This window comes from Camelus bactrianus, chromosome 1 (assembly GCF_048773025.1).
Source record: "Camelus bactrianus isolate YW-2024 breed Bactrian camel chromosome 1, ASM4877302v1, whole genome shotgun sequence".
Taxonomy (NCBI): domain Eukaryota; kingdom Metazoa; phylum Chordata; class Mammalia; order Artiodactyla; family Camelidae; genus Camelus; species Camelus bactrianus.
Genome location: NC_133539.1, coordinates 63,499,695 through 63,788,052, shown reverse-complemented (window position 1 = coordinate 63,788,052; position 288,358 = coordinate 63,499,695). Strand labels below are relative to the sequence as shown.

General features: G+C 47.8%; 3 protein-coding genes, 2 long non-coding RNA genes and 1 pseudogene across 10 annotated transcripts in view; 2 read left to right on the top strand and 4 right to left on the bottom strand.

The window, feature by feature from the left end:
- The window catches only part of LOC123618114 (uncharacterized), a 95,426-nt gene extending 15,916 nt beyond the window's left edge, over nt 1–79,510 (bottom strand). Inside the window, exons 1-9 of one of the 4 annotated variants that reach the window (XR_012507574.1) lie at nt 78,270–79,510; nt 75,745–77,218; nt 69,709–74,614; nt 27,160–27,225; nt 10,103–10,182; nt 8,860–9,726; nt 3,807–4,081; nt 3,072–3,188; nt 552–639 (exon numbers count right to left, since the gene is read on the bottom strand). This is a non-coding gene — a long non-coding RNA (uncharacterized LOC123618114). The other 3 variants (XR_012507573.1, XR_012507572.1, XR_012507576.1) reach the window with 3 other exon arrangements.
- Nucleotides 79,511–79,517: 7 nt separating this feature from the next.
- On the top strand, nt 79,518–82,009 carry HES1 (hes family bHLH transcription factor 1). Its single transcript, XM_074365715.1, has 4 exons — nt 79,518–79,877; nt 80,014–80,109; nt 80,345–80,432; nt 81,088–82,009. Exons 1-4 carry the CDS (start codon nt 79,770–79,772, stop codon nt 81,636–81,638), a joined length of 843 nt encoding a protein of 280 aa, XP_074221816.1. The 5' UTR covers nt 79,518–79,769; the 3' UTR covers nt 81,639–82,009.
- Nucleotides 82,010–92,032: 10,023 nt separating this feature from the next.
- LOC141577885 (uncharacterized) lies at nt 92,033–238,577 on the bottom strand. 2 transcript variants are annotated; one of them, XR_012507434.1, is made up of 4 exons: nt 238,060–238,577; nt 136,407–136,522; nt 135,002–135,135; nt 92,033–92,599 (listed from the first exon to the last, which is right to left on the bottom strand). It is a non-coding gene; the product is annotated as an uncharacterized LOC141577885 (long non-coding RNA). The 2 variants fall into 2 exon arrangements; XR_012507428.1 differs by lacking the exon at nt 136,407–136,522.
- On the top strand, nt 196,625–197,044 carry LOC123618099 (cytochrome c oxidase subunit 5B, mitochondrial pseudogene; annotated as a pseudogene).
- An 8,752-nt stretch (nt 238,578–247,329) lies between the features above and the next one.
- On the bottom strand, nt 247,330–254,987 carry CPN2 (carboxypeptidase N subunit 2). Of its 2 annotated transcripts, none has more exons than XM_010959270.3 (2): nt 254,841–254,987; nt 247,330–249,265 (listed from the first exon to the last, which is right to left on the bottom strand). In XM_010959270.3, exon 2 carries the CDS (start codon nt 249,260–249,262, stop codon nt 247,619–247,621), a length of 1,644 nt encoding a protein of 547 aa, XP_010957572.2. In that variant the 5' UTR covers nt 249,263–249,265; nt 254,841–254,987; the 3' UTR covers nt 247,330–247,618. The 2 variants fall into 2 exon arrangements, with proteins under 2 accessions (XP_010957572.2, XP_010957574.2); XM_010959272.3 differs by having other exon boundaries at nt 247,330–249,262; nt 254,841–254,967.
- A 1,021-nt stretch (nt 254,988–256,008) lies between these two features.
- LRRC15 (leucine rich repeat containing 15) lies at nt 256,009–269,622 on the bottom strand. The gene is made up of 2 exons (XM_010959274.3): nt 269,467–269,622; nt 256,009–261,649 (listed from the first exon to the last, which is right to left on the bottom strand). Exon 2 carries the CDS (start codon nt 261,642–261,644, stop codon nt 259,890–259,892), a length of 1,755 nt encoding a protein of 584 aa, XP_010957576.2. The 5' UTR covers nt 261,645–261,649; nt 269,467–269,622; the 3' UTR covers nt 256,009–259,889.
- Between the last annotated feature and the right edge of the window lie 18,736 nt (nt 269,623–288,358).

Genomic DNA, 288,358 nt, shown 5'->3' with positions numbered 1-288,358 from the left:
GGCTGGAATGTCCAAAGTCCAAGGAGGCCTGCACTCTAAGAGGCCAGCCCGAATGTGGAGGGGTGGGGTGGAGTTCACAGCCAAGCCCACAGGGAGGTTTTAAGGACCTAAGAAGCCCCGTGGGAGGAGGGAGACGTGGGTGTGGGCAACGGGAGGGGCTCTGCACGGATGCTGGCAACTCCCAGAGCTGCAGTCCAGGTACAGGTGAGTGTGGGAAGCCAGGAGAGGGCAGAGTGTGACAGGGGCCCCGCTCCGGGTCCTCCTCCTTGACTCTGCCCAGAGACAGAAAAGATGGGGAACTCACCAGGGAGGGATGAACTCTAAGACCACTGGGATTTGGGGTCCTGAAGCTAGTACAGTTTAGGGGACTATCTGCAGGAAAAAGAATACAAAGTGCCAAGTATAACATGGAGTCCGGGCCTTGGAAGGAGCCTGGGCGAGGAGGGGCCCTGTTGTGGAGTTTTGTGACCTCTTGGTAAATACACTCTGGTTCACAGGCTAACGTTTTTGTGATAGGACATTCACTGTTTCATTTCCAAAGCGTGTCGTACCTTCCAGGGTGTTACCGGTGTGGTCCTATAGGTACTGTGACCTTCGGGACATCTGTCAGACCAGGGAGGCCAGTCATCCATTCTGTTTCTGGGGAAACAAAGGTGTGGAGAGGTGTCTCTGGTCAGTCACCCAACACGTCAGTGACTGTGTCACCAGCAAGGCCCTCAGTCCCAGTCCCACATGCCGATCATTCCCTCCACAGGCTGGCACGAGGACTTCCTGTGTGTCAGGGCCATGCTGAGCATGTTCAGTTTCACAGTGACTCAGCTGTGGCCCCGGATCTCAAAAACGAGACTTTCCCTCAAGGAGCTGTAACTGTGGTGAGGAAGCCAACTCACGCCAGCAATTACAGTGGGAGGATGAGCACAGTAGAGCAGGTGAGAGGTACTCCTCTCGGGCCGTTAAGGCAGGCTTCCTGGAGGAGGCAACATGGGAAGGAGCCTGAGAGAACTAGCCCAGCGGAGGGAACTCACCAGCCTGGGAAAAGTTTCCTGCACAGTGAACAGCTACAATAGTACCTATTAAGCACCTACTATGCACCACGCCTTGGTCTAATCATTACATATGTATGAAGTCAATGAGTCTCCATGACATCCTCACATGATGGGTACCATTATTATCCTCATCTTATAGATAAGGAAGCTGAGGCATAGTGCCATTGAGGAGACTGTTCTCAAAGTCACAGCTATTTAAATGGTGGGTCTGAGTACTAAACGCAGGAAGTCTGGCTTCCAGAGCCCATGTAGGCACAAAACTAGGAGGGGACTACTTGGAGCATTTGGAGAACTGCACGACATTGAGCATCTCACACACAGGAAGCGTAAAGGAAGCCAGCCAGGAAGGAGTCTGAGGAGGCCCAGAGGGCAGGATGGATCCTGAAGGGCCTAGAAGAATGAGTAACAGAGTGTGGGTTGGTCCTGTAAGGGGCAGGATAATGACTGAAGGTTTTCCAGATCCAGGCTTTAGAAAGGTTGCTCTGCACAGGAGATGTAATTAGAGAAAATGGACTGGAAGCCATCTGATGCGAGCAGGGGGGGCCTCTAAGGATGCTCTTGCAGAGTCCTGGCAAGTGCTGGTGCAGCATCAGCTGAGGCTGAGGGACTAGCTCAAAGTTATTCTGCCTCCAAAGACCAGTTTAACCAGCCTGAGAGAGGTGGGATGGGGGAGCAGGAGGAAGGTAGCAGCTGAATGCCCGAAAAGTGCTCTGGCTTTGGAGTCAAGAAACCTGAGTTCAGTGACCACATTCCCACTGGCCACCTTCGTGGAATAGTCAAATCCCTTCGCCTCTCTGAGTCACAGTTTCCTCATCCAGAAAGTGGGCATCATAATTCTTGCTCTGTCTGACTCACTCAGTTTGGTGAAATTCAAACAACATTATGTTTGTGAAAAATGACCCGTAAGTATCATTGGCAATCCAATGGAAGTTTTGACCCAAAAGTGATCAAGAAATGACCCACCAGTGTTATTGGCAACCCAATGGAAGTTTTAAAATGCCTTCACAATTAACTGACAGCCCTGAGACCAAAGGCTTCATCTTCTCAGGATGAAGTGGTTTCCTCTGCCTTGGGAACAGGTCTCACAGCTCATGCACGCTCCCATCTTTACAGGACTCACCAATCTCCTCCTCCTTTAAAGCCGAGCCCAGATGGAACCCCCTCCATGAAGTCTTTCTTCAGACCTCCACCTGGAAACTGCCTCCTCTTCCGCTGAAGGAGTGCTACTGACCAGCCCTTCCGGAGCCTCGCTTCTTCCTATCTTTGACTTAGCTGCAGCTCGTGATGGCTTCTGTGCACACACACCCCCAGCCTAGTGGCTGCTGCCTTTCTAATTCCTCTTTGAAGCACAAAGGACACACTCCGTGCATTTTTGTTTTGAATGATTAAAATACCGAGTAAGTGAATGGGCTGTGGTTCCAAAGAGAAGTCTAGGAAGACAGCAGCCCTGACCCAGTGGAAAGCGCAGAGGGTTCTCTGTGATGGCCCGAGGGTCAGAGGCTACCAAGGGCCTTTCAAACCCCGCTCTTCTCCAACAGACATGGAAATAACAACAGTGAGAACAACTGTATTCGCTGACAGCTATGAGTACTCATTCTACCACTTGTTAGGTGTTGCACTGAATCGCCTTATATAATCTTCACCACAAACCTATAAGGAGGTGACACTTTCCTCCAACATCGTGCCCAGTGCCTAGGACGGAGACAGTGCTCCGTTAATTTACAAAAAGAAATGCTAGATGAGGAAACCGGGCACCAGGAGATGCAGTAACTTGCCAGCGGAGTTGAGATTCAGCTCTTTACGACTTCATACTGGTTCTCATAAAAGAAAAGATGACAGGTTGTGAGCACCATGAGGCAAAAGCAGGCAAGCTGAAGGAACCAGAGTCTGAAAATCCAGGAGAGGGCCTGGAATCAGTGGTGCATGGCCAGCCCTCCCCCACCTGAAGAGTCAAGTGCAAGTCGCGGGTCCGCCCTCCGAGGAAGGGGGATGGTTTCAGAGTCCAAGGCCAGCAGAGCCCAGCACCTGAGGAGTAATGGAGTTTTATCTGCTTGAGGCTTTTCCAGACATTTCCTTATCAGCATTTCTTCTGGAAGGATCTGGGCAATCAGCTTCATGACAGGACCCAGGCTGAGAGAAACCCTGTTTATTAAAAAGGAGGGAGGAGAAGGGAGGGTATTGCTCAGTGGTAGAGCGCATGCTTAGAATGCACAAGGTCCTGGGTTCAATCCCCTGTACCTCTGTTAAAAATAAATAATACATACATAAATAAACCAAATTACCTCTTCCACCCAAAAAAATAAAATTAAAAAAATTATAATTTTTTAAAGGGTGGAGTGGACTTGGGGTGTCCCAGGATCGGGCCCCCTCTCCCTCAGCTCAGCTGGTAAAGAGAAGCCAGAACAAGAGACAGAGTGTGAATGTTCAGGAGAAAAGCCACAGCCATCACCAGGGAGAGGTGGAGAGAAGCAGATCCTGGCTGACTGATCCCAGACCCCTGAGCTGCCTCCCCTCCATCTGATAAATGCTTCCTGTGAAAATGTTTACCCAGGAGGAAATGGATCAGGCTTCCCCTCCCCACCATGAGGAGGGGAAGAGGGGCTGCACCAGCCCCATAAATCCCAACAGCTGTCCGTGCTCACCACCCTGCCTCCCCGGGTGCCCTGGAGTGGGTGAGACAAAGGTGCCAGACACAGAAAGAGCTGTAGACAGGAGGCAGGGATGCAGCCGGGGGGATCCATGGCCATTTGTCAGTTTTACCTCCTATTTTTATCTCCATTTCTTTTCCATTAAGTTGTCATCTGTCCTTGTTTGATCCTGGAAGTCCGAGACGAGTCACTGGGAACTGGTCCCTTTTCATTTTTCCCTGCTTAGGAAGTGATGTGAGGGAGGATCAAGAAAACTGTCACAGTGGATCTTAAACCTTGGGGGAAGTGTCCACAGGCCTGGAAAAACCATCTGCTTCCCGATATTCGGAGACTCTCGACTCCAGTCTCAGGTGTGCTGCCATCTCCTCTAAAGAGACACCGGACGTGCTGAAAAGAGTATGATGTCAGGAACCAGACCAGAAAGTTCAGTCCTGGCATCCCTACTTATTCACCCTGTGACCTGGGCGCGTCCCGTATCTTCTCGGAGCCTAGATTCCCTCCCCTGCAGAACAGAGACAATGATATTCCCTGCAGAATTTCCTGCGAGGGCCAAACTAGGGAATGTACGTACAAACGCTTAAAAACAGGAAAATAATGCAGTCATGGAGTTTTTTCCTAAGCCAAGGAACTTGGCCGCGCTCTCCATCTATAAAATGGGTACAGTAATCTCTGCACCTCACTTTCCTGAATGTCAGGAGGAGAGGGGAGATAACAATCACAAAGGTGTCCAAGATCTTGGGTCAATTTTCCATTTCACCAATATCCAACAATCAGAGAATGAAAAACATTCCCAAAACTTGTTTCAGTTCTCAACAATGACTATCTCAGTCAGCAACAGCATCCCGAGGCAAAGCGCCAAAGGCTAAATTATTTTTTAAATATCACACCCTCAGTCTGTAAAAGTTTGTAATAACGTATTTCTAGCTTAGCCCGAATATCTCTTTCACTAAAGCACCTCAATTCCCAGCAACAGTTCTATAACGTGTAACTCACAGAACATGTGTGTCAGAAGCAACAAGGACCTACTATATAGCACATATTCAATATTCACAGGGAACTATATTCAATATCTTGTAATAACCTATAATGGAAAAGAATCTGAAAAAGAATATATATATATGTATGTATAACTGAACCACCTTGCTGTACACCTGAAACACAACACTGTAAATCAGCTATACAGCAATAGTAATAATAATACTAATCTCATGTTCTTGTGATGGACTGGATCAGAACTGCTGGGGGATCAGCTGGGAAACGACAGTTTCACATGCACATTAGGTGATTAAACGTCGTGCGTGCAGATGTTTAAGAGCTGCTAATCTGGAGGCCCCACGGTGTGCTGCCCAAGAGTCATTCCAACCTTCTCCAAGTCATTTAGCAGCCAAATCCCTGGACCCCACAAAAGAGGAGACTCAGATACACACAAATCTAGTAAAACCCAAATCATGTGACCCCAACTCCCAAGGCTTCACATCCATAGATGTGATTCTGGAAAAAGCAGATGGGAGAGGCTGGGTCAGGAGCCAAGTCTTAACTTGAGCCGAGACCACAGCAGAGATTAGCCCAAGGAAGGAAGCACAGCCGATGCATGGCACTTAAGTAATAAATAGGGCCACTGTGCCCTGCAAAGAGGGAGGTGGGCTGCAGGTGACAGCAGAGTCTAGGTCACAGGAACAATGTCAGAGGGAGGCAGAGAGGAGAGACAAGCCAATCATTACAGATTCTTGGGACTGAGAGTTCTAATGACTTGCCTATTTCATTTTAATCAATATGTAGTTTCCGGGCATCTTGGATCTTGGAGACCCTGCAAGGGATTGATACATTCTCAGATACCAGGTGAGTGTGATTCATCTACCAGCTGACAGGATCCTATGACTTTCTATGTGAAATTAGAGTTGTGTGTAGAGATGTTAGATTTCCCCACAGGGCTGACCTCCCATTTGCTCATCAAGATGACCTGAACTTACTGTTTTCCATTGTGATTGTTCTCTGTGGCTCAATATGACTATTAAGGAATGTGGCAAGTGTCTGAAAATGAGTAACTTTTCAGCTCCATATGTCATTGCTGATGGCAGCCATAGGCCCAGTGACTAAAACAGGATGAGGCCCTCTTCTCCATTTCTCTGGTGAGCAAGTGGAGGCTCAGAGAGGTTAGAATAATGTCCTATGCCACACAGTATCAAGTTCATAGATAGGACTCTGCGTCTTCTATTTCAAATTTCTTTCCACTACAGCTTTCTCATTAAGCCTCAGAAACTTGATCTTTGAGGTACATCTAGAAAGCTTTCTTCTTAGCACCTTGAAAATCTGTAGAGCTCTTCCTTCTTGTTTTCTGGTTAAAACGAATTCCTCATTTAGTACTTTGGCATGTGAGTCAGGGTGACCAGTCATCTTGACTTCCCCAGGATGGTCCTAGTTTTAGCACTAAAACTCCCATGTCCCATGTAATCCCTCAGTCCTGGACACACCGTGACAGTTGGTCACCTTACCTTGAGCTCAGACCATCTCATCATCCCCTCAGGGAGGCTCCAGCTACATGGGAACCCATGACTCCTGACTCCCCACTGAGGCTCTGACTCCCTTACCTACATCCTCTGCTCCCCAAGAATCAGATCCTTCAGAGCAAATATGATCCTGGGAAATCACTCTCCATCCAGGTAAGCACTTTGGTGAACTTCTGATCACAACGGACATATGAGCAATACAAGAGAAAGTACACAGAAAGCAATATTAGACTTATCAGTACCAGTTGCCAAGTGACCATGGGTAAGAATTTGCTTTATTGAACCTCGGAGCTGGAAGGGAAAAATGATTTAGGACACAAACACAATGTTGGTCCCCAAGTAGTCTAGGACAAAGTGGTACATGTGTTCATTATTACGGCCACTGGAACAGGCAAGCTGGTTAAATCCTGGTTCTGCCACTTAATAGCTGTGTGCCCTTGGGCAGCTTGCCCAGTATCTCTCTGTACCTTAATTTTCTCATCTATAAAATGGAAAGAACAAATTCTCCTCCAGAGAGTTATTATGAAAATTAACATACAAATCATTAGAAAGTGCCTGCAGTAAATGGTTCATTGCTCCCAAAACTGACACACTGCATGGCCAACGCCAATGTCTAAATACAAGTATTGCACAAACCAAGAGGAGGATAACAGGGGATTTGTTTCCCAATAATTGGAGAAAGTAAAGCAGGACTAGAAAACTGTTTTTCCAGAATATATTCTTTCTTCTTTACTTTGAGAGTCATTGTCTCCTCCACATACTATTGCCCCTGAACCTCATGATCGAGGTACCACAAACAAAAGAGGAACAAGCCACTGGATTACGAATTGCCCCTTGTGTTAGTATCACTTTATATATGTCAGGTCACTGTTACAAATCTCACCCCACCAGACCTGTACAAGCCCTTCCCATTATCAGCCAAGGTGGTCTGCCCTGTGATGTGACTAGTATTCACTACTTAGCATCTTAGTATTTCTTACTAAGCTGGGTACTAGGGGAGACGCAACAAAGTGTAAGAAGTGGGCGGAGCTGCCCCTTGATGCACATACTGTTTATCTGAGGGACAAGCTACGGGTGGGTAAGACAGTATGAATGAAGTTCCAAATGACCTGGGCACTCAGTAAGGATAGGAGAAGACAGAAGACACTGTGGGCCAAGGAGATCAGGAAAGGGAAGAAGAGAAACGAGCTGGCGTGTGGGGGGGGCCTGCTGGACTCCAGCCTTTCACACACATCGCGTTCAGTCTTCTCTAACTGATGCTATCATAGCACTGCCTATGGCCTTCTGACTTCATCGCTTCAGTATGCTCCAGAAAACTTCCAGCTTCCAGGATCTGTGTCTCTGGGCCTGAGGGCTTTTTCGAGAACGGAGCAGTCCAGTTGAGCTTGGACACTGGCTCTCTCTGGGAAATTAGCCCCCGTGGGGGACAGCCTTCAGCCAGCAGACTGAGTGGAGTTGGTGTTGAAATACCCCAGCTCCCTCGCCCCCCGGGGAGAATGATTTTCAGGGCATGTGTTTTACACTTTTCCAACACCGTCTCTGTTGGAATGAAGCTGCAGTCACCCGCAGTGGTGACCGGCTTGATAATGAACCCCTGACTGGTTGCCTTCCTTTCCCCATCCTCTGCCCTCGCCTCTGCCTGCGCTCCTCGCCCCTCCCCACCTACCAAATACAGCATTTACACTCACAGCCTCCTCTCACGGTCAAGCTTCTGGCCAAACCCCAAGTAAGACAGCTTCCTATTTCCTGTAAAATTGGTGAAAACTGTATCCTTTTGACTCATGAGAAAACTAAGACTGAAAGAGACTAAGTAGCTTGTCTAAGGTCACATAGCGAGCATCGGCTGGAGCTCAGGTCTGAACCCACATCCTTCCGACTCCAGGTCCATGCCTGTCCTGTGAGCACACTGTGAGAAGGGCACACATAAGCATGTCACTTGACCATGGGAATACAGCCCATCCCTACTGCCACATTCACCCCACTAGGGAAACTGGGAACCTACCCCAAATCAAGGTCTCTGGGATTTAAGGAGAGGAATGCTGGTAACGGGAGAAAAACAGCCATGTGGAAATCCTGCACTACACGTGTGAAGCCAGGTGCAATCCAAGAAATGGGAAGCTACCCTCTCTGTATGTGAAGATGCTGAGAAAATGTGTCAATGTCATTTACTTGGATGCACAGAAAACAGCTTTTGCAGCCACACACTTCCAATTTGTGGCCGTCTCTGCAGATCTTCTGGATTAAGGCAGAGTGTGGGGCTGTGCTGGCATGGGGAGAGTGGACGTTAACTGACAACCAAACCAGAGTCAGGGTACTTGAAAGCTCTGCAGCAGTTCAGGATGCTGTTCGTGAACCCAGGTGAAGTTCTGGCTTAGTTCAGAGGTAACCTCATCCAAGTTTTCAGCAAAATGGAATTATCGTGGTCAGGAACAGGTGGATGGCATAAATCACATGAAATCAGCCTAAATTTATCAAAAGCCATCAGCAAAGTTTCTTCTATTTACACTTAGCATTCTGGTTATCTATTGCTGCGTGTCAAACCATCCCCAAATTTAGTAGATTAAAACCACCACTGTATTCTATCTGACAGTTTTTGTGGTTCAGGAACCTGGGCAGGGCTTGGCTGAGCAATTCTTTTCCACGTGTAACTACAATTACCTGGAGGAATTCGTTTGGCGGATGGGCTGGTCTGATGGGTCTGAGATGGCTTCGCTTACACGTCAGGTTCACGGGTGGGCACGGTCGCAAGGCTGAGTTCAGCAGGGACTGTTGATCAGAAAACAAAAGTCTCCAGGAAACAAGGTGGAAGCTCCCTGGCTTTTTATGACCTAGCTTTGGAGTCACAAAGGGTCACTTCTGCCAGGCCACTTGACAAAGCAGTCACAAGCAAACTCAGATTCAAGGCGAAGGGACTCAGACCCAACCCTTCAGTGGTTGGGAATGGTAAAATACAACATCCAGTTTGGGTCAGAAGCAAAAGAGGGAAGTAAGAGCCTGCAGGCTTTCTCTAAATCCGAGAAGTGTAGCTGGAGCTGCCCTGTTGGGGGATTTGTGACCTAGGGCAGAGACGGAACTGGGAAAGGAGGGATCTGGCACCGCTGAAGTCCCTGCTCTCCCGACAGCGCTCCCCGCCCCGCTTCCGCTCTGCTGCGCTGGCGGACAGCTCCACACGCAGCGCGGCAGTCCTGGTGAAAGCGCTGAGTGAAGGCTTTTGCCTGCTCAGGGCACGGCTCCTTGGAAACCGAGAAAAAGGGAGGACGCCAGTGCGGGAGGGTTTGGCTGATTTGAGCAAGGTGTGACTTGAGCGAGGCTCAGGAGCCCGAGGAAGAGTGCCTGGTGTTGCTCACCTCACAGAAGAGCTGCGGGTGATCTCAGGTGACACGGGGCACTGTGGGCGAAGTCGGCATCCCCCAAGGCAAGGTGACCGCGTGGGCTTCAATCCTGATGTTACTGGCCAGTTATGGAGAAGAGCCCAAGTAACAGTCTCTTACACAGCTACGGGCAGGTGCCTGGCACAGGTGTGTTCTTAGAGGAGGCCAACAAGGAAATACATGAACCAGTTTGATGTTTGTGTTCCTGCTTCCTTTTTTTTTTTTTTTTTTTTTTTTTTGTCAAGTAACTACATTAGAATTAGAGACCTAGAAGTGGACTGCAGTAGGGTGTTGGTAATGAAAGGAAGGGAAAGAAAGGAACCTGTTGTTGCCAAAAAACAACTTCCTGGCCTTGAACTGTGGTCCGTCCTGGTGTCTGGGAGTGGTGGAATGGTCCAACCCCACAAAGACCCCACCTCGGCCATGATCTGTTTACTCAAAATGAGCTTGAAATGTTTGCTCTGGTCCTAATTATTTCCCTCCATATTTGCACAGATGTAACCAATGGATGGATGGATGGATGGACTTACATGTCCTAGGCACTGTCAGACATATGAATCCATCAGTCCTTAGAAAACTCCGAGGAATAGGTGCACTCATCCTTATTTTACTGTGGAAGAAACTCAGAATGAATCAAATGGACACTCAGATTTGTCTATTTCCTAAGCCCCTTTCTACTTTTGCTCAGGCTCTGAGGTGGCTCTCCAGTCACCACCCACTTCTCCCATGGGCTGGAACACTGAAGCAACGTGGGCTCCTCCCTCACCCCCACGTGTGTCAGCAGACGAGTCCCAGACGTCTTCATCCTCAGTGCTCTTCCACCATTTACTCTCCTCATTCTTTCGTCCTTCATCCTTTCATCCTTTGACACCTGGGCTATTGTGTCAGCTTCCAGGCTCGTCCTTCTGTCTCAACCCCCTCCAGTCCATCCTCCTTACCATAACCAGAAAGCTGAAACCCAGATCTAATCATATAAGCCTTTGCCCATGAAATTTCAATCATTCCCCACAACCTACAGAATAAATCACTAACCCTTAAGCCAGTGTTTAAGGCTTTCTGTGATCTCCTCCTGATCAACATTTCCCATCTCATCAACTACTAGCCCACTTTACCATTGTTTTGCAAACCAGAGTCTATAAAACTCTGAGCATTGTTCTGAGAGAAGAGTGGAGTTCTATATAATGTTTTGAAATTTTATAGTATGAGCCAATCGTCTCATACGCTCACGCTGCCCCTTTGGTTTAGAACGCCTTCCCACATCCGCCATGCTCAGCTCCCACCCCTCACCACTCCCCGGCTGTATCGGGCACATCACTAAAGATAGCTCGATGTAGCGCTCCAGATGTAGAGATTCCCGCAGCTGGAATGGACGCTGTAGGTCATCCAGTCTACGGCACTCATTGTATAGTTAGGAAAGTCTAGGCCCAGAGAAGAGAAGTAACAAACTAGGTCTAGAGCCCAGGCCTCCTGATACCTATGTGGGGCTCTTTTCACATTTTGCAAATTACTGATCTCTTTCCTTGAAGTTTTATTATCCATCTTTGCATTAAGTCCCTGGCACAGTGGCATGCAGGGTAAACCCTTAATTTCCCTACAACTGTGGCTGACAGAGCCATCAAACCACAGCAATTCCCTCACATGTCCATATGTCTGAAGCACCATAATGAAAATCCCAAGGAAGCAGGCTGCTGGCAGCATTTCACATTTCTGCAGTGGACAATGGAGGCTGCTTCAGTTGATGCCAGTCAGATCTACCCACTCCTGAGAAGCCTAAAATTACATGCTAACTTATTGACCCTACTATCACGTTCTAAAATCAATTTCAAAATACTTCTGCAAACCAGGACATTATACAGAAGCAATCTAGTAGTTAGTTGAGTGCTCTGAATTTAGTAAATATTCACTAAATGTAGGTTAAATGAATGGACGCCTCATAGACTGGAAGCCAGGACACCTAAGTGCCAGTCTCATTCTTCTGCTCACTAGCCATGAGGTCTTGGGAAAATCACTTCCCCTCTTTAAGCCTCGATCTGTTCATCTGTAAAATGAGGCATTTGGATCAACTCACCATCTCTGAAGTAAATCCCTTGCAGCTCTAAAATGCTACAATTTCATGAAAACACTAAACCCATTTATACTATTGGTATCAAAGGAAAACAAGGATAGAACTAGTGTTTATTAACTGTTCTTACTTTGTTTAATTGCTTATTTTATACATCATTTTATATGCTTTCAGATTGATTATGTATTTTAGGTATTCTAACTAACTTTTGAAGAAAATACTATTATGCTCTGTTTTTGCACTGGGAAAACAAGTTCTTTTTAACTCAAGAAGACATCAATTTATTGTCTTGATAAAATTACAACTGCTTTCAGACACTGGGAAAGAGGCAGTGCAAAACTGTGATCCTCAAGAGAAAGGACCAATGAGGTGAGCCTTAAAATAACCCTGGATTTGTGCTTGGAGGCAATTCCCTTGTGGAAATCACAAGCTCAGCCTGGAAGCTTTGCTAAGCAGAGAAGACAGAGACCAGAGATTAGGGAAACTCAGGTAGATAGCAGTTGCGGATCACAATTCCAGAAAGGAGGGGCGGCACACAGACAAAGAGCACCGTAAGTCTGCTGAGACAGGCTCTTGAGTCTTTCGAGTACTAGTCCATGTATGTATAAAGTGAAACTCCACAAGACCAGGCAAAAGAAATGAGTAGTAAGGGAGTAGTAGGCTGAACAACCCAGGGCTCTCACAAGGTGGGGAAATGGTTGTGCACCAGTCAAAGTGGAGAATCCTTGGTGATCCCCTGGGGCATTCAATGGAGAACCCAGAGGAGTCACATTTGAGTCAATTGGCTGAACCATTCCTGGAGTGAAGGTTACTCTGGACTCTGTTACAGCAAAGCTCAAAGACAGGACTCAAAGGAACCAAACCATTTCATGAGTAAATTAACTGCCAGTCAAAACAAAGTCTACCACTCTTTAAAAGACAGCAAAGTCCAAATACTTAATGATATAGCTTGACAATGTCTACCATCTAATAAAAAATTACTAGACATATAAAGGAGCAGGAACACGGTCACCCAGAACCAAGGGAAAAATCAGTCAGTAAAAACAGACCAATAAATGACAGAGATGATACACATGTATTTAAATAACTCAATTAGACCCAACAAAGAGTCAGTAGAGAGTCCAAATTCAAACCCGTATCTCCTGATACTTTCACATATTGATTGATTACCTATGCTCACCAGTCTCTGCATCTGTGGCAACTGATGCAGTTTTACCACGAAAATCCCAATCAAATTTTCCTATACTTTTGGTCTTCACTTTAGTTAGAACTTCACAGAAGCTTGCAGAGGTAAATGCAGATCTGAAATCAGTGAAGGCCAGTCTCTGATCAGGGACCAGCATAGGCCATCCACATGGACAAAATTTCAACAATACTGCAACAGAACTCCTTGTCTCTCCCCATCCCCTACTAGGGTACCTGCATGGAAATTCCCTATGGCCACTCCTAGTTTATATCCCTGGTCAGAGGAGCTCTGTGCCAGGGGCTGTGGCTTAAGGAAACACAGGAATCAGGGTGTGAACACCAGGAGGCAAGGCTCAGCTTCAGTCCTGAGTTGGCAAAAACTTAAGCAAGAGGTAAAGCGAAACACAGAAAAGTGTCACAGGCTATTGTCACCCTGCAAAAAAGGTATATAGCCCCTCCTCCCAATGCTAGGGGTATAGCCATGTGTGCACTGCCTATAAGTGTTTGTGAGAAAATGGTTTAGGGAGCATAGAGACAGGGTCACCTCCCAGGCTGGGGGTGCAGTTTTCCTCCCTGCAATTTACTACACAAGTTGTTACCAAAGCAAATATCAAAGCCCTGCAATTTGCTAATTACAGGCAGGATCCTGGGCTTGTGGGCCCAATTAACCACTTGTTCCTCATTTTCTGTATGTGACCCGCTGGCTGCACCCACAATTACCCACTGGTCTTTTAACTGCTCTGAGAGCTGGCTGACTCACCTCCAATTCACTCCCATTATCACCTCCAGATGGCCTTCGGTATCTTTTTGCTTTCCAGGTTCCCCCCACTCCCCTATTATCTCTCTCTGCATCACAGGCCAATGTCTTGTCTCCCTGGTTGAGGCTCCTATGAGATTTCCTGGTCTTGTCCCTTGCCTAGACTTGGAGCTTGGAAGGCAGGAAGTGGCTTCTGTTGGTCTGGGCTTCTTGCCTAGCTCCCCCAAGGAAGTTCAGGAGGCTGTGGCCACATTCGACCTCTGCCCCTCTCCCCCCAGACACAGAAGGAGTAAAGAAAATTACAGCTTCTCTGGAATGGGCCCACTGCCAGATATCCTGCCCACACTCTTCACCAATGCCCCACTGGCTCTCTACCTTGGTCAGACCAGGGCTGGATCCAGGGAGACTCACCACCAGCCCTGGGGTTAGAGGTCCCAGTAACTGCTAGCAGTAGCTCTCCAGGGAAATACAAGTTGGAGAAAGAGAAAATCTCTCATGACCCTCTGATTCATTAAGCAGGCTACCTGGCCGGCAAAAAATTTCCAGCAAACTTTTTGATGATTTATCACGTCAATGGTTCCTATTCTATTTTGTGTCATAGACATTTTTTGAAAATCTGATGAAAAGTTCTGGACTTTCCAGCAAGAAATGTTCATATTCAGTTATCTACTTATTTATTTAGTCACTGAACAAATATTCATGGAGCTGGGTACTATTGCAGGGACTAAAGAAACATCAGTGGGCAAAAATAGACAAAAATTCCTACTCTTATGGAGCTTACATTCTAGCCGGAAGAGAAAGGCAATAAATAATGAATGTAAATAAGTAAGTAAATATATAATCTTCTATGGAAAAAGAAAAATTCAAGCAGGGTAAGAGAGTGGTTGGTAGGTATGAGGTTCTATTTTTAAATAGCTTATGCCAGGTTATCCTCATTGAAAAGTGAAATGTTAGCAAAGAACAGAAGAATGTAAGAGGCTTCCCCATGTGGGTATCTGGAGAAAAGAGCGTAGCAGCCAGAGAGCACAGCCTGAGGGCACAGCCACGCTGGTGTGCCTGAGGAAGAGTGAGAAGAGCAGTGTGGCTGGACTGGAGAGAGGGAGAGGCGCAGTCTCAGTGGGAAACAAGGTCGGAGAGGCAGAGAACGAGCTGGGGGGACACACATCACTTAGGGCCTCATGGTCTGTGAGGACTTTGATTTTTATTCTGAGTTAAATCAGGAGCCTTTAGTAGGATTTGAGCAAAGGGGTAACAAGATCTGACTAATACTCAAATGTCAGAAGCTGTCAAAGGGAGTAGATGGTCCAAGTGCAGATAATGCTGCTCTGACCAGTGGTAGCAGTGGAGACCACGAGAAGATGGAGTTGAGAGGATCTCCTAAATAGCTGTGATGTGTGTGAAAAAGATGTGCATACATAATTTCACATACAATTCAGCAGTCTACCAATCTACTAAATCCCATCCATGGATGCAGGTAAAGGGCCCCTGATGGAATGATCAAGAGAAGTGCTGACCCCAAGGAGGGAAGGGAAAGTGAGTCCTCCGTGGAGATGGAGAGCCTTAGCTGTACCTAAAAAGATTTTTTTTTAATTGAAGTATAGCTGATTCACAACGTCATGTTTTAGGTGTACAGCAAAGTGATCTCATTATAAATATATATGTATGTATCTATATTCTTTTAAAAATTCTTTTCCATTATCATTTATTATAAGATATGAATATAGTTCCCTGTAATAGACAGTAAATCCTTGTTGTTTATCTATTTTATATATGGTAGTATGCATCTATTAATCCCATACTCCCAATTTATCCCTCCTGGCCCTCTTTCCCCTTTGGTAACCGTAAGTTTGTTTTCTATGTCTGTGAGTCTGTTTCTGTTCTGCAAATAAGTTCATTTGTACTATTTTTTAGATTCCACATATAAGTGATATCATATGGTATTTTACTTTCTCTGTCTGACTTCCTTCATTTAGTATGATAATCTCCAGGTCCATCCACGTTGCTGCAAATGGCATTATCTCATTCTTTTTCATGGCTGAGTAGTATTCCACTGTCTATATATACCACATCTTCTTTATCCATTCATCTGTCGCTGGACACTTAGGTTGCTTCCATGTCTAAAAGTTTCATTTAAAAAAATAGTAAATAAGAAGATATTTAAGGCAAATATGGTAAAATACCACCTGGCAATCTGAGTGGTGGATACATGAGTGCCTATTTTAATATTTTCCATATATTTAAAATAATTCATAATTTGTTAAAAGAACTGCTCATCTCAGGGTTTTGCAGAAAGCCTCCCACTTGCTCTGTCAATGCCACAAGGGGAAATCAGCACAGTCAGTTCCGCTCGTCCTTTGGGCTGTGGCACCTGGCTGGTTATACTTCACCTCTCCAATTTCTGTTCCTTCCCTTCCTGCCAGCAGCTCAGAGTCAAAGGGGAGATAAGTTAAGGACTAACCCCCAAACCACGATCTACCTGACAGAGTCCAGAAGAGGAAGAGGGTAATGGCGACCGGGAAGACTGGGGAAGGCCTCCTGTCAGAGGCAGCCTCTCAGCAGGGTCCAGGAGAACAGGCAGCCCAGGACTTGCAGAGAGGAGGGAGTCTTCCCAGCGGAGGAAGCCTGGGGAACCCAGGCTCGGGGAGGGGACCCACACAGGCCCCCATCACCTACTCTGCTCTGGCCCATTTTAAGGAGAGCAGGCAGATTTCTTCCTCCTGGTACTGAACTAGAGCAGAAAGGCCAGAGGGGAGGAGCATTCTGAGCCCTGCGGTTGCCCCCGTGGGGTCAGGCCAAGAGGCCCAGTGGCGGAAAAGCTTGGATGCAGGACAGCAGCAGCAAGCCGAAACCTGCAGATAAGGGTGACTTCAGGCCCCAGGGATCCGGGCTCCTGAGCTGGGTGGAGTCTCCTTATGGACCTCGGGGGAGACCTCCTCGGGGAACAGGAGACCAGAGAGGCTCCCCTGACCCGCTGTGCGTCAGCCACCCCAGGCCATGGCCCTCCAACTGCAAATTCCTCCCAATCTGCAGACCCAGCACAGAGCCTGGGGGAAGGTCCCCTGCTGCCCACATTCTGCAGAAACTTGCCGTGTCACAAGCCCTGATTAGGTGCCAAGAGAATGATTTCCCAGGCCACGGCTTTAACAAGACCATGCTTCCTAATTACTAGTTTTCTTCTAATTAAATAAAAAGAGGGGGAGAGAAACCAGTGATTACTCCACCTCCTAATACCACCTTCCATTTATGTGCGTCTCTCTTCAGAGGCACTCAAAATGCTTTGTATATTATTGTATATTTTTCCCCTCGTAATGTCCTTGAGATTCCTAGGGGTGGTTATTATCATACCATTTTACAGCTGGGAAAAGGGACGCGGCTGACGTTAAGCAAAGTGTCTGAGTACCCTCACTGGCTATGGTCAGTATTTTGAAGCTCTTACAGGAAACCTGCTCATATATGAAAATAAAGTCATCCCCTGGGAGATAAAGCAGGCACATAAACTGCAAACTTTACAATAGTAATTAACACTATTTAATTCTCACAACAATCCTGTAAAACAGAGAGTATTACCCCCATCTTACATCTGAGGACAATGAGATTCAGGGAGGCAGAGTAAGCTCACTAGAGTTGCCTAATAATAATAGTTGAAATGGTAGTAAAAGCAGAGGCTAATATCTATTAAGCGACTTACCATGTGCCAGGCATTTTACATTTATTAACTCACTTTATTACAACAACCCTCTGAGATGATTAGTATTAGCACCATTTTGCCGACGACAAAACCAAAGCACCGAAAAGTTAAGTGACTTGCCCAAGGTCACACAGCAAGTAAGCGGAAGAGCAGTATAGGAACCCACGAGAGGTATGCATGTTCCACCACACCAGTTTAGATAGTTCCCCATCTAAAGGAATACTGTACCCAGAGTGCTGGCCTGGTAACACCCAGGTATAGTCCCGGTGACCCAGCTACAGCTGCAGGACAGCTCTGGGCCCTAATCACTGTCCTATGAAGGTGGGTGGGGATGTACTTTCTGTACTCCTGCTGTGTTCTCTGTGCACCAGTGGGGGAAAGGCTCGTCCTGCCCGACTGAAGGTATATGTGGCTGTACTTCCGCTGGTATAAAATGGGACTGAGGGGCTGTTACCACAAAGGTGGCAGAATCTGAGAGTAAGAATTAGCCTAGAGAGACATTCGGACCAGTGGGAAGTAAACTTCCTGTAGTGTGTGTATGAGGGAAGTGATGCATCGAGCTCTTCCACACTCCAGAGAAATGAGCCCCCAAATCATCCTAGAACCTTGGCCTTTTCCCTGCCTTCTCCCTGAAAATATCCTCTAATGACTCACTGCACGCCTCATACCTGCATACCAGGAAAGGGGGTGTCCTCAGTGGGGAAACAAATTCTGACTCCTCTACAACTTTGTCCATCAGTAAATTAGACTGGCAGGCCCAGGCTTCAGAGTAGGAGGGCTCTGAGTGCCTGGCAAACTTCCTGGGGCAGGGAGGGTGACACCAGGCCCATCCTGACTCTCAGGTAAGGTCCTGGCTGAGCTGCCAGGTGGCATGTCGCTCTCACTCCTCTCCTTTTTTCAGACAAACATTTCTAGCCAACTGACTCCCATCACTACCTGTTCTACCCCTTTCCTTTAAGTCAGATTGCCAAGAGCCCTTTCTGAGAATGACAGAATAAGCATGAACAAACCACCAACCTGTGCAAAACAGGCAGCACGCACGCAACTCCCCGTGGGTGTCGTAAACACCACCCCTACGGGCCCCAGCTCTTTCTGATGAAATCAGAACGTTTTGAAAAGTCCTGACTTCCAGACTTCCCAGAGTCCGTCTCTCCACCTTGTTGAGATCCAGCGTGCTGGGAAGGAATTCTAGAACACAGCAACTCCCATCTGGTGAGCACACCGGTTACAAGCACAGGCTCTAGAGTAAGACTGCTTAAATTTAAATCCCACCCCTACCACTTCCCAGCTGTGTGAAGTTGAGGAAGCTGCTCAACCTCTCTGTGCCTGTTTTGTTGCCTGTAAAGCAGGGATAATAAGAATTCCTACTTCCTAGGATTCATTGGATCGTTGCAAAGATTAAATGAGTTACTGCATTAAAGTGCTTAGCACAGAGTAAGCGCTCAATACATGTGAACTACTATCATGGGACCTCAAAACTTCTACCCCCGAAAGAACGCATTTTAGGGGGTCAATTCCAACTTCGCTTTCCCGTACTTCAGGCAGGTCGAGGCAGCTCATAAAGCGGCAACCTCAATCAGTTTGGTGGAGGGAAGGCAGATTTCCTCCGATGAGGGTTTAAATCTTCCCTGCCCTTGTTGACCACACAGTATCTGCAGGAAAGAAAAAAACAAAAAACAAAACAAAACTCCAGGCCGGAGACCCACCCCAGGGAGGATGAGGAAACAGGCTCCTTCCAACCTCCTTGAAAATCCCTTGGCCGGGTTCGCCCCAACCCCCCACCTCGCCATCCCCCGCAGGCTCCGCCGCAGATGCTCAGACCCTTCAGAAACGTAACACCCGGGAGGCGAAAGCTTGCAAGTTCCCAGAGCCTCCCAGGCACGCGGCCTCTCTCCCCACCGGCAGCGCCTTAAATACCAGAAGACTTGCCAAAGATGGAACTGTTTTGTTGGGAGCTCGGGTTTCTCCCGCCGCGGGGCTGAGCCGGTGGCGCAGCTGCTCAGAGGTCACGCCCGAGACTCGTCCGCACAAGCCCGGGCGAGGGCTGGGGACGCGGGGGCGCGCAGGCTTCTCCCGGGACCTGCCGGGTGTCTCTTCCCATCTTCATTTCACAGAAACACAACCCGCAGAGGTGGCTTTCCAATGCCAACGAAAATACCCTTTTTTGCAAAACAAAAGGGATGCAAAACAAAACCAAACAAAAAGGCCCTTAAGTGAAAAAGAAATGTTTCTTTTTTTAAAAAAATGCTAATTATGAGTTTTTGTTGTTGTTAATTGTTTCAGAATTCAGTCTGTATGGGATATGGAGTTCTTTTTCTGGAAATGGCTGAAAGAGATAAACCTAAATTTGCCCTAGGAAACCTGAAGCTGGTCAACCTTGAGAAGTTAGTCTTCATTTTCTATTAAAATATTTGCATTTGTATGCTTAGAGCCCTCTGCATATGATAAAAATAGAAGGCACTGAACAGTTAACCACCTGTGTTTTCCTTGGATTGCGTATTTTCCATTGTAAACAAGAAAATACAGATTGGAAATCCATTCATTCCTTCGTAAGAAGTGGTTCAGTTGGGGTTTATTTGTGTTTTTCAGTCAATGGAACCCCAAAACAACCTTTGCAAGATTAAGATATTTCATGCAAAGAAGCTCCAAGACATCTTTTGATCCCTTCTGCAGCTATTTCCAAGATGTTTTAATGCAGTTAATAATCATAATTACTATTTAATTTACTAAGCACATACGAGGGCACGTACTATGTGTTTGACTTGTCTTCTCATTTGTGATATTATTGGGAAGGAGTTATTCTTAATTTCTGTTTTACAGGTGAGGAGACAGCTTCAAAGAAGAGAAGCAGTAGCTAATAAATGAGGTGGCCTTTATGTCCGTGCCACTCAGCTCAGAGAGCTGCAGAGCTGTACTCTTTTCACCACCATAAACCACTTCCAGTGTTTAAGTATTTCTAAGTAAATGGATGGTTAGGAACATAAAGGTGTATCTGAGTTTTTAATTGCCAATATAACTTTCAGGGGCAGAGGCATACAGTGAAAGGCACTGGTTTCTAGAGCTAGTGCTGCCTAGATTATTTTGTCATCCAACCTTAATAAGCCCCCTGCCTCAGTTCCCCCTCTCTAAAATGAGACAGTCTCTCTAAAGTGCTATCAAGCACAGACATCTAAAGATTTATCCGAAATTAAAAGTTCAGACTCTCCAGCCTGTTCTTGGACACGGCATCATGTTAATCACTGCATTCCTGATTCCCGGGTTCCTCTTACCCAACTGTGGTTCTCAATACTGGCTGCACATCAGAATCGTCTGAAGGAGCTTTTCAAAATACAGATGCTCAGGCCACACCCCCAGACTCTGATTTAATTGGTCTGACGTGTGGACCCCTGGGTATATTTCAAAAGCTCCCCAGATGAATGTGCCGCCAGGACTGAATATTGATCTAACCTAGTGAACTACTCCAATTTCACCCACCCCAGTCATGCTTTTATACATGTAGTTGCTGTAACTGGAATTCCTTTTTATAAAACCCAATAATACTAGTGCTACCAGAGTCAATCTCGAAACAGATGTGAGCTTTTTACTTTATTTGTGTAATTTGCTTGAATAAGTTAAGACGTGTCACCAAAGCTTCAAAATGCTGTAAGAGTGTGTGTGTTGTTGAGATAATACATGATTCTTCAAGAGCTGAGGCAGAAGAGCATTACAGTAACTAGAAGGTTCTAGGTCAACCTGATCCAATAATTGATTGGCCAGGTGAAAGAAATAACACAAAATATTTATTTAACCCAAGGGTAATACCCAATTCTTTGGAAGCAACTTATTTTAGACCTGGTCTAAGAGACTGGCCTGAGCTGGAGGGGGCACAAGTATAGAAGTCTGGATAAGAGGTCATCAGCTTGGAGCCATTTTTATGGCTATTTTATGTACTATTAGTCTCTTAATTCGGCATCTGTTAGAGGGAGGCAAACTTTCCAAAGCTCTCCCTCTAAAAGTGATCCAAAGACAAGTACCCAGGGAAAGTCCAAACATTCTGGTAAATCAAAAAAGATTTACTTTCTTTATGGAAAGATTTACTGATTTCTTGATATACAAAAGAAACCTGGAGAGTTTGTTTCATTAAAAAAAAAAAAAAAAGGTCTGTTATAGTTTGACTGTTCATTAAGCTTAAGCTCTTCTCGTTATTTTGCATGAACCTACAAAACCCAGCAGTCCACCACCACATCACACACACACACACACACACACACACACACACACACACACACACACACAAATGGAAACGTAGTCTTTTCATCCAACCTCTGGTGACATTGTTCAAGTGGATGAAATATGAGTAGGTGGTATTAATTGATACTGCGATCAGGACAGTAATTTCTCCAAACATCTTTGGTAGGAGTGACATTTAAACAGGAACTTCAGGTGATTTTGTGGACCTTTGGCCTTTACCTGTTACTTGTAAACAATCTCAACCCTACAAAAAGGACACAGGATTCTACTCAATGTAAAAATGTGTGAAATCGCCTTACATGTTAAACCGCTCTGTTTCCCCTTGGCAAAAGGCAGAGTAACATTTCTGTACAGGGAATGGCTTTGATCTTGCCTTCCAGCGACAGTGTTTACATCCCAGTAATATTCATCTGGATCAATTAATAGTCACATGAATGAATATACAGCCCAAGATCATGTTCTTAAATAAAGTTACCATTCAAAGAATGAATAGGGTGGGGGGCGCAGTGCTTGTGAAGATCTTATCCCAATAATCTGAAGATGAAAATGCTAGAAAGATGCAGAAATGTTCTTAATATGAATTTCTGTGATAAACTCTGGGTTCACAAAAAAAAAATCATTTCAGGACTAAAACAAGGCAGGTACAAACTGATTAAAACTTGCTTAAATGATGAAACTGGGGGAAAATATCTTGTCAACCCAGATACATTGTCCTGCATAGATGAAAGATGGGTCTGGGTTTAAATTTTTCAAAAAAATAAAAATAAAAATCAGCCTAGGTAAGAGAAAGGGACTTTGAAGTAACAAGGAAGTTGTCACTTCTTGTGTGAACTACAGGGATCAGATCAGAAATGCTGACCTTGAGAAAAGAAGCTAATAGTGCAGTTTCCAATGCAGGAAATGATTTTTTAAATCTCTTTCCATGTAATGATACGTAGTCTGAGTTTGGGGACAGAAGTAGCCGAATCAAAATATGTTTCATTTCTGCCTAATCCAATAAATATTTACTGAGCATTTACTATGTAGTAGGCACTGGGCTAAACATAAAGATACCAAGATGAGTAAGAGTCAGTCCCCCTCTTCAAGTCACCCGACCTCAAGAGACACTGCTTATGGTGAAAATGCATGTGAGGTATTAGGATGACCGCAGCTTCAGAGCTGATAACTCTAGTTGCTGGTAACTCGAGGCTTGGGGTTCAAGATTGATTGGGGGTAACTTGGACATCCCACCAGCTTTGATCATTAGGTCAATCCAACAAAAGATCCCTTGGGGCCGACCCTGGGCAAGAACAGGAAGATGCAAAGGAGAGGGTAGAGATGAACGTCTTCCAGAGGTTCCCCAGCCGTTTCCAGATGAGAAGGAAAACTGGATGAGTAAATTCAATGAGAACACATTGCACTGGCAAGTAAACACTGCTGAATAATTGGTTCTCCCCAAGAGGAACTAGATAGACCTTTGAAATGCTTTGCAAAAATGACACTTTAAAACGCACAGCAGGTTAAAACTCCAGAATGACAAAGTAGCTTTACCAAGCACTTAGTCAGTGGCCTTCCTTCAGTGTGTTGGGCTGATTATGCAGAAGCAGATATTAACTGGTGAGCTTCTCTCTTTCTGTCACAGACATTCAACCCTTTGTAGAGAGGTTTTAGGAGCCATCAGTTTATAATTTAATGGGCTTCTAAAGGAAAGCAAAGTACTGATACATTTGAATTCAAAATAGAGATGCCAGTAAAAAGTCTAACCACCTGTAGACAAGAGTTGGAGCCAAAAGTTTATCACTGAAGGAAATGCTACATCATTCCAATGGTTCCACAGCTTTCCCAACCATCCCAGCCTGGATGGCTGTGACTGCACCTAAATTCTCAAAGGCCCCTGGGCTGTATCCCTGTGTCCCACATCGGGCAGCACAGTTTGGAGCTGTTCTCTGGTTGGATCATGGTCTTCCCGATCAATCTGCGAGACCAGGACACTAGAGATCACATCTCCTCTCCCCGCTGCCAGGGCTGCTTGCACAATATGGCCGAACACAGCCTGACAGGGGAAGCCTTATTACACTTGGACCAGGAGACCTGGGCTATGCCCAGTGTGACCACTGACTAGCTGCTGACCTTGGAAAATTAACTTTTTTGTCTGGACGTTCGTATCCTCATGTATAAAGTAAAGAGGATGGGTTATACATTCTTTGAGGCCTGTAAGATTATGCGATTCCTAGGGAATACCAAATATCTCTCTCAGGTTCTCTCTCCACACACACACACAAACACACACGTGGGCGCACACATACCACACCACCTCCCACCTCACTTCTCCTTTCTTAAATGAGTCAAACACACACCATCAAACACACACCTCTCCGGATGAATGCTCTAAGACTGGCATTTGATTCTAACAATATCAACAGGACATTGACCCCAGCTCCCACAGAATACAAAACTGAGTACCACACGTGACCAATTCTTTACCGTTTCCAGGACAGGATCCCACAGAGTTCTATAGTAACCTGTTTTCCCTCTGGGCCCACTTCACAGAAGAGGGTTCGATGCATCACATCACTAGCTAGTAAATCAGCTAGTACGTTGTCTCCCTGCCACAGAAGCCCCTGCCCCGCCCCCCCCCAGGGGCACCAGGTACAGTTGAGCATCCTTCTTCTCCAAGTGGGCGGAGTGACTGAAGTTCAAAAAGAGAGAAGAGCAACAGGAAGAGACGGGGAAAGAGGGAGGGCGAGGAGAAGAGGGTACTACATTGCTGATACTGGACAAAAACCCTCCAGCCTTCATCCGCCCTCAGCTCACAGCATCTCACACCTCCTAGGATGTGGAACCTGTGGGTTACTCTTCTGACCCTCTGCCCCTTCCCTGCCCTTCTCTGCTCCCTCTCCTCCCTAGGCTGCCCAAAAAGAATGTCCACTGCACTCTCTCTCCAGCTGTTTGATCCTTTTAAAAGTCTCTCACTTGTCTGTGGCATATGCTTCAAACGAAAAATAGACCTTGGGCATTCAGGATGGGAAGAGTATTAAATGGCAACAGGCAGCCTCGTGCCCAGGGCGTGGGCAGTCCCTGGATAGCTGTGATGACCAGATGACCTGGATTTGCCCGGATGGTCCTAATTTAAAACATTCTAGCCTCTTGTCCTGATAAGTGCCTTCACACTTGTCAAACCATGTGTCCCTATTTGGGGTTTGGAAAATATAGTTACCACATGGATACCTGATATCCAAGTGTCGAACAGGCCCAGGGTCAGCGTCATGTGGGTGGAAAGAGGACAGACATTGGAGCCAGACAGATCGGGGTCAACCGGCTCTGCCACTTACCGTGTGGCTTGAGGTAGCTTTTATTCTTTCTGAGCCTCAGTTTCTTCATCTAAAGAAGGGTGAGTTTCCCTAGAAGTCAGCCCCATGGATTTTGATTTAGAAAAACCACTGCTCCCAGGCACTTAATATCTCCCAGATGTTTCTGCCTTTCTGTCTGTACTGTCATATTGTTTGGATTTTGGTTAAATCTGGTGTGTTACTATTTAAAGCATTAACCTAAATGCATGGTTCAGAGTGTCATCTTCAACGGCCATGATAACAGCAAGCAAAATATCCCAGCAGATGTAAAACGCCCTTCTTCCTGCCTGCCCACCTAATCCAAATCCTCCCCAGTCCTCAAAAGTCCATTCCAGCCCACTCTCCACTGCCCCCTCACAGGTTCACGGGGGCTGGTCCTGCCCAGCCCGCTCGGGGGGATGGGGGATGGGGGTAGCGGTTCTCATCTAGATCACTGCTGGAGGTTCCAGCTGCCTTTGCCCCTGCGCTCACCCTCCTCTAATCAGTTTGGCACAAGCCCAGCCCACGGACCTTCCTTGAGTCCCTCTCTCCACCTGGTACCCAGGGACCAAGGCGGACAGTGGAAGGTGGGTCTACTGGGGAGCCAGCCAAGTGCCAGCACTGATCATGGCATCCCACTAACCCACTGTTGGTCTTAGTCTCGTCACTTGACCTTTCTTACCCTTGGTGCCCTCATCTGAAAACTAGGATTAGGTTTCCTATAACTGGTGCCTAGAAGAAGCATTTTCAAAGCCTTATTGTTGTCATGTCTTTTAATAAGCGTTTACACCTCCACTCCCAAACCTTCTTCATCTCCTATTTCCAGGATACGTTAAGCACAAACTCAGGCTTAAAAACCCTCCAAATACCCAGCATTCAGAACCTTCCATAATCTGGCCACACCCCAAGTTTCTCAAACTTATTTCCCGCCTGGCACACACTTTTGGTACCAGCCATGCCAGGCTCCTCATGCCTGCTCGCCCCTTCCTCTGCACTTCTGCCCAAGCTGTTCCCTTCACCAGATGTGCCCTCTGCCCACCTAACCAAGGAGGGCTCTCCTTCTGGACTGAGTCACACCCTTTCCCCACTGCTATGACTGGATTGTGCTCCCCGCCTCCAAATTCATATGTTGACACTCTAATTCTCCTAATGTGGACTGTATTTGGAGATAGGGACTTTAAGGAAGTAGTTAAGGTTAAATGAGGTTATAAGTGAAGGGCCCTAATCCAACAGCATAGGTGTCCTTTTAAAAAAAGACACCCAAAAATATTATATGATATCACTTATATCTGGAATCTAAAGAAATGATACAAGGCAGAAAGGGTGTAGTTCAGTGGTAGAGTGCATGCTTAGCATGCACAAGGTCCTGGGTTCAATCCCCAGTACTTCCATTAATAAATAAACCTAATTACCTCCCCCCCAAATTTAAAAAATAATAATAAAAGATATTATTTAAATAAATAAATGATACAAATGAACTTATTTACAAAACAGAAACAGACTTACAGACACAGAAAACAAACTTATGGTTACCAAAGGGGAAGGAGGGGGAGGGATAAATTAGGAGTATGGGATTAACAGATATATATTACTTTATATAAAACAGATAAACAACAAGGCCCTATTGTATAGCACAGGGAGCTATATTCAGTATCTTGTAATAATCTATAATGGAAAAGAATCTGAAGAAGAATCTATATATGTATAACTCAATCACTTTGCTGTACACTAGAAAGTAACACAACATTGTAAATCAACTATACTTCAATTAAAAAAAAAAAAGACAGCTGAGAAAAACCTTATGAGAAAAGACTGCCCCACCCCGGCCCCGCCATGTGAGGACACAGTGAGAAGGTGGCCATCTGCAAGCCAGAAAGAGAGCTCTCAACAAAAAACAGCACCTTGACCTGGGACTTTCAGGCTTTTAAAACTGTGAGAAAATCACTGTTTCTTGTTTAAGCTCCCCCTCCCTCTCACCGGTCTATGGCATTTTGCTATGGCTGCCCTGGTAGACAATACCCCCACCATCACCGCTCTCTCCTTCCTCGGAACCCTGTGTCATTGTCGCCTGCCCTCACATGATAGCACTAAATTTGTGACACTCTCTCTTGCTGAGTCAGTAATTTCCCCCGTGCGTGCCCATTCTGCACCTCCACTGAGGGGAGAAGCTCTTTGCAGGTAGGAACATGCAGGTCTCTATTACCCACAGTCCCAGCATGAAGCATTGCACACAGCAGATGCTTAAGAGATGCCTATCTGGTTAAAAGTCATGCCCTGAGGGAGGAGGAAAAGTGGTCCTGAGAAGACAGGAGTCTGTCCAGTGTGGCAGTGAGACACGTTTAGACACACACACTTACCTACACCGAGACATTTGCTTCTCTATGTCCAGTCTCAACTCTGTCACCGCGGCCCCCGAAAGGACACTGGGAAAGGGGAAATACACAAAAATAAACAACAGATGGCCCACACTGAGATAACAAGGAGTTTCCCCAACCACCAGGCTAGCTAACAAAGAGATAGTTGTACCATATTGAAATAGTCCTTGAAAATACTAGTCATTTAGTATCGGCATATTTTATGTGTATGCTTATAAGAATTCACATACTAAATATTTTAGCAATTTCATATAAATATATATGTATATATGTACTTTAAATTGAGCTCCTGTTGTGTGCCATCCACTACACAAGTCACTTCAGACCCAATACTAATTGAACTTGTCTCCATCTTACAGGTGAGAAATCTGAGGCTTCAAGAGCTGCATTGCATAACTTGCCCAGGTCACACAGCCAATAAGTGAAATTGTGAGCCAGTGATAGATGGCATTGGAAAAGCATTCCTACACTAGATCGTGCAGCCAACAAACAGAAGAGACACCATTAAGCAGAACTTCCAAACTACGGTTTGTGGCTAATATAGAAAGGAGGGCAACATAGTCCCCATCCTTAAGCAATCATAGAAGAAAGGAGAAGACATGTAGATCACAAACTGTAGGTGGCTGTAAATGCCAGAAGAAGGGACAGGAGTCAAGTATTTCAGGAGTTCAGGAGAGGGATTGTTCAGAGAGTTGTCCCCTGACCTTGGGCCCAGACATTGAAGGACAAGCAGGAGCTGGGTACCGACATTGAAAGATGCTGATGTAGCACTGGGATGCAGGGGAGGTTTCACTAACCAGGGCCCAAGGCTTGTAGGCAGTGCACCCCTAGGAAGACATGGTGAGGTGACAGGAGTAGGACCTCTAGCAGCGTAAGGATGACTTTGGGCAAAGCTGCTGGGGTCCCAGCACACACGGTTTACCCCCACCCTCCACATGTGAGTGCTCCACTCCCAACTTCTCTAAGGCAGGGAACTCAATTAGGGCACTTGGCTGCTGAGAAGGGCATGATGCCTAGGAAGGGAGTTTTGGGGGTGTGGCAGAAGGGGCCCCAGTCTTGGATTCTATAAGTAGTTTTGTTGCCACCCAGCAGGGTGAACTTGTCTAAGTTTCCCAGCGTGGCTGGACTTAGACAGCCTTGGCCTGGGGGATTTCTGAGTACCGCGTGGTTCCCATTTACACCAGGCGCTGCGCTGGAGTCGTGGGTGCACGGAGAGAGGAGGCATGATCCCGCAGAGTGGCTCAGAGCCTCTGGCCCTGAAGGAAGCTGTTTCTGATTTGGGGGACCCAGGTACAGCAGGGCCTCCAACTCAGAGTTCGGATCACTGAGCATGACCCCAGGGCGCCTAGTGGGGCACCGAGAAGGTGCTCAATGGACACCCCCAGTGGTGTCTCAAACCACAGCCCTCCTGGCCCTCATTCCCCACGCCCTGCGCTCAGACGACTGCTGGGTCTAACAGGGCCAGCCTAACTAAACCGAGAGAGACTAGATCTTACAGCCAGTATCTGAAAGGCAAGGACAGGGCCCTGCTGGGCTGCCGCTGCGGCTGCAGTGGGTGGGCGGGCGGGCGGAGCGGTGGGTGCGGCGGTCGCGCGGAAGTGCCCCCGGGGCCCTCGCGGCAGGCGGCTCCCGTTTCCCGGCTCGGCTGGCCGGCGGGCGCGGGGCAGCTGCTGGGAGGTGAGCGGAGCAGCGTTTTCCCACAGTCTGGGGCGGTGACACATGGCGCTCACACATTCCACAGCCGGCGGCCCGCGCCAGGCCTGGCCGAGAGTCAAGGCAGCGCCGAAGCCGCTGCCGAGCAGGTTCCGACTTTGGCACCCGCCGCGCGCTCTCCCGCCTCCCACGCCGCCCGCTTAACCCTTGCAGGGCTGGACACCACTGCAGAGGCCTTTGGGGTTGGTTTTGTTTTGTTTTGAATTCCGATGCGTGGCTCACCCGGATGCTGAATAAAAGTGGAATGAATAAATGAATGAGTGAACGAAGGAAGGAAAGAAAGGGACCTCCCCACCCCCTGGCATGCAGGCACCACGTGCCTGTGCAGTTAAGCACAATTTCCAAAGGCCTGACTCCCACTGTCTACATACACTCTTGAAAAGCCCCTGAAGGGTGGGCGGAGGGGGATAAGGTCCCTCTACTACCCTCCCCAGTTTACCATGGGAAAAAAAAACAATTTAGAGAGAAGTGACTTGCTAGGGGTGGGACCACTCTTGCCTCTAGATTCAGGTGGGAACTGCCTGTCTTTGGTGGGGGAGGGGTGGGCAGAGGGCTCTCCATCACATCCATCCTCCACCTTTTAGTCTATAGTGAGGGGGCCAGCCGATCTCTAGCCAAGATCCACTCCCACTAAAAGCAGTGAAACACTTGCCTTAAGTCACATAGCTATAAATGTGCTTAACCCCAGGTTTGTCTAACCACCAGCCCAGTGCTTTGTCAACTTGCTCTCAAAGTTCAGATGCAGGCACCCCCCCCCCCCATCGCGCGCACACACACGCACACAGAGCTGCCCAACCTTGACCTTCTCTGAGCAGAATCACACTGGTTCCTCAATGGATTCTCACCAAGGATTCTCAATAACTCTGACTTTGGTAGAACTGGTAGAATTTTTCAAATGCACTTTTGCTCTGCAAAATAAACTGCTTCATCCTCGGATTCACAAGCAATATGGTCTCAAACCTTACAACATCATCAAAGGACCAAGAGGTCAACTATGGAGATTTATGAGGTCCTGGGTACATTTGAGTTAATTCACTCAATCAGCTAGCATTCACTGTGAGCCTACTATAAGCTAAACACCGGCTTCTGATGGAGATCAGAAAAGAGACTAGGGCGGAAGAGTAGGAGGAGGAGAAGATACAAAGGAGAATACAATCCAGAAGACCCTCAGACTCCAATTGGAGCTCCCAGTCAGGAAGGCTAGAAAGACCCATGAAGAGACAGTTGCATCATAGCATGATCAGAGAGGTACAAACTACTTGGGGGTACAGGGGTGAGGATGCTGCTAGTTGAAGTCCAGAAAGTATTTCCCAAAGAGGTGCCCTTTTTGTTGGGGCTTGAAAAATGAATGGTTCTCCAGACAGAAGCAATGGGGAAGTACACTCCAGGCAGAGGGAGCAAAAGAGAATATCTTAGAGCAGACACAGAAAATACAAACTGTACGTTAAAATTTGATAAATTGTATGTCATCAAAATTTCAAATATCTGCTCACAAAAAAAAAATACCATCAAGAAAATAAACAGGCAAACCATAGACTAGGAGAAAATATGCATAAAACAAATATCTGACAAAGGGCCTATATGTAAAATATAGAAAGAATTCCCACCACTCAATAATAAGAAGACAAATAATCCAGTTTTTTTTAAATGACCAAAGGCTAAACAGACACTTTACAAACGAAGACATACAAATGGCCACAATAAGCACATGGGAAAGCCCTCAACATCATCAGTCACCAGAAAAATGCAAATTCTGACTACAATGAGATACCACTGCACCAAAACGGCTGAAATTAAAAACTGACAGCACCAGATGTTGGACAGGATATGGAGCAATCAGAATTCTCATACATCTCTGGGAAGAATGTTAAATGGTTCAGCCACTTTGAAAAGCTAATTGTTTCTTAAAATGTTAAACACACATCTACCCAGTGGTGTACTGGTAAATGTTTAACAACTGGCTCCCCAGAAGAAAAACAAGCCTGATTTGTAGCATCTGCTAATTTCCCTGGTATAAATTCTCTCACCGTGGCTGATTTCAAGTTGCCAATGACATCACTGGAAGCCAAGCTGGGAGTAGATGAGTATAATTGCCTCTCGGAGCCAGTACCAACCCACCCCAGCCCACCACCGCAACTACCCCCCGACCCAGCAATTCTGCTCATAGGCATTTACCTAAGGGAGATGCAAACATCCGTCTACAGAAAGTCCCATAAGAATGACTGTAGCAGCTTTTCTCATTATAGGCCAAAATTGGAAACTACCCAGATGCCCACCACAAGAAACTAGATAAATAAGCTACACTGTGTTCACATGATGGAATACTACTACTGATAAAAATGAATGATCTACCAGGACATGCCAAAACACAAGTGAATCTCAAAATAATCTATGTGAAAGAAGGCAAACGTGAGCCAAACACCCGGTATCATGGCATTTATAGGAAACCCTAGAAGAGTCAAAACCAACCAAGGGTGATAGAAATCAGACCGCGGTTGCCGAGGTAGACAGGGATTGACCAGGAAGGAAGGACCCCAGGCAGACTTTCTGGGGTGATGGGAATGTTCCAGGCCTTGATGTGCATTCGTCAAAACAGAACACTTCAGATTTGAGCATTTCACTCTTTATAAGAAAAAGATACTGGTAGCTCACAGAGAAAAAAATGTGACAATGAATATATGTATGTTCACGTATAACTGAAAAATTGTGCTCTACACTGGAATTTGACACAACATTGTAAAATGATTATAAATCAATAAAAAACGTAAAAAAAAGAAAAAGAAAAAGAAAAAGATACTGCTGCTAAAAATCCTGGATTTCCCTTCCCTTGAATACTCAAGGTACCGTAAGGGGCAGAGGACCGCAGCCCAGCATGGGGGCTGCAAAACAGCTGGCTCAGCACAGGCGCCTCAGGGAGTAAATGATGTTTCTCTTATTTTCTTTTAGCAAAACTAACAAAGAAGTATTTGCTTTGCTGTGCGCTGTGGTTACTAGGTCCCCCGCCACAGGGCAGCGCGTGGGCTGGACACTGGGGCCGAGGCCGTCTGGTCTAGTCACCCCAACGGCGCGCCCTATCTTTCCCCACTCCTCCCCTGCCCCCATTTTTGAGGAATTCGTTTAAGGAACTTGCGAAGTTACTGTGCCTCTTCATTCTCAGCACTCTCATATTTTCCTCTAGCGTTCCCTCCCTCCCCCAACCTTCCACTCCTCTTCTACTTAAATACAATTACAGAGATGCATACTAATTACGTAATAGCTCAGAGCCCTCAGGAATCCCTGTCTCAAGAGTTCTACAGTAACTGAAGCCCCAACATCGTAAAGTGGTGACTAACTTGTCATCCAGTGTGTTGAGTTTGGAACCTAGTTCTGCCACCACTTAACTAGCTGTGTGATCATGGGAATGTTACTCAGACTCTCTGGTCTCAATTACCCTATTTGCCAAAGAAGGGGAATAATTCCTACCTCAGGAAGCTATCTTAGGGATAAAATGAGATAACTTGTGAAAGAGCCAGCATATTTGAGGGGCTTAATGTATGGAGCTGGTTTCTCTTTCCAGAGGTCACTGTAATTAATCCTTACTATAAACATTTCAATAATACCATTTTAAAGAGTTTGTGCAACTCCGGGTCATGCATGAGGTGCAAAGACAGGATTCCAACCCAGGTCCTCCAGCCTGCAGTCCAGACGGTGCTTCCCAGGCTGAAAAACCATCTGGCTCAGGGCACAGCAGCGGGCTCCACCCACTCAAGCTTCCACGTCAGCAATGCCAGAAAAATAGCATGAGAGGGCCAGGTGCAAGAAGGTGGAAGAGCTCTGGTCTCACACACAAAAACAGTGAAATTCCTTTCACACCCGCCTACCTCCCACTCCTTCATGAGTCTCTTACGAACCCAGTCTCCTTGACTTTTCAAAGTTTTATGAAAAGTTACTCCGAGAACTCTTGGAGACTGAATGTAAGGCACTTGTAAAACTTCATATAATACGCATGCAGGGTTTACTTCTGCTTTTCCATATTTTATTTGCACATCCTTTGCCATAACAAAACGTGCTAGTCCTTGTCTTCTGGCTCCCCACCCCTCCCACCTCCTCCACTTCCTTCTCACGGGCACTCTCTCTACTGTAAAAATGGCCGGTTCCACTGTCCACCGAAACGGCTGGGTACTCTCCTTGATTGCTTTGGTCCCCAAAGTTAATGTTTCTTTAGTCTCCTTTCTTATTTGACCTTCTTTCTTGACTACTCAATGTGCCCCAAACACAGGACTTTCCTATCTCTGTGTCTTCGCTCATTACCATCTTCCCCATACCCCTTCTTCCTCACACACTCCACATCCTTCAAAATTCAGTTCAAATGCCAGCTCTTCCACGAAGCCTTCTCTAAAGTCTCCAGTAGAAAGGATCCTTCCCTTTATCTGAGCCCGCCAGCACTTTTCTAAACCTCTTTGTTATGACACTTACCTGTCTCCCATGTAGAGTGTGAATGAATGAGATGGCCAGACTGGCAGACTGGTAAGCTGACCGGTGGATAGGTGGGTGGATGCCCAGATGGAAGCAAGGGTGGAAGGTCTATGAATTGTTGAGCAGACAGATAACAGGCTGGCAGCATTTCCTAGAGTTACACGACATCCTCATACCTGGGTGTCTGCATTATGTGAATGTGTTTACTTAGTCAACATTTATTCAACAATGTCTATGTCTCATCTATCTATCCACAATCTATGTCTGATCTTGGGGAGAGGCATTGGAAATATTTCATTCAGTCTGGATTTCAAGTCCTCTGCAGTCAATGTTTACAGATGACAAAGGGACAGATAAATTTTAATTTGTCCCTAACCTGAAGCCTGACGAGTTTCTACTAGCATTCAGAAGTAGATGTCAGTGTATTTCTTGTTTCTGTTCTTTGGGTTCCAGCTGAATGGCAGGTCAACCAGGCCAACTGCTTATTTTTCTGAAGAGGAAACCACAGTCTAGAGAGGGAAAGAGAGGCTAAGACTTTGCCTGGACTCCCAACCCTAACTCCTCACTCTGTCCTTTATCCTTTAAAACATTTTTAGGGATGTTTCAAACCTTGCTGAAAAGCAGGAAGGTTTGGGAGGAAAACTAAGACTGCCGTGAAGAGAGGCACGCTTTCTCTTATTATAGATTCTATATTTAACACCAGTAGATTTGGGACCTTAAGTTTCCAAGGTGTCCTTTGTACAGTGAAGAGGAAAATGCTATGCCTCTGACTCCTTCCTGAGAGTTCTAGAAAATTCAGAGTTGTGTTTGCACAGAGAGGTCCTCTTGGACATGAAAAAGGAAAAACTGGAGACCTGCATGCTGTTGGTTCTGACTTTTCTTCTCCGTGGAATTTCTAACATCCACTAGGACTTGGCAGCGTTTTGAAGAACTCCTGGATTATCAGACCAAGAATTTACCATTCCTCTGCTCTGGCGATGTAATCACTTCCCATAAAAGTGAAGAACGAAGTACTTCGAAGTAATTAATGAAGAACGAAATACTCAGGCAAGCCTCTGGGCACTAATTTCTCTGACTTCTCTAGAGAAGGCTCTGGCTACTGTGCCCCAAAATACTACTCAACAACACTTCACAGGAAATTCTACAACTTGGACCTGAAGCTTCCAGCTCCTGCAGTTCTGTTTTTTTATTCTAACTTAATTTCTCAATGAGCATGCTGGTAAACCTTGGCTCCCTCCTTTAAAAATGACCACTATCTGCCTCAAAACTCTGCAGCAAGAACTAAGGACGTAACTTAAGACCATAAATAAAGCCAGTGGCTGTTTATGGACAGTAAAAATCTTCTCTGACATTTTCTCCTGGAAAGTCCAAAAGTAATAGGGAGAGAGTGGGAGAGAGCAGCTGGAGAATGAGGCCTGGGGTGGAGGGGTGACTCCCCCCCCAGCGCCCAGGCAGCAGTCATGACTGGTCAGCCAACCTGAAATGCATCCTGCTTTTATACATTTCCACCAATACTCAAAATGCCAGAAGTTTCTTTTCAAATTAAAAAAAAAAAAAAAAAAAAAAAAAAGAGTGAGGGAGGAAGAAAGAAAATCCAAACAGTGGACAAAGCCCAGGCGCCGTGGCCCCCACTTTAGCTTGTGAAGCGGCGACAATGCTGAGAAATCAATGCCCAGAACCACAAGGCAGCTTGCAGACACCTCTTGACCTTGTCACTTCCTGGGTAATTAAGAGGCACTACAGTTTCGTGTCACTGTCAGGGCCTGAATGTATCTCGATAGATAGATATATATGTTCTTAAAAGATTCTTTTTCTACAGGCTTCATCAGGATCCTGCCAAAGAAAGAGGGGAAAGAAAGGCCTTCTGTCCAGTGTGCAGTGAAAGGCAACATGAAAGGAGAAACCTAAATTTCTCAGCATGGTCTGCTCCCGACGTGGGAAAATGGCGCAGACAAGAAGAGACAGCTTGTTCACTGTGGGTTTTCCCTTCGTTCCCGTGACAGATATCTCTGTGCTGTAGGCAGCAGGGGACCCCCTTGCTCTGTTCTTCTTTAGATACCTTCAGAGGAATAATGCCAACCCCGAGGGCTCCGAGACAGGCCGCACCACCGCTCTGCTTCATGGGTTCCCAATGAGAGCAGGTTCCTTCTTTGGGCCTCAGTTTGTCCAAATGAGGGAAATTGGACTAAAGCCTCTTTGGACCCTTTTCCAGGGCGGACATTCACTGAGGTCATGAATGGTTTCTATCCCCTGATCCTGCCAAGGAAACAGGGAATCTCAGAATACTGGGAGAGCGGGAGAGAGCCATCCTACCTGTGCCTGTCAAACTCCAGCTACCCAGGCTGCTGAAACCCATAGGGAGCCCCAAGTGAGGACACTGGAGAAAGTCGTACCAACCCACCGGAGAGTTACTTTGCCAGATCTGACGGCTCTTCGGTGAGTCTGTGTTCTTGCCCAGTGGCTTGTCTGTGGGGCCCCACTTAGACGGCTGATCACAGTCTGCTTTGTATATTGATGCAAGTGGCATCTCCACCGTGGCCTGTGAGCTCCCGGACCCACGGCCCTCACTGATGATCTCCGCATCCTCCTCAGCTCCAAGCCCAGGGCCCAGCATGCAGGAGGCATTCGGTGGATACTTATTAAGCCAATATCTAAATTTAAAGATACAGCGGGAAGGGGAGAAAGATGCTAGTAGTGCCAGGAGCCTGAGTCAATCACATCCACATAAAATTGGTTTTTATTTCAGCAAGACTCGTCACTTTACTAAATTGGAGGTAACTGGTTTTCCTCTGGAGGACAACAATCTGGTTCTATCATCTCTCTCTGCCCACCGCTAGCCCAGTGACAGGGCGCACAACCAGTTAAGTTCAAGGGAAGGAATGACTATATGATGTCGCCCACTGAGGTCTTCCTCTTTGGTCAGCCAACTCTGTCCCTTGGCATAGGGGCTTGTGCATGTAGTGACTGCCCTGAAAATCCTGTCACTGATACCCCAGAATGAGTGACATTCTTTGCATGCTGTGGCAGGAGTGTTACCTACACATGGGCTCCCAGCAGACGACAGAACACTCAGCAAGTTACATTGGCTGTCACATCAAAGATGCCCCCTTTCGCTCTTGGGATATCAAAAGCATAAACATAACAATAAATGTAAGAGGGAATTCACTTGTCTGGAGGAAAAGTACAATATAAATTACGCATTGCCGTAGCAGTAAGTTTATAACCCAGATGAAGCTTGTCGTGATGTCCCCTCCGTCTGTCAGCTAGGTGCTGTGCTTTAAGGCATTCCAGCTCAACTTAAGAAAAGCTGGCTCCCAGACAAACTGGCTCCCTTTGCAGTGCCCCCTGACCCCCACCGAGGGGGGTCCCAGGTCAGTGTGCTCCATCCTGAGGAAGGGCAGCTTCTCCCCAGGTACAAAAAGATCCTTAGTACTTTGGCCTCTTGGCTACTCCTTCTGGCAGGCTTAAAGCCTTCTGCATTTGTTCTCACAGCTGCTTGAGGGGCAACAGGGACAGTATTAGCAGCCCAGGGAAAACAAGGCACAGAAAAGCAAAGCTATTTGGTCCAGTGGAATGAATACAGTGGAAGTGAGATGTAGACTTACAGGGTATCAATGTCAACAATAACAACTTGAGTCCTCAAAATATTATGGGAAGAGATGGAAGGGAGAGATCACTTAAGAAGAAAGGCAGAAGGAGAAGGCAAAAAGTAGCTAACCCTTTAAAAATAGAACAGTAAAAGCTAGTGGCTGAAAAGCCACTTTCTGTACCAGGGCTATCCATAGAACATTCAGTGATGATAGAACGGCTGTATTCTGTGCGGTCCAATATGGTAGCAACTAGCCACACGTGGCTACCGGGCACTTGAAATGTAGATAACATAACTGAGAAACTGAGTTTTACATTGTATTGCATTTAGTTAACTTAAACAAATTTAAATAGCCGTCTGTGTCTGGTAGCTACCCTGTTGGACAGTGCAGTCTATGCCCATCTCCATCACTCAAAATATTACAAAATGTCAAGTATTTGGGGACTTGTAAAGCCTTAAAAAACCTGAATAAGACAATAAACAAACCAACAGAAAGGAGGAAGAGGCTTCTTAACTCTCACTTGGCATCTACTAGGGACTGTATTTTCAAAATCCACTAAGAGGGAGGGTATAGCTCAGTGGTAGAGTATGTGCCTAGCATGCATGAGGTCCTGGGTTCAACCCCGGTACCTCTATTTAAATAAATAAATAAACCTAGTTACCTCCCCAAACCAAAAAAAAAAAAAATATATCCATTAGGGCTTTAGTGGTCATGGAGCCCACCCAAAGACAGCCCCCAGTAGGATATCCCTTCTCCCTCCCGCGGCCCCTGGCACGCATTGACCTCCATCCCTACCCCCTACCCCCAGCCATCCTAGCATTGACGATGATGCGTGGTTGTCTGAATGTGCATCGGCACCTCCACTGGTCTGTGAGCTTCCAGAGAGCAGCAACTGGGTCTCACCCATCATTAAATTCCTCCCTCCAACTCCCGGCCCAATGCCTATCACAGCAAATACTCAAAAGAGGGTTGTTTTGAACAGAATTCCCAATGTTCAGTTCAGAGGTTGTCTGCAAGCTAGACTGTGGACAAAATGTCTGTGTCCCTCAGAATTCCCTACACTGAAGCTGTCATCTCCAGTTAGGACAGTGCGTGGAAGTGGGGCCTTCGGATCAGTGTCCTATAAGATGGAGAAGCCAAAGCCCTCCTTTCTCCAGCATGTGAGGGCACAGCAAGAAGGCGGCAGCCTGGAAACCAGGAAGAGGGTTCTTGCCAGAGACAAGTCAGCGGGCACTCTAATCTTGAACTTCTCAGTCTCCAGAATTATGAGAAATAAGTGTTTATCGTTTAAGCCACCAGGTCTACGGTATTTTGTTATAGCAGCCAGATCAGACTTAAGACAGGGTCTTTGAGAAAAGCAGCTTTTGACATCAGCTTTTTCACGTGCACTCATTAAAAATAAAAACACAACCAATCAGGGGGAGGGTATAGCTCAGAGGTAGAGTGCGTGCTTAGCATGCAAAAGGTCCTGGGTTCCATCCCCAGTACCGCCACTAAAACATTTAAAAATACATTAAAAAACCTAATAATCCCCCCCCAATACACACAAAAACAACAACAAAAAACACAACCAAACTGAAAATGACATTTTACCAAGCACCTCTCGTGGAGACTATAGAGCCAAAAAAGTGGGAGAAGTGAACTAAACACAGTAGTAATTATGATCGCAGGCATAAAGTGACTGGTGTAATCTGAGTGATGTAGACAGAGTCCCCAGAGACTTCAGAGGAAATAGGGATGGATTACTGTTAAAACTGGGGGCAGGAGGAGACAGAAGGGGGTGGCTTCCTGGGCAAAGTGGCATCTGAGCTAGGCCTAGAGGAATAAAGTGGATGTGCCTGTGCAGAAAGGACATTGGGATGATAATAAAAAGCAGCGGCCACAAGACAGGAAGTGGGGGGAGGGGGCCTTTGGGGGCTAGGGACTAGTCTAGCGGCTTTTATGCAGCCATGCGCTATACTGTGGCTGGAAAGAAACTCTGCTCTGGCTGAAGCAGTGAAGGTTAAGGGGTTCCCTGCCCCCACGGCTCCTTGGAGCTCAGGTTTAAAACTATAAGGAACTAGGGTATTTTGTATTCTGAGCATTGAGGCTCACCTCCACTGAAATAGATCCCCCATTTCAAGCCCCACCCCTTTCACAAGGAGTGAGGGTGGACAGCTGAACAACCAGTGTGGCCTCCCAAGTGGCCGTGGGAAGGGGTGGCTTATCTGCTCCCCCTCACTTTCTTCCGCCCGCTGTGAAATCTGCATCAGCTGGAGATACCCAAGAGATCTGTTTCCATCTGTTCTGGGCATGGCTGGTGGGAAAGCCTCGGGATCAGAGAGGGCAGCTTAGCCTATCGGCCTGACAGGGGCAGCCTGGGGTGGGGGATGGGAGGAAGCCCGCTGCAAAGGCATGCTCAGCCAGCCCTGGGAACAGCTGCCCAGCCATGGGGCCAGGAGGCTCCCAGCTTCCCAGCCGCTCTCAAATCACCCATTTTTGTAGCCCAGTTGCTAATGATGTAATTAAGTTCATCAGAACACCATCTGTTCTGAATGATAGGGACAGGGGTAGGCTCTGAGGGAGGCCCACCAGAGTCAGGGGACTTGGGTAACTAAATGAGCAGGGCCCTTGATGTCCCCAGACTTCATCTGGCTCTAACTAGACCAGGAAGCATCCTCAGCCAAGACCCCAGGACAGGCTCGTCCACAGCTGTGCAGCGCTCTGCAAGTCCAAGGAGTTGCTGCCACTCGCTACTGCTTGCCGACACCAGCTCCCCAAAGCTCTGGGAGACTGGGCAGGGCTACACTCTTGAGCAAATGTGAGAGGAGCACCTGTCTGTTCAGGCATGTTGTCTTAGCAGTTTCCTCCGAAAGCAGGGCTGGAAACAAAGGTTCCCGTACAGGTGTTCATTTGGGTAACGATCCCTCCTGGGGGCAGAAGGGAGGTCCAGGGAAGGGGGGAGAGCCAGTACAAGGATGCATGACTGAGGAAGCTTGTACCTGGGAACTAAATGCTTAATTCCTTGCAAACTCCTAAAGACCTCTGTGAAAAGCATCTCAGAATGGCTCACCTAAGAGTCCAAAGGGAAGCATTTACCTGCAGATTCCTGTGCTTCATTGGAGAAGGGTGGTCCCAGGCTGTTCCAGGATACGCATCGGTTAGTGACAGTACCACACAGTAGAATGTCCCTGGACAGGAAGTGAGAGGTACATGGGATGGCCCAGGATGATTTGCAGCTGGAGCACCTCCATGCAGATGCTCAAAGCCTTTGCACACCTGGTCGCTCTACCATGGCTGCAGTAGGAGGGGCGCAAGGAGGAGTTCTCTGAAGAGCCTTGGAGGACTCTGTCTGCTTCTACCATATCTGTCCCTGGAGTCCAAGGCACAGGTTAAACCACCTGAGGCAGGTTCCTTTCTTTCTCAAAGGAAGAGCTCAAGGCATTTATGAAGTTAATTTGGGAGACTCTCTGCCCGGTCCTTGGAACCAGGAGGGGAGCCTGCCTATCCCTGAAGCTGTCCTTAGGATCTCACATCTTCCTAGCACAGGAGCCTGCTTTGCCAAGGACAGCTGAGCCCAATAAAGTCGGAAGACAGACGGTCCGAGGGTCCCAGGCAGGCCTGGGCTTCAGGGAAAGGACAGAAGAACTGAGCTCCAGTCCCAAATCAGTAATTAGCTAGCAGTGTGACCTCGAGCAGGCAACCCAATCTTTCCAAGGCTCCACATCCTTGTGTGCAGAGCAGGGCCAATATGCTAGGGATTAGAAATTCCTTTTTCAACCTCCAAGAAATATCTGTTGAAGAATTACTATGTGACCACCACTCTTGTAGGCCCTGGGACTACAAGGGAACAAGGCCAAGTCCTCATCCCCATCCAGCTTCCATTCTAGTTGGCTATAACATATATAGACACTGCCTGGAACATAGTAGATGCTCAACAAATTGAAGACATCACTAGGGCTTTCAGGGCTGTAGCTCTCAAGGAAATGATACTACTCTTTAGTTACTTGCTTATTTATGCAATAGAAAATATAATCGTAACCACGACCTAATTTGATTCTCAAAACAATAATCCAGAAAGATAGGTCAGATAGCAGCCAACTCTAGGCATCTTCCCGCAGCCTCAGTGAGACCTGTGCCCAACCCAAGCACCGCCCCCCACCCCCCCACCCCCTGCCATGAAGAGGAGGCCACCTCATGCCCAGTTTCCCTACTTTCATTAGGCAAAGGCTTGGGGCGTGAGAAACCAAAACCTAAAATATTAGAACGGCTCTTCTTTACAGCTACAGATGCAGTAAAATATTTTAAAGCCATTTTCTCACCTGGTATAAATGTTTTAACCGTATTTGTGGGGGGGGGGTGGAGTGAGGTGGGTGCATCTCTCTTTTTGCATTCAGCCAGGGCTGCCCTGCTTTAGCATGCATGTTTTCTTGTCTCTCTCCCCCATGGAGCTGTGAAATCATCATCTAGTGGCAGCAAGTCCTCTAGAGGTTCTTTGCAATGACTTAGAAGCCCAGCAGGAAGCATTTGCTAATCTGTCCCCCTCCCAGCCCAAGGTCTCTCAGTGGAGGAGAATCTAGAAAGATTCCTCACCTGAAGCCTTTGGTGGCTACCCTAGGCATGACAATCTCTCCCTAAGTCTCTACTGTTACACTCAGGTTGGCAGGTGTGAGCTGCAGTCAGCTGGCCGGAGAGCACCGGGGTGACTCGGGCCAGCCTCCCACCCGCAGAGCAATAGTGAACGATTGGTGCGCGTGCGCGAGAGCGAGGCGCATCAGGCTTTTCCCGAATCGGGTCTCCAGTTCCTGGAAGGCGAGCTCAAACCTCACGCAGCCCGAGGGTCTGGGGAGTGTTGGGGCGTGATGCACAGGGCGCTGGGCGCCCTGCTTATCTGGCGCGTGCCTCCGCTGCCCGCCCTTTCCCACACTCTTGCTTTCTGCACCACTAGGGCTCCCTCCTTCACTCAGGTCTCCCAGGCTCAGCAGGCAGTATGCCATAATTCTCAAGAAGAAAGAACACATTTTAGGGTTTGACAAGCCCAACATTTGCATGTCTGTTTTCAGAGAAATACCCATCTGGGGGGATTAAGCCTCCCCTCCCCCCCATCCAACCCAAAGTATGAAAACATTCTTGACATAATTGCCTTAAAAAGGATTTCTAAAGAGAAAAATACCACCCATACCTTGTGATTTCAGTGTCTTGGTGTAAAAAGTACAAGAAAGAAGGGGGTGGGGTGGAGAACAGAAAGGAAAAAAATATATATCTCCTTAGTCAAATGTCTCTTTAATCTTAAAGTAGGCAGTACATAGTCTCTAGTCTCAGGAAATACACGTTGGTGTATATTTCATCCTTAGGCATCATCTCTTCTCCGAGGAGCAGGGGCTGAGCTCCCCTAGGCCTAGGGGACAGGCAGGACCAGCACTAGAGGAAGGGGTGAAACCCAAGGCCCAGACCCAGAGGCACTGGCAGAGCAGGGAGCGACAGGGAGCACTCCCTGGAACATTTTACACTGGGACTTGGGCTATTCAGATATGAAAAGGCTCTGAACTGGAGAGAGAAAAGATAAATCTTACCTCATATTTGGGCCTGGCCTACTGTGAGCATATAAATTGAATTCTTCAGGGGGATTCCTGGAAAAAGGCCGAGTGGGGTGACTCATCCTAAATTTATTAGAGATTTTAGTTGAAGATGATTTCCACAAAGGCCAACTCCTCTCTGCCAGGTTAAGAAGCTGATGAAATTATAAGCAAACAGGCCCTTCTGACATGGTGGGCTTTACTGCCATTGTCCCAAAGAAGGTGAAGTTGTACCCAAGAAAGTGGTTGAGGACTGAGCAGCTGGTCCAGGGAGATGTAACAAAAGTCAATTTTAAAGTTTTGAGGGTAAAGGGAATGTGGCATTGCCCAGGATAAGAACCATCCGCTCAACAATTGAACATCTATGCTGAGCAGGACCCTGAGTTCCATGGTGATTCCTTTCAACTTCAAGAAAGCATGTTGGCCCACAAAGGCCTGGAAAGGCAATACGGAGGGAAGAACGGGAAATTTAGAAAACCCCCATGAGTTGGTTAACTGTGGAAGGGCTGGGAGACAGGACCCAGCACATGATGCTGGAGACAGGTGACCCCCACCTCCCCATACACACACAGGATGCTCAGAGACTTCCTGTGGCCTGAGCCCAGAATGGCACAGGCTGAGGCCCACACCTTGTGTGTCAGTCAGGAGGACAGTTTCAAAATGAAGCCAAAGGGAAGGAGCCAGCAGGAAAGGACCTCTTGTCCAAGGAGTCCAGGAAGGGCTAATGGGGAGAGCTCCACCTGGCCTGGGAGAAGAGGGGGAAGACCTCACAGGACCTGTGCCCTGATGGAAGGAGCCTGCACAGAACTGCTGGGACCGGGACCAGGGGAGGCCAGGAGCAGAGGCCTCACCTGGGCCTTGGGCTGCACTGCGACATCCAGGCATGCCCTCCAGCCACTGCAGAGGGTAATAATCTAATCACTGCTGGAAAGCAGAGGGCTAGGCCAGGACCGGCCTGACAGAAGAAGCTTGAAGGGGGAAAGAGGGTGAAGGGCACGCACTGTGAAGCCAGAGACTTGCTTTAAAGGAGAAATATTTCCTCCAGTCCCCATTAATCCTCAAATCCATAATGAGCTGCCTGAGCTAAGTGAGGTAAGAAAACTCGCCAGGAAAGAAGTCCTCCTTTCTTGGCTCTTGTCCAAAAGTGTGGCCAAAAGAACAATCGCACCCCCTTTACGTCTTCTCCCAGTAACAGATTAATTTCAAAATTCCTTCTGAGGTACACAGTAGGTGTACCATATAAGATGGTGTACTTTGGATGTCACTCCTGAATTTCTGTGTGAACATCCAGATTTCCCTCTGCAGGACCTAAGTGAGGCTGGAGGGGACGTTTGCAGGCGGCTGACAGCGATGATGTCCCAGGCAGACAGGCTCTAGGAGACAGTGGGGACTGATGTCTGGATGGGACATCTGGCCCCAATACTGCCCCCCTGGAAGGACAGCATGGAGACCCTGAGGCATTCAAGCGGAGGGCTGGGGGGGGGTTAAAGCCCACTCAACACCCGGCACCATCTGCACCACCTGCCTCGCTGCCACCCTCGGCCCCGACTCGACCACCCAGTTCTGCTCCGTGCTGAACTGATTAGTCATTCATAACGCTTAAGTCATTAATTCAGGAAGGAAGCCACGCTAGCTGCCTCCTCTTCTGGCCGGGAGTTTGCTGCCGTTGCAAAACAGATGAGTAATCAGACATTCCCGGAACCCTCGTTAAGCCCATTGCCAAGAAAGGTGTCTCGCCGCTCATTTGCTGGTGGAGAAACCACGCTACAGGACCTGAATCACACTGGGTCCCAGGGAGAACAAGGCCACACTTGCCTGAGTTCAATATTGCATCACTGAGATCAGCAACAGGAGAGGCTCACCAGGTCACTCAGCCCCACGGATCCCACCCAAAGCCCCAGACTGGCTGACCCTCTGTGGGGCATTCTGCTACTTCTGGGGTTTGGGGAGACAAACAGGCTGGGAGGGATGCTAGAGCCCACTGTCCCCATTTGATAGATGGTAAAACTGAGGCCCAGGGAGGCAGTGGCACTTGTCCAAAGTTAAATAGCTAATTAACACAGACTTTGGATAGAACTCTCATCTCTCAATTCTCTTGTTCCCACTGAACTCCAAAATTGCTCCAAGATTCACATTAAGGCTTGAATGTTAAGGAAACGCGTGAATGACAAAATAATGGAAGCCACCCAAATATCCATCAGTAGGCAAATAGTTTTAAAAATGAAATGTAGGTTAAATAATGTGAACTGCTAATCAGCCATTTAGAAAGATTGGCATGGCTCCCCATGTTCTGATATGGAGCTATCTCCCTGGTACAGTTTTATAAGCAAGGAAACAAGATATAGAAACAGTCCATGGTATGCTACATTTTGGAAGAGGAGAAACACACACACATGAGTGTGCATATGTGTGGACTATCTCTGAAGGACCCACAAGAAACTGGCAACAGTGGTTGTGCCTGGGAGAGGGCCAGGGAGACAGAGTATCATGAACAAGACAGGAGGGCCTTACTTTTTTTTTTTTTTTTCTCTTACAACTTGGATTGTTTACTGTGGGCCTATGCAACCTACTTAAAAATCTAAAAATCACACCTCACCCTTGGACTTGGAGTCAGGGATCCTGATTAACCATAACACATAGTAGGTTCTCAGGAAATTCAAGCTGAATAAACAATAGACTGATGATTGGAAGATGAGTGAATGAACAGAAATGAGTCTGCTTTTTCCTGAGCTCCAAGATAATAATTAAAAATACACATCACATTTTGGAAAAACACAGGAACATAGATCACAGTACTTAAGAACCAAAAGGAAGAACTAGGATTATGGTGGGCAGCTTCTCAATGGGAGAGTGGTAGGAGTCTGAGAACCTGGGCTCAAGTTCCTTGGTCAACTGAAATCTCAGAAACCTCAGTTTCCTCATCTGCAAAATGGGAATAGTTATATCTCCTTCCTGGAATTTTTGTGTGGCTCAAATGAGATCATGGATGGGAAAGCACTTCATGACTTCTAATGTTTGGAACAGGTTGAAGGACTGTGGTTACCATTGATAATACCAGTTATTTTCAGAGCCTGTGGTCACAAAGGGGCAGCAGCAGGAAGAGAATGGCTTCATTCCTCCATGCCCTGAAACTTTCGTTCCTGGTAAGTTGTCTGGTCACTGGAGAGACCCTAAGAGGAATCACACCTTGAGCTGAATCAGCCACCACCTTGTCATTGACCCACCAGCCTCTCAGTGGGGCATGACTGATGTCCAGGGGACAGCAGAGTCTCAGGAAAGGCCCAGGCACCCTCACAGGGGGCTGCGGGGGACAAATCCAGCTCCTGCTCTGGGGGGTGGGATGAGGGGCCGCCGGCTGAGCCTGTCTGGTGGGCGTGTGGCAAGAACAGTACCTCGAGGAAGGATGGAGACTGCAGAGAAAGCAGAAGGAAAACTCCTCCACAGTTACCCGGAAAAGGTGCTGCAGGAGCTCCTAGGTCATCTCTCCAGCTCCCAGGGAGCTGCCATCCACGTGCTCCGGAGGGAACTCAGGGAAGCCCGGACGCTTGTTCCCACCCTGTGGCTGAGGCAATGGAGGCTCAGAGAGAACGGAACCATTTATGGAGACTTAGAACCAAAGACCCTGCCTGCATGCCAGCTGTATCCATCTGTGTCCACGAAAAACAGCGCCTAGTAAGCATTTAGTCAGTGTTAGTGGACTAAATGGAAGAAAGCCCCACAATTATGCTTGGAAAGGGTGGGACAGTCATCATCTCAGATACAAACATTCGTTGTCTGAGTGGAAGAAGAAAGCTAGGCAGCGCTGTGGGGACACGAGGACTTCGTGAGGAAACACCCTTCCCAGTGGAGGGCCATCCATCTGGTACATTTAGGGACCACTTATTTTGCATACGGGCCGCCTGGGGCCCAGCGTTCTGAGCTGCCCTTCACCCTTGGTCTCTCTCACACCCACTCCTGACCTTCAAGGCATCTCCCAGCTCCATCTCACCCCAGCTGTATCATGGCTGCCATTATTTCCCCTGTTTCCTCCATGGGGCCCGCCCATCTCACATTATTGTGCTTGCTCGTTCATTAATTCATCCAATGTCTACTGAACACTGACATGCCAAACACGCCACTAGTATTATTTCATAGGAATGATCATTGAAAACTGCACAAAATTTGGTATGTCCCTCAGAGAAAGCCATTCCAAAGAGAGAAAAAGCCATTCCAAAAAAAAAAAAGAAATCTTAACATGAAGTCATTTCTAAGCAAACCGGGGCAGCAGTCAAAAGCTTGAGTTCTTATGAATGCGTTATTATGCCTTAATTATATTCCTCTGTCTTAAATTCTCCTTCTGTCACCAGAATGGAATCAAGAAATGGCAACATTTTCCCATCTGATGTTTTTAAACCAGATTACAAAGGCATGGAGTTTTCATTTCACATGCATTCACTTCTGGGTCTTGGGTCTTTTTTTTTCTTTTTCTTTTTCTTTTTCTTTTTTCCTCAAAGCAGATAAATGAGGTTCTAAACTTCAGATAATAAGGCTTAACAGTGAGGTGCTCTTTAAAAAGTGAATCATTTCTCAGTTCTCCTTTGCTAATCGCTCTTGGTAACATTAATTATGAGTTTGTGCAGCGTGCCCCAAGGCGAGCTCTGCTTTCCCAGGACAATTAAAGTTACTTAATTATTAAAAACTGTGTGTGCTGCTGCCCAGAGAGAAAAAGGCAGCCGGGCCCGGCTCCCACAGCCCCCCGCAGGAGTGACCGGACACTCTGTGGGAACCCAGCTCCTCTCCCTCCCCATTGTCACTCTTTCAATATAATCTAGGAAAATCCCCTCCGTGCCTGGCCCGGCCCTCCCACCCTAGCAGGAGTGATTTAGAGGCTGGCTCCTCACCGCCCCGGGGCTGGACTCCAGCTTCCCCAGGCCAGTGGCCTGGGGCTGGGAGGCCCAGCGAGATGATAGGGCCTCCACCTGGGGATTCAGGCCGGAGCAAGGCCCTTCTGACTGAAAGGCTTGGAAAACACTGAGCCCTTGGTTCTGAATGGGTTCCTCCTGAGCCCATTCTCCCTCAGGAGCAGGAGGGGGGCCATGGCCAGGCGGCATCAGCAGCAGACGTTACCAAGAGCAAATGCTCATTTGTAACAGCCTGCTTCCTGATGGTTCCTGGTGGTAGGAGTGAAGAAATTGGAGGTGGTCCTACTCCTGTCATTCCTGCCTCCTGAGTCTTGGCTTCAGAGTCCGAGCATCCTGCCATCTCTAGAGCCTCTGACTCCTGATGCTTTGATGAGTGTAACGCTTACCTAGAAAGGAAACTCAAATTTTCCATTTTACCTCCTATTTTCATTCATTCATTCTGCAAGCACCCAGCCTGTGCCACGCCCCATTCTAGCTCTGGAGACAGAGCAGAGGACGAAGCCTAGAGGGATTCCTGCCCTCCCGGAGGCAACATTCTCAGATTCTTGTCACTGTCTTGCACACAGGAGGAAACCTAGACCCGGAAGGAAGGATGCTGGTCCTAGAGTCTCCCAGGAAGTCGCTGACTCAGGCAGGGACCCAGTCCTCCTGACCCCCAGCCTGGGAGCTTTCAACAGGCTACTCATCTGTTTCTACCTTTACGTTGCCCGCTCCTAATCTATTTAGTTCCTTCCCATCCCCAGCTCTCCCCTGGGCTCCAAGTCTCCAGGGAAATCTAGTCCAGTGAAATACGCTGCCCGTGAATGCGAGCACATACATTTTAAAATTCTAGTAGCCACATTTTAAAAAATATACTTTAAGATGAAATTTAATGGTAGATTTTGTTTACCCCATGTATTCAAAAACGATAATTTTCATTTGAAATCATCTGAAAATAATTCATAAGATCTTCCACATTTTTTAAATTAAATCTTCAAAATCCAGTGAGTATTTGACATTTAGAGCACATCTCAATTTGGATGGCCATGTATCAGGGGCTCAATAGCCACATAGGGCCAGGTTCACTGTCCTGAACAGCACAGGTGTAAGGTCCCTCCCATCTCTATCGCCCCTCATTACTCAGTACAATCCAGGGACAGGAGTGAGCGGTTCATGCATACAGCATGGCAGGGGAAGGCTGGAGCATGGCTCCTTAGATACAGGGTTTAGGGGGGCATCTTCCCCAGGACACTGGTACTGTGGAATACTATGTAGCCAAGAAAAAGCCCAAAGATACTTTTATGGATTCTTATGGAAAGAGCACAAAGATATGTCATTAAGTGAAAAAGGCAAGATACAAACAGTGCATATGGAATTCCACCACTGCATGGGGATACATGTGTTGGTTGGATATGCACAGGCCACCCGTAGAAGGATTCATAAGAACTAAAAACATCAGAAGGGAGAACCGGATGAGTGGAAGACATGGGTGGGGACTTTTGCCTCATGTGTGTTTTCAGTTTGAATTTTGGAATATGTGGATGTGCTACTTACTCAAAACTTAAAATAAAAACTCTTCAATTAATGGGCACACGTGGAGCACATGAGCCTGCCCAGCACAGCTCTTGTCCCCCTACCCCATGTGGTGCATCAGGAGGGGCGAGTACAGGTCTCTGGTGTTACTGCTGCCCCACAATAGGAAGAGGGAGGCTTGGCGAAGGCCCAGTGCAGGAAGGCATGATATCAAGTGATTTTAAAAGGCTCTTTTGTTTCTGGAAAGGCAACAGCTTCCACTCCGCATCCCTGCCCCCTTTCCCAGACCGCTGTCTCTGGGATCCCTTCACCACCTGCTGCAAGAGCATCACTCTTCCCCCGGAAGAGCTCATGGCCTGAGGTGGGAGGGGAGGGCGGCGCTGGCTGGGAAGGGGTGGCATCTTCTCTTCCCAAAGGAATTCACTCCCAGATGTCATTTCCAGAGGCATGATGCCACCCTGCCAGCTGCCCTCTAGATCCTGGCATCTCCAGCCTGCATATGACACAGAGCGATGGAACTAAGAAAAGAGAGCAGGAGCCTGTGAGTGCACATGTGAGTCCATGTGCACAGCTGGAGTCCATGCTCCAGCGTTCATTCACTCATTCATTCATCCTGTCAACAAACATAGCTGGGCATCTCCTCTTTTTCAGTCGCTGTGCTAGACCCTTGGGGTAAAGCAGGAACAAGACCACTGAGACCCTGCCCTCTTGGAGCTTCCAGTCCAGTGGGAGACATAGGTACTAAATTAAAAATAATCCACTCCTATCTATTGTCATATGTGAAAGGAAAATTGCACGAAATCGGGGCACACAAGCTCATCTAGGTGGCTGCGGAAGGTGGGCTCACGAACTGGCATTTACTTGACTCTAAGAAGTTTATAAATAAAGAGATAAGATGTGACCTGTAGGCTTACATGGATAGGGGTCCCACTATTAATCTGCTCTGTGTTCTTAAATAAACCGCATCCTCTTTTCAAAGAAATTTTTATTTGAAAATAAATTAAAAATTTCAAAAAAGTGTAAAAATAAAATCAATACAAGAGCATCTGTATGTTTTTTAGCCAGATGATTCACTCTGGTTACATTTCTCCCCATTTACTTTATCAGTTGTTCTCTCTCTGTGCGTGCACGCGCACGCGCACACACACAAACACACACACACACACACACACACACACAATTTCTTTCTGAACAATTTGAGGGCACCTTCCATACATCATGGCTCTTAACGACTGAATACCTCAGAACCCCATGCCCTTTCTGAGCTCAACCTGCTCAGCTCCAGTGTGGGAAGGGAACTCTGTCCCCTCTCTTCTCCCAGAGCGGTGACAAAGAGCACAATTGAGCCCGCACGAGCATATCTTGGCATGTGGAGCAAAATCACTGTCATCTTTTTGCTAAGCCCTTCTTGGCAATCAGAAATGAAATTCAAAGTGTTTTCCCAGAGACATGCCCAGGGTCTCAGTTCCTCCAAAAGACAGCCTGCTCTTCAGCGGCCTGGGGTGTGGGTTTTTTGGAGGGAGGGTCTTAGGGGGTCAGCTGTGCTGCCCTGGCGAGGGCAGCTCTGGCTGGCCGGCTCTCCACACTGCTCAGGGGAAGCTTCTCAAGGCAACCGTGGCTGACACTGCCGCTGCTCTCCCGCCCCAGGGAAGGGCTCCTTCTTGATGAAATGGAACTGAGCCAGGGCAGAAACCCTCTCCCGGCCGGGCAGCCCTGCATTCAGAAGCACAATAGCGTTGGTCCTCTCAGCGGGTTTGGAGAGCCATTCCCTTAATGAGAACGATAAATTCACAAGAAAAGACTGGTTGCCAAGCACAAACCGGGGAAGTGCTCTCCGGGCCCCGGAGCATGGGACACGCAGAATCCACAGCTGGACAGGGACCAGTCTCAGACCTACTGAGTCAGAACATCTGGGCTCCGAGCCTGGCAAACTATATTTTTAAAAGCTTCCCAGGTGAAGATCAGTCATTTTAGCAACCACTGGCCTAGAGACCCTCTGAGATTCTTCCAAGCCTGAGGTCCTTCGATGGTGGGAAAAGAGACCTAGAGGTAGAAGCTACGCAGACTCAGTGAAGGGGCACCAGGAATGAACTTCCGTCTCTCCAGAGCAGGAATACTCTCAGGGCCTTTGCTGGCAGCTCGTGAGTCTCAGAAGGGAACCCAGCACAGCCAAGCCTCAGTGTGTGTGCAGAGATGTCATCAGCATCTCTCCTCCTTGGTTTCCGCAGACCATCCCTGATGCAGGCAGAGTTCTGTCCTTGAAACAGGCTCTCCCTGAGCAGGGGGTGAGAGGCAGAAGAAACGCACTGAAGCGGTTGAGTTCTGTTCTGGCAGCGATGGGGGCCACTCGCTGGGGCACAGCTGTGGGCAAGGCCAGGTGCAGTGGGCAGCCTCCGGGTGAGCCCGAGGGCCCAGCTGCCCACCGCAGTCAGGGAGCAGTGCCGGGTCTTGACTCATTCAGTGCCTCTCAGCAGCAGGCCCGGGACTTCCCCCTCTGGCCGCCCTGCAGCTTCTCCCCCTGCTCTGGATGGCTGGCTTATTTTCTTTTCCTCCAGTTACCCACACCCCACGATGGGGTCACTCTGCCCCACACTGGAGGCTTCTTCTTGAGTTTCTAGGCAAACACAGGGACCCTGGGGCCCAGCAACTTTATCCCTCCCATCATTAAACACTGGACTCCCAGGAGGCCAAAAATTGTGTCAGAGTTGGCTCCTTCCTCCGCTGCCCCAGCCCTCAGCCCTTCCGGAGGCAGAGAGCAGGCATTAAGGACTCAAGAGGGAGGGATGAAGGGAGGGAGGCAGGGAGGCTGCAGTAAATCTGCAGTGAAATCCAGTTCTTAATTGACGCACTGCATCAGATCTCTCCCCAAGGTCTGTTCCAGGAACGTCCTTCAATCAAACCCAGTTCAGAATGACTTCCCCTCCCACCCCCATCACTCTAGGACTTCTCTTGTGAGGATAGAGTGTGAACTAAGCTAAGAGTGTGAACTAAATGGATTTTATAAAGATTTGCCAGATGTGAGCATAGCACAGAATAAATAATCAATTGAAAGAATGAACATGTCTGAAGGTCCACATCTGGCCTATTCCTTCAGACCTGGAGGCAAAAGACACCTCCTCAGTGAAAGCTTCCTGGATTTCTCCAACCAGAAGTGATCAAGTGATCTCTCCCTCCTCTAAAACCACACAGCATGGGACCCATCCTTCTTTGGCTTACTAGCTGAAGTTTTCTACCCGTTGATACAGGCATTTTGTATACATGGCAGGGTGATAGAAAGAAACCAGCAAAGGCTTTGTAGCCAGAGGGTCCCAAGTTCAAATCCCCCTTCTCCTTCAAACTTGCTGGGCAAATATGGAGGAGGTGCTTAACCCTTTTAATCCTCAATTTCTTCATATGTAAAATCAGAATACTAACTATGTCCAGAGTTGTGGTGAGGGTTAGCAAGGTGGTAGAAAATAACAGCATTTGCAGTATTTCCATATTTCTTCTCTTCAAAGCCCAGAGAAGGATTACACTTCTCTACCCTGTGCTTGAAGTTAGGTGTGGCAGTATGACATCCTCTGGCCAATGGGATATGAGCAGAAGTGGTGCATATCACTTTCAGACAGAATCACTTAGAAGCTGGTGCACAGTTCTCCATGCTCACTTCCCCTGCCGCAGGGAGTTCAAAGGAAATCGTGGCATCAGATGGTGGAGCATCCAGCAGATTGGCAACCATGAGCAGCCCCTTCCCCAGAAAGCTGTATTGGGAATGTAACATCAGTAAGAAATAAACTTGTGTTGCTTCCAATCACTAAGATTTGGGGCTTGTTTGTTACCACAGCATTACCTAATTTATCCTGACTAATACAAGGCATAAGGTATGTAGGACTCAGCACAGCTCTGATACAGAGTAAGTGCTTGATAAAACATGTCATGGTTGAAGAAACACACAGACAAATGTCTGATCAAATGACCAAAGGAATGAACTAGTAACTACTTCCAGACCAATGCTGCTTTCTCTAAGGGAAGTTTGTGACAATTCTTCTAACCTCTTTATGGTGAGTGTAAATGCTTTATGTAGATGCCACTGGTGGCCAGGTTACTGCCAAGGCAAGAGGCAAAAGGCTGCCCTTTATGACATTTTTTCCTGCCTACCTAGGGATGCATTGTCACCCATGCGGTCCCACATGTGTCCTTGGACACTACTCTGCTACCTCTAACTGGGGTGATGGGAGCCAGGGTCCTCAGTTCAGGCATCTTTGCCATGGGAGATCCCATCTGGAGACTCCTAGCAAAGTAACCCTTGAGAATCCCTTGAGCTTCCTCACCACGCACAAGGCACACTCATCTGGGAGAAGAGCCTAAGGACAGGGAGCAGATGGGACCCACAGCTGAGGTTCTCCCCTCCTGGAAATGGAGGGGCCTCTGTAGGGGGCTGGGAAGCACAACCAGGGCCCAGTGGAAGATACACAGACCTCAGTCCAGAAAGGGGCTGAGAACTGGCCTGGCAGCTCCCTGGCAAGTGTATGGGGCTCAGCAAGCTTACCAAGTAATTCCACATCCAGAGACCAACTTGATGATGCTGCCTAGGTGGGAATCATTACTGTCCCCATTTCACAGAAAAGGAAACTAAGGTTCAGAGCAGGGAGATGAATGCTTCAGGACACCGCATAGCATCTACAGGAGGTAGATTCAGTCGTCGACGTGAGGAGCTTGCTCAGGATTTTCCCTCTGCACCTAAGGGGAGCCCTTTTGATTCCTTCATGTTGCTTTAAGAGCATCCTTTTTCCTCCTGTTGATTCCTACTGCTTGAAGAAGCAGGCATATGGCATGTTCACCCCCAAAATCCTGAATGACTGCTCCCCACAGCTATAAACAATGACAGAGAAGGAGTGAGAGAGAGAGAGAGAGAGGAAATGCAACCCCGGAAACCAACACAGCACCGAGGAGAAGAGGAGAGCATTCTCTGAAGAGCCGCACTCCCGGCCCCTCTGCAAAGGGAGGTGTGTGCACCAGAGGCGGCAGCAGTAATACACCGAGTGTCACTTTCCAGCAGACTCAAGGCCATAGCAAGGAACTGGCAAGGATCAAGTCCAAAAGGCAAGACGACTGGAGCTGGGAGAGCAAATGCCAGGTCAGGTGGAGGGAGGGTGGGTGACAAGAATAGGTCCAGGAAACCTGAGGGCACTGGGGCTCCCTCTCCTGCGGTGTTTGTGTGGGTCTGAGGACAGGCGTGGCAGCCACAAGGGCCCTGCAGGGTGGGGCGTTCCTGGCTGCAGTTTCCTTTTCTGGCTGATGAAGGGTTGACACGAGTTCCTTTGCTTGCCCCAGCTCTGACATTGCAATGGTCTTCGTGAATGGAAAGCCTTCTGAGTTTCCATCTCTAGACCACTGGGGGCGGAGCCACATCCAAGTTCCAAGTACACCAGCCAGCACAGCAACTGTCACTGTGCTGTGTCCTTCAGTCCTCACGACCCAGCAAGGAGGGTAGGTCACTTGTGCGGGACCAGTGGGGAAACTGAGGCGTGAAGTGGTGAAGGTCCTTTCCTAAGCACCACAGTTCATCAGTGGAGGACCCCAGATTTGAACCCAGCCCCACCTGGCTGCTCATCTCAGGCTATTTCTGCATTATGCTATGCCCAAGTTTATCAGAAAGATCCACCCTGAACAGCAAACCCCCTGGAGTCGTATTTTTTAACAGCTGGCCATCTCCACCAACAGAGAACTACAAGAGACGAGGGAAAAGGGAAGATTCGATCTATTTCCTTTGCCTAAAGAGAACAAACGCTAATATCAAGGGCACTGGTACAGAAAGCCATTTGCCCCGATGTCCTTGCCAGAGACAGATAACCTTTATTTGCAAGCTGGATTAAATATTAACTTGGGACCCAAGGGCGCTGTCCCACACAAGCAAGACAAAGTCCTCGCCTTTAGCTTCAGAGCTCTGCAGTGGGGCCTGAGCATCCACCAGGCTGCTTTCCTACCACATCAGAGCCCAGCCCAGGGGCCCCACCCCTCCCCATCGCATGGTTGCGTTCAGGGCCGGTCGGTGTGTGTGCACTGAAGGCCTGGACAAGCTGGTGAGAACTCCACCCTCCTGTCAAGCTGAAAGGCTCCTGGCCTACAGGAGAATGCAGACTCCACCCCATGCCTGCTTCTGCACATGCCATCTGGTGTCCCCCACACTCACTCCTGGTCTCACCGGCTATGACCAGGCAGAGCCCAGATACGTGGCCCCCATGCCCTCGGCTGCATCACGTGGGAGCCGCCTCTTCCATGCATATCAGGGTTTCTGCTTGCGGGGCCTCAGTGGTATCTGTACCTTTGTCATCTGCCCACTGGCCAAGGGCCATGTCACCCTGAGCCTGTGTCCTCTGTTGCTGCAGACACAGTGGGGTGGCAGTGGGGGAGCAGGGTAGTGACAGGTGTCAGTGGTGCTGGAGGAAGGCTTTGGCCATTTCCTAAGCACGCTGACATCTCAATTCTGTTACCACAGGTGCCAACTTGACTTTCCAACAGGGTCATAAAAATAAGTGACTAATCTAGAAACCTACTTCCCTTCCTTAACTAAACCCGGCTACTCAGGGTTATGTTAAAATCTTAGGAAGTAGGACCTTGGTGTTGGCAATAAACCTCACTTATTAGAGCAGATGAGGAATGAAAAGAAAAACAAAAACAAAAAAAAAGTGTCTTCCTCTTAGGCTGTTGACAGCGCAGGCAAGACTATAACTCTCAGGCCGGTGGCCACACCTGGAACTGGAAGCTGAAATAAACCAGTCGATGGGCCCCAAAGAAATGAAACAAGCAGCAAGACCCCTCCTGTCCACACTCGCCCATCAAGTCGCGGGGCCATTTGCAAACACCCTACCACTCTGGTCACTTGTTAGACCTGAGGACTAATGGCCACCCCAACCCCGACCCCCTTTCATACCGCAAATCCTCCATCTAGAAGGACCTTCTCTCCCTCCTCCACCTGGCTCACACACCTGGGCGAAGACTCTCCTGATGCCTAGCCCCGAACTTCAATCAGAATTGATTGTTCCCCCTTACCATCCCCTATTTTGAGCATAGCTATTTGACAACACTTACCACATTTTATTGTACTTAGCTCTTTTAAAGAGCAGGCTTTTAGAATACTTCAAATTATTCCTAAGCAGAGAACATATTTTCTAAACCCCCAAATCTTCCTTAAAGCTGCTCAGCAAATGTTTATTGAGTGGATTCGTGAGTGACTGGATAAAATGCCTTTACGATGATACATGACTTCTCTATCTGGTCCTCATATGGGAAGAACAAAGATTATTAGCCCCATTTTACAGATGACAACAAAGTCACAGGCTCACTCCCACTCACTCACTTAACTCATGTTTATTGTGTGCAAGTTTCAGTCTAGAGCAGCGCTTCTCCAACTTTAACGTGCACACGAATTTTCCGGGGCGCTTGGTAAAATGCAAGTTCTGATTCAGCCGGTCTGGGGTGGAGCCTGAGATTCTTCGCTTCTAACGAGCTCCCAGGTGACACCTGTGCTGCTGGTGCAAGGGCCACATTGGAGGGTTACCGACCTAAAAGGGTGGCTGAGAGAGAGAAAATGCCCAAATAGCTTGAGTACATAGCAGGAGGCAGAGTTGTCTTTCAAACTTGAGGAAGGAGAGACAGCATTGTGCCCATTATACGGATACGGAAACCGAGGATCAGAGAGACTAAGTGCCTCCTCCAAGGTCTAATCCAGCCCAGTTCAGTGCTGCCTTGACGGCCGCCCACTGCACTGCGTGCTGGGTAGATTCAGAGACGGAGGCACAATGTCCAAGCTCAGAAAGGTGACGAGGGAGACGCACTTGCACCAGGAGCACAAAGACTGAGAGAAAAGCCAGAGGTCCAGAGGCGGGGGAGCACGTGCTAGGCAGATTTTACCCCCAAAATGTGCCGTGTCTTTGTTTTCCACCCACAGCCCAATTAGACTGCGGATGGGGGTCTTCTTCCATCAACCCAATCCCTTTAAAAGAAAGAAAAAGAAAAAACAGTGGCTTCAGGAGTTCTCTTTTAAGCCCTGAACCTCTTCAGTGGAAAGCGCTGCCCTTCCGACCCGTTGATGTAATTGCCATAATTGAAGATTCCAGGCCCCCATGGGGGTGGACAGGGCCCCATTCAGCCATCGGGTCAGCGAAGTGTAAACCTGCTGAGTCCTTCAGATGCCCCGGCCGCAGCCTCCCCTCCCTGCCCCCAGCCCCGCAGGCCTGCTCCCCGTGACGCCAGGGCAGCCAGGCCCAGGCTGGTCCCTCTCTGGCTCTGGGAATGGTGCCTAATTAAAGGGTCTGTTCTCATCTCCAGGAGGCGACTTAAGGCCTCCTGACAGTAATGAGAGCCACACGTGTGGGGCTGGGGGGTGGGAAGGAAGGCCCCCCTGCTGTCTTAGCACCCTATTAAACAGCAAGTCATACATGTACACACACACGGACGCGCACACATGTCCATGCACACGTTGCAGTTCGGCTATAATCACCCTCAAATCTTCAGAACCACAAGGAGCTGCTCCCATTTTGAAAGAGGAAGGAACCAAAGAGAAGAAACAGCTTGCCTCGGGGCACACAGTGAGTCAGTGGGGCTGGCCTCAGGTGTCCTGTCGCACCTCGCAGCACAGACTTCCCCTAGGAGGGTGGGGCTCCCCACTGCAGCCCCCAGGGAGCTGATGTGGGGTGGGTGGGGGAAGGGAGGAAACCAACTCACCCAGCTGCAGCAGCCAGTCTCAGAGGGCCTGTCGCGGTCCCCACAGAGCAGAAAGGAGCAGTTCCCGGGCCTGGGGCTGCTGTCTGAGACACCCTTTGATCACAGAGCAAAGCCACCCTGAGAGTGTGCCATTCACTGCTGCAGGGGGACCCATACCTGATCCTCACCCTCCTGGCATGAACAGGAGCCAGCCTCGGTCATCTTCTCCTGCATTCTTTGTGCCCCATCTGACCACCTCCCCCTTCTCCTCCCCAACCCCCCCTCGCCTAGCAGCCCGGAGCTGAACCAGCTGCCCTCAGACCCATTCTTTCTGCCTCTCTTGCAGAGGAGCAGCCAGATATTACTAGTTCTTAGTAAATATTCATTAACTACAGTAAAAGTCAAGTCGATGTTTGCTCCAACTCACGGTCACTGTCAGTGCATTGCTCTACCACAACTGCCTACAGAGAGGACACTGGGGTGAGGTGAAGCAGAAAGGCTGAAAATAACATGGCTCATTTATAAAGATGGTGAATGACGGAGCATTTCACTTCTCCCATGGACTGTGATGAATTCCAAGAAGAAGCCAATAAGATCCTGGGTCCTAACAATGTAATCTGGAGACCCAGGTTTCTTCCAGAAGCCCCCTCACTAGCATCTCTACTCCCATGTTCCCTCTTTCCACCTCCCAGTCCTCCATGCACACTAGCTACCTGACTGCTGGATCACACCACTTGTATCATAAGATATTCCTGCTCAAAAGCCTTCAGTGGTTCCCTATTTCCTCTGCATGAAATCTGCACTGTCTGATTCTCGGTCTGGTTCGGCCTCAACACCAGTTTCCCCTTTAATCAAGTTGGTCTCCTCACCCAGCTCAGACAGTGTAGGGCAGGGTATAGAGGTAAAGACAAAATTTGGAGCCAGAAGACCCAGTTATGGGTCCCAGGTCCACCATCTGACCTCTCTGAGCCCAGTTCCCCATGAGTAAAATGGGGATGATGATAAAATCCACATTGTAGAGTTGGCATGAGGGTTAAGTAGGATAATGGATGTTGAAGTCCTTTACAAACTGTAAAGGGCTAAAGGAATGACAATTGTTCATATCTAGTCATGATTAGTCTCACCTCCAGCACTGCCTTTGATCTCAGAACTCTTAGACCTGGTCAAACTCAACTCAAGCCCTGCCACCCATCGAAAAATCATGCTGGTACCTCGAGTTCCCACTGACTCTCACTTTTAAGGCCTCAGCCATAAAATGCCTTGATTTGTTCACTGTGTCTTGCACATGTCAGCCATAGAACTCCAAGCCTACGGGCGTTTACTTACATACAAAACAAAAAGTCTGGCTGCTTACAATTAAAAAATAAATACACTTATAACAGCCAAGCTCAAGATACAAATGGAGGGAAAAATCAGCAACGCCACGAGAGAAGAAAAGGACGATTATGTTAGACACCGAAGTTAAGCTAGCTACCCCAGTTACGTCCCTTGGGCATAATCCTCATGTTCCCTTCTCTTGTCTGCAGAAGAGAGACTTGTACTCATCAGCCCACAAAAGGGGAAGGTTGGAGTGGGACTTTCCCATCTCTGTCCTCCCGGGGAGGAGGAGTAGCTAATGAGTTGGGTGAGGGCAGCATTTACCAGGAGGTCGTCACTGGATCAGGGGCACTGGGGTGCAGTCACTGCCTTGGGCTCCTCGGTCTCATCAGGCTCCTGCTCTCTGTCGCCCTGGGATTGCTGTGATCAGCCACCTGCCCAGGGAATCTGTCCTCACTCTCCGCCCCCCTCCCCCCACCCCACCCAGCAGGATGGGCACCACTCTTCTGCTGTTTCCACTCCACCGGCCTTCTAGAAGTAGGCCATAATCTTTTCCTTGCAGTAGCTTGAATAAGCAGACTCAGCATGTACTTAGCAGAACATGCAGGTCCCAAAGTCAGGCTCAGGGAGGGAGGAGGAAGTCCCACCCCATTCCCTGATACAGAGATTCATAGAGAGCCTGCAGTTTGGGAAGCTTCCTTTGCCGTCAGTGAAGCTGATACTCTGCTGTGCATTCGCCTGGTGGTCCTGGAACCTGTTCTCAATCACCCCGAAAGCAGAGAGGTGGTCTTAGGGCCCTTACTGCCAGCAAACACAAATGTGAACTATGAGCTTCCCAATAGCCTATGTATCATTATTTTATTTAAAAAAAATGGAAATATGACTGAAGGTAAAGAGAGATGTGTCCTGATATAAGGGACACAATGGATGAGTTGTCAAGGGTGGTTTAGCAGAAGATCCCTGCAGGCGGCTTATCACAGAAATCCCGGGGCGACAGAGAGCAGGAGCCTGTTCTGTTTTGTTTTATAATAACACATAATAAAAGTTAAGAGCATGTATTAATTTACAATTCAATGTAAAGGAACCGCACTAATGTATTTCAAATCTATTCATTTGTGTTGACTCGATCAGATGCAAGGACAGGGCTTCATTCATTATCTCAGTTATGTTTTTGGCAAGAGATAAACAGCAGACAATTTAGAATTAAACTTATGAACTCTCATATACTGTGGAAATAAAAATTGATATGACACTTTGGAAAACAATTTGGCGATATGTATTGAGAATCTTGGTAATGTTCCTCTATTTAGCAATTCTACTTCTGGGAATTTGTCTTAAGAAAGTAAATTTTTGAAAGTTAAAAATCATATGCTTAAATCTATTAAGTAAATCATGGTACATTGATAAAAGATTATGCTGGTATTCGAAATGAAATTTATGTTGCTATCATGTTAAATAACAAAAGTAGATTATAAAGTGGTGCATTACAATAGTTATAATCATGTAAAATCATGAAAGAAAAGGAGGAAAAATACCAAGTGATGAGAGCAATTTTCTTTCCCTTTCTGTATTTTTCTGTTTTTGAATGAGCACATACGATAACTGGAAAAAAATTAAGTGAACATTATTGTTGATACACGTAATTAGCTGCCCTCTGATCCTGCTACTTTTTGATACCAGCCTGGCAGACAGCAGAGCTGGCATTCTGTTACAAAAACTAAGAGCTGTGCTTGCTGCCTCACCCGGGTGAGGGGGCATCTCACTTCTACCCAGAAGGAAACTCACTGTTGCTGGTGCGTAGGACCGACCTTTTCCTAAACTCAGGGTTTTGGAGGTGACTGGGCACATTTGGGCATCTCAGTTCAGCTGTGGACTCCCTGAGCAAGAGACAGTCTCTTCTTCTATTTAGTTCCCAGGGCTTGACTGTATCTTGTCACCTGCCGGGGGACCAACAAGTTGTTGGTTTGATTGGTTGATCTAATGATTTGTCTAGCCAGTTCGCTAAGAACATCTTAGGTACTCAGTCCTCCATTACTGAGTGACTGAATGATGAAACAGACATGAGTGAACTTCTTGACTGAGAAGCACTGAAAGAAGAAAAACTCTTATATAAGCTTCTAGGTCCAGCTCAGTGGGCCCCCCTGACCACTCTGCCCTTGCTCCCCCTACCCCACCCCCACGTTCCCCTGTGACCTTGTACAGACCATGACTGTGCCCTTGACTGAGCCAAGATCCCAGCCTTGATGCAATTTGTTTACTTGTCTGACTCCCTCACTCAACTCTGAGCTTCTTGGGTCAAGGTTTTACATTTTGTTCATTTTAAAATTAAATCAGCCTCTGAGGTTATCAGCTCAGAGTCTGGGACATAATTCATCCAACACGACACATCACAGGGGTTCCACAAATACTTGCGAATTCAGTGGACAGGATATCTCAAATACCAATGAGCCCTCCAGCCCGGGGCCAGATGCAATCCCTGAGGGCTCGAAGGAACCACGGAAGAACTGGCAAAACTCTCACCACACTTCACTGCCATCCATCCTCTACCTGTTTCTCTTCTCTCCTACGTCATAAACGCCGTGAGGGCAGGGGCTGCGTCTGCCTCATTCACCCCAAACTCCAGCTCTCACACAGTCAACTCAGTCGATTTCCATTGAAGGAATGAATGGATGGCAAGGGACTCCAGTTTTCAGTTTTTATTTCCTCCAAATGTGATGACTCACTGAGCACAAGGGCAGATCCCATGTAATGCTGTGCAGCCTGCCCCTCGCTGCCCTTTCTCTTGGTTTTTATTAAGAACTAAGGAGAACTGTGGGAGGCTGGAGGGGCTTTCTCTCCTCAGCTGAAGATTACCTGGCAACTTAAGTGAGAACCACAGCAGATCCTCGACCAAAGAAGCCTCAAAATAGAATGTTTATCTTCCCCCAAGCAGGTGCCGAGCAACCGATAACAGAAACAATTCGTCTCAGCGATGTCCTCGGAATTGTACGTACATCTTCCAACTTCCTTATGCAAAAGGTTTCCTTAGAAAAGACGGGGGAAACGGTTTCCAAAGAAAGGAGCTTCTCTAAAGTTTCAAAAAGTAGTTCCACAAATACAACCTAAAAGAAGCCCTCTGGTCACCTTTAGAGCCTAGAGAATATTGTTTTCCACACTCAAGATTTGTGGACCAAAGGGCTCTGCAGCGGTGCTGCGGTGGTACCCATGACGGAGAGACGGTGCCGACAGCATCTTCCCTGCAGGAAAGCCTCGTCAGCCGGGTCAGGTTTGGGGGAGGATGGGAGGCTGATGGTTTGCTCTTCTCCACATCTACTGCTGAGGGAAGCCTTGGGCTGGAAATGCAGGTTGGGAGGTTAACGGTGAACTGTGAATTAAAACACAGTAAGCCACTTATTCCTTCCCCATCCACATCTTCCTTTCTTAAGTCTGGTGGCGAAAAAAAAGACCCCTTTCCCCTTCCTCCTTGGCAAGACTGCCCCAGGGTTAATCAGAACCTTAAGCCACTGTCCTCCACCCACGTTGGAAGCAGGGTGACCGTGATTAGAAGAGCCTGACGTAAGCGCAGCCCGCGATGAAAGAGTCGCTGACAGACAGCGCAAGCTGACACCGTGAGAACAGCCGGGGCTGTGAGGTCACTGGGTCCAACAGGTAGGCCGTTCTGTTTTCTCAGCCCTGACATTCAATGCCCCACCGGTTATTCAATAACCAGAAATGAGGTGGGTCTCACAAATTCCTGAATCTCCTTGGGGATGGAGGGGGAGGAGCCAGGCTTCCTTGATCTAGGGCCCCAGAGGAGAAGCCAGAGCTGGAAACCTGCCCACCTAGGAGGATGGCTGGATGAAACAAAACGCAGGAAAGATATTCAGAAGCAAGTAGCATCATTTCTGCGGAGACATGAACGATTATCCTGCATCACACTTAACTCAGACAGTCCTGCCCTGCTCCGAGACGGGAAAGTGAAACTCACCCCTGGACTGAACAAACGTACAAACTCTCAGGCCAAACGGAGCGGCCAGTACTTGAGCAAATTTGTTTTTGAAAAGGTGGGGGCAGGGGGGTCATTATTTGTTTGGGAGGAGGTTGTTTGCTTTGTGATTTGTTTATTTTACTACCCAATATATGCCACACATATGACCTAATATACAAAGGTTTTAGAGCTTTAAATATATGAAATATTTTGACAAGACACTATAATTAATGCTTCAAAAAACTAAGTTCAAACCAAACATATTTTCCTGTGACCATTTCCTAGAGGTTAAAGGAAAAAGGGGTTGTAGTTTTTCTTTTTGTTCAAGTATAATATCAGGAGGTAGGGTGATATATTTGTGTCCCAGGACTAGCAAAACAAAGTATCACAAAATGAGTGGCTTACAACAACAGAAATTTATTGTCTTGTGAGAGTTCTGGAGGCTGGAAGTCCCGATCAAGGTGTCAGCAGGGTCATGTTCCCTCTGAAACCTACAGAGGAGAATCTCTGCTTGCCTCTCCGACCCTCTGGTGTTGACCAGCATTCCTTAGTGGTCTTGGCTTCTAAAGGCATCACAGCAATCTCTGCCTCCATTGTCACATGGCCATCTTCTCTCTGTGCATCTCTGCCTCTGTGTTTCTCCTCTTCTTAGAAGGACACCAGTCACTGGATTAAGGGCCCACCCTACTACAGTATGGCCTCACTTCAACTGATTACATCAGCCACCAACCTCTAACAGCCCTTGTTTCCAAAGAAGGCCACATGCTGAGGTACCAGGGGTTAGGACTTCAACACATTATTTTTTAGGGGACACAATTTAACCGATGACAGGTGATGACCACCGACAGCTATAATCAGCCCAGCTCACAAAAGGAAAACACAGAGCCCACAGCATCCACAGAGCTCCAGTCAGCCCTGGGAAGGCCCTTAGCAACGGATACAATGCGATTCCTTCCAAAGAGGGGAACAGGCCATTTATTGATGAATCCTTCCAGCAAATATTCACTAAGCACCTACCCAGGGTCCTACACATGCTGGCTGTGGGTGAGAGGGATGAGACAATGTGCCAGTTATTGGTGGTGAATAAGAGAAGTAAAACACAAGGGTAATACTGTAATTCTGCGTTCCCTGCCTCAAGCCTACGCCTCACTGAAATGTGAGCAGTTTAAGTACCAGGTACGCTGCCCCCAGCAGCCTGTACAACAGCTCCCACATCCTCATAGTCTTTTTGTAGAATTCGGTTTCAAGGAGCCTTTGGGATGAGGAAAACCAGCATACAAGTGGTTAAAGAACCAGTGTGCTCCAGGTCAGAGGAGGCAAAGTCCAAAAGCCAGGGTGGTATAATGGAAGAATCATCAGATTCTCCAGCTGGAGAGGATTTTTGAGAGCATTTTAGTTGATAGCTTCAAACGTGCCCCAAAACCAATGGAACATTTTCTTTGAACAAAATCTTATAAGGACACACAATGTGTGAACAGGCAAAAGCCAGATCATTCTGGTGGAAGGACGAGAGGGCTGGGGAGAGCCCCGCCTGGTCAGCGCCATCTCCAGGCATTGTCTGAAAACCATTAGACACCCGACAGGGAAACTGAGGTCCAGGAAGGTGGCAATGCGTACCATGTTCAGCAGCATGAGTTTAGGACAGAAGCAGGACTGGAACTCAGCTCCTTCTCTGATTCAAATGCACCACCTCATGTGCTCAGCGTGAAGGGGACAAGAAGACAGAATTTCACACCCTTTGGTCTCCCTTTTCATTCATACAGACTCTCCTTTCCTATGGCCTCTGCCTGTCCCCTAGCAGGGACATAACCAGTGCCAGCCCTTGGGCACATGCTCTAGTCCTCTTCCCCTGGAGGTAGGAGGAGAAGGGACTCAGTGATTTTCTGGGTCTCTTCCAGCCCAGTGATACTGCAGCTCCAATTAGGCTGCCTCTTCCTGTAACCCTGATGGCACCTTCTAAGCCACCCGGGACTTACCCCACTCCATCCCTTCATTGGAGAGGAAAAATCAAGGCTCGTGACACACAAATGGAAGGTTGTTTCTTCACAAGTTTGCTCTGAATCTAGCTTTTTCTGATCCACATAATTGACAGAGACAGAGTGAGTTGGGGAGATGCCTAGATTTCAAAAAGGAAATGAACCCCAAGGATATGTCCAATTCAAATTGGGACAGTTTAGAAAACCATACTCAAAGACCAAAACCCAAAGCCCAGGTTTCTGAGCTCAGCCAATTCAGCCTTGAGAGAAGCTTCCAGGGCTGCAGGCTCTCCTCAGGAGGTGTCCTGTCCACACCTGAGGTCACTTAGGCCTCCATCAATTGAAGTGACTCCCATAGACTCACTGCAACCTTTGAGGAAGTTGAGTCCAGATTCACTTTCCTGCCAGTCAAAGGAAGGACAGTCATTTGGAGAAATCTCCAGAGAGTGGTACCTTTAGGAGTAATGACAGGCCTTGATGTGCGATTTCAAGACCTCTGGGTTCAGATCCAGGCTTTGCCCCTTATTCCTGGTGACCTGGGACCAATGTCTTCATTCCTCTTGAACCTGTCTCACCCCTATAAATTGGGAGTTTACTCAACAGTCATACAGTCATTCAACAAACACCAAGTACCTGCTAGTGCCAGGTGGAACTGTGGTAAATTCTCCTCCTCCCTATTTCACAGGCTGTTGTGACCATCAGACTAGCAGGGACTCGAGGGGCTGTCAGTGGTGGGGACATGTGAACGCTGTTTCTACTCCAAGACTCCCATGGAGTGGGAGACATTTATTTCCTCAGCACCTCCTTTACTCCTACAGACCTCATTCTCTTATTTGATGCCGAAACAATGTGATTGGACCTCACGTTTTTCACGATTTTCCATCACAGCACTTATTTTGAGGGCTGAGGTAGCACCTGAAAATCCATGATCACGCAAATCAGCATTCTTCAGTTTTTACAAAAAAAAAAATACTGAAAGACACAGACTTTGCCTTATCACCCTGTATCCTCAGCAGAGCCAGGCACATTGTAGATGCTGGATAAATATGTTGAATGAGTGAATGAATCTTGCCTCCAAGGAAAGGAATTATTCAAATTAGAATTAAGAGGAAGAAACACTTTTCTATGGGTTTATTTAACCCATCTCCCAATAGTTCAACATCCTAATATTTTCCCAACTTCCATGAATGACCCCTGTTGTGTGTTCCTTCCCTGGCTATGGCATGAAAACCCTTGGGACACAGTGTGCTGTCCAGGTGCCAGGCCCGACTCCAGTTTCCTGACATCTTCCTATCACACTAGTCCCACACAGGGCAGCAGACTATGCGTGTGTCCCCCGCCACCCTCAAGCTAACTGCCAGGGGCAAGTGGAATATTTTCATCCGGCCTTTCTCCCCTTTCTTTTTTCTTTTAAGCTTCTTCTAGTGATAAAAGCTGAAGCAAATTGAAATTGGCAGCTCTGTGGTCTTCTAGCAATAGGAAAAGTACTAGAGATCATGTGAGCCACACTTTTGAAAACTTAAAAAAAAAAATCTAATCTTGCCTCAATAAAAACGACATCATGTCACTGTAATCGGCAGGGGGAAAGGCTTGAGAGTTGCTGGCAGCGGCCCAGCAGAGTTCAGGGGTTCTGTTGGCTGCGATGAATTCCCACGGGAAAGGTAGATGGAGAGCCCTGCCTTGCAGGTGAGCCTCAGAGGCCCCAGGAGGATCGGGGGGATGACAAAGCTCCCCATGAAATCCCACTGCAATCTCGGCATTGCTGTCATCACAGCTCGGGGGCTGGCCCCCTCCACCCCTTTTCCCACCTGCCCCTCCTCCCTCTGGCTTGGAGGGAGAGCACCAGGACCAACGATCACCAGCTGCCCAAGCCAAGATTATTTTTTGATGATGGTTCCATGGTTATATAAGATAACCAGGTCATCATGATGGAGGGGTAACATGGGGGAATCAGTTAAAGGGTCTAAGGGAGCTCTCTGTATGACTTTTGCAACTTTTCTAAAAGTCCACAATTCTCTCAAAATAAAAAAAAATATTTTAAGGGTTGTCAGGGTCAAATCTGACAGTTATTTTTCACTGAACTATAGGCTTTGGGGCAGAAAGAAGAGAAAATAAGTCTAGGGGTCATTATTAAAAGTGGGATTGTGGAAGAAGGGTCTACACGGTCGTCCAAGAGACAGACCCACATGTCATCTACTGAGTCCTGTTTCCCCAGCGTGACCCAGTCAGTCGGCAAGGCCTGTCAGGTGTCTGACTTGAATCCATTCTCTCCGGCCCTCCAGCCCCACTTTAATGAAGGCAGGTCTCCGTCCTCTCCTCAGCCAAGGCCTCGCTAGCACCAGGTGAAAACAGAAGCGGACAGCAAGTGAGACTGGAGAAAGGCCCCCAAAGCCCCGTAAAGAGACCCCCTCGCAGACCCCGGGCCTGGCGTGACCAGGCAGGTGGGGGGAGAGCAAAGGCACGTGGCGTGGGAACCGAGGGGAAAAGCTGCCTCAAATCTATCAGCAAGTGAAAGGGGGAAATCTATAAAACTCAAAAGGCCCAGTCTTGGTCTTCCCCCACAATCTTTATTCCTTGAGAGAAAGCAGTGGGCCCCACACAGGGTATCAAAGACCGAGAGCCCACGTTATCTTCAGTTTTCACTCAAAGAACTCAGCATATTTGGGTGTTTTTCTTTTTTTAATCTCCCCCTTTCAGTTATTGTCTCAGGGTAAACACTTGTGATTCATAAATGCCTGAAGAGTGAATCAGTACTCTCCTGTTCAAACCAGCACAGGCCACATCAAACAATAGCCCACAAGGTATTATTAATCATTAAATAGGCACATAGACGAACACTCAGGCGAGGGAGCCATTTTTCTTTTTCTTCTTGTCTTTTTTTTTTTTTTTTTTTAAGGAAATTAACGAAGGGGAAACCTTGAGTTTGACCAACTCAGAAAAAAAAAAATGTGTTTCTTGTTTGTTTGTTTGGCTTTTGGTTTGGGGTTTGGGGGGTGTTGTTTTTTGTTTACCACTAAAGGCTTAGTCAAATTCAAGGCTAAAAGGGCAAATAGTTCAGGTAAGAAAAGTGTTCTTTCCTTTGGAGTTGTCCTTCTGTCATTCAACAACGGCCCACATTTCAAATAGCCGCACTCAGTTTTTCCATATTCATGTGCTCAAGAAAAATGAGAGTTCTCAGCCACTGTGGGTCGGCTGGTGGGCACGAGTCCCAGCAACATTGCTACACTGCAGCTGTAGCCGGGGTGCAAACTTGCAGGTGGGGGAACTGGGGACACACCTGCTCCGTCAAAGAAGATACCAAGTTATGTCAAACAACCCTTCCTCTGACCCTCTCTTCTCTTATATACACTGAGGAACATCCTCTAGGTTCAAAAATGGGGCTCCTCCCAGTACGGAAGATAGATCAATGGTGTCACCTTCCACAGACATAGGGATGCTAAAACATAGTGACTTAAAAATATTATTTCTTCTCAGGAAGCATCTCTGATAAAAAGATACCTGAATAGACAGATGAACGATCCAGCACCTGCCATCAGAGGCCTGCAGAACTAGGATGGCGCGGGTCCCAGTTTAGGCCAGTCGTCCTGATATAACTGTTAATAGAATTAGCTTTCACCCTCAAGTGTCCCAGTTCAGACCGTAAGTCCTATGGTCATCTCCAAGAAGCTCCTAGAGCAGGAAAGTTCTCAGACGTGCATCTTGCCCACCCATCTTATCTCATGTAAGTGTGACTGGGATCCAGGGAGGGCCTGCCGGTGTTTACTCTCTCAGATTAAGTGTCCCTCTGCAGCCCTGCCCCTTCCTTCCTGTTGTGGGGGAGGGGGGGTGAGTCGCCCCCACATCCTGTGTGCCTGGCCCATGCTCATGCCCTTGCCTCCATCCAGAACTCTCCTGAGGCTCATTTTAATTATTCCAGGCCGGGCTACACCCAGGTCTGCATCTGCCCACAATCAAAGCTGCCGCCAGAGTGCTTAGGTGGTAGAGACCCTCCTCCTTGGAAAAGGAGGAGTTGGCTAATTTTTTAGGTGTCTCCTGGTCCCGCAGCCTGTGATTCATAAAAGACTGGCCGAAGCTTTTGGTTTGTCAAATATGTGTGGACCAATTTATCACAGGGGTTGTCCATCCATTTCTTTAAGAATATTAACACCTCCTGAAGATTTTTTAGATGAGTGAGAGTATGTATCCTGTATGTCATATGGCAACGACAAAAGCAGCTGAGGATTTACACTGGATGCACAATACGCCAGGTACTGTTCTAAGCACATTGCGTGTAAGTCCTTATAACAATCCTATAAAGTAAGTACTGTGACTATCTCCCCATTGAACAGGTAGGTAAAATGAGGCACAGAACAGTCATGTCACATGGCTAGAGTGTCGGTGAACTGGAGAAGGAACCCGGGCAGTCTGGCTCCAGGACCTTTGCTTTTGAGCCCCTCTGCTGTAGCTTTTCCTGCACATATACAGAGACATGCGCTCCACATTCCTAACAGAAATAATCACCAGGTTAGTCAAATCTCAGCTGTAAAACTCTGAAGTTCACAGAGGGAGGTGCTATTTAAATACAAGAGGCCACTTCGCCTCGACTTTACAGCCCCTTTTATCAATATCACTCAGCATCATAAAACAACAGGTGTGTTGGGGTGCACTATAAAAACAGGTGTTTTTGTGTGCTGTATTTGCACGTATTTAACCCAGGGTGTCTGGACATGATTGCTATGTACTTCTCAGTTACACAAAATCTTCCGTGAGGCACTGGCATGGATGAAGAGAATGAGGGCAGGTGAAGGGGTCAGCAGTGGTCCCTCCTAGGGACTGTGTGTAGGCTCCTGCATCTCCCAGATAACTGCCCACCAGACTCACCTTTCCCAGGTAGCCTCCTCGTTTTCTTTCCCAGTTTTCCAGAAGGACCAGTGATCTCTCCCATGGCCTGTTTCCTTTCCGTCTGCTGCCCAGCGGTGGAACCTGCCTGCTTAAATCTTACTTATTAACTATACGTAGATATGGCAGACTGCGATTGCAGGAGAATTGTTTGGGAGCTCAGTATCTCGCTCCTTCCCACGTACCTTACCCTGGGAATTGCTTTGTACTTTCGTATTGCCATGTGGTGGTGTGTCTTTAATAACCATCCATAAAGATAGGCCTGGGAAAGCATGGACAGCAGCAGACTTCTCTCAATTCACCTGATTGCAACAGAGGAGAGCTGTCTGCAGGGTTGTCCCTGCCGCCCAGAGGTGGAGATCCGGAGTAGTCAAAGGAAATCCACCCCTTTGATTCAGCAACCCTGGAAAATTTGGAAAAACACACTGACCCTCTCGGGGCTCTGTTGAATCGCCAGTAAAACTTTTTTTTAAAGTTGAAGTTCATTCATGCATTTATTCTCCAAATATTTGGGGTGCCGACTCTGTGGAAGATATTGTACCAGATGCTATAAGGAACTTCTTCATTTCTTTATCAGAGAAGAAATAGAGATGAAAGATGTGGGGAGTCAAGGGGAAATTTTTATAATATAAACGGGGGATGTCGCCCCTCTGCACAGATGAAAAGCATTTGAATAGCAGGCAGGGATGGAAGTAACTGTCAAAATAGGGGTGTAATTCTGCCTACCACATAGTAGGTGCTCACAGATAGTCACTGACCGGAATTAAGTTAAACAGGTCATTGGAAATTGGACGGCTTTGACCCCTGTCTGTATTATCTGATTAACATCCATACTCCATACAAAGAAGACAAGCTGGGACTCCGCCCTCCATCCAGATGACTTGTAGTTCTAGATGCCAAGTCCAGGTCTGTCCCCGGGGGCCAGAACTTTGAGGGCAGGTGAGGAGGGAGTAGAGGGTTGAATAGCTGCCCAGGACAAGGAGCTCAAATACTGGAATATGAGGACTGAATCCCTCCTTGACTGTGGGAGCCTGGCAAGATAAAGGCCACAGCAGGATATGTGAATGAGATCCACACAGCTTGGCGACTTCCTCCAGAAGCCAGCCTCGCTCCGGGACTTTATCAAGAGACCTCCATTAGTTAGGCCACGAGGGTGCCGCTGCACACCAGCCATTACAGCAGAGCTCACCCTCCAGGCTCTCAGATTTTAATCAAGGTGCCCGTGGAAGCCCAACCCTGCAAAGGAGCATCCTTCTCCCCGCCTTCCATAATGTCTCATGCAGAGTTGAGCTGAGGGGGAAAATGCACTGTAATATGGGAGTGCTTGCCCACGTGGTCAGGGAGCTGGAGGTGAACCGTGTCCTTGGTCCTCTTCCTGGTGCTACCCGGATTTGATGTGCTTGCCTCCCCTTTTGTTCTGAGTCACCCTGCCACCACCTTTCCAGGACCACCACCCTCAGACGGGCTACAGAGCAGGATGCAGTCTCCCCAATGCTCCTGTTCCCTGCCATCACTCCAAAGAATCTCACAACTTTTTCCCGTCTGTGGGATCTTATGTATGCCTACAGCAATACAAACAGCACAGAACAGAACTAACTAGTGAAGAAAAGTGTGTAGGTCCCATAGTTTGCCAAAGGCTCTCAATCACAGACCGGGTCTCACTTCCTGAGATTTTCCGGGAAGCCGCTCAGAAGGTACTGGAGCTACCCTAAGCAGCTCAGCCTCAGCCCAGGGGAGATGATGGTCATCACCTTTCAGTGTTCTTTCCAGAACCTGCTCAGTCATCCTGCTAAATGGGATTCCTTCCCCTCACCTCCCCCGCCGGCTTCCCGCCACAGAAAAGCATCCTTCCTCCTCATTCCCTGCCACAGATGCATCCTCTGGACAACTGAGACTCTTGTACCTAATCTTATTCTTGCCAGTGGCTGAGAAGAAAAGTCGGTTCTCTCGTGGCCTCTAAGCTTCCTGCTCTGTTTCTCTAAAGGTACTATTTTCCAGAAAGCTTGTTTATCCTATATCCTGTGTCTCTAACAGTTAATGGTCCAGGCAAATGTCTCCTAAATTGACCACTTGAATCCTCTCTCTTCGTCCCTGGACCTTCCACCCAGATCCTTCTAAGCTGGATCTTAAGGCAGTATGTGAGGGCAAAATGCTGCAATGCACCAGAAAGTGCCCTGTCCACTGCCAAGGACTATAAGGTGGGATGGCAGGTACCCTCCAACTCCATGAAAGAGACCAGAAGCTCCCCACCACAGCTTAGAACCCACAGCTGCCTGGACCGTCTTCTCTTGTTCCCTAAGCCTAACATCTAAAATGAAAATATCTCTCTCACAAGTAAATACCACCTATCTACCGCTTAGAAAAGCCATTATTTTTCTCACCTCTTCCTCTGCTAGTCTGTGTGGCCCCTGCGAGCGGCCTCCTGTCTCCTGGAACTCCAAAATCAAGATTCCTTCTTTTCCAGGGGGGTACAGGGTGGTGAGCAAATCCAAGAGGGAACGACAGTGCAGCAAGCCTGGCATTCAACCACGCTGTGTGCTGGGCATTCTGTCACACTGCCCCACTCACTCACCAGCGGGCAGCTCTGGCTCTCAACAGGAAAATCCATCTTTGGTGGTAATATTAGTCACTTGCAGATGGTATTTCAAAACGTTCTGCTCATACAGATACAGTGGGGCGGGTTTCTGGACTGGTGGGCAGGAAACCTGAATCTAATTCTGGCTTTACTCTTCCCTCTCCAGGGAGGCTGTCACACCTTGGGCTAGTCCCTTCTTCCTGGGCTCAATTTTCCCATGCATTCAATGAACGACCCACTCAGCCACCTCTTAGGTCTCTCCCTCTGCCTCCCCCACCCCTCTTCTATAAGCTGATAATAAGCAAGGGTAACAATGATGGCTATCTTCATTTAAAACATGCCATATGCACTCATCCCAGATCATTTTCAGACCCTAAGCTTTATCCAAACAATTTTTGGACTAGCTGCATTTTTATTTTTAATTTTTTTAGAAATGTGATCTGATGCTACAATTTGAGCAGCTATCAGCACGTCAGACAAATGTATGTCCTGGGTTTAAAGGGGCTAAGGCTTCACCCCACCTTCCTGAGCCTTCCAGAGACCCCCACAGGCACCAGACCTCGCACAGCTGTGAGCCTTTTACATGCAAGGGTGCAAGTCAGCATCTGTGAGATCCCTCAGGAATGCCCATCTTCATCCTTGGGCTTGCAGGCTTGCCTCACAGCTCGGAGGGTAAAAGGTTAGCTGAGAGCACATTCAGAGCCTGCCCACCACTGCTGCTGAGGCCCGGCCAAATGTGGGAGTTAAGCTGGTCCCGGCGCCCTGCCCCCGCCCCACTGGGAAAGGCTTTCTTGGCAACTATCCTCTTTCAGAGCCCATTAGAAAAGTGCATATTCCTTTGGTCCCACTGGCTCTAGTCAAGTTTTCCGAGGAGGGGTTGGGGTGGTGGAAAGCATTACAGGCTGCTGTGAGCCAATGTTGAAAGCTTCTGTTTTCCACCCTTACCCCCCAGGTTGCAGTTCACGGTCCCAGCTTGGCTTGAAACCAACAAGGCAGTTTTGTTTAGATGTAGCAACTTATTTTTATCAAAGATGGAATGCAGAGTTGCCGTCCTTTCGAATGCCTCTGCATGGCAACCAAGACTCTTGCTCCAAGCATTCCTGAATCCTCTTCTATGGGCAGACACTTGGCTTTCTTCCCTATCCCTTTCTCCATCCAAATGCTGGGTGCAGAGCAGCTCAAGTACCTCAAAATTAAGGGGGGAAAAGGCTCTATAAATTCAAGGTATATTTATTATTAAAGGATCTATTTTAAATCCAAGTTTGGGTAGTGATCACAACTCTATAAACCCCACCCTTAGTTTCCTAGGGCCCTCTGCACCGTGGCGTGGTAGAAAGGACTCCGAACTGGCTTCTGGCCCCTACTCTGGCCCTATGTTGCTGTAGGCCCTTGAGCCAGTCCCTGGCCCTCTCTGGGCCTTAGAGTATCTACTCTCTTGTAAACAGAGATTGCCGGCATCAGCTTCCTCAACCTTTTCAGGTCACAAAAACCTTTGCGATTCTGCAGAAAGCTATGCACCCTCTCCTCAAGGAGAAATGCATTCATTCGTTCCCTCAAAAAGTATTTAATAAGTTCTGTGAAGTACGCATATAGAGACATAATTTTAAACTCCATTTCAGGGGCTTTAGAGACTCCCTGGGGGTTTATCCATGAACCTTAAGGTCAGAAATCCTGGTGATGAGTTCCGCTGCAGTGAGCACGTACGGACTGTTATCTAGAAGAACCACAATAATGATTCTAGTGAAGGATCACAAAACGACCAGTCAGGCTGATGCCGGAAAATGGAGGCAGCGAGGCAGTCAGCGTGCAGGTGATGTCTGGCTTCCCTCCGTCTCCAGGTGCTCCTACCCAGCACATGAGGGCAAACACACGTGCACACCCGGCCAGGGAATGTGCTGTTTCTGGGCACTCGGACTGCGGGGAGCTGGCTGCAGCCCTGCAGAGCCGACAAACGTCTCTTCTATCCTGGGCTTTATTTTTCTCACGGTCTCTGAAAAGGCTGCGATCAGGTGATATGTGTGGGACTGCTCCCTGTACAGGTGCGGAGCAGGTATTGAGGGGAGGGGAAAATCTGCCCCGTGTGTACTCACTCAAAGCTCTTTCAATAGCCCTCCCAGGATAGCTCTTGGCAGGGCAGCTACCACGTCCCTGGCAGGCTGCAGGGAATCTGAGTGTGAGAAAGTCAGTCAAGCGGAGGAAAAGGGAAGAAAAAAAAAAAAGCTCCAAGTCCTCAGGCAAAATACCTTTTTTCTTCTTCTCTCGCTCTTTCTCCTTTCTTTAGCTTTAAACCAAACCCACAAACCATTCAGATACCTAGAGACAAAGGAGAGTCTCAGCAGAGATGCAGTTATTTGTTTTATGGTTTAAAGCAAACAGGTGATGCAATAAGATGGAGAAAAATCACCCTTCACAGGGCAGAAAGGGGCAAGGAGGTAAGCACAGCAGCCCTGGTCGTATTTATTGGGCGTGATACAGTGGGAAAGACTCCTTGTGTTTTGCCGGTCTCACAGGAGGATCAAAGAAGTGACCTCCACTAATGAACAGTGTTCAATTTTCTCTGTGCTTTTGTGGGGCGGGGGGCAGGGAGAGAAGGAAGACTGAAAAATAAAGGCTGTTTCTCTCTAGGAGGAGCTTTCCAAATTCAAAAGGCTTCTCTTGAGTTTAGGAGTTGAGTCCCCCATTTGAGAAGGTGAGGAGAGTGTCCTCTTGGTGCTAGTCTCACTGCTCAGGATAAGAATGCTGAAAAACAGTCTCTGAGCACATTTACAAAGAAACTTTCTTCTTGAATGGCTGGGATGGAGGGCTGGTGGTTTCATGGGTTGGTTTTTTGTTTGTGTCTTTATTTGGGCCAGACACAAATTCATGGCAAAATTTTGACAGACCCCTATCTAAAAATGTGCCTGTGTGTATGTGTTTGTGTTTGTGTGTGTGTGTGTGTGTGTGTGTGTGTGCATTTAAATCATTTGCTCATTCTACCAGTCTAAGCACTCCTAAAGTGGCAATAAATGAGTTGTTTATTAACTATTAGTCCAATGAGGCTGTTTTAGGTACTGCAGTGAGACCATAACTTGACTATATTCAACATTCTCCAAGCACCTTCAGGGTGCCAAATCCTGAGGAGACAACAGAATCAGAAACAAACAAACAAACAAAGCCTCTTAGGCTAGAAGGGACAGGGGGTGGTATACCGGACTAGTTAATTAGGGCCTAACAGCAGACACCAATGTCATAGCAGTTTAGTGGAGGAAGTTGCTGGCTCTTATAGATTCAGAGGGACCCTGGAAAGGGTTAACAAGCTTCCCTGGGAAGGGTTTCACTCCTTGGAAGAATCTGGGTCAGAGTATTCACGCAGTTTTTAAAAAGTCAGATGCTGAGCAGAAGCATTTTAAGAAGCTTGAAGAGTTTGCATGGCAGAAAGCAGGGTAACTTCATAGGTTCTTCACCTTTCACCAAGAGGATGTCAAACACACAGGAAAACTCCACATCTTCCCAAAGCAACAGACAATTTTCTGTCATCACCACTTCTCCATCTGTTTAAAATAAGAAAGAAAAGTCCTACCCTACTGGCCCAGGTTGCAGGTCAACAAAGGAAGCATTGTTCATCATTTCTTCAGAACATGATAGGGCACAGCCCACTCTGCAGTGTGTTAAGAAAACACAAAAAAATCCCAGAGAGCAGCCTGAGGGGCGAGAGAGAGTGAATAAACTTCGCCTGCAATGAGGTACAGGTTTGGCTGCAGATTTGGGGGCTGCTCTGGAAGATGGAAATGAGGCTTGGGAGGTGAATACGGTCTGGGTCACAATGATTCCTTAGTTAGACTCCAAGGTTGTGGGGGAACATTGCATTAAAGGGTAGGCAGGTTTCTGCAGAACTCAGATTATTGGACAATGTGCAGTCAACGCCCAGGTGAGCTGGTTCTAGACAGGTGCTTCCGGGTGAGTGTCTGTCTACACCTGTCACCTAGGAACCTCCTTTACTGGCTTGAACCTTCTAACTGGGCCTTCTGCCTCCAAATCTTGCAAACTACTCTCCATGCTTTTGCGGGAGCCATCTTTCCAAAGGAGAACCTTGATGTCTCTTCTCTGCCTAAGAGCATTTCATAGCTCCCCACTGTCTCACGGTAAGTCCAAAGCAAGATGGCTACAGGTCTTGTGACAGGCCTCCAGCCTCCTCCTCTAGTCCCTGTGTGACACTCCTGCCTGTCACACACCTGGGCTCCAGACCATGTTCCCTGAATAAGGACCTCAAGTTCCAGAGTGGACGCTTTTAATGCCATTGGTACTGCCATCCTCCCCAGCCCCATGGCTCATCACATTTCCAATGCCCCAATTCTACCTATTTTTCAAGATACAAAGCACATGCCACTTCCTTCAGGAAGTTTTCCAGGATATCCCGATTTATGAGTAATTCAATTACGCTGAATGTTCACAGCATTTTATTTCTATCTAGACACATAACCGTCTCTCTTGAACCTAGGACCTACCAAAAGGGGGGGGGGAGGGGAGGCAGCTGTCAGCTACCCTTAGGAGTACAGTATCTCTATGCCATAGGCTTCCTGAGGACAATAACTATTGTATCCATCCCTGTATCCCCCAGAGACCAGCAACAGTGTTGCCCACACAGGTGTGGTTCAGCATTTCTTTTAGGTTCTCCTGATCTCTCCGGCCATCACCCAAACCCCAAGGGAATGGCATAACAGAGGAACGCCTGGTCATCAATCAGAAACTCGAGTCTGTCTGCCTCCAGAGTTGACCTGTAAAACCCCATGCAGGCTGCCACTGTATCTCTCATCGTGGTAATCCAAGGGTTTAACACAGTGTCTGGCACAGAGCGTGTGTTCCATAATGAAAGGAAGAGAGGGGCTCGCCCAAGGTCACCCAGAGTCAGGAACCGCTGCATCTCATCCGGGACGAGATCTGGGGAAATCATTTACAACATTATCTCAGTGGGGAGCTCAGAGGAAGGAAGGAATGAAGTGACTGAGAAATGTATGCCAGGCCTCCGGCGGCCTCTAAGCCTGGAGAAGGGCTGGGAGGGCGGGGTGCGACATCAAACAAGACGCTCGGCTCCTAGGCTGCCCCGAGCCGCCCGAGCAGCGAGCCGAGCTCCAGGGCGGCGGGAAGGGCGGAGGGAGTGGAAGCGCGGGGGCCGGCGACCCGGGCAGGCGGGCGGGAGGGAGGCGGCCGTGGCGGCCGGCCGGGGCAGTGCGTGTCGCCCGCCCAGCGCGGCAAATCCCCCAGGGAGGCCGCCGCCAGAGCCCTGGCGCTCCCGGCCCGGCGCCCGCCACGTGGCACCCGGCGGCGGCGGCGGCGGCTCCTCCCGGCGCGCGGCCCGGCCAGCCGGCAGCACGCAGCCGCCCGCGCCGCCCGCCTCCTCCCGGCCGCCCGCCGGCGGCCTCCGGGGCACAGCGAGGGGGAGCTGCCCGGCCGCCCTGGACTCGGGGAAGGGGCGGGCGGCGCGAAGCCGCTTTAACCGCAGCCGCCGAGCGGAGGCAGGAGACTGACCCGGCCGCTTCCTAAGTGCGGTCAGGCATCTCGTGACCGCGGCGGGCGCCGGGGGCCCCGCGGGGGGAGGGAGGGCCGGAGCAAGGAGCAAACAAGAAGGTCCGCACCCCTCCCCCGGGCTGTTGCTAGTGAGGCTTTCGGCGGAGTTAAAACCCCAAGCCCGAAATCAGGGGTGGAGTGGGGGGTTGGAATAATTCCCCACTCCCCACCCCTGGGCGTGCGCTCCCCGCCCGGAAGGGCTGACCTTGGCCCGAGGGAGGTGGGGGGCGGGTGGTAAGCGCCGGGGCTCGGCTCCCAGCCCGCCGCCCCCTCGGATTCCTGGCCCGGCGGGGGCCGGAGGAGGGGGGCCCGGACACACACACACACACACACACACACCCCACACGCAGCGCGCGCCAATGAGCCCGGGCCAGGCGCAGGGGGCGGGGTTTTCCCAGGCTTGAGCACAGCAGCTGCTATTTACCTTCTTGGCTTCTCCCGGGGACCAGGAACCAGCCCCCGCGCTCCGCCGCCCGCCGCCGCCCGCCGCCGCCCCCCGCCTCCCTGCCCCCGGGGCGCGCGCACACACACTCACACACGCACGCACACACACACATCCTCCCGGCCCAGCCGCAGCCGCGGCGGCAATAAAACATCCTGGCACGTGCTCCGGCTCCAGGCGCGCCCTCGCCGGCCGGCTGATGTCAAACTGCAGCTCGGCTGGTGTAGCTCTTAAAGGGCCCGTGCGCGCCGGGTGCCGAGACTGCCCGGGTCGCTCGCGGGGCGAGGAGGGAGAGGCTACCGCTCTGCCCGCCACCTCAAAGTGCAGCAGAACCGAGAGCCGGCGGGTGGAGGGAAAGGGTGACGAGGACTCGCGCGCGCGTCCCTGAGGCATTGCCATCAAAGCCCCCCTTGTTCATCTTTCATTTGAAATTCCATTTCCTTTCTGCTCAGTTGGAAATTATTCTGATTGTTTCCTGGGGAAGTGCGGGGTCCAAGGCCCCAACTCCTGAAGAGGAATGAGGGAAGAACGAGGGGAGCGGGGCGGGGTGGTAGGCGGGGAGGGCAGGGATCAAAAACCACCTTGCTCAGAAAAACCTGCAAATGTAAGATGGAGGCACTTTTTCCTTTTCTGCATACAAAAAGGAATTTTTCGTCCTATTTCTGCATGGCCGACTTTCACCCCCCCCCCCGACAATGTTCTGGGTCTGAGCGGGAAATCACTTAGGTGTCTCCGTAACTCACACCCTTGCACGCGTTCCCCCCTTTTCTTTCAACTACTGCAACTATAATATTTTATCCTTATACTTCTATGGCTTTTTAAAAAATATATTTCAAATGAACTTCTTATTAGTTCTGCCAAATTAGAGCTGTCAAAGCACTTCTGTTACTCACATGAACGGAAATAAGAAGCAAAGACCCTAGCCTCAAAAGAAAAAAACTAGAGTGGAGCAAACCCGAGGAGGAGAAAATCCTCTCTAAAGCAAACCCCAGCAGGGAGAGGCAAAGGGTTAAAATCCTTTTGATTGACGTTGTAGCCTCTGGTGCCCCGGGCTCAGGCGCGCGCCATTGGCCGCCAGGCCTTGTGCCTGGCGGCCAATGGGGGGGCGCGGTCCACGAGCGGTGCCGCGTGTCTCCTCCTCCTATTGGCTGAAAGTTACTGTGGGAAAGAAAGTTTGGGAAGTTTCACACGAGCCGTTCGCGTGCAGTCCCAGATATATATAGAGGCCGCCAGGGCCTGGGGATCACACTGGATGCGGAGCTGGTGCTGATAACAGCGGAATCCCCCGTCTACCTCTCTCCTTGGTCCTGGAATTGCGCTACCGATCACCAAGTAGCCATAAGATATTATAATAAACCCGCAGCACTTGCTCAGTAGTTTTGCTAAAGTCTCAGGTAAAAGGGACACAAACAAAACAGTATTTTTGTGTGAACTCCAAAAATAAAATTCTCTAGGGATTTAAAAAAAAAAACAAAACAGAAAATGCCAGCTGATATAATGGAGAAAAATTCCTCGTCCCCGGTGGCTGCTACCCCAGCCAGTGTCAACACGACACCGGATAAACCAAAGACAGCATCTGAACACAGAAAGGTAAGGGCAGTACCTGTATCTCTCTGCAGCCACAAGAAATTAAGTCGGGGTTGGGGGGCTCTTTTCTCCCTTAAAATCCCAGGGTGAAATGGCAGGTCCCTTGGGAACTCAGGACTTTTTTTTTTCTCCTCTACAGTCTTCAAAGCCTATCATGGAGAAAAGACGGAGAGCGAGGATAAATGAAAGTCTAAGCCAGCTGAAAACACTGATTTTGGATGCTCTTAAAAAAGATGTAAGTGGGTAATACTGCTTTATTTTAGTTAAAAAATTAAATACTATTTCTCAGGTATTAAGAATGAAACCCCCACCCCCCGCCGGCGGGATCTTCCCCGCCTGCACTGCATTCTCGGAGGCGGGAGGGCTGGGCCGCTCTAGCCGGGGTCCGGGGCCGGGGGGAGGGACCCCCAGCAGTCCAAGGCTGCTGGCGGGGGCTCTCACTTTCCTCCTTTGCCTCCTCTTCTGTGCAGAGCTCGCGGCATTCCAAGCTGGAGAAGGCGGACATTCTGGAAATGACAGTGAAGCACCTCCGGAACCTGCAGCGGGCGCAGATGACGGGTGAGGGCGGCTCGCCGCGTCCCCCTCTGCGGGCGTCCGTCCTGCCCCGCGGTGATTTCTTCCAGACTTCCGCCCGTGGTTGTGAGAGGCATTCAGCTACATTTTACTGCCTTGGCTCACTCTTGTGTTCCCACGGTCTGGGGCTTATTTATAGCCACAACTCCAAGTTGTTACTGTTCCGGAAAGGGAGGGAGAGAGGTTGTAGCGGCGAGGGCGACGGGCTGCTTGGCAATGCGGGAAGCGGGTGGGGCGAAAGGACTCAGAACCGTGGCAGTTTTTAAGCTGCGTGGAGCCTGGGGTCATCTGGTTTAGCACTCCCTCCTCCCCCACTGCATAAGGGGAAATAAGGCTTGGATGGTAGAGAAGGGGAGAAGGGCATTATCCAAGGTCACATCGCGCGGGGGCGGAAGGGACGCAGATCTGGGGCTGAGATCGGTTTAAATTGAGCGACACGGAACAGAGAGGGAGAGTCTTGGCTCAGGTCGCCAAGCTAGTGTGGAGAGGCGGATGGTTTTTCTAAACCCACCCCGGTAGCCAGAGGCAGTTCTGCGGGCGGTTGGTCAGGGAGGCGCGCTGCAAGGACCTCCCAGGGCGGAGGCGGTGGCCTTGGGGCCGGGGCCGTTCGGTGACCCGTCTGTCTCCTTCTGGCCCACAGCCGCCCTTAGCACAGACCCGAGCGTGCTGGGGAAGTACCGTGCCGGCTTCAGCGAATGCATGAACGAGGTGACCCGCTTCCTGTCCACGTGCGAGGGCGTTAACACCGAGGTGCGCACCCGGCTACTCGGCCACCTGGCCAACTGCATGACCCAGATCAACGCCATGACCTACCCGGGGCAGCCGCACCCCGCCTTGCAGGCGCCGCCGCCGCCCCCGCCTGGACCCGGCGGCCCGCAGCACGCGCCGTTCGCGCCTCCACCGCCGCTCGTGCCCATCCCCGGGGGTGCGGCGCCCCCTCCCGGCGGCGCGCCCTGCAAGCTGGGCAGCCCAGCTGGAGAGGCGGCTAAGGTGTTCGGCGGCTTCCAGGTGGTGCCGGCTCCTGACGGCCAGTTTGCCTTCCTCATCCCCAACGGGGCCTTCGCTCACAGCGGCCCCGTCATCCCAGTCTACACCAGCAACAGCGGGACCTCTGTGGGCCCCAACGCAGTGTCGCCTTCCAGCGGCCCCTCGCTCACGGCGGACTCCGTATGGAGGCCGTGGCGGAACTGAGGGGTCAGGCCACCCCTCTCCCTAAATATCAACCCACCTCTTTTCCTTCGGGACACTAAACAGAACTTGGACGCTGGGATAGAAGAGAGGACTTTTGTGATTAAGTGGTTATTTTGGGTTTTTTAATTTCTAAAGTTACTTTTTTGTAGAGAGCTGTATTAAGTGACTGACCATGCACTATATTTGTATATATTTTATATGTTCATATTGGATTGCGCCTTTGTATTATAAAAGTTCAGATGACATTTCGTTTTTTACACGAGATTTCTTTTTTATGTGATGCCAAAGATGTCTGAAAATGCTCTTAAAATATCTTCCTCTGGGGAAGTTTATTTGAGAAAATATAATAAAAGAAAAAAGAGTGAAGGCTACTATGTCTTAGAATTGATTATTTCATAATGGATAAAAAAAGGTCTTGGCAGAATTTGAATTACTTCTAATCTGAGAACTCAGGAATTGGCTCTTTTGTTATTAAGTGAACTTTTTTTTTTAATCCATCAAAACTTTCACCAACCCTCCTTGAACTAAATTCCATTTAATTTGCGAGAACCCATCTGATTGGCTTCCCTGATGAATTTGTGGCCAATCTCTTAAAGTATTTCAAAAACTTTTTAAGTTGCATTTGGGTAAGTCATTAAGTCCTGGTTCTCTCTGAAGGAGGTTGAGCAGGGCTGAATTCATGAAGTTACTTCATCTGGTCCTATTACCCACTGCACATTTACGGGTGGCTCCTGCAGCATGTCTGCCCTGGAGTAGCTCACCAACATCCAAGTAAAACACTCTTAATCGCTGCAACCTCCAGCCTTCAAGTGTTGGGAATCTTCCTTTAATTGGTCAATGTTTAGGTGCAGCTAGACATTGCCTTGTACCAGCATCTAAAATCTGAAATCCCTCTCTGCACCCTCTTCAAGCAAGCTGAGAAGGTCAACGGATTCCTTCTGCCAAGGAACAGCTAGTCAGACTCCCAAGTGGACCCCGATTCCAGATGATTAACACCAGACATATGTTTTTGATAAGTTTCTGTGCTTGGCTCTAATAGAGAAAGCATGTGGGGGCCGTGCTGGCAAGCTCACAGGCCATCTTCCCCTTTTAATACAAACAGCAAGCGACCCCTTTGCTTGGTCATGCCCCATTTCCAGGCAAGATGTGGGCTCCAGATAGAAGCAAAAGGGTTGTCTCGGGTTTCAGCTCACATAACCCTCCTTAACAAGTCCTAACTCAAAGCGGACAACTTTAAACTGTGCCAGGATCTGCAGGGAATTTCTTCCAAATCCCATCACAAAGGCTTGTCAGATTTTGTCAGATTTGGCCAGGTGTTTGACTGCATCCAGGTGTTGGGGAAATGAAAACCACGAGCCCTGCGAGACCAGACACATCAGCCGCGCTGTGGGTCTGGCGGGCGCGCCCTCCTCCCCCACCGCCGGCCAGTCCTCCTCCCTGCCCTGGCCCCTCCCGCCGGCCTCCGCTCACCCCCCCTTCTTTTAGAAGGGCTTCTGGGAGGAGAAGGATGAGGCGGGAGAGATCAATCTTTGAAGCCTTCCTAACAAAGATAAAGCCAACGATTTTCTGTCTTGTTTCAAAAGCTTTACCTCTCCCCCGCCTAGCTGGCCTTTCCCACAGGCCAGTGTGGAGAGCCGCTCTATCACAGGAATGATCTAGCAGACAGCAGTCAGTTTTCTACTGACTCAAATACCTTCCACCCAGCTTCAGACCCAGAATGGGTGGTTTAAAAGATACTTGAAAATTTTTGGCTCCTACTTGTTTTATTTTGTGTATGTGAACAGAGTCCAACACACCTTTCCCTCAAAGAAACACACACACACACACACACACACACACACACACACACCCTTATCACATCGTTTTTCTGCCATTTCCCTCTTTGTTTAAATGCAAACATAACAACAATTGCTCTTTTAAGACATCCAACCCAAGCTCAAATGCTTCATTTGGTAAATGTGTCCTCTGGCCCCACTGGAAGTGTCCCAGGAGACATAATGGAGACATCAGGGTCTCATTTTTATCAAAGTACGTTTAAGGTCTCAAAAATTCACACACACAAAACACACACACACACACACACACACACACACACACACACACACAGTGCAATCACTACACCAACCTAAAACTAAATCTCTGTCTTTCCCTGTGCTAAAGGGGAAGAACTGAAAAAGTAGATTTTTATTAATATCAGAGGTATACACATATAGGGGGAGTAATAAATTTAAAAGAAGTAAAAATTTGAAAATAATTGGTAGTTTGAAAATGGTCTTTTTTCCCCTGAAATTTGGGTTTAGACTAGCAGAGGAGGCTTTTCTGTACAATATGGGAAGAATGGGAAGAGACCCTAGGCCCCTCAATGAGGATGTTCAGGCTCTTGTGCCAGCCATGCCACCAAACTCAGTGTCACTTTGGATGAGTCATTTCCCTTCTCTGGGTCATTTCCAAGTCCGTAAAATGAGTGGGCTTATTTCTAAGGCCTCGTGCCCTCCTGCACCCAGGCTGTTTCTGGAGTAATTAGTTGGGGGAGAGGAGAAGCTACAAAGACGACTTTAGTCTTGCCCCCACCCAAATCCCTCGGGCCTGAACGAATTACAGCGCCTCAGCAGCCCCTCTCCCACCCCCCCACCCCCCGCCCCGGGCGTTGCCGATGGCTCCAGGAGATAAGACGCAGCTCCCAGCTCCACGTCCGGATGCGGGCTGCCGGCCTCGGCCGCCGCGCGCATTAGCCTCTCAATGGAGACCCTCGGGGCCCCGGCCCCCCGCCGTCCCCGGCAGCATCCGGAGGGGGAAAGGCGCTGAACTGGAAGGGGGGGGGCTCTCCTGGCTCTCCTAGACGGGAGCCGTCTCTAAGCGGTGAATTGTCGCGACTGGCAGGCGCGCCCCACGTGTTGCTGGAGTGGGGACCTAGGGGTTAAGCCGGACCCCCTCATCGTCACCGCCGTCCCGGGAAACCTGTCATTAAAGTCAATTAACTTTTCCCACACCCCTTGGCCGGTAACAACCCGCTGCTAGCTTCCTCCCCGGCTCCTAAGTGCAACCAGATGGGCGGCCGAGCTGCCCCCGCCGCGCGCCCGCCGGGGCGGCCCGGGGGTTCCAGGGAGGCCGCCGGGGCCCGCGCGGCCCGGGCGGGAAGCAGGCCGGGGCGGCCACGCCGGGCCAGCCCTGGCGGCCCTGCGGCCAAGGTGGTTTGCTTAGCAGGCCCGGCTGCTTTCTGGCAGGAAATGAATAGCTCCCAGATGAGCTCAGGCAACCTGAGAGGTCGTGAGAACGGCGCGAACCCCCGCCTGTGCAGCCGGCAGCCTGCCAGGCCGCGGGGGGAGCGGGCGGCGGCGGCGGCGGCAGGAGGCCGGGAGGCCCGGCGGGCGGGCGGGCGGCGGCGGGGGAGAGGGAGGAGGGAGCCGCTGACACACGAGCCCGCGCCCGCTCCCGCTGACAGGCAGGCAGCCGCCCGCGCCCGGCCGCCTCCCCCGCTTCCCCGCCCGGGGCCCCAGCGCCTCCCAAGCAGCAGGCCTTAGCCGCAGAAACGCGGCCGCCCGGCCCGCCGGGCCCGGGGGTGGGGCCGCCTGCCAGTGTTTTTCCAGTTCCCCCGGTAGCTCCGGGCCGCATTTAGCAGCCGGGAAACTGGGCCGAGGCCAGTGTCGGGGCAGCGGAGGCCCTCGCGGCCGGCGGAGCCCTGCCAAGCGTCAGGCCTGGCCGGGGCAGGGGGGGCCGGAGCTGGGAGCGGCCGGGCAAGGGCGGCTCAGCCCACACCGTCGTCCCAAAACAGACAGAGCCGGCAGACGGCAACTCGGGACTCCTTAAAAAATGAGGCTCGCCTCCGAAAACCCCGAGCACCTACTGAGAGCGCAGCGAACGCTGAAAAGACAACACTAAGTCCCACCCAGCCCCTGCCCTCCCCGAGCTCTCGGTTTAGCTGGGAGATAGACGAACCCCCAAGGGATTCATCCCCGGCACGATGTGGGAAGTGCCAAAAAAGAAGTTTCAACAAAGGGCACCTAAGAACAGAGAGATTAATTCTGATTTGAGAGGAAACTAGGGAAGGGTTTCGGAGAGTTGGCACTTGAAGCGGAGAGGTGACAGATGTGTTCATAGAGATGGGACTGGAGAGGTGAAGGAAAACGGAAATATGCAAGTCCAGTTTGGGGGAATTTCAGGAAGTTCGCCATGGTTACATTGAAATTTTCAAATACATACATTTGACTTAGAGGTCAAAAAGAGGGTCAAGATGTCTTGTTTCAGTCCTTGGACTGCAGAATAGCCCAGAGGTTAAAAGCACATGATCTGGCTTCAGGTTGCTTAGGTTGTAAGTCTAAGCACATCACTTACCTTCTCTGTAACTTCGTTTACAACGCTGGGCTCACAGGGTGGTATTTCATAGGATTGTGAGGATGAAATGAGTAAATGCACATAAAGCATTTAGAACGGTGCTCGGCACATAAGCCCTCGATGCATGTCAGCTATTATGATTCCTAAACCACAGTGAGGGGTGTTCACCAAATGGGAAAGCCAGCCCTGGCTTTTGCCCAGTGATTTCAGGCCCCATGTGAAAGCACCACTGCTCCTTCCCTAGGTTCTGGATTTCATGTATTCATTTGACAATTATTGAACCATGCACCATGGAAATAAAGGGAGGAGAAAAGCATGATCTCTGTAGCTATCAAACTCACAGTCTAGTAGACCAGACAGACCAGTGGACAAAAAAGTTTGTAATTTTTTAAATGACTCTATGTTGAGTGCTGTAAAAGAGTTGTGTACCTGCATGGTACAAAAAGAAGGTGACACATTATAACAAGTAATTTTTGGTCCTCAAAATTATAATTAATCTTTGTATACATTTTTGTGACCATAGAATTTGCTAGCAGAGTAAATAATGAGTCAGATTCTACCCAAGAAAAATTATTGTGAAATGGTTAATTTCTAGATTACTCAGTCTTGTAATACTAGTATCTTCTGAATGAGCAGTCACCTTGATATGGTCAAGGAACGGGTGGGAAGTCAGGGAATCCTGGTACCAAACTCACCACTACCTGTGAGATCCTGAACAAGTCCCCTTACATCACTGGGCTGCGGTATTCTCACCAACAAGGGGGGCAGGTTAGACAGGAAGTCTCGGAAGTCCTTCTCAGCTCCACAGTCTGTGATTCTCTCCTCCATGGAGAGCATGCTTCCGTGCATCTCCACAGTTTGACGCTTGCTCTGTGCCTATAAGAACCTACATTGAGCACATTTCAAAAATTTCAGCGAAGGTCCTAGGATGATTTTACACCTAGGTTTTTTCATCTGCAGTTAAAGATGTGGAAACAGACCTGAAGGATGGGCACTGTACTTCCACTATTGCAAGAAAATTGACCACACGTCGAGTTCTTGGAGATCTGCTATGTTCGAGAGAATTGTGTTCACTGCGTGACCCATCAAAGGAAGACTGCATCTGACAGGATCTGCTCACATATCTGCTGCTAAGACCCCATCCTTTGCTGTAATATCTTGTTATCTTACTTGGAAAACAGAATAGCAAGAGTTAAAAAGTATCATCGCTCTCCCTCTTCATCCTAGAAAACATTCTCCTTCCCCTTTTCACTCTTTTCTGCAAAGAGAATGTAATCTGTTGGTTATCAGGACTCTTTCCAATTAGGAAAGATATTTTCCTAATTAAAGTTTTTCTACTAGTACATTTACTGAATTAACTAAACTTACTGAATTAGTCTGGTTAAACCAGAGTGAATTAGTAAAGTCAGTCTGAATTTTAAGTACCCAATAGGAAAAGCAGTAACCTTGGCAAATACTTGTAGTGAATCTGAATTCATAGTTTACAAAAGCACTAACCTTCATAAAACTAATGCATTAAAGTCATTTAAAGAATGTATTCTCTTAAGCAGATTAAACATACCTCTGGCCATATTATTTATACTATAAATCTTCCTTTCTAGTAAGAATAAGAGGAGCCATGATTGCAGCCCAAGTAAATAATTGGACTCTCAATTAATAATAAGGCTTTACTGCAGCTATTCTTTCTATGTCTGGATGTGTCTCCAGTTGTAATTTGCCTTTTGTGAAGCAGAGATCAGTAATTTCCTTTTTTTTTTTAAGAATTCCAAGTATCACTTAATGAAAGTGATGTTATTTAAGGAGCACCCTGTGTAATTTACTATTTTGTTATTCACGAAGGCGATCTGTTTTCATGTTAAACTAACTCTGCCAGTTCAGTCATCAATGTGAGACGTGACATTTATAAATCCAGCTGAGAGAACACTCCAACCTAGAGGAAAACCACTTCGATTAACAAACACCACCATCCAAAACTTCATGTTTTCTGCTACATCGTTCCTCTTCTGTCTGATTTTCCCGTTTGCCATAAAATTTGTCCCTAAGGCATCAAGATGTAAAACAGGAATATGATTTCTTAAGGGGGCCAGGAGAGGGTAAATGCCATGTCAAATCAGTTTCAGAAGCAAGTACCATATATGACATTTAAAAGTAAAAGTAAGTAAAAGTATTCAAGGCATTTCTTCATTTTCATGAATACCACAATAGATACCTAGGGTCAGGGATGAGATACAAACTGTAAAGCAAGGCATTCCAAGAAGGAATACCTTTGAACACACAGGGTTATTCTTTCCTGTGTCTGTCCCATAATTAGTACCCATGTGATTATTTTCATACAAATAGAATCTTGAAGGATCAAATAGGTATTTCCCTTAAAACTCTACATACCAAATAACTGTGGAATTGGCCACTCATGCCTTACAGAGAAGAACAGCCTCTAAAAATCTCTGAAACCAAAGACTCGTTCACTTTACTTTTGTTTTCTTGTTTTGGAGTTGGGGAGCATCATGGCCAATCATCTAGAGAACCTGGGAACTACTTTACTGTAATCTCTTTGAGATTTAGTTTTAAGTTCAAACCAGAGAGTTTCCGCAAAGAAGAGACATTTTGAAACAGTTCAATGCTGGGAGCGGTTCCTAAAGGATAATGTAAAATGTTCTTGCTTCAAATATTCGCACGGCTCCTATATCAAAGACCTGAGGCTGTAGTCATATTTACACACATAGCTGGTTTGAAAATCGAAGGGGGATTTCAAAGAATCAATCGTCTTGAGGTCTAGCAACTGGTTTCTAACCTGATGTCGGGCTGAATTCTACTTAATTTTTAAAAAGCCAAGTTTTCATGCTGAGTGTACAGCCTCCAGCCATGGGTCCAGTTCTCAACTCTGCTGTCCCTCATCCAAGTGGGTGCCTCAGTCTTTCCACTGCGCTCTCTGGAAATTTCTTCTCTTTTAAACAAGTGCCCCTCCACCTGCAGCCTCGGTATGAACCCCTTCATTACCTGATTCCACCTTTCTCTTGAGCCTGCTGGATTGATGACATGATGTTTGGCCCAGGTGTGAGTAGGGAGGGAAGCGGGGTAGGGGGATGAAGGTATGGGTACCACAGACTAGGAAGTGAGGACACATTCTGTGCCTTTCCATCCCCTTGACCAATCATGGCTCTTCCTTCCTCAGATAAAAATCTGTCCCTCGTGCCACCCAGCTCTCCTACTCCTTAGTTTGGTCCTTATTGGCTCCCCTTCTGACTAGTCCTGACTTCTCCCCTTAAGCTTACCTCCACCTGTGCTCCATCCTCCCCTTCTCTCCCAGGGACTATGCTCTGGGGCCCTTTCCCCTTCATCAGGGAAGTGGCCCACAGAGCATCTGTTTTTCTTCCTGAATGTTCAGTCTCATTTACCTTTTTTTTTTTTGCCTGTTTCCTCAGTCTATAAACACATTTGTTTCTCTACCATCTTTCAGAGCCAACTTCCCCAACCCTGCACCCCTCTCTGTACCTGTGACTGCTCTCCCCTCTCCTCACCAGGGACCACGGACTTTCGCCCAAAGCCTCCACTGCCTCACTTCTCTCTCACTGTGACCCGTGCAGCCAGGCTTCTGAATGCCTGTCTCCCACTGAACAAACCAGATGCTCCCTCTTTGGTCCTTTTCCTCTGTCTACATTTATGAGGTTTTGACCATGTGCCAACTCCATCCTTGAAATTCCCTCCTCCCTCAGCCTCTGTGGCACCTCTTTCTCCTGACTTCCTGCATCCTCTCTGGTGATTTCCCAACATCCAGTATGGGATTCTTTCCCTCCATTCACCTCATTAAGGTCGCTGCCCCTGAAAAGTCTGTCCACATGGAAACAACCTAAATGTCCATCAACAGATGACTGGATAAAGAAGCTGTGGTATATTTATACAAAGGAATACTACTCAGTCATAAAAAAGAATAAAATAATGCCATTTGCAGCAACATGGCTGGATCTGGAGATTGTCATTCTAAGTGAAGTAAGCCAAAAAGAGAAAGAAAAATACTATATGATATCACTCATATATGGAATCTAAAAAAAAGAAAAAAGAAGACACAAATGAACTTATCTGCAAAACAGAAACAGACTCACAGACACAGTAAATAATCTTGTGGTTACTGGGGGGGACAGGGGGTGGGAAGGCATAAACTGGGAGTTCGAGATTTGCAAATATTGCCTACTATATACAAAAATAGATTTTAAAAATTTCTTCTGTATAGCACAGGGAACTACATTCAACATCTTGTAGTTACCTATAATGAAAAAGAATATGAAAACGAATATATGTATGTATATGTATGTCTGAAACATTATGCTGTATACCAGAAATTGACACATTGTAACTGAGTATACTTCAATTAAAAAAAAAAGAAAGAAAAATCTGTCCATGTCCTTTTTCCCTTGTCACTCACAGCAGTGACTGGCATCTACATGAAGAACACCAAATTTGGTATCTTAAATCCCGAATTGTTTCCTGAGCTTCAAACCATGAGTCCAACTGCCCACAGGCCATCTCCACATGAAAGTCAGTATGTCTCCACCTCATTTTGTGATGCTAGTCCCCATCTCTGAAGTGCCCCTACCCCTGTCTTCCCAGGCTTAATGTGTCTTCCTCAACACCCAACACCCCTGCCCGCCCCCATCATCTCCTCCCAGCATCCCACAGGGTGCCAGGAACCTTCCGGCTTCCCTGTTGTATGAATCGCAGCTCCCTTTGCCATTGCCTTTGGGCAGGAGATTCGAGTTTTTTGTTTTCATCTCCTCCAGACGGATTGCCTCATATTCAGCCTTGCCTCCCTCCAACCCGTCACAAATGTGAACAACCACATCTCCGAGAGAAAACGTCCAAAGGCTTCCTGTTGCCTACAAGACTGGAGAAATCTGTGTGATTTGCCCTTGGCCTCCTCTCCCACTTATTCCTTATAAGAAGTCAGCATCCCAACCCTGTTTCCCCCTAGCACAAAGCTGCTTCAGTGCCACAAGCCCTCCATCCCTCCGCAAACACCGTCCCTGAGCGGGAAGCCTCCCCCTCCACTTCTCCATCCAGGGACCTCCTACACACGCATCCTTCAAGACTTTGCTCAATTTACCTGCTTCCAGAATCCCATCCTGATGCCTCCAGATCCCTGCTCTGACCCCTCCCCATCCCTCCTGCCTTCCCCCACCCTGGAACATTTTACACAGATCCTAGATTATCCTATCTGTTTATCTGTCTCCCCAGCCCAGACTGTGCACGTTTAGGGGGCAAAAACAACGTATTTTCCCCATACTCCCAGCATGTGACAGTGCTTGTCATACAGAAATCATTCAGGAAGTTACATATTACTAGTATAGTAAGAAGGAGGGTATTAATAAAATAACAATTCACATTTGAATAATACTTTTGAGGTTCACAAAATGCTTTTACAAAAACGTCATCTCCTTTGATCCCAAAAGCATGTAGGTAAGTAGGACCAGAACTGTTTTCCTCATAGCGAATGTGGATGATGTTTCTCAAAGAAAGTAGATGGTTGGGCCAAGGTGGCAGCTGGAGAGTGACAGAGGTGGGTCTCTGGAAGCCATCTCCCTGGCTGTGGTGCCACACTCCCCTCCTTCTCTGCAGAAATGGACAGGACTAAGCTGTGCTATCTACAGCCTGTCTCTAAGGTCACGGGGGGACACCTCCCTGCTGACTGCCAAGGGCAAATATACCTAGATCCAGTCTCAGTGGTCCATGCACTTTGGCTGCATGTATAACCAGAGCCAATTGGGGGCAGCTGGAAATCCATTCTCCTCACTCCTGCTTTGCCGCCTTAGCGCGTGTAACTCAATCTCTCAGGACAGCAGAACTGCGGGTCCCTCCCTTCCCTTCTCCTTTCTACCAAGTGACAGAAGAATTGATGCAATCGAAGGCAAGTTTTGTTTTTTTAACACATAAAGCTTGACGATCCTCAGCAAAAATGAACTGCCAGAAATTTTTCAGAATCAAAAATGATAGCGAGAGAATGGGAAAATAAATCCTAAACTGTAAGAAGTAAGACAAGTATCCGATTTTGAAGATCATATTTGTGTGGCTGATTTGAAAAAGAGTCATTCTTTAATAGGTGACTGACTCACACTGTGACCCAGAGAAACAGTGAGTAAAAGCATATAAGGGTGTAAGGGGTTCCAAAGCACCAGCCGTGGGAAAGGCCACGTCAGAAAAGCCACCAATACAGAGCAGCTGTTTGCAACAGAATCATTACAGTTTCTGTAAGCAAAATGTCCCCCAGCCGTGAAGCAGTTGCTGGATTTCGACATATATAGTTTGTTCAGGCTTTTCTTTCTTGTCTGTGACTGCCAGTATTTTGCGTTCCAGTTTTGTGGTAGGTCAAAATGAACACGTATTACCTGAGGGGTTTCTTTAGAAGAGACACTACAGTTTGTGAGGTCACCTGCAGCTCAGGATGCGGTACCCGAAGCAAATGGCATCTGGCACCAGTGTGGGTCACTGGCCCACAAAACAGCTCTCCCTGAGGCTGGCTTGTCATCCACCAGGGATTCACGCAGCGCCTACTCTGTGCCAGGCACTGTTCCAGGCAGGAGAGTCTCTGCAACGAACAAGACAAGCCAGGTCATGGCTCTCAGAGAGTCCACATCCCACTGTGGAGAAGATAATAAAAAAAGAAAAGAAATAAACGAAGGAGAAAACTTCAGCTCATGGTAAATACTATGAAGAAACTAAAAGCAGGTGCTATGATAGAGCCAATTCACTCTCAATGCCACCACATCTGTCCCATCATCTCTAATCCAGCTCAAGTGTCGTCAACATTTTGCACATCGGTTATTGCTACATCCTCGGAATTGGCTTTTTGCCTTTACTCTACCTCCACCAAACTGCTGACGTTTCTGTTAAAACACAGATCCCTCTTCTCCCTTCTCCCCTTAGAATCTTCCATAGCTCCCACTGCCCCTATGCAACACAAGTAAAACCCAGGCCGTAGCTTGGTCCACTTCATCTCACATGAAATAGTGACTTATACAAGTTATGAAAGTCATGTTATTTTATTTTTCAAAACATCCTTAAACACTGTGGAGCAATTGTAATCAAACATGGAGAGCTGTCAAGATTTTGTTTCCATTTATTATCCCTCTTGTAATTTTCCTCTGTGTATGAGGAAAATTTAATCTTATTTAATAGTTTTATTTTGTAAAGTTGTCTTTTTTTTCTCTTTAAAGGCAACTCCAGTGACCTGCATCATTTAGATATGAGTTGCCTACTTATTACTTGATTTCTTGGTAGTCCTCATCCCACAAGCCAACTCCTACCAAAAGTGATGCATGGTAAGTGTACACAATCAGGTATCACATGGGATGCGTGTGTATAAACATTTAAGCTAAAGTAAACTTATTTGTATTTGGAGCAAGCTATGACATCACTTGAAATTACAAGAAACTCTATGGGATAGAACAAGCCCAGGCTGGGAATCTGTCCTTGACTTCGGTTATGACCTTAATAAGAGCAACTGAGCTGCCATCTTTGAAGTATGGCTGAAGGCCATTCCTCATGTTTTTCTTTTTCTCTTTGGTTGAAACACTTATGTAATTGAATATGCAATTTTTGCAGACTGCACTCCAAAAGAGCCATCAAAACCAGAATTCACATGATATCCACATGTCCACACAACCAGTCTTGACTATTCATGGATGTGAGGTATTAACCCCAGAAACAGACTGGATGTGAATTGAGTCATAAATTGCTTTTGAAAGATGTTTGCACTTAAATCTCTGGAAATTAATATTAAAAGGCCAGGGGTTCACAAGTCAGTCAGAGTCCCCATTCCCTAAGTCTTGTCTACTGATTTGAGTTGGCTTCATCCTAATTTGGTTTGAGAGCCTACTTTTTTTTTTTAATTTTAATTTTTTTTAAATATTTATTTTTTGGGGGGGAGGTATCAGTAATTAGGTTTATTTATTTATTTCTGATGAAGGTACTGGGAACGGAACCCAGGACCTCGTACATGCTAAACACACACTCTACCACTGAGCTATACCCTCCCCCCGAGAGTCTACTTCTGTCCTTTACATGTATTTGAGTATAAATAAAGGTCTAACAGCAGTTTTTGCTGGTCTAAGTGGCACATAAAGGCCCTTCTCTTTGTCAGAATACGGGGTCCAGGGCTTCTCTGAGAAAATCCACAAACAAAACTCATGGCTCCCCAGACTTCCTAGACTTCTGGTCTCCATCTTTTCCTACTTCCTCTCAACACGAAACTCTTACTGAGCACCTACTATACGCTCATACTGTGTCACGGTGGAGAGACAGATGAATGAGACACTGGTCTCTCCATCTCTGGAGAATTTAGGTATAAATAAAGAATTTTCAGAAAGGGGCCCCCTAAGGAAATTCGAGCAAAATGGGCGCTTCTTGTTTTAAAGGCTGGGGAGTCCAGGCAGTTGGCAGGCGAGAGCAGTGGGAGAAGTAGAGAAGAGGCTAGAAGAAGCTCCAGGGCTGGGTGTGTGGGAGGGCAGAGAAAGGCCAGGTCTGACTGGTTTCATGTGCTAATGAGTCACTGCCATCAATCAGTCCTTGCCCAGGAAAAGCTGCCTCTTTAAATCCCCTGGAAGGGCCAGGTGGAGCCAGAACCTGACCTGGAGATAGGCCCTGCCCCAACTCACGGTGACCTTGGCAATGTCACTTGCCCTCAGTTAACTCTACTTTCTTTATCTGTAAAATGGGAGCATTGGATTATACGGTCCCACGGGGCCTTCAACTTTGAGACCACAGTCCCCTGAATTACCCTCCCAGTAGCCTACGCCCTGAGTGAGGGTCAGTATGTGTGGACAGTGTGAACCAAGGAACTATTTATACGAGGTGTGCACTTAGATGGTTATGATCCAGGACTTGCAAGTTACATTATCTGCCCCCAGACACAGATGCCCTTTCAATGGTTCATTTCTCCACCCTTATCCCCCCGATCTCTGCCCACACCTGTTTCTACCTGCTTTGCCTCCCTCTCTCTTTGGTTCATGTTTTAATCATTTATTCATTCAACAACGACGTTTAGCACCCACAAGGTATTGAGCGTGACATCAGGGCCCGCTCTCTCTCCCAGCCACACTCCGGGGTGAACTTCTAAGTGGGAAGGGAAGAAGAGAAGGCAGGGAGAGGGCCCGGGAGACTGGGCTCTCTGGTGCTGTCAGGCTGGTCCCAGGAACCTGGTGTCGGGCCTGGGCTCTGGGGAGGGCCCTGACCCCGTGCACCGGCCCTCCTGCAGCGGACATCCATTTCCTGGATTCCTTCCAGATTTCCGGGGTTGAGTGGGGAGTTCCTGTTCCCGGGGTCCCACCACCCTTCAGACTCAGCCTTCCAAAATGAAACAAGATGGCCTCTCCTTCACGCACGCCTCCCTCCCCAGCTAACAGGAACACCTTTCCTTTCCCTCCAGGGAGTCATTTCCAGTCTTTCGGCCTCTTTACACTCCAGGATATTTAGGGTGTTGATGGGCCCAAGGGGGAGGCACGTGATCCCAGGAAGTGGAAGGGCAAGTGTGGGCATGGCCAGCAGTGTGGTGGGCGTACTGGGCCCCCAGCAGAGGGAAGTTGTGCTGGGGGAACAAGATTTGATGGGGTGAAGCCCCTAGCAAGGCCAGAGAGTGGCTGAGTCACTAGGTTTTGCGGTTCAGGTGACCTGACAGCAGCTGGCATTCCTCTACCTCCAGGTGACCCTCTGTTCCCTCCCTGTGGCTCCTTATTTCTTTGAGCTGGGAGGGGCTGTTAATAGAATCTAATAGAGGCTCAGAGCTGGAGGACACTGACCGCAAGGGAGCTGAGGTGAGTCCCCTTCCCTCCTGTGGACCGAGCGGCTGGCCTGGGCGTCTGCGATCATGGTCTCCCCCAGCCCAGCCGGCCGGGACATGGACTCCTCTGTGGAGCTATCGCCTTGCCTTCTGTCGTGTGGGAGACCACATCGTCTTCAAGAGAGTTCCTGAATGTAATTAAAAAGGTGGTGAAGGCGGAAAAGGACAGTGTTGAACGGGTATCCCAGGGCTGCCCAAAGTTGTTGCAATCCTTGAAACAGAGAAGAAAGAATCTCTGAGTTGGGGTGGGGAGGGTTATTTAAAGGCAGACATAAATTGGGGTGAGAGAGTGGGGTTGTGGGAGAGAGGGGGAGAGAGAGAGAGAGAGAGAGAGAATGAGGCAGATTTATGGTATTCTGGGAGCAAAAAGTTAGACTCTGGTCCCTCACCACAGCTGTCCAGGACTCAGGCTGAGAATCTCGATATCTCAATCTCTCTCTCTTTTCCATCCCTCATCCCGCCCCCTCCCACTCTCCCTCTCTGTCTTCTTCAGTGGTTTGCGTTGTCATTTGCCAAGCTCCTCGGGACCTAGTATGTACTCCAGCCCCAGCTGTAAGTCTTCCTCCCCACACCAGGAATTGTACACATAAACCCCTGAGAACAGAGCCCTCCTGACTAGAGACAGCACACAGCCTTCTGCTCAGCCTCTGGGGCCTTGGACCAGCTCCCGGGATGGGCCCCTGTCTGGTGACAGGCACCCCCATGGCCTGCCTCACAGATGCTCCCAGGGGAACGAGCAGGCCCGGCTCACAACCACCCCTCACCCTGGGCTAAGCCGGGTCCAAGGTACAAGACTTCTCTCCCAGGGGACCAACCACGTCACTCAGCGACCTTGCAAAAGTTATTTTTGTCTCTGCCGACTTCCCTTTCCCTGTTTTTAAATAGATCAGAAATGTATGCTGCTTAATTCATAAAGAAGCTGCATGGAAAAAGACTGACTTGTTGTGAAGTGTTTTCGCTTCCTGAGAGGAACCCGAGGTTCTGGGAAACCTCTTGCCATCACAGATGCACGTGTACACACACGCACGATGCACGCATCCGTACCCATGCGCACGCCACGCCACATCCATTCACTGACGGGGCTCTCATGCCCAGAAACAAGGGCATTGCTTTGTGCACTACTGGCTTCCCTGCAGTAGTGTAGTGCTTGGAATGAAGTTAATACTCAATGAATACGTACTGAACGAATGCACTGGACAAACACTGCCTATCTCCCCTCCTTGTGCCAGTCACCGTGACTTCAAGTTGCTCGAGGTCCAGGAGAGAGAGAAGCATGTAAACAAGTAGAGCCAATCCAGAGTGTTAACAGCCACCAGGACAGCAGAGCACGCCGGGCACCAGAAGGCTCAGAAGAGTCTGGGAGATTCCATCCACCTCTGCCCCCGGGGTGGGGGCAGGGTGGGGCAGGGACAGGGGCATGGAGGCTCTGAGCATTGAAGAAAGGATGGGATTTCATTAGTTGGTCAAGAGAGGAGGTGGGTGGAAGGAGGGTGGCACTGGTGGCAAAGATCTTCCAGCAAAGGGAAAACGTATTCAAAAGCACAGAGCCCTGAACCAGCATGAAAGAGTTGGGGCACCAGGAATTGCCCCTCCCTTGGAGCTGGACCCCAGGAGGGAGGCAGAGCACTAGGAGAGGAGCAGCGGAGGCTGGAGGCTGGATAAGGAGGGCTGGATCCTGCAGGTCCTTGTGTCCCAATATTTTCAAGTGATTCCTGTATGAAACTTCAACATTCTTCTTGGACCTTTAAAATGTAGTAGTCTTAATCTTCTCTGCTGACTGAGAAACACATAAGCATGATGGGCTTACAGACCCCCACAGTAACTCTGAGACTCCCCCCACCCCCATGCCTGTCTCTACACCAGAGCCTGTGTCTTGGAAAGCATTGCTTAGGAGGACCATATAATTTATCATCCAAGCTGGTTCATTCTGGGGAGTGAAGGCGGTCACTATGAATAACTGCACCAGGGCGACAAGCAAGAACTAGGGCCATTCTGGGCAAATCAGGATGTCTGGTCACTCTAGCTAAAGATCTTAGGCTGCCATTGAAGGGTTTCATAGAGGTAAACAGTGTGATCAGATTCGTGTTTTTGGAATTGAGTTACTGTCTTACTCTCATATCTTCACAGAACCGAGGGAGTAAGAGGATAGGGGTGGTTCAGGTGCTCTCGGAGGCCCTTTCTGGCTTCGGCATTCTAGAAATCTGTTTGGTAGGCACTGGAACGGTCAGATGGGTTGGATAAAACCTAACCTCAAGGAAGTTTGGGGGTGGACTGCAATTCAACCTAAACCATGAAGATCCATCTCGATATCCTGTGTTTTTAGTTGAAACCCAATAAAAATGCCCAAGAAAAACACTCCCAAGGAAACTCCACTCATCCACCCATCCCGGAAGGGAAAGGCGATGCCCATGAAAACATTCCATTGAAATTGAAGCCCTGCTGCCCATCAGCCTCTCCCCCAAATCCTAGCCCCACCTCCTTCCCTCCCTCCCCATCCTGACTCCAGCAGTGAGCAGGTAAGATGTGAGTGGACCTGTAAAAGGATGTGAGTGTGAGATGCTTACATTAGTGCTGTTGGTTCAACTGCTATAACAATCCTCTCCTTCCTAAAAACCCTCTCTCAGAAAAAAATCTTCATGGTACCTCATTGCCTAGAGAATTAAGCACAAACTCGTCAACCTCTATTTCAGGACTCTCCACAGTATGAAGACAAGCCACTTTCTTCATGCACCTTTTCTTACGATCTAATTGGAATTCAGTTAGATTCCATGTCTTACAATCTAATTGTGCTGAACACAATTTATATTATTCTCTGTAGGTGCTAACTCATGTTCTATCTACACCCTTCTTATCAAAGTTCTATCAATAAATTTCATCTCTTCCATGAGGCTTGTCTTACTTCCTCCCTCTGCTCCTTTCTTTCAAGTTACTTAAACATTTATCTTTAAGGTACTTATATACTATACTTCTAAATAGAGGTATAATTAATGAGTGCTGGTATCTATCTCTGAATCCTTTTTCCTAAGGGACTGATAAGTGTGGTTGAAAGTTTAGATTTCCTTCTGTTATGCCCCACACCAGGCTATTTATGTCCAATTTGAAGATGCAAAGGAACTAGAATTAGCCAAACACTTCTGAAAAAGAACAAAGTTGGAAGATTACGCTATCTGATTTCAAGACTTATTTGAAAGCTTCAGTAATCAAGACAGTATGATATTGGTGTAGCAATGGGCAAATAAATCAATGGAACAGAGAGTCCAGAAATAGACCCCACATATAGAGTCACTTGAGTTTTGATAGAGATTCAAAAACAATATAATGAAGAAAGGTTGATCTATTCAACAAATCATGCTGGAACAATTGAATGAACAATGCAAAGAAAGAAAAAGAACTTTGATCTCTACTTCACACCATATTGAAGAAATAACCCAAAATAGATCCAAATCTAAACAAGAAACCTAAAACTATAAAACTTCTAGAAGAAATACAGGAGAAAATCCTTGGGACCCAGGGTCAGACAAAGATTTCTTAGATACAACACCAAAAGCATAGTACATTACAAAAGTTAATAAATTCTTAATAAAATTAAGAATTTCTCTTCAAAAGACACTCTTTTGAGAATAAAAAACCGCTTTGGAGGAAAAGGAGAAAAAAAGAATTTGGAGAGAATATTTGCAAATCACAGATCTGATAAGAGATCTGTGTTCAGATTGTACATAAAGAAATTTCAGAACTCAATAATAAGAAAACAAACAAATCAATTACAAAATGGGCAAAAGAGTTGACACTTCATCCAAGAAGAATACAGACAGCAGCCAAGCACATGAAAAGATGCATATTCTTAGTCATCAGGAAATGCAAATTAAAATCCAATGAGATATGACCCCATGCCACGCCCACTAAAACCAGTCAAAAACTAAAAAGACTATGTCGAAAGGTGTGGAGTAACCAGAATTCTCACACCCAACTAGGGAGAATGTAAAATGGTTACAACCACTTTGGAAAAACAGGTTTTTTAAGAATTTAAACATATTCCCAAACATATGATCCAGCCATTCCACTTCTAGGTATTTACCAAGAACTAGGAAAGCATGTGTCCTTACAAAGACTTATCCATGAATATTCAAGGCAGCTTTATTTGTAGTTACCAAAAATTGGAAACAATACAAATATCTCTCAAAAAACAAATGGATAAACAAATTATAGTATACCCATACAATAGATTACTACTCAGCAAGAAAATGGAATGAATTGTTGACATATGCAACAACATGGATGAATCTCAAAGTAATTATTCTGTGTAAGAAGTCGGAAAAAGGAAGAGTACATCCTCTAGGATTCCATTCATATAAAATTCTACAAAAATGCAAATTAATCTACAGTGGCATAGGCAAATCAGTGGCTGCCTAGAGACGGGGTGAGGCGGGCAGAGAGGGGGCCGGAGAGGACTGAGGGGGCTCACCAAGGGAGAAGGGGAAACTTTGGAGGGTGATGGATATACTCACTATTTTGATTGCAGTGATGGTACCTGAGCTTACACATGTCAGAGCTTACCAAATTGTACACTTTAGATATGTGGAGTTTATTTTATGTCAAAAATTCCTCAATAAAGCATAATTTTTAAAAATAGACATTTTTAAAATCTAAGAGTCAGAGTCATGGTATGACTGAAGAGATACCACTGGAAGAAGAGAAGGGTTTTCCTTGGTTTGTCCACTTTGTCTTAACCTGGAGTCTGGCATTCTCCACAATCTGGCCTAACAATGTCCTGCTGTCCCTGCTAAACATCCACAATGGCTGCTGGATCATCTGGGTGGGAGGAAGGGTAAATATCTAAGTCTGATTTCTTTTTTTTTTTTTTTTTTTGATTTTTAATTTTTTTGAGGGGGGAGGTTGTTAGGATTTTTAATCTATTTTTCTTTTAATGGAGATACTGGGGACTGAACCCAGGATCTTGTCTATGCTACGCACATGTTCTGCCCCTGAGCTATACCCTCATCCTTCTAAGTTTGATTTCTTGAGACTCGCACCAGTTGCTTCTGAACCACAAGTAGTCCCCTGGGATAAGACTGAGGGACTGTTCCACAGGGCCTTAGAGCTGGAAGGGGCCTTTGGGGGTTTCTGGTCCCACTTCCAACCAGTGTGGGAATCCCCCCTACTTTGGAATAACCATATCACCTACCTTCTGACAATATCTCCCAAGGATAGAAAACTCCCACCGTTCACAAATATGATGCAATGAGATACATTTTAACAGGAAGAAACAAGAGCAGGACAAGAGGAAGTGAGAGCGCTGTCCCTGAAACCCATCAGGGTCCCTGTCCTTTCTTTCAGTGTGGTTCCTTAGGACTCTTAAATCTGGGAGGAAATCAATATCTTTTCAATAGACAAATATATTTCCTTTGGCCTGTGATGGAGGAGGAATGGGAAGATGGAGAGATAGATGGATTTGAAAAACGAGACTTGACACTGTATGTGGATGACATGATACTATATATAGAAAACCCTAAAAGCTCCAAACAAAAACTATGAGAGCTGATAAAAGAATTAGCCAAGATAGCAAGATATAAGATTAACATACAGAAATTAGTTGCATTTCTTTACATTAACAATGAAATATCAGAAAAGGAAAGTAAAGAAACAATCCTTTTTAAAGTTGCATCCAAAAAAATAAAATACTTAGGAATAAATCTGACCAAGGAAGTAAAAGGCTTATATACAGAGAACTACAAAACGTTGATTAAGACAATTAAAGATGAATTTAAAAAATGGAAAGATATCCCATGCTTTTGGATTGGAAGGATTAATATCGTTAAAATGGCTATACTACCCAAAGCAATCTACAGATTTAATGTGATCCCTATTAAGTTACCTGGGACATTTTTCACAAAACTGGAACAAATAATCCTAAAATTTATATGGAATCACAAAAGACCCAGAATTGCCAAAGCAATACTGAAGAAAAAGAATGAAGCTGGAGGAATAACCCTCCCAGATTTCAGACAATACTACAGAGCTACAGTAATCAAAACAGCATGGTATTGGCATAAAAACACACATATGGATCAATGGAACAGAATAGAGAATCCAGAAATAAACCCACACACCTATGGTCAATAATTTTCAACAAAAGAGGCAAGAATACACAATGGAGAAAAGATAGTCTCTTCGGCAAGTGGTGTTGAGAAAACTGGACAGCAGCATGTAAATCAATGAAGTTAGAATACTCCCTCACACTATACACAAAAATAAACTCAAAATGGCTTAAAGACTTAAACATAAGACAAGATACTATAAACCTCCTGGAAGAAAACATAGGCAAAACATTTTCTGACATAAATCTTAGCAATGTTCTCCTAGGGTAGTCTACCCAGGCAATAGAAATAAAAGCAAAAATAAACAAATGGGACCTAATTAAAAGTATAAGCTTTTGCACAGCAAAAGAAACCATAAGCAAAACAAAAAGACAAACTATGGAATAGGAGAATATTTGCAAATGATGAGACTGACAAGGGCTTAATTTCCAGAGTATATAAATAGCTAGTACAAGTCAATAATAAAAAACCAAACAACCCAATACAAAAATGGGCAGAAGACCTAAACAAGCAATTCTCCAATGAAGACATTCAAATGGCCAATAGGCACATGAAAAAATGCTCAACATTGCTGTCAGAGAAATGCAAATCAAAACTATAGTGATGTAGCACCTCACATCAGTCAGAATGGTGAGCATTAAAAAGTCCACAAATGACAAATGCTAGAGAGGGTGTGGAGAAAAGGAAACCCTCCTACACTGCTGGTGGGATGTAGTTTGGTGCAGCTATTATGGAAAACAGTATGGAGATTCCTCAAATAACTAAAAACAGACTACCATATATGATCCAGCAATCCCACTCCTGGGGATATATCTGGAGGGGACTCTAATTTGAAAAGATACATGCACCTCAGTGTTCATAGCAGCACTATTTACAATAGCCAAGATGGAAGCAACCTAAATGTCCATCAACAGATGACTGGATAAAGAAGCTGTGGTATATATATACAATGGAACACTACTGAGCCTTAAAAAATAACAAAATAATGCCATTTGCAGCACATGGATGGACCTGGAGATCGTTATTCTAAGTGAAGTAAGCCAGAAAGAGAAAGAAAAATACCATATGATTTCACTCATATGTGGAATCCAAGAAAGAAAAAAGGCACAAATGAACTTATTTACAAAACAGAAACAGACTCACAGACAGAAAACAAACATAGTTACCAGTGGGGAAAGGAGGCGGGAAGGGATAAACTGGGAGTTCAAGATTTGCAGATACTAACTGCTATATATAAAATAGATAAACAACAAGCTTCTACTGTATAGCACAGGGAACTATATTCAATATCTTGTAGTAACCTATAGTGAAAACAAATATATGTGTGTGTGTGTGTGTGTATATATATATAAAAACTGAATCACTATGCTGTACACCAGAAATTGACACAACATTGTAAACTGACTACACTTCAATTAAAAAAAAATGAGGCTTGAGTGATCAACAAATTCTTTTTAAAAAGAAAACAATTTGCATTTCTGACTCAATGGGCTATTTCTGTTTGGTTGGAGCAATTTATATGTTAGCTCTGACTAACTTTGAGCACATCTCTTAATGTTTCGTTGTCTTGGCTTTCCTAATTTCAGGCATTTTTTCATTAAGCAAAGGTATGTTTTTTATTTTATTTGTTTAAGTATAGCCTTTTTTTTTTTTTTTCCAGAAACTAAGTATCATTTTTACTTTATTTATTTAATGGAGGCACTGGGGATTGAACCCAGGAACTCCTGCATGCTAAGCATGCGCTCTACACTGAGCTACACCCAGCCCGTCTTGCACATTGAGAATCAGAAGCCTGGGCCTGCCTTTCTCTTGATCAGCAAAGCTCCTAAGAACGCTCGGTCTGGGGAGAGAAAAAAGCTCTGTATAGATAGACCAGGACTGTCATTTCCATTTCTCCTTGACACCTTTTCAAGCTTGGTGAGTTCGGCTACTTCTCTGAAGGGAATAATCTTTTAAGCTCTCCATCCAATCTGTTCTCAGACAGGAGTTTAAACTCTCTCCGTTTCGAGGTTTATCAGACAGATCTACAGAGACTTTCCGGGAGGATGTTTACAAAGGACTTTTTAGTGTTGCCAAGAAAAGAGAGAACGGGAAAGGTAAGCTTTCTGAAGGGCAGTTTCAGAAGCGGTGAGGTTAAAACATAAAAGGACCTTTCTTTCTCATACTAACAGTTTGTCCTAAGGTCAGTGGTGGGCAAAAAAGTTCGTGGCAGGGGCAGATAGCTCTCTGTAGGAGACGGTTCCTCATAATCACTGAAGCTCGTGGAGTTTGCCTCTTAGGGCAGCCTTGCTTGCTCCTGTTGCAGAGTTGGAATTATTCCAGAGAGTAAAGCCCATAGTTCTGGTTTCCTCCACTCCTCTGTCTCTCTGAGAATCACTTCATTTTTCTGGGGGAATCTTCCTAAAAGGCCATGTTATGCTGAGAAACAGTATCACATCCACATGACTGTGCAGCAGTAAGCCTGTGAGAATAAACTCATCTCCTGTGGGGAGAGGGGAAATCTAATAAACCATGAGCCACAGGCACAGTGCATTTGAAGTATGGCTTCAGTAATATCCAAATTCTTTAGAAATTGTGTACCTAGTCAGGTATTTACAACCCCGAAGGTCCCCACCTGTAGAAATCTAAATGCATTTGGCTTATTAAATTTGGATTCATTATGTGAGAAACTTCCCTCCATATTCAAACATGCATTAATGCAAAGTTAGAGCTGGAGGATAACTTCACTGAATGTATTACTTCAGGGACTTAAAAAAAAAGTTCTAGAAAAACAAATACATATGCGGTCAGTTCTGAGGCACTTTTCTCTCTGGTCGAGATGACTTCATTTTATCCCGGTAAAGGGTAAGTTTTCATCATCATAATCAAGCAGGAGAGAAATGGCTCCTAGGGAGCTGCAGGGCAAGTTGTGTAATTGCAGTCAATTTTAATTAACAAGCTTGATTTTTGAATTGTTAATCTCCATTTCGTTCATTTTAGTCAAGATTAAAGCTAAATGGATTCCTCCCCCCCCTTTCAATGAACTATTATATTTCAAGTGTCATATGAAAAGAAAATGAATTTATCCCATTCGTCGTGAAGCTGAGGTCTTCCAATGGAGGAAGAAAGTCCTTGTCATGCATGGCAACACCCTTGTGTGATGAAAAAGAAAACCTAAGGAGACCTTCCAAAGAGTATTCACTGCAAAATAAGTGGTCGGGAGGGGTATGTGTTGGGAGAGAGGGGCAGGGGGTTGGCATTTAGCAGGCAATTTCCATCTAGGCTCAATGGATAGTGAAATTATAGTAATAGGTACAGAGCTCTAGCCATCAAGTCAAGTAACATGGAGAAAAGTTGGGAACCAAATTTTAGGTTTTATGGTACTGTTTTCAATGCAGCACATGCACACACACACACACACACACACACACACACACACACACACACACATACTCCTTTTTTTTATTAGTCTTTATTTCTTAGAGCAGTTTTAGGTTCAGTGTATTTTTTTAAAAGAAGAAAAATCATGAGTCGCCACATATTATCAAGGAAGGCCTCTAAGAACAAAGAGTGGCAGTAAGATTATTGAGAATTAGGCAAAAGCCTAGAACAGGCTTCACTTATCTAAGTTACTTCTACCCACCACTGGGTGGTAGTATGACTGAAACCTTCCTTCCCAGGTAAACTGTCCTCAAATCCCCCCCACTCTCCTCGGGTCACTGATGTCACCAGCTGGGAAGTGTGTGTGTGTGTGTGTGTGTGTGTGTGTGTGTGTGTGTGTGTGTGTGTGTGTGTTTCTTTTGAATCAACAGAATGCCGTCCTGATTGAATGCAATCTGCAGTCATCATGACAGAAGGTATTGTCCTGTCCTTTTCAATCAACAGTTTTCTATCCAGAGGACACAGAGGTGGCTTAGAAAGAGGTCACTGCAGGGCATGTGGCCTGCACTGTGGTCCAGGGCTTGTTTTATGACGCCAGAAGATATGCAGAGTCAGCCTAAGGGAATGAAATGAAAGCCCCGCAATTAGATTTTAATCATGCACACGTGTCCATTCCACTGCCCCCCTGAAAATCAAAAACCTACAGTCGCCAAGTGTAAAGGATCTCAAATTTTCATCCACTAGAACCCCTCTGAGGTACAAGTTTTGAAAGGTTTTTGCCTATCAGTATGCTATTTTAATTAAATCATAATTCCGTTTCTCATTTTTCATTAACTGAAGCGACTAACAATAACAGCTGCCTTTAATCGAGGGCTTACTGTGGACTGACCCCAACAGCTCTGCGAGGTGGGCAGGATTATTGTCATTACTTTACAGGCAAGATTGTCCTTCTTATTTTCAGGTGAGGACATCGAGGTTGAGAGAGATCAAGGCGCTCCATCAAAGTCATCCGGTTAGGAAGTGGGCAGGCACATGCTCGACCCCAGGCCTGTCTGCTGTCAAAGCCCAGGTCATTCATCACGATTCTCTTTGGCCCAGCAGAGCTTCTGGTTTGCAGGAGGAAGTCCCCGGTATAACCAGACAGCCAAGAGCAAAGGAAGGGGGCATCTTGATGAGACCACAACCCATATCCAGGCAAATGAGGAATTCCCGTCAAGCTCTTTGAAATACTGAAAATCGTTCACAGACTTCTTCTCATCTTCCACGCCGTTAACACCTTTAACAATCCCCAGAGTCCGTGGACTCAGAGATAGCGCATCGCTTGCTAAGTCCCAACCCCTCACCTAAGAGACAGCCCGATTTTCAGTGGGGCTGCGGAGGAGACATCTGTGTGAGGACACGGAAAGTGTGCCTCTCAGCCCCCACCACTGTTGGTATCTGAGCTTAGGCAAGACATTACTCCTTATTTTCCTTATTTATTTATTTTTTTCCTCTGCAAAATTGCTTTCCCTGGGATGCTCTTCCTCACTCCCCAAGGAGTAAAGTCTTCAGCCTTGACCAACAAATATCGGAGAATTCTATTGTTTTTTGAAATAATTCCTTTAGTTGTGTGATGTTAACAAGTGTGTGATCTGGTGTCTCTAAGATTTCGGAGATACCACATGCTGACTGCTGCTGCTGGCCATTTTGAAACAATCTGGGAACTAAACCTATGGGCCAAGGAATACAAACAGACAGCAGGGCCATCAATCATTAGCAGACATCCCGGAGCCGCCTTCTCGCACTGCAGAGGTGGGGTGGGGGTGGGGCAGAAGAATGTGAATGTTGACATAGATCTTACTGGGACTTTAAAAGTAAATTAGTATCATTAGATCTTTGAGACAAGCAGGGTCCATGTTGAAAAAGTATTTGAGGAACACCATGCGCCCAGCTTCTCTTGCAGGTGAAGCGGCCAGGAGCTCACATCTCAGATGACTGCTGTTCGCTGGGAGCCTGTGCTGAGTCTGTTCAACTCCGTGAACCCACAGGGCCTCGTAGACCACTTGACACACTGGAGAGTTAAGGAAATACGGGCTTTATTACTAAAAATAAAGCCCGGAGGCTCCAGAATTGGCACAGGAAGGAGACTGGCTAGGGGGCAGAAGGGGAAGGCAGCTCTAGGGAACCTCATTGTGTATGTAGGGTTTGCCTTCTCTTTGGAGTGGTCTTAAGCCCACCACTGCCACCTCCACGGTGGTCTCAGGGAAGGGCTGGACTTCCTCTAATCTGTAGCCCCGGCTGTCTTTCCAGATGAGGTGTGGAGTCTGCTGAGGGGAGACGGGAGCATTAAAAAAAAAAAAAAAAAGACTCCACCCAGGGAATGGAAAATCACAAGAGGGAGGTAATTGAGACTCGGTGAGTCTTGAGAACCTGGCTTTAAAACACGGCTTTACATATCAGCACCTTTCAGGTCACCATGTACCCTTTCCCCCGCCTCCATGTGGGGAAAACATATTTCCCCCATGTCCCCAGGCAGGGCTGCATGAAGCTTCCAGAATTCTCCACGTCTGCTGCCCACAGACAGTCCATGTTGGTTGGCAAAGCCACTCTCAGAGAAAAGTTCCGATTTGCAACCCAGAAATGATGTAACAAAATAAATTATGCAAAATGTATCCGATACAGAGGCTGATAAGACAGCAACTGGCACCCCTATCCTACAATTTCAAAATTTTATGTTCGTTAAGACAACATAATTGAGTTGAGTTGACAATGTCATATATTTGGACATAGAAAATAACATTTATGCTGGCCAAACACCACTTTTATTTGCTTTATATATTGGGTTCCACCTTCGATTTTACGTTTTAAAAAGACTTCTGTGTCTCAAAAAGTTTGAAAGCCCCTCCTTAGAGCATTAAAGGGAGTTTGAGCCTTTTCACCTGTTCCTGGGGAGCCTGAGAGCCACCAAATCACAGACTTGCCCCTGTGCTTGGAGGACCACAAATAGGAAAACCAGGTCTCAAGGTAATTCAACCAGGAGGCACGTGGGGGAGGGAGGGTGCTGAGGGGAGGGAGGTGGTTTCTAAATAAAGCCTTTTGCCGACTCCACCCATTTCTCTCCCTGGGTGGTTTTCTTGGGTCTGAGGAGCTGTTTTCCTCTACTAGAGCTGAAGGACTCTATGGACTGGCCCACCACTCCCCAGCATCTACTCAGGGGGACAGCCATCTGAAAAGCCTTAAGTGCTAATTTTCTTACACACAACAGCCCAGCACTTGCTGAGATTATTACAACGTCCTTGCACATGAGTACCAAAGGGCCCTTCAGGGTGACCTGGACATTTACAGTATGAGGAAACTGAGGCCCAGACAGGGAAGTGACTTACCCAAGGTCAACCACCCCTGCTCCCTCCTCCCAGCGCCCCACCTCTTCACTTGTGATGATGATCAGCTCTGAGTGAGAGGGTTACCCTTCATTCTGATAGACGTTAGTAGTGATTTATACTTTTAAATGTGGCTAATGGTAGAAATAAAATGATAATGAGAAAGCAACACAGGCTTTCAAAGTAACTGTTCACCAAAAACGAATATTAAGCCTGGTTTGATCACACCCATTAGAGATTTCAGCTGAACATTACAAGGGTGTTTCTTGAGACTTTTTCTGATGGATGTGGCAGGGTCAGCTGCTAGGGATAAAGAATCATCACTGAAATGTCCAACTAGACAAATTTTTATCAATTACAGGTATAAGAGAATTTGACATGCTACATGTAAATCAAAGTATTTCTAAAATGAGGCAGCTATTTTTTTAAATTCATTTTTAAAATACAAGCCGTTTTACCTTTATTATCCTGTTTCATAAGTTAAACGCTGTTTTGGGATGGTGGATTTTATTTATTAATTGTTTCATATGCTGGGTTTTATAAAGCTTTAAATCTGGAAGGTAACTTAGATACTACTATCTGGTGCCACTCCTTCATTCCGAATGAGGCAGCTGCGGTCCAGAGGGGGGAAGGGACTGCCCCAAGGTCACACAGCAATCAACATCAGAGCTAGGACTACGAAAACACCTTTAGATCCAGGACAAGATGTTATTTGATTAACAGCCAGCAGAGCTCCCTGCCCTGTGAGTTGCAGGAACAAGATGACGGTACTGAGAATACAAAGGACCACAGTCAACTTCTTGTGAAAGTCATTTTTTTTACTTTTAAAAATGGAATATTTTTACTTACTCAGTTTTCAAAAAATTAAAACATAGTATACAATAAGACACTTGCAATCAAACAAGAAAGAAAGGAAGGAAGGAAAGAAAGAAAGCAGAAATGAGAATGTTTATGACGCATGCACTTATATGTGTGTGTGTGGTCTGTGTGGCGGGGGGTGGGTCAAGGAATATATATTTTGAGTGAAATCAAAACTTCTAATAAGATGGTCACTAAAATTGATTTAGATATGAGTTTCCTGGTAATAAAGTTTTCATTTGCTTATTTATTTCCTGAAAAATCTTCGCTAGACGTGTAACTAGAGATCCTCCCTTCCGCCCCTCTCATCCCATCACCTCTCCCTACACCCCAGCCTGAGAACCAGGGCACAGAACTGCAGCGCTCTGGGGCTGAAAAGCTCCTGAGACACTTCCAGGGCCGTCCCTCCAGCTGACACAGGACACTGGACACTCAGGGAGGGAGGGAATTTGCCACAGTGATGGTGGAGTCCAAGAAAACTCATGTTGAGTTTTAGGGAAGTTAGTGATTTTTTTAAATATTTAAACTTGTTTTTACAAATATCTCCCGGTGCATAGCAACCGACAGTACCCCTGATCCCCTTCAGCCAGTTCTCCCAAGACCTTGGGTCCGATGGTCACAGAGCTTTTGGCTCCCATGGTGTTTCATTTACCATATCCTTTCATGCCTGGCATGTTCCATGGAACCACAGCTGATCTCTGTGAGGCAAGAGGACAGAAGAGCCAGACTCCGTCACAGTCACACAGGCAGTGCTGCTGGTGGCCCAGCTCGCGACAGTGAATCAGGCTCCGGAAGCCAAGTCCACGTTTTCCTCTCCATGCAGTAGCCAATCGGGAAAAAACAGCAGGCAGTGACGGAGGAACCAAGACATCCCACTGCCCACTGACAGAGCCCCGGTTAGAACATCGTGACAGCTAGCTGGGGCGCCAGCTCCACGGTCCAAGTACCATGCCTCATAAGCGTTAAACATCGAATACAAAGGGGTTTCAGTGAAATGTTGTTTTAAAGGGATATGGTATTTTTTCAAGGTAAAACATTCAAGGGTTTTGTGCTTGAAGTTCTGCAGAACGCTGTGGGTACCTCAACAGATGACCTGCAAGCCTGACGGTCACCCAGGGGTTTCTAGGCATTAGGTTAACACTGTTCATGATTCAAGAGAATTAAGAGAAACTTCAAAATGAGAGTCACTGGGTCTTGATGAGGCAAGGACTGAGGGAGACAAAGGGAAAAGTGAAGCAATTGTCAAGTATGGTGGGGGATGGGAATTACCTCTGTAGTCAGGATCTTACTTCTAGACCTGAGCCTTAAAGTTGAAAATAACAACAACAACAACAATAACAGTAACAATAACTTGATATCTTGATTTAATTGAAGTATGAAAAGCCAGTGTCCACAGGCGGCTGCTAGGCTGGGCGCGTCCCACCGGGGCATCCATGGACCCGTTGTCAGAGACAGAGGATAATTTCAAGCAGAGAGGGCCCAGCTGGGTGCCACCCCCTCAACCCCTGTTTGAATTTGCAGTGCTGGCAGTTAGAAAAAGTGTCTCCATCTTGTAAACACAGCAAATTTAATCTGGAAGTCATTGAGAAAACATAAACACGGAGCCTCCAGCGGTCATGTTTACACTGTTCCAGCCCCGGTGAAAGATGAGCCCGTTATGGAAGGATTGGTTTTTCTCAAAGGCGCTTTTCTTTTTAAAATGAAAATCCCAAGTACACATTACCATGATGACCAAAGTCCCGACACAGACCACAAGTGTGTGCACAAGTATAGTTTAAGCAGGTAACAAACATAATGCCACACTTACGCGTGTCTTCTGCAATTGTAGAAACTGCTTTTCCGAAAAGTCAGTTATTTTTAAGTGGAAATGAACAGCACCAGAGCAGCTTCTAAGCTATGTCTTTAATTAAGAATATAGTTTCTTGACTATTTCATGTTACCCAAATCCATTCTAAATTTGCAGGAACATGGACCAGGAATTTAGCCCAGCTCCCTTCATTTAACCAGTAGAGACGCAGATGGAGGAGGCGATTTACTGAAGGTTACAGAGCTTATTAGTGCCAGAGGTAAAACAGGACAGTGATTTCCCGATTCCTACCGGTCCTCTCAGGATATGTCTCTTGCAGGTGTTGCTATTTACGGAACAGCTTTTGTCCAAGAGCATTTATTAGATATTGCATTCTATATGGAGCAGGTAATGGGTTTTATCCCACAAACACAGGCATGAAAGATGTGCCACATGATTTTTCTAAAAACAAATGAATTCTGATGAGGAGCGTCCGGTTCACTAGGCTGGTGGAGAAACCCAGTCATGAGTGAACGGGGCTCATCGCGGAAGCAGCAGCGGCACCACCCAACTGGGGCTCATGGAAGGGCCCAAGGTGTGGAAGTGGAGCAGCTCTAAGGGCCCCTGGTTACTGATGTCTCCATAGTCCAAGGTCCCTACAGGCCAGCAGCTCACCTGCTCTCGGGTCATGGTCTCTGCAAAAAATGGGGGTCCCTGGGCTCACTGAGGCTCTGCCCCGGCAGGGAAGGGAATAAGGGCCTGGAATCCCAAACTGCTTCTCTTTTAGGTCTGGGAGGACCTGTCACCCACTCTCCTCTCCCCTCCCCTTCTCTCACCTTCTGCTCCCCAGCTTCCCCCCACCCCCCGTCTCCTCCTGTTAGCACAACCTTCTCTAAAGCCAGGACAGAAAGGCAGAGAGAATGATATCCTGTTTTCAAACCTATGGCTCCAAGAGTCCTGAAACAAGGAAACCCAGAGTCCTAAGTCTCTTACCTAGAATAAGAGAGGGGAAAAAATACAGTGAGGACAAATTCCAAATGGATATCTCAATAAATTATCCTGCCATTGCTATGTGTCGTCTTTGCCATGGAGAATTCCAACCCTTCCGTCATGAAAACAGTCATGCACTTGTACAACATCTGACGGTTTACAGGGCACTTCATACTCACCAGCTCGTCATACCCTCAAACTCAGCAAGGTGGATTTTTGTCATCCCATTTTACAGATGAGGAGACCAAGGCTTAGTGAAGTGATGAGATATTTGCATCTTTTCTCCTGGTCCTGAGAAGAGGGCGGCAAGCCATGCATGTCAAATATCCTCTGAACTTGGCCGAACTCTCAATAAACCCACACTTGTCAATACTACTCCATGATGTATTTCCTCCTTCATTTCTAAACAGCCGGATGAACTTGGGTGAAACACCAAATGTGACTTTCAACATTCTTCTCGGGTGAGCTCCATTGTTTTTGTTCACTCAGCTTCAAGGTTGAAAAAAAATAAAAAGAGGACCAAAGATCATAAACAATCTCCCTATTTTTGTTCCTCCTCAGCATTTGAAGGTTTTGAAAAGAAACCCATTGAATGATGGAAAAGAATTGTTTAAAAGCCCTAGGGCTATTTGGTTGAGGTCATTGTGCCCTGGTACCAAGACTTCTGAGGCTGTGTCCTCAATCTCTATGTGTCTCCACATGCCCAGCCTGATTTGCACCTCCAGGGCTGTGGCACTGACTCGTGTCAACTTTTTCGTCTCCCTGGAGAAACAGGCAGCAAACCTACAAGGGCTTCCTTAGTCACTGATACGGTCTGAATGTTTGTGTCCTCTCCAAATTCGTATGTTGAAACCCAACCCCCAGTGTGATGGTATGAGGAGGTGGAGTCTTTGGGAGGTGATTAGGTCGTAAGGGTGGAGCTCTTGTGAATAGGATTAGTGCCTTAATAAAAGGGATCTGGGAGAGCTCCCTTGTCCCTTCCTCTAGGTGAGGACACAGTGAGAAGACAGCCATCTATGAACTGGGAATCGAACCCTCACCAGATATCAAATCTGTTGATGCCTTGATCTCAAACAGCCAGCCTCCAGAACTGTGAAGGAGTCAACTGCTGTTGCTTCTAAGCTTCCCACTCGGTGGTATTCTGCTACAGCAGCCTGACCCAGCTATGAGAGTCATAGCGCCCGGTCACTCGGCAAACATTTGCTGAGCAGCTGGCATGCACCAGGCATTGTTCTAGGCACGCGGATACAATCACAAATAAAACAAGTCCCTGTCTGCATGGTGCTCCTGTTCTAGGGGAGGGAGGGCATGACGGATGGTAAATAGAAGTAACTAACTAATGTCCCAGGTGATGGTAGAAGCATGAAGAAAATACGGCAGGGTAAAGGGGCACCTTCTTTTAAAAAATATTGTCTCCAGAAGGGTTGGGGGCACTTACTGCAAGGACTCAGACCCACTTCCACTGCGACCTCATCTCTGTTTACTAGGTCTGCGAGCAGCCAGGAAGCACGAACTATCAGCAGAGACGTGCTCTGGGAGCTGTAGAGGGCTGTGCCTGCCCAGAGACGTGCCAAGACATGGAGGCCATCTAGCCTGGGGCAGGTGGGCGGGGTGGGGGGAGCAGCTCCGGGTGGAAGTCCCACCGCTGTTTCCCCACCCACCACCCACCCTCAGCGTGGCCTTCCCCATTCACATCACCTCTCCCGATCCAAGGGTCCTCTTTCATAAAAGGCTGAAAAATCCATCATTGTTTCCTAGCATTCTCTGAGACTTTTATTCCACTTTGTCATTTTATTTTTAGTTCTAACTAGTTAATTTAAAAAAAAAAAAAAAAGACCCAACGAATGGCCAGTAGGCCTTGTCAAAGACCTGCCTCAGGAGAGGACAGGACATTCCTTCTCCAGCAGAGGATGGAACTGGTGGTCTAGGTATCAGAGCCTTTTGCACTGACTCTGTCTGGAAGGGACAATGTCAGAGAATAGCCCAAGAGAATTTTGAAAAAGAACAATGAAGAGAAACTTATCACACCAAACATCACGACTTACTACATTGCTAGGACAGTTTCAATCGCCGTTCTGTGCTGGTGCGGCACCGGGCAAAGAGACCCATGTGCTACTGAGTACATGGCTCCGTGGCAGCTGGTAAAGGGTTACTGACCAGCGCCCCCTCAGTGTGCCCTGCCTACCCGGTCCCCGTCCTCTCCCTTGGGACCCCCAGGACCCTGCTCCACTACTGCAGGCTGATGGTAAGCATCTGTGTTGATCAGCAAATGTTGCACTCCCCAGACTCTACTGGTGGTGGTAGGTCCTTTTGAAGGTATAATTTGACAGTTTCTATTCAAATAAAAGCACGCATACCCTTCGACCCAGAAATTCCACTTCAGTTATTTTCCTGCAACATAGTTTACATATTCAGAACACTACAGAGATGTTTATTGCAGCCTTATTTATAATAACAAACAACAAATAAAAACACCACAGAAGTCATCTTAGAGCCCAACACTAGAAGGCTGGCTAAGCAGTAGTCCATCCAGGGCATACTGTGTGGATATTTCAGCGAGGACCCCCCAAAACAATCTTAAACTACGCAGCAATTCATTGGCTTATTTACTGGAAAAGTCCACATGTAGGGAGGGTTTCAGATTCAGTGTTTCTATTCTTCTCTTGGCTCACTCTCCTCCATGTGCCCCTTCATCCTCAGCTGGCTTCTCTCAGAGCCCACACACTTCAGAAGACAGCATTCCTGGGTCTGACCTCGGCACACTGCAGAGCTCGGTGGGGTGGGGGGTGTGCTGCTCTTCCTGCAGCCACCCGGGGATCCTGTCCCTCCCCGAGATTGGAGTGATCCTGAGCTAACTGCTGAGGCTAACACTAACCAGGGCTCACCCCTACAACTAGGGATGAGGCCAACCCCACCCAAATCCCAAGGCTGCCCCCCAAGGGGGAAGGGGCAGAGTGAGTGGGTGGAGGGGACCCACAATACCCAGTGTGGCAGCCATGAGAAAGAAGAGGTTGCATATCTACTTGTATTGACATTGGAAGCTCTTCATACTATATCGTTAGGTGAGAAGATCAAGGTGCAGCACAACATGCAAAGGATGTTCCCCCTTAAGTAAAAGACTTAATTAACATATTCATAAGTGTACCAATATACGCATGTAAATTCTGGGAGGACACACCCAAACCACTGATAGACATGTCATCTGGGAGTGGAGTGAGGAGGGTAAGACTGTGCTTAGGGTAGGGGAAAGGGGAAGAGTGGGGCTTTTGTTTTTAACTCTAAATTTATATTGTATTCAAATGTTTAAAATTTTAAAATCATATATTGTATAGATTTAAAGTTAAAAAAAAAAGCAATATTACTTGGGTAAGCACGGCTGTCTTTCACTAAAGTTTCGATTCTAATGTCCCTCTAGGATGTGGTCTTGCCCAACTCTCTAACATTTACTCCAGGGTCACCATGTTCAGGCATGCAGGTTGTGCACAGCTCAAGGGGGAACCATTCACGTAGTGCCTTCTTGATTGTGAAGTGTGGGACTCACCCTCTCCAGAAACTCTTCTCCACCACTAACCTCATGCCAACACATGCTGTATGTTCCCACAGATACATTCCCAAGATACATAATGTCCTTTTGTTCCCTTTACATACACTGGTCCTTCTCTTAGGAAAGTATCTCTTCACCTTGTCCATCCGTAAACTCTTACTCTTTCAAGACCCAGTTCAAACATCTCTCTTTTTCAAGGGTCCTTCTGATTCCCCAGCAGAATTTCTTTATTTTGTCCCTACCACTATCACTTCTCCTACTATATTGGTTTGTAAACCTTCCCAGTGAATTCTTTGGGACAAAACTTGAATGTTATCTTCATTTGGTTTCCTCAGAACTCATTGCATGTAACATGAACAATGGGATAAATACCATACCAGTAGCAATTCTAGAACCCTGGTTTTTAGGTTGATTGCCCAAAAGGTTTTCACTATTAGACCAATGTTTATCAAACTGTTCTGCAAAACATACCTCTTAAAAGGTTAATCTGAATTTTAAGAAGAGATTCAGGAGGAGGGTATAGCTCAGTGGTAGAGCACATGCCTAGCATGCATGAGGTCCTGGGTTCAATCTCCAGTACCTCCATTAAAATAACTAACTAAGTAAACCTAACTACCTCCCCACTGCTCCCCTCCTCCAAAAAAGAGAGAGATTCAGTGCGCAAATATTAGGAGAACATTGCACTACAATTAAAAGTTTCTTTAGCTAGTCTCCTCAGAGGTTTTCATGTGCTAATAATCATTTTGTAACACCAAGAAGAGGGGATAAGAAACCAGTTCTGAACTAATTTGACCACTGATCTACTTTTTCACAAATACCTCTCAAGAGATCTATTGTGAAGGCTCATGAAAAGACACTCAACATGGCTAATTATTAGAGAAATGTTAATCAAAACTGTAATGAGGTATCATCTCATACCAGTTGGAATGACCATCATGAAGCAGTCTACAAGAACAACTGCTGGAGAGGGTGTGGAGAAAAGGGAGCCTTCCTGCACTGCTGGTGGGAATGTAGTTGGTGCAGCCGTTATGGAAAACTATATGGAGATTCCTCAAAAAACTGAAAATAGACTTACCATATGACCCACCAATCCCACTTCTGGGCATATGTCCAGAGAAAACTCTAATTTGAAAAGATACACACAACCCCATGTTCATAGAAGCACTAGTTACAATAGCCAAGACATGGAAACCACCTAAGTGTCCATCAACAGATGACTGGACAAAGAGGTTGCAGTGTATATATATATACACACACAAACACATACATATATATATATAAACACATACATACACACACACACACACACACACACACACACACACACACACACACACACGTAATGGAATACTACTCGGCCATAAAAAAGAATGAAATAATGCCATTTGCAACATGGATGGACCTAGAGATTATCATACTAAGTGAAGTAAGTCAGACAGAGAAAAACAAATACAATATGATATCACTTACATGTGGAACCTAAAATATGACACAAATGAACTTATTTACAAAACAGAAAGACTCACAGACATAGAAAACAAACTGATGGCTACCAAAGGGAAAGAGGGGTGAGGAATAAATGAATTTGGGATTAGCAGATACAAACTACTGTATATAAAATAATCAACAAGTTCTACTGTGTGGCACAGGGAACTATATTCAAATCCTGTAACAAACTACTATGAAAAAGAATATATATAAATATATATGTATAACTGAATCACTTTACTATACACTGGAAACTAATACAACACTGTAAATCAACTATACTTAAATAAAAATAAATAAAATATTTTTTAAAGAGATCTATTGTTACACTTTCTCTATACCTAAGTTCCATACGCCCTAACCAAGCAAAAGGGAAGCAGGGGTTTCATACATTAGTAAAAGTAAAGACGGAGGGAAGACTGAGGCAAAACACCAGAGGACTTTCAGTGTCGAGCTAAGGATGGGTTTTGTTTGGTTGGCAGTAGGGAGACACAGGAAGATGTAAGTCAAACCTTTGTATTTAGGAAGTCACTCTGGAATCACTGGAGAAAAAGGATTGCTAGCGTGGGTGGATGAAACAGGAAGGCCAGTTAGAAAGCTGTTGCTGTATACTAGCTGGAAACAATGGTGGCCTCTTATGGAGTGGTGGCAGCAGACCTGAGAGAGAGACAGACAGAGAGACAGAGAGACCTGCAGACAAAGTTACAAGGTGGAATTGGCAGGATTTAGAACTTGGTCATCAACTGAATTGCACTGGAGAGTGGGGAGGGGTTTAGGCAAAGTGGAGAGCGGTGTGCAAAACTGAAGGGGGAGCCAGAAAACTCAGTAATCAAGTAAATACTATTTTAATGCCATGTTTTTAAAAATAAGAATTAATGCAAAACATTCATGATGTATAAAATATGAAAAATTTAAATAAAGACAGGATATATATTACTGAGTTTTTCCTTTTGCCTCAGTCTGCAATATGGCCAAGCACTGCACTGAATGTGGGAGGACTCCCAGGGGACGAAACCGCAGTGCTTAAAGTCAGTAGGAGAAGGAATGGGTTTGGGGTAGAAGTTGGTGGGTGTTATTTTGGCTGTTACAGGTCTGTTCAGACTCCTCAAACTGCAGCTGAGGTCCATCCAGTGTAGGAATAAAAAGCCACTTCTGAGACTGCACGGTGAGAGGGGGAGAAGAGAATTTGGGCTCAGTATAGAGACCGTCAAAGTCACTCTCTTTGCAAAATGAACTGTAACCTTTACTTAGCTTCCCACATCAAACAGAATGCGGCAGGAGGGAGTTCCCTGGAAGAGCCCATTGCTTAAGCAATTCAAATTGTGCAACACTCCATCCCGGACCTCCACTCAGGTGCCCAAACCAGGGCTGCAATCATCACCGTTACACTCTTGTGTTCATTCATTCCCAGTTTCTGCTTCTCGTTTTCCTGCTCCCCCTCCCCTACTCCTGCCCTCCTCTCCTCCTCCTCCTCTTTCTGTGTGCCAGCTCTACGGGGGGTGAGGAAGAGGAGGAGGAGGGAGAGGAAGACAAGAAACAGGCTGAGAGGAAGATAGGGGGAGAAAAGAAAAAGAAGAAAGAAAAAAAGGGAAGCAGAGGAAGAAAAGAAACGGTACTAAGGTCATTGGTTTTCTAAATTATAAATAAACTATTTCCTGTGAATGTCAGAACTGAAAATGGCACCCCGCCCCCACCCCCACAGACTGCAGGGACAAACTGAAGAGTGATGACAGATTAATACAACGTTTTTTTTTTCTTTTTTAGTAACAAAAGAAGGCCCAAATCCAGGGCACAGAGCTACCCTAAATGGGTGCTTCTTATAAGCACCCTGACTAGAGGGACAGGGAGGGAGGCGGTTTCTGGGCACAGAGGCGGTGTCTGCACTCAGCCTTGCAACTCTGCGGCTTAGCTCTGTAGGTGCTCACCAAGTTCTAGCGAATAAAACTATCCCAAGGGTTAGTGGCTAAAAGGAATAGCTGCTTTCTCTTCTTTGAGAGAGAGAGAGGATGGAAAGAAGGAAAGATGGAATGAAGGAGGGAGGGAGGGAAGGCTAAGGAAGGAAGGAAGGAAGGAAGGAAGGAAGGAAGGAAGGAAGGAAGGAAGGAAGGAAGGAAGGAAGGGAGAAAGAAAGATTTCACCAGTAATGATACCATTGCTACTGTGAATCTTAAATATAGCTGTCACGATCCATCTTGGACAAATACACAGACAAAGAAATGACCCACGGGACACTGAACCAGATGGAGTAAGTTGGGCAAGAAACTGAGTTTCTTCCATTTGAGGTTTTGGTGACGTGAATGTGGTTGCCAGAGGCAGCCGCTTCTCTGTAAAATCAAAGTATGCTGGCACTGCTGCCACTACGGGGCCATTTGTCAGCCCTGGAGGAAGAACTGCATACACAGAGCGGCTGGGGAATGTCCCAGTCTTTGTGGGCCAACCAGGAGAACCATTCAGGGGATTGGCAGGCCTTGGAAACAGTCTTGGACTCGGTTAAGAGACCCCTGCCACTAACTCATCAGATGACCTTGAACAGATCAGGACCTCTTTCTAGAACTGTTTTCACCTCTCTGCATTGAGGAGGATGGGGTGGGAGTCGATTTACACCTCCTGTGGTTCCCAGATGTACACCCACCAAGAAGCTGTATCAGATTCACCAGGGGTGGGATGAGGGGCAGGGGCATTTAAATGCACCTTGTGGGCCAATCCCCCATTCTGATTCCGCGGTTCCAGGGAACCTCTAGGCTGGTGCTGATAACTAGCCACGTCAGGTCACCTCTGGACTTAAATGACCTCAGAGTCCTTTCCTGCCCAGAGACAACCACTGAAAAAAGGCTACCATAAATTACATCAAAGTCATTGGGGATGGAGCTTCCTTTTAAAGGACATGGAAAAAGACAGCAGGACAGCTCACCGATTTCAGAAGATTTCAAACAATTCTGCTCATGATGGGAAATCCAATCCACATAAATAAACAGAATGGAAAAGGCCATTTTTAAAAAAAATTTCCCCTCCACTTCAACTCCTTAAATCTCATCTGCAGGCAGTGTAGGAGGGTCGGGAGGGAGGCGAGTCTCTATCTCGAAAGTGATTTATGGTGGAGGTCACCGCGGCCCCTGTTTGGGCCTGTAACAGTTCGCTAAGCTCCACTAAGCTTAGGTATTAAGGGATCCTTCATTGCAACATTTGTGCAGAAGGAGGAGGAAGGGAAGAACGTTTGGGTTTTTTCTTTTTAAGCTCTGGAGCTGCCTGAGGCTTCGTCTAAATCTTGGGACCCAACTCTATTTGTCTTCCTTTTCTTTCCACGTTGCCGATGGTCCTCAGAGCCTGCTCTGCCCCATTGCTCACTGTTTGTTTGTGGCAGCCAAGTAGAAAATTGTCATGTCTGTAATTGTTATTGGTTTGCCGATTGTGTGACCACCTGGTTTGCTGGATCGAGGACAAAGGCAGTAAGTCCCCCTTTAAAGCCAAAGCTGTGTGCTTTAGGAAGAGGAAGAGGGGAAGGGGATGTTTGGATGTCTTTTATTTGTGTCTGTGTGTTGTTTTGTAAAGACTCATTCAAAGCTGAAATTATTTTAATTAAAACAATCAAACCCCCTTAGCACACTCTTCATGGCACGAGTTTGCTCTAGAAGATTTTCTTTTTTGCAAGGAAATGCCCTGAAACTGAGGAATTCCTTCATAAACAACTTTATCCTTGATTTGCTGTGTTGGAGTGAGATGTGCAGTTTCCAGATGTTTTCCAAAGGGCGTTGTGCCCTAAGGTCCACTGACTGCTTTGAGACATCTCTCCAGTCTACAGAGACCCCACAGCTGTTTTAGCAGAAAATTATTTTCTTTTAATTTCATAAAATGCCACATTCAACATGCACCTTTCATCCAAAGAGGCCACTAAGATGTTCAAAGGATTCAGAATTACCAACCCACCCCTTACCCTCTGGAGTCACACACCCCAAATATTTAACATCTGTACCGCAGTACCACCCAAAAGTTTTAAATTGAAGGAAGATGTGTTTCTTGCACTAAATTACCAGAGGAATTTTCAGAGTAGAGCTCAGTTATCTAGGCTGGCCAGGACATCACTGCAGGGAAATCCTCCTGTTTTTCCGGGCACTAGAGGCCTGTGAGTGGTCAGCCGAACAGCCCTCCCCTCTGCACCTTGATGGCCATGCAGGCACCACCTGGGTGGCAGCAGGTAACTGGCTCTGGTCTGGTAAGAATAATAATAACTGGTTTCACTGGGCACCTACTATACACCAAGCTTTGAGTCTCTTGCTTCATGTACATGATTTCATTTGCAACATTAATAGGAGGACATTGTTACTAACCCTAGTCTATAAGAGGAAAATATCTGAGGCTCCAAGAGTTTGGGTATCTAGTCAAAGATCACAGTCAAGGAGCATTTGAATCCAGGTTTGTCTACTTGGTGCTCACAGTCTCAGCCACTTTGCCCCGCTGTCCTGGTGCTACATGGCACTGAGGCGTGTGGAAAAGCATCAGTTGCCTTATCACCCAAGTGTGGCACATCTTACCAAGAATTTGCTACGTGCAGAGCTGTGGGGTAGAGTCAAAAGTGAGGAAGAATGAAGAATAACCAATGCCTGGCCTTTGCTGAACTCATTAACAGAATCACCAGCAGCCTCAGTTTGCCTGGGGCTTTCTCAGTTTTGGCGCTAAGAGTCTTTCATCTGCCCAGAGGTAGTGGTCAGAATTCTAGGACTCCTCCCCAGATTCCTAGCCCCTGCTGTACACACAGCTTCACCCAGTTCTTCAATCAGACATTACATTTAGGTATTGCTGTGAGAAAGTTTTGCAGGTGTAAATAAATTGACTGTAAGATCGGGAGATTAGCTGGGTGGGCTTGACCTTATCAGAGGAGCCCTTGAAATGCAGGTCTGGAGGTCAGAGACAAAGACGTCAGAAAGATTTAAAGTGCAAGACAACCCAATGAGGCTTTGAAGATGGAGGGGGGCCACATGGCAAAGAATATGGGCCACATCTAGGAACTGAACAGCCTCCAGTTGACAACTGGCAAAGAAGTAGGGATCACAGCCCCACACTGCAAGAAACTGAATTCTGTCAACAATCTGAATGAGCTTGAATATGGATTTTTATCCAGAGCCTCCAGATGAGAATTCAGCCTGGCAGACACCTGAAATTCAGACTTTAGTGACACTCTGAGCAGAGTACCCAGACACGCCCTGCCAGGACTTCTACCTGGGGGGCTGTAAGCTAATATGGGTGCTGTTCTAAGCTGCTGAGTTTGTGGTAATTTGTTATGCAGCAGTGGAAATGCGATACACCAGGCAATGCTTCAGTCCCAGGCAAACTGGGACAACTGGTCACTCTAGAAGAGTGTAGGCCCACGTGGTGTGTGCTGCTGGGGGATCTGTTCAGTTTTCATGGAGGAAGTGGCCAGTCCCTTGGGTAGGATTTAGATAAGGGGGAAGGAGCTAAAAGGCACTTTAGAAGGCAGACATAAGCAAAGACAGAGACATAGGAATATGCAAAGGGGGTCAACCAAGATGCCACGAAGGCACCAACAAAGGCACCAGCGAAATTCTTCAGGGAGTTAAGGGTTTGTGGGCAGAGGCTTTGTAACCTCAGCATTTGAAAGAGTCTGTCCCAGGGTCATGAAAACGGCAGTGCGATCAGCAGCAGCCTGTGGTTGTGTGTTTCTCTTTCTGTCATCCTGACTGCTGCAGTTAGCCTCCTCGAGGAAACTGCACTCCTTGAAGGCAGGGAGGTGGCTTATTCAGCGTGTCACCCTAGCGCCTAGCGCAAGGTCTGGCGCATCACTGCGTGTTCAGTAAATGCTAAATAAAGACAAGGGTGAATGGTTTAATGTGGACAAAGCAATACCACTTTAGGCCAAATATGTAGCCACGTTGTCACTGGAAATACTAAGAGATTAGCAAGGCTGCCCTGTCACACTCCCGCCCTCCTCCAGGACCTGACCCTTCTGCTACGTACAGGAGCCTCCCGTGTCCTCCTCCTCAGGACCTGGGGCCTCGATGTCTGCAGCCTGTCTCAGTGCTGCTTCACACCAGCTGTTTGACGTTGGGCAAGGACCTTAACATGTTTGTGCCTCCGTTTCCTCATGCGTAAGAAAGACACGCTAGGACCTGCCTCATTAGGTGATCGTAAGGATTAGATGAGTCAGTGTGACACGCAAAGCCCAGCAAAGGGTGAGTTTCAATAAGTTTAGTTCTTATTATGATTTATTTTATTTTAAATAGCAATGACATATGTCCTGACCCAATTCAGGTGGAGACCTTTGCTGCACCCCCATCCCAACCCAAGGGCATTTTCGTTTTTCTAGAAGCCTTGAAATTAAAAGAAAAAAAAAATACTTTGAACCCCAATGGAAGGACTGCCTGATGGAGGTGGGTCAGACCGGGTCCTCCCGCACTGAGAGGAAGCCACACCCTCCAGAAGGCAGCTCCTCAAAGCCTAATGGGTGGACTAGCAGAGTCCCACCCTCCTCCAGACCACCTGAGTCAGGAGCTGTGTTTTCACAAGCTCCCTGGTCTAGATAAACTCCTATCAGCCCAACTGGCAGTACAGCATCTCTCTGACCTTACGATTTGCTTTAAAAGTTAAGGTCTGGCTTAACTCAAGCACATGGGTGAGCCAGACCACAAAACTCTCAGCTGGCAAGAGAGAACCTCATTTCTAGGGACAGCTGGCTCTCGACATGTTTCAACAAACTGGCATTATCCAAGAGCTCTAATGGTCTGAAGTCAGGCTTAAAACTCAGCAAAAATAAACTTTCCAGGAAATTTCTGGCACACCCACTTTTCAAACCCATCATCTCAGGAATGCTATCCACGCAGTGGCCTCTTTCCTCACATTTAACTCCATTTCCCAGTTTAGGACAGTTCTCCTTCTGGCCTTGAACTGACAAAACACACACACACACACACACACACACACACACGAGAAAACAGGGAGGCCACACTTAGTGTGGGGATTTAGATAAGTCTGGGAAAGTCCATGATCTCATTTTGACACAATTATTGTTCTACTTCTTAATGCAATATTATTTTTAAGGAGGATCTTAAATCTGAGGGACATCTGCTCCTGGTCACTGGGGTTCAAAGAGGCCTATTTGTGAGTAAAAGCAGCAGAACCTACAGTCTGCCTCCCTGAGGTCAACAACGCAACGTCCTCCATTTCTTATTTCTCTACTGGGCAGAACACTCAAATCTTCCTTGAGGACCAAAACACAAATCAGCCACATCCTTTGGACCCATTCACAACTCTCCATGACAGCTGCTCTAGGGAATACAACAAGGCATGACCCCTTCACCACAGGACACTCAGCTCAGGAGGGAGAGGTGTTTCTGTAACATATTCATCAGGGTCTGCCCTCGGAAGCTCTCTGCAGTCTGCACAGGTGCCCCTTCCTTGAGGCACATAGTGCGGAAGTTTTGGGGGCTGCAGAGGGTCACAAGGTATGTGATGGTGGCAGTGGTGGGTGAAGGGGTGTCACACAGCAGAAGTATTATCACAATTTAAACTAAGAGGTATAAGAATCCCGAAGACCACTTACAGGGGTGGCCAGGAAAGATTTCACTTGATTCTTGGAAGAATAGATAAAATTTCAGCAGGAAGAGATAAAAAAAAGCATTCCAAGTGACAGAAGAGAATGAGCACGAGAATTAAGAGTCAAGAAAAGACAGTTTAATTTTAAGAAACGTAGGAATATTTACATGGAGAAGTAATAACTGGAGAAGAGCAGGGTGAGGCCAGGTCATGAAGGACCTGGAAAGAAATCTTTCCCTTTGCATTTGAAAAGTCACTGAAGGCTGTGTGCAGCAGTAGGGTAACTGGGTCTGAGCTGTGCTTTAGAAAGATTAAGAGTGACAGTGCATAGGATGCAGACCCTGTGGTTAGGACGGTGGACATTCATTAGGCATAAACTCATCAGAGCCTCAGGTCCACGATGGCGTCATCACCATCTGGTTTGCTAGCCTCTGTTCAGCTGTAGTCCCTCCTGATCCCACACCTGCGTTTCCACTTTCATGTCCCACAATTTCCTTAAATGCACCCAGAGCCAAACGTCTCATTCCCTTCTGCCCCCCGGCACCACATCCTGCCACGCCTGTCTGCCCCCCATACTCCCTTAGGTGTGCTGTAGCCCCCAGCTGCATTTTCATTTTCCTCAACTTCCCTCCCTCACTTCCTCCCCTCAACCTCAAGGATGCCTCCAGTCTCTATGCTCAGCATAGCCAGATCCTTCCAATCCTCCCTTCTATTTTTTTTTTTTTCCTGTTGAATCCATCTCCTTTTTATCCTTACTGGAACCGCCCAAGATCAAGCCAGCAGCACCTCTCCCTCTGACCACCACAACAGATTGGTCATTGGCCTCCCTACTGTTGAACTCTGTCTGCTGCTCCGATTTTCCACAGTGCGACCACAGTCTTTTCAAAACACTCAATCTGATCATGGTGCTTCCCCTTTAAAAACTTCCTCTGGCCATCCCAAGGCCTACAGGATCAAGAAAAAAAAACTTTCCTTTAGCATTTAAAGCCTTTGTAAGCTGACTCTGGTTACTCTCCCAGCTTTGGCCACTGCTACTCCCGGGTGACCTGCAGGAATTGACGCTTGGCTCCAAGCATGTCTGCAACACCCTTCCTGGAAGCAGCGAGTGATGGGATTACTGTTTGGACCCCAGCTGTTTGGACCAGAGAGGAAGAGCCTGGGGCAGAAGGAAATCCCAGATGTGTATATGTCTGCTGGAGATGGAGGGGGAAGGGAACGAGAATAGAGCAGTTAATTCTTCAAAAATATTACCCACCGCCCAGTGCAATAAAGAGGCATATGCTACCCAAGAAATGTTCGCACTGTCTTATGTTTAAAGACTGGGAAAAAAAGGCATCAAAAGGATAAGATCTTATTCTCTGAGGGGCTGCTCTGGTGAGACCTCAGGTAGGTATTTTTGTAGGTTCCTCTCATGAGACATGGGAATGAGATGGGAATATCTTCCTCTTGCAAGACTCAAAGCTTCAGAGGTCTGGGAGGACAGCTAAACCTTCATGAACACTCTTCAGAGAAAGAAAGGGGAAAAGGAATTGAAGGCCAACAGAACTGGTGAATCATTACTAATTAAATTGCTCTGTCTTCCCTGACTCTCTGGCTTTATTAAATAAACACAGATGATCTTAGTAAAATAAGTTTTGGATGACTTTATGATGTCCTGTTACCAGCACTGGAGCCAGGAGTCCTGGGTTCCAATTTCAGGCATGTCTCTAACTAGCTGTGTGACCTTGGGCAGTCCTGGCCCTTCTCTGAGCCTTAGCTGTCCTGTTTACATAACCAGAGGACTGAACTCACTTGTACAAGTCTCTCTGTTCTGAAGTTGACATTTCTTCCATTTTAGACCTATAAAATATGTCCCCTCTTTCTATTTCTCTGCCCCTGAATTTTACTTTTTGAATTACTTCAGTCCTCATCTTCTCTTTATTTTTTCTTCTCATTCTATCTGCTCAGCCAAGCAAGGCATTTATTTGTCCGGCCGTTTTCCAGACTCTTGACTTAGGTTTACAGAGTACGTTCTGCCCACTGAATCTGTTCAGAAATTGAACTTCCTTGGCTAGGATTCCAGCAGCCAACAGATCTTGGAAACTGTGCCGTCTAGGATCCTTTCCAGGCCTGAAGGGGGTGAGACCCAGGGACTCTGATGCAGGAGATGTCTTGCTGACTGTTACCCGACTGTAGCATCCTCCCACAATGTTTCCCATTTGAATGACCCTGTTAATGAAATCAGTTTTCACAAGGGAAAGTAAATCCAACAGTAATGTGAAGTGCCCTTAAAAAAAGAGCGTGATCAAGCTAAGACCGCGGCAGTCGTTGTGCTGGGATGGAGATCAGTCAGTCAGTCCCCCAGCTCAGCTGTCTTTGCACAGTCTTGACATTTTGTATATTTTTGGACCCCCTTCAAATTCATGGACTCCATGATAAGGACCTTGATATATATGCATGTTATCAAAGGTCAGGAGACCTATTCCTTGAAGACAAAACACCTGGATGAATGACTGAGTTTTCCACTTAAGAAATGATGTCTTGACATCATCTTAGCTCAGATGGAATGATGCACCACCCAACCACAGCACCCCAGGCACGCCCAAGCAAGTGGTCAGGTGTACACAGAAGGCTCTTCTTCAGCCTGCGGAGCTGCTTGTGATGTTAAAATGCTGTCAGAGATCAGACATGGCCACACAGACACCAGCTAAATTTAGAAGAAGGCAGAAAACTACTACAAAGTGAAAATATCATGTCCAAGGGAGATGTGCTACCCTTTTAGCTTTCTCTTACTCATCAACTTTAGATACCATGGGAAGGGGCCCCCAAAGAACGCTTTCAGACAGGCTGTTTGAAACCTTTTTCTCCTGGTAAAAGTCCTGCCCAAGTATAAGGTGTTCAGTTTCATTCATCAGCCCAGCCTTTCAACCATCTGAAGACAGAACTGTCAGCAGCACCTCTGACCTCTTCATTTGACAACATTCACTGAGCATCTGTTACGTGCCAGGCTCTGTGTCAGGATGGCACTCCGGGACAAGACACTCCTCCTGACCCGGGAGGGCTCACGGTCTAGTCGGGGAAAACTACACAAGCAAAAAATGGCAAATGATGAGATGTGTGCCCGGAAAAGACATATGGAAACTGAACTCAGCCCTGTAAAGAATCAAAGGGAATGGGTTGGCTTTCTCAGTAAACCAGAGACAGTCAGGGCCAGGAGGGACTTTACAGGCTATCTGTTCCAACCCCCTCATTTTACAAGTGGAGAGAGAGAGGGCAAGTGCTCACAGAGCTTTAAAGCTGGGGCCGATCAATAAATTCTTTCTCCTTTTCTGGCTGATAACCTATTGTAAGTTTCTCCAACAGTCTACAGAAGTAGGTAGAATGAAATCATAAGTATACTATTGAAAGAAACCCACTTTGTTTTCCAACTAAATATATACAAGATGTAGCTCGTCAATATTTGTTAAGCAAGAAGAGAATTACCCTCCTAAGACTCCTAAACTCACCTCACGGTCATTTACCTAGTCTGTGCATTTTAAAGTCACGCCTAACGTCACCGTCCTGCCACGACTCTTAACCATTATGGTCTTTCATCTAAAACTCACCATTTTATTTGTATTCTCTACATTTGCATAGCACTTTGGAGTTGAAAAATATTTTAAAACCCATTGTCTCCATGATGCCAATCCAGTTGTAGGCTTGGTAGCTTTAGAGGGACATGATAAGTGGGATGCAGTTCAGAATGGAGCTAAGTTCATGATTACGGTTGGGGAATAAGATCTAGAAAGCTGTGGGCAAGACAGCCAGAGGAGTGCTGGGGAATGGGTTCAAGGCCATGAAGTCTGGTGAACTGGAAAGAAGCAAGTCAATAAACACTTACTGAATAACTCCTGCGTGCAGGCACCATGCTCAGTGGATCCAAAGATGAATAAGCAAGGCAGCTCCTTCAAAGAATGTTTGGATTGTTGTACAATCTCCTTAAGCCACCAGGAGTGGAAGGCATGAGTGAGCAGAAACCACAGAGCCGGGAGGAGAAGTAGGGGAGCAGAATTCCTGAGGTGTGGCCTCAGCTTCTCCAGTGGATTTGGACCCGTCCCAGCTAGTGACACTGGGAAGGAAGAATGGCATCAGGGCTCCTCGCTGGAGGGTAAACATGACCCTGGACACACTCAGGCAGAGACGGAGGATGACCTGCCACTGGAACGGTAGACTTGAGACCCTTATGAACGTGAACATCTTACAGGTTTGAACAGCGCTTCATTTTAAAGTCATTAAGTGGATCTTCATGAGTGAGTTTCTACTCGTTTTATAGACAATGGGATTTTAATAACGTTTATGTAAGCTGGGAAAGGCCCAAAGGACCATTTGTGTGATATTTAAAACGTGGGGCTCCATGGCTGAGTGCTACTGGGGGCGAGGGACAGCTGAAAGGGTAATCACAGAGCTGGAACAGGGAGGCTCTCAGCAAGTTATTAGCCACCTGAAAATCTATGAAGGGTACTAAAACATTCCCATGGAACTCTCAAACTAAAATGGGAAGGTCATGGCGGCGGGGGGATAAAGCAGGGGAGGTGGGAGCCAGAGCAGAGACTTGTAGAAACCAATGATGAAGACAGAAACTTCAGAAAGGAGAGACAAGTTTGGAACTCCCATAACAGAGACATTAAGTTAGTACTTGAAGCTTCAGCCCCACTAGGCTGTACTTCATCCATCTGGACTGCAGGTTCTCCTTGCTCACTTAACCCAGCCCCTGGCAATGCTTACCAGATTGGCTGCATCCTCCGAGCAGAGAGCTGGAACCACCACGTGCTGGCCCCGCCTCACCTCCCAGCCTCCTTTCCCTTGGCTGGTACCTGGCCTCCCCCACTGCCCCCTGTACCCCTCACCCAGTTCTTTCCTCCATAGCCTCTCTCTGGATCTCTCCCCACAGATCTGTTGATATTCTCCCCACCCTTCAAGACTCACCTCCTGCAAGATGCCTTTCCTGATCCAACCCCCAGGTAATCTCTTCCCACAACACGTCATGCTTCCTAATGGCATTTTCCTTTCATCCTGCATTGCAGTAACTTGTGTGCTTGTCTGAGCTCCCACCTCCACCCCTCCTTAGAGAACTTCAATGTCGCAGACCCGATCGCTTTCATCTGAGTACTCGAAGCACCAGGAGCAGGAACCAGTGTGCCATAAACCCTCAGTCACAGCCAGTGCACACCTGGGACAAAGCTTCTGTGATCCTTTAGAGGCTGTGAGCTGGAGTCCGACAGCTCAGGCTAACACTTGCCTCCATCACCAGGTAGATGACCCGGGGCAACTTACTTCATCTCTGTGCCTCAGTTTTCTCATCTGTAAAATGAGCATCATAGGCCCTTAGAGGGACTTTGTGATTGTCTCTGTAAAGCCCCTAGCATACCATCTGGACCCACTGAGTGCTCAGGAAATGCAGAGAACGATGAGGAATGTGGGAGAATAGGGGGCCCTAATCTCCTTTTGATCCAAGAAGCTTCCAACTCATTTGTGCTGTATTTCCACCTGGAAGCCTTTGTCTTCTTTAAAGTTCATATCTGCACATAGCAGCTTTGAATCATTTCAATTCTGGCTCTATATGCACAGTAGTGCTAGCTGGCAATTTGCTAACAAAGATTCAGTATAACCAAATCGAAGAAATTTGCCTCAGAGCAATTTACCAGTCCATCCACCCATCAAACATGTGCCACTGTGAGCTGTGTAAAAGTCCTACAAAAAGGAAAACAAAATGAACAAGACGAAAGCCTTCCTCTCAGGCTGTATCAGTCTCTCCAGGGCCAATGCTGTCAGCATCCAGACAGAGCTATGAAGAAGGGCTGCGAGCGTCCAGAGAGGAAAGCCCCCACCTGTGCATAGTGAGGGGAGTGGGGGGAACCAGGACACATGCAGGCTTTACCGAGGAGGGAGCTGCACCCTATCAGGTGGGTAAGACGTTTGTAGGAAAGAAGAGGTGGAAGCAACTCCAGGTGCAGAGACCAACCAGCATGTGCAAAGGGACGGAGCCCTGACAGTCCACGTTCAGAAAACGGTAAGGTCCGAGAGTCTAAAAGGCCCTGAAAATCAATCCAGGTTATTCTAACACTTACATGGATTCTATTTAAAACAGAATCATTCCTACCAAATTAGTTATGCACCCCAGGAGAGACCATCTTTTGCTAAAATAAATGTCCCCTCTTTATTTCTTCCCAAACAATGTGATGGTTATTTTTCTGAAGTCTATTTTGCTTTCTGTCGGGAAACAAGCACCTTCAGAAAGTCCATCTGGGCCCAGGAGATAAAACCCAAAGGTAGCGTGGGATCAGAACTACTTAGTGAGCTGGTCCGAGGAGCTATTACCTCTTTGTGTTCTCTGAACTACTCCAACAAAGGGAGTGATTTTAGCTCTCTGAAGCCAGCAAAGAGGTAACACAGGGCTTCTAAACTCAAGATGAATAGGCGAAGAACTCATTATACTCCGTTTTATTTGTCTCTCTGCCCCACCCCTGTTATCCTCTGAGGGCCAAGGAAGGAGAATGCAGCCAGGGGCCGCTCTGATAAGAGTATAGGTTGGAGGGAAATTTTGTCCATAGCTTCCTGGGAGGCTGTTTGGCCAAATGCAGTGACCAGAGGTCAGAAGATACTACTTTTTCTCTCTAGTGCACAGAGGAGGTGAGACGAAGACTTGGACCCGGAAAAAAAAATCTCAACCTCCCTCTCCCTGTCTCTCTCTCTCTCTCTCTTCATGTCAAATTAGATGTAACTTCCACTGCTTGTGGTGGGAACTGTAATCCAGCTGAAATTACAGGAATGAAGCGAGGGTCCTATTACACTGTGCTCTGGCTGTCAGTGATGTGTGGTCCCTGGGGAACCAGCTATTTAAGCAGCCTTTGCATGTCCAGAATTTATAATATGTGCAGATTTTTTTTCCCCCTCAAGAAGCAACGTGGCCTGTTGGGATTTGGACTGTTATTTGATTGTTTTCCTGTTGGTCTCTGGACCTGGATGGGCCTGGGGACCTGCGGCTGCTGGCTGCTGTGGAGAGATGGGACAGGAGTCACCCTGGGTGCTCTGAATCCTGGTTCCAGCTGTCCTGCTGGCCAGTTCCTCATATGGTTGCTTGCTCAAGCCAGCACCTTCTCTCTGATACTTTATATATGTCGACTGTGTCCATGGGAGCTTGAATAAATGACTTCTTTCTAGGCTTCAGTTTTCTCACCTGTTAAAAGGAGTTGGGGTAGGGTGGAAGTAGGGTGGAACTCTGATATTCTCAAAATTTTCTCATTTAATTGATCTGGAAAGGGGATTCTTTCTAGCATTTTGGTTTTGGAATATTTTGTGGAGGCCAGAGAAACTGCAGTTCTTGAGTTCCTTAGAGAGGGACCACAGTGATGACAGGGGAGTAGGTGTTAAGCTGGCAGCAAAGACTGCTGTGTAGAGACCACACCTGCTTTCTAGAACGTGGGGCTTCACAGATGTTAAATCTGTATTATAGAGAAAAGTGCACAAGACAGAATAGAAATCCTAGCGGGATGAGCATCTAGCCACTAGACAAACTCACTGAGACTATGACCAGAGCACATCCTCATCTTAGGGCCGTGGTTTATTTGCAGCTGAAATGAATGTAGTGGACAGATTCTAAGGAGGCCCCTGTGGTCCATGCCTCCTGGTATCCACACTCTTGTGTAATCCCTTCCACTCAAGTGTGGGCGGGGCCTGTGGCTTGTTCCTGCCCAACAGAATCCTGCAGAGATGGTGGGATGTCACTCCCATGATTATACTACATAAGATGGTGATACCTTACTAGCAGACTCTGTACTGTCTCCCTCGCTAGCTCTGATGGAGTCAGCTGCCATATAGAGAGGTCCATGGGGCAAGGAAGTGAGGGTGGCCTCTGGCTGATGGCCCTCAAGGAGCTAAGGACCTCAGTCCAACAACCCTCAAGGATCTGAATCCTGTGCACAACCCTGTGAGCTTGGAAGTGGATGCCTCCCCAGTCACGCTGCAGATGCGACCCCAGCCCCGGCTGACTCCTGAATTAAAGCCTGGTGAGAGCCCCTGAAACAGGGGGCCCAGCCAAGGCTGTCCCACATAACTAACCCACAGAAACTGTGGGACAACAAATGGGTGTTATTTTACACCACTAAGTTTGTGGTAATTTGTTATGTAGTAATAGGTAACTAATACAGTGAAGCAGTTGGAACCTTCTTTACCTGACCTCCCAGAGTATGATAACTATATTCCTCTGCTATCAGCCTCACACTACTCCACTATGACACAGACGGACACATGGCAAGCTGCTGTCCCTGGCCTGGGGTGAGAAGGATTTATCTTCCGAGAACTCCTAGGGTACTTGTTCTATATTTAGACACTCATTTAATCATGCCTCATTCTCAGCCTTTGTGCTGCTGATTGCAAGCACCTTACTCACATGCACAGGCCCACGTTCACACACACACAGGTCCCGCCTTACACTGAATCTAATTAGGGATTAACCTGAAATAAAACGGGTCCAGCAGGAAAGAGGATGCCTCTGAGACAGAGTCTAAGGGCACACGCACACAACAAGAGGCTCTGGTATTATTACTTGCTAGTGCTGGTTCTGAGAAAGGGTCAAGTAGAGGAATCAGCCAAAAGGAATTCAGCCTGGGGAGGAATTAATCTAGCAGGGGAGTCCCATTTCTACAATTAAAAAAAAAATAGCCACTTGGATTTTAATAGCAGCTAAAGGCACGGGGCTTCTTTTTAGGTACCGATTTGCTCAGAAAGAGTATGAAAGAGCCTCAGCAAGCTGTATGTTTAACACATTTTGTTCCTTCCCGAGCCTGCCTTTCTGGAATCCTGACATCCTCTACAAATAAAATCAGCCTTATGGACGGCCTCCTTTTGGACGCGAATGGAACAAGACCAAAGTCTGTCTAGCATCTGAGGTAGTGGCTTTTGGAACGTTCAGAGTGGTGCGGAGGAAATCTGGCCCACACACATCTTCAAGTCTGAGGAGAAGCCAGTCTGTGCTTTTACCAGCAGGGCTCTCTCGGCTGGTTGGGGGAGCCAGACGCTCTGTTCCAGGAGAGTTTGGGAGGTGCTGCTTCTGTAGCTGACTCAGGAGCAAGATGTGACAGGAGACAGAGGAGGGGGAAACTGAGATCAGTACAGTGCTGGGGGACCAGTGAGCAGCGCTCAGGAAATGTTTTTGAAATAATGAATGAATGAATGAAGCATTCATTCCTGCCGTTAGATGCCTGGCAGCTACATTTCCCCGGGGATTTCCCACTTCGGCTTTGTCACCAAAGGAAGAGTAACATCCACCGCTGCCCTTCAAGAAACTTACAGATGGGACAGACAGACATGACTCAGACCAAAGAGAACTTGATAAATAAAGACAAGGGAGGGCCCAGTCCATTGAGCCGGGAGGAATCTGGGGAAATTTCAAGGAGTTTCTGGCGATCCTCCCAAATCGTAGCAAAAGGCTGAATTAGGCAAGGGGTTTGTGGACATTTCTTGATGAACCGATTAAGCACTTAAAGAGCTTGTGGCCCCAGCAGAAGGCCCTGGGAGTTCCAGGATGCAGTTGGTGGCCGGGGAATCAGCCCCTGAGCACCTGGGCCAGCAGCAGGGTGGCCTGAGCCGGTTTAGGGGCTCCGCGGAGGCCAGTCTGTGCCCCGCGCTGCTCACAGTTACTGGCCCCCAGGGCGGGCGGGCAGTGTGGAGCCCCAGGTCGGCCTTTGTGACGCCGGCCGCCGCCTTTGTGCTCCCCCCGCCCCCGGGCTTGTGCGCCCCGCCAGGCGGCCGCCTCGGCTCGGATCACCCCCACCGCGCGCCATACCTGGCCCTTTGTCACCAGCTGCCAAAGAATTCAGAAAATCAAATTTATTTCTCCATTACCGCCGGGGCGCCCCTTTGTGCTGCGAGCTCTCTTTAACCGTTGAGATTCCAGCGGACTTTGTGAAGGCCTTTAAGAAAAGCCGCCTCTCCCAGCCTGCGCCCTGCGCCCCGCTGACTCCCGGCCCCCGTGGGAACTCGCGGGGACCGTCTTCTCTCAATAAAGACGCTAACGAGCCCCAAGACTTGGCTTCTCAAGTGCCCCGCCTGTTAACGGGGATAAATCAATAGGCATCTTGAGTTCGGACGGTGTGTTTCCTTTTTTTCCCTTAGGAATGAATGGGTAGTTGCTAACTCCTCGTTTTCCCAGCCCAGCACTGACCTTAGCCAGCCAAGTCCAATTTCACCCTCCGAGTGTTCAGCGCTACCAGCTCCTCGCCAGGGCCCGTCTGTCCCAAGCTGCAGGCTGATCCGAAAATGCTTCTCTTAGGCCGGATTCTCAGCTGTTTTGGGCACCTGAAGTTAAAAAGTGTTACCATTATTTTCCTTTGATTAGGTTGGTATTTCCGGAAATGGATACAAAAGCTTGCCAAGTTTTAGCAGTGGATGGGGGCTGGGGGGGGAGGGTTGTTTGTTTCTCAGTGATTGTGTGACTTTTTAAAAAGAAAACCAATTTTTAAAAGGTAGTGTAGAAAAATAAATAAATAAAAGGTAACGTAGAGTAGGGATCTACTTACAACACATATCACCTACACTCTTTTCGTCCACCCATAAATTAATGTGTAGGAGAGATGGATATGCACAAATCTACCAACACATCAACATCGGTCCAGCAATAGTCTTGAGTGAAAACAGTTACAAAGACCATCATACTTTAATGATAAAATAATATATAGCACTATAATTTGAATTATATCGTCACAAAGAAAAGAAATTCATAAAAGGAGAATTTGGTCCATTGATTGTAAATTATGCATGTTATAAAGTTTTGCAAACAATAAAAAAAATAGTAATGATATATAGCACTTAGCAGGAGTGTTCTTTTTTTCTCTCACCTCTTTTATTTTTTATGGTGAGAATTTGGGGATGCCACTCAGTTGCTCTGTGACTAAAGGAAGTGAATATAAATCACTGCCACATTTGCTAACAAACAGCATTCCTCTCTTTATACACATCTGTGTGTCTACACACACACACACACCGCAAGTGCTTGGCCCACTCAGCTTCCCCATAATTTCACAAAAGAGTGACTCTAATGTTTTCTGCTTTGTAGGGAGCCAGTGGGCACGGCAGCGAATTGGATACCTACACCAGACAAGGCCTGAGAGGCGTAATCAAATAAGGGAAACACTTGAACTGAACTCCCAGCAGGAGCAGGAGGGAGGCCTGGAGAGGTTACAGGTACTTTTTATCCGGCCTCGCAGGAGAGCACCAACTTCCTGCTGCTAGAAATTTGTCTGCAAATTTTTTCCTCATTCAGACAGAGAGCTGGGGTCCAGGAGACACTGGGTTGATATGATAACTTGATTAAGGCTGGGACAGATGACATGGAAGCACCAAGTCAGCTCAAAGGAATCTGTGCTCTCCTCTTTAACCTCTCCTTGGGAGCCTACAAATTATATCTATTAATGTATCAGCCCCCTGGCATCGCACAAATACGTCGTCTGCTTAAATGTATGTCAATCATTCACAGGGGCCTTTGTGAAAAACCCGCCACGTTTTCATTTCTTTTCCCCCCCATTAAAAAAAATTTAACCTGTTGGGTTATACAGACAAAGGCTCATAACCTGCTTCCTCCCGCTGCAATCACTTGGGAGGTAGAAGTCGAGTTGTCAGCACGAGCATTCAGAGAATCGTTTAAATGGGCCCTGGGCAGCTGGACCGGATCCAGAGGAGGGACACGCTGGGGAGGAAGGATTTGGAAACCATGTTCAGTGAAGCATGAATGGAAAAACTGAGGATTAGCCTGGAGAAGAGAAAACGCAGAGAAAACTTGAGATCTGAAGACATTTGCTAAAGGGAAGAAGGATGAGCATCTTCCAGGGGCCCCGGGAGAGACAGGCATTCACCAAGAGCCAGCAAAGTGCCTGCATGAGAAATGGGCCACGTGCTGGGGCTGCCCCCTCAAATGTGAGGAAATCTGCAGTGTGGCCACAGCTGCAGGAATCACGACTTCCCCTGCCAGTATCTGAGCCTGGGGACAGCCAGCCATGGAAAGGCTTCAGCCCCAAATACTCAAGTGGGGGGAGGGGGTAATTGAAGGTTAATTTAGCAAACAATACAATGTGCAGATTTTTAAGTGTACAGTTCAATGAGTTTTGACAAATGGAACCTATGTAAGCACCAGCCCAGTCAGGATGGAGAATACATTCATCACCCCAGAGAGAGGTTCCTTCTGCCCTTTTTCTAGTCAAACCACCCCACCCCCACCCCAGGCAGTCACTGTTCTGATTTCCATCCCTCTAGATTGGTTGTGTCTGTTTAGAACTGCGTTTAAATGGAATCCTACAGTATGGACTCTTGTGGCTGGCTTCTTCCACTTGACATGCATTTAAGATCCACCCATAGCGTTTGCTCCTTTTTATTGCTGAGTAGTATTTCCTAGTAAGGCTACAACACATTTTGTTTGCCCATTCTCCTGCTGATGAACATTGGAGAGTTTCCAGTTTGAGGCTGCTATTAATGCAGCTGCTACTCACAGCCTTGCACAAGTTTTCATTGCTGGGTCAAAGGGTATTATATTCCATATATACCAAAGGGTATATTTCAAACAGGGCTGCAAAGCAAGGATAGCCTGAGGCCATACAGTGTGGTCTTAGTCAAGACACGGAAGAATTTCTGGGACTTGACAGTTTCTGGTTTGTACATCTTCCCTGGAAAGTACAAGTTGTACCCCTGTTTCTCCCACTCGGGTGGGCAGGAGGCATCCACCAGGACTGATCTGGGCCAGCCTGGGGTCCTTCATGAATAAGAATAGCTATCTCAGCAAAATGAGTGTTGACCATCATTTAAGTCAACTCAAAATGCTTGAATTCACATCTCTGAGCTCCTACCACGTGCCAGGCCCTGTAGGTGCACTGGCACGTGCCAGGGAAGAAAGAGATGAATTTGATGACTCTGGCTTTAAAGTGCTTGCGGTCTAAAAGGAGAATAAAATGAGGTATAAACTATGAAACCATAATTCACCGGTCAGCTGCTGTGCTGGTGTGGACTTGGAACAAGTATTTGAGAGTTTGGATCTGCTGCGTCACCTTGGGACGCAAGGGCAGAATGTTTTCGTGCCCGGTAAAACCATTATTCTTCTCTATCAGTCTGCCATTTATGGTAAAGTCCTCACTATATGGCAGAGAACTATTCATTATGCTGGTACTGGAGGGATATGATTAGCATATTTGCTGTGGTCTCAGTGGTTTGATCAATCAGACTTGGCCTGTGAGCAGCTGTTACATTCGGACAAACTTATTTGAATCCAGGAGTTACCCAAACTGTGTGATAAAAACAGTAGACCATGTTATAGGGCCCTATGTGATTAGGGCTCATTTGTCCTCTTGTACCAAGTTGTTTATTGATCTAATTGTTGGACTTTTGGTTTATTTCCTTGTCATTTTTCTACACACAGTTTTGACAGCTGTGTAATCACAGAATACTGTAAAAACTACTTTATATTTTGTTTTTTTGCTTTTTTTCTATAGAGTAAAACTTTCTTGCCTCAGCCAAACCACTCTTGCCTTTAAAAACATCAGTGTATATTGTATTAACCACAAAGGGGTAAAAAAGATGTGAATATATTGAAGTTCCATACTCTCTTCCAAACAGTTATTAACAAATTTGCGTAAAAGAAAAGGTGAATTTGGATTTCATTTAAAATTAATTTGCAGATCAGAGGGAACAAAGACAGCAGTGTTCATGGGTCCTGCTTTGCAGTTTTTAAACAGTATTGAAAATTATAAAGTTCTTTATACATGCACAACACTTTATTTTTTTATTGATTTATAATCATTGTACAATGCTGTGTCAAATTCCAGTGTAGAGCACAATTTTTCAGTTATACATGAACATATATATATTCATTGTCACATTTTTTTCTCTGTGAGCTACCGTAAGATCTTGTATATATTTCCCTGTGCTGTACAGTATAATCTTGTTTATCTATTCTACAATTTTGAAATCCCAGTCTATCCCTTCCCACCTCCCACCCCACTGGCAACCACAAGTTTGTATTCTATGTCTATGAGTCTATTTCTGTTTTGTATTTATGCTTTGTTTGTTTTAGATTCCACATATGAGCGATCTCATATGGTATTTTTCTTTCTCTTTCTGGCTTACTTCACTTAGAATGACATTCTCCAGGAGCATCCATGTTGCTGCAAATGGCGTTATGTTGTCGGTTTTTATGGCTGAATAGTATTCCATTGTATAAATATACCACCTCTTCTTTATCCACTCATCTGTTGATGGACATTTAGGCTGTCTCCATGACTTGGCTCTTGTAAATAGTGCTTCTATGAACATTGGGGTGTAGGTGTCATTTTGAAGTAGGGTTCCTTCTGGATATATGCCCAGGAGCAGGGTTCCTGGGTCCTACGGTAAGTCTATTCCTAGTCTTTTGAGGAATCTCCATACTGTTTTCCACAGTGGCTGCACCAAACTGCATTCCCACCAGCAGTGCAGGAGGGTTCCCTTTTCTCCACAGCCTCTCCAGCATTTGTCATTTGTGGATTTTTGAATGATGGCCATTCTGACTGGTGTGAGGTGATACCTCATTGTAGTTTTGATTTGCATTTCTCTGATAATTAGTGATATTGAGCATTTTTTCATGTGCTTATTGATCATTTGTATGTCTTTCTTGGAGAATTGCTTATTTAGGTCTTTTGCCCATTTTTGGATTGGGTTGTTTGTTTTTTTCTTATTAAGTCATATGAGCTGCTTATATATTCTGGAGATCAAGCCTTTGTCAGTTTCATTTGCAAAAATTTTCTCCCATTCTGTAAGTTGTCTTTTTGTTTTACTTATGGTTTCCTTTGCTGTACAGAAGCTTGTAATTTTCATTAGGTCCCATTTGTTTATTCTTGCTTTTATTTCTACAGCTTGAGTAGACTGTTCTAGGAGAACATTTTTGAGATGTATGTCAGATAATGTTTTGCCTATATTTTCTCCTAGGAGGTTTATTGTATCTTGTCTTATGTTTAAGTCTTTGATCCATCTTGAGTTGATTTTTATGTATGGTGTAAGGGAGGGTTCTAGCTTCATTGCTTTACATGCTGCTGTCCAGTTTTCCCAACACCATTTTCTGAAGAGACTGTCTTTATTCCATTGTATATTCTTGCCTCCTTTGTCAAAGATTAGTTGACCAAAAGTTTGTGGGTTCATTTCTGGGCTCTCTATTCTGTTCCATTGGTCTGTATGTCTGTTTTTGTACCAATACCATGCTGTCTTGATGACTGTAGCTCTATAGTATTGTCTGAAGTCTGGGAGAGTTATTCCTCCAGCCTCTTTCTTTCTCTTCAGTAATGCTTTGGCAGTTCTAGGTCTTTGATGGTTCCATATAAATTTTATTATGATTTGTTCTAGTTCTGTGAAATATGTCCTGGGTAATTTGATAGGGATTGCATTAAATCTGTAGATTGCCTTGGGCAGTGTGACCATTTTAACAATATTGATTCTTCCAATCCAAGAGCATAGGATATCTTTCCATTTTTTAAAGTCTACTTTAATTTCCTTCATCAATGGTTTGTAGTTTTCTGTGTATAATTCTTTCACCACCTTGGTTAGATTTATTCCTAGGTATTTTATTACTTTGGGTGCTATTTTAAAGGGGATTGTTTCTTTCTTTTTCTGTTGATTCGTTGTTAGTGTAAAGAAATGCAACTGATTTTTGAGCACAACACTTTAAATTGTTCAGAATATCTTTGTATCTACTCTTTTACTGGAACCCCTGACCAATGTACAAAGCACATGTTATCACTAGTTTGCAGATTAAGAACACAGCTTGGGAGGAACCTCTTATCCATGTTCACATAGGGAGCACATCCACATGGCCCCCACCACACCACCCTCTGCCCACAGAGCATCACGGCACATGCCACAGTCCCACCCAGCACCATTAACAGAGCAGCCCTTTTGAGTTAATCATGAGATCTGTGATCACAGAACATTTAAAAAAATTTTTTTAATTGAAGTGTAGTTGATTTACAATGTTAGTTTCAGGTGTACAGCAAAGTGATTCAGATATACATATATATTTTTTCAGATTCTTTTCCATTATATGTTATTATAAGAAATTGAATATAGTTCTCTGTGCTATACCTTAGGTCCTTGTTGTTTATCTATTTTATATATAGTACTGTGTATCTGTTAATCCCAGACTCCTAATTTATCCTCATCTCTCTCTCCCCTTTGGTAACCATAGTTGGTTTTCTATGTCTGTGAGACTATTTTTGGTTTGTAAATAAGATTTGTATCATGTTTTTTTTTAGATTCCACATAAAAGTATCATATCATGAACATTTTTTAAAACACCTAAAATTCACTTTCTGTATGTCTTTGGTTGGAAACAACTGGCGACATAATTTGAAGGACCCAATGCAAAATGCAAGTATAGAGCCCCTTGTTCAACAAGTTGGGGAAAGGGTGCCATTAGAGGTTCTAAAATATAAAGCTTTTCCTTTCTTCTGTGGGCTCGCTCTCAACTTGTCACGGTAGTTTTGACTTGCTGTTTACTGTCATTCTAAGTAGAGCAAAATTAAATTTTTAAATTTTTGGCATGAGTTTTACTGTTTATCTGTAGATTGTACAATTCCAGATTTATGCAAACAGAAGAGCCTCTAAATCCTATGCAGAATCACCGAAATGAAAGAATTTTGACTTTGTATCCCATGCGTGCATGTGTTTTGTTCTTACTAGAACAGCAGAAGTGCCACTCCAAAGTAACTCAGCTGTCTATTTCACTTCAAAATACACACACATTCCCGCAGCTCTCTGCCTCTGGCTTACTGAGAAGGCTGCTGAAAGGACAGGCAACTCTGCAGCACCCTCTCTCCCTCTCCTTCTGTCGTCATTTTCAGCGTAAATGCTTGGCCACTATGGGGAAGTCCCATGAGTAAAAAGAGATACGATGGGATTCTCTGGTCAGTCATGTCTCTTAGAACATCGCTGTCTTCTTTCTGCAGAATGTGTTCCATTCTGATTGGGAACAGAAAGTGTGGTCTCTCAGGGCCACCGGCGTCCCCCTTACTCACTTACAGACATAGCACACTTACTTTGCTTTGAGTGTCACCGAACTCCCTTGATTGTGGGGCCACTGGGATTCCAGACTCCTGGGGCATGGAGCGTATTGTGTGAATATGGGGAGCAAGGAATCCCCGTGGACAAGCATGCTTCCTGCATCTCCCTTGCTCCACCATCTCTTTGGACTTCACTTTACAAAGCAGAAGCTCCAAGATAAAATTATTAAGCATGTCAACACAATGGCAGCAGAGCAAAAAACCAAGCACAGGGCCCTTCTGAGCACAGAGTCCTGTACCAACTGCACAGGTCACATGCCAGTGAAGCTGGCTCCAGTCAGAAGCCAAAGTCAACTTTGATTATTACTAGTCCAGTGGCTTTAAGAGTGTACACATTTTTCTCAGGCCTGAACTGTAGCCAAACTTCTGGGTGAGCTCCAGTGTGGACCCCCTTCCTCACAACACCCTTAACAAAACTGGTAAGACTCAGGAAAGTGCCATCCCGTAGGGAAGATGGGATGTCCAGTACTGCACTACGGGACAGTCACGTGTCTGTAGCTGGGTGACTTGGGGAGGAGCAAGGAAAGTGGGGTACAAATAAGCTGGGCACAGCTAAGGTACAGGGAAAGGAGAAATCTGGTCCAGGAAATGCTATCATGACCAGTAATTAGGGGAGGAATGCAAAACGGCACCATCATCTAGTGATGCTCTTCTTTCTCCAAAAAATGATGTTTTTGAGAAACTCATCACAGGAGATGTCTCTCTGGCACACACATATGCATGCTCTCCAATCCCAGGAATATCTGTGCCAGAGTGGAAGAAGCCAGGGAGAGCGCCGTTCTGCTCACAACTCTGATTTTAACTCAGTGTGGGATTCGGAGCAGGTCACCTAACTTCTCTGTGCCTCAGTTCTCTTCTCTATAAAATAAGAGCAACGACTCCTCATCCGGTGGTAGGTTGCTTGTGAGAATTAAACTGGACAACGACGTAAAGTGGGCTGTAAACTGGAAATCACTGGGCACTCGCAAAGGCGTGCGTATTCACTGGCATGCTGGTACCGTGTGTCTACATGGTCTATATCACATACAGACCCCATCAGGAAATTTCACTCTGGGGCAGAGTGATTTACAAAGCCTGCTCAGAAGTGGAGTCAATTAAGGTCAGCTTTCTATGTTGCTAAACAACAGGGATTCTGGGTTCAGTAACGTTGAAAGGCAGGCCCAACACACCCCTTGAAACCGGGCTTTTGAGAGGGTTCAAAGGAACGCGAAACAAAAGCGTCTCTTTGTGATGTTTTCACTCTTCCTTCATTGTCCCCTTTCACCCTCCAAGGGCCTTCATGTAAAGAAAGGGGCTGCTAATGTGGCGAGTGGGAGTTTAAAATCGTCCCGGGCCAACAATGTTGGCACATTCTGCCTGGCCTCATTACAGAATCATCTGAAATGCTTGAGAAGTGTTTCCCACTCATTAGCATAAATAGCAGAAAAACTCTTTCACAAACAAAGCAGGTTCCATCTGCCCCCAGTATGTCCTCACCTTGACTTCAAATGGCCAGTCCCTCCCCCAGCACAATACCGGGGGCACCGGCCTCCGAGGCCCCAAGCACCCCACTTCAGAACGGCATTCAGTGAAATACCAACACGGTAACCTGCATGTTTATTCATTGGCCGGCCCCCTCCTTTTAATGGAGTCCCTTCCCCATTGTGGCCACTTGACGCTTTCACAGACCTAAAGGGAGAGGCTTCCTTTCCAAGCCATTGGGATCCTTAGCAACCCACACCTTGTGAGTGGCTCGACCAGGCTAATTAGGTTTGTTCTGCCTTTTTGGCCCAAGCTTATTTTGTCAGGTATTCTGCTGTGGGATTAAAGAGTCATTAATCACCCCAGACTGACACTGACAAGGTGGCTTTTATGATGAAGTCCACTTCCCTGGTGTTGGCTGGAGCCAAGGCCGGATCTGTCTGGCATTACACATCAGAAGAAGGTACTACTTCTTTCTAGTCAACCTCAGGACACCCACCACAGCCCCAGTCCTGGAGGAGGCGGGAGCCAGGGCCAGAGATAGCATCGATCTGCAAACTGTGCTCACAGCAGCTGGCTGGAGCCAGTTCCGGGACGGACGTTTTACAGAACAAGAGTATAGCATGACAGAGGTGGGGTGGGGGTGAGCCACCATCCACACTTTACTGAAGGAAGCACTGAAGCTCAGAGATGGGGAGGGACTTGCTGAAGGGCACACAGTGAGTCACAGTGAAAGCCAAGATTAGAAGGGGCATCTCACCACCACATCTGAACCCAAATCTAAGCTTTTAATAACCATTTTCATTCACCAAGTGCTACAAATGCTAGGCATCGAGCTAGGTAGTCTTGCATACAAAAGGTCTGATTTAATTTAATTTACATGTCCTTTTAATGAGATGACTGGTGAATGTGCCCAGCAACAATTAGTTGTCACTCAACACAACAGTTTACGTAGGTATAATCATCCCGATTTTTTATGGACAAGAAAACAGAGACACAAAAAGGTTAGATAATTCATTCACGGCCTATATGCTTTCGCCGGTGCCAGACTGGCTTTTGAAAAGATGAGAAGAGTTCCCTAAATCCAGCTGGTCCTGTGAACTTTCATTATTACTTATGCAAATCATAAATGAAACGTTTAGGCCAGTCATTTAAACATCCGATTATCAGGATTTATTGTTTCCCTTTTCTCACTTAGACGTGTGATAACTTTTTCCCTGCTGACGTCTTCCTGTCCTCCTTTCTTCTTTTATCCTTTCATCAGTTTAACAAACATTTATGGAGCAACTATGATGCCAAGTGCTGGAGATGCTGAGATTAAAAACGCATGGCTGCAGGCCCCTTTCTCATGAAGTGACTGGAAAGTAAGGGCCTCACAAATTCAAGAGTAAACCAAGAAAGAGGAAGACCAGGATGTAGGAAGCAGGACTCCAGCCCAGCAGGGCAGTGAAGGGAACCCCAGGGCGCGGCAGGGGGTCCCGGGAGGACCCGGGGCCTGGAGGCCCCGCCCAGACCACTGCAGGGCAGACCTCCCTCTGGGGGAGGCCTGAACCAAGCTGAGTTTGATAGAAGACTTGATCATTCAAGTACCTGGGGAGGGGATTTAGATCTTTGGCAAAGAGTCTGAACTTTAATTATTGCTTAATACCAAGGAAACAAAGCAAATGAAAAAAGAAGACAGTTACTAACTCCAGGAAAGGAAAAGTAATCACAGTCTACCGAAGGGCTCCATTAAAAATATAATTTATATTTTCATAATGTTGTTAAAAACAAGACAACAGGCCCCAAATGGAGTTGCTTATGCTAAGCCCCATGTCACCAAACCAAGACTTAATTACAGTTTCGGTTCTCCCAGAAAGGGAATCTGAAACCAGTCCATCAAGAATTGCCTGACAGACCCCCGCCACCCCTGAAAGGAACCTTCCTAGTATGACTTCCTGGTTCCTGTTTCTACTCCCTTCTGCCTATAAGTGTTTCATTTTACACAACCTCTCAGAATGCCTTTTTGTCTGCTAGATTGGATGTGCCTGATTCATGAATCGTTGAACAAAGCCAGCTAGATCTTTAACATTTACTGGGTTAAATTTTGGTTTTTTAACAATGTAAACACAGAGTTTTGAATAAATTATATTCGCATTTGACAATCTTGGAAGGATGTGGACTGGAAGAGGAGTGTGCATGTGAGGGGGCCTGGCTAGAACAGGGGCTGAAAGAGCAAAACGCACCTTTCCTAGTGGGAATTCCAGAGTCAATGCTTAAAGCTGAAAAATCAGGACAGAAGCACAAGCATGTCAACGGCAACCCTCGTAGAACTATTTGACTCTCCAAATTACGTGCCTGTGAAACTTTGATAAATATGAAAACTAAAAAGACGTTGACTAATTTAATTTTAAAGTTAGACATCATGATGTGGTCAAGGGATTAACAATGTTACTGGGAGACTGTCAGGCGAAGAAATGTTCGTTGTACACCTGGGATGCGCTGGCCTAGTGCCTTGAGCAGCTGTACCTGGGAAAAGGGAGGGGTCCTGAGGAATCAGTTTCATGAACAAAGGAAGTATGGAAGCAGGAGGAGGAGGTACAACATTGGAGAGGGGGACTAGACTGGACAGTAAGCCTGACCCAGACCCAGTCTGAATCCCAGCTTCTGTACTTATAGGTCACATGACTTTAGACAAGCTACCTAACCTCTCCGAGCCTCATTTTCTACATCCATAAAAAAGAAACATACTGGGTGCCTCCCCGAAGAAACTTCTTATTGGTCTAAGAACCTCCAGTGGGTTTTAGGTTTTTCAGTTAAACAACAAGCTCAGAACTGAAGTGTCATGTTCATGTTCATTCTAAGAAACAGTTTTTAAAATACTGCCTATGTTCCAGCTAATACAGTCTATGGCTAGAGTTGATTTTATTTTCCCAAGCTATATTGTTTTAAAATTATTCCTATTAAACTTCCTTTGACCGTCTATTTATAAAGTCACTTTGAATTTCCCTTGTTTAAACATTAGCAACCCTTTCCAACATGGTGTTAATTACAAAAAAGTAAGCTTACTTCTCATTCCACTACTTCAGCTCAAGCACATACATGAAAGAAAGAAAGAAAGAAAGAAAGAAAGAAAGAAAGAAAGAAAGAAAGAAAGAAAGAAAGAAAGAAAGAAAGAAAGAAAGAAAGAAAGAAAGAAAGAAAGAAAGAAAAAAGGGAAGAAAGGAAGAAAGGAAGGAAGAAGGAAGGAAGGAAGGAAGGAAGGAAGGAAGGAAGGAAGGAAGGAAGGAAGGAAGGGAGAAACTTCCACACAGTATCGTCTTCAGGGCTGACTCAGACACATTTATAAAGCCTCTACTAAATATTTAACACATATGAGGCACTAAATAAACACTAGTCCTCAAACACTGTATCAGCAGAACCCATAAGATCAATGGTTTTTCTCGTTTCTTAAAAATATACAAAATACACGCAGAAAATCCAAGCTATTCAGAATGACTCAAAGTCAGAAAGAAATCAGCCTTACTATGTGTCTAGGTCCTGAATGAAATTTCCTGGGTCTGGCTTTCAATTTGGAAAGATGCAATCAACTCATTAAGGCCATTTTCCTTACATACACTTTTCCTCATATCAAATATATTCTTAGTTTGAACAATCAGAAAACTACACAGACAATCTGGCCTTGTTTTATTTTTCTTAGGTCCTCATCTCATGGATCTCTGACTCTGTGTCTCCCCTCAGGCCTGGGACCCTCCTCTTTCCTCCTTTCCTTCTTTCTGGGGCTCATTCCCTCCGCCCAAGCTAACAGATAGAAGCCTTGCTCTCCTCCGGGCTTTGCCCTTCAGTCCTCCGCATGTGCACACAGCCCGTGTCAGCGTTTGTCCCAAAGACTTGAGGCTGTTTTTCAAAAAGATTTAATATTTCCATAACAAATGAAGATTTGACTCAGCCTTTGGGAAAATACCATTGGAGGCTGGCCTCCCAGACTTTCAGGGGATGGAAATGGGCTCCCCAGAGGGCAGGTTTAAAAAAAAATCAATATAAATGATATTTACTTGCAGTATTTTGGAAGGGAAGAAAGAGTAGAAGGAAGAAAAAAAATCTGTCTGAACGAGAGAGGTATAATTCGGAAGCTGCCACACAGTAAGTAGGAACCTCCGAGAACAGACCATCATTCTTTACAGTTTGACAAGAAGGTTGATGGGAGAAGTCGTGACCTGACTTGCACCTGTTCTTCAAGGAGCATGAGAAACACTGCTGGCCAAGCCCTGTTCACAGTCAGGAAGGTGGGAAGGGCTTAGCAGCACGGGGAAGACCACCTTCCATAAAACCCTTATATATATGATCACCAAGCTGGGAATAATAACCGTATATTTTATAACCATAACTAATATCATATATATTATTAAAATCAAAGCTAAAATGTATTGAGTACTTGCCGTGTGCCACATACTGTGCTAAGTATTTTGCTTGCAATGCATATATTTAATTCTCATAACAAATCCATTTAAGAGTCTCTACTATGATTTTCCCTAAGTAACAGATGAGGAATGAGGCTTAAAGTGGTGGTGATTTACCCACGTAAAGTCAGGACTCAGACAGATACAATTTCTCCTGATTAGAGCTCCAGTTTTATGGCAGGACAATTTTTTAAAGTATTAGTTTGTATGCCTTTTTCCTGAATTTCCACAAGCCCTCCAAGCAGACAGTCCTGCTTCAAGGTTGGGCAGCAATCAACAAAGGCTAAAAACTGAATCTCTTTCTGTCTTTTGTAGAAGTCAAAGCACAGAGATGCCAGGTGTCCTGGAGGGACCTTTGAAAGCAGCATAGGAGAGAAGAGAGGTGAGAACTTTCACTTATTTATGTATCTATCTATCTATCTATCTATCTATCTATCTATCTATCTATCTATCTATCTATCTATCGGAGGGGAGGTGGAGGTAATTAAGTTTACTTATTTGTTTATTTTTAGAGGAGGTACTGGGGATTGAACCCAGAACCTTGTGTTTGCTAAGCATGCACTCTACCACTCAAGCCATATCCTCCCCCTCGAGGTGAGAACTTTCTCCAGCCTCAGAGAGAAGCCCCTGAAGTCCGTGCAGTCTCAGCTCTTTGGGGCTCGGGGGTGCTCAGCCTCCCCTGGGACCCGTTGGGGAGCGTGGAGGAGACAGCCCAGTAATGACTGGGATTATTTCCTCCACCTGAAAGGATGAGGGCGTAAGGAAGGATTTAAGATCAAATGTATGTACTAAGAGTCGTACCTACCACCACACCACACACTGAGTAGGGAGGAATGAGCAGTCCCTCCACCACCAACTCCTGTTTGCTGCCTGTGGGGATTTGGCCCAGGTGGGGTCAAGGGGCCGGCATAAAGAGCAGAAAGCGCCAAGGTCCACCTCCATCTGCAGCAGAGAGGAAAACCACTCTTCACACTGCAGTGAACTTCTCCCCATTCACCCTCAACCAAGGGATGACCCACTGAGTGTACCCTCCTGGCTCCAAGAGGACCCCACATGCCATACACTGCGGGATCCATCACTGCAACAGAGAAAACATCTGCCCAAATGCACAGCCCACTGTCAGGGACTCAGCCGGAAACTCTCCCCAGAGCTGCCCTGTCCCCTCTCCCAAAGCTTGAACATTTTTACAATTGAGAAAATATAACTTTTCTGGGAGTAGGTCTATCCGACCTTACAGTCCGCACAAGCACTCGTTTATAAACTCTCACTGCATCTTCCACTTCCCCTTCCCAAAACCATCTGTATGACATGTTGATTTGTGTAACTATTGTCTAATCTCTGTCTTCTATGTTAGAAGTTCCATGAAGGAAGGGACTGGGCCTTGTCCTTTGCTATATTCCCAGCATCCAGCACAGTTTTGGGGCCACAGTAGGTGTTCAGTTCTTTCTGAATGAACATGGAGCAGTGACGGTTGGCCAAGGCCTTAGTGACCACCCAGCCCAATGCTCTGAGAGACTAAGGCCAGAGGGGCTGAACAACTTGCCTGAGATTTCTAACCTGGTTGAAAAAAATCCAAGACCCCAAGCAGACCTTTGAATGACTTTCTTCTCCTTGACTCTAGCATCTTCAGTCTCTAAATTTATCATGGATGGACCAAGACCAAACCCTGGACCACCTGTCCATGCACCCATCCTTGCCCACACTTCATGCTCTTAAGCTCCTCCATTACCATATTGTCTTAGGCCTGTCCTATCTATATTTTTGGTACCCTCTGTCCCCGAGAGTGTCTCCGTCTTCCCAAGACCTAAAAAAAGATTAGCTTTTCTTCTCACAAAAAATGTTGGTTTTTAATATGAGATTCAGAGACTTTAAAACTTGTCCTTGTTCAACAGCTATTTACTGAGTACCTATAACATGGACACTATCCCAGTACAGGGTGTACAGCAATAAGCAAACTGAGCTTTTGTGGCACATATATTCTGTTGTGAAGACGGATAATAAAGGTAAACCAATAAATAAAATAACTTCAAATAGTGACCAGTGCTATGAAGAAAATAAGACACAGTGAAAAGTTAGAGACTGGAGGTGTGGGCTATTCCTGATCAGGAGTTAGAGAAGACTTCTGTGGGAAGGACATATTTAAGTTAAGGCTGAATACTAAGAAAAAGCCAGCCTGCAGAATTCTTGGGGAAAGTATTTCAGAAGGAACAATTGTGATGGTCCTGAGGACCTGGCCAGTTGCTGAGAGTAGTGAACAAAGCCTTTGAGAAGTCAGTGAGGCGGGCGAAGGGCAGATCACATAGAGTCCTGTAGGCCATGGAGGATGATTGAATTTTGGCATCAAAAAGCCATTGGAAGCTTTAAGTTAGGGAGTGATACGATCCTTTCACATTTCAAATGACCAAAAAGACTCGGCTGCCACATAGAACAGCAGCAAGGAGACAAACCCATAGGCTACTGCAGTGGTCCAGCCCAAGAGAGGCACGTTCAAGGACTAGGCCAGTAGCAGCAGAAACTGTGAGAAGCACCTGGACTTGGGATATATATTGGAGACAGAGCTGACATGAATTACTGATGGATTAGATGTGTGAAGGAAAGAGATGAAACAAATATGACCCCAGGATTTTGGCTTGATTATAGGTGAATGACGGTTTATTTCCTAATATGGAGAAGATTGGGTAAGAAGCAATTTTGCAGGGGTGTGGATAACCAAGAATTGGTTTTGGATGCAAGTTCACGAGGTCTATTAAACAGCCTCGTGGAGATGCCAAGTTAGCAACCAGATGTGCAAACCAAGGTTTATATAGAATAATTGAGGAATTTCTGAAATCTAACTAGAAAATTTAGGCCAAGGCCTCAAGTCTCACTACCCAACCATTTATAGGTGACCCTCCCTAGTGGTTTCTGCACAGGAATCTCTTTAACTTAATCTTCCAAAAAAAGGGCCCCCAGGTCTAATCTCTCAGCTGCAGGGAGGTGGGGCAGATCTCATAGCAGATGTCTACTGAGTGGCCTAGCATTTCTGAACTATGAAGTTTTACCATTACATCAATGAATCAGGGAACAATTGCAATTCCAACCTTTAATTAGTGAAAAGGTTTGTTCTTTCTTTTTTTTAAATTGAAGCATAGTTGATTTACAATGTTGTGTTAGCTTCTGGTGTACAGCATAGTGATTCTATTATACATATATATTCTTTTTCATATTCTTTTTCATTATAGGTTATTACAAGATATTGAATACAGTTCCCTGTGGATATGTCCTTTCTTAATCCTACTGTCTACAAGGGCAGCCTCCAGCTGTGAGGCCAATTCTGGAAGCTCCTGCCCTGAGATTTCTTGTTAGATGCTGTAATAAATGTCCTTATTCCTAAAACTGCTTAAAGTTGGATCTTCCCTTCCTTCCATATACTTAGATTTCCCATGGAGCTCACCCCTTCAAGCATAAACACCCCTTTATTCTAACCACTCCACTTCTCCATTCATTCTGCCATGTGCTGGGCACTCAGGAAAACATGGTGAAGAAACAGGCCATCTTGGTGGTGCCCGTCTTCATGGGTCTAAGCGTCTGGTGTGGAGGCAGGTAAACCACTACAAATCGTGACTAGTGCACCTCTGATGGGGAAGGACAGTGCACTATGAGAGACAGCCTTCAGACCTGACCATCTGAGAAGGTATCTCTGAGGAGGGGATGTTTAAACTAAGATCCGAAAGATGAGAAGGATCCAGATGGAAAAGAGAGGGCAGAGGAGCATTTCCACAATAGGGAACAACCAATGCTGCAGTGTGTGCCTCCATTTCCTTCATCTCTCCTTCCATCCCCATCTAACCAGAAGCTCCCGAGCATCACCTGTCCTGTACCACATCTCCACCGAGTACTCCACACAGTACCATTGTCGCTCTGAATGTGAGTTATCTCAGGACCCAGGAGATGGAAGGGAGGTCTGTGCCCCTTCACTCAGCATCCCATGGTTGCCATATCCTGAGTGCCTGAACCGGCACCAACCACCCAGACGCCACCATTTGGGTGCCATTTACAAAGCTTTTAAGCCATCCTGTCCCTGCTCGCGAGGAAATAAAACCAAGAACAATAAAGTTCCTTCCCCTCTGAATTTGTTCAGGAAGGCTCTTTTTCCCCTTTGCTATTTTTGGGGACATTTTTAGATTCTCCTTTTGGAGGGTATAAGAATTAATGCTGGGAAACAGTACTCAAGGTTTCCCTCACACTGTTTTTCTTACCCTCCCTGGTGGCTGATCCTGATCACAGGAGCTGGCCTTCAGAAAAGAGGATCAACTCTGGGGACCCAGCGCCAGGCAGGCCGTGAGCACCTTGTTTACAAACCAACCAGAGGAAGATTTCAGCTTGTTCTGGAAAGATGCCAACGTGGTATGATGGAGACCTGGGCAGACAGATCTGAGCTTGAATTAAGATTTAGTTCTACGACTTTGGATATATTAATCTCCAAGCCTCAGTTTCCTCATCTATAAAGACAATAATTTCTACCTTATAAGAATTAACCTCAAGAGGGGAGGGTATAGGTCCGTGGCAGAGTGCTCACTTAGCATGCACGAGGTCCTGGGTTTAATCCCCATTATCTCCATTAAAATAAATAAATAAATCTAATTACCACCCCCAAATAAATAAAATAAAATATATTGTACAAAAAAATAAAATAAATGTTCTTTAAAAATTAAAAAAAAAAAGAATTGAGCACAATCATCTGTGAAAGGCACCCAGCCTGATATTCAGTCAATACTCAGGAGATGGTGCCCCTTCCTTTCAAGGCCTGGCTCTTCAGTCAGCTAATGTCACCCTTGGAGGCATTCAGATATGGTCAGAGCCAGTGCCCCTCTGAGAACATTTCAATTACAGGTGCCCTCTCAGTCAGAAACCTGTCATCAAATCAGCGATGGCCGCGGGCTGCTCAGGGGTGTTAGAAGAGCTCCCACCCAGCTCACCTTTCCTCCCATCTGCCCCATCAAGTCAAGTCCAAAGTCAAGAGACTGAATAGGAATAAAAATCCTTTAACACGTATTGAATATTGAGCAGTTTGCAAAGTGCTCTTACCCTCGGGGCTACATGGGCCCCGGCATTACCACTGTCCCGTTACAATGGAAAGGGGGAAACTGCGGTCTAGAGAGCAGAAGAGACGGGCTCCAAGTCTCCAAAGTTGCAATGCCCAGTCTTTGAATAAAAATCCAGTGCTCCTGCCACACCACCACATCCTGAAAAGGACAGTTTTGTCCTTTGGTGGAAAAGTTCACCACCAGCAACTGTCTTGACTCTTGATCACCAGCAGAGAATCCCACTCTGAATTGCCCTTCCTGCCTCAGGCCCTCCCTTGCTCTGGTTCTGCCAGCTTGTCTAGGTCAATGTCAATGGCTTACTCTCTAGTCTGGGTGAATTTGGCTTTATTCGAGGGCTCTGATTTGCATTTCTCATCTCTAGCAATGTGCATTCACAGGTGAGAGCAAGCCACTTTGGAGCCCTCTCACCAGAACTTGTGACCTTTCCTCTAAGGTAGGTGTGGGAAGAACCAGTCTGACTTTGATCTGAATTTGGTTCTGGCAGTGGCTTGAGGGTAGTGGGCACTGGGTGATGCGGTCCACCCACTTACCCAAGGCTGACAAAGCTAAATTCAGGGCCACTCTTCTCTATTTTCAGAAAAGGACCCAACCAGAAGAAACAGAAAGTAAAACTCCATCTTCAAAAAGCCAGGATGGAACTCAAGCAAAGCTCTAATGTTCGCCTTAGTTTCTCCAAAATAGAAGCAATGTGTCAGAGCTGGCAGAACTCTTCAAATTCAAGGATCTCATGTCACACAATGGGAGACTGGGGAACCGAGAGGAAAGTGGCCCATCTGAGGCCACACAGCTGTCAGAGGCAGGGCAAGGACCCAGGTCCCAGGACCCCCAGTTCTTTTTTCTTACTGAGTCATGCAATTCACTCAAGAGTGCTAAATATGTTTGATCTGGGTGATGCAGGTGATCTCTACGTACCCCTTCCCCCGACTCTACCCGCCACTCCCAGAAGGGTTACACTGTAAGGGATGTATGTCATGAACTTGGATGACGTGGACCTACATCTGCGAGATGCTGATCCAGGGAAAGCTGCTATCCAAACAGGCCTCAGCTGGGAGTGACCACCAGACAAAATCTGCCCAATGACCTGGGAGGAAACGACGTGCACACCCCTGGGTGAAACAGAGGATTTGGGTCTTCCCAGCCTGTGGGACCTGCTGGGACGGGGGAAGGAAGCATGGACAGCAGCTGGTTCTTGTTTTCAGTACCTCTGCTCACCCTTCGTCTCTCCCTCTACCACTGTCACCTCCCACACACCCTCCTTTACTTCCTCTTCCACTTCCTTCACCACCACTGCCTCCACCACCACCATGCCCACATCCTTCACCTCTTCCTCCACTCCCTCCATTACCTCTTCCACCTCCACTACCAAACCCCCTCTTCCATCTCATCCTCTGCTTCCTCCTTCACTACCTCTACAGACACTGCTTCCTCCATTTCTTCTGCACCATCACCACTACCACCACCCACCTCCTACACCCCTCTGCCTGCTCTACCTGCATCTCCTCCACACCAACGCCAATACCATCCCCACCCCCTCCTTCACCGCCTGTACCACCAGCTTCACCACCACCTTATTTATAGCATTAAAATAGGTCTTCTTATCAAACATGCTTCCAAGAACATAATGCTTTCAAAATCAAACAGGTGATCAGTATTTGAATCTATAACTAGAGTCACTGAGATTTATCATTTGAAAGAAACCAGGATTACTGACTCCCTCTTTTCCTGGTTATTTTGAAACTGCTTATCTGAACACATACACACATGCACACACACGCTCACCATCTCTCCCTCTCACCAGAGGCCCATAGGTACTCTGAAATGAAGCAGACAATGGTGGCCTTGTTGCAGAAGCCTGATATTAATAGACTATTCCTTTTGATTTCAGCCTGGAAACATTGGCAGCCAACCAATGTGAGAAAAGAAGGACTCGTAGCAAGAATTTAAAAGAGAGACAAAAAACCCAACCCAGCTTTGATCAGAAGGGTCTGAAGATGAATTGTGGTCATTTCACAGGTCTCTGGGTGGAGGTTAATGTCATTTTGAGACAAGGAAACTGGGTTAAAAAGAAAAAAAAAAGGAAACTGAGAAGGGATGCACTTTCTGATGGAACAGGGCCCCCGCGCCAGAGGATCAAAGCTGCTCACTATGCAGAGAATGAAGGATTATTCACTTTCTATTTTTTCACGCCTGCAGCACACATGGGGATCTAATTGGTCAGGATGTGAAATACAGACGGGCAGCCCCAGCAGCAGGGCAGAGCCCAAAGGGGGAGGCGAGTGCTTGCTGCAGCTGCAAACCATTACAGGCAGGCTTCCCCCCATGCGCCGCTTTAATTGCTCTTCTGTGAGTTTCCTCAGCTCACGGCCACTAATGTCTACTTCTCAGTCTTTCTGATCTCAGAGGTGATGAGCTTGACAGCTGTCAGGCCTGCTGGGGTCAGGGAAGGCGGAGACCCATCTCAGGGGAGTGGGGGAGGCAGGGCTGCTGGGCTGGAAGAGGAACTCAGCCTCACAGTTGTTCTTGCCCCTTGGAGTCTTTAGGTATAAAGCCAAGGGTCTCTCTCGGGATGACATTGTCTCAATTCTCACTCATTACAGCAGGGGAGACACAGGACAAGAGGAAAACCCACACCACTGTGCAGTGTCTGACCTCAGGCCCATCACTCAACCTCTCTGCCTCTTCATTTCCTTGCTTTTGAAACTGTGTGCTAACCCACAACAGTGCCCCGAGGATAATGGGATGTCATTTATGCTAACCAGGGAATGGAAGTCCCTGTAGGTTGTTATTGCCCCTCCTTGAACCTTGTCTGCTAGCCTCTTGATCTACATTAGGTCTGATTCCCTCCAAGTTCCCCTTTCAGCACTTCTCAACACCCCCTCCCTGGTGAAAGCAGACCTCATGACCCAGGTCTGCAGAATCACAGAACCCTCGCCACGCCGAACCCTTCCTGTCCCTCATTTCAGTTCCCATCTTTTCTCTTAGATGATATCCTTAGCCGCTCCTCCCAGCTCCCTCTCCACCATCCCCTGCCCCCATTTCAACCACCACTGATCTACAAAATGCAAGTCCAGCCATTCACTTCTCTGCAGAAAACTCTCCAGCAGCTCATCGTTCTGTTCTTGTGCTGTCCCTTAGCGGGGAATGCCTTCATCTTCTCTTGGTCTGACTCATCCTTCAGGGCTCATCTGAGTTATCATCTCTTCTTGGTGGTCACCCTCCTGCAGGACAATGGCCTCTGCTAAGCATACCTGTTCATTCTCACTGTCCTGCATTGACCACATTGGGTTAAAATCATTTAGTCGTTCCCCCATTGGAAGGTGTCTGTCTTTTCTCTTGAAGGTAAGCTTTTGGGGATCAGGCGAGCATCTTAATTCATCCTTGTACTCCCAGCACGTGGCGTGGCTGGCATAGTGCCTGGAATACATAGCAGGTACTCGATAAATGTATTTATGGCTTTCAACTGTTAATTATTTGTCTACCTGCCTGAACTACCCAATTAAGTTGAAAGCATTTGGTGAGATGGAGATGCATCCAGTTCATTTTGTATTCTGCACAATGCCCAGCACACAACAGAGCCTCAAGAAAGAGTAGCTAGTTCTGCTGTGTCTGGATTGCTTAGTGCTGTTTCCTCAGCATCAAGAACAGAGCTTTGCACACAAGTGCTCAACACATATATTTTGAATATATGTGCCAACTAAAAATTGTCATTCACCATCCGGTGCTGACCTTCAACACACCCTGAAAGGAGTTTAGGATGGAGATCAGGAATGAGGCACTCTGTGGTCTGGGGAAAACTGGCAGAACAGGTCTTCAGATAGTTGGATATTTTCAGGAGATTTTATGAGCCCAATTTCTTGCATCTTCTCATAACTACAAAAGCACTAAAAATCATTAACAGAGACATCTGCTCCTCATGACTAGCAGCAACCCTCTGCCAAAACGTGTGCTTGATTGCATGTACCCACCTTCACTAAGAGCAGTTCCTGAGAGCTAATGGAGAGGCTGTCTCCCAGGCTATAGTCCTCATTTTGCCCCAAATAAAACTTAACCCACCACTCTCACATTGTTCCTTTTTTTGGCAGTCAACAGATGTACACTGTAGCATTTTAGGAAGAACACCTGTCCTGATTAGAAGGCCTGAGTTCTAGTCAGAGGTAACAAACTCAAACTTTGAAAAAAAATTCGAGGTGGGGGGGTAGGTCATTAGGTTTATTTATTTATTTGAATGGAGGTACTGGGAATTGAACCCAGGACCTCATGAATGCTAAGCATGCACTCTACCACTGAGCTACACCCTCCCCCCTAACAAACTCAAACTTCTGCTTGCCTTCTAAACTCTACTCCTCACCCCAAGCCCCAGCTAACATTCTCCCATCTTGATAAATGTTACCACCATCCATCCAGTTGCTAAGGTCAAAAATCTAGAAGTAATATTTGATTCATCTATTATCTTCACATCTCACAATCAATCCACTAACAAGTCCTTCAGGCTCTACTTTCAAAATACCTCCAACCTCTGACCATCACCTTTGCAGCCACCACCCAGTTCAACATGCCATCATCTTGACCTTGCAACTGGTCTGCCTGCCCCAACACACACACACACACACACACACACACACACTCTCTCTCTCTCACACACACACACACACACACTCTCTCTCACACACACACACACACACACACACACACACCATTTTCATTTCATCACCTTGATCTTTTTAATATCACTCCAGTGCCTTCCCACATTATTTAGAATAAAATCCAAACTTCTAATCATGGTCTACAAACTTCACACAACGTGGCCCTGTCCTAGTCTCCAGCTTCCTCTTCTACTAATCATCTGCTTGTTCACCTTCCAGCCACACTGGTCCTTCTGTTCTTCCTGGAATTCTAGGGAGTGTTCTTACTTTAGAACTTGTTACCCCTCGATCTCAAAAGCTCTTCCCCAAGCTCTTCCTTGTCAACTAGACTAGCCCACAGGGTGCCCAGATATTTGGTGGAACATTATTCTGGGTGTGTCTGTGAGTGTGTGGATGAGATTCATATCTGAATCAGTGGACTGAGAAAAGCAGAGTACCTGCCCTGCCGTGGGTGGCCCTCATGCACTCGTGGAAGGCCTAAATAGACCAAAAAGGCTGACCTCCCTTAGATAAGAGGGAATTTCCTCCTCCCTGACTGCTTCAGCTGGGATATCAGTCTCTTCTGGCCTTTGGATTTGAATGGAAGCATTGGTTCTTCTTGGACTTGGAGCCTACCAACTTTCAGGTAGGAACTCACACCACTGGCTCCCCTGGTCCTCAGGCTTTCAGACTCAGACTGGAGCTACACCATCTGCTCCATGGGTCTTCATCTTGCCGACTACAAATCTTGGGACTCTCTGGTCTCCATAATCTAGTGAGCCAATTCCCAATAAGAAACATATGGTACGGATATCTCGATTCTGTCTCTCAGGTCAGCTACCTGGCCCATACACAAGGTAAAGCTGTATCCCTCATCCCACCCCATGAAGTTCTTTTTTATTTACTTGTGTCTGTGTAAGTCTCCCCTCAACCAGAATGCAAGCTCCTTGTTCATCGCTGATGTGTCTCTCTGGCCCTGTGCCCGGCAGGTAGTGAGGGCTCAATAAGCATTAGCTGACTTACTTTTTGCCTCATTAGCTTCATGCCCTTGGGCAAGTCATTCTACCTTAGAGCTGATTTCTTCATCGCTGAAGTAGAGATGGTATCGTCTGCCTACCCCTAAGGCGTTTGGGAGGACCACCCCACAACCCTGGCAGACGGCCGTGAGAGTGCACCCTACACACATGTTTTCCTTGTCCTGGGCCATGAGCCCCAGGTACCGTGGGCTGTGTGTTCCTTATCTTTGTGTCCCCTCCCCCTCCTTTTACCCCTCTGATAGGCCGCACACAGCTCCGACACAGAGGAGTTCAGACCTGGTGGACCCGGGGCTGGGCATCAGCTTCACAGGCTGGGAGCCTCTTCTTCTCCTCTTTTAAGTTGTGCTCAGTTTTTAGAAATCCACTGTCATTTCAAAAGCGGCATGAAGCGCTCGGGTCCCCAGGCCTGCACCTCTCCTTTGTCTGCCCTCCCCCAACTATTTATTTCCTTTTCCCTCTCACGGTGGCTGCCCTTCAGGCAGTGGCAACAAGCATGTTGTTACAGGTGTTAGCTCACTCTGGTCTCATTTGCTCTGGCAAGAAGTCTGGTCGGATCAAATGCCCCTGTGGAAACTCAAGCTGAATTGTCTTCATTTTCTATCATTTTATTTTAACATCCCAGCAGTCCCTGCCTGTCAGGGTCTCCACCAGCAATTCAGCCATTCATCAATTTAAAGTATGGCCATACGGTTCTGGAAAGCATCCAGCTCCACAGAAGAAATCGCTTCTTTCCTTTTCATTTTTCTTCCAAAGTGAGAAAAAAAAAATCTGCTCCTCTGGACACAGGAATACTGACTTTTGAGCCAATTTAAGAAGCTGCTTTTAGGTAGTGACACTCGATGTTTTAGTCATAGACCAAAAAATTACTCCACATAAGGTACTGGTGCCATCGAGAAACCAGTAAGGTCAACTTTTTATTTAATAATAATTGTATATAGTTATTTAATCATAGTTATCATTTAATAATAATAGTAATATTTACTACATGACAGAGGGATTTTTCTTGTATTGACTCCTATAACTACCCCTACAACCCATAATATTATCCCCATTTTGCAGATGAGGAAATTGAGGCACAGACTTGCTCAAGTTCACACAGCCAGTACTGGCAGTGGTGGGATTTGAACTCCCACAGTCTGGCTGTAGGTTCTGCGCTCTCGATCGCTGCAGTCTTCAACACTGACTGAGAGTCATAGTGAATCACCCTCGGAAAAGATATCCAGATTTAAGGATTAAGTGAGCGTTCGAGTTAATTCAGTACCTTTTCAGAAAGACCAAGTTTTGCTTTCTAGAGTCGGGATGACTTTGCTCTAAGTTGGTTTCATCCCCTAGTGGGAACTCAGTGGTGTGCCCAGGGGGAAGCAGAAAAGAGAAAAGGACATAGGACGTCCCTTGTCGGCTATGGCCATGTCCCACGGGGGACCACACTGACCACCAGTGGGAAAGCTGTTGCTTGCTAGAATGTCTCCACCTCGGAGGAGAGAGGTGCTCAGCTGCCCCAGACAGCCAGTGGGGTGTTGCCCCACTGCAGAGCGTGGGAAAGACACCGTGGAGGACCATCCCCTGATAGACTAGAAGGTGAGGAGTGCCCCCCGGGTCATGCAACGTGGATTCTTATCCCTAGGGTTTCTGAAGGCGGTATCTCTTACATCCTGCAGAGATAGCTGGGGAAAAACTGCCTGGTACACAAACTCCAGACATTCCTGCCCCCAACTTCTGGATACGGCCCCATCCATAGAGCAGCCAGCTTCTCCTCTACAAGAGCAGTGGAAGGCCGGTGCCCCAGGGCCTTCCATTCTGCTGTGGGTTCTCCTCAAAGAAATCCCTTCGGCCTTCTGTCATTTCATATTTCCAGGTTTCTTCTACGTTAATAAACAGCTACCAAATGTTACTCCTTGCATTGCTGTTTTTCAAGAAGAATCAAAGGCACTGTTTCCCAAACTTCTCTAACGCAGCGCTGTGCCAGGCTTCCTCACCTACCTTCTCTGCACCTTGAATCCAAGAGGCTACTGTGGGCTTTACTTCCCAGGGTTTGTATGTATCACCAAGTCAACAGATGTGCATTTCCACACTCTGCTTGCCCCCACCCCCTCCCTCTGAGGCAGAAATCACTGCTAAGCCATCCCATTTTTGCCAAGGTGTGGTCTTCAGACACTCAGGACTTTCCCCCGGACACTCTCTGTTTATTCCCATTATTCCTCTGTCTGGAATATTCCACAGATCAGAGTTAGCTGAGGCACAATGAAAAGAGGCAGCACATAATACAAGCAGCCTAGCTGGCCTCATTTCACATGAGAAACATCACATCATTTACAAGTGTTTTGGAGGGTCCCAAACTACCAATGAGGGTTGACTTGGAAAGGCCCCGTGTTTGATTTTATCTTCTGTTGTCACCATCTTGAAATTCGGGATAATTTTTGAACAAGTGACCCCACATCCTGGATTCTGCAATAAACGCTGCAAATTATGTAGCTGGGCCTGCCATTCCCTGCTGTTCCCCCCTCTCCACACCCGCTTCTCAGCCCCAACCCTAGCCCTACACTCCTCGTGTTTCCCAAACAGAGAGGTTTGGCTCCCGGTAAAACTTTGTGGTTGGTTCTTGAAGCTGTCACATGATATACGATTGGTTCCCCGTTTCTGGTGAGAAGCCTGAGGCAAGCAGCAGCCCTGTAAAATGCAGAGATCATTATCCCAGTTCTGCAGGTGAGACAGAGAGGTTCGTGGTTTAGCCCCAGCCCCAGGGCGAGCAGCAAGAGCTCTAGCTCTAAGGCCAGCAGATGAGTGAATAGGTTTTATCATGTGGGGTGAGGAGTGGGTATTTTGCAAAATGGTCAAAAAAAAATAAAATAAAATAAAAACGGTGCCTAACAGATTGCCTTTAAAGGAAGGCATCACTGTGGCCCTCTAGCATCAAGAGAAAGGCCAGGGCTGCAGGTGGAGGGGCCATTTCCCTGAATCTAGCTTTCAAAGAGAAGACAAGAGAGTGTGATTCTTATGTCTACAAGGGGACCCTGAGACGAGGAATCTGGATGTGAGCAGTTGTCCCAGAGGCAAACTCCCCAAAAGATAAAAGAGGAACCTGCAGTTGACACACTATTTTGAGATCATGAAGGGTAATCAGAGTGAGACTGCAGGATTTTACAGTATGTTGATGATACAGGCCCGGAGAGTCCCAAAGTCAAAGACTCCCAGAGACGGGACTATCTGGCGAACACTGTGGTGAGAGCTGGGGCAGGTGATTTAATCTTTCTGGGCCTGGTTCCCCTTTGCTAAGTGATAATACTATTACTGCTGACTGCACAGGGTTGCTCAGAAGAATAAAATTGTTTTTTACATTAAAGACAATTAAAACAGCACCTGGCATTTTGTAAACATTCAAGAAGTGATAGCTACTATTACAAGGAAGGGGAGCCTTCCTAACTAAACGAGGATGCAGGTAAAGACCTTGAGTTTTCTAGACGTTGTCTTGAGCTATTTCTTTCTCAGTTTTGCCCCCATTAGATCCCAGCGTCCCCACTCCCAGGACACACTTTTTCCAGATGGCAACCTAGACGCTGAGCAAAATAGAGACCAATAGTTGGGGGACTGGAAGGAGGAAAAGGATATTACCCATGAAGTGTTCTTGCTAAAACAAATCAAAATGAAACAAAACAAAAAAACCCCAAAAGACTGAATCAGAGCAGCCCTCTGGATGAGACTACCAGTTTACAGAAAAATCTAGGAAACGGAGGGACCATAACCATAAGCAAACCATAAAGGTGCATTTAGCAAAATCCATCCTGTGGTGAATTCCACAGGGCAAGCAACCTACAACACCTTCAAACAACTACAATAAACGAAAAAAAAAAAATGGAAGAGGAATCATAGGTATCAAAAATCTTAAGGGACCTACCAACCAAGTCCCATATATGAACTTTTTTTGTATCCCAATTCAAATGAACAATTTTTTTGAATAGTTGATAATATGACTTAAAAAATTTTAGGTGACAAGTTTCATGACAAATGTTTTTGGAAGAATATTTTGTGGAAACACAAAATGAAATATATACACATAATATCTGGGATTTGTTTCAGAATAAATCAGGGAAAGAGGAGGATAAAAATGAAGGAAATTGGCCGTGAATTAATAATTAATAAAGCTGGGTAATGAGAGTTCCTGTGATTTTATTGTAATACTCTTTTTACTTTACGTATGTTGAAACATTCAACAATAAAAAGGAAAAGAGAACCCAGTTGTGTCTGTGGGTCTAGTGAAGAGACGGGTCCCTGGGGAAAGGTTCTGCCCAGGTGGGCCTGTTGCCACGGGGAGGCTTGTGGAGTTACTATCCTCTCTTTGCCTCTGTTTTCTCATCTGTCAAATGGGAGTTGGATAATAGCACACTCCTCCTGGGACCGCTGTGAATACTGAATGACTAGATACTTGTTAAGCACCTACAGCAGGGCCTGGCTCTGGTTAAGTGCCATAAAACATTTGCTATCAGTAAAGCATATGAAACACTCTGAAGTATCTCGTGCCATCAACCGAAACTACATCTCTACAGAACTTCACTGCTCACAAAGCACTTTCACAGACACCATTTCGTTTGAGCTTCATAATAGCCCTTGGAGATAAAACCTAGGCTTATTCCCATTGGACAGGTGGGAAAACTGAGGCTCAGTTCATGGTGATGAAGGCAGTTAATGGCCAAGCCTGCACCAGGGTCAGGTGTTCTGATCCATCCCAAGTCCTCTCCACTGTACCAAGGCTGTCCTTTAGGGATGAGTCTGAGGCTAAAATTAGATCCTCAAAAACTTGAATTTGTCTCTTTGCACATTGTGACCAGCACCCATTTCCCCTGCTGGTGAATGCTAACTGCATGCATCTGGAGCTGACACGTGATTCAGTCCCCACCCTAGGCAGGAGGAGGGCTCGGGGCTCAGCCCAGCCAGGCCCCCTCCTGTGGCCTAGGAGCTTGTCACGACTAAATACGGTTTGTTTTTTGTTTGTTTGTTTGTTTCACTATGCATATTAATAAATATTCTTTATTTTAAATTTTGCACATTGCACTTTAACATTACTTCCAAACATTTTGCAAGCAGATATTTACTTTGTAAAACCATGTGTTCAGTTCATTGTCATTTCTGTTCTGAACTATGAGGACCACATTACTTTTTGCCACTAAGTTGCTTTAGGAAGTCTCACAGGAAGAGACACATGTCATGAAAAGAGGTGGCTTAAATCCTACGGCAGGCCTGCGCAGCCACACAATGAGAGACACAAGCCAGAAGAAAGGGTAAACTAATGAGGTTACCTCCATTGTCTCCCAAAACAAGAAAGAATCCCATTGATTTAAGAGAAAATTTTGTCATAAGTCACATGGCATGCCAGCAGGGCTGAGGAAACGCAGCAGACGGGGGCCACCCCCAGGCTGTAACTCAGGAAGGAAGCCCCTTCCAAGCCTCTGCGGGGCGAGGGCCGTGCAAGTGGGTCCCCAAACCCCAGCCCAGGACTCCAAACCAGCTCCTCTCAGGAGAGGTCCTTGGGCAGCAGGGCGGGTGCCCCTCTTAGTGTTTTCTTCCTGAGGACAGGCCTGGGGATGCTGGGCAGTACGAGTGTTCGTTAATACTAATCACAAAACCCGCCATGTACTGAATGCGAGGCATTGCGCCAAGCACGGAGAACACATTTCTCATTCAGACACTCCTCATTCACAATATACTGTGAAGCAGGTACTGCTTTTTATTCAAACAGAAATTTAGGAAGTGAGCCGTGGATGCCTCCATCCACATCCCGGTCCCCCATCGCGCCCTCCAGAGGCGGGCGTCGTTCGCAGTCTGTGTCTTCTCCCTGACGCGGGTCTGTGTTTAATCAGCATTATATATACACACCCACCCGTGTGCGCACACATACACACACAACACACACACACATAGCTTGCTTGTTTTTATGAAAATAGGATCATATTTTATTGAGCAACTTGCTTCTTTCACATATTCATCTATCTTTTTCTAGTCCCATACCTATAAATATGTGAGAGACCATAAGGAAACCTGGAATAAGCAGAAAAGATTGCTGAGTGTCTCTAAGAGAAAAGTCTGTGTTGTTTAGAGCACACCCTTGCGGGTTATCTAATTCCAGCCTCTGAGTTCCTTCTGCAGCTCTGTAAGTTGTGGGGAGCAAAGGACACACAGGGATTCTTGACTCTGGACACACAAATCAGCTTGGTAGACTCTGTCCCTCTGCAAAACCCAGTTCACTGTGTCCACTTGAAAACGCATTTCAAGATTTCTGACCTGCTCGTGTGTCTGTTTTTAGGATTCTTCTTTGAACCAGTGTAACATCTCCCCACTCCACTCGTTAACAGTAAGTTGAAACCACTCACGTGTGTTCATTTGTTATCTGTCTGAGGGTTATGATTTACCTTCTTTGAAGATCCTCTGTTAACAACAGGCATGACTTTCTCTACCATAGAAATGGGGAGACTAAGACTCAGAAAGATTCAGCAAACTGCTCCAGGTAACGTCATTGGGGAAGAGCAGAGTCTGGATTCAAACACAGGTTGGCCTGCCCTGCAGTTACCATGCCATCCCGCCGGGATAATTTTAAAGGATTGGGCACTAGCACTCTGCCAGATTCTAGTCTAGATGTTTTAGGTATGTTAGTTCATTTAACCCTCCCCTCCCCCTATGAAGTGAGTGTGAGCCGTGCTAACCCCACCTTACAAAAGAGCAAACTGGGCACAGAAAGGGCAAGTAGTCAAAGTGGGATGCAGAGCCAGGCACCGAAGCTGAAGCTCTTAGCGGGCCCTTGTCCCTCCCATATCCCTCTCCCTCTATCTGTGTCTTAGTAAACTGAAGCCATCACAGTTGGCCATTTGGATGATTATCTGTAAGGTAACATCGCAAAGAAACCTCAGTCTTGACAGGACCTCGAGGCAGAGTATTCCTTTTCCAGGACTAAGTGCCACAAACTGGGTGTCTTAAGACAGCAAAAATTTATTCTCTCACAGTTTTGGAGGCTAGAGGTCTGAGATCAAGGTGTTGGCAGGGCCCCGATCCCTTGGACAGCTCTACAGAGAATCCTTCCTGTCTCTGCTAACTTCCAGTGTTTGCTGGCCATCCTTGGCCTTCCTTGGCTTAGTGATGCATCTTTCCAATCCTCTGTCCTTACATGGCATTCTCCTGGTGTGTCTCTGTGTCTCTTCACATCGTCTTTCCTCTGTGCCTGTCTGTCTTTGTGTCCAAAATTCCCTTTTTACAAGGACACTGGTTATACTGAATTAGGGCCCACCCAAAGACCTCATCTTAACTTGGTTAAATCTGCAAAGATCCTATTTCCAAACAAGGTCGCATTCTGAGGCAGTGTTAAGGCCTCAATGTCTCTTTTGGGGAGTTTGGTGGGGAGACAATTCAACCCATAACGAGCAGCACACCGGAGTCCAGCCTCTCCCAGAGTGTGCTCCAGGCTTGCTGTTCTCAAAGAAGCTCTGTAGAGGAAAGGCCCTGAGGTCTCAGATTTAGAAACCCCTGCACCCTGCATGCTAGATGCCACTGTAGTGACTCTTAGAGGTCATTAGCATGCAAACCCCCTGAAAAGAGCTGCAGGAAGAAGTCTCTTGACTCTGTTCAAGTTGGCATTTCCCAAACTTATTTGAGCATGGAATTTTTTTTGGAGAAAGGGGTTGTGTTAATTAGCACTCCATGGAACACACTTGGGGAAATTCACACGACTAGAGCATGACCTTGAAACTGGAGAGAACTAGACATGCATCATGACCCTGCTAGAACTGAATATGTGACCTTGGGCAATTTATTTTCCTCTCTGAGTCTCAGTTTCCTCATCTGTAAAATGGGAGTGAAAATTCCTAATTAATTACTTTGGGTAGGTTCACTACTATAACAAACAGATCCCCTAAAGTATAATGGCTTGGAAACAAGAGGATATAAGTTTACTTCGTGCTCACGACTGGGCAGGGAGCCTACTGGCTGGGCAGTTTTTCTCCACACAGGCATTCAGATCCCCAGGCTGATAGATGTTCCGTGATTTTAAATCTGTGGTTTCCAAGGTCACCCTGGGGGTTGTCCCTAGTCCATCCAGGCAGAAGGGGATAGAGTTTAGAGAAAGCTTCCTGGGAGGTTTTTATGGGCCAGGCTCTGAAGTGAAGCAACTCACTTCTGCTCACAATCCATTGGTCAGAACCCAGTCGTTGGGCTGCAGCTGTCTATAAAGGGGGTTAAAGATACGATCCACGGATGAGCAGCTACTTCCCGGCAAGAACTCCGGGAAGAAGGGACTTCTGGAGGAAGGTCTGCCATCTCTGTCACGCTTACCTTGCAGGCGTGACCTGAGGATTGAGACTTTGACATATGCAAAGTCCTTAGCATCACAGACAACTGAATAGATGGCAACCGTTTAAAAAGGAAAAAGACATGAAAGGGAAACACCTTGAGGGATGAAACCGGAAACAGACACCAGGGCAGGGCAGACATGTGGGCCCCCTTCACTTCTTTCTTCCCAAGGCATCCTGGTGGCCACTGTCTGATGTGTGGCAGGGAAAGAGGTGCAGAAGTCCTCAGGGTGTCATTCAACCCTGAGCAGCTCCCCCTACCTCACTTCCTTTCCAACCAGATGGAGCAGCGCGCGCTCCAGAGTCTTGACAGCCTCACAGTTTCCCGGCGGTGGCCCCCAGGACTGCAAACCCCACCTTCCCGCGGCTGCAGAGCCAGCTGAGGGATGGGCAGCAAGCCAGACCCCCTCAGCAGCCCCTGGAACACACGCCAGTTGCAGACTCTCAGGACGGTGGAGGGAGGGGCAGGGCTCTCCCCAGAACACCACGATCACGGCCTCCCTGGCCAAGGCCTCCAGACACCAGCAACCCAGGGCTTGGTCCTGCTCCTGGCTTTCCCAGCTACCTGGCCACATAGCCCAGGTGAGAACCATCTCTAGACCTCCAGTCTCTGGACTCCATTGGTCCACAAGGGACCCTACAAGGTCAGGAGAGCAAGTGCTCTGCCTTCCGAGAATGCCTGCTTTAAGTCCACATTAATTATTAAAACAACTGAACCTCAAATCCTAGCCGCAACTCCACAATACAAACACAGTTCCGACAGATGTCTCCTCGCAGCCCCCTCCCCACCTTTCTTGCATGTAAATAAGCTTTCAGAGCTGCCATCAATGTGTACATACAACTCTGCTTTCCACTCTTCTCACTCCGCTTTGTATACACTTTCCCATGGTTCTGGGTCATTCTGGTGTTGAATATTTCACAGGACTGCAAAATATATGGAAGACATATTTTGTTTTAGGATCTTAATACCCAGAACATCTGGGTAAGACCCTGACAACTGGAGAGATTCTTGCTGATGCTGCGGGTCTCCAAATACAAGTCCCCTTGCAGACAGAAAATGCCGCGTTTTGCATCTGTACATACACACATGGGTTTTCCTCAGCACAGTGGACTGTGGGGTGTGACGGTTTGTGATTTCTTCCCTGGAAGTGGCATGGCCTACAGGAGTTACCCTTGGCTAGCGTTGTGAGCGCAGCCCAAATTTATTGGTTTTGATCCCCGCACCATCCCCTGCGTAAATTAAAATGTGACATTATTACACCCTCCAACAGCCCACTGGTGACCTTTAGCACTCTCCCCCCTCTGCAGCCATTATTCAGCATAATTTGACTGGTTTGAGGCAAGTTGGGAGGGTGGGGAGGAGTGGGTGGAGGCAGGGGAAGGCAGAGTCCAAATTAGAAACAGATTTAAAGAGCATTTGCAGGGAATTAGGCAGTGGGCCAGGAGCGCTTGCTGGCAGCACGTGTAACCCCTCTTTAGGGACTGTCAGCTCCTCCTAGGTTTCCACAGCGGATGTTTCCCGGCCAGAGCGCAGCTGGGTTTCAGTTGTCAAACCTACAGCCAAGACATCTGAGAAGGGGGAGAGCGCCTGCGTGCCCGCACGCGTACAAGCCCAGGCCACATTCGCACACGCCCGTTCCCCCAAGGATGCCCCTACACAGTCCCACACACCCACACCTGCAGAGGCACACTCTGAACCATCCACGCACTCCCAGACGTTCAGAGGCGTGGAGAACGCAGGTGCCTATGGAGAAAATCGGATGGGCACACTGACACCTGTACACGCACAGACTTGGGCTGTGCCCAGGCTGACACTAAGAGGAATTCCAGAGCACGAATCTCAATCCACACCACCCCCACCGCCACCCACAGGGCTGGCTGTGTGACCTTGGGCTAGCCCTTCAACCTCTCTGAACTTCTGTGTCTTCAACTCTGAGGTAGAAATAATGGCAGCTGTGATGATCAAAATGAGATAATAAAGGTGAATACCTGGCTAAACAGATGTGAGAAATGGCGAGGGGATGGTGGTGATGATAGCGGTGAAGATAACTAGTCTTTGGTTCACATCCTTTCTAGAGGAGACAGAAAGCACTTCTCTGACTTAATTCTTACTTTGATAAAAAAGGGTGTGGGGCCCTTTATATCACATGGGGAGAGCAAGGGCCCCTGTGGCCGGGGAGCGCACGGCCCGCCAGCTCCCTCGGTGCAGCCCTGCGGGCCCACAGCCTGGCTGGCTGCCCGCCCGGGGCCGTGGGCACGTCCAGCAGGGCGCTGGGACCCGCAGCTCTGCCCTCCCCTCCCCCTCCCTCCCACACCTCTGGTTCCTCTGCTGTTCCTGCCACACCATCTCCTCCTTCACCCCCATTCTTGGTGAGAAATGTCTCCCCTTTTCTCCAGGCACACTCACCTTCGGGACTTCCCTCCAGTCTTCCTAATTCCCAGAGCCCCCCTCCTCCTTGAATCCCTTTGGTTTCTGATCCATCCAAGGAAACCATCTGCCCTTTCCTGGGGACCTACCATGCACAAACAAGTCCTTGTTCTGGGTGCTGCTGGGGTGGGTAGGGGAGGGTGGTCAGACATGAATTAGATGTCACCCCTGCCTGGGGGTTCACAGCCCAGTGAGGGGATCAGCCTAGCACAAAACACTATAGGAGACCTAGTCAGAAAAGGCCAGGGCGTGAGTACTGGACAGACCCCGGGAGGTCAAACCTGCGATGCACATCCTACTGTGCAAGTCAGGATGTTCTGAACAAAGTGCTCCAATATGGGCCAAGAACCGAGACGGGCGATGCCAGGGCCCAGATACAAACTTCCAGTGGAGCTGGTCCCGAGGCTCATGGACTGCACTGCACATCAGAGTGCCCAGTGGCAAAACCCAGATGGATGGAGTGAGGGACTGAAGGAGACATCAGGATGGCAAGGAATGAGGTGGAGAAACAGGCATTTCTAGACGTTCATTTAGTCCACAAATATTTAAGGAGCACCTCCTGTGTGCGGAGTGCTGGGAATGCAATGACTAGTAAAATACAGGTGCTGTTTCCGGGAACTTAGTGTCAGGTGAGAACAATGGACACACAAAGAGGCGATGCCAGTGTGTGGGAGATGGGCTCTGCAGGAAAAGGCTAGGCGTGCGTGCTCGGAAGCACAGAGGAGCCATCTTATTCAGACAGGAGAACAAGAGAAGGCTTCCGGCAGAGGTGGATGTACATGGAGCCAAGAGGAGTTCAGGACGGTTGCCAGGTAAAGGGTAAGCTGGAGTGCGGGGAGAGAAGAGACTAGAGAGATCGTCATGGAAGGTCTACGCCGGTCCAATCACTCTCTCATTCACTGATTCAATACTATGAGCAATCACTTGACAGGTCCTCTGCTGGGTGCTGAGACTGCGATGGTGAGCAAGACAGACACAGGTGGTGGAACTAAGATTGTAGCAGTGGGAATGGAGAGAAATAGAAAGCTTTGAGAGATAGACAACTTTAACTGGATGCTGGTGGGGTGTGGGGCAGGGAATGATTTAAGCTGATTATCAAGTTTCTAGCTGGATGCTGAGCGGCGGAGGTGCCCTTCCCTGCAGAGGAGGACCACATAAATGGAAGCAGGTTGAGCGGGCTGAGAAATGATGAATTTGCACCCATTTTGCCTGTTTGCAAAGGCCAACAGGACAGTGGCAACACACAGCATCTAAGCTGGGCTGTGCAATGAGAGCTGGAGGCCATCCAGACTGGAGTCAAACCACAGCTGAAAACACAGGGAGCATTCGAGAAGGTGGCAAGAGATTAGCCAGCTGCCAGGGCCCCAGCTCAAAAGGGTAGGCTCTCAGGACAGAGTTCTGGTCCTCGAGGGGAACTGGAGGACAAAAAGCAAAACGTCAGCTGGGTCCAGGTGCGGGGATTGTGGTAGCAATATGAAGGCCAGGCCCCTTCTGCTGGTGGACTGAGGCCCAGCTGCCTGAAGCGTCTGGATGAAGCTGAGGATGCTGGGAAGGAGACAGCAGCACTCCCGTGGTAATGCTCTGTGTTAGGTCTGCCCCACAGCACTCACACGGAGCTGGTCAGACAGTAAGTGCTCAGCAAACACCGTCCTAGGAGCACGTGGACACTCAGCAGAAAGCAGAGACTCGTGATGCTGAATACGGCACTGGGCCCCAACTGGGCCCTCACCGAGTCCTCTTTGAATTGAATTGGAGCTGCTGGCCCCTTTCAGCTGCATTAGGAGAAAGCCCCATTTGTTTAATATCCCCTATAAAGATGGCAGCTTTTAGTGCCAAACTTTACCCTGCTGAAGATAGGTCAGAGCCTTAAAGCTTACACTCTTTGAAATCCCAGACCTTAGCCTTACAACAGGGTTGCCTAAAAATACTGCCATTTTGATGAAGTCCAGGCTGACTGCTTAAAACAAATACCTAGGTGTCACAAACTGGGCCGAAGTTTAGGTCCTGGAATAAATGAGGACAAATAGCCAACTAAAGATGGAAAGAGAGAATTTCCAATGCTAAAACTTATCCCCTTAAGATAGGCCTCCACTGAAGAGGTAACTTTCAAAAGTTTGTGCCAAAGAAAGGCTGTTTAATCAGCAAATAAGACAGAGTGCAAGGCCAACCTGGAGTGATTGGATCCAAAATATTTCCCCTTGCTAAAAAGTATCGGAAGCTTGCAACTTGGGAGAGATCTCATCCAGCTGCACCGCAGGACAGAGGTTATGGGCGGCCCTGCTGCAGGAGGGCCCTGTTTGCAAGCATACCCCCCCACATACCATGGGGGTGACCTGCGCCAACGCGGTGGGGCTGAGCCTCCCCAGCAGTTCACCGCGGCACGGGGCACAAGGGCCAGCACCTTTCCTGTAATCCCAGGGCCACCCTCAGTGATGTGGCTCAGCTCAGCTGATCCCTCAGGCTGGAGGAGAGGTAGCCTTGCCCGAGGTCTCCAGCTCAGTGGCGGTGAAGCTGAGGTACGAACCCAGGTCTCTGGCTCCAGCTCTGAAACTGCCTCATCTGTGCTGTGAACATGAGCTATGAGCAAACTCAACCTCATCTGCCTATATTGCTCATCATACAAAAAGCATCTCTTGTGGGGGAGCGTATAAGCTCAGTGGTAGACTGTGTGCTTAGCAATCCCCAGTATCTCCATTACAAATAAATAAACCTAACTACCTGCCCTCCCCTCCAAAAAAAGTTTACAAACAATAAAAAAGTCTTCTTGTCATGTCTATTATCCTCCAAGGAGTAGATTTATCTAGAAAAAATGATTATAAAGCATTTTGCATATATGAAAAGGATATTAGATAGATAGATAGCAATATACAGAGGCATGGATTCAACCAAGTACATCACACTTCTGGTTCACAGCTGGTGCCACTTGGTCTCAATTAATTCTGTGCTAAGATTAAAATTGATTTTGTAATATATACTCTACTGACCACATCACAGGTTGTTTTTAAAATATTTTCAGAAAAATAAATTCTTTTATTATCACATCCTTGGAGTTTGAAATCGATCTGCATTAAAATATTAAACTTAATATGTTTCAGTTAATGAACAATAAAGTAAATGGGAAAAGTATGAAAAAAACAAAAAGAATTGCAAAAAAACCTCCTTATCTCTTCCCAGATGCTGGGTCAGGAAGATCTCCATTGGAACCTGAGGTGACCTGAGGTTGTCACGGAGATAGAAAATGTGAGGAAAACATAAACAACTAAAAGATGGACTGAATGTGGTGGATCCTAGGACTGAAGTGAGCAGTCCAGGCTCGTATCACACGCCCCAGGGTGTGTGGTCCCTGACAGACTGAGAATAGAACCAGCCGCCACCGGGATGGGAGTGGGCTGGCGGACTTCCTGCCTTTTGGTCAGACAGACGGCCTTCCTGAATTATGAGGTCTAGGAAGCAGTGGTGACGGGTGGGGGCGGGTGGAGAAGGGACACGTGTCACACACAACCCCCTCTTCCTAGCTGCCCCCTCACTTCCCCTCTTGCAGACCAGCTACCTAATCTGCAACACGCCGAGATGGTATCTGGGAGCTCTAACGGCTCTGAAATCCCACAGTTCTCTAATTCAGACACGAGACCAGTGGGTAAGAGACAGGAAAAAGCCCAGGCCGACACCCAGTGCTCAGTGTCATAGGTAACACAGCCAGTGTGGGGGTCGAGGATTCACACAATAGCTGCTGTGTGTGGAGCACTTTGCATGCACTCAAAAGAGGATGCATAGCGCAGGGAACTATATTCAGTATCTTGTAGTAACCTATGATGAAAAAGAACATGAAAATGAATATATGTATGCATATGCAAGACTGACACAGTGAGCTACACACCAGAAATTGATACAATATTGTAAACTGACTATAGCTCAATTTTTTAAAAAAGGTGATGTGCCTCTCTGCACGGTCATGGTTTGTGCCCATGTGGACATTACTAGCATCAGTGGGAAGACTCAGCTTACACAGGTGGGCCCACCATGTGTCCAGCCCTGAACCCCGGTCTCTCTTCATCTCCCCACACTGGACACTGGCCTATTTACAGAGGTGTAAGTCCACGTAAAGCTAACCTTTATCCTTACACTCCTCCTTACACTGGGAGGAGTGGGAGAAACACTAACCCCCATCTCCCTTCTCCCCAGAGGAGGAGGATTTGTCTGACAGGTGGGTTTGGGAGAGGAACCTGTAGCCTGCAGGGGGCAGCCTTCTGGGCTGGGCCAGTTTATCCAAAAAAATCATCATTTCTCTGTTCAAAACCCACATGTGGCTAGTGGCTACTGTACTGGACAGTGCAGTCTTAGAGGCTGAATGTCTGATGTCCTGTGTCCCAGCTTGAAGACTTCCAGGGGAGGAGAGGTCCCCACCTTTGGAATCACCCTAGTTACTTGCTGGGCACCTCTGGTTGCTAGAAACATCTCCACATCAAGCTGATATCCACCTCCTTATAATTTCCCACTTCTGATTCTAGCCATGCCCTCTGGACTACCTCACCCCCTTGACAGCTCTTCTAATATTTGAAGACAGGAGAGCACACACTCCTTAATCCCCAGCGTCTGGCTCGCCTCAGGGTTAAACAGCCCCCGTGACTTCTGCTATTCCTCATAAGACCTGGTTTCTTGACCCCTCACCAGCTCATCCTCCGTTGGACCCTGGTCCTCCACTCAACTTGTCTGAGAGACAGAACAGAACAGTGCCCCCAGAAAGGTTCTGTCTATTTTTAAACACCTCCCTGCTGTCTCCTTGAGTCAGTGCCCAGCACTGGTATTGTCTGGTTGGACAGAGCTTCCCGTTTTTTCCTCACTTGAGAACACCAGATTTATAACCAAATCGTGGACACCTGTTGTTTTCTGACTACCCAGTAGCCAATCTTCCTCATTTAGAAGAATCCCCAAATAGGTGAGCGCTAGGGTCCTGCCTCCCATGATGCAGGCTGGAAGGAAACAGACTTACACTCTCTACACCTCAGACTCAGGCCTGAGTGGATGGAGTGAGATCCGCCCCAGCTGTGATGCACTCGATTCTTGAGTTTCTCGTTTATTCTTTCTGATGACTGAGAGATGTGGCTGAAAGTACAATAGAGGTCCAGAACATCAGGCAACCTTCCCACTGCCAACTCTTCTAAACAGTTCCCCAAAAGGAATTCCAAATCCACCTCGAGGCTCTGAACCCAGATCAATTCTCTAAAACCGAGCCCAAGACTGAGATAAAAGACTTGCTCCTCTCCCTGCTGTTACGAGGACAACCACTTCCACGGCCACCCCAGAGAGGAGCCCCGAGGCCCTGGACGTACGTGGTGGCAGAGAACAGCACAGGACTTGGAGTCGGGACAACCTGGGCCTCATCCCAGCTCGGCCCCTGATGTTGAGGGGCCCTGGGCAAACAGCTTTCCTACCCTGGGTCTTGGGCTTTCCATAAGGAAAAGAAAGCACTGAGTGATTTTTAAGGTTCTTTTTTATTCTGATGCTCTGTGACTCTGAACCCTGTAGAAGTTATTTCCTGGAGTTCCTACTTACTGTTTTTCCCCTTCTTTCTGGCTTTTGTATTAACACCTTACGAATTTATGAATGGATAAACAAAATGTGATATATACACACCATGGAATATGATTCAGCCATAAAAAGGAATAAAGTACTGATACATGCTATAATATAGATGAACCTTGAAAACATTAGGCTAAGTGAAAGAAGCCAGTCACCAAAGACCATATATAGTATGCTTTCTTTATATGAAATGTTCAGACTAGGCAGATCGATAGTGACATAAAGTGAACTAGGGTTGCCTAGGACCAGCAGGAAATGGGGAGTGACTGCCAACAGGTGCAGGATTTTTTTTTAGGGGGATGAATATGTTCTGAAATTGATTTTGGTGATGGTTGCCCAACTCTGTGAATATACAAAAAAACTTGATCTGTGCAACTGAAATCAGTGAATTGTATGGCATGTGAATGGTATCTCAATAAAGCTGTGAAAAAATCAGGCAACAAGTTTCAGAGAAACCTGATGTATTTTAAAGCTGTGCTCATGGCATTGAAGGATAGCCTTGAAAATTAAATCCATTCATAACCCAACCATTTTAGTTGTTTGATTTTTAAAGCCTCTCCCTTAGTCAATTAACCAAAATTAATTTATTTGTTTAAATGTAACTTCTTTAAAATTGCCTCTCCACGGAAGGTCTAACTAGCAGTCTAATGTGATCAGGAAAAGGAAAGATGGGGTCTGACAAGTTTCCACACTTGATTCCAGAATGTTCACTGGGGGTAGCTTCTCTTTTCTCTAGACTTTTTATGAGATTCTAATGGAAACTGTCATCTGAAGAAGCATTATAGGACAGTGCCTGTCATACTTTGATGTGCACACCACGCCACCTGGAGATCTTATTAAGATGCAGATTCTAATTTAGTAAGTCTGGGGTGGGGCCTGAGGGTCTGCATTTCTAACAAGCTCCCCAGTGTTGCCGGACTGCACTTCAGGCTGCCGAGCTCCAGGACTGAACTACCCAACATGGCTATGGAATGCTGACAATGGACTGGTCTGAATTGAGATGTGAGGTGACTGAATCAGAGAATGTAAGTGATGTAAGTGTAAAATCAACCCTGGATTTTAAAGACTTAGTAACAAAACAAAAGAAAGTGAAATAATAATTTTTACATTTGGTGCATGTTGGAAAAATAGTAATTTGAAGATTTCAAATTAAATTAAATGTATTTTTTAATTACAAGTTTTATTTGTGGGAGATACCTGTAGTCCCCTGCCCTAGTCACTAGCCATCTACCTTTCTTCCTTAATAGTGTACTTTCAGTTGGGCATATGGTGGTCACCTGGGGTAAAGACTACATTTCCCAGCTTCCCTTGCAGCTAGGGGGGATCACCTGACTAATCATTGCATGAAATGTAGGGGAAAGAGTCCTGTGGCTCCCAGGAATCTTTCTTAAGAGGTTACATAGGTGCAGTCTTTGCCTTCTTCTTCAGTCCTCCTTTCTGCTGCCTGGAATGCAGAGATGTTGCCATCTCAGGCTATGAGGTCAAGGCCATGCCCAATAGAACAACAAAATGTAAAGTCCCTGATGGCAGAGATTTTTGTCTTCTTTTTCCTTCCTCTACTTCTATAATGCCAGTGCCTAACTAGTGCTTAACAAATATTTGATGATTAAGTGAATGAATAAATGAACAAGTCTAAGTCTCTGATATTAGGGAGCTTTTGTCAATCCCAGACCACCCATCTAAACTTTTACACCAGAGACAAACAAACTTCTACCTTGCTTAAACCCAAACCTAATCCTAATCAATACAATATTGAGAAGTTCTATGCCAGAGAAGGTTTACTTAAAATGTTTAACTAAACCTCAGTAAATCTAATCACATTTTAAATGCATCGTGATATTCATCTTTTCAATGTTGTGGATTATTTTACCATGCCCAAATGCATCCGTTTGTTTATTTAACAAGTTGAGGTTTCAGTACTTCAAGTTTCTAAAACCAAGATATGCCTCTAACAGTACATTCTTACTAACAATTCAAAGCACTGTAGAAATTCAACCCAGCAATGGTTTTCCTAACAGCCCAAGTGTATAGGTGAGTTAGCATCAAAAAGTAGCATTTTATAAGATAGAAATGAGCCGATTAAGGGAAATCTTTCCATTTCATTCTCCGTCCATTACATTTCATTACTTCTAAACTGAACAGGAATTTTTATATCAGAGAGGTTAGTAATAGCAGATTTTAAGCACAAGCAAATGTCTTTTTCTTATTTTTAAGAAAAACATTTCACTGCATTCATCCAAGTGTTCGGCCCTGCTGATGTCTGAGAAGAATTATGCCTTCATACATTCCCTAAAAGAAAAAAAAAAAAAAAAAAAGCTTTGTGGCTTCAGAAAAGCCACCACTCTACTTTATTCTGGTGTGCAAACGGGTAGGGATAAAGTCCAGTCAACACTGTGTTGGGCACCATGTCCTGGTTCCTGACTCTCAGGGGAGAAAGAGAGGCAGGAGGATTTCAGTAAGTCCCGAATGGACAGCAAGTAAGACCAGGGACCAGGTTGGGCTAGAGTGGACAGGGCCAGAGAGGGCCAATATGGACTGACCCTGAGTGTTCGCACTTGGGGCCCTTTCCAAGGACAAGGAGAGCTGCTATTACCCATCAGCAGGAGGGCAAGGAGAACACCCCTGTGGTTTTTCACCCTTCTGGTTCCCATTGCATGGAGACCTCATCATCCTTCATTCAAACTCGAGAGGCTTTGAAGTTGTAGGAGGCTGCTTGTCATGTTGGATTCACGACTGGTCACACACAGTTCTATCAGAGGTTCTGCTGCTGGAAAGAGCCCTCTGCTCTATGACACCAGAGAAATTCTGGAAGAGCAGTTTAATCACATGGCATCCACAATGGCCACAGCATTATCCTATCAGACTGAAAGTCTCATGTTTGTTGTTAGAGAATTAATCCATAAGCCCAACGCCTGGGCATTTCTTCTCTGGATACACGAGGGAAGCTTCTAGACAGAAGGCATCTGATACATAAGTTCCCTTTCAATTGAAATATATATATGTATGTATGTATGTATGTATGTATGTATGTATGTATGTATAAATATACCATTGGTACAGATTTCCCCAGAGCTAAGTTCTAAATGGAACTGAGTGTCATACCTTTAAAAACTGTGTTTAAAAACTCCAGCAATATTATTTAATAACTGATTTGTAACATCTCAGAGAGGATGTGGATTCTAGGGTGTCAGGAGGAGGAGGGAGCAGGCAACAAAATAAAAAATGCTAGAGAGGAGAAGGCAGAGAGTGAAGTCCATCTGTGAGGCCAGACATCTGGCAAGCAAAGGATGCTAAGGGATGAGGTTGAAGGGACCAACGGAGACCAGTGGAGAAGACCGCTGGCTAAGGAAGTGGACTTTGGCCTCCTACAGATGAAGAGGCACTGAAGACTTTAGAAGCTGAGCAGGACTAGGCCAGATTTGAATTTTGAAGCATAAACCTAATAGCAAAGTGGTTAAACGGATGGAGTTGGGAACCAATGGAAGCTGCTACTGCAATTGCCCAGGTGAGAGACTGTAACCAGGCAGGGGCATGGAGAGGCGGGGACGGTGGCTGCTTTGGTGGCTGCAGGACTTGGTGTAGGAGGGAGCAAGATCGGCAGAAGACCTCCAGAGTTCTGACTTGGGGTCTGGGAAAATGGAGGAGGAAGAGCAGCTTGGGAGGAAGAGGGGAGAGCTGTCTGTTTTGGACAGTGAGTTTGGGATGCTTACAGGACAGCTACATGGAGAGACTTCTGCAAAACTGCCTGGGTCTACATGACCCTCCTTTTTCCAGGCTAAGGGATATCTCTCCACTTTTTCTCACAATATCCTCTGCGTGTGTCAGAGGAGGATGCTGAGGCCCAATGTGGAAGCTGACCCTGAGCACAAAGTGGCTTTCAGCAGTGGTACTACTTCCTCCCAGGAGCAATTTCCACCCTGCTCCCACACTTACTGTGTGCCCAGCACTGGGCCACCAGTTTTCTATGCGCTCTTGATTTATTCCACAACAATACTTTGAGGTGGGTATCACCCTCCATCTCCTATGGGCAAGTTGGGAACTATGACTGAGAAAAAAAATCAGTTACAAGTTCAAGTTTCACAGCTAGGAAATAACAGAATTGCTGCTCAAACCAGGCCTGCAAATTCCCCTCAATGAGCTTATACTCAGCTATATCATACTGCTTCTAGATGAGGATGTGAACTGAAACCTAACCAGTTCTATAACGGGGTCGTTTGCTAGCTCACTCATTCATGTATTCATTCATCAAACTAACATTGAACTCCTATTAAGCACAAAGCATAGACATAGTCATCTCCAAGTGGGTACTGGGAATGGGGGGAGAGTTTGTGGTTGTATGAGAACAAATGAGTCTTCTTCTTCAAGGAGTTCTAAAGCAGAGGTCAGCCAACTACAGTCTGGGCACCAAATCCAGCCCATCGCCTGCTTTTGTAAATAAAGTTTTATTGGAACACAGCCACACCCATTTGTTCACATGTTGTCTGTGGCTGTTTTTGCACCAGCTTTTGCACAACAGCAACCAAATGGCCCACAAAGCTTAAGGGATTTACTATCTAGCCCTTTACAGAAGAAGTTGCCAACCCCTGGTCTAGAATCAGAATCACAGAGGCCATAGACTATGATAAAATCTAGATTATTAAAATGGCACAAATAAAGAGCTGAGGGGACCCTGAGAAGAGGGACTAAAGCCACAGGCAGGATTCACCCAGGAGGAAGTTTTCAAAACTGAAAACCATTTTGAAAGAAATGGGATATTTGTAGCAGACTCCAGTCCGGAGCACGTCCCCAGGGTACCTGTGCTTGAATGCACACAGTCCAGGATAGGGTAAGAGATGCTCAGGCACTTGGAAAGTAATCATCCAAGTTCTCTTTCCAGAGCTGCAGAAGTCAGGGCAGTGCTGCTGGCTCTGCCGTTGCTGAGCTACGGAAACTTAAGCCAATCTACTTACCTCCTAGTCCCCAGATGCCAGCTTCCTCTTACTGGCCTAACAGGTTGTGAGAGGCAAGTGGCAGGGGGGTGTGGAATCCCTGAGTGATTTGTGAAAAATTTAAGCGTTTTGTAAATCCTGGGGGGCCTTCAAGTGGCTGTATGCATACATAGACTGCCTTGAAGATAATCACATGTAGCACTTAGAAGCAAAACTGTCACTCCTGAATACAAAATTGTCTTTGTCCCTGGCTGAGCATACTCTATTCCTTATTAATTCACTCCGAATGCAGCTTGGTAGGTTATAAAAGAGTCCTTCCCTGAGAGGAGTCATTTTCAAGCTGGGAATGTGTGGACATCCCATCCCAAGAGATCATAGTGTATTTTTTCAGAGGTGGAGGTAGCCCGGAGATGGGAGCTGTTCTGAGTTGATGCTGGAGGTCTGAACCCCAGGGAACACATTTTGTCTGGAACCATCACAAAGGGGTGTTTACAGATCATCGGCCAGCTGGGCCAGCTCTGCTAGACACCCTGTTCCCTGCTTCCTCACCCTTCCTCCAGGAAGCACCTCCTCTGGCCCAGCCTTGATGATGCTTTTCCGCTCACACCCTTGAACCCACATCCCGGGCCCAAGGGGGAGCCCACTGGCCAGCCCGCAGCACCTGGCTCGCCTTCCTCCACACTGGGCCAAAGCCTCAGACGCAGAAGAAACCAGAGCTCGCTCAGCTGGCCAGCGCCTGGGCTTCCTGTCCAAGTGTTTGCGGCTGGGCTTCCTGCTGACGGAAGGGCGGCTGCGGCGCTCCTCTGACATCCCAAGAGGTGGCTCCCGGGGCCCCGGCCGCCGAGCACGTCCAGCTGGCACCCAGTGCAGGGGCCAGAGCTGCACTGCGTGCAGCTGTCAGCCGACATTCACAGGGATGCTGGGGTCAGGCCTGGAGAGCTATAAAGGGGATTCCTTTGGGGAGAGAGGAAGCTGTGAATCAGACCAGAAACCCGGGAGCTCAGGCTTGTCCCGGGCAGACGGCCAGAGCATGCCTCACATAACCCCCTCACTCCACACTGACAGACCCCCTTCACTTGGGCTCATCTCCTTCGCCACCTGCACACTTTCGCCTGCACCCCTTCGTGAGTCTCCACCACTCAGCTTCCCTCTGCTCCAGGTGGGCTGGGAACTGGGCCCAAGCACCCAGATCATAGCCCACCCTGGCTCTGACCTCATGCCCTTGAGGAATTTAACTTCACGGAGAATCAGCTTCCTTTTCGCAAGTGGGAACTGGAGAGTAAAAATATTTTCTGAGCCTACCATGTTTATTTTCCCATGTTTCCAGGGCGGTGACATAGGAAATGGGGTTAGACTTGTTCTCTAGAGTGCCGGAGGTCAGCACAAGCATTCCACAGAGGTAGAATTCAGTTTAAATAAGGGAGAACTAACCCACACAAAAGCTGTCTCCTCAGGCAGTGAGCATCCTGTTACTGGAGGTATTCAACAGGAATTATTTCCAGAGACTTTCAAGCGCTAGACTGTAAGCTCTGTGAGGGTCCCTATTCTCCATTCCTGCTGAAGGACAGGCAACCAGCACAGTGCCTGCCAACAAGTAAGTGTTCGTGTATTTGTGGAAGAGAGGAAGAAAGAAGGAGGGATGGAGGGAGGAAGGAAAAAAAAAAACAGGGAAGGAAAGAGGGAAGCAGATGGGGGTTAGAAAAAATGGAAAGGGTTACCTTTAAGAACTTTGGAACACAGATTCCTCTTTTAGGAGAGAGTTTGGACATGCTGACTGCAATTGTCTTTTTAACTCTATGATGATAAGACAAGGATTTTAGGTGCCCATTCCAAGGAGACCATCAACTCCAAAACCAAGCTGAGCAACCCTCCGGCAATGGTGTGTGTCCACAGGCACAGGCCTTTCTACCCAAGGACTCTGCGGTCTACAGCCCCTACACATATGTGTTGTCCCTCACTTCCCTGAAAACTTCAGGGTCCCCAAGTGAAAGATGCAGAGCCTGAGGTTCAAAGATAATAAATGACTTGTCTGAGCTGAGACTTATCCTCGGGCGTCCTGATCCTGAGTCCAGTATCCCCTCAATAGACACGTCAGTCTGTCTTACGGCCTGCCACCCAGCTTCCTGCCCCTAAGGACCGATACTATGGTCTAAAATGAAAGCTGGTGCTTCATTAAAAGCACCAGAGGTTCCTCTATCCTTTGAAAAATGTATAGGAAACATCTTCTTTAAAGAAAAAAAAAAAATCCTCCTTTTCTCTGCCTCGCTCCCAGCAGGAACACCGCTTGGGCATGACCACTAATTGTGGTAACCAATAGAGGATCTGGGACTACTTCCAGAGGAGAGTTGACTTTCCAGGGCCAGCCCTCTGGATCACCGCTTGGAAAGATGCATTCTTTTCCAAAGTTCTGACAAGTTGGTGATCAGACAGGTCACCTTCTTGTTTGCCCTCCCCTCTGTGCTCTGCACTCTCTCTCTCACAGGGGGCTGACCCTGCAGGTCCCAACCAGCCAGGAGACTGGGGGGAGGGGTATGGAAACCAGAGTCTTCCTCCTCCTTCTCCCTTTACCTGGCGGATCACCTCTGGGGTCTCAATTCCAGCCAGGGAACCTCTGCCAGGCTTCCAGCTCTTTCCCGGTTCTGGAAACATTATCTCTTCTCCAACCTTCCAGCAGGAATGGTGCCATTTTCCCGTGGTTGCTACTCTCAAGGCTGCCTTTCACCCAAAGTTGCCCTTTCATCTCTCCCAATGCCTTTATAACTAGTTTCCCTCTGTGGAGGTTTCTGGAATAGGTTATGTTTTCTGCCTGGACTCTGACCGATTTCACGTCAGTGTGAGTCAGCTGAGACCCAGCCCAGAGAGGGTTAACCAGATGGAAATATGGGACAGTTCTATCTTGACCACCTTAAGGAGAGTCAGAGGCAGGCCAGGAGGCTCCTGAGGAAGGACCGGGTCTGCATTTGCCTGGGAATGAGGAGATGGGCCAAGTGCACCCATGGCTCCGCATGGGAACCAGTCAGCACACTTGTCCCACTGCAGGCCCCTTTCCCTCTCACAAGGCCTCACCGGCCCAGCGCCCTTCAGTGCTAGGACACAGTCAGCGCTTCTCACACGCAAGGGCCAGACAGCGTGACTCAGCTTCTCAGAGCTCTGAGCAAGCCAAGCTTCCAGGTCCAGAAGCTTCAAGGTCACCTCTATCGAGGCAGAGAGAAAGGCTCCCTCTGCAACGTCAGCAAAGCAAGCAGGTGTCTTCCTCCCCACTCCCAAACTCGTGCCACCTGGGGCTCAAAGACAGACATGGTCTCTTCCTTTTCTTACCCTCACCCCACCTCCAAGGCTCACTCCCTTAGGTAGGGGTCCGATGAGGACTTTTAACAGCCTTGCCTGAGCAGGGACCCAAGGGGAGGCTGTATGCTCTGAAAATGTTATTCATGAGCACCATAATCACGTAGAAAGGAGAAAATCTGGGTCTCACCTGTAGATCTATGTGGACCTACTACGTGCTTGTTGCTGAGATAAGTACTTTCACATGTTCTATGTCATTTCATCAGTCTATAGTGGAAAAGAATCAGACCCCCACCCCCACCCCAAATGCATCTTGCTCCATTCAACGTATCTTTATTGGGTACCTGCCAGGTACTAGGCATTCTGCAAAGGTGAATGAACTACGGTTCCTGCCTTCCAGGAAAGTTAAGAACCTGCGGTTTGGAATCAGCCAGACCCGCCTGGGTTTGAATACGGACTCCAGCAATTAGTATTTCTGTCACCTTGAGCAAGTAACTTGCCCCTGTGCCTCAGTTTCCTCATCTATGAAAAGGGCATAATGATAATCTTGTTTCACTGAGTTGTTGAAAGATCCATGTAAGTAACAAACTTGGCAAGTCCCAGCACGTGGTAAACACTTGTCAACAAGTAGTAACTAATTTTTTTTAATTAATAAATACGTAGCATGGGGTGGGGTGTGAAAAGCATTTTTGAAGGGTGCCCAGCTACTTCTGCTAACACTGTGAGTACATCACGAAGCCCTCCCACTGCAGAATAGGATAAAACGTGGCCCTTCCTTTCTCAACCTGACCTCAGAGGCATCCCGCACGCCCTCGCCCTCGGTCCCCCTGGCAGGCCCTGCCGCCACCTCTCTGAGTTGCCGGATGTCCGTTGAGGTCCAAGGTTTGGAGAGTTTCCGGGACTGGCGGGGTCACACTGCAGCTGGGCGGTGTCTGGCAGCCCCACCCTTCCTGGCAGCCAGGCCTCCTCCCTGGTCTCTGAAAGCCTGCCAAGGCAGGGGGCGCGCGGGCGGAGGGAGACGGAAGGTCCTGCGCCAACGTTTGCCCTAAGGGATGCCTGCAGAGAGGGTGGGGGTGGTAGGAGGGAGGAGGGAGGGGGCAGGGCAGACGGCTACCCTCCACCTCCTTATCGTGCCACACTGAGAATCTCGTCTCTGAAAGTGCCAAGTGCGCCTCCTAGTGGGGAAGGAATATGCGCGTTCCCATTCGGCTGCCCCCCCCCAAAGGTGGGGCGCCTTTCCCAGGCCTATTGGACCATGGCAGTATCAGTCCCATTCCACAGGACCTCACAGTTGAAAAAGCCCTTCAAATCTAATTCCCGCAACAATTTAGTGATTTTTCCGGGGGGGCACATTTTAACACCCCATTTCACAGATGAGAACACTGAGTTGGTCCCTGGCAGTCTTTGGCAGAACCTGGACTTGAAACCAGGGCTTTTCATTCTCCCTTCCATAGGCTTTTGTCAGTGCACGAACCTGAAAAAGGGAGACATGGCCACCTCCTTGCCCACTGCCCACCGCCCTTCACCCTACCTTGCACCAAACATCGCACCATCTTGAAAATAGGACTGGTTCTTTTTTTTTTTTGCCTTCAATGACAAGAACCTCAGTGCCCAGGGGTAGCCTGATTAAACCCACCCCTTTCCTGTAAGACCATCCTGCGTTTTCAAACCGGCATATCTAAGAGTCAGCCTTCCCCTCCACCCAGGGGCCTGCCCCACTGCTCTTCAAGAGAAAAAAAGGCTTTCTGCTCACTGTGGTCAGATCTAGGGCACAGAAAGTCTCCTCTGGCTGGACCACACACTAGCTGTGCTGAGCCCATGCAGCTCAAAGACTGAGGGGTTGGGGGCTGGGGGAGTGACTCCAGCCCTGTCAACCCCATGCCCCCTGCCCTGGCAGAGCTGGGCTGGAGAGGGGCCATCTTGGAGCCACTCACTCATCAGGAAGGGGGAGGTGACCCCTGCCCTATCTTCTTCTTGAAAACAAAGTCCTTCCTTTGAGCTCTCCAGAAGCTGGCCTCCCGCTCTGAATGTGGCCACATGCGGACCTTGGGATCTCCAGTTCCTGGGGACCCAGCTGCCACTGGCGCCTCTCATACAGAGCAGTGCTGAAGAGGTGGGCGTGGGGTCCGCATCCTACGAGGAGGGTCTCCCAGGCCTGGGAGCCTGTTCTCCCTGGGCTCCAGGAGGGGCGGCTCACTGCAGATCATGCCAGGGGACAGAGCTGGGTCAGGGCTCAAGGACAGGGCAGGCAGACACTGAACTGTGTTTTCTGGGAAGGCAGCCAGCCCTCATGCCCTCAGGCTTCCGGGTACTGAGGAGAGTGGCAGAGCAGGCACCCGCCACCACCCCAGACGCTGGCTAGGCACAGCCCGGCCTCGTCTCTGAGCCAGAGCACTGCAGCAGGAGGGATACACCACCCAGCACTGTCCCTCGGCCACTGCTTCACGAACTAAAGGATGTGACATCTAAGGGCGGAGGGGCATGACCTGAGGCCTCAGCCCCATGCCCCGGTCTTCAGAGGTCTCCCTGCAAGCACATCCTGTCCCCCCGACTATGCTGAGCTGTTTGAGGGCAGGGCAAGGCATTTGATTTGGCCTCAAAAAACATGGGTTCTCTTTCTGGTTAGTGTTGCCATCTCCTTTTGGGACGGCCCCGTCATTTCGCCCCGAGCCTCAGTTTCCTCAGCTGTACCGGGGCAGCAGCCCCTGCTGTGCCCAGCTCCCAGGCAGCGGGAGACTGAAATAGTGTGGGACAACTGTGCGGTCCACATTCATGTGAGGCTTCTCGTTGTTACTAACATCTCACTGACCTGGGTTAGAACGTGCACTTTCCACACGAAGGGGAAATGAAGAACCAGGAGAGTGTGAGCAGCTGGCCGGCAGACCCCCGCCTTCCTCAGCCGTCTACTCTGAGGCCCAAGGAGTATCAATTCCAGGGCCCTGGGTGACTGATAGAGGGGGTGCCCGCCAGGCTGAGGGCAGGAGGCAGGAGTGACCCTGAGGGGAGCCCCAGCATGTGACTGTAGGGGGCCAGAACCCCACCCTCATTTGTCCCTCAGTAGAAGGGCCCGCCTGCCTCTCAGAGGATGCGGGGGCTCTCCTGGGCCCTCTCTGGGTTGCTCGGGGAGCACCTGGGAGCCACATTTCTAGGGAAGTAAATGGGGCTTGGACAAACAGTGAGGGGGTAAAACCAGGTCGTAGGAGAAAGAGCTGAAGGGACTTAGGCAGTTCATCCCAGATTGGGAGAACTGTCTGCCAACAGCACAGTCACAGAAGAGGGGGTTGGACCTTATCTGACCCCAAAGGGCCCTAGAGTGCACGTGTATTTAGAGGGCAGGCTTTGACTACTCTAAGAAAGAACCTTCTATGAGCTAAGCTATCCCACAAAGAACAGACAAGTTCCTAGGCAGTGAACTCCTGGTCCCCGGAGGTGTTCTGTGCTCAGATTGGACAGATGTGGTGGTAGGAGTTGACGCTATAAAGGCGATCATGAGCTAAGGACATTAGGGATCCTCCCCACTTCCCGGGGATCCCGGGATTCGCTAGCCAGCAAAGGATGCAAGCTCCTTCCTGGTATGAATTAGCTGGCGCTGCCGAAGAGGGTTATTCAAAAGAGCAGTGCTTGGCGAGAGTGTGTTGTGGGTACCGCCCAAAGCCTTGCACATATCGTACACATGAGCCACAGGCAGGAGGGGCCCTGGCATTTATTGGGACAGGCAGTTTAACGAGTTATAAACCATTCTGTTCCCATGTACCCATCTGTTGACACAAAAAAGTGTCTCTCTCTCCCATCGCTGTGTAAATAGAGCCCACAGAGGCTCCTCAACACACTGCCATGAAGCACGTGGCTTTCCCAGAGCCAGGAAAAACAAGTCCGTGCAGAGAATAACCCACCCTGCAACGTGGCAAGCCGATTGTTCACGGCTGGGTGGTCTCCTGGTCACACAAGAGTTTGGCGTGTGGCCTTCATCCGCCAAAATCCACACTCCAGTCACGCTGAGTCAGGAGGGAGGAAGGTGCCAGGGTTGCTGGGGGGGGTGGGGTGGTGACCTGTTTCTCAGGAGGCTGGAATCCGCCCCACCGTGGTGTCACAGAGCTTCTTGTCAATTCAGCCACCCCCTCAGCCTCGAACCCAGACCAGCAGCTGGTCGGCTATAGACCAGCAGTTGGTGTGAGGAAAGCCAGCAGCCAAGAGTCACCAAGGTGAGGAACAATCTTCATCTTAAAAGGGGGCCCCACTCAAACCCCCCAGGAAAGTGCAGCTCTTCGTGGAAAGCTGCTGGGTTCCTTCAGGCAAATTAATATCGGCGGAGCCGAGGACGTTTTCTCTTGGTCTCATCAGTACCACAGCAGACGGCCTAACTTTTCAGGGCTGGGATGGTCAGATGTCACCCAGAAGTGAAGCGAAGAGCCAAAGAGAGACCAAAAGCGCCTGCCCCTGGCCTGTCCCATGGGAAGTCAGTGGTCAAGCCCAATCCAGGACCCGTCTCCTGAATCCATTCTCTTTCCACCGAGCCTCCCTTTGTGTGGATTGCAGAATTAAAGAGGAGGCATCCTCTTGACACCTGCTGCCTCTCCCTCTCTCCCTCTCTCTTCAGACCTTGGACCCAGCAAGCTTGCGCTGACCACCCACTTGCTGCGCCCTCGGCCTGGAGTGCCCTTCCCCAGCATCTGCGGCTGGCCTCAGCTCAAAAGCTGCCTCCTCTAGGAAGCCTTCCCTGACCTGCCCAGCGTTAATTCCCTGCAAAGAACACTCTGATGTTTTCTTGTTGATTTTCACGTGGGTGTATATGTGTATGTGTTTAATCTGTCTCCTCCCAATAAAATTTAAATATCAAGACAGTAGGAACTGGGCGGTATTTAACAAATATGGTTCAGTGACCGACAGAGAGAGAATTTCATTTTCAATTGCCAAAAGCCCCGAGTTGGTGGAGATATCGAATGCTTGTGGAGATATTGAGTGCTTGTGGAAATATTGTTAAACCTCATGTTTTGAATACTGTGGGCGTTTACCTCAGGTGCCTCACAAGGTCCCCGCACCCTGGGCCAGCACTTCCAGTGTAATGAGATGGTTCCTGCTCGTGGACTCTGATGCCTCACAGTGAAAGGACACAACATTTTCCCTGTCTTTTCAGGAGCAAATGGGATTTTCTGAGAAGAATCTTCCTCTTGTTTTCCTTCTCACTTGCAGAAGGACAGCTCAGGAGGTGGGGCTGACAGCTCCCCCACCTCCCATAATTGTATCCTTCCCTTCCTCTCCCATCCTGAGTATTTGTCATTCTCTGCTTGTGGCAAATTGCTTTTCACCTTTGAAAACCACGAATGGTTGCTAACACAGACAGCCTGGAAGTTTTTCCACAAGCAAGGGATGTTTGGAGACAAACACTATAGATTACCTCCCCCAACAGCAGCGTCACTGAAAGTCAACTGACTACGCATTTGTGGGCAGACTGAAGCCAGTACTACACCAGACGTCCTGGTGCTGGGTGATGCAGAGACAGGTTCTGCCTCAGAGGAGCTCTCAGACCAGGAAGAGAGATGATTTGGACTCGATAAATATTTTCTTAAGCACTTACTAAATGCTAGACGCTGGGCAGCCTACAGTGAATGATGAATGGGCCTGCCCTTGAGCAGTTCATCATCATGTGTAGGAGAGATTCCTGACAATTTCAATACTCTCTTTGAGGTTCTGTGGAGGAGACTGGGCAGGTGAAGGAAAGGGTGGCTGGTGCGAAGGGAGCAAATTGGAAGTTAAATGTCAGAGGGAGGTGGGAGTTCAGCAGGACCAGCAGGGTGGGCAGTTAGCTGGAAGGGGCTTCTGGCAGAGGGATAACAAGGGCAGAGGTGGGCCTCTACTGCTGGGTCCAAGGCTCCTGTGGCTGGAGGAGGGAGGGAGGTGGGCTTGCAGAGGCAGGCAGGGAAAGCACGGAGGGCAGAAGGCAAGGGTGCAGAAGGTCTGTTGCAACAAAAAGATAGGAAAAGTGTAAGGGGGCAGGGGACAGTGAAAGAGTTTAGACTTTATCATGTAAGCAGGGGGAGCTCGGGAAAGGATTGCTTGGTGTGGAAGTGGGGACGTGGCAGTGGGGAGATCACTGTTGGAGGCTGTTGCCAGGGTGAGAGACAGATGACGAGGGCCCTGGCGGAGTGGCAGGCAGTTGGGGGAACGACAACTACCATAATGAGAACATGGCCTTCCCATTCCCCCCACGACTACCATATGAAGCCCCCACTTCAAGTGCCCTCTCAGACCCCATCCCCAGATCCTCTCCCCCACTCCACCCACCCTCCTTTGCTGCTCCCCACTGGAGATGGTGTCAGAAAACCAGAGCTTCTAGAGAATATGTACATTCACACATGGGGAGACAGATGGGGCTGAGAAGCCAGAACGGTTCAACCTGAAAGCAGGTGTCCATGGGTAGCTCCCTGCCCCAAAAGTTTCCCGCCCACTCCTGCATGCACACGTGCGTGTGGATGATCGCTTTCCCTGAATTTCCAGCAACTAGAAATCAACCGGGAGGACAAAATCCTCTTTAAGAAAGTCCATCCTGATTTACACCTGGAAACGTGGGGATCCTGGGCACTGGGAGACGCAGGCGACCATGAAACATTTCTTTTCCCTGAGACAGTGCACTCCCTGCTCCAATCAGCTGGTTTACAACCCTTTGGTGCCTGGGTGCTTGGGGTGCCAGGATTTGCTTGGTTTGGTGCGAGTCAGCAGCAGGTGAAGGAGGAGGGGCACAGGGCTGGGCAGCCATCCAGGCTCTGCTGCTGCATGGGTCCCTTCCCTCTCCAGGCTTCAGTTTCCCAATCTGTAAAATAGTGGGTCAGAGCAGCTGGCAGCGAGGTGCCTATGGTCTCTGACCCCTCCTCCCTAGGTGTATGTGTGCCGGTCACTGGGTTACTCCACCAGGACCAGGGAATGCCTTCCACCTCCTGCCCTGGAGCCAAGCCTTTCCACCAATTCCGTTTATTTGTCTTTGAACTCTGCTGAAAAGGAGTGAATGCCAGTCATAGCTGCCAGCTGGCAGGTAGCTCACTCAAAGGTGGCGGGTGCCTCTGATGGGCTGGGCGAAAGCCCCTTCCCAGCCGCCTTCCCCTTGCATCCATCAGTGCCCCCAGCTGGGCTCACTAAGGTTTCAGTGGTGGCTGGTGGCAGCTGCCTACTCATAAGGGCTCTGGTCTGCCCCTTCATCCCTTTCTAACTGGGCCTTGGACAGCTTTCAGGTTTCAGGCACATTCACTGCCAAAGCCTCCACCCAGCCTGCAACCTGAGGAAGGTGCCGAAGGCCTGTGCAAGGAGGCCAACACCTCTGACCACAGGCAGCCCGGGGAGCAGAGCCCGGGGAGCACAGGCAGCCACGGGGGCCACAGCCTGGGCCTGGATAGGCCACCAGGGAGGGAGAGAGCAGCAGAGGAGGCTGCCTGGAGGCTCTGCCTGCCTCTCCCAGGGACAGCGGTGGAACCTGGGCTGGAAGAGAGCTGAGGAGGGCAGGAAACAGTGATGGGGAAATGAGTCGCTGGTCAGAGAAACAAGGAGGGTTAAAGTAAAGAAAGTCGAGGCAGCTCTGCAGCAGGACGGAAGGCAAGGGGAGGGTGCCCTCCGCACGGTGGGGGGGGGGGGGCGGGGGGCAGGGCGTGACCCCCTGAGGAAGCCCTGGCCCCAGGCCCAGCTGGGCTGGCTGCAGCTCTTCTTGGCTCTGACAAACTCCCTTGGAAACAAATCTCTGCTCCTTACGTCTTTGTTCTCTTTGGCTAACAATGGAGTCGGAGCTGTTGGCCTGAAACTTTTTTTTTCCTTTTTTCCTTTTTAATCGTGCTCCCTACTTTTTTCTGCTGCTTAAAAACAAAAAAAAGGTTTGAACCAAGATGTAGTGCAAATGCTTTCATTTCTTAAAGTTTCTTTAAGAAAACAATGGTGCTCACAGGAAAACGGCAGTGACCCCAGTGTTTGCACAGCACTTCAGTGTGTAGAAAATCCTGCACACAGATATTTGCTACAGCCCAGAGCTGCAAAGAGGGCAGGTGTTACCCTCCCCACACCCAGGGGGAGAAGGCACACCCTGGTCAGGTAAGGGCCCAGGGACCTGGACTCTGCAAGAAGACCCTGGGGCAAATTTCCCTGTGGCCCCTCTAGGCCCCAACAGCACCCAAAGGGAAGGAAGCCCCTGCCCTCTAATGAAACTCCCCTTTAACCTTTTGCCCTAGGCAGCCTCACTTAGGGACAACTGGGTGGCACGCGAGGTATTCAGAGCTGAGGAACTGCCTCGATGCCCCTACGGGGATCAATCTTATCTCCCTCCTTGACCAAGAAGGAAGGGTAGTGCCTGCCTCTACACTTCCTGAGCACCTACTGTGTGTGTGCTCAAGCATCTGCCAACAGGATCTCGTTTTAAACACAACAGCCACCTTGCAGAGTGCTATTAATCCCCTTTTCTAATTAAGAAAAGAGGCGACAGCCAAGGCCACACCCAGGAAGCTATGGAGCCAGGGTTCAAACTCAGGTCTTTCTTGACTCTGAAGCCCATGCTCTTTGACTACCCTTGGGCCACCAGCCCCTGAAAGTGCTTGGCCTCCATGCAGAGTTTCTCCTGCAGAGGGGGAAGCCACAGGGCCTAATCTGCAGTTCCCTGCTGTCTGACGGTGCTCAGACAGAGCCCATGCCCGCCATGGGGCTGGACTCACTGTGTGAGCTCTGAGGTCCTTCTCAAAGTCTAACAGTCCTGGGACAAATAGGAAAAATAGGCTCTATCTGACTCCAGAAACCCTCCACTGAGTCTCTTCCACGTGCCTCGCACAGAGCTAGGTACCAGGGCGGGCTTCCGCCACTCTTGTCCTTGTCCTCACTGTACTTCTAACAGGAAGGAAGTGGACCGTGAGAAGGACACAGCTCCTTCTGACCCCCTGTTGCCGGAGGTGGAAACAGGACATGGAAAGATGGGGGGCTACAGTCACCACAACTCAGAAGGTCGGGGTCCTGGTGCACTCAGCAGACGCTTCTCCACGGGCAAGCACAGGGGATCCCGGACCCCATTCTCCCCCTGGTCTAGGAGCCTGTGGAGGAGAGGCCCCTTTAAAGCACAACTGACAGCGTGGGTCCCTCCCAGCCTCCTGGACGCTGGGGCATGCGCCTCACCGTACAGGGACACGTGCTCCAGGCGCTGAGTCGAGGGTTACACAGCCTCGCCTGTGAGGCCTTTGGGCAGAGTGGGGGCAGACTTGGGGAACCTGCATGTGGATGCAGAAGGAGCCTCCGAGTAACTTCAGTTCCACACTCAGCAGAACCTACTGCCGCCATTCACTGTGCAGGGGCTGGGAGAGAAGGACTTAACATGTTGAAGCCCAGCCTTCAAGGGTTCCCAGGCCACTGGGGCAGCCAGACCATCTCTGGTCTAAGAAGTTAAGGGGGCAAGAGAAGGGATGTTATAGGGATGTTATAGGGATGCTGGTGGGAGGAGCCTTGGGGAAGCCACACGGAGGAGATGACACTGAGAAGGGGCTTAGAGGGTGGTAGGGTTTTGGCACATGGAGCCGGACGGGAAGGGGCAGAGATGGTTCCATAGTAAGTATGACATCACGTATATGCGGAATCTAAACAAATGTCACGAATGAACTTACTTACAAAACAGAAACAGATTCACAGACATAGAAAACAAACTTATGGTTACTGTCGGTAAGTGGCAGAGGGATAAATTGGGAGCTCAAGATTTGCAGATACTAACTACTATATATAAAATAGATAAGCAACAAGGACTTACTGTATAGCACAGAGAACTATGTTCAATACCTTGTGATAACCTATAATGAAAAAAATATGAAAAGGAATATATGTATGCATAACTGAACACTATGCTGTACACCAGAAACTAACACAACATTGTAAATCAACTATACTTCAATTAAAAAAAATTTTTTTAGTAATTTAAAAAAAACCAAAGCCAAGTATGGACCCACCGAGGCCCAGCCCCACTCCAGCTGTGGACTCACTTAGCTTCTCGGGGCCATTCCCTCAACTGTGGAACAGAGGAAACAATTCTCTGATCCTGGAAATACCTTCCTGTGCACACTACCCTCCTATACTCACCATCCAGACCCCTCTTCCTGTCTCAGCCACACCTCCCTCAAACGTACCCTTTTGGAAACTGGACACTTAGAGAACAGAAACAATACATGGAAAACAAACACTGGGATGGCCCTTGGCTGTCAACCAGTGTATCCTGACATTTTGCAGATAGGGAGACTGAGGCCCAGCTATGCTGCGTGACTTGCCCAGGGTGGCAGAGCCAGGACAAGAAGGTCCATATCCATCACAGCCCTGATCACACGTGTGTGATCTTCACATCTCTGGATCACCTTCTATTGGCGGGTACAGGGTCAACCTGTCCCAGCCCATCCCCCACCCTGGCCTTCAGGGTCAGATCGGCCCTTGCTGTTCCCTCCCATCTACAGCAGCTTCTTGTGTCCACCTTGTTCTGGTATCTATGGCTGCCATGTGTCGGAGTCAGGATTTATGGGATCAGCCCCCAGTTGTGGAAGTCAGTATCAAGTTAAAGGAACAGTTCCAGGTCCAGATCAAAGACCCCAGAGTCCGAGGAACCTTCAGCCTGTCCCACTCCTGGGGCCCTGTCTGTCCTCACTGTGGGCCCGAGGGCAGAAAGGGAAACAGCCTCTGCTCCTGAGGTGCCTTCCTTCCTTGAGACCTGTGTGGAGACTGCATGGGACAGGGCTTGCCTAGGGCAGCCAAGGAGTCTGGGCAACTGGCGACAGGGAAAAGTGCATGTGATGGAGGACACCAGTAATAGGTCCTATGTAAAGAATAATTGCTCTCTTGACTGACATCTCACAAGACCCCAATGTCCACGGCAGAAGCCATCACACCTGCAGCGACAGAAAACAGGGGTGGGCAGGAGGGTGGCAGGCGACGGAGATGACACTTGGGGTGGTATTTCCAGGCTGTGGCTGTGAGTCTATCTGTCATGTGGGGAGAACAGCTGTTAGGGCTGGGGGTTCCTGCTTGTGCCTGCGCGTCAAACTTCCGGTCCTCTCTGCAGGCTTTGTTTAGATTCCTATCACATCTCCTGCTGTGCATCCGCTGGTGCACAGAGCTGGTGGGGCTCTTCCTCAGGGGGTAGACGGTTAGGGGAAATGCCTGGGGAGGATTCAGACATCCCAGGCCCCAAAGCAGAGCTACAAAACCAGAAGTTGGCTGCTGTTCAGTGGCCCCAGCCTCCCCTGGAGGGCACTCAGGGTGTGAAAGTAAGCAGACATCTGCAGACAGGCTTGCAGCCCACGGCACTTTCTAAGCCCCCTCCAGCGTCCCCTCTGATTGACACTTCAGCCCAGTTGAGTTCACAGGACTCAGGGAGGGAACCTTTTTTTGTTCTCTACTTGCAGAAGAATGAACCAAGCCTGGAAGGCTGTGGGTCCAGGCCACCACTGGGAGGGAAAGAGGTCACGTCTGGGACGGGATCAAGGCGGAACTGAGAGACCCTTACCTGCAGCAAGTATTGCCGAATCTCAGAGCTGAAAAGGAGTTCCTTGGAACCCCCATTGTTATGGCCACTGAGGCCCAGGGCAGGGACCTGCTTGTCCTCAGACAGAAGCAAGGGACATTGTGCAGACCCCAGGCAGGTTGGAATGGTTTCCTCTACTTCGAGGAGGCAGTGAAAAGGAAGTGATGGAGGACTGACCTCACAAACAGAGTGGGAGATGCGACTGGAGGATACTATGGGAGGCTCAACCCTCCAGCATCACCTTCGAAGTCCACCTCGTGGTCCCTGCTGCAGACGTCCCACTGCATTGCCTGTCCCTAATGCACAATGCATGTAAAACCAACTCGCAGAGGCCAGCAGTGAACTCTCAGCCCTTACTATGGCCAGTAATTGCTAGTTCTTCCCTAAGAAACCACTCCGTAGGCTTCCATCAGGAAGCCAATGACCATCACTGGAGAACGACATTGGAGAGCTTCTTCTGAACTTCTGCTGCTGTAGGTGAAAACAGGTCATGGAAAGAGATAAAGATGGATGACAAGGAGAAAACCAGGGTGGCAGGAAGAAGGTTCAGGCTCAGGGAATGGAGGGTTGCTTTCGACTGTCTCTGTCAAGTTTGCTAAAAACCAGCTCAATCAAGTGATTACGAAGAGAGCCACGTTGTAAACAACAGGCGGGAGCAGAGCCGTAGTTCACAAGTCGTACTGAGAACCAGCCTTGCTGTAAAAAATGCAGATTCCTCAGCCCCTCCTCCAGATGCAGAAGGACTGTAGGCCATGCAGGGGCCAGGAGCCCAGCCCACAGTGGAGGCTGAGAGAGCACCAAGACTCCAGGCTGTGCCACCCAGTGTGGTCCAATCAGTGAGCCAGAATGAGAGGGTTGGGGTGGGAGAGCGGCTGGGGTGGAGCCAGGGGGTCAGAGCAGGGGGCTACTCTGCAGGGAGCAGAAGTCAAAGGGGTGAGCTGGGCAAAAACAGGAGGGTGGTCTGGGAGAGCACCAGGCACAGTGGGCTCTGAGTTCCCAACCACACAGGGCCTGGGGCACAACAGACACTTGCTGAGTGAGGAAGACAAAACTCTGAATAGCCTGCCCAGGCCATTACAGCTGTGCAAAGAACACTAACAAAGGGAATCTGGAGAGATGTAAAAGAGTTACATTTCATGATCATCGGTTCCTTTTTTCCCATAAACTTTGCTTAAGTTCATAATGAAAAAATAAATACAGGCAAATTACACTCACTTCACACAGTCATTTCTGGGTGGTAAGTTCTGTATTAAATTCAAAATTCATATGTGTGGGCTGAACTTCCCCCCCATCAGCCAAACTTGAGCCCTGGGAAAGGGGGCAGATGTAGGGGTTGTTCCCCTCTCAAACATTCCCGGAAGTGATCCTCTGTGCCCACCAAACCCTATGCCACCCCAGCCTCCCCTGCTGGGTCCACACCACTCAGAGCATAAAGACCTGAGCTCACAGGCGGGCAGAGGTTTGCCAGATTAAATTATTCTCATCCATTAGTGGGAAACGGGAGCAAGAAGAAGTCTGATGTAGTGGAAAGACCACTAGACAAGAAGTCAAAATATTTAAGTTCATTATCATAACCGACTCGCCATTTGTGAAAATGGGTAAGTGTCTGCCCCCACTGGGGCCTCGGTTCTCCCAACTGCAAAGTAAGAAAAGGCAGCATAACCCAGGGCCCCCAGGGGAGCAGCAAACACCAAACACCACCTCACAGCTTCACGGTGGGTGGGGAATCTGGCCACAGCCTGGCCGTGGGTTCAGTGCAAGGTCTCTCCTGAGGCTTCAGTCAAGACGCCCACCAGGACTGCAGTCCCCGAGGCTCAGTGGAGGGAGGAGCTGCTCCTGGGATGACTCCCCCGGCTGCGGGCAGGCTCAGAAGATCATTTCCAAGCTCACTCATGCCATTGCTGGCAGGCCTCAATTTCTCACTCCAAGGGCCTCACCCCAGGGCAGCTGGCTTCCCCAGAGCAAGTGATTCAAGAGAGAGAGGGATGGTTCCTGGAAGCGCTGGTGTTTTTAGCGGGCATGACGGCTTCAAGGTTACTTCACGGAGCTGGAGTGCTGGCCACACAGGCTCTGAGGATCCACGGTCCCAATATGGTTGTCCCTGTGTGCTCTGTGGCATCTGGAGATGGCGTTCCCACTGTTGATGGGCAGGCTACTGGGCTGGAGCGGGAGGTCATGATGGCTGCCCACAAGGGACTGGACCCATATAGTATGCTCGCCCCAAAGGTACCAAGGGTTCCACACCCAGCTGCCAGGCTCCAAGTTACCAAGGAAGACCCAAATTTAGTCCCCTCCATCACCAACAACCAAACAGTGGGCTGTATCTGTGAAGAAGACAATAGTGCCATCATCTGGTTCTGGCTGCACAAAGGCGAGACCCAGCAATGCCCTAGATGTGGACCCCATTACAAGCTGATGCCCCACCAGCTGGCCCACTGATCCCGTGCACTCACTCACTCAAGATTTGCTGTCAAGTTTCTTCTTTCCAATAAAGACTAGCCATTACACTGGCTCCTCCTCCCATTAAAAGAGAGAGAGAGAGAGAGAGAGAGAGGGATGGAGACAGAGTGAGGTGGAGAACCCAAGACAGAATCGACCATCTTTTTCTCACCTAATCTTGGAAGTGACGTCTCTTTAGTTCTGCCACATTCTACTTTCTAGGGAGGTGGTCAGTAAGTCCAGTCTACACTCAGGAAGAGGGTAACTGAGCTCTGCCTCCTGAGGGGAGTCATATCAGAGAACTTGTGGCCATATACATCTTTAGAACCACCACAGGGAGTTATATTCACTAATCCCTAAAGCTGCCGGGGCCATGACTCTGGCGCCCCACCCCCGGAGCATCAGGTATGGGGACGTAAAAGGATCAGAAGTGTCTGCTGACCTTTCTCTGGGTGGGCTGTGTTCTCAGGAGAGAGGACCTGGAGAATGAGAAGGTGGGCTCCTCAGGGGGATGCTCAGATTAGGAGAGCTGTGGTCCTCATCAATGAACCGAGTGCCTTAGCGCAGCTGCTGCAAGAGTTGTGTTCACCAGTGGACAGAGCACCTGATGTGGGTGCCCCTCCCCACACCTCCAGCTGCAGACGATACAGAATGTCGGACCACCTTGATCGTCTGGAGCCTGGCAGCTGGGTGTGGAACCCTCTCCAGCCCAAAGCAGGGAAAGGCTGGCAGGGACTCCCCAGTTCTCCCTCATTCCTTCAAAGGAATGGGGATGAGAGATGCTGCGACATCAGGGGAGGAACCAGGAAGAACAGAGTCAATCCCCCTCCCATCGACCAAGAGAAGAAGGGAACAGAAATTCATTCAGAATCAAGCTCTCTTAAGGGGCCTTATTGTAGTGTGAGGTCAATAGCCTCAGCTTGGCGTTAGACGGAGTTGGGTCTGAATATTGGTTCTACCATTCCTGATGTCTCCAGGCTTGTCTCCTTATCTACAAGATGGGCGTACCAAGACAGTTCATACCACAGCGCTGAGATGGTCCATTAAGGCCCTTCGAACAGTAACAAGCACATAATTAGTACTCATAAATAAAAAACATTATTGTTAATATTAGGATTACAAACGACTTCAAAGCTTATCCAGTTCAACTGTGCACCCGGCATGGGAATCCCCTCCAATTTATGATGACCGATGACAGATGGTTCTCGGGGCACTAACTGAATACTTTGAGAGCCAGGGAGCTGACTACCTGCCCTGACATCTGTGGACCCACAGGTGAACAGCTCACCCGGACTTAGAGTCAACCACAGACCACAGTGCTGACCCACAGGTGGACAGCTTGGACCAGACCTGGAGCCACCGTCAGCTTCTCTGTGGCTGCCCCCTTCACCTCCATTCCTTTTGTGTCCCAACAGCAAACAATAGTTTTGAATTTCAAACAGCCCGTAAAGAAGAAATGAAAATACTCTCCCATCTTAGCTTCAGTAAAGCCTCACTGACAATCCCCAAAGCATTTAACTTATCCCCACCTGCATCTTGTTTCATTTTAAAGCTAAATCACAATTGAAACATTTGGTCTAAAACCCTGTGTGCTAAAGTGCAAAGTGCTAAAGTGATGGGTAAGGAAGACATTTGTCCAGAAGGCTAACTAGTTCAGACTGGGAGTGTGTGGGTGAGTCTGGATATTTGGGAGGGAGAGTGTTGTCTGTGTGTTTATAAGTAGAAGGGTGCATGTGTGTATGCATACGTGGGAGTGAGTGGCATGGGTTGTTACGTGCATACGTGTGTGCGTGTGGCAGTGGGGGTGGTGTGGGGGGGGGGAGAGGAACTCATACCTGCGGATGTGGGTGTGGGTGTGGGTGTGGTGAGGACCATGTTGATGATCTCTGGCCAGGATATGACATCCTCCAACTGCAAAGCAGTCACAAATTTGGGAGCACATTTCTCTTCCTGCCAACACTGTCCTCAGGAAGCTGTACTGGTCAGCCAGGATTTGAGATTTCTGTCATTGAGGCCTCTGGACAGACCACCATTCCAGAGGTCAACATAGAACACAAACTCATGAAATAAAATCACACCTAAAACCTCAAAGGCGTAAGACAAGAGGGTGTTGATAACCCCACGGGAAGATACAAAGGCTCAAAGTCCTGCAACCCATACCTTTTGGAAAGACAGGAGGCTCAGCTCCTCCCCCACCCCAAATTCCCAGTTCGAATTTTTAAAATCAGCCTTATAAGCAAACATCTGCCACTCTCCATCTTCTGAATGAAGGGTGAAGATCAGGATAAGGAATCTTTGTGTTTTCATTAGGTATTTTAGTAAATGCAATGAGGACATTCAGATTCGATTTCCCTGTTTTGTACACACACAGAAGTCTGTGCTAAGAGGATTACTTTCCTGGAGCCACATCCTTCCTAAAGGCCCCGGTCAAAGGAGACTCTTGTTAAACAGCATTTTCTCTAATTCCTCTGGCTTTCTTCCTTGCCTCAACGTGCAGACATCTCGCCTGCTCCTAAATCCACCCACCTCCCAGACTTATGGATAAAGACGCTCGGGCCGCCCCATTCCCCTCCCACCCCTGGGTCCTTCATAATGCTGAACATTAGCACTTGGTTCAGCAGCATCCGAAAGGGAAAGGGCAGCTTTATCCAACCCTCGACGCCCCCTCGACACCCCCATAGAAAACTGTAGCCTTTTCGCCTCTGCTCCAGTGAATGGCTCTTGGAGGGTTTTCATTAGGGCTGGGTCTGCTGGTGCAGAAAGCCTCACAGATGTTGACATTTTTTTCATCCCTGGGTTAAGATGTCTTCCATAAGCTTTTATTCCCCATTTGTTACTTCTTTATTATCCGGGAGGTTTTGCCGCCTCCCTCTTCTCATTTCTCTGAAGAGAGCAGCGGTGGCTGAGCCGGTCATTATCCCGGCCCTTTTCTCTGGTATCCAGAGGCAGCCAGGGCCTCGGGCCCCATTGTGGGGGGACAGCGGGGAGCTGAGGCTGGCCGGTCACTCCTCAGACCCTTTTGTGCAGCCGCCCCTCCTCCCCGCAGCTTGGCTTGGAGATGTGAAAGGTCAGGGCAGTGCCAAGCTCCCATACCTGAGCTTTTGTTGGGGGCTGGAGGCAAATGATTCCAGAAGCAATTTCTTGGAAAGCAGCCTAGAGACCCTCTTCTCCCTATGACTGTGCACAGCTGTACCACATCCCTTGGGGCTGGGGGTGAGAGCACAGGGGGATTTGTAAATGTCATCTGTATCCTGAAATCCCTAAGAAAAAAAATTTCCACCCAGAGCATGGCTCAGATGTGAATTTGAATGGAAACCTGAAGTCTCTGAGATGCTGAGAAAAGTGTTTGGTGATAAACAGAAAGAGTGGTCCATTGGTTTTAGCAATCCTTTGTCCCCAGTCCTGGTAGCCTGGGGCCTATCTGCAACCTCAGTTTCCTCATCTGTCAAATGGGAATAATACACCCTCCTCTGCCTACTTCATACAGTTATTCTGGTTATTCCATGGATCTAATGAGGTGAAATAGAAACTTGTTTTTCCAGCCTAAAAGATTCTATACAGTATCTCGCTCTGTAGTGGCTGTGTGGAGCCTGATGTGAATATAAGACATCAAGTAATGCAGACTAATTTTTCTGAAAATTATAGAGCCGAAGTGCAGGCAGATTTAAGAGCCTTGAGGTGTCTGATTCCAAGCACTGTGCAGGCTTGATGCCCTGAGGGTGAGGGGAAGTCTCAGGGCAAGACAGGCTCTGACAGTGGCAAATCCTCTGGGCGTGATGTTGCACTCCTGAGAAGGCAGCTCTGTGAGGCTGGCTGGGGAAATCTGTGTGTGTGTGCTTCCACATAGGGAAAGATGAAAAAGGCCCCAGGGTGCTCGCTGATTACCAGCTTAATAGGAGCCAGTTACAACAGGACTGGAAGACATCAATAGGAACCTAAGCTCCCTTGAGGACAGAAAGGGGCCTCTAGGCTGCCCAGGCCTTGTCCCAAGTGTTGGGCCTTTTCTGGACATCACATTGTAAGGAAGCTATGTAGGCACAGGATCTGGCTCAAGGAAATGAGATCAGAATCATGACAGGACTAGAAATCCCACACTTCAAAGACTGGTTGGAGGAGCTGAGGCTGCCTCCCCCTTAAGAGTTCAGTAGCATCTGTGGGAAAGGGGAATTGGGCTCATTCTGTGTGACCTTGAGGGTTGGAACTGGGATTGAGGCATGAAAGCGGAAATGAAGATGTTTTGAGTATATCAAAGGAAAACATTTCAAATGGTCATCAGAATTGTCTAAAATGGAGTGGGCTACTTTATGAGGTAGTGAGCATTCTATCACTGAGTGGGATTTGGGGAGAAGATTCATCTCCAGAGCATTAATTTATAGCTCACTCTGTGTCAGGCCTGGCAAGTTCTTTCCAATACTGAAATTCCTGTCTCCGTTCTTTGCATTTATTAAGAAATCTATCATTCATTTTCTAGTGATTAAGTTAGATACAGTCAACTTCCACTTCCCTTAATGGTTGAGTAATATCATACTCAGTGCACAAAAGTGAAAAAAAGCAGGTAGAATATGATGGAGAGCCCACACCCTGAAGAGCAAATGCCCGTATCTGCAGCTTTGGTTGAGGCCAGATGCAGCTGGCACAGTGTACAGGGTGGTATAGGGATGGGGGAGGGTGGGTATTGGTGAGGAAAAGAAAAACAACAACAACAATTTTTCTGGCTTTGGAACCAATGAAACCATGACAGTGAAGAGAACAAGGTAAGACCCTGAAGGGAAACAAGCACAAAAAAGGTCCCAAAAGTCTGCCTGTCCATATCTCTGTCTGAAGCCTGAACCATACATACACAGAGAAGATGCAAAGCAGCTAAGCTATCGGAGAAAGATCTGAATTGGTATTGTCATCACTGCTGAAGAAACAGAGTTTATAGTTTGAATTCAACCAAGATAATTGCCTGAAAAAACAAAAGAATTAATATCCATCAGAGAAAAATACTAAAATTCAGAATCTGTACAACTTAACATGCATAAAGTCCAGAACATTATCCAAGATTATTTAACATACATATAACCTGGAAAATAGAACACACTCTCAAGATCAAAGAACATCAATTAAGAAAACCGCAAGTTGACCCAGATGTTATAATTAATAATAATTTTTAGCATGTATTATTACTGTGTTCAGTGAATAAAAGAAAATATGCTTGCAATGAAAGAATAAATAAGAAACCTCAGCAAAGAAATGAAAATTAAAAAAATGGAAATTCTAGAATTGAAAAATACAATATCTAATTATTTTTAAAAAATCACTAGATGAATGGAGATGGCAGAGAAAAGAGGAAGTGAACTTGAAGATGAAACAATAGAAATTATCCAATTTAAAGAACAAAAGGAAAAAAAGAGTGAGAATATACATACAACTTAGCAGAGTCTCAATACACGTAGTCACAGAAGAAGAAGAGAAAGAATGGAGCAGAAAAAAGAAATTAATGGCCAAAATTTTCTCAAATGTGATGAAAGATATAACTTTACAGATTCAAGATGTTCAATGAATGACAAACAGTAAGTTTCTTTATGTATATAAAGAAAACTTACTATTACTATGGTGTGACTCATTAAGTCACACCACAGTCAAGTGTTGAAAGAGAAAATCTTGAAAGAATCAGAGAAGATGACACATTATATGCAGAAGAACAACAATCCAATTAAGAACTGATAGCTCATCAGAAATTACGTAGTCCAGAAGAAAGCAGAACAAACTTTTAAGTGCTAAAATTGAAAAAACAAAGAAATTCTATCAATCCAGTAAGAAATTTTCTAGAAGAATCAAAAGGAAATAGATTTTTCAGATAAAAGGAAACTAAACAAATTTGTCACCAACAGACCTGCAGTACAGGAAATGCTAAGAAAGTTTTCCAAACTGAAAGGAAATGATACCAAATGGGAACCCAGATCCTCAGAAAGGAAAGAACATTAGAAATGGAAAATACCTGGATAAATAGAAAACTCTATTTTTTTTCCTCTTAACTTCTTTATAAGATATATGACTGCTTAAAATAGAAATTGTATCACTGTCTTGTGTGGTTTATAATATATGTAGATGTAATATATATAATAACTATGGCATAGGAATAGAAGCATGTGAAAATATAAGGTTGCAAATTTTCTCCTTTTTGCATGAAATATTAACTCTAAGCAGACTGTGAAAAGTTAAAGATACATTATATATTAGAGAAAACATGAGGGAAAAATATTAAAGAATTCTAGCTAAAAGTCAATATGTAAATTAAAATGGCATTCTAAAAGTTATCCAAATAATCCACAAAAGGCAGGCAAGGAGGAAAACAAGCCAGTAGGAACAGAGAGAAAACAAAGTTATAGGCCTAAACCCAACTGTATTAATAATTACATTAAGATTTAATGGAAAAAATAATCTAAGTAAAAGGCAGAGTTGGTCAGAATGGATAAAAATAAAAGCAAGACCCAACTATATGCTGTTTATAAAATATATATATACTTTAAATATAAATATAAAGATAAAGATAGGCTGAAAGTAAACTGACGGTTTAAAAGTCTATCTTTGTCATGCAAACAATAACCATAAGGAAGTCTGAGGCACTCTATTAACATCAGATAAAATAGGTGTCAAGATAAAATAGATAAGGCAAAAAAATAAACAAATAAAAAGAGGCATTTCATGATGATGAAGGATCAATTCAACAAGAAGGCTTGACAGTCTTAAGTATATACATACCTCATAACAGAACTTCAAAATATGTGTGGAAAAATTAACAGAATTAAAGGGAGAGATGGATAATTCCATGATCATAGTTAGAGGCTTTAATATCCCACTCTCAGCAAGAGATAGAACAATTAGACAAATAAAATCAACAAAGAAACAGAAAATCCAAACAATTTCAACTACTCTGACCTAACTAATATTTGTAAAATGCTATATCCAATAACTGCAAGAATGCATATTCTTTTCAATTGTACATGGTCTATTCATTAGGAATCACATCCTGAGACACAAACAAGTCTCTGCAAATTTTAAAAGATTGAAATTATATAGATTATGTTCTCTGACTACAGTGGATTTAAATATGGGTTCAGTAACAAGAAGACATCTAGGAAAACCCCAAATATTTGAAAATTAAACAATACATTTTAAAATAATCCATGGTTCAAAAAATAAATCACAAGGGAAATATAAAATACTTTTAAAGGAATGAAAATTAAAATACACTATATTAAAATCTGTGACGTGCACTATGCTTATATTAGAAAAGAATAAATACCTAAAATCAACGATCTAGCTTTCTGTCTCATAAATTAGAAAAAGAAGAGCAATTAAACCCAAATTAAGTACAGTTGACCTTTGAACGATGTGGGGGTTGGGGGGCACCAATCCTCATTGCAGTAGAAAATCTACATATAATTTTTAGTAGTCCCTCCATATATACTCAGTTCTTCCATATTCATGGTTCTGCATCCACAGTTTCAACCAACTCAGGGTCCTGCATTACTGTAATATTTACTATTGAAAAATATCCACATATAAGTGGACCCACACAGTTCACACCTGTGCTGTTCAAGGGTCAACTGTATGAGGAAGGAAATAATAAAGATAAGAGCGAAAATCAATAAAATACATAATGGACAAACAATTGGGAAAGCTCAATGAAACAAAAACTAGTTTTCTAAAAAGATCAATAAAATTAACCTCTAGCTAAGCTGATCAAGAAACAAAGAGAAGACATAAATGATCAATATCAGAAATAAAAGAGGTAACATTAGTATAGAAACTACAGACATCAAAAGGCTAACAGGTTTTATTATTAATAACTTTATGTCAATGTATTTGACAAGTTAGATAAACTAGATAAATTCATTGTAAGATACAAATTACCAAAACTGACTCAAGTGGAAGTAAAATAATTAAACAGCCACATATCAACTAAAGAAATTAAACTTGTCAATAACAACTTTTCCCTTAGAAAATCTCAGGCCCAGACAGCTTCACTGGTCTATTATACCAAGTTTAAATAGAAGAAAAATTGCCAATCCTACATAAGCTTCAAACACTGGAGGAGGAGAGAACACATTTCAACCCATCTTAGGAGGCCATATTACACTGACACCAAAATCAGACAGAGAGATCACAAGAAAAGAAAGTACAGACCAATATCCCTCATGAACATAGGCACAAAAATCAAAATTTTGGATGACAAAATCCAATAATATGTTCAAAAAGGATAATACGTCGTGACCGTGTAGATTTAACAAAGGAATGCAATATTGGTTTAAATTCAAAAATCAATCAATGTATTTCACCATTTGATAATGCCACTGAATACAGAAAAAGCATTTGATAAAATCTGTGATTTTAAAAACCTCTCCAAAAAATAGGAATAGAGGTGAAACTCCTCAACTTGATAAAGAAGTTTTGTTTTGTTTTGTTTTAACCTTCAGCTAACATCATACTTGATGGTGAGAGACTGAATACTTTCCTGCTAAGATCAGGAACAATGCAGGAGTGTCTACTCTCACCCCTGCTGGTCAGCATCGTACTGGAAGGTCTAGTCAAGGGCAATAAGGTAAGAAAGGGTAATAAAAGACATACAGATTGAAAAGGGAAAAATAAAAGTCTCCCTATCTGCAAATGACATGTTCATCTACTAGAAAAATCTAAGAAATCTACCAAAAAAAAAAATTCTTAGAAGTAGTAAGTGAGTTAAGCAAGGTTGTAGGATACAAGATAAAGATTGAAAAAACAACTTTATTTCTTATACTAGCAATGAAGACATGGACGCTGAAATTTAAAATGTAAAACCATTTTATAATTACAAAAAATAATAAATACTTAGATATAAATCTAACAAAACATGTACAACATTTACATGCTGAAAACTTCAAATGCTGATGAAAGAAATCAAAGAACATCTAAGTGAACAGAGAGACACACTACACTCATGGATAGGAAGACTCAACATAAAATAAGTTTATACTCTCCAAATTGATATACAGGTGTAATAATATTTCTATCAAAATCCCAGCAAGACTTTGTGTAAAGTTGGACAAGCTTATTCCAAAATTTACATGAAAAGGCAAAGGAACTAAAACACTTTTGAAAAAGAATAAAGTGGGAGAAACCATTCTGTCTGATTTTTAAGACTTATTATACAGTTAAAATAATTAAGAGGAATAGATACATAGATTAGTGGAGCAGAATACAGAACCCAGAAATAGGCCCACACAAGTAGGGCCAACTGATTATTAACAAAGTTTTAAAAGCAATTCAATGGAAGAATAGTCTTTTTAACAAATGAGGCTACAGCAAATGAATATTCAATGAATATTCAAAAAAACCCTTAATTTCACACTTTTTATAAAAATAAATTTTAAATGGATCATAGATTTAAATATAAAACATAAAATCATAAAATTTTAGACAATAAAAAGCAAGAAGATCTTCAAGATTTCAAGACGTAGGACCTGGTGAAGAGTTCCTAGACCAAAAGCATAAAAGCATGAAAGAAAAATTGATAAATCTGACTCAAAATTAAAAGCTTTTGCTCTGCAAAAGACCCCTTAAGAGCATGAAAAGACAATCACAGACTGGAAGGAAACATCCGCAAACCTACATCTAAAAAATAATTTGTATCAAAAATCATATATAAAATTTTTTTTTATTTTAATTATATATAAAAACTCTCAAAACTCCACAGTAAAAACAAACAGAAAACAATCCAATTAAGAAATGGTCAAAAGACTTGAAAAGAGGTTTCACTGAAAAGGACATACGGATGCAAATAAACATAGGAAAAGGAATTGTACATCATTAGCCATTAAAGAGTTGCAAAATGAGAGCATAATGAGATACCAGTATATACCTATTAGATCTAAAATTTTAAAAATAGTCACAATATCAATTGCTGGCAAGGATGCAGAGAAACTGGATCTTTCATACATTGCTGGTGGGGATGTGAAATGGTACAACCACTCTAGAAAACAGCTTGGCAGTTTCTTTAAAAACTAAACACACACTTACCAAACCACATAGCAATTGCACTGGTAGGCATATATCCTAAAGAAATGAAAACCTATGTCAACACAAAAACCTATACATGATTGTTCCTAGCTACTTTCTTTGTAACATCCCCCAATTAAAAACAATCAAAATCTCTCTCAGTAGGTGAATGTTTAAGCAAACAGTGGTATATTCATACTACAGAATACTGCTCAGCAATAAAAAAGAATTATATATTTATACATGCAACCATTCTGATTGATTTCAAGGGCATATACTGAGTGAAAAAAGCAAGGCTCCAAAGATCACATGTTGTATGATTCCATGTATACAACATTCTTGAAATAATAAAATTATAGTGATAGAAAACAGATTAGTGGTTGCCAGAGGTTAGGGATGGTGGGAGAGGGGAATAGGTGTGATTATAAAGAAGCAGCACAAGGGAAATCTTTGTGGTGATGGAATAGTTCTGTATCTCAATTGTGGTGGATGTTACAGAAATATGTACATAGGGTAAGATGCACACACATTGTATCAATGTCAAATTCCTGGTTTTAATATTGTACTATAACCATTGGGGGAAACTGGATGAAGAGTGTATGAGTCCTCTGTTCTACCTCTGTAACTCCCTGTGAATCTATTACTATTTCAAAATAGAAAGTTTAATGAAACAGCTATTGCGTTTCTACATACAAGTAATGACCAACTGGGAAATTAAAAAAAAAAAAAAACCTCCACTTACAAACAGTATAAAAAACACTTAGGAATAAACTTAAAGAAAGGTGTGCCAGACCTTTACTCTGAAAACTACAAAACAGTATTAAGGGGAATTAAAGAAAATGTAAATAAATGGAGAGGTATAGCATGTTCATAGATTTCAAGATGCAATGTTGTTAAAATGCTGATTTTCTCCAAACTGATCTATAGATTTAATGCAAGCCTGATCAAAATCCTCACAAGCTTGTTTTGAGGAAATTGGTAAGTGGATTCTAAAATTATATGGAAAAGCAAAGAATCAAAAATAGCCAAAATAATCTTTAAAATATAAACAAGCCTTGAAGAACTTGCATTCCCTGATTTCAGTAATCAAGTAATCAAGTCTCTACGGCATTGGCATAATTACAAACATAGAACTCAACGGAACATTACAGAGTCCAGGAAAAGACTTGCACTTACACAGTCGACTGAGTTTTTATAAAAGTGCCAAAGTACTTCAGTGGGGAATGGGTAGTCTTCTTAAGAAATGATATTGGATATCCGCATAGGGGGAAAAAACCTGAATCTTAAACCTTACCTCACACCATATACAAAATGATGAAAATGGATCATAGACATAAAACACAGAACTAAAATAATAAAATTTCTAGAAGAAAATCTTTGTGACATTGTGTTGGCAAAGATTACCAAAACATGACACAAACACATGAATTATAAAATATCTATATAAAACAGACTTCATTGAAATAAAAACTTCTGTTCATCTAAGGACACATTTTAAAAGTGAAAAGACAAGCCACAGACTAGGAGAAAATATTTGTAAAATACATACCTGGAGAAGGACTTATATCCAGAATAATAAGAAAGCAAACAATGCAATAAAAAATGGGCAGAAGATTTGAACAGACACCTCCTCAACAAAGATACATGACCAGCCAATATAGTCATGACTAGTCATCAGGGGAATTAAAACCACGATGAAATACCACGACATACTCACCAGAGTAAAACTGAAAAGTCAACACTAGGCATTAGTGAGAATGGGGACTGGACTCACACACCTCTAGTAGGAACACACAATGGCACTTTGAAAAAGTGTTTGACAGTGTCTTACAAAATTAAGTGTACACCCATCACACAACCCAGCAATTTCACCCGCAGGTATTTACCCAAGAGGAGTAAAAATATGCGTTTACACAAAGACTTGTAATTGACTGTTATAGCAACATTATCCATAGCTACATATTCTTAACAGCCCAAATCTTGAAAGAACCCAAATGTTCATCAATGAGTGAACAGACAAATAAATTGTAGAGATCCCATGAAATACTACTTGGCAATAAAAAATAAACAAAATATTGATACATGCAACAACATGGATGAATCTCAGAAACATCATGATGAGTGAAAGAAGTTAGATATAAACGGCAATGTACTGTATCATATCATCTATATAAGATTCTAGAAAAAGCAAAGCTATAAATACAAGATTAGCAGCTGCCTGGAGCAAGGGGTCTAGGGAGGATTTTGGCTGTGATGGGGCATGAGGAAACTTTTGGGGATGATGAAAATGCTCTATATCTCGATTGTGGTAGTAGTTACACAACTGGATACAACTGCCAAAAACTCATCAAACTACATCCATAAAATAAGTAAATATTACTGTGTAAATGATACCTCAATTTAAAAAGTGCTTTGACCTAAAACATTAAATATAGTTCTGGGTAACTTTTTACCATCATGAACTGCTTCCACACTGAAAGGAGCCAAAAGCAAGAGAACAAAATACACAGGAACGTCACATGATAGTAGGTCCTGCACCCTTATCTCAGGTTTTCTGAAATATTAAAAAGAGTCAAAGAGCCTTGTTTACCACTTTTGGGACTCTCTGGTGGTCCGGGGACCCACACGAAGAACTACAGGAAGAGATGCCATCCCTGGTCACAGCGTTCTTGAGTAAATGTGTAAATACAGACTTGAGAAATAGGACCTTTGCCACTGGGTCCTTGTCAGAGTGTGAATGAAGTTCGTATCTTCTTGTGGAAGTAAACCAGTGGAGATTAGTGCAAGGGTATTTTTGTGAGGTTAGGCTCCTGAGCAGAGCTGCCTTCCCGCTCACTTGGCCAGGAACCATTTCTGCAAGGATTCCGTAAAGTCACTTAGGAGGCAGCAAAGGAATGCTTTATTTGGGCAGGACTGAGTCACTTAAAAAGGAGTCCTAATTAAACTTACATTTAAATTGACAATCACATTGGAACAGTTTTTCAGATTTTCAAATTGGCTGCGATCCAAGGTGAACCAAAAATGGATTTGGTTTAAATAAACATGAAAAGGAATGATTTCATCTTCTCCCTCACTCCCACTATCCCTTCACATCACCCTCTGACACTTTGAGGGGCAGGGTAACTGCAATTCAACATTTAACGCAAAAATAATTGCACACCAGCAGTGGTGCTAGGGACAGGCCACCAAGAGAAATCAGATGTGGTTTCTGCCCCTGAGCAGCTCACAGAGTAGCAGGGAGAGAGGTGTGTGCACAGCAAATGCTAACACAAAACTGACCTACTGGGACAAAGGGCAGGACATTGTTTTACGGTGGGTGTTGGGAGCAGGCAGTTCTGACTGAGTTAGGAGTTTGAAGACTGTAGCCTCACACAGGAGGTCACTGCAGAGGCCCTTGAAGGATGAGACAAATTTAATAAGCAGGGAAGGTGGAGAGATAGTGGGCAGAACCTCATGTGATGTTTGAGGGAGCCCCGACTATTCTGGTGGGGCAGCAGCTTAGGGGCAGACAGGTGGGAAAGTAAGGGATGAAGACCATTCGCCCTATATTTTAGCTCTTTGCTGATTATCTCCGTGCTAGGGCACCAGGGCCCCAGCCCCGCCTATGTCCACAGGGCCACCCCCCCTCAGGAGATGAGATCAAGCTGAGCACCCCAGCACTGCTCATTCAGAGGGAGCAGCCAGATGTTAGCTCCAAATGATGATCCTCTTTTGAGCCAGATTATCTGAACTGGATCCACATACTCAGGTCCACAAGGCCACGAAATTTCCCTAACGTGCTCATTCAGGCTCCAGTTAAATGGGTGATAATAGTCCTTACTGAGTGTGTGTGTATACGTGTGTATATACGCGTGTATGTGTGTGTGAACGTATGGTGTAAACCTACCTAGCAGCTTACTCCTTATTTAAAAGCACTTTCTCTCCTGTTAATCAGTGGATTTTACCAGTGCTCCCATGAGTTAGAGTCAAAGAAAGTGTACCCCATTTTACAGGTGAGGAAACAGGCTGGAGCTGCCATGGGTTAAGGTCAATATCTCCTGTCACTAAAATCGAGATAAAATATGAAAAACATCTGAAGGGCTGGGGAAGAAGTGATTTATCAGCAGGTTTCTATCCATGTTTTCAGGGTGTGAGCCCTTCATGAAAATATCAAAAAGTCCAGTTTCCTGTGGACTTCAAAAAAGTCGATTTTGATCGGATCAATCAGCCACACAGAGTATTAAGTAGTCGTCTCTTCTGGCTTTTCCTGCTAAGGACTGTGACATTCACATTCAGTGGTCAATTTGTTCTCAGGATGTAATGCTCTTACATTAATGCTAATTAATCACTCTCCTCTCCTCTCCCTCTTTGTGACATTGAGTCACAGAGCACTGATGCTGGAGGGACAGTAGAGGCACTACTACTGTGGTTTTAAAGGTTATTAATTCACTGATCAGCACTTATCATCTCATTGACTCCTTAGCTGTGAAGTAGCTCAGCCTGGATCAGTGTTCCCATCTTACAAGTGAAATAAGCACAACAGACAGAGGCTGAGCCACCTCCCCAAGTCGTAGATTAGGCCTCCATCACTCATGCCCTCCTAGCCAATGTTCAATCCACTACACCAAACCCCCTCTCCTTCCACCCTGCAGATTAGATGAAAATATATCCCTGAACTTCACAAATGGGGAAACCGCAGCTCAGAGAGGAGGAGAGGTCTGGCTGGCCTTCATGGCCTTCTGATGAGCTCCCTTCCTCTCACCGTCCCTAGAGAGAGGGAGAAACACAAGTATTTCCTTTATGCCAACATGCGGGTTGTTGCATGTCAGCTACCCCACCCCCCACCCCCGTCTTAACCTAAATATGACTGCAGGCCTGTATCAAAAGGAAGGGGAGAGTGTCCACCTACGCATTCACGGTAGCTGGCCACATTGTGCTGTCCTCGCCACAGCCGGCCCGCTCCAGGGCATTCTCTTGAAACACATAATAGCATCCCCCACCCCCAGCCCCAGCTCCTGCTGACAGGCAGGCTCTGAAGCCAGCAGGCTGCAGCCTGAAGCGGCTCCCAGCAGGAGCTGGAGGAGGCCGACAAGGTTACAGGTGCTTTTCATCCAGCCTCGCAGGAGAGCACCAACTTCCTGCTGCTAGAAATTTGTCTGCAAATTTTTGTCTTCATTCAAATCGATGGATGGAGGCCTGGAGACACGGGGTGATATGATAACTTGATTAAGCCCCGGGACAGATGACACGCTAGCTCAAAGGCCATGTGCTCTCCTCCTTAACCTCTCCAAGGGAGACTGCAGGCTTTGCTGGTAATTGGCCCATTGTCCCTTCCACCGTGCTTCCTACAGAAGCCCTCTAATCGCCATGGCCCTGGGCTCCTCTCCGCAGCAGCCTTAAATACTCTCAGACCCATCAGACACAGTGTGCTGTGAAAAATACCTGTGCAATGTGACATACCAGAGTCGCGATTTGAGAAGCCAAAAATGACTTTTACTGGAAACAATTACTTAGTGCGATGCCCTTCCATCCTCCTGTCTGGGTGTAAATTGCAACACATTTAGGGATGAAAGCCTGAGATGGTTTTGTTTAAAAATGGGTTCAAACTTTTGGAATATTTTCTTCTCTTGGGGAAATAACCCCCCTATCTTTTATTTTTATCCAGCGTAGTGTCTCCTGTTGGACTACACATTATTGAGAGTGGTTTTGATCAACCATTTCCAGATACTCAGGCATACACTGGTGTAAGCCTGCCTTAGGGGAGACAAAGTTTGTATGTCATTCATTGCTCCTGAAACAGATGTAAGGTTCAGGTCTGCCAAAGGAGGAAAGAGAGCACTAAACAGAATAGGATGGATGAATGGACAGACAGATAGGTTGTTGACCATGGTGATAGTTTTTTTTTCCACTCTTTCAAAATCTTCCATCAGTCTTTGTTCACTGATAGGCTTAAGGAATTTTAGAGCTGAGAGGGAGTTCAAACGAATCTCCTCAATCCATTTTCTTTAGTAGTATTCTAAAGGAATAAAATTCACTATTGTTAGCTCAGCGGCTCAGATGGGTTCTTTTTGAGATGTCAAGAAACAGCTGTTAGGCACTTGAAAATAAGCAAAGTACACCATTAAAAGTTAAAGAAATGCTATTTTTAAATTTTCATTCATTATGATTTATTGCCTGCATCTCCCTATAAGAAAGAGGGCTACGGTATGCCAACCTCACCGGTTCTGTTTTTGTCATGAGAATGGAATGTCTTTTGAACTACTAAAGTAGATAATTCCATGCCTAGAAGAAAAACAAGAGAGGGGGAAGCGCGGGAGAAACAAAAAAAGATCCTCTAATTTCCCAATAATTGCTAAGGCCAGGAATGTGCCACAGCGGGGCTCAGGACCACGCGGCGAGGCGCCCCACCGTGGTGCGCGCGCCTCATCCCCCTGGTGCCAGGCGGGGGACTGGGAAGCCGCTTCGGCCATCTGCCCAGGACCCACAGGCCCAGCATTTGCGCCTTCCTGCGACGGAGAGCTGTGTTTTTTCATCTTTGTTGTTTTAATGTTGGCCTCCTGGCCCCTAAGGGCGGCGCGCGTCCCGTGTGCTGTACCGCGGCCCTCGCTGCGCCCCGAGCCTCCGAGCCTCCGGCCAGGCCGCGGCTGGAAAGGCCTCTCTAAAGGGGGCGTTTCGCTCGGCCCACGGCGCCGCCGGCCTTTGTCCCCTCTCGCCCCGCACGGGGGCTGAGGAAGGGGCTTTTTAAATAGTAGCCCGGGAACAAAGGGGGCCCAGGCGCCCGGCTTCATTACGGGCTCATCGGCCACACCAGCGGGCCCGCCCCTCGTCCGCTCCACCGCGGCCACCACCCGCCCCTCCCCGCTCCGCTCTCGCCGCCTACCGCTTTGCACTCCGGCCCAGCCGCACCCCACCCGCCCATCCGCTGCCCTTTTTTTCTCTCTTCTCCTCCCACCCTACCCGCCTCCCTCCCGTTCTCTCCTCTGGTCTCCTCCAGCGCTCTCCTCCCTTCCCCGCCCCCCCCCAACCCCGCTCCTGGCGCGCCGCAACCTCAGGCCCCTGAGATGCTCCCACCTCTGGCGTGTCCTTTTCCCAGTGGGGAAGCTCTTTGGAACTGAGGGAGAGGGAAGGATTCGGCCTTAACCGCCTTGAGGGGCCACGTTTGGAAGATCTTGCCTGACTACTCTCTGACCCTTCTCTGCCATCGGCCAAACAGACTTGGCTGACTGCAACCAGGAGTGGGGCATCCGAGGGCCAGGACTGTGACGCGAAATAGACATTAGTGTAACTTCAGGCATTCTCTCTGGGCCTCTCGTTTTGAGGGTGAGCAACAACGTATGTGACGCTCTTCTTTCTAGGAAGTGGTGCTGAAATCCTACTTATATTCCTTTAGAGCATGGAACCAGCTACACCCAAGAGCAGCCGCTTTGGAAAGTGCCTCTGAAGCGATGGGGGGAAAGGGGGTAAACAGCACACCAGCCAAGTTCCTGGTGCCCTTCCCCTGATTGAATGCTTGCTCCAGACTCCTATCCTGCTGCTCCCCTCTCCCCCACCAAGCTGCTCTTCAGAGGGACCTACAGAACTGGTGGCACACCCTCTGGTCAGGCGCTCCAGGAGTCAAATCCAGAGTCTTTGGAGAACGGCCCAAAGGCGTTCCAAGACGCTGTGATGCATAAGGCATTTGGCCTGACAAGCCAAATGCACCATTTCATGGAAAGCCAGGAAGCAGTAGGAATAGACAGATCATCATGGGTGGCAGGGAGGGCAGCTCCAGACTGAACTCCTTTCTCACAGGGGATCTGGCCAGCGCCCACAGGACGTGGGTGAAAGAACATTCACCGCTAGAATAAAAGCACAGCCTCCCATGGGAACTTCCCAAAGGGTCAAAGAGCTCCCACTCCAGCTCCTCAGTGCTGTCCTGGGGCTATTTAGAAGGCCGCCTGTATTGGTGCCTACCCAGAGGACTGGTGATGACGTTGGATGATCAGCCTGGGCAGGACAGGTGGGAAACACAAACTCACGAGCAGCTGCGAACAGCTATGCATCCTGCCCGGCATCCCAACAGAAGACTCCCTTCTCACTGGGACTGAGCAATGAGGAAGGGAAGACAAGTTGTTTCAGAGGAGATCAGATAGCAATTCAAGCTGGGGATGGGAAAACCTCATCCAGGCCCCAGCCCACAGCCTGATGAGGACTACCCTCTGGGAGCAATGAGGGAAAGTGTAGGACAGTGGCTACCTGTGGCCCTTCAGACAGGTTAGTGCACTCCTCGCCCCCACGCTGTGCATACCGGGCAGCCCCATACCAGGGATGCCCGCTGTTTGTAGCATGCCAGCTGTTGTCCCAAAGAGCTAGGGAAGAAGCAATAGATTGGCATTTCTGGAGCACACCATCTTTTTCTTGCTGGATTGATTTCTGGCCCACCTGCTTAATGTCTGGATGTATTTGCCTTCTTTGAGATATATATATATATAAACAAACTTCATGGTATTAATTTTTTATATTTTCTTTTTATTTACATTTCCTATTTTCCTACAATGATCATAAATTGTGAAAAAAATTTATTAAAAAAGAAACAGGAACCCATTGGATACTCTGAGAATTTAGATATCCAGTGAATTAAACTCTTAGTTGAGACTAAAATAGACTTAAAAACTGCCCAAAGATGTTGAGGTGTTTGGGCGCTTGTGTAGAAGTGCCTGTGGGCCGCGGGTGAGGCAGGGTTGTGCACCCAGCCCTAGACCGCAGGTTTCTGCAGTGTCTCTACCTGTGTCCCCTCAGGCAACTTCACTTCTGAGAGTGAATCTTGTCCCAAAGACTCCCAGACCTGATGACTGGCAGCCAGTCTGTCCTATGTGAAGGGTGCTGTCCTAGAAGCACAAGGAGGCCTAACCCAGTCTTTCTGAGGAAGATCTACCATACGGGATTTTCCCCATGTGGTGGGTTGGATGGGGATGGTGGTGCGAATGGCAGCCATGTCGGACTGTTGGCATGCTCTTAAAACACTTCTGGTGAGCTGGCCTAGAGCAAGGTGGGCTGAGGCCCAGGATGGATGATGCAATCTGTCCCCTTCTCAGGCTGGCTTGGGAAGGAGGTGGAAGGCGTCCATAATGAGATTCCCAGCCCTGCTCAGTCAACCAGAGGTGGTGGAATTATCCAAAGGCCAGAAACTTTGCTGTGGCTGGAGCAGGATCCTCTGGGCTCTTTTGGAAGGAGAACCTGTTTAATCTGGAGCAACAGGGCCTCAGAATGAGTGGCATTTGTGTGGACCTGGGGAAGTGCTTTGAGGAGGGGGACATATGTAAATATTTATTGATGGTGGTTTTAAAAGTCTATGGAGAAATCTGCTAAATGAAATTTTTAACATACATTTCATACTCAAATGCACTGAATATAATGAAACAGTCAATTTTAAGTTTCAGGTTTTGCTTTTTGAAAACTCTATGAAAGCTTCCAAATTAATTTTGTTCAATTTCCTGTCTTAACGCAATACTTAAACGTTAACTGAATTCTTTTTGAACTCCGATTATGAACTAGTTAAAAATCTTTTTTCATTAGACTGATTTCTGAAGGCTGTAAGATTTCTTTCCAGTGGAGTAGGGCCCACCTGCCAGTTTTGGATGAATCAGTGCACTGGCCTATGGGCTGGTCTCCAGATCTCAGATTTGGTACATATGAACCAGTGTTTTAGGGTAACATTTTTTTTTTAACTTGATCTTTGGTCTAATTCACACTTTTTGGAAGCTATACTTAACACTTTGATAGGCATTCTGCATCTATGATGTTTGAATAATTGTAGATGATATTGAGCTCCTGGAACTTAAAAGAACAGAGTTACGTGACGTATCACCTTTACAGAAAAAAAGTGTATTACATATGTATATATACACGTATAAGTATATTATATATATTCTATATTATATATAATCACTATGGACTAGTCACTCCTCATTATGACTGGCATTCAAAAGCATCATCACAATTACCATTATATTCATTTAATATTAGCACTTTATGTAATATCTGCCTTACTATTTATGCACTCAGCAAACATTTATTGATCTCCTCCCATCTGCCAGGTTCTGTGCTAGGGATGGGAAGTTGAAGAGAGTGGGCCTTATTTCTGTTACTGGAGTGACATTCAGTAGAAGATAAAAACATGGAAGCAAATCGAGAGGGTAACATGTTATAAGGTTAAAATAAAGAAATGAATGAGGAGCCAAGAAGAAGAAGGTCCAACTCTGCCCAGAAGAGGGAAGAGAAAGAAGTGATGTCTTCTCAAAGGGAGCTGTTGGCACTGGGAATGGCTCCCAGCTCCCACCTGTCGCTCTCTGGGACGGTTACCACAGCCTCTCGCGTGCTCTCCCAGCTCCCACACTTAACACGAGGGATAAGAGAAGGTTCTGATGGAGTGTGGGAGAGTGTGCTCACCGCCCTGGCCTGGAGCTCTTCAGCAGGAGTGGGGAATAGCCATTCTGATTGAAAGTGACAGCCGGCCCTCTGCAAGACGTCAACAGGGACCCTCAACTGACTACCAATAAAGGAATACATTCATTTACCAAACATTAACATTATGAAGGAAGAACTTCTGCTGGATGACACTCATGAATTCTGACCCCCACCCTTGACTCGTGACCCTGAGAGTGCAGTTGCTCCTGGCTTTTGTACCTTCTGCTCCTTCTGTTTCAACCACTTAGACAAGGAACTGTCCAGGAAGCCCTCCTGATAATCCCCAACCCACTTCATTCATTCACTAGACTGAAGCTCACTGAGAAGGGGACACAGCAGTGAACAAAACTGACAAAACATCCTGCCTCCAAGGAGCTTAAGTTCTAGCGAATGGACAAGGACCAATAAGGAAGGGAAATACAGTGTGTTAAATAGTGGAGAGTTAGCGGGAGCTATCATGCTGGTGGGGAAGAGTATCGAATAACAGCGTTCAGAATTGCCACTGCATGGTGCTAATAAAAAACAGACCAACTTAGTACATTTCGAGGTTATCTTTAAATTTTCTACAGATAATGCATCTTCTTATTACCTGGACCCAGTACAGGTTCCCCATCCCCACCACTGAATTGGTATGCCACTGAATTAAAGAGTGGTAAGTGCAATGGAGAAAATAGAGCAGAGATGCGGGGCAGGGAGTGGGAGTGGGATAGGCTGCAATTTTAAATAGGGTGATCAGGGAAGGCCTTACTCAAGTGACATCTGAGTAAGGATCCTGGAGGGAAAGAGTTCCAAGCAGAAGAAACAGTAAGTGCAAAGGTCCTGAGGTAGGAGAGAGTGAGCAAGGGGGAGAGAGTAGTAGGAGATAGAGAGGTAATGGAAGGAGAGACCATATAGGGTTCTACAGGCCTTTGGGATGAATGTGGCTGACACTCTAAGTGAGATGGGAAGGAAGAGACATGATCTAACCTTTTTTAAAGGATTCCTCTGGAAGCTTTGTGCAGAATAGACTGAATGCAGGGAATGCAGGGAGGGGCATTACTGGGAAGGGTCAAAGCAGGAAGAACCAGTTAGGGGCCCTTTGGAACGCTCTAGCCAAGAGATAATGGTACGTTGTACCAAAGTAATAGCAATAAAGGTGATGAGAAGTGTCAAATTTTGAAGGTAGAGCTCGCAGGATTTGGTGACACAATCCACGTGAGATGTGAGCCTAAAAGAAGAACCAAAGAGAACTTACCATTAGCTAAGCCGGGGAACACTGCAGGCCAGGGGGGATTTGTGTGGGGCAGGGAGGGGAGTGGGGGGCAAGCAGGAGCTCAGTTCTGGAAGAGATTTGTGTTAGCTGCCAAGCAGGGATGCTAACAGGCCATGAGTTCAGAGGCTACATAACCCTAGGAGTCCATGCATGAGTCTCATTGAAAGCCACGAGCCTAGATGAGCGATGATGGATAGCGGAGAGCTGCGGGTCTGAGCCCTGATGCTCTCCTTGTACTTCCTGTGTCAGGAAGACAAAGCGAAGCAAAGTGAGGACATTGGAGACCCTGACAGAGCAGTTTTGAGAGTGGCCATCTGACTGGAGTAGATGCAAGGGAGTGTGGGAGGGGAGGATGTGGCGATGACAGGTACGGACAACTATCTGAAGAGTTTAGCTGTAAAGAGGAGAGCTCTGGGACCATTTTTCTGGGAGAGGAAGCAGGGTCAAGAGAGGGTATATTTAGATGGGGGAAATGACCACGTGGCCGAATGCTGTTAAGAGAGACCCTGTAGAGAGGGAAAGGTTGGCAGCCCGAGACAGAGAGAGAGAAAGGAGGGAGACACTGGAGCGGTATCCATGAGGATTCAGGCAGGCATGGGATGGTTCATGCACATGGAGGGGTTGGCCTTGGCCAGATGTGTAAAGTTCATCATAGTAACAGGACGGAGACAGAGGCAAGGGCACAGACGCAGGCTCAGGGTGGGACGGGGCAACGTGGAAACACAGATAGCTTCTGATTGCTTTTGTCTTCTCTACAGTGAAGTAGAGAAAGAGGCTAGGAAGTGGGACCTTAAGTTCCTGATGGCAGGAACCTGGCCTTTTGTCACCGTCAGTCCCCTGGTGCTCGCACAGTGTTGGACATAGGCAAGATGTTCAAAAAGCACTTATTGGAGGATGAATGATTGAATAATTGAATGTTCAAACAGGCAAATTATCAAAGGACCTGAAGCTTGTTAGCCTTCTCCTAAATTCTCCAGCCAGATGCCTGGTGCCATTCTGATGAACACACCTGTATCCACAGCAGTCAAATCCCAAGGCTGCCTGGGCCACCTGATGTGACCTCAGGCAAATCTCTTCCCTGCCCCACCTTCTCTTGACAGCAAGAGAAGTTTAAACTGTTTGCATCTTCTGGTCCAAGGCAGAGCTGTGGGGCTGTGGAGGGGGGGGTCCTGGGATGGGACAGGACAGGTATCCTGCAGTGTCCTTCAAGTCTGAGGGTCTGGGTCCTCATCCAAGGATCACACAGCCTGGAACCCATGGGCAGGGAGTTCCCTGCCACACTGCACTCAGCCAAAACCACAAACTCCACACAATCCTGCCCAGCGCTCTCCAACACAGAATCTCATATGCATCCCTGTCAGGTAGTCAGTCAGCAGCTTCTGGGTGACCTGTGAGTTTAAAAGCAAATTGCCAGAGAAGCCTTTGTCCCCAAATGTCTGTAAAGGCTTGTGTGTCTACATCACCTTGTCTAGCCTTTCCTTGTGTGCTGGATTCCAGCCCAGAGTGTTAGGGAGGAGTGGGCTGGGGAGGGGTTGGTCCCATCAACTCTAAAAAACATGTGACACCCTGGCCTGGTGTCTGGTACCAGTGCTGGGAACTCACTTCCTCTCCCTCATTCGGAGCTGCCCTTGGAAACCTCTGCAGAAGGGTGACAGTCTTTATGGAAGATCCTTTGCCCCCAGGGCACTAGGAGAGCAGCTGACAGCCCAGGGACTGGAACCTTAATTCCTTCCCTATCAGGCTTGAGAGCAGGCTTGACAGGGGGAGGGGGAAAAATTCACATGATTAGTCAGCAAATATTTACTAAGAACCTACTGTGTGCCAGGCATCATTCTGGATGCTTAGGGTATGTGAGGGACAAAACCAACAAATTCCACGCCTGTGGAGCATGAGTCCCAGTGAGGGATAGGTCAGGGCTCAGGCAGGGCCATCCCATTAGGAAACTAGCTTCCCTTCCAGCCCAGTTCCCGCTGGGCAATTGGCTTCCTCCCCACTCTGCTCAAAGAGCCAGTGGCAGCTTTGGGTCCTTTCAGAGCTCTGTTCCCTGACATAGGCCCAGAGGTCTCCACCCGGGGAAGTGCACCACCGGATCTGCTGAGGACGGCAGCTGGTCCCATCTCCCTGGAGAGACTAGAAACCGCTCAGCAGTATGGGGAGCTCAGAGCAGCCGCCGTTGGAGGCCAGTGGGGGTCAGCTCCCTGCCACCTGCTTCCTGCCTCCGAAGCCACAAGGGAAATACCACCTTCTGGAGAGGTGAAGCCTGTGCCCCAGATCAGCTGCCCACTTCAACAGGAAAACCCGCTTTCTAAGAAGCAGTCTCCCTCGTCTCTTACTGTTTTCCTGGCAAGTAAAAGCAGCCCGAACACCTGCAGACAGCAGTGAGACGGGGTGGAGGAAAGTCAACGCTCCGTACTTTTCAAACACCCTCCACCTCTTTAAATCCGCGGAAGCTTCCCAAATAAGACATTTTTAGAGGGGGAAAAAACCCTCAGGTCTACCACTGTTTGCAAACACCAAACAACTTAAGGTTTATCTTCTCCCTGTCTGGGGCAATAAAAAGAGACATCCGTCTCCTTTAAGGAGCTTGTAAAAAACATAACGCAGCCGTGCAAGCTTGTTTGAGGATAAGCCCCCTTCCGTGGGGCCACACTCCCCGTGCTGGTGAGGGAGGTACAAGGTTCAAGGGCGGGTCTCCACCTCTGGGGTGGGCTATTGCCTCCACCAACTCCTAATCAGCAAACTAAACAAGACAGATTTTCCAAAATCGCTATAAGGAAACACTGCCCCCACCCCCTTTTTTTTTCAGTCTCAGAGCATGTAAAATAAAAGTCTTTGTAGTGAACTATGGAGGGAGAGTTCCAGGCCAACACAAGACACCCCACAGTATCATAACATTTCTGAAGCTTAAAAAAAATCAGAATACCGAGACATCTGCATGAGATGATTCTTCCCATGCAAAATTAGTTTCTAGATCAATGGTTTTCAAATAAGGGAGGGAAGGGGGACGAGGTCATCATCCTTTTAGGGATTCTTTCAAACTATGTGCACCACCTCGACCCCAGTTCCACAGTTCCAGAGACCCGGCGCACACCCCAGGGGAGCCTCCCTGACCAACAATCACGGTCTCAGTGAGTCAGCCTTCCTCAGTGGCCTTGAAACACGAGTGGTAGCAGAATCAGCTGGAGGGCTTGGGAAGACCCAACCACTGGGCCAACCCCCGGAGTTTCTGATTCAGTTGCTCTGAGGTGGAGTCAAGCACGTGCATTTCTAACAAGTTCACAGGTGAGGCCACAGCTGCCCACCCAGGCCACACTGAACACTCTGGGTGTTTCCAGGCAGAAAATGGTCAAGAACAACTGGTTTTGAAAAGAAACCATGTGCTGTTTCTTGCAAAGGAACAGGACCAAACTTCCCTGTCTCTCTTTTATTGTGTGACAACACAATAAAATACTGGGGGGCTGTGGCTTTGAGACATGCACGTGACCAAGACGACCTCCGTCCATGCCAGCGGCTCCCCCAGCCTCAGTGGGGCTGAAACACAGCCGCGAGTCACCAGCTGCTCTTTCAGGAGCACAGGGTGTGGGACCCATCCCTCCGTGGGCCAGGAAGCTTGGCCTGCCCTGCGGCTGGTCAGGGGCCTCTTAGGGATGGGTCTCAGGCTGCAGGGTCGCCTGGAGAGAGCGTAAGAGGGACCCAAGCTGCCCAGGGCGGTAGCAGCTTTCTGTTCTTCTAATTCAGAAGGGACTTTGTGGCAACAAAACTTGGAGCTTTTAAGCCAAAGCCATGCCATTACTCCAAGCCTCAGTAATAGTCATGATCATAATAGAGCAATGAAACTGGCCGTGGTTCCAGAGAAGGAAAGCCAGTCTGGAAAAAGAAGAATTTTATAATTTACTTTTATTTCCTATTATGTTCTCATCACATATGAGATCACATCACCTCATAATTGTATGTGGGGGAGCGGTTAACAGAAGGATTTCTCCACCTTCTCCAGGGCAGGGAATCTGTCATCACATCCAAAGCCTAGCACAGTGCCTGGAACACACTAGGTCCTCAGCTAAGGATAAATGAAGAAATCCTCTAAATTTTCTAAAGTCAATGCCTCTCAAAGGGGAAAAAAATACCATCAAAGGACAGGGCTGTGGGGGTCCAGGAACAGTGTTCAGCTCAGGGGAGCTCAATTCGGTCCAAGGAGGAATCCTGCAGCCACGGAGCTAAGACTCCTCCCCCGATGCTGTCGCCTTGCCTGGCTCTGTCCTGAGTATTTAGTTGGGGTAATTAAGGCTATCGCCCACAGTCTGTCCACCCTGAACCTTCAGAAACCATCCTCTTGTTCTTCCAAAGAGTTAATCATCTTCAGACCTTGCAAAGATTCTATTTTGGGGCCAGTCATCAAGGTTATCAGAATCAACTGCTGACAGACAGAGGCGCTGACTGCAGGCTGCTGAGTCTTCTCTGGGGTGGGGTGTGCTCTGGGTGCGGGAGGAGGTAGGACAGGGGAAGGGCTTGTGTCCACACCCACTCAAACACCTACGCGCCCACAGGCACCAACACCAGACACAGGCAGTAGCTGATTTAACCAGATGATTCATTTTCTGCTCACTGGTGGGGGATGTGAGGGGAAGGGGTTGGCCATGTGCAGAGTTAATGATTCCCCTGAGATGTATTCTGACCTACACCTTTGGTAGCTGGCTGTTCTTTTTTTGCTACAGATCTAACCCAAAGTGCCCTTAAGTAGGAAATGCATGATGTACAGGCCAGATGATTTTATTAGTCCTCTTACAATTCCCTACACTCCACTGTACCCCCTAAGATTGCCTCAAACTACCCAGGTATCACAGAGCTGCCCTAAATGTTGGTTAAGGCCACAATAGAAAATATCCTTGTGCGAACTCCTTCTGCATTTAGCATAAAACTGCTTTTGACACACTGGCCCGTTGCCTCACTCTGCTGGAGTCCCTGAAAAATTTCTCTGAGAGCTCAAAAACAAGATAAATTTTATCTCCCCTAAGGAACCAAAATACCTACTTTTCCCCTTTTTTTCTTGGCCACTAGGGACCTCAGGGTTAAATTTAATAATAGTTAAGTTTTGTATATTTACTTCCCTTCTCCTTCCTGGGGTCCTGAAAGTAGGATGACGATTTTAGTCACCTTACTGAATGTATGTTCCTTGTTGAAAGCACTCAATTTTTTAATTTTTAATTTTTGGCAAAACACAAGGTATCAATGACCTTAGCATCAAACAGATAAATGCAGGATCCTACACGACGAGAGGGAAACAGCTGCATAAATAATAATGATTTCCCATAAACAAAAATTCCTGAAAATGATCAAGCGGTCATAGTGGGGCACAAGATGCAACAAGAGTCCTGTGCAAGGGGGAAGCTGGGCTAAGAGCCTGGGTACTTGGGTGTATGTCTAAACTGTGAGGGCTCTTCCTTCTCCAGGATGCTATTGTACTTCAATCCTCCATGACGCTTGAAGCTTGGAGTTTTTTGTCTCACAGGGGCCCCTGGAGAAGATAATGGTCTTACTAAGGCTTGCAGGAAGAGGCTGTGCCTTGCCTAACTGCAATCTTTCTTCATGGGAGAGGTCATCTAATAAACAACCCTTAGACACCTACTGTTTTCAGAATCCTGCCCCAGGTCCTGGGAAAGGGAGCATCTGGAGGAAAAAGAACAGAGCATGGGCCATTTCCCTCAAGGTTTTCTCCCACTCGTGGTCAACATGACAGAAGGATCTGGAATTAGGTTCCCCAGCAGCACAAGGGATCTGGATTGGGAAGGCAGAGTGTTTCTTGCCGATCAGGCCAGTCAGCCCCTGAGTGGGTGTCCAAGCAGGCTTCAGATTCTCCTGTTTTCTGAGGCTTTTAGAAAATTTTCCTCCAACTGGACTACTGAGAGTGGGGTCTCGTCTGCACCCTCGGGACTCCTGTTTGCAAAGCCCACATCACACTAAGGCCCAGCCTCTGCAGCACTTTTCAAGCTCCCAGAAGCTGGCGTGAAGCACCACTACGCTGTCTGGTCCTTACTCCCCCTTCTAATCCGCCGCAGCCGTCGCTCCTGGAGCTGCCGTGTTGGGGGTTCTGGCACCAGTGGCTGCGTGAGCCATGCTGGCCCCTTTCCCTGACGTTTTTAAAATATAAAATTTAAAATGTGACTTGGAGATGAAAGCAAGAATGCCGAAAGGAGGCCGATGCTTTCTTGTGTTCAATTACAGCCCTGGGGAGTACCCCACACAAGGAACTGCTCAAAGCTCCAGCCAAGATGAAATCTGCTTTTCCAATAAGCACTTCAAACAGCAGAGGATGTTTTTGGCTGGATTCAGCAACTGGGAAGCCAACAGTTAATCGGGCTGGGCACTGAGGCAGGGCTCCCCGCCATCAGGGGAATCTGAAGCCGCCTTCCACCGCAGCTTTCACTGCAACTGAAGTTATGAGGCACTGGTCTGGCTCTCCCATGAACTCCACCTTTGGACCTCATTGAAGAGTTCTTCTAAGATGACAGATTTCACTATCCCAGTTAATTACTCTCCATATAATTTTTCTTCATTGTTTGTTCAGGCCTAATTCCTTTACTTTACAGTAAGTTCTAGGACTTTGTAGATTTGAACATGGGCCACACCAGAGATGTTGATAAATAATGAAATGAGGATACTGATGGTTGTGGTGATAGTGGATGGATGGATGGGTGGATGGGTGGATGGATGGATAGATGGGTGGGTGGATGGGAGGGTAGGTGGATGGATGGATGGATGGATGGGGTGGGTAGATGCATAGATGGATACACAGATTGCCTGGCTGGTAGCTCAGGTGAAGGCAGCATTGAGATATAAGTAGCGGAAACTTTAGTAGATCCATTTCACAAACCTAGAAGTTGAAGTTCTTCAAAGCAAATGGTTTGCTCAAGCTCACCACAGTTGACTGTGATCTAGAACCCAAGTCTTCTGAGCCATGCTCCTTCTCATGACACCAGCCTGTTGCTTCAATAACCTGGACTCCACCTTGACTGGACACCATCAGCATCCTACCCTGCACTGATAGATCCTTCCAGACCCAGCCACGACCACGAGGGCATTTTGTGTATTTTGGCTACTAAGTATTAGCCAATTATCAAGTCACAAAGGGAATCGTCTTCAGGACCCTGGATTCCAGCTTCATTCTTGAACTCCTAGTCACACCTAGATTCGGGCAAATATTCCCTGACCTGTTAGGTAAGTCTTTTGCCTGGAGAAGAAGCACCAGGGCACAGAACAGGGATTTCCAAATTTAAGTGTGTATGAAAGACTTGTGAAAAATGCATATTCCCAGACCCCATTCCCAGAGGTTCTGAATGCGTGGGTCTGAAGTGGGCACAGGAAGTGCAGGCTCAACAGCAAAACATTTATCTCGTTGAAGCCCTGGTACTTTCTTGGTAAGGCCTCTCCTGACCATTATATTGAAAATCACAACCCACACACCACCTCCCCACTTCTCATCCCCCATCCCACTCTCCTTTTCCTCACATTACCATCACCGTCTAGTACACCATTGCTATGTTTGTATCCCCCCTAAGTGAAGTCCTAACCCCTGGTGCGATGGCATTTAGAGGCAGGGCCTTTAGGAGATCACTAGGTATAGATGAGGTCATGAGGGTGGAGCCCACATGATGGGATTAGTGCCCTTGTAAGAACAGGAAGAGATCAGAGCTCTCTCTCCACGTGTGAGGACACAGCAAGAAGGTGGCCATCTGCAAACCATAAAGAGAGCCCTCACCAGACACCAAATCTGCTGGCACCTATGTCTTGGACTTTGCAGCCTCCAGAAGAGTGAGAAATAGATGTCTGTTTAAGCCATCCCGTCTATGGTATTTTATTATAGCATCCCAGGCTGGCTAAGACAACTGTATGATTGCCTTGTTTCTCATACTTGTTTGGTCTCCCCAGTCACGGAAGCTCCATGAAGGCAGGACCTGCCTTGTCCACTGCTGACTCTCATGAGCCTGGAACAGCCTGGGATGGTAATATCTGTTTAAAAGGACAGACTTAATGAGGAAGAGGTTTTAATGCAGGGGGCCCAGGGTGTACTCTTGGAGGAAGAGCATGAGTGTTGATATTAGCCCACCGAGAGTTTGGATCCCAACTCACTCGCTTCTGTATGACTTCAGACACGTTAGGCCCCTGAGCAACAGCTTTGTCATCTGTGAACAGGAGGCGATACCTCCACCCTAGGGTCTAGCACAGACCTGGCACCGAGCACTGCGCCACCAGCGTAATTCTTTCCTCCTTCCTCATCTTCTGGGTAGAATTTTATATTCTATGGCCTCTGAGCAGAAAATGTGCCTGAAGCCTCCCAGGTTCAGGGAGAAGTGCATTCTGTTTCTCATCAGGTGGAGAGAGGCAGGGAGGAGGAATTAACGGAGGCCACTCGTCAGGGCGAGTGGGTCAGGCATCCCTGCTGGCTCCCTCTGCAGCGCAGAGGACACACGTTCACCTCCCACTGTCCCTCCATCCTTTCCCACCAGCAGGAATGTACAAGCGCTCTCTGAGTAAACAGACAATAAATCACTCGCTGGGATCACACCCCCATCAAAGCAGCATCATTCAAGACCTCAGGCAGAGAGAGCACGTGTTTGGAGACTGCAGTGTGGAAGCAAGTATTCCTGGCAAAACAGCGCAAGCAGTTTCCCTGGGGCCCTTGGAGTAAGTCCCACTGACCCTGCCAGCCCCACCTGGAGGGACTTAAACCAGAGTATGGGAGATTTGGGCCAGAGGGGAACAGGATTTCCTGACAGTGATCCTGGACTAGGTGACTGACGTTTTAGAATTTTTTCTCGCTGGGTTTTATGAAGCTGATAGGAATTGGAGGCAGAAACAGAAAACAGGAAATGTCTACACACATACACACACACAGATACACATTACACAACCCAGGGAGAGGGAAAGAGGCAGCCCCTGTAGAGTGGGGTCAGAGCCTCCATCTACATGGAAAACAGGAGTCCGTAGCCTGTGTCCCAGCTCCACTCTGCTGCTGGGACCTCGGGCCCGTCCCTCTCCTGCCCTGCACTAGTTTCTTACCCACAAGACAAGAGCACGAATCTCCCTAGTCCTCCTCAAGCTGCTGTTTCATGAGTCCCTGATTTCCAGCTGGGCTTGGGCCAGACGCGCTGCCGCTGCCGAGGCAGAAGGGAAACTGGCCCGAACGCACGGCTGCCTGGTTCCCCTTGGCCGCCCTCTACCCCACCCCCTGGCTGAGAGGCTGAGATTCAATTCAAGGCTCAGACCTTTACTTTCAGAGGCTACGCTGGAAGGTGCAGAGTCTGTACTGACCTCCCACACCTCTTCCCTGGCCATCTGTCCCCTGTAGGGGCTGGAACCTGGCAGGTGAAATCCCCTCTGAGCCCTCGGGTGGCTCTTTCTAGACAGAATCCCCCTTGGGTCTGCTGTCCCTAGGGTCAGGCTGAGCCCTGGAAGGACATCTGCCTCTGGCCAAGGGTCACTCATCTGGATTCAAGGCGAGACTAGTATCCTTCAAATTAAACCAAACCGGCTCCCTTTGGAACCCAGCCATCACCCTTTCAGCACTGCCTAATAATGTCCAACCGCACACCTGGTAGAAGTTCTGAGCGGCCCTGGTAGGGGCTTCTGAGGAATTAGCTTGAGAAGGGATCTGCTGAGAACCAGCTGTGTGACCCTGAGCAAGTCCCTTCCCCTCTCTGGGCCTCAGTTTCCCCATCAGGGCTGGCCTGGCTCCCTGCCACCTGCCCAGTGTGGAGGGTCTGTATCCCTCTGCAATAAATATCCCAGCAGCCTCTCCCCGTCCTGGGGCTGCAGGGAGTGTCCACCTCACTGACTGGTCATGGGGGCAGGGGTGCCAAATGGAAGAAACCAGAAACAGGCACTCAAGGTCAAGGTTAGAGCCTGCCTCCGGCTTCCCAGCGTTACCTCCTCTTAGAATTGCATGTTGTCAAAGCCAGAAGGGTCATCAGGCATCATCCAGACCAGAGGTGTTCAAGCTGCTTTACCCACAAAGCCTTTCTCCGGATGAAATCTCACGCAGGGGCCCAGAAGATCAAACACGGGGGAGGGGAGCAATAGCAGGGGTGAAATGGAGCATTTATAACAAAGGCATCGCTAATGGAGCGTTTATGATAAAGGCAGCTCTGACATCCTGGCTGGGAAAAGCTACTCCAGGGACGTCCTCAGCCAGTGCGGAAAGCTAGACAGGAGAGCATCACTGTACCTGACTGGGCTCTCTCCTGCAGAATAAACCCCCATCCCTGCTTAAAGGAAGAATTTTTTACAATTAAACTTGCATCAACAACCAGAACTCACCTTACTCCTCCCCACAACATAGACAACGGTTCCTTACAAATAGCACTGCCTTATCTGTCGTATTAATCCGAGGCAATCTCTGGCCCCATCTCTTCCACTCCTGCGTAGAAAAACATAACAGCTTGAAATATCTGATCCACACAACTCAGATAAGAGAGAAAAGGCGCAGGCGACAGGGCAGGGTAGAGCCAGGGAGAAGTCAGGAGAAAGAAAAGTAAAAGAGTTGGTTCCTGCAGCTGACCTGGCAGATCTGAGGATGCAGTCCTGGGGGACTCAGGACTGAGAGATACCCCAGACCCCTAAGGTTCCTGACAAGGCTGGGGAGGGGCACGGCGCTGCTGCAGGAAGATAGGAAAGGGTACTGGTGCCCCCAGTCCAGTGGAAATGGAGAGGGGCTCCCGCGTCACGGGAGTAGCGCGAACAAAGTCTCGGTAATTAAGGTGAGCCTGGTGTCCTGCCTGGAGGAGGTGGGCGGCAGGGCTGGCCGGGTGAAGCAACGTGTGCCAAGCGGCTGCAACAGCCGCATCTCCTCAGCACCGAGCACATCACTGACGTCAAGCGCAATGGGGCCTCGGCCAGCACTAACTAGGTACAGATGCTCGGGTAAGGGCCGCCTGGGCCAGCAGCCGCTCCCGCAGGCGCCGGCCCCACAGCCCCGGAGCTGCTCCAGCCGCGGGCGGGGAAGAGTCTGAGCCGCCAGCCGGCCGGCCTCCCAGGCGGCGCAACAGCGCACCCTAGTGGCCATGGCTCGGAGAGAGCGTCCAGAAGCCCCGCAGGCCTAGGTGTGGGGCCTGACACCTTTGATACAGTCTAACACTCGTGGAGATCACAGTACAGTCACTTGGGGAGCTTTTAAAAAATCCCATTGCCCAGGCGGCACCCCATCTCAATTAAATAGAATCCCTGGGAACGGGACCCGGGTGCCAGTAGGTTTTAGAACCCTAGAGTTGTTTCCTATGTATGGCCGAGTTCAGAACCAGTTCCCTTAAAGCGGTGGTTCTCACTCAGTGGCTTGGGCGTGCATCAGAATCACCTGCAAGACTGTTAAAACACGGACTGCCGGGCGCCACCCTGGAGCTTCTGTCTGTGGTGGGACCTCGTTAGCTCCAGCAAGTTCCCAGGACCCACCTCGAGAACCTGGGCTAAACGATCACTCAGAGAGTGGGCCAGGCACCACAGCATTGGTATCACCTGGGAGCTTGTTAGAAACACAGATTGGAGGCCCCACCCGGGACCCACTGAATCAGAATCTACATTTTATCTAGATACAGGCGATTGGTATGACATTAGGGTTTGTAAGTGCTGCTTCTAAACACCATTTGCTCAGGCCTGATATGATCAGGCTGTGTTGACGGCTGGCAAAACCTCTTTACATCCGCCCCCAAATCTCTGGATCAGAGAGCTGGATGGAATGTTCCAGATGACCTGGTCCAACTCTCTTGCATGACAGATGGGCCAAAGTGAGCAGGGAAGGAACTTGCCCAGGGTCAATCACTGTGGGCACCTCAAATGTCATATATTCATAAACATTCCTTCTTCCTCCCCAGGGGGTGACCCTTGTGAGTTACGATCTTATTCATCCACAGGGCAGGCACCTCGTGAACTCAAGGGGGACTGTGGAGGCCCAGGTCCTTCCTGTCCTGTCTGCTGGGGAGTGCGCTGAGGCAGGCAGTGGAAACACAGGAAAACCACAACAGAGAAGGTGGTGGGAGGTGGGCTGCACAAGATGGCTCAGGAGGGGCCGGGTTTGAGGGCTGAGTGTCAGCCACTGCCCCTAAGTGTGTTGACACGCATACCCATTTTTTGATCATGATTATTCTGAATTATCAGGGAAAAGAGACAGATCAAAGCCTATCTTACAGGTCCCTCTCTTTCAGACAGATCTGTATACACTAAGCATCCTGTCACCAAAGTTGGCTGGATGGCCAGCTCTGGCCACAGCTCATGGTGGGTTTTCATCTTTTTTGGCCATTATTCATGCAGGCTCTCTGAGGGGCACACACAGCCCAGGTGGAGAAGGTAGATAGACACATGAATAAGTGACAATGGAACAGATAACACAAGACAGGAGGTCTGGATGCCCATGGGAGTGGGAGGAGGGATGCACAGTGTGGGTCAGGGAAATCAGAGCAGGCTTCCTGGAGGCGCATGGCCATCACAGCCAGGGCATGAAGGAGCCTGAATGTGTCCACATTTGGACCTCACACTCCTAACCATTCCTCTACCCCATCCTCAAAAGGTACAGAGGTGAGACCCTAACCTCATGTCCTGTCTGGGCTCTGTAAACAGGATGTCTGGCTGGAAAAGATGCAGCCAAGGCAGAGAAGGGGCAGGGAGACTTGAATTTAACATTGATGAGTTTGGGCTTTATCCAGAATCCCACAGGAAGCCATCTGACTGGTGATGCAGGAAACAGACACTGATGGACGTTTCAGGAAGACTGAGTCTTTCTAGAGTCTAGCAAACTGCTAATGTGCAAAGCTCTAGCTTTAAAGCCTGTGGTGAGAGAATCACTAACAGTCTGGTCTGTATCAGGTTAACATTCTGCCTTTATTTCTATTCATTTCCCAAAAGCTGGGGATGGGGATAACCAATTTGTAACTGTTAAGTAAAAATGGGTAGGTATTTGTTTTCCTCTTGTTGTCTTTTACATTCTCAGCTATACCACCCTGTTACCAGCTTTACAGAAAACAAAAAAACTGAAATTAAACATTAACCAGGATCATTGAGGGTGTCACTGAAATGAACTGCCCTGCTGTCAAGAGAGGAGAGGCCCCTAGCTCTGGAGGATTATTCAAACAGGAGAGGGACCTGGGCAGGCCCCAGCACCCAGGGACTGGGGGGCCAGCTGAGCCCAAGAGCACTTTCAATTCCAACCAACAAAAGACTCCCTGACTTCTGGCATAAGGGCTGGGTGCCTGGGGACAAGAAGGGCGCAGGCAGGGTCCCAGCCCTGTGAAACTCACATCACGTGTGAGAAGGGCTCTTAAGGCGGCAGACCCCGGGCCATGGAAGGCAGAATGGGGAGCGATGTGTTTCCCCTAGAAGAGACGGCATCTGCTGTAGGTCTTATAGAATCGAGACATTTACCGGTAGAAAAGGGGGGGTGGTCTGGACAGACGGAACAGGTGAACAGTCGGTGGAGGGCTCTGCGTGGTGTGTTTCAGATGTGGTGTCTGGGTGGGGGTGGGGTGCACGATGGGAGGAGGGGGCGTGTGGAGGATGGCCAGGTCCAGAAGGCAGCGTGGGAAAGGCTAGCTCTAAAGTCTAGGCCCTTGGGCCTTGTCTAAGCCCCCAGGGCCCCTGTGGGGAAGGTGGGCTGGCCAGCTGCCCTGGTGGGAGGCTGCTGGGGTCTGCCAGGCCAGAGGTGCTAAGGGCTCACCCAAGGCGGCAGCAGAGGGGAGGGCAGGGAGGCTGGGCTCAAGAGGCCTCCAGAGCAGTCTTCTGACTCAGTGATGAGACGAGCTGGGCGTGGGGAGGCGAGCTCAGTGACTGAACACTGATTTGGTGCCATCCCCTGGGAAGGGAATGGTCTCAGTCAGGGGTCCAGTTGAGCAGCAGGAAGTGTGTCGGTATCTTAAGCAGAAGGAATTCAACATGGGGGATCGGTTGCATAGTGATTTCAAAGCTGAGAAGCTGCGTAAGATGCTGAGGCAGCACAGAGGTTAGCACGGGCCCCGTCGAGAGAAGGAGGATGAAAACGGAGGCCACATTAATGAGAGCTGGGAGGCCAGGAGCATCCGGCCCAGCAGAAACCAGAGCAGGCCTGTGCCGGGGGAGCTGGGGCCAAGGAGGAGACCCAGACCTCCTGGAGACGCTTCCTAGAACAGAGAGAAGGGAAGAAATACCCTGGCTTCTCTCCGCCCACCTGCTATTGGCTCAGCCTACTTGAAAGCCCAGAGACAGGAAAGGCCTCGCCCAGGACCACTAGAGGAGGCAGCCAAGGTGAGCGCAGATCTGAACGTGGGGCATGTGAGTGGCCTCCTTGGAAGAGGATCCAGGCTGCACTGGAGACATAGGCTCGGAGGGCTGGAGAAGCAGGTGTGGAAGGATTAGCGTGGCTCTTTTGGAGGTTTTCCAGCAGAGGCAAAAGCTGACTCAGGCCTGAGTCACACTGTCCGGGATCTGAGCCCCGTGGGTGGGGCAGGGCAGGGTGGTGTCAGGTGGCTCAGTGACATGCCAGGCCCCGAGTCAGGAACAAGGATGCTGCGGTGGAAATGGGCTGGCCCGGAGAGGTGGTCACACCCACATCAGCATCCCTATTCTGACAGCAACTAGCTGTGTGACTCTGGGCAAGTGAACAATGCTCTCTGGGCCTTGGTTTCCCATCCGTAGAGTGAGAACATGCCTCCCCCATTGGGAGAAGAGAAACCATGTAGGAGCATTTTGTGAACCGTGAGGTGCTATCTACACCAGGAAGACCAGGATGCCAAGCAGATGCCCGCTCTAACTGGGGCTCAGGGACGCCAGTGGCTGGGTGAGGCTTTTGGGTTGAGTCTGATGTGCTCCCAGGGCCCCTCAGGTGCCATACGCCTGCAGAGAAGCCACTGGCAAGTGTGGGGCCCAAGCTGGCTCCACACAACACAGGACATGAAGGGATCTTGGAGGTCCCCTTGGGTTGGTGGGGCAGGGACCCACCTTGACCTTGGTCCCTGAAATGATATACAGAATCCTATAGGTACTCTTTCCAGGGAAAGGGTCTGATTCTTAGAGGAACTGACAACCCCAGGGGCTCCTGAACTGCAGGTTAAGCCCCTCCACTCTGCAGCCCCACCTCCCACCATGCCTGGCCCCACACAAGCGGCCCCAGGATCACAGAACTGCTTGTAGTTGCCCCCAGCGCTCCAGGTTTCTTCAATTCCTCGGTCCTCGGTGGATGCTGCCTCTCCACCCAGACTCCCTCTCCTTCCCTCTCCTCCCTCCCACACATCTTATTTCCTCCAGTCTTTAAGACTCAGTTCAAGGATCATTTCCTCCAGGAAGCCTCCCCTGACCCCATAACCCCCAGACCCCCTGTCCTAGACAGGCGTGGCAGATGGTATTCTCCAAAGAGTGCCACTCCCATGTACTTATGCATCCAGCAGGAACTCCTGGCAGTAGGACCTACTCCTCCCACGGAGAGGTGAGTCTGTGTCCCATCCCCTTGCACCCCGGGGGGACTCATGACTGCCCTGACAGGTCAGAAAAATGACAGCCCTCTGCCTGGTTCTCATATTCTCTCTTTCTCTCCCTCTCAACACCTGCCTTGGACCTCAGCCTCCATGCTGCGAGGAAGCGGGACCACAGGGAGAGCCACAGGCCCACAGCCAGCACCCACAGTGAGTGCCTTCAGGTCACCCCAGGGAAGGCCCCACGTGGTGTCATCAACGCACTGTCCCCATCCTGCCATCAGTGTGCTGACCCGCAGAATCCCTGAGAGATAATAAATGATTACTGCTGCTTCAAGCCACTATATTTTAGGGCTCCTCTCTGTTGAGGCATTTGCTCCTGAAGTTGGAACTGTTGGTTGACAGCCCCACCTGCCCTCCAGACCGTGAGCACGGCGGCAGGGACCACCCTCCACCCTCACGGCCCAGGCCAGCCACACTGCTTACTACTCATAGAGCACTCCGCAGTGTGCATTCAACGAAAAGTCAGGAAATAAGAGAGAAACGATTGGGGGTATTAGAAATGAATTCCCAGGTGACAGACATATTTGAGCTGCAGCTCTAAAGATGTAAAATCTGGTTTTTTTTTTTTAAGTGAAAGTTGGTGAGAATATATTCATCTAAACCTTTAAGGTTTTATGAACTGGTCACATTAGACTGTGATCTCTTACTATGGAGCTTGCTGTGGAGTAAATAGATGATGGGACATAAAGGGACCCAAGGGCAGTGATCCCCCTTTGGCTTTTCAGCTCAGTGGCCTCCTGGAACTACAGAGTGGACTTGTTTTTCCTTCTCACACTCTGACTCCAGAGCATCCTCCAAACACAGGCGGCTTCCTTCTCAGGGAGCACCACTACCTCTCTCCTCCTTCCCCAGAGCCCTGCAGGGCCCTGGGCAGCCACCCACTCCCCTCCCCGAGGCTTAGCCCCTCAGGGAGCTGCCCTCCCTCCCAAGGGCCCCTAACACAGAATCTGTTGCCCAGACTAGACTTCTGGCCTCTGCCCATGGGCGAGCACTTCCTTCCCTAGAAGGTCCTCCAGGCAGAGAAATTTCCTGATACAGAACTCATGGGTGGGGGGGTGGAGATGCTTTACAGTTTTCAAAGCAATTTCTCCCACCTCATTTCCTTGATCTCCAAAGGGTGGTTGAGGCAGACCCAGTAGGGATGACAAGGCCCATTTCATACAAGGAAGTAGCCACACCAGAACTCCAGCCTGGACCTCTGCCTGCACACCACTGCCCCTCACCCTGCTTTGGTCACTGTTGTCCAGCTTGCTGCTGATCACAGTGGTGGGTCCTGCTGTCTGTCCCTGGGGCGGACCGGACCATCCACAGATGTCTGATCATCTCAGTAACCATCTCAGTTAGCCCCTAGCACCCAGGACATTTCTGGACCTCCTTGACCCACAGCATCCCTTGAGCACAGAAAACAAAGCTCAGATAAATTAAATAGGATCAGATTGGTACTTCTGTTGCCAAAAGAAACACACACAGCAAAAACAAACCAAGAAGGCAAATAAATAAAAACCCTTTAGTATACATTCCCCAAACTAATTACGAAGAACCGATTTTGGATTACTTGCAGTTTGGGATTATTTGTGTTCCCTTCCCCTGTACCACGAAAGAAGAATCCAGTCAGCTGTGCTCTATTTCACCAATGTCTGCTTATATAAACATTTAGGGGGGGTACAAGCATGTGTCCTGCGTGCGCGCGCGCACACACACGCGTGCCTCTCTCTGGATAAAGAGGTCTGCGGGTTAGGATGCATTCTGGAATCTTTCCTTCCACACCTCCTGCGTCTGGTCACTGTCTTGGAGGTTGACATTCCTCAAGTTGAGGGATGGGCAGGCAGAAGGTTGCAGGCTGTGCGCCAGCCAGGTCAGCTTACAGCGAGCTGTCAACCCGTTTCTGACGCCCCAGCTCAGCCATAAATAACCGCAATGAAACTGCAGCAGACCTCCGGGGCCTCCCCCCGCAGCAAGCTCCCCTCCATCAATCTCCCCTAATGACTGCTTGGCATTCAGGCTTCCGCCGTGACCCGACCCCGGCCCCAAGCATTCTTTGGGGCTCACCGTCCTTCCCAGGCACAGAATGGGTCAGCCAGGAGCACACGATTGAGAGTGTCCCCATGTCCTGCCAATATACTTTATGGATGCCCTGAGACAGGCAGGGAAACTCTCATTACTCAAAAAGCCCCTCCTTCCAAGATGGGCTCCAGAAAGCAGAGCTACAGCCACAATCTGCCTGGTTGATCTGGTCATGGTGGATTCTCCTCTGCGAATGAGCTCACAAAGCAAGGGCTTCCCTCGCCCTATAACAGCTACTCACTCCACGGAAAAAGCTGGCCTTTGTGCTCTTCGCAGTGTGGGTGGGCCACAGCCAGATGATATTGTAGCTTGACTAGTGACACTTCTTTTGTCCTGTCTTTAAGCAGCAGTTATCTTTTGTTCTTAAGCCTAATTTGCCTCAACTATCTCATCACCCTAAAAATATCAACCTAGGGCATATATCCTGAATGGATGAAAACTCTAATTCAAAAAGATACATGCACCCCAATGTTCATAGCAACACTATTACAACGGCCAAGACATGGAAGCAACCTAAATGTCCATCAACAGATGAATGGATAAAGAAGATGTGGTGTGTGTGTGTATATATACATATACATAATGGAATACTACTCAGCCATAAAAAAGAGTGAAATAATGTCATTTGCAGCAACATGGATGGATCTAGAAATTATCATACTAAGTGAAATAAGTTAGACAGAGAAAGACAAATATATGATATCACTTATATGTGGAATCTTAAAAAATGATACAAATGAACTTATTTACAGAAATAGACTCATAGACATAGAAAACAAACTTATGGTTACCAAAGGGGAAAGGAGGTGGGAGAGATAAATTGGGAATTTTGGATTAACAGATACTCACCACCACATATAAAATAGATAAACAACAAGGACCTACTGTATAGCACAGGGAATTATATTATTCACATCTTGTAATAAACTATAATAGAACAGAATATTCTTTTTATATTTATCTATAACTGAGTCACTTTGCTGTACACCTGAAACATTGTAAATCAACTACACTTCAGTTTTTAAAAAAAATCAACCTAAAGTCAACCAGCTGCCCCACTTCCTCCCCCTTTCTCTCTGGCACTGCTCTCAACTTTCCTCCTGAGATCTCAGGATTGAATTTACATCAGTAAAGTGCTCCTAGGATTCCACTTTACTATCTAATAAAACAATTTGTCTCATCACCAACTTTATAATAGAATTGTAATCATGTATCTCTAGATAAAAAATCAGAAACAACAGATAAAGACTAAAAAGTGCGCTCTCTCGGTATAGACGGGCCACAACATCAAACTTCAGTAACCACCACAGCGAGGTATGTCTTGCAAGCCAACCCCCTTCATTTACACTTCAGAAACTGAGGTCCTTATGGTTATAGGGTCTCCCAGGGTCTACTGCCCTTGGGGACGGGAGTAACCAAAAGCAGCTCTTCCCCAGGCAGACAGGGCAAAACCACACCTTAGCCCAGCGCGGGGCACAGAGGAGGGCCAAACTGTAGTGGACACTGGCGATGTCCCCAGATCCCCAGGGCCACTTTCGCTGCTCCCGTGCACCCTTCCCCAGCCTCTGGGTGCTTTCACCCCTGACAGAGGCACTTGTGACTCTTTGCAGAGCTGTCTTCCCACCACTGGGGCCAGTTGGGGCAAAGTGGGAAATAATTTACACCCTAGAGCTTTGCTGCGGGATGGGGCTGAGGCTGGTTCTCCGCCTGAAATCGAGTACTGCTCGACTTCCCACCTTGTCCCGTGTTCTCGTCCCCCGCTCTCTTACCAGTCTCTCCGCGGACTGCTTCCTGATGCGAAATCACCTGCATCTGGACTCTCATCTCAAGGTCCGCTTCTGGGGAGCCTGACGGAGGACACCAGGAAACGTCTGTGGAATGACGCCATCGCGGCTCCAGGGAAGCTGCAGAAGGACTGTGGCACCAGGAGTGGCATTTAAGTGCCCCGAGGGCTGGTGCCAGGATTAATGAAAAATCTCTGCTTAGAACAGCTCCCATAGGTTCTTGCTCCGACATGAACATATCCGCCAGCACACGGGCTGTTTCAGCATTCGCACGGACACAGTGAACCCAGGGACCTCTTGAAGGCCCATTCTGGATTGGCTCAGCTTCTGGATAACTGAGTACGGTGCCCCGTTAATCGATAAAAAAACGTTTTAACATTTACACCCCTTACATCGCAGCCGCTGCTGTAAACTGGGTGGTCGCAGCAGACGCCTTCATCCCGCCACTTTCTCAGCCGCAGCTTCCGTGTGAAGCGGCTTTTCACCCTCTCTGCGCCCCTCGGCCTCCCGGGCCCACTTCCCGGAAGTGTGGGGGGATGGGAGCTGGTGGGGGCTGGTGGATAACCAACCGCTCCACCTCCTGGAGGCGGTCTGACGCTTCCCAAGCAGTACGTACGGAATCAGACCTGTTGCCCAGAGCAGCTTCCACAGTCACCTGAGTGCTGGTTTTTCCTCCTTCCCTATCTCATGGGCCTGCCTCCTGGGATCACCTACCAATTAAACTGCATCCAAGCCCTTGCACCAAGCTCTGCTATCAAGGGACCGCAAGCCAAACCAATATTACGCATAACGTCGACTTTTGGGCAGCCCGGGTCATCACTATCCACCTGGCTCATTATCTACCTCCAGCTCTGCTCTGGAATAATGTGTTGCCCTCAGAGCGACTGGAGTACCCTCCACTAAATGGCCCAGTTGCTCTTCCTTTGTAATTCGTGTCTGATTCTGGCTGTTTTTCTATCTCTTTCTTTGTTGCTAGCCAGTCTCCTGCAAGACCATCACCCTCCTCCCAACTTATGATTTTTGCTTTTAATCTATTACAGTCTGGAAACCATATGACCAAACTTGATGGACTCGTGTCTCATGTAAAAGTGAACAGATTCTGAGTGCAGAGCAAATGCCTGAGCTTTCATCTAAGGCCCTGGAAACTTATTTGGGCTGCTATCAAGACATTTTGATTTTTCCTGGGTTAGAGCTCTGATTTGGAGAGTGTAGGGGCTGGAGAGTAAAATTTTCTACGAATGAGTTCTTCTGTTTCTGTTTAAATAGAGGACATGTTTGTGGGCAAAGGCAGTGGAGCTAACAATATTTATTGTAAATGCCCTGGAGCTTTGGCCTGCCACTTATTAGGATACGCTAATTCCTTACATCCAGGTTTTAAAACTCTAAATGTCTTCACAAGTTTGCCAGCTTCCCAGATGTCAAAAAATATCACACCCCAAAGAATGGTGGCTGGTAGATTTCAGAGCTAAAATAGGGACTGAATACAAATCTCCCCGTTCAGCAACCTAGTCTAACCCAGAGGTCCCCTTTCCTCTCCTAAGAAGCCCCTCTGGTGGCAGGAAGAGGTGTCCCACTCTGGCTTCAGGGTGACTCTATGGGATTTCTCATGTGGGAGGAATTCTGTTCTGGGCTCACCTCTCTCCCTGGTAACTTTGTTAGCCTCAGGGCACAGGGCATGGCCTCTGGGTACCACGGCAGATGGTGGAGTTGGTAAAGAGCCACACTTCAGGGACAGGCATGAGAACAAACTGCAGCGGGTGTGTTGATGGTAACCCACCAAGGCCCTAGAAGGAGTGTGGGGGAGACTCAAGGGGTCAGTGAACTATTGGAGTGTTTTCTGTGCTGCTGAGAACAGAGGTGGCAAAAGCATGTGGGGATTTGTTATGGGAAAGGGTGGCTGGGATAGAGGGATGCCTGGGCTGTGGGCCCTCTCAGGGCATGCAGTGAATGGTGAATGGGAGCTTCCTTCTTGGACAGGCTAGGCCCCACATGGGGGCAGCGTTCTCCCTGCTGGAGAGGGACAAAAATCTAGGCAGAGGGAAGCATATCCCATTAGGACCCCAGCCCCGATCTAATGCCATGGCTATGAAGACCCCAAAGACTGGTGATTCCAGGCAAGGTGGCAGGTGATAGGAGGGCAAAAGTTTGAGGGTCATGAGTGCTCAGAGGACAGCAGGATTGATGAAGTGCCATCACCGGTGTGTTTTGAGGGCTGGAGGCTGCACAGAGGAGGTTGATGAGGATGTAGCTGGAGGCTGAGTGTAGTCGGCTGCTGGGAGATGGGAGGTGGGTGGTGGTTGGATGGTCAGCGGGCTGATGACACTGATGCGCCTGAGGGTGGGGCAGCCTCAGCAAGGCCAGCTGGCCCTCTAAATCTTTGTACAAATGTTGGCAGCGAGATGCAGACGACTCCACCCACCTGGGAACTGACTGAGAAGGAATTTCATGGATTAGAGCTTCAATGAGGATGCAGAAGTCCCTTGAGACAAGCTTACCACCTCAGCAGCGACTGCAGGGAGAGACTTCTCAAATTTGGCAAAAGAAGAAAACACATCCCCTCTAAAGATGTGACTGAATTGGCTTCCACGCTGAAATCTGTGAATTTCCCAAATCCATGATTCCCCAAGGCAGAGGTGAAATCTGCTTATGAGGTATTATCAACTTCTTGGTTGTGAGCAATTTGGCAAAAGCACAGAGAAATCAGGAGTTCAGACGGGGACCCCTGCCCCTAGGAGTGCCGCATTGCATAAGTGGACTGGGAGTGTCCCAGCAGCCACTTGGCTCCTGGGTTCCTAGGACCTGAAGTCACCGCAACACCGACCCTCACACCTTCACCGTGTTTCTATTAATAAGACTACTGTGCAACCCCTGTCCCCTATTGGTGGTGCCTTCAGCCCATACCAAAGACACTAGCGAACCCCCTCCCGTCACAAATATTGACCCCACCCTGGCACCCCCAAAACTCGGGCCCCCAGCACCTGGCTGCTTTCCTGTAGCCCAGCCCCACACCCCTCCAGGTCATGGCTGATGGTGCCTTCCTGCCCCGCCCCTGCCCTCTGCTGCCCTAGAAGGGCAGATGTTAACCTTCCTTCTTGTAACCTGCCTCCCCTCCCCCTGATGAAGAGGACATCAGTGCTCAGAACTTTCAGCCTCTAATCACTAGATGAAGACTCAGAGGCCCGGGGCGGGGAAGTGACTTGTTCACAATCACAGAGCAAAGTTGAGGCAGAGCTGATGCCACAAATCAGGTCTTCTCATCTCTTCTCTCTCTCCAAAGGCCACTTGAATCTCCACTCCCCTTTATGAAGCTTCTCCGCAACGTGGAAGAGAGAGGTGCTGACACACAGCATGGGAAGGGGAGCCACAGGCTGAGACCCACGGCCTCCACCTCACAGGGAAAAAAGTGCCAAGAAATAACCTCAAGGCTTCCATTAATGGAGACTGTGATGGTTCATTTTATGTGTCAGTTTGACTGGACTAATGGATGCCCAGCTAGCTGGTAAAACATTTCTGGGTGTGTCTGTGAGGGTGTTTCCAGAAGAGATTAGCATTTGAATCTAGACTGAGTAAAGATCACCCTCTCCAATGCAGGTGGGCACCATCCAATCCACTGAGGGCCTGAACAGAACCAAAAGGTGGAGGGAAGGCCAATTTGCTCTTTTGATTGAGGTGGGACGTCCATCTTCTGCCCTTGGAAGTCAGAGCTCCTGGTTCTCTGGCCTTCAGACTCCGAAGCTTGCAGACAGCAAATCGTGGGATTTCTCAGCTTCCATGATTGTGTGAGCCAGTGCCTATTATCAGTCTCCTTTATTTGTCTCTCTGTGTATCCCACTGGTCCTGTTTCTCTGGAGACCTTGATATCTAGCTTTTGCTCCTCCTATTATGTTGGAACAGTGGCTCTCATCACTGACAGATCCAACACCCCTTTTGTGTGTGTGTGTGTTTTTTCTTCTGTGGGGCTCTTTTCTTTTTTCTTTTTTTAAGTGAAGTATAGTGGATTTACAGTGTTGTGTTAATTTCTGTTGTATACCATAGTGATTCACTTATACATATATATATTCCTTTACATATTCTTTTTCATTACAGGCCATTAAAGGGTATTGAATATAGTCCCCTGTGCTATACAGTAGGACCTTGTTGTTTATCTATTTTATATACAGTAGTTAGTATCTGCAAATCCTGAATCCCCAGTTTATCCCTCCCCACCCTCTTCCCCCATAACCATGTTTGTTTTCTAAGTCTGTGAGTCTCTTTCTGTTTTGTAATTAAGTTCATTTGCCAACTCTCCTTTTAAAGCAAATAATTCTTAATACTCCCTTCAGTCTCCTGAAATAAATTTTATAGGTAATATAATCAGATTCCACAGAGAATTTAAAAATTAAATGTTCTAACTGTAACAGATTAGAAATAAAAGGCAGTTCATAATAAAATGATATTCATTTCTGGGTGTCAGTGCTTAGATAAAACTTCACCAGAGACCTGATAAAGCAGTCAGAAGCCTTCACCTACTCAGATGATGAGTAAAGGAGGAATTTAAGAGAAGTTGCTTTTCTTCTATATTTTGAAATAAGGGTTAAGCATTGCTGTGGGGAGCATTTTTTCCAAAATCCTGAACAACACTGGATAAAATTCCAAAGAAAATAAAGCACAATCTTCCCAGAATGTGTATGCTAAGGAGCAGTTCTGGAAAATTGAAAGCTTGCAAACAAGGCAGCGACGACCACTTTGAGTGTCTATAAGCAGAGATCGTTACCCGCAGAACTCCACCCATAGCAGGGTCTTGCGGTCTGTTTGGAAGTTGTGGGAGAGGCAGGACAGCTCACTGTGTGCAGGATTGCTCCCCGCCCATGCAGGACACGTGGCACGCCTGGGACAAATCTGAACGCCCGGCGTGTTTAAAGGCCACGAGGTGGCGGTGCGCTCCGGGAAATCAGCCTCCGCACGGCCGCTCCCCGGGATCGGGCGCCGAGCGCATTCGGCACGTTCCAGAATCGCAAGAGACAGAAGCCTTGGCAGGAGCTGCCTGCCAGGGAGCGTCCCGGGACCAGAGAGTCCAGGTGTTCCGTTGTCCTTTCTGGGACTCCCGGGTGGTGACTTCCTGAGAGTAAAGCACGACGCACCGCGCCACCTCTCTGGAACAAGGAAGCCCCAGAAAGCCGTTCTCCCAGTGCGCCACATGGGGGCGCCGGGAGACCCAGAATCGGAACCTTTACAGATTTGTGAGGTGTTGAACTGTCTGCAGGTGGAAGGGGTGGAGGGAAGCTGAAAACACAGTGTGAGAAAGAATTCATTGCTGGACTAGAATTGTGCTAAATTGTCTGAAAATTGGCAGCTCCGTCCAATTTTCCAATATCCACTGTTAGCACTGAACAATTTTGTAAGTGGCATTTACAATCCTCTCAATAATACAATTGTGGTATATAAACAGCAATGTTAACATCCTACCGGAAACGCCGATGGATATAGGTAAAAAATGCAATGGTCAGTTCTTGCCTCCCCCCACACACTCACCCACACTTCTCTAGAAATGATAATAATAATAGATAACATTTTTGAGAACTTACCATGTCTCATTTTGGGTTCATGAATGAGTATCTTATCTTCAACAATAACACTATGAGATGAGTACTATTATCCCCATGATAAAAAGTATGGATGAGAAAACTGAGGTGCAGAGAGTTTTAGTAACTTGCCCAAGAGTTACCTTGCTGGCAAGTGGCAGAGAAGTACTGAAGAACTATGGAACATTCCAGGCACTGGGGCACTGGAAGGAGATGCTTTGGAGGAACTTAGCCATCCTCATACTGCAAGAAAACAAGGCAGCGTGCACCCAGCTTACTGTTTCTCCAAACTTAGAGTACTAAGGACGTAAAATAAAACATACAGATAAGAAGGGAAAAACCCTATGAGATATTTTTGGACACAGCATTGTGGCTTATTGCATTATGAATTCATCCAGACCATTACACCAGTGGGTCTGCATTTGCTCCACAGCCCTGGGATAGCTATAGACCTAGAACTGGACAAAATTGAGTTTTCAAGCCTGATTGAGCATTAGAATCTCTGGGGAAGTTTTTTAAAAAATTGGTATCTGGGTCTCCTCAGGCCAACTAAATCATAATTTCTGGAAGTGGAAGCCCAGGCACCTGTGGGTTTTTTTTAAACCTCCCCCAGTTGATTCCAGGATCCAGTAAGCACTGAGAAGCAGCCTCCTTGTTATATAGATGAGGCCCAGAGAGGAGCTGTAATTTGCCAAAGGCCAAATGTTAAGGAAGGGGAACCGAGTACCCTGATTTCTCTCCAGATCCCGTCAAAAGGTCTACTGCTGCACTGGACTGGGATGCCCACAAGGAGACAAGCAGCAGGACAGAAGACCCCTGGGTGCACAGCACACTCAGATCTGCCTCTTTGTCTCTTACCTCAGTCTGTGGGATGCTCAGGGCCTCCTGCTTCCTGTCAGCGCCAACCTCAAGACCTTAGGCACCCTCCATGGCCAGGACTTGCACCACAGCGGGCTGGGGCCTGGCCTCCTCGGCCCTGAAGAGAACCACTCACTCCCACTTCCACCCCTATGGTTTCCCCACTTTCCCCAGGGGGTTGCATCACCAGATAAAATACCCAGTTACAGTTGGATTTCAGATAAACTACAAATCAAGTTTTTAATATATGTCCCATGCAACATGCATGTGCTTATTGGTAAGTCAAGCAATCCTGCTCAAAGAGCACAGAGACTCTGATCTCGCCTAACAAACTTGAAAGGGCGAGCAAGCAGTTTGCCCAGACAACGCAACCCCTGTCAGCCAGGGCTCTTTTCCCAGCACCATTTGGCACAAAGAAAAATTATTATATTTTAACTTTGCAAAGAGTTATATTTGGGGAAAAATATAATTAAGAGAAATGTCTGCTCAATTATCTTGTTCCTTTATCCCTGGCAGTAGACACAAGGCTATTTGGACCATGAGCTGTAACTCAGACAGGCTTCCATCTGATGGAGATTTGCAAAGTGCCTTCTATGTGCCCAGCTGGAAGCCAGCAACCTGTGCAGCCCGGCCTGAACCTAAGCAGTGAGAGCACAGAACCCTCAGTTGCTCAGGGCTGCCTCCTTTCTGTTCTGAGGAGGCAACGTTCCCCAACCTTGGAAGACATGGTCAAGATTATTCTTAAACCAGATGCCTTTGGGAATTGAACCAAATGAATTTGGGAGAAAGGCTGTTCCTTTGGCGAATCTACCAAACTACCTTCCATCACCTTAGAATTTAACTTATTTGTATCCTAGGAAGCATGTCTTTTTGAAAGGGCATCATTGGACATGGGGGAGAACTTGCACTTCCTTGTCTAAAGCTGGCATCTTGCTCCCCGCTTCCCCCAGAACTGCCCCTGCCCTTGATCACTGGCTTCACTGTCCTCCCCACCTTCTAGGACAGAAAATGAAGGGTCACCACGGGTTTCTCTCTCTCTTCCCTCCAGCCCCCTGGCACCGTCTTCCAGCCTCACCCACCTGACCCCTGACCCCCTCAACAAACCCTTTATTTGACTCAGTCCTCCTGGAGTGTCCTCGGAGGAGTGGCTGTGCCTGCCAGGGGTACCTGGAGGCTCCCCTGTGCCCACACTGGGAGTGATCCAGCTTCCTAAATTTTGTGGGGTTGACAGGTACAAAGTGATACTTACACTGTTTGAATTTGCATTTCTGTAATTCACGTTTCGATCTTGTAATCCATCTGTGTATGTGCTGTTTGGATGCTGAAGACTTTTCATTCTATTTCCTTGACATCCCTGGTCCTCGTTGCTCTCAGCTCAAGCCAGGCAAGAGTCCTGTTTTCCCTGTCTCTTGCTTTCCTCAGACTCACAGGCAGGGGTGTGACCCTCCTCAGGGCATCCTTAATGAATATGCAAACTCCTTGCTAGGTGCATCGAGGCCCTTTGGGATGTGGCTCCAGCGGATCCTCCCCTTCTCTCCCACCAGCACCCTGCTCCAGAGACCTCGACCCTGACCTCACTCGCTTGCCTGTCTCCATCCCTTGGTTCACACCCTTCTCGAGCAATCTCTTTGCCCTCCCTATGCTACCCGTTGCCTCTTCAAGGCCCAGAATCAAATGCAGCTTCCTGAGGTCTTCGGTTGCCCGGACCTTACCTCCCTTGAACTCCGCAGCTTTTGCTGGGGGTTTGTGTTTTCCTCCCGTGCACCCCTGTCTGACCTCTCCCACCAGACCACGAGTTCCCAGAGGGTCTGCTGTGCATCTGACCTGTTTCTCCCTCCCCGACCCCAGCGCTTCACCAAGCCTGTCCTGCAGCAGGTGGGGAAACCAGAAAGGGGGCTATGCTGTGGCTCAGTCCAGGGGGGCCAAGAGCTTCCCTGGGCTGGGACTGGGAAAGAAGCGATGGACGGAGGGACCTTCAGAAGCACCCAGTGACTGGGTGGCCCTGAGGATGAAGGGGAGGAGAGATTGGAGGCTATGCCCAGCTCCTGGGGTTGGTGATCTGCTGGGTGGGTCTCCCGCAGGAGTTGGGGACAGAGTTTGGTTTAGACGTGTTTGTGGCCGTGATAATAGAACACGGGGCTACTGAGCAGGCAGATGTCTTATCATGGAGCCAAAAACCAGAGCCCGGGATGGAGAGTGAGGTCCTCAGCATAGAGGCGGCATCTGCCCCTCAAGGGCCTGGACGGGGATTACCCAGGGAGCCTCAAGGACAGGCAACTCTGAGGAGGCCAGCATGGAAGAGGTGGCTGGGAAAGACTGAGAGCCATCGGGCTTGGGTAAAAGGGTGGGGTCCCCAAAACCACAGGAGAACCACTTCGGTGAGTGAGCGGCACCCCCAAAGGCAGACGCTGAGGAGGGCAGTGCGTCGGCCCCAGCCCACCCAGCTCACCGTGCTCCCTCTTCTCCCCTGGGGGCTGAACAGGCAAAGCCATGGCTCTCTCTCTGGGGGCTTCGTGTTGTGAAAGCCAAACAGCCGGCGTTTACCTTCCTGAGGCTGCATCATCCTGATTTCTCCTGGAGGCACTGGAGGTGGGCACTGACCCCATGGGTCCCCTGTGCACCAAGTCAGGCTCCTGCCCCTCATCCTTCCAGTCACCTCTACATCTGTTGTCTCCTCTTTTTCTCTTTAGCAATTAAAAACACGTTTCCAGGCAGAAAAATAGAAACAGGCATTGGCTTTTAACTGGATGTCAAAGGAGGGTGGAAATGGAATAGGGGCGGAAGAGGACCTTGGGTCGGGATGAGACGGGGGTAGGCATTAAATAATAGAAAAACACCAGGGGAGCAGCGTTATTTTATTCTCTGGACCACAATGCAGCTTTAGCGGGTGCTTTGCAAAGCTTGAGGAAGGCCTTGTGAGGTCTCAGACTCAGACTGGGGTAGTGGAGGAAGAGGGGAGACAGAGACTCAGGGTGCTGGAGCCAGCCGCCTCCACCTCCTCCACCTCGGAGATGTAAGTCCATCCCTTGTATCTGAAAACACCAAGCTTCAGCTCCCCTCCGCCATCTCCTGCCTGGTCAGGCCCAGAGGCCGTCTGCCCAGCTCCTGGCCCCTATGCCCTGGGCCTAGGGCTTCCTTGCCCGGGCCTCAATGGACACAGTGACCCTCACGGAGCCACAGCTGGACTTCAAGTCCCACTCCTGACTGGCATTGAGCGCCAGTGCTGGGAAGCCCGAGCCCTGCCTGGAGGACAGCTGGATGTTCAGCCAGCGACACTGGGCCTCATCACAAGCCAGCACCACGGTGCCCTCGGTGTTGCTGTAGGTGCACCGGCCCCGCACTGCCCTCTCCTCCACAGCCAGATCCCAGCCACCCCCTGGCTCCCTGTCCTCCAGCCTCGGGGCCTGGAAGCCCAAGCGGTCCCGAGCGACGGGGCACACCAGCTGCTCCTCCTTCAAGGCAGGCACCACCTGGCCCTTCAGGTAGGCGGGGCCGGCACAGTAGGTCTGGATGTTGAAGAGCCGGTCGCTGTACTGGTGCAACCAGTTGAAGAGGTAGGCCAGGTGGCAGTCACACTGCCAAGGGTTGCCATGGAGGGCGAGGTTGAACAGGTTGTAGTTGGTGTCGAAGATGCCCTCCGGGAGCGTGGTCAGGTGGTTCTTGGAGAGGCTGAGCACCTCAAGTTTGGACAGGTTCTGAAAGAGGGCAGGGTGCAAGGCCGTCAGGTTGTTGCTACCCAGGTAGAGTTTGATCAGCCCCTCCAGGTCCCTGAAGATGCTAGCCGGGAGATGGGTGAGGGCGTTGTGTGAGAGCGTGAGAAAACTGAGGCCAGATAGGTTGGCAAAGGCCCCCTCGGCAACAGTTTCCAGCTGGTTGTGGGACAAGGACAGGCTGACCAGGCCAGGGGAACGGGAGAAGAGGCCGGCGGGCAACGTCTGCAGCTTGTTCCCCTGCAGGTTCAGGAAGGTCAGGTTGCGCAGGGCAGAGAAGACGGACGAGGGCAGGTGCCTGATGGCGTTGCGCTGCAGCCACAGCTTCTCCAGGCGGGACAGCTGCGCGAACACTTCCGAAGGCAGCTCGGAGATGCTGTTGCCATCCAGGGAGAGTTCCTGCAGTCTGCCCAGATTGCTGAACACCCCCTGGGGCAAGCCAGTCAGCGCATTGTTGCTCAGCTTCAGGGTCTGCAGGCTGCAGAGGGGGTCAAACAGCTCCTCGGGCAGCTGGGTCAGGAGGTTCTGAGCGAGGTTGAGGGTCCTCAGACGTCTCAGAGGCTGGAAGACTGTCCCGGTCAGGGTCTGGAGCCGGTTTCCCTGAAGCTGGAGGGACTCCAGTGCATCCATATGGTGGAAGAAGCCCACAGGCAGAGCCTCCAGCATGTTGAAATTGAGGGTGAACTTGCCCAATGAGGTCAGGTTGGAGAAGACATCGGCGCTGAGGTTGGAGAAGGTGCTGCCAGTGATCTCCAGGTCCTCAAGCCTTGGCAGCCCCCCGAAGGCATCCGGCCCGAAGTGGCACACGTTGGTGTTGAGGAAGACCACCTTGGTCAGGTTGGGGCTGCCGCTGAAGGCCCTGGCTCCCACCGTGGTGAACGAGGTCTCTACGAAGATGATGTGTGTAGCATAGGAGGGGATGTCCAGTGGGATGGCAGCCAGCTCCTCATCAGAGCAGAACACCTCCTGGATGAAACAGTCACACCCCACAGGGCAGGGCTGGGCAAGCTGGGCCAGGAGCAGGAGGCAAGCCCAGTGCAGCCAGGCTCCGAGCAGCATCTCCTAGATCCACGTGGGAAGAGAAAACAGAAGCAGTACCTTCACCTAGAGCAGCGTGGTCCTGTGACCAGCACACTGGCCAGCGAGCCAGGAGATGGGGAGCCTGTTTGTGTTTTTAATACCATCTCACAGCAGCCTGTGAGGATCAGAGTTCCGACCTCCTGACAGTGAGGGTGCCACATGGCCTGTCCACAGTCACCCTGCTGGTTAGTGGCAGGACCAAGCCCCTGGTCTCCTGGACTTCCTGTGTTCTTTCCAGATTGGAAAAATAGGTGAAAATGAGACCAAAAGGCATGGAAGAGAGGTATAAAAGGAGACCATGGATACTGTGGAATTTTTAAGATAATTTGTAAAATATGGGCAGATTATTTCTAAATTGGAAATTTTTAAACCATAACTCTTCCCAAGTTTCCAAATCTCAGCACATTTCAAGAGCCTAATTATGAGGAGATCTTACCATCTGCTCTTGCTTCACTAAGAGTGAGCACAGCTGCAGGGACAAGACGGGCTCTTGTCTTGAAATGAGTCTGCCTGCTCCTCAGTACTGCTGCCCATGTGCTCCCCTCCTGCCCCCTCCTACTCCCTCCGCCCCCTCCCCCAACCACCATGGAGCCCACGGAACTTTCCAGCATCATGTGGACAGGAGGGTCCCAGATGCAGAGATTCCATAGACTGGTAGATTTTTGTTTGGGGGCTTTTGTTTTAAATGAGTGAAGGAGACCAGGTTTTCAGTTCACCAAATATTAATTTTTTTTTCTTAAACGCCAGCATCCACTCACAGGTCACAAATTGGTGATGCCCCTTACACACATGTTTGGTTTACCACTCAGTCTGTTTTATATGTGAACCATTAGCCAGTAGGTAGAAACTGAGCCATATCACAGTAAACATTTCCAGATTTCAGGGTGATTCAGGGGCGTTGGGCTTACATTCCCACATGACAACAGCAACGGGGGTTTAATCGCCCCAGTAAGGGATCTGCAACCCCCAGGTCACTATCGCTCTCACCCACGTCACCATTTACATGTCTCGTAGTGGTCAAGTTCCATGAGTTGGAATCCCAGCTCCATTACATTCTACCTATGTGACCTTGGGCAGATGCTTCAATTCCCTTATCTGTAAAATGAGGATAATAACAGTGCTAACCATGTTAGGGTAATTGTGAGGATTAAATGAATAAATATAGATAAAAGTTTTAGAACAGTGTCTGCCGCAGTGTGAGCAATTAATAAACCATGTTAACTATTGTTAAATGTTGCAAACCACCATCATTACAGAAAAGTTTATTGGAATAAGAAAAAAGTAGGAAGAATAAAATGCCCTTTAGATAGAATACGTTTAGCTTTAAAGAAAAAAGGAAGACAGGTAGACAGAAAAAAGGAAAGGCAGAAAGAAAGAGAAAACTCTCAGGCAATATAATCGTAGTTTTTCTCAATTTACCTGTCCTCAGCAAGAACTCACAGCGGGCTCCCTGCTGGGAAATCCTGGCCCCAAGCCCCCTTTGCTGGCTGCCTCCTGCATCGCAAGGTTCAGCTTGTGGCCAAAGGGCTCACATGCAAACACGGCTTACAAAAGCCCCCTATACCCTCTTCCCATTCACTCAATAACTCTCAGTTTTCCCAGGAATTTTTCCACCTAAACAATAGAGAAGGAACAGTTTCTCCCTGAGAAAGTGCATACCTCCCTTGAGGCTTTTCTGATGGCCGCCCAGGTAAGGCACAGGAGGTGGATTTTACACCGTGGTAGGGAAGGTCTCTAACAGTGCCGGCACCTGCCTGCCACTCAGGACACAGGAGGGAAGGGGACAAGCCTCCTGGTCCTACCACCCTTAGACCAGTGTTACAGAGTTCAGCCTTAGCATGAGATTTGAGATTGTATGCACACAAAACAGATCAGAAGCAGAGGCCCTGGCTGAAGAAGGATGAGGTAGCCATGGTCCCACCCACATCTGCCACCTGGGCTGCCCCTAGGACCTTCCACAAAACCCCCAGATCCTGACAGAAGCCTTCTCTGACCCCAGGAACGAGGGACCTGGTGGTATGTTTATCTTAGTCCTTAGCCTCGTCCTCCGAATCATGGGTTCTCAGACTGTCCTTTTTGTGAGAAGATGAGTGTAGTCCTCTGTACGCTCAGCATCCAGCAGTGTTGACTCACCGTGGCTCGGCTAGGCTTCATGGGACTGAACCGTCCACAGCCAGGCTGAGCAGCTTGAGAGACAGACCTACCCTTCCCTGGAACGGATCCAGCCTGGAGTGAATGACCGCAGCCCAACATGAGCGTGGCCTTGAACCTTCCCCTCTCCCCCACAGAGTAAGAAGGGAGCAATTCTTGCTTGTAACATGTCATTATGTCATCAATGTCCCAGTCCCCTTCCTGCTAACCCCTCTGGTCCTTGGTTCTCAAAGGCAGTTTCCAGATGACATCCCACGGGAATGGACATGGGGGCCCTAGAGGTCATCTGGCCAACCTCACTGGGAGAGCAAGGCCAGGTGCTGGAGACGCGGGTGAAAGGAAAAGACCCGTGGGGGAGACCTTGCCTACCTGCCCAGCTGCCCTAGGAGGCGTCCTCTCTCCCCGCTGTGCCTCTGACTTCTAACCCACTGTCACTCAGAAATAATGTGCTTTAGAATTTTCCAACAAAGGAAGTAACTTGAGAATTCAGGACTTGCATCAGCATGGAAAATTCGTGTAAACAAATCAGCTTAGTCCCAGGCATTGGGGATGGGGGGCCTCTCTAATGTGGGGGGCTAAGCAAGGAGGTGAAGCCCACCTGCTGGCTCCCAAAGCTCTCACACCTGCATCTTGATCCTCAGAGCAAATCCAGAAATTCCCAGAACAGGAACACTGGGGCTCCCAGAGCTACAGCGACTGGTCCGAGGGCACACAGCTAAGACGTGTGGGGCCAGGATGGGTCCCCATGGCCTGAGTCCTCAGCAAGATGCTTGCAGTGACAACACGAGGCTTCTGGAACAGGCAGACCCATCCTCACATTTGCAGGACCCAAGGTGAACACCTACAAAGGACCTCACCTGCTGCCTGTCCCCTTCCCCTCTCACCTAACTCTCTCCAATACTGGGAGTAGAGACCCCACCCACAGCTGCCCCCCAGCACCCCACAAGCCTAAGGGCACACACTTCTGTGACAGGTCAGCCTAAGGAAGATGGACGTGGGGAGGCAACCCACACAAGCCCTGGGACCTAGGTACCAGAAGCAGGATTTAAAATGGGGACACAGCCTCCAGACAAACATCTCCCTTTGATCTTGCAAACTTCTCACCCCTTGGGGGTGTCCTGGTGGGAGAAGGGCCAGAATAGGACCTCTAAGATTCAGAGCAGGACTCTTGTCCCCGTCCACTGGGGTGGGAGGAAGCAGCAAGTGGTCCTCACAGTGAAGGTGGGGAACACTGATCATTTCCAAACGCTCCATTCCCAGCCCAAGACTCATTCTCACATCGCTCTAGAATGGCTAACAGTTTGGGTTCTGGAGTCAGACAGTCTGAGTTCAAATCTTGTCTCTCCTTTATTAGCTGTGTGGGCTGGACTGAATTACTTAAATTCTCTGTGCCTCAACTGCCTCATCTTCAAAACAGCAAGCTTCAGCACTACCCTCCTGGTGGGGTGGCTCTGGGGACTGGATGAGACAATGTGCTGAGCGCTCCACCGCCAGCGCGGGGCACACAGAGAGCGCTCAGCAGCAGCAGATCAGGGAAGCCCCAGCTCTGTTCTGAAGTAGTCGCAGAAGTCAGCTAAAGAAAAACGGATGAGATCACCCAACCACTTCATTTATGGCCCAGCGAGATCCCTCTCCACAGCACTTTTTCCAGCTCTTTCTTCCTTAGCCACGGGAAATGGGTGATTGTTTTGTCCCTGGCTTAGTGGGGCTCAGATTCCGCTGGCTCTGGCCAGGATGCCCCTATACTCGGGCCCCTTCGCCAAGCCACACTTAAGAGCAGGTCACCAGGGGCTCTGGAGATAAGAACTGTCCCTGCCTCGGTACCATGGAGGCTGGCACCAGAGGGGACAGTGGGGCGGCTGCCAGAAGATTCCTGCTTGTCATCTGAGAAACCACTTCTGCCTGTGTGCAGAGACCAGCAAATGCCCACAGAAATGTTCCGTGCTTTCAGCAAGCTGAGGAAGCCTGGCTTTTATGGGGTGGGGAGGCGTGACTGGTTGCTTTCCGGTGGGTACATATCTGCGTGTGCCACAAACAAGCTTGTCATCCACCACAGAGCCGGCCCTCACTCCTTCCAGAGGATGGTGGGAGCCCAGCCCTGCCCCCGCTCCCCTGGGGACTGCTGCTTGACTTAGGGTGTCCACGTCAGGGTCTGTCTCACCAACAGGCCTGGATTTAGCTGCTTGGGCTGCAGTACATCTGGGAACAGGAAGAGGGGCTTCCAAGACTCATCGGAGCCTCTGACTGTCCCATCAGGTCCCTGGAACCCTGGTCCCCTTTCCTTTCAACCCAGAGAGATAAGGCAAGTGGCTGGGGCAGTGGGACCTGGGCTGGGTTCCTGCCTTGGCCCCTCCCCTGCCAGCCAGCCCTCCCCACCCTGCTGCCCTCCAGGCCAACCCAAGTCACACCTCCCCAGGGAAGCCTTCCGTGACTGCGCCTCCTTTGGATTCCACAGGTGTCATGTCTTCTATTGAACACGTGGGTCCTTCTGCTTTGCATTCTGCTCAATTGCACCATCTGACCATGAGCCCCTGGGGGAGGAGTCCTGCCACCTGCAGCATCTCTTACCTGGCTGTGCACCCCAGCACCTGGCCTGGGGATGCTCACAGAGAAGGTGCTCGGGCCCTGGGTGTTGAATTGAACAAATGTGCTTGTGGCTCTCATGAGCCTATAGCTAGCTATAGCTTACTCTTTGTCCTGCTTTGTGGACTGGGGCTCTGTCAGCGTTGAGCCCTAGGTACAAATTCTGACACCACTACCTACTAGCTGTGTGGTCTAGGGCTGCCCACTCCAGCTCGCCAAGCCTCAGTTTCCCAATGCATGATTATAGCCCTATCCCTTAGTGTTAAAATTAGCACTCAACTGGATGATAAAGATGCTAAATTAGATGGTAATTAATAAAGCACTTAATACAGTGCCTGGCAAATAATAAATGTTCTAATAATAAAAGGTTGCCACATACATGCTTTATTTCTAGACTGACTATACTCTATTATGCAAACTGGACCCTGCTGGGAATAAAAGGGGCACTACTGATAATTATTCCACGAAGACAAGCATAAATGAGGGTGGAACCAGGCACACCTAGACATATGGTCACACTACTTATCCCCACCATTCACTAGGAGCTCTCTGAGCACAGGGACCAGGTCCCCTTCATCTCAGAATCCCCCTACTGTGACCTGCCTCCTGCCCCAGCCCAACACCACCCTGGCTGAGTATCTCCGGCGCTTCTCCCACCCAGGCAGGGGGACACAGAAAGTGCAGCCTGCCTGGAGCTGGGGACATGCTCTGAAACCTGGGAGGAGTGGTCAGCCTATCTCCTGCTCCTGAGCAAGGACCCCAGGCCAGATTCCTCCCCTCTCCCATAGACCCCGGAGCCCTGCAGTGACCCCAAGAGACCTACCGTGAGGGGCAGGGACCGGCTGCCCTGGCTCTTCCTCGGGAATAGAAGGGCCTCTGGGATGGTCAGTGGTCAGCAGCCCTGGTGCTGGTCAAAGTTCTAGGCAGTGGTTCCTCCCCTCACGTGGCCTGAGTGTTCCTGGAACACCAGGGTCACAGGACAGCAGGAGAGAACCGAGGCAAGGCCTCTGAAGATTACGAAGTGACCCTGAACCTTTCCCATGGACAGATCCCCGTTGGGGCCAAAATCCAGCTAAGGAGTATGGGCTTGGCACCTTTAGGACCCCAAGGGCATCCACCTGGCCCTAGAAAGTTCCCAGGCGGCTGCTCCGGAGTCAGGGGACTGGAGTCAGGGGCCCACACTCACATCCCCTCCTGTGCAAGGCCGACCTCAGCTGGCAGCCGGCCCCAGGCACCTACCCGCTGACTCTCAATGCCAGGAGGAATTCCAAGGGGGTTGTGGGTTTGTTGTCTTGTGTTTGTTTCTCTATTTAATGCTTATTTAACTTGCTAAACCCCTTCTGAGTTAAAAGGGGGAAAAGAGATAGGGAGGGGAATTTTGGCCCAACGTGGAGAGGCACGCTTTCACCACTGGGATTATCCAAGGATGAAAGTTTGCTTTGGGAGGTAGTGATTTTCCAGCCCTGAAACTGTTCATCCAGGGGCTGCGGAACCAAGTCAAGAGTGCACGTGTGTGTGTGTGTGTGTGTGTGAGAGTGTGTGTGAGAGAGACATACATACCTATGTGAAATCAAACTGCAGATGTGCACAGCTGGCTGGGCACTGGGCATATGTGTGCATGTGCACATTAAACGGGCGCTGAGTGAACGTCAATGCCTTTCTGGTGACGGAGAAGAAACTCCAGCCCAGGAACTGGAGGCCTGGTTGTAGTGCACGCTCAGCCTAGCTCACTAGCCGACAATGGGGACTTCACTTCCTGTGGGGATCCTACCTTCTTCATCTATAAAATGGGTTGAACCTATTAAGGCCCCTTCTGGCCACCATGACCCATAGATATCATTGGTTATTTCATTTTTGGTCCCCATTCACTTTCCAAAGGCCTTTCCCAGCCCACAATCTGTCTGGGTCAGCCTTGCACCCGTGATGAGAGTAGAAAGGACAGGTGTGAGATCCCCTAGCCAAGACGCCCCGAGAGCACACACATGGCCTGTGTATACCATTTATTGTTGATTTTGTACACCAAATTTGTTACAAATAGCATCCAGCAAAGACAGACCCCGAGCCCTGCCCACCAGGGCTTACACTCTATAAAACCCCGGGGGTCTAGAAATCTCTAAACGCATTTCCAAGCACCTGGGACTATCGCAATGATTCTCTAAGCAAGGCAAACATGACCTAAGTTTGAAGGCAGCATGAAGGCAATGGCTGGTGAGAGCAATCTCTCCTTAGGGGAAGGAGAAAGCTCGGACTCAGGGGAGTTTGGCCAGGAGGAGTACCCGCCCACCCTCTCTGTCCTGCAGCGACAGCCTCCTCCCCAAGGCCATCACTGCCTCCCCTGCAACCCAGATTCAGTTCTGCTTGTGGGGTCTGTGGGCTGAATCCTTTGAGTGATTTCTAGCTAAAGGCTGGGCAACATCCAATGTCTGTTTACCAACTCTATTATCTAGTTTCTCTAGCTGCCTGCTTTCCGTAAGCTTCCTGAATTTGGAAATGATTCCTGAAACTGCTCTGCCTAAATCTGAAAGAGTGTAATGCTTGTCTGTTGCCCGTGAAGAGTTCTGAGAACTATGTTGTGCCTTTAAATTCTAACAAGGAGGAATAATATATACACAGCCCAAGAGTTCCCTTGAGAGAAGCCAGTTTTTCTTTAATGGATGGATGAGTTTAATTTTTCTCTTGTAATTTACAAAGCTTTTAATCCACACAGTACCAAGTGAGGTTCCAATGGCCAAGACTAGGGGGAGAAATAGGGCAGTGACTTCCATTTTCTTTTGGTTTAAAGACAAAAGCCCAGGACAGGCCATGGGGTCTTGTACAAAGTTTAAAGAGAGAAGAAAACCCAGAGCCTGTTGAATCGTTGTGGAAAAACAGGAGGTTTTAGACCTCACGAGGGGAAAATGGCATTGCTCATGCACAGCGGTGTTGTGAGGGTAAAAAAGACTGTTAAGTGCTATGCACAGCAACATTTTTGAAAAACAGTGGTTCTCACTGGCTTTCATTGTCTTTGCTCAAATACCAACCCTCCACTCCAAATGGAGGCTGCTGATACTGGCAAGGTGAACTAGAAGCCAGTGAGCAAAGGGGAAAGTGAACTCAACTTTTGGGGGACCAAGCAGCTCACTCTAGCCCTAAGAAGTGAGCAAATGCACTGTCTGTTGGAAAGGAAACTCCATCCACATTTTCTGGCAGCTCCCTGAGCAGGCGACGTGGTTCAGAGAGACCAAAAGGCCTGCCAGGGAAGAGGAGGTCTGGTGGCTCCCTCCAGTACACTCCAATGGGAGAAAGGATCAGGCAAGCTCAGAAAGTCAGGTAAAGGGTCCACAACCCCTACCTAGGTCCTCCTGGGGGGAGTCATCTGAGGACAGCTGTCCTCAGGCCAGCCTTTGGCCTGAAGACACAAGTTAATATCCAGAGACGAAAATAGCCCCAGGTCATGGCCAATGCCATCAAAACCTAGAGGTCTGGGTTCAGATTGGCAGGGCACACTGGATGAACGGGATGCCTTCCTCACCTCTCTGCCATCTCCGGCCCACATGTACCCTTGCACAATGAGACACTGGAGCCTACTCACAAGGGGCACCTTGAGGAACGCAGTGGCAAACCATGCTTCCTGTCTGCAGAAGAGAAGCCAGGCTTCCCTGTTGGGCCTCAGGCTCAATAAAGCAGGTCACCATCAGTGGAACGACGCCCATGCTCCAAGCTCTGGGCTCACTTCCTTTTGGACCCTGGAAAGCCTTGGTACATGTCCACCACTTGCTGTAAATATTTTGAATACATTTTAGAGATCCAGATTTACCTTTGGGATATGCTGTCTTTTGCCTCTGATAGGCCCCATCTCTCCCCGAGTCCCTGGGACAGGGAGTGAAAAGTTACAAAGTGCACTAGTTCTTACACACATCCATTCCTGGACTCTTTTTACTGGGACCCTGTCAGCATCGTGCTACTAAGGCCCCAGAGGATTCCTTATTTGTCTCATGGGGCAGAGGGAACTAGCAAGGGCCAGTCAGGATTGATGGTGAATTTCCAAATCCTTACAGTGTTGGCTGCAGCTCTTTCCTGGGCAGAAACAGACACCTGAAACTCCCCAATTCACTTTTTTTAACCTCTAAGCTGGTAGACCAGTTGTCCAGAAGAAGACCTGCATTGCCATGACTGTACTGTCTTTGTTAATGTGAATATGTGTGTAGCGGGAAGGGTGGCGAGGGCAGATGTTCATGTGACAGTAACTCTGGACCAAACAGCTCAACTCTTGTAACCACACCACAGGCAGGGAGAAGCTCCAGAGAGGGCCTTGACCCACTGTAACCTGTCTGTGTACGCTGATGTTGCCTGCTGTGTTTGAGAATGCTGAAGTTCAGTTTCTAGCTGACCGTAACATAGATGGAGAATTTTACCACGACATTAGAGGGATTGCTGGATTCCATTACACTTGGCCGTCCAATTAAAGGATCTCATCTCTGAGCTATTTCACGTCCCCCAAGTGGAGAGTGAAAATTAAAAACAGATATAGGCATATGATGTCCATAAAAGGCACAGGCAGAGGTGCCTCCAAAGAGAAACACACAGCTTGTTGGCAGGGGAGGGTGTGTGGTTGCATGGGCTCCTCTAGTTGAGATGCTTCTGACCTGGCCAGTCTCGGTGCCTCAAGGTCTGGGATTTAATACAATCTCATGCCCAGGTCAGAGTATACCTATGTCTCCTCCTCCACCCCTGGCAGCTGGGCCTTTGCAAGGGCTGGCGGGGGTGGGGGTTGGGCAGTGAGGAGCCCATCCCAGGTCGGGAGCCAGATCCCAGGTAAGTCCATGCCACCTCCACAAGCCCCAGTCTTCTCCAGTGAAAGGCCAGGATGGAGAATCCTGGTGATGCCTCGTTTCTTGATCTGGTGCTGATTACATGGCTGTGTAGTTTGTGAAAACCCATCAAACTACACACTATCACGCTCCCACTTTTCTGTTATGTATGTTGCACTTCCATAAAAAGTTGAAAGGGGAAAACCCTAGGGGTGAACACAAGGACCTCCAGGTACCAGGTTGCCTTCCCCATCCAGTACCAATAAGCTGATTTTCATGTTTTTAGGGGGTCAGAAATTCGACATGATTTTATTCCTTAAAGGACTAACACTTTCAAAGCAAAGCTGGCAGCTAAGCAATACCTTTCTCTAAGAGGCTGGAATTATTGCACAGGTGCCTTTCTTCCTTTTTCAGATAAAAATCACAAGAGAGACACTGATGATGGCTCTGTCTCTAAGAAATGAAAAGCCTCATTTTTCTTTTCTCTCTTTCATAGCATCCTGAAAGCCAGGGCATTTGGCAGTTCTTAAGAAATCAGCTGAATGGTCTGAAGCCTTCTTTGAAGAGAGAAGTCACCTTGCCTTCAGGAGCAGGAAATGAAGGGAGATCTTTCATTTGAGGGGACAGTGGAGAGCCCATGCCACAAAGATGAGGAGCAAAGAAGGGAAATCAGCTTACATAATACTTGGGATAGAGGCTGTCCCAGTGGAGAACTTTTCCCACAAAGTGGGCAAGCGTGTAATAATTGTGTGTATAAAGGCCAGTGGGGCCACGGGCACAGGAGAGGTTGTTCTTGGAGGAAAGCTGGTGAGGCTTTAGAAGAGAGGCTTTCTTGAAAGAAACCCAAGGATGTGAGTTGGGAACCCCACAGGGTTTTGGACATGTTAGACCTCCCTGGTGGTAAGAAGGCTTCTACAGGAGAACCAGGCAGGCCAGGACAAGGTGGAGGCACCTTTCTCTAGGGGACCAGAGCAAGGGAGCAAGGGGATGGCTCTGGAGGCCCAGGGATGGAGGCAGAATGATGAAATCCCGGATCCTCTGGTGGTCCCACCATTCCCCAGCCCTGCCTCCAGCCTGCCTCTCTAACACTCATTGGGTGCTTTCATCTGCATCAGGACCGCGTGGTTCCTCTTCTTGCAGCAACAACAGCAGATGCAGGCGGCCAGGGAGCAGGCCAGGGCAATGATGCCAATGACAATGGCGGCAATGGCCAGCCCTCTCTGGGCCTGGGTCATGCCCCCTGTGCCACGGTCATCAGTGGCCACAATGGTGGTGAGATCGGTGTAGTCCTCCGTGATGCTGGTGAAGTCAGTGCTGGAGGAGATGGAGGTAGTGTCAGGGTAGCTAGGGGTGTCCGGGTACCTGGGTGTCTCTGGGTAGCTGGGCACATGGGGGACCACTGGGCCATGAACACTGGGGACAGCAACATTGACATTGATGATGATGAGGGACTGGCCTCGGACACTGGCTGGGCTGAAACATACCGGGAGTGTGTCTGTCCCCAACCTGACCTTGTTAAGCAGGAGCCAATCGCGGAGCGGAAGGATGTCTGAGTCACACCTCCAGGGGTTGTCATAGAGCCGCAGCTCACACAGCTTCCCTAGGTGATCAAAGATGCCCAAGGGAAGGTTCTCCAGCTGGTTGTTCTGCAGTTGGATGGTCATGAGGCCATTGACGTTGGCGAAGATATTCCCTGGGAGCTGCCTGAGGCGGTTGTTCTGTAGGGAGATGTTCTGCAGGTTGGCCAGCATGCGGAAGACGCTCCCGTCCAGCTCCTGCAGCGCATTGGTGTGGAGGGACAGCTCCCGCAGCTCCACCAGCCCATTGAAGGCATCCGGTGAGATGTAGCTGATCTGGTTGCGGCTGAGGATCAGGACCTGCAACTGGTGGAGGCTGCTGAAGACGTTGTCAGGGAGGGAAGTGATGTGGTTGTCGTAGAGCCACAGCTCACGCAGGTTGTGCATGGGTCCAAAGATGCCCGGTGAGAGTTCCTTCAGGGAATTCCCAAACAGCGTGAGCCGGTTGAGCTGGGGCAGCTGCATGAAGATGCCAGGGGGCAGCTGGGAGATGTGGTTGTTGGACAGGTAGAGCTTCTGGAGGTTCCGGTTGCTGTGGAAGAGGCCAGGGGACAGCACACTGATCTGGTTCTGCTGCAGGGCCAGCTCCTGGAGGTTGCCAAGTGCATCAAAAGTGCCCATGGGAATGTCCGAGAGCCTGTTCTCATACAGCCGGAGGACCTGGAGGTTGCCCAGGTGTTGGAAGACCCTGGGCGAGAGATGAGTGAGGCTATTCTTGCCCAGGTTGAGCTTGGTGAGGCCCACCAAGTGGTCGAAGATCCCATCGGGGATGTATTCCAGGTGGTTGCCATGGAGCTGCAGTTCCTTGAGGTTGCTGAACTGGGAGAAGTGGGCTGGCTGGATCTGCACCAGCTGGTTGCTGGACAGAAGGAGCGACTCGAGGTTGTCCAGGCCCTGGAAGAGGCCAATGGGCAGAACCTGAAGCTTGTTGTTGGCGAGGCTGAGGTAGCGCAGCGAGCCCAGGTTGCGGAAGGCCCCAGGCATGATGTGGGACAGCTCATTCTTCTCAATCCTCAGGGCGATCAGGGCCGAGATGTTGAGGAACGGCGCCTCGCTGAGTTCGGTGATGTGCGTGTTGAGGATCTGCAGGCTCATGGCGTTCCAGGGCAGAGGGGTGGGCACCGCCACGATGCGTGCCCCTGTGCACTCCACCTGGGAGGCCCTGGAGCAGGTACACTCGCTCGGGCAGCCATAGTAGGCGAGGCCCACAACCCAGGCTTGGCAGCCCACCAGCAAAAGGAGATAATGTTTCAGTGGCATGGCCTCTGCAAGGAGACAGAGCACACATGTGTCAGGGCCGCCCTTCACCAATGCTGCAGCTATTTTTAAGGCAACTTTGGGTGCCAAACACTGGCTTGCCTTTGGACCCATCACTGCACAGCCATCTCATGCTGCCTGCGGTCTGGTCTGCAAGCCTCTTGGCCTTCCCCCATGCCTTCCTACTTCCATGTCTTTGCCCAAGCAATTCCCCCTGCCTGGAGAGCACTCCTTCCTCATCCAAACCTTCCCCACGCTTCTAAGTCTAGCTCAGATGCGTCACCTCCAGGAAGCTTTCTCAGATTCCATGAGTCAGCATTAGTTACCCTCCCGTGCAGGCAGTCTTCCCAGCCTCCATCATGGCCTGTGCCGGGGTGGCCGCATGTGGCACTCGTTGTGCGGCCGTCCATCACCTTCACTAGTCAATAAGCTTTGCAAGGGCAGGGATGCTCATCTCCCACCCCATGGGCTCCTTCAGTCAGGAACAGTATCTTGTCCATCTCTGTACCCTCACGGCACCTGGACCTGCTGGTTGAACATGGCTTCCTCAGGAGGACAGACAGGAAATGAGAACAAATAAACAGGGCCTGAACCTGGGGGAAGACGCTAAAGCCAGAAACATGGCGGCATGCTGGGAAGAGCTGCAGCAGCCAGCAGAGGCGGGACTACTCTGGAATCTCATGGAAAAGACTGCAGGGAAGCTCAGCTTCCCCTCTCCCTGGGCCCTGTCCCGCACCAGCCACCAACAACCTGCCCCTGTGTTAGCACTTTCACAAGGCTGGGCTTAAACCAAACCGTCTTCCCAATAAAAGGAAGTGATCTGCTCCACTTCCTGTCTTGCTGGAAGGGGCTGCTGTGTGTCAGCGACATCTGGACTCTGCCTTCTGGGTACTAGTCTCAGTTTCCAAAAGAAACACTGAGTGGCTTTGAGGAAATCTCAGAAAACTTAGGATGTACTTTGAGCTGACAGGTTGTAGGCCCAGATGCTCCTGTAGACATGGTGCTAATCTGGGAATAGAGTCAAATCTTCCTCAGGGAAGGTTTGGTGTTTGAAGTCAGGTCTATAAACTATATAGAAGGTGGAGACGTGGGGATAGTTAAGGACCACCCACTAGCTGTCTGACCCTGAATGAAGCTTGAGGCCTCATAATATATAAATATTATATATATATGTGTGTGTGTGTGTGTGTGTGTGTGTGTGTGTGTGTGTGTGTATACACATACATATATATACAATGGGATACTACTCATCCATAAAAAAGACTACAATAATGCCATTTGCAGCAACATAGATGGACCTGGAGATTGTCATGCTAAGTGAAGTAAGCCAAAAAGAGAAAGACAAATACCATATGATATCACTTATATGTGGAATCTAAAAAAAAGAGACAAATGAACTTTACAAAACAGAAACAGATTCACAGACATAGAAAACAAAATTGTGGTTACCAGGGGGGAAAAGGAGGAGGTGGAAGGATAAATTGGGACTTTGGGATTTGCAGATACACACTACTATATATAAAATAGGTAAACAACATGGTCTTACTGCAGAGCACAGGGAACTGTATTATTCAATACCTTGTAATAGCCTATAATGAAAAAGAATATGAAAAGGAATATATATGTACATTGGTATAACTGATAATGGGTAAGAGAGTTACTAGATGAAGGAGAGCTTAAGGTTTTAGGAAGGGGCAAATGGATTGATACTGGTATCATAAACTAATCAAAGGTGTATGAGGGAGGAACAGGTTTAAATAGGGAGAATGGGAAGCGTTCAGTGAGAGGTATCTGTAAGACAGCTTGGAGATCGTGTGGAATTTGCTTCTACATATTCTGTTAGATAAAATTCCGGAAAGTTTAGTAGATAGTATTCAAATTTTGTTACATTTTGAAAGATTATCCTTTACAAGTATTGTACCTGTGAAAACAGTCTCAGCATATGGATCATCTGCTTCTCCAAACTCTCAATACCATTGACATTATAATCTTTTTTAAGTTGTGTTTATCTGATAGAATAAAATCTGTATCTTGCTTTTAAAAAAAAATAACAACTTGACAAATGGAGTCTAGATGCAAAGGAAAGCGGCCAGATTAAGCTATGGACACACCTAAGAGGATAAGCTTGCATAGACAAATGTCAGCTCCAGAACTTGAGAGCAGAAAATGAACAGCTTAGACAAGAGGTACTGAAAAAGTACCTTAACATCCACCCCTGGAGAAAGGCTTACAGCTTTTTATTGACAGTAACAGAGAAAGGAGACTGCCCGCAAAAGCTAATGCGATCTTAGCCTGCATTAGCAGAAGTATTACGTGTGAAACAAAGGAGGTGATGGTGGTATTGTGCACTGCCTTGATCAATCCACACCTATATTGCTGGCTCTGGTCCACCCTGAACTTCAAGAGGCCAATGACACACTGATGAAGGTCTTCTAGAGAAGGGTAAGCAGAAGATAAGGAACCAGAAACCAGAACACCTGAGCATCCATTGAAGGAACTGTAGATGAACAGCTAGAAGGAGAGAAGATGTGAGCAAGCAGCAGGTTTTAGCTCACCACCAAAGTCAGCTTGTCTGAGTCAGACTGGACAACCCCACAGAGGTAGTAAGCTCCCTGTCACCAAAAATCTTCAAGCAGAAACTGAGTAACTACTTGGTAAGGAAACTGGAGAGAAGATTACTCCACCTGGTAGGGGACTGGACTAGATGACAGCTGACGTCCTGCCCATCCCCAAGATTTTAGGATTCCAAGGGTGAGTCCCAGAACAAGGATATGAGATCCATCTACCAGGACAACTGTGCGTGCGCTCCCAGGGGGTCAGCGCAGACAGGTATGGGTGTTTGCCCATCCCCTTGATACATGTGTGTGAGAGAGATTTGCCCCTTGGACTGACTTAGAAAAGGTGGAGCTCTAATCACTCCTGGTAATGAACCATCCAGTACTTATTTTGTGTACTCTTACGCCCACAATGCTTCAAAATGGTGCTGTACCCCAAGTATCAGAGACTAAATTAAAGTGTCTGGCAAGCCCAGGGCAGTCTCTGTTGAGTTTCCCCATCAGTAAATGAGAGTATGGAACAAGATGCACTCCAAAGATCTATCTCAGACCTTCTCAGAGTGTGCACTCCCAGCTGGGGAGGGGGCATCCAGGCAGCCCAGGAAGGGCCAGGGCCAGGGGGCGATGCCTTATGACTTGGGAGGAGGAGGGAAGAAGATTCCTTATGGGAACACAGCCACTATTGTCTAAAATGGACCATACTCAGTTTGACAAATATTGCAAGAATCTACAGAATTTTTCCTTTTTCTAAATCCTCATGTCGGCAGAGCCCACCCCAGCACCACATGGAGTGGTTTCCTATTTTCCAGCACTTGTCACTGCCACAGCTGGTACTGATTACTCCAAAGGACCTCCTGAGAGCCCACCTCAGACCCAACAGCAGAGCCCTCCCGGGAGGGAGGGGCCGCAGGAGCAGGGCCGGAGAGCCAGCCGGCCCTTGGATTTTCAGAAAGTGTTACAAGCATCCGTGGCAGCCTGAGGCCCTCAGGAGCCCGGCACACAGCAGCCTAATAGCCAACGCTGCCCGATGCCGCTTGGCAGCTGTGACAAATGCCAGTTAAAGACCCACAAAGCTGCCCTAATTACACCCTCCTCCTCCAGGTGGCCAAACGTGTCCTCAGTCACTGTGGGGACTCCATCCAGCCCCTGTCCTGGGATGGGGCGCAGCCTGGCATCTGTTGCTGGCCGGGGGAATTCATTGAGTGGCAGACACAAAGAAGGACAGACAGACAGCTCACCTGGACACTCTGACGCGGTTCCTCCCCAGGAGGAGAAGCGCTTGGGACCAGGCGCTCTGACTCTGGGTCTCTTTAGCAAGAAATGCCTATGACTCATAAGCCAACACATAATTAGCCTGGAAGCCCTGGGCTTTGCCGGTTGGTGGGCTGGGACTTTTGGGTTTAATACCATCATTCACATTCCCTAAACAGGAGGTTCCCTGGGAGGAGACGCCTTCCTATTTCAACGCCACGGAGCCAAGCTTTGGGAAAGAGCCTTGGAGATGGATGCACTGCTCAGCCTTGACTCTGAGTTGGAGTGTGAGTGTAGGTCAATTCCCCAGGCCTCCGGTTCTCCTCCTGTAAAGAGTCCCAAGGGCCCTGGGCAGCTCACCAGAGACAGAAAGGAGATTTGGCCTGAAACCTCACCTTTCCCACCATTTCTTATAGGTCACACCCAACCTCCAGCAGCGCCACCTTCAGACTGAGGCTTGAGAACCTCGTATCATTGTTTACAAGCCCATCTTGCTTCAAAAGTTTTCCAGGCAGGGCAATTCCATTTGTTAATCGGTGCATCTTCACATGGCCACATTTCATGGATCAGGATGCTGAGAAAGGCTTAGGGAGCCTCTGGTCCTGCCCTCTCCCAGTGCACCAGGGGAAATTGAGGCCCAGAGAGAAGATCTCCCTCCCTGGCCTGTGCCCTCCCCCCACAGAGGTCTCCCTACACATGGCCTCTTCTGCTTTGAGATGCTGCCCTGTCCAATGGAGAGAGGAGCCAGGCTTGAGGCTGTGTTGTCTCCCCTGCACACAGCCAGTATCGCTCCTCTCTGCACGGTCCACCAGATCCGAAGTCACTGACTGAGCGGCTCAGTGTGTCCTGACCGCCCCATCTCACTTAAAGGGGGTAACCACTACCTCCTCCAGGTCAGTACATAAACACCACCTGGAAATGCCTGGGAAGCTTGCTTAATAGACCCAACCTCACAGCATTACAGCAATGAGGAGTAACTGAGTTCATGCATGGAAAGTACTTGGACTTGTTTTTGGCCCCAAATGAGTACCTGATAAATTATTCTTCATCCTACTGTTGAGTAAAATCAGAATCTCTGGAGTTTCTACCCACAGAGATCCTAATCCTTGGATGGGAGGTGGGAACCAACACCCTGCATATGTAACAAATTCCCCAAGTGACTCTGATGCAGGGGTCCCATACACACACAGCCCACACTCAGAAGCACCCCTTCAGGTCTAGACCAGCTGGGACCCACGCTCCTGATCTATGTCTTTTTGCCAAGACAGAGACTGAACCCTGGATCAGGGAGGCTGAAGGTCGGGCCATAGACCTGGTCCAGCCCCCTCTACTGATATTTCCTTCAGTGGCCCTTTCTCCATCCCCAGAAATCTGGGGTTTGGGCTGAGCTGAACCCAGAAGTAGAGGCTGGTCCCAGAAGCAGCACTAGGAGTCCAGGGTATCAGAGACACAAGGGCCTTTGGAGCTGACCTGGTCAAACCACCTGGTCACTCTGTAGACGGGAAAAACAAGGGGCTCTGAATGGGGGGGGCCTTGCCCTAGGTCACACAGTCAGCAGATGATTCCAGACACCCAAGTCAGGGCCCTACCTAACCCTGGGGCTTGGCGAACCACTCAGCCTTATCATGAGGCTTCAGGACCTTGTCACCCAAATGTCTGGCAGTGCCTGGAAGTGGGGGAGAGGTGGCTTCCCACTCTCCATTCTAAAATGATGTCAGCCTTATAGAGCAGCCACCCTCCAGCTGCCTAGCACGATTAGTCAAGGTCAAGTGTCTCTATCAAATCGCAGGCTGCATGGTTTGGGGGATGTTCTTCCTCAACGCCCAGGTCTGATGCTCATGTTTGCTCAGTGTCACCTAAGTGGCCTGGAGGAGTGGAGGGAAGGAACAGAAGAGGTCACTAGAAGGGGTTGATCTCGTCACCTCAGAACACAGCCCCGTTAGGGACTCTACCCATTAGGTAAGCTCTACCCCAAACACATCCTGGATCCCCAAGGGAAGAGGGGCCACCCTCATTTCCCCACCTCTTGCCCCCACCCCTGCCTGGCTCAATTGTTAACCTCATCTCTCCTGGTCTTTAAAGTTAAAATGCAGTTCATTTGTTTAAAAAAGAAAATGAGTTTACCATTTTTTTAATATTTAAAAATTTGTTTAAAAAAGGAAACTGAGATTTGTTTTAAAAAGAAAATGAAAAACAAAAGAAAAGCAAGCCCTTCCCAGCCCCAGGGTTAGGGGAGGTAGGGCTTCCTACAGAAACCATGGCAGGGCTGTAATTAGCCTGGCAAAAAGGAGATTATGACAAACTTGCCAGCAGAACGGGAAGAAGCTCCCACTTGGGGCTTTTAGTTTTAAAGCTGTAGGCTACAGCCCCCTTCTCAGGGTAACACCTGGGGGCCCAACTTGGATAGAAATGGATCAGGCCCTTCTCAAAGCATCTTGAAAGAAGGTTCTAAATCCTGTGTCCCAAAAGTCCAGGGAGGCAGTGAAACCAGAAGCTGCAGTCCATCTTCTGCGGTCAGGATTTAGGGAAGCAAATTGTCATGTGTAATTACAGTCCCGAGAGTGTTTGCTGGCACTCATCCCAGTTGGAACGACTTCTCTCCCAGCTTTCCTTGTTTCTCTACATCTGGATCTACTCTCACTGGCAACCCACCCCGCATTCACTGAGCAACCCAAGCAGCATCCCCAGCCCTGGGAGAGTCTTCCGTGCCTTGACCTTCTGCCAGGTTGGTTTAGAGCCCTCCCCCTCCCCAGCTTTCCCCCCCCCTCCCGAGCTTTCCCCACCGGCCTCTCTCACACACTTGTCTCATCACTGCAGAGCCCGCCCGACTGACTCAAGACCACAGGCAAATGGGACTGTCTGGCCCTGAATGTGCCCCAGATGTTCAATCAATGCAGAGTGTAAGACGTGACAGCCATTACAGACTTTCTAAATTACGGAGCCAGCGGCACCAGCACTGGCTGAGATACGGTGACATAATCCTAAAGGAGCAGTCAAGGTGACAGACAGGCATCCAGCACCTTTGGTCTGAGCGATGTGTCGTCCAAGAGAGAGTCGCAGCCTGCCCTGAGGTAACCCATTGGCCCTGGAGGTAGACTGGCTCTTTCACATCTGGGAAGGGTGGGAAGTTCTAGAAAAGTTCTAGTTTTTCACATCTGGTTCCTTGGCCCTGCTCCTGCCTCTGCGTTTGAGCAGAGACACCAGTAAAGGTACAAGAGTCACAATTTTAAATGCAAATCACCCTGATCACAAATCCATCTCCAGCCCTGACTCTCCCTGCCCAAAGCCAGCAGCCACAGCCAAGCTCCAACACTCCAATTGGCGAGAGGGAAAGCTGCCAGTTTGGGGTCGCCTAAGCCACACACAAACTTAGAATTTGGAACAACCCTGAGTCCATGGCTGAATTTCAAGTTGGAAATAGAAACCAGGCACCAGCACATCTGCTGAAGCTGTTTTTGTAACAACTGTAAATCAGCTTATGAAAAGAGGACAGTGCTCTTGCCTGGGAAACCCCCATTGGTCCTGGACAGACCCGAATGCAGGACAGGCCGCTGGTGGCCACCATAGTAAGTGCTGGGGAAAAGGATTTGGGTTCGAATAACCTGAATCTTAAGAGAAATTCTTCTCCCAATGGAGCTAGTATCCTGAAAAAGGTAAGATGGGTAACTGATGTGAGCATTTAATCAACTTTCAACGCATCTTGCTCGTCTAAAACATCTTCCCAGCATCCCAGGTCGACATCAGGGACCGGTCGGGGCAAAAGGAGCAAGAGGCCGGTCAGGAATCGGCAGAGCAAGGCTGTGGCCCCAGGCGCCTGGGCAGCGTGGGGTCGGGCCACGCGCCCCGCCGGTGCAGGCTCCACTGGCCAAGGTTGGAGAGCATCCATCCTCAGGCACCGCGCCAGTCCTGGACCCTCTTCCCGGGGTAGCGGGTCAACAGAAAAAGAGGAGGTGGATGGCCAGGTCCTTCCAGGCGGGTGGGAGGGAGGGAGGAGGCAGGAGGCCGGCCCGCCTACTTACCAGCAGCGCGGCGCCCGCTCGCCCGCCGTCGACCAGAGGGAGCGCGAGAGGAGGACTTGGGACGGCTCAAGACTGCAGCATGAGTGCGGCTGGCTGGGCGCTCCCGGTATTTAAAGGATGCCCGGCATGAGTCACCGCCAGGGGCAGTGTCGGCGCGGTGGCGGGGAGGGGCACGCGCGCCACTGCAGCGCCCCGACGTGCGAGGACAGCCGGCAATACCAAGGGAGGCAAGCCTGCGCGCTGCAGCGGAAGGGGTTTTCCTCAGCCGGCTTTTTTTTTTTCTTTTAAAGAACATATTTTTCCTCTTGTGTCTTTTCCTCCAGTGTTTCTTTTGGACTCTCACTGCATTGGCCCCTGCGGTTCTAGAAAAGAGCTGTGGCTCTAGAGAAGGCATTCGTTCTTTGTCCTTTTAAACTTTTGCTTCGGAAGTAATTTGATATCGACAGAAAATCTGCAAGAATAATACAAGGAACACTCTTATTTGCTTAATCCAATTCACCTGTTAACATTTTGAGAAAATTCCGAGGAAAGATAAATTTACCCCCATGGGACCCCTCCTAAAAAAAAATGTTTCAATCCCCTCTGACATCATCCTCTGTCCCCTCACTGCCCCCTCCCAGAAGTGGGTCCACAGCAGTTAAGGGACATATCTAAGAAGGAGGGGCTCCCTATGCCCTGCACCTCTGCATTGGAACTTGCGTCCTGCTGCTTTGGTGGGCAGGAAACCATTTCTACTCATGGTAACGCCAAGAGGGCCTGGGAAAGGGGAGAAAGAAGTCGTGGTTGGAGGGGCGGGGAGGCTGTTAAATCCCAGCTTCTCCAAGGTGGAGACTCTACAGGGTTGAGCTGCCCTAGATGAAGCCACCTGCCCTTCTCTGGCTCAGTTAACCCTCTCAGCCAAGTGGGGAGAGTGATATTTACACACAGTGCTTCTCGGAATGCTAAGAGACTTAATTAATGTTTGTGCCGCGCTTTGAGATCTGTGATGAAAGGAAAACATAAAAGTGTTATTACTGAAATAGTCATTTGGGTGGCTTGCCATGGTCAAGCCCTTCAGCCTGAATCACACCGCATTCCTCCTCACCCTGGAACCATGATTCAGAGACAGAAACAAAAAATGCCCTGTCAATTAAGTAACACTGGCCCAAGAGAGGCAGGCACTGCTTGGAGGGGGTCTTCACACAGCTCCCAGCCTGTCTCTTCAACCACCAGCCTTCCTTCCCAATAATATTCCACATAGAGAACTCCTTCCCTCTTACTGCCCTGGAGCCTCCACATCCCAAAACTGGTGTCTTCAACTGCCTTTCCATAGAATCTGCAAGAAACCCTTCCTTCCGTCCCAACCCTGATGTTCAGCCACCCTGTGCCAGGCCCCGTGCTGGGAGCTGCGGACAACACAAGGATGAATCAGATATGTTTCTTGCCCATAAAGAGCTGGCACTCAGTGGGGAGGAAGGAAGACTGATCATTTTTGAAGCACGTACTGTGCACCAGAAAGCCCACAGGCTCCTTATTGCATCAGTGTATCACTTTGTCTACACTGGGTTTCTCAGCCACGCCATATTGCCTTTCAGGTCCAGAGGATTCTTCGTTGTCGGGAGCTGTCCTAGAGATTGTAGGCTGCTTGGAGCATCCATAGCCTCTACCCACTAGATACCTATAGCATCCTTCCCAAGTTGTGACAACCAAAAATGTCTCTACATAGTGCCATATGTCCCCTGGGGAGTCAACACACACACACACACACACACACACACACAGGGCTGAGATCCACTGATTACCAAATAATCCTATGAGTGGGAGAAATTGCCCCTGTTTTACAGATAGAAAAACTGAGGCCCTGGGCCATTAACTAATTTCCCCAAGGTCACACACTAAGTGGCAGAAACAAGATTCAAATCTCTGACTGTGGATTGTATGCTATTTCCTCCACATTGTGTGCTCAGATGCTATAGGACCACCATAGATCAAAGTGTGGTGCCAAGTAAGGATTGTGAGGGGACAAGGGGAGCAGGGTCACTGATAGATGCTTCCTCAGGGTAAGGTTGAGATGTGTGGGTGCATTTGAAGGGATAGGGCTTGAGTTTCATGTAAAAGGTAGCCTTAAAAGTTGAGCAGAATCTGGAAATGTAGGGGCAATGAGTCAAGGAAAATCACGGAGTCAGAGCAAGAAGGAGAGAGGGCTCAAAACCAAACACTGCATGTGGCTGGAGCCCAGGGTGCATGACAGGCCCCAGTGGAGAGGGCTGGGATGCCTCCCTAAGGAGTGGGGTGTCCGTCTGCAGGCAACAGGGAGCCACTGAAGGCTGCAGAGGAAGAGAGGCACAATCAGAGTCACACTGCAGGAAGTGTAGTATGGGAGGGTTTCCAGGTTTCATGGAGGACCCTTGTGTGTGCACAGGGCAAACAGTTTTCAAAGCATTGCTACCATTTTCTTTGGTCCTCATGACAGGATATGGGTCTCAATACAGTAACCAGGCCAGGCAAGAAGGACCGTTTCCCAGATTAAGGGTGTCTGTGGGGATCCAGCTACAGGACCTCCGAGTTTCTGATCACTTGAGCCCCTCTCTTTCATGGGGAAGCACACACTCTCCCACAGAGAAAGCAAAATGACCCCAGGTAGCCCCGAGAAGTGAGATCTATTATTGATGAAAGTAAAAGCCAGATTCACTACCTTCAGGTCCTATAACCTCAGGGCTCACTTCCAGCCCCCCGGGGAGAATCAGAAGGGCCAGGGTTGCCTCGGGGCTTTAGAACTCTGAGGCCTCCCACCAACGCAAGTTTCTCTAATCTGGTGAAAAAGCAGAGTCCAGGGAACTGAAGGTCATGTGATCTAGCCTCCCCACTGGGGAAGAAACCCCTCCACCACGCCCTCAAGACATGAGGTTATGACCCTGCTTGGTCCACTTCAGGGATGGGGATGTCAGTACCACACAATGAAGTCCCAGTGTAGATTGGCAGAATAAAAAAGATGGAGACGCCCAGGCTTGGCAAGGATGCAAGTGGTCTCACGCACAGGAATATAAACTGGTCAAGCAGTAGGTATCAAAACTCAACTGTGTAAACCCATCTACCAGGGTCAAGTGCCACATATGCAGCCATGATTGTGCATGAGCACGAAGCTATACATTCAAGAACACTCAGTGCAAAAAAAAAAGAAAAGAAAGGAATGCTCAGTGCAGCCCTGTTTGCAGTAACAGACCATTGCAAACAATGCAGATGTCTGTCCGTAAGACCGCGATTCCATGCATCATGAAAACCCCTGCCAAGTAGCCAATTTAAAAGACAGGGTTCATCTTTTTTAGCTGAGGAAGAAAAATATATATGTTTTAAGCAGGCAAATATATATAATATGATTGTACTTACTGGTTTTAGGAAAACTGTCTATTTGTTGATCACAATCGCACAAAAAGCCAAATGGTACTAAACATCAGTTTTCCCACCAAATGGCCCTTCAGGGCCCATGGAGTCAGCCTGGGATGAGCACTCAGGGCTCTTGTCTCTGCCTCCCCACTTCTCTCCTTCCCCAGGTGGCCCTGCCCTGCTGTCCCCCCACACCCAGGGGCCCAGCGGTCTTGGAGGCAGAGAAGGCCACCGGGCCCTGAGCTCCGGATGCACGTCAGTGGTTCCCAGTTCATTCCCACAGCCCCGGCTGTTCTCTGAAGAAGGAATTTCAGGTTGTTCCTCAGAGCAGTGAATCTCAAAGATAAAGAGGCATGCCTTTGTGGACAGCCTCTCAAAACAGGACCGTGATGTGGCCACCAGCTAAGTCTCTGTCAATTTACTCCATTTTATAAAAAACCTCCCGCAACACAGATAAGGAGGAACAAGAGAGAACAGTGCAGGTGAGAGGAAAATTCCACCTGCCATACATCTGTATGTGTGTGTGTTTATACATGCACACATCTATATCTTTGTCTATATTTATATATAAATGCATAGAAAAAGACTGAGGAGGATACACACAAAACTACTACAGAAGCAGGGACAGGGAGCAGTGATGAATGAGCATTTTTTATAACCATGTGTGCTTTTTGTTTCATTTAAATAAATATATATTCCTGAATTACATCTAATTGATCATTAGAACAACTATTTTAAAACACAAGAAATGAAGTTCTATTTTTTTCTTTCTTTTTTTGAAATCATATTTATATATTTAGGTGAGGGGAGGTAATTAGGTTTATTTATTTATCTGTTTATTATTATTTTTTTAAATGGAGGTACTGGGGATTGAACCCAGGACCTAGTGCATGCTAATAAGCTCACATTCTACCATGGAGCTATACCCTTCCCCCTATTTTTTCTTAGTGTTTCTTTTTATTATGTTGAAACCTGGCTCCCTGGAACCTCTACCAGTGGGTTCTCTTCCCCACGCATCTTCCCTCACTCGTGGGCCAACCTCTCAAGTGTTTGGGATCTGTGAGCAGGCTCACCCCATTCCAAAGCCTCCTCCTCTCCTGCACGCTTGGACACATCACACAGTCCCTTCCCTCCACTGTCCTGGTTGCTCACCTTGGAGCCCCAGCATTCGCTCAGCAAACTGAGTGTCCAGTAAGGGGCAGGCCCTGGCTAAGGACCCATATACAGAAGTGAATTTGTTCTGAGAGGGACTCAGACACAGGGACAGTCATATTCAAGCATAAGGCATGTATGAGATGGGGCCACATAAGGGAGCCACCCAGCCTGCCTGGACCGTGGGAGGAAGACTTCCCCAAGGTGACCCTTGGTCTAAGGCTAGTGGGACGAGCAGGCATTTGGGCACTCTGGGGACTCAAAGGCACCAAGGACCATGACACACTCAGCATGTAGCAAATAGTTCAAGATAACTGGGGTGGGGTAGGGGAGGGGAGAGTGCGTGTTTCCCCAGAACCTCCATTAAATAAATAAATAAGTTAAATAAATAAATAAGACAACCAGCGGGCAGGGTGTGTGTGAGGGCTCAGGAGAAACACTATCCTGGGAAGAATGCAAGAGCTGCCATGTGAAGATTCCCACCTGCTGGACTCACTCAGCAGGCCAGGGAGGACCACGGAAGGGCTTCCCCAGGAAGAGATGCAGTCGGGTTGGTGTAGGGCATTGGTTTTCAACCAGGGGTGATTTCCCTCCCCTTCAGGGGACATTTGGCACTGACTGAAGATGTTTTTGGTTGTCACAACTTAAAGAACGCAAGTAGCATCTAGTGAGGACAGGCCAGAGAAGTTGCTAAACGTGTTCCACGGCGCAGGACAGCCACACACAAGACAAAGAATTATCTGGGCTGAGACACCAAGAGTACCGAGGTTGGAGAACACTGGTAGAGAGGATGGATAGTTCTGGCAGCAGTACAGAGGATGGATGGCTTGGGAGGAGGGGGGTGCAGGGAGACCTGAAAATAAAATTATAGCAATAGCTCAGATGGGAGATGGTAAAAGCCTGAGCTAAGGCAAGACAGTGAGGCTTGAGAGGGGAGACTGAATCAAAAAAAAGTAATATAAGGAGTGAAACTGGTAAAGCATGGTGATGGTTTGGTTATGGTGGTAAGTGGGGTAACGCCGTGGGGCTATTACTATATGGGTTAGGTCACAAAACAATGAGATGAATGCTTATTTTCCATCTAGAGCTGGAATGGTGATGTGGCTGAATCTCAGGGACTGAGATCCCAACTATCTAATTGCTCTGCCAGCCCATCCATGGCTGCCATCTCATGTCCAGAATGGCTGCTCCAGCTCCTGCCTTCACATTCATATTCCAGCCAAAGGAAAGGCAGGAAAGAGGAAGTGAAGGGCTCTGTCCTTCTCTTTAAAGTCATGACCTGGAAGTTATACATATCACTTCTGTTCACATCCATTGGTCAGAACGTAGTAGTCTGGCTGCCCCTACTGCAAGGGAAATGTAGTCTGAGGTGAGCACCATGTACAAAAGTCAAACTCTGATAACTGTGGAAGTAGGGGTGAGCAGCCACTGGCAGGGGCAGGGGGCAGCTATTTAGCAGTCCATGTCACAGATGATGAAAGAGGAAAAATCATGAAGGAAAGTGATTAGGTTTTTGGCCTGGGTGACTGAGCGGATGGTGGATACCATTAAGAGTTGAGAGGACAAAGGGGAGGGCTTGGGGGCCAAGATGGCAGATTCATTTGGACAGAGAGTCACTTGAGCCCCATGATACCACAATGTAGACTGTCCAGCAGAGTCCAAAACCAGAGTCTGAGCTCAGGGGAAGGGTCTGGGTGGGGAGAGAGGTCTAAGAAGCCATAAATAAGGATACTGTCCAGAAATGGTGCTTCATCTGGAATCCAAGAACCCCACCCATTGAAGTAGGCTCTCCACACCTGAAGGACTGAGAGGGAGATGCAGCCTATGAATCCTGAGATCATGTGTCAGATTCTGTGCTGTGCATGTGTGCTCTTCTAGGGAGGCAATTCCTGACTTTCATCCGATTCTCAGGGGTTCTGAGTGCAGAATAAGGTAAGAAAAGGGTTTAGAAAGGCAACCTGGGATTCCCTGATATTACTGAGGCAGACAAAGGAAGAGGAGCCAGAAAAATAAAGGACCGGAAAGAGCAATGAGGAAAGGGGTAGGAGCAGCGGGATGGGGCGTTTGGGAGGGAGGTGCAGAGTGTAAGAGATTGTGGTGGTGGATGGATGAAGCCAACAGGCTGGGCGGGGATGTGGAGATAGTACAATGAGCAGGGGCAGGAGGCAGGGTCCCAGAGGGAAGGCTTGGCAGGAAGGCCAGTCCTGGAGGGGACACAGGGCTTCTGGGGATGGCAGAGGATTAAACATGTCAGAGGTCAAATGGACATGTCCAGCAGAGAGGGAGGGGTTGTGATGAGCAGAGATAGAGAGAAGGATATTTTCTTCTTGAAACAAGTCCCTGACACCAACTTCAGCCCTCTGCGTGCTCCCAGCACCAGAAGCAGAAGTGCTTGCTGTCACAGAAAGGGCTCAGGTTGCTGCGTGCTTGCTGCCTCTGCCTGTGGCTGGCTGGGACCTTGGTAAATCAGTCACCTCTCCAAGCCTCTTTGTCCCCATGTGGGAATTCAGATAACACCCTGCCTGATGTGACTGATGAAAGGATTAGAAGAAAAATCATGTGCGATATGCCCAGCTCAGTCCTGATCGTGGCAGATACTCGGTAGTGGGAGGGTCCTTCTCTCCTCCCCACCCATCCTTTCTTACAGTAGGGTTGCTTTTTACTTCTCAGGAAAAGGGCAGTCTTTGAGGAAATGATTTTATAATCTTCCTACTTACCCCAAAGTGGTGGAACTTGGTCTACATAAAGTACTACACAGCATCCTCATGAAGGAAGAATGAAACACTAAAAATATGCAGAATAATAATATTGGGACAAACAAGCAGAAAGTCACCTTCTTCAAATCCGCAGTGACAGCTCCCAGACTCATCTCCATCCATAACTGGTCATTAGTGCTGTTTTGCCAAAGGCAAGTGTCACGAGATTGTTCTTCATCCTGGCGTTCTGTCCCTGAAGATGACAATGATGATGATGTGTTGAGAATCATGAGTGTCCCAAGGAGGCTATTTGGTCAGAGGCTGTCAAGCCTGGGAGCAAGGGTGGAGGAGAGAGGACTTCACACGTGGAAAAGTAGCCTTCAAACAAACAACTCAATTAAAACATTGCAAAGGACTTGAGTGGACATTTCTCCAGGAAGATACGCAGATGGCCAATAAGCACATGCAAAGATGCTCGACATCACTAGTCACCAGAGAATTGCAAATCAAAACCACAGTGAGATATCACTTCACACCCATCAGGATGGCTACTTTCCCAAAATAGAAAATAGCGAGCATGGACGAGGTTGTAGAGAAACTGGAACCCTTGTGTGTTTCTGGTGGGAATGTAAAATGGTGCAACCGTTGTGGGAAACAGTCTAGTGGTTCTTCAAAACTTAAACATAGAATGACCACGTGACCCAGCAATTCCACTTCCAGGCAAGTGAATATATGTGTGTGTGTGTATATATATATAGATATATATATATCTCCAAATGAATTGAAAGCAAGGATCAAATAGATACATATACACCCATGTTCACAGCAGCATCATTCATAATAGCCAGAAGGGAGAAGCAATCCAAGTGTCCCAAAGGACAGACACTGTATGCTACAACTGATAGCAAGTGCCTGAAGTATTCAAATTTCTAGAGACAGAAAGTAGAATGATGGTTGCCAGGGGCTGGGGGAGGGAGGAACGGGGAGTTAATGCTTAATGAGTACAGAGTTTCAGCTGGGGACAATTAAAAATGTCTAGAGATGGATAGTGATGATGGCCATACACCAATATGCATATGCTTAATGCCATTGAGTTGTGCCCTGAAAAATGGTTAAATGGGCAAATTTTATGTTATGTACATTTACACAAAAAAGTAATCCTCATATTGAATTATGTTGGACAGAGTTGAAGACCATTGTTTTTGTTTTTAGGTTTTTTTCTGGGGGGGAGGTAATTAGGTTCATTTGTTTATTGATTGATTGATTGATTGATTGAGGGGGTACTGGGGCTTGAACCCAGGACCTCATGCATGCTAAGCATGCGCTCTACCACTTGAGCTATACCCTCCCCCTGAGGGCCATTGTTTAACTGGTGGAATGTTTTCCTATGAAGGTAAAAATTAGGCTTTCTGAAAACATTATTAATAATAAAGAACACAGAAAGCTGATCTAAGTGAGCTGTTTCTGGTTCATCCAGACGTGGACAGGTCATAGAACTCAGCCCTCCGCTCTGGGCTGAACTCAGCTCTCCTCACCCAGCAGACTTGTCTGAGCCTTTGAGGAAGACTGGCCTTCCTCTGGGCGACGGGAATATGAGCCATCTTCCCTCTCCTATAATTTTGTCTTTCATATTTTCCCCACATTTTCTGTAATTAATTTGATGATTTTTATAATAAAGAAAGCATTCCTTGAATTCTCCATATTTTAAAGACCCCATCCTCCATCCTGGCCCCAGTGAGCAAGGGTGCAGTGCTTCTCAAGAAGGACTTCCACAGCCCAGGATCCGCCCCCGAGGGAAATGCTGTGTCCCCAGGTGAGTCATGCAGGTAGGATCACAGGGAAAGGCGAGGCTCACAGTCCGGATGAACAAATGTCCCAGCCTTCATGGCCAGCAGCTGGGCTCCAGGTGGGCCCTCTGCTAGGGACAAACTGTCTGCAGGGACAAACTGTCTGCAGATACAAACTAAAAGGATCTTCAGCCCCCACCCTCAGAGCTCAGGGTCCTGAGACATGCTAACAACCAACATCGATCACCCCAAACTGAAACACATCCTGACCTCATGCAAGCATTGTGTGCTGAAAGGACAAAGAAGGGGGTGGTTCTCCAGCCAGGACAGATCAAGGGAGGCATGGCGGGGTGGACGCTGGGCTTTGGAGGATGAGTTGGATCCTGAAAGGGTGTGAAAGGGCTGGGCGTGCATTCCAGGCAAGAGCCATGGGGTGAGCAAAGACCCAAAGGCAAGAAAGTGTCCTTTTTGAGGGGAGTGGGCTTTTACAGGTGACGAGCTTGTGAAGCCCTTGTGTGCTGGGCTGAGAGATTCGGACTTTTTTCCATAGGTGACTGGGAACCAGGAAGGGTGGTGGTTGTTATAGTTTCATTATTTTATCAAGAAACCAGCCCACCTGGATCAAGAGGCCTCAGAGTCTGCTTTCTTGTCCCACCAGCCTCAAGTCATGCAGGTGGGTCAGTCTGAGCCTAACCAGTATCTGTCCTGAACCTATGGCTGACTCCAGTAAGCTTGCCAAATATTTTTTTTAAACAGTTTTTCATCTCATCTATGCCTTTCTCTCAAATAGATTCAGAGAGTTTGAAAACAGACAGTTAACGATGGAGGTGGGAAGGGGACAGGGCTGGCTGCAGGAGGAAGAAGGGAAAAGTCCTCTTTGGCCTAAAACAATTTATTCGAGTTACGTTTAATTGTACGTTTTCATATGAGACTTCCAAATTTTATGCCACAATAAAACAGAGCAGCCTTTGCAATGATTAAACTAGCAACATCGTGATCCTCATGGCTAGAGCAGCTTCCAGCGCGTCACCACACTTAATTAAAGGTCAGAGATGGGTGCTGTAAGAGTTGCTGTGTTTTCCTTAATTATTACATGAATGAACAGGTCTATTTTGAATGCCTTACATGACTGAAGATTGCACAAAAACAGAGGCACGTGGGCTCAATCCAATGAGCCCCATTCTTCCCCTGCCCCCCACTTTGAGAAATCTTCCTGGCTCATCACTCCCTCTAGAAATTCCCCCCAGTGGATAACCCAAAGGAGAGCAAGAACATACTGTCAGCCAAACAGGCTCAAGAAAAGCACGGACAGCTAGGAGCCCAGAATATAGATCTTAGCAAGTTACATCCCTCTTTGAGTATCAGTTTTCCCATCCGTAAAGTGGGGACATTACATGAGCTAACTATTTAGGACAGTCTGTTATTTTATGAAAAAAGCCATATCTTTTCACCCCATTTTATGTGATAAAGGAGAAGAAAGGAAGGAGGGATGCAGGGAAGAGGGAAGGGAAGGAGGGAGGTGGGCAAATTTTGTTCACAGTACATATTTGCATCCACCTTGGCTAATTTCAGACCCTCTACTCTTGGCACTGCCCACTGCACACATCAGTGCCCAGACCTGTCAGCTACAGAATAAATGCTAAACTAGACCCTCCCTCCAGCCTTCTTCCACCGCTCAGGCGCATAGCGTGAATCAAACTCCACAAACTGGGATGGGGGCAGCGGCCTTTGTAGGATGGGAGGCAGTCGGCTGGGCTGGAGCTCGGTAAGTCTGCGCTGACCTGTCCCCTTGTTCAGAGGCTTCACTGTGCTCGGATTCATTTCCATAGTGAGAGTTTCAAATTAGAGCCCCTTTTGATGGCTCACCCGAGCTGAGGCAGCTGGAATTCTGCCTCCTCCTTTGCTTTGAAAAACTCCAAGTCCAACCTGTGTCTTAGGCCGTTTATTCAATCCTGTACCTTCAAAGGTCACAGCATCTACAGTTCAGAAAGTAGGTCTTTCTCATAGCAAGGTTCATCTCAGGCCTTTGCACCACTCCCATTCTCTTTTTTTTAAGGGTTTGTCAAAAAAAAAAACCAAACCACAAAATGTGAAGTTTTCCAAATAAAACCAGTATCAGAAGGAATTGGGTTTCTTCTTTTGTTCAAACAATGCTTGTAAATGTGCTATTATCCAAGACCATTTTTGTCACCTAAAAGGGGTCAGAATTCTCACACTGCGACGCACTCCAAACCAGATGCTTCTGGGGAAGGGTTGGGGCAGTGAGGAGACAAGGAGCTTAGACCTCATCTAGTTTAAATCTGTGCTTTTCTAGAAAAGAAAACTGAATTCCAGAAAAGTCTCAGCCACAGGCTGGAGTTAGAATCCAGTATTCTCTGTTTTAGCCGACCCATTTGACTGTTAGTTTCTGCTCTTCAGAGGAGCGACATGTTAAGACTACCTTCTGGTCAGCTTTTGCATAAGAAAGGAGACAGCTGAAATAGCTGTTGCTCTAGTAAATGAAGCTGTTTGTTATTGCTCTGAAGGGAAAACAAGGCTAAATAATAGAGGTGCCCGGGTTCCACTGTCAGAGCCATCACCGGGCTCCTCGGAATGACAGACTCTTCTCTGGCATCGGCCATTTCCCTCCTGGCAAATTAAGAGAAATGACTAAGCTTTGCTTCTGATGGCAGAGGATTTTGAAGACAGGAATGTTGCGCTGGTGCTTATTATGACTGGGGACCTAGAAGGAAGGTGGGAAGTGGTTAACAGTATGGATGGAGACCCAGGTGACAAGTGACGAGGAAGAGGGGAGAGCTGGCGTCAGGGCTAAATAAAGATGACCCTCGGGCTCTCCCCTGCCCTGATCACCTGCCCCATCCCTCCTGGGAGGCATTTCCTCACATCTAGGTTGGAGTCATGGCCCTCAGGACTGGTGACTCAGGGTAGATGAGCTTCCCAGTCATCTCAGACAACTGTATCCATCCATCCACGCATTCATCTTTTTGCATGTCTACTCTCATCCCTCCCAGTTTCAAAAAGGATTTAGTGTAACTCAAATCAAATGTAACAAAATAACTTGAGTTAAAGACAAGAAGGAAAGAAGGAGGAAAAACAAAAATGAAGGACTAAGAGGGGTCCAGGAATGAATGACCAGAAGCAAACACCTCAACATTCATTTTGCGATCATTTACCCAGCTGCACACACGTGATTTATGTACTTTTCAATATGGGTGTACGGATGGCAACGTAAAAATCGATTTATTCTTTTTAAAGGGGTAGACGTTGCAGGTTAGCTTTCCTGTTCTCTCTCGTCCCCCTACCTGAAATGTACACATGAGGCTGGAGGGGCTGCAGCCTTGGGGCCACATGCGACAGGCCACATCTGGTGTAGTGGCACACAGATTAAAACCAGAGACATCAGTGAGGCTGCAGAGTAACGGCACCGCCCCTGGACGGTCTGCCCCTGCGCGCATTGGCAGGTGAAGGGAGCCAGCTCCGACTTCGTAGAGCAGTGTCATCAGTGATGCTGCACGTGCAGTCAGCTGCAGTCCTGATACAGAAGGCGCCCAGAGCCAAGGACTTCGTGAAACTGCTGGGGGTTGGGGACAAGCAGAGACTGAGAAGGGAGGATGGTGTGCTAGATGCTTTGGGGGCTCTTGGCATTGCATGGCTGCAGAGAGGAGGCTCGGCCTGCAGGGGAGACTGAGGTAGGACAACCAGAGAGGCAGGAAGTGGGAGGGAAAACTTGCCAAAGGGGGCTGTACTTTTGCCTGTAAGCTTTGTCACAACGACAAGAAAAAGGAAACCAAGTCTGTTTATACCACCAGATATGAAGATCAGTGGCTGAGAATCAGCACGATTAACCGTGAGACATAGATCAGATGGGCATTTCTTCCAAAGTCTTTGCACAGTGGGCACTTTGTCTCTTGGTCCAAGCCTCCTCAAGATCAAGCATCCTAAATTAGAAGTTTGGGATCAACGGACACACATTACTGTTCTCTAGAAAAGGAAACTGAATTCCAGACAAGTCTCAGTCACAGGCTGGAATTAGAATCTAGTGTTCTCTAGATACTGAAAAAAAATACATATATATGTATATGTATATGTATATGTATATGTATAACTGAATCACTTTGCTGTGTACCTGAAACCAACATTGTAAACTGACTACACTTCAATAAAAATTTTTAAAATAAAATTAAAAATTAAAAAAAAAAAAGAGAGATCAAGCATCCTAACAGACGGAGCTGTGAGCTGCTCAGGGTTGTTTCTTAGCACATCCCTCCATGGGAGCCAGTGAGATCACCATAACATAGAAAGCAAATTCTACGCAGGGCCCAGGATGTATGGTCCAAGAACGCCTATTCCCAGCCACCTGGTGGGTGAAAGCAAGGTCACAATAATCTAGGGGACCTCTGGCCATTGCGCTGGGAAAAGTGAGATTCCAGGCGTGGTGCCAGAGGATGAGCTCTCTCTTTGCAGGCAGGGATGGGGCAGCTGGGAGCTGCTGCAGAGCACGCAGGCAGTGTTCCCAGTCAGCAGGGAGTCTTGGGCCCAGCCACAGCCCAGACTGAACCAGGGACTCGCAGGGGACCCTCACCAGGGTGCCCTCCAACCAGGAGTCATGAGGACAACCAGCCAAAATGTGTTTCTGCAAAGTGTGGTACAGGCAGAAGGAATGAACATGGGGACAGGGACACCCAGACAAGCACTTAGATCGATTCTCCACCTATTTTGGGAAGAGCCCTTTCTGTAGCTGCTTAAGCATTAGGAGGGGGAGGAGCAGGGCCAGCCATTCCAAGGCAGCCTGGGGGTGGAGGAAACAGGTGACAGGAATGTGTCTTTGAGAGGACAGAGGTAGATGGACAAAGAAGGGGAAGTGATTTGATTCAGGACCTAGACTCTGGGCTCCTATAGAATCAGATGGGGAGGGGCCTTCCAGTCCAGACCCCCGTTTTATACATGGGGACACTAAGGCCCAGGGAGATGGAAGAACTCACAGTCACATAGCTGCTCAGTAGCAGAGCATTGATCTGATCCATGGGAGGAGGGACTGGACATCTCGCGGAAGGGGCAGGGATGGGGGAGAAAAGCAGACACACACCCTGGCCAGGGGCCAGCCCTCTAAGGACTGTGTGTGAACCTAGGATTGAGACTTTCTAAAACAATCCGGGAATATAAAACCCTGGGAGGCCCTGCTGGCCACCGAGAGACCTCCTCCCCGGAAACAGTAAGCTACAAAAAGCCTGCTGTTGGGATGGCTGGCTTTGTGTTTGAGGATGTGGACTGACCCCAGAGCATTACACACCCACACCGACACTGTGCCTGCAAATTGCTCTTCCTCTCTGTGAGATCAGCTCAGCAAGGCATGGCCAGAGTCTCCAGTGGCCAGATGCTGGGCAGCGGGATACGCCCATATCCACCCAGTTCAACCCAGGGCAGGCTCGAGTAATCACAGGCCGTGCGAGGGAGAAGGGATCTTAAAGCACACATGCCAGCCTCACTCCCGTCTCCACCAAACACTGCAATTCCTTCTATCTCGAGGTGGCTCGGCCGCAGCTGGAAGAGCTCACAGAGACAGCTCGTGGCCCCACAGAACGGCCGCTCCCACCCTGGGACCAAGAATCTGCTCCCCTACCCGCCCTGTGTCTCCTGCCTCCTGTTCGGTCCCTTGAAATCCCATGGCATAAATCCCTTCCTCCTCCCCATATCAACCCTTGAACTGGTGAAACACAGTGACAAGCACCCTAATCCCCTCCTTTCCAGGCTGAACACCCCTGCCTCTCTCAACCAGTTTCCCTATGACTGGTCCCAGTCCTCCACCAGCTCCCCCTCCCACCATCCATTCCTAGTCATTTTCTACTATATTCTCTCTACTAGATTAATCAGTTGTCTGGGCTCCCAGGATTGAACATAGCATTCAAGGTGAAGGCCAACATCTCAAATCACCCTCCCGGAGACCTAAGGAGGCGGCTTATCCACCTGCCCCTTCTCCTTCCTATTATTTCGCGTTTAGACCCCCTGATTCAAGCTTCGGTCACACACACACGAAAGCCACACTTGCTCAGAGAACATTTCTGGTCACCTGTGCTCATAATTAAAGCTGTGGCAAATCCTAATTTTCCAAAACCTTACAGAGGAGGAATATTTAACGCTCTAAAAGGCAGCGGGGTCAAGGGTGAACTCCCCAGCACAGCCCATGGTGACGCTAACCTCAGCTCTGGGTCTGGGGGCTGGCTCAGCGGTGACGTATTCATCCAGCCGAGAGCTAACTCTCAGCACCTGCTGGGCCCGCTAGCGCCATGGCAGAGGGTGTTCGCATACAGCTTTTACCCCGAGGAGCCCAGTAAAGGAGATCCACACCTGCAGAATTACAGTAGAGTGTGCTAGATGCTGTAACTGAGGCAGGGAAATGGGCAAAGTCAGTCTCCTATTGCTGCTGTAACAAATTACCACAAATCCCAAAAGAGTCTCACTAGACGAATATCAAGGTGTCAGTAGGGCTGGTGTCCTCCTGGAGGTACCAGGAGAGGATCCACTCCCTTGCCTTTTCCAGTGTCTAAAGGCTGCCTGCCTTCCTTGGCTCAGGGCCCCCTTTCTTCATCTTCAAAGCCAACAGCATTGCTGTCACATCTTCAGATCTCTCCCTGACCTCCTGCCTCCTTTCGCTTATGAGAACCCTTGTGATTACTTTGGGCTCACCTGGATAATCTTCCCAACTCAAGTTCCTCAACCTAATCACTCCTGCGAAGTCCCCTTTGCCACGCAAGGTAACCTATTCACACAGTCATGGATCTGGGACTAAAACATGGACATCTTCGGTGGCCACCTGTTTGGCCATCATGTTCCACAGAGAACAACTAACTCTGCCTGTGGGAGTGGTTACATTTGGATGTAGCCTTTAAGACTTTGCGGTTTTATCCAGGAGCACCCTGGCATAAAAGGGAAAAGAGAGTTAAAAGAAGGATGTGCTCACACTAGGCGTGGAGACAAGAAAGCAGGGCTAGTTTTTGTCCCCCTCCTCCTTTTTTTTTTAAGATTGCTTTCTTTGTTTTGTTTTGTTTTGTTTTTCCAAAAAGAGCCAGCCTCTGCTTGATTGCCTCCAGGATTGTGAGATAAACTACCTGTCAAGGCAGCTTGTTTGACCTACTGACAGATCTGAACAGAGAAGAATCTTCCTTAAATTAAAGCCTGGGGTCTCCATCATCACCAGAAATGTTCATACATCTTACAGAGCCCAGGAGTTACTTTAGTTGGACCAGAAGGGTAGTAGACTCTGGGAGAGTCATGGCACCCAGGGTCTGATGCATCCAGAAGGATCTCTGAGGTTCATCCTCAGATAGACTGTGTTCCACCTAAATTCCCCTGGGTTGTTGGGCCAATAACACACTAGAACAGAGTATTCCCAAAGGTGGGTGGCCTGCAGAGTTTCATTGATGCCATCTCCTCTACTCCTGTCCTACAAATTAACTGAAAAAAAATTAAACTGAGGCTGACTTTGAACATGAGCTTGAAGGGGCAAAAACTTGGAAATACTGACATATTCTGTTTTTCTTTTGATGTCCCTGCAGACATGAATTGCTAGGGGTTTGGATCCAGAGAGAAGGCCCAACTCTCTGCCTTCTGCCCAAGGTAGCTGGTGGGCCTCAGTCTGGCAGCCCCACAGCCAATGGGAGAGAGCATGGGCACTCTGGGCTGTGGGGTCTGGGGAGGGAGGACGGTACCTTGGGAAAGGCTTGTGCAGAAGATGCATCCTACACCCCTGTCACCTCCTGGCACCCTCTGTTGATGTTCTTTGTCCTGGGTCTTCTTTGTGCCAAGTGGGACTGTTCTGGGTTATGCTCTGGGGTGTGAATGCAGTGGGTCAAATACCGCCTCACCCTCCTGTGTGCAAACCACAAGGGAACCCTTCCCTGGTGAGCGAGACCATGCACTTTTACCTCCATTATCTTCTTTGATTCTTATAACATCCCAGGAGGATGGGGAAACTGAGTCAGTGGCATTGCTGAGACCCACCTCTGAGACCAATTCTGTTCTGTTCCCACCAACCAAGTGTGCCTCCCATGGGCCCCCAAATGGCTCCTGCTGGATCAGGGCCAAGCCGGCAGCAACTGTCAGAATGGCCCACACTTAGATTTCTACCTCCTTTCTCTCATCTCCTTCCCCTCTCAACTACCTCTCTCCCACCCTTTTCTCTTCTGTATTCCTCTCTCTTGATTCTTCTTCTCTCCTTCTCAGCAGCCAAAGCCCCCACAAATAACTCTAAGATCTCAGGGAGTCCCCAGTAGGTTTAAGGGACTAGAACCACGAGGTCAGGGCATCTACAGCCGCGGATGTGAGTGTCCTCCTGGTGCTTACCTCCCTCGCTCCTGGGTCCTGGGTTGAGCAGCTGACCCATTCATTCCAGGAGAAGCAGTGGGGGAGGGGGGCTGGAGTAATCAAGGCCAGAAGCCAAGAGACTTGAGCCCACATGACAGCTCCGCCAATCATAACCTTAGGAACATTACTCCTCCACTCTGGACCTCAGTTTTCACATCAACAAAGTGGGATAATAATACCCACCTCCCAGAGCAGTTGTGAGGGTTAGAAAAATTGATTTCATGGTACCAAGCATGTATTAGATGTTTAATAAAGCTTGGTTGAATGTAGTAGCAGCTGGAACACAGAACCCTCCCAAGTGTTGGACTTGAAAATATCAGTATCTGTGCTGGGGTAATAAAAGCGAGGACGCACCTGGAAGCATTAACAGAGAGGTGGAAGGGATGGAGGAAGAGTGTCACTGGGGAGAGGCTGTTCATCATTTCCCCACCTCAGGCATCTCAGGCTCCCAGTACTCTGGATCCAGCCACTGAATTCAATTAATGCTTGTCTCTTTATGATGTTGATGAAATCATCCTGTAACATTCCAGATTCCTACTGAGGGTGTGTGCAGCTACTGGGCAGTGAGTCCTGGAATCTCCCTTGCCTTCGGCATGCCCTGGGAGTAATGGGGATTTTTAAAAGCTGGGAAGCCTAGTGTGACTTCTTCCAAAACAGACTTGGTCAGTCCCAATGTCAGCAGAGATCAGACCCAACCTGTGGTTATTCCAGACAGAGGAGCCAATTACAACATGCTGTGTCCAGGGACGGGATTGGTGGGGAGGGAGAGACTGGAAACTTGGAGAATAAAAATGGATGGACTTTCAGTGAAATGTGCAAGTTGTCCCCAGTTACCTCCTCTCCCTCCAAGGGCCCCACTTAGATGGTAGCAAAGGATTTTAAATGATAAACCCACCACATCTCAGGGAATGGGAGAGGATTACCAATGGACTAGAGATCTCAGCAAGTTGGAACAGAACAGTTGAAAAGAGGTGAGGAGGAAGAAGCCATAGCTAGTGTGAGCAGAGAGACCCCATTTTCTTAACAGAAACCCAGAGAGGTTTGAAAATCGGCTACACCAGGTACAACACAAGACAGGTATGAGATGTGGGAGTAAAAACCAGGGAGCTATTTGTACGCTGCTATGGGGAACAGTTGCCTCTGCTTTCATCCCTAGGAAGAAAAACAAACAAACAAGTTATTTTTAAAAATTACAATGTGCAATTAAAAACAACCCTCTCACAAATATTCTGTCTTGCAGAGGTCCAGTATAATACTCAGCTTACTACCCCAGCACCATACCACGAATCTTTCCAGTCAACAAATCTTGCCCTTGTGCATAAAGTTCTCGAAGTTGGTGATTTTTATTGCCTCACTTAAAAAATATGAACCAACAACCAAGGATTTAAGGGAAGCAAGCAGCAAACGACAACAAATCCCAGAGAAAACAGATATAGTCGGAAAGGAAAAGGAAACTTTAAAAACTAAGAAATTTTAAACTCTAGTATCCTGAGAGAACTCTAATAGAGACTACATCCATGAAACAAAGTAAGA

Coding starts and splice junctions, on each gene's coding strand:
- HES1 (XM_074365715.1), top strand. CDS start 79,770: ATGCCAGCTGATATAATGGAGAAAAATTCCTCGTCCCCGGTGGCTGCT. Junction 79,878..80,013: donor CAGCATCTGAACACAGAAAG/GTAAGGGCAGTA, acceptor TCTCCTCTACAG/TCTTCAAAGCCTATCATGGA. Junction 80,433..81,087: donor GCAGCGGGCGCAGATGACGG/GTGAGGGCGGCT, acceptor TCTGGCCCACAG/CCGCCCTTAGCACAGACCCG.
- CPN2 (XM_010959270.3), bottom strand. CDS start 249,262: ATGCTGCTCGGAGCCTGGCTGCACTGGGCTTGCCTCCTGCTCCTGGCC.
- LRRC15 (XM_010959274.3), bottom strand. CDS start 261,644: ATGCCACTGAAACATTATCTCCTTTTGCTGGTGGGCTGCCAAGCCTGG.